This window comes from Pipistrellus kuhlii, unplaced genomic scaffold, assembly GCF_014108245.1.
Source record: "Pipistrellus kuhlii isolate mPipKuh1 unplaced genomic scaffold, mPipKuh1.p scaffold_m20_p_56, whole genome shotgun sequence".
Taxonomy (NCBI): domain Eukaryota; kingdom Metazoa; phylum Chordata; class Mammalia; order Chiroptera; family Vespertilionidae; genus Pipistrellus; species Pipistrellus kuhlii.
The window spans coordinates 390,553-659,339 of NW_023425558.1; the positions used below are offsets into that span (position 1 = coordinate 390,553).

The following is a 268,787-nucleotide window of genomic DNA, read 5'->3' on the forward strand; positions in this document are numbered from 1 at the left end:
GGACATTTCACACAAGCGGAGTCCTACAAGATGTGACCTTTCGCATCTTTTTTTTTTCATTTAGTATGGGCTTTTCCAGATTCATCCACATTGTAGCCGGTTTCAGCAGCCTTTTTATGGCTCAATGGTGTTCCATTGTGCGGATAACCAGTTTATTTATTCATAAGTTGATGGGCGTTGGGATGTTTCTGCTTTTTGGCTTTTATGCATGATGCTCTGTGAGGACTTAGGTTTCCATTCGCCGTGGGTCATATGGAAGCTCTGGTTAACTTGTGAGGAACTGGCAGGCTGTATTACAGAGTGATTGCACCATTTATACGTTCCTACCAGCGTGCATGAGGGTTCTAATGTCTCCACATTTTTGCTAACACTTATTATTTCCCGTTTTAAAAATGAAAGACTCCCTAAAGGTGTGAAGTGATACCATTTCCCCGAAAATAAGAGTGTCATATTAATTTTTGCTCCCAAAGATGCGCTAGGTCTTATTTTCAGGGGATGTCTTGTTTTTCCATGAAGAAGAATACGGTACACATTTATTGTTAAATGAAAATAAAGGAAATTTATTACCTGTATACGGTATGGTGGTAGTACGGTAGTTGTCAACACAAACCAGACAAACTGTGAATCCTACAGTATCAAGAATTCACTCATTTATTCAATGACAATCATGTCATCAACTTCTGGAACATCATCATAACAATCCAATTCCTGAATTTCCTGGTGAATTTCTTGTGACTCCATTTCTTTCAGAATCAGTGGACCAAATCTCTCATGTTTAGCAATAGCATTCTGAGACAGAGCCTAGGGGGGGCCTTATTTTTGGGGGGATGCCTTATATTTCACTCAGAATGAAACCTGTAGGTAGGTCTTATTTTCAGAGGATGTCTTATTTTCGGGGAAACACGGTATCTTCTTGTGTTTGATTTGCTTTTCCTTAAACTAATCATCATCAATGAATGATCAATGAACATCTTTTCACGTGCTTCATGATAAATGTCTATTTGAATCCTTTGCTCATTTTTGTTGTTTTTGTTGTTAATCCTCACCTGAGGATATTTTTTCCCATTGCGGAAGGGAGGGAGGGGGGAGGAGGGGGGGAGAGAGAGAGAGAGAGAGAGAGAGAGAGAGAAACATGGATGTGAGAGAGACACATTGACTGGTTGCCTCTCATGCTCCCCAACCCGAGTTGGGGATGGAGCTTGCAACCCAGGTACATGCCCTTGACTAGAATTGAACCCTTGACCTTTCAATCTTCAGGTGACACTCTATCCACTGAGTCAAACTGGTCAGAGTGCTCTGTCAATTTTTTTTTAAAATATATTTTTTTATTGATTTTGTACAGAGAGGAAGGGAGAGAGGTAGAGAGTTAGAAACATCGATGAGAGAGAGTCATCGACCAGCTGCCTCTTGCACACCCCCTACTGGGGATATGCCCACAACCAAGGTACATGCCCTTGACCGGAATCGAACCCGGGACCCTTCAGTCCCCAAGCCGACGCTCTATCCATTGAGCCAAACCGGTCTCGGCAATTTTTATTTTTAATATATTTTATTGATTTTTTTTTTTTTACAGAGAGGAAGGGAGGGGGATAGTTAGAAATATCAGTGAGAGAGAAACTTGATCACTTGCCTCCTACACACCCCGCCCTGGGGATGTGCCTACAACCCAGGTACATGCCCTTGACCGGAATCGAACCTGGGAAGTTTGAGTCGGCAGGCAGATGCTCTATCCACTGAGCCAAATCGGTTAGGGAGCTTTGCCAATTTTTAATTGGATTGTTTGCTTCTGTTGTTGTTGAATTTTATGAATTTTAAAATATATTCTAGGTTTCAAATCCTTATTAGATATATGAACATTTACTCCTATATTTTCTTCTAATGGTTACATAATTTTATTGAAGCTTAACATACATGAAGTGACTCACCCAACATGTTCAGCTTAATGACTTTTTACATTTACATAAATTTATGTAGCTACCTCCCTGATCAAGACATGACATTCCCAGCAGCTCAGGAGCTCCCTGTGACCCTCCCACACCCATACCCCACCCAGAGGAAACCACTAGTCTGACTGGAGATTAGTTTTGCCCATTTAAATATATATATATTGAGCCAGAAAGGCCAGGTGAATAAATCATTTTAAAACATGATCAGCATGGCTCAGGGCTGAGTGTCACGAGGCACATACCTGGGTTTCAGGCTTGATCCCCAGTCGGGGGACGGGGCATGCAGAAGGCAGTCAACTAGTGTTCCTCTCTCATCATTGATATTTCTCTCCCTCTCCCTTCCTTTCTGGAATCAATTTTTTAAAAAATAGGGCCATCTTTATTTAAAAAACAAACAAACAAACAAAAAAACACACAAAATCATGATTTATATTTTTTGCCGTATATTGTGAAATTTGTTATTTATTCTTCAACTGTAATCCATTTCCCTGCTCCAAGACCCAGAAGCTGAAAAGGGTGAACAGTGATCTTTCCTATCTTTGTGCTCAGAAGGCAGCCTCCTCTACAGCCTTGTTTTGCTCCTCCTTGTTTTGTTTTCTTATACCTGGGAAATCCTTCCTCTGAGTATATATCAATATTCCCCACTCCCCCCCCCCCAAAAAAAAAATTCCTAATTGCTTCACTAAAATATATTTTACATTAAAAAATTCACTTTTTCAATGTGCTGACCACGTGTTTGACTACTGTGTACACCATGTGAGCACAGTCCCAGCAGACACAGAATATTTCCATCCCCAGAAAGTCCTCTCCGGACCCTGCAGACCCGGGAAGGACTGCTCTTCCCTGGGGTGGGGGCGGGGAGCAGGCTTCCTGGCCCAGGAGCATTGAGGTTGGGGAGACATTCCTAGGGTTGGAGTCAGTGGGCACAAAGGCAAACGGTGGTGGAAGGGGAGACTCAGAGTTTCCTCTGGTCCAAGGGCATTTGGTGGGATGGGTGTTGGGACCCTGAGCTGGAAGGAGAGCTGAGTGGGGCTTCGAGTGCCAGGCTGAGGAGCTGGACTTGGGCAGAAGGAAAGGAGCTGGGCTCCATCTCCCCACTGCTTCCCTGGAGTTCCCCCCCCTCACCCGCCACCGCTCCAGCCCAGGGCACTGGGGGGCATCAAAGACTTGGGTCCAGCTGAAACCGGTTTGGCTCAGTGGATAGAGCGTCGGCCTGCGGACTGAAAGGTCCTGGGTCCCATTCTGGACAAGGGCATGTACCTTGGTTGTGGGCACATCCCCGGTGGGGAGTGTGCAAGAGGCAGCTGATTGATGATTTTCTCTCATCAATGTTTCTAACTCTCTATCCCTCTCTCTTCCTCTCTGTAAAAAATCAATAAAATATATTAAAAAAAAAAAAAAAAAAAAAGACTTGGGCCAGCCCTGGCCGTCTCTGATTTGTTACTGGAGCTCAGGTCAGCCTTTCCCCTCTGGGAGCCTCAGTTTCCCCTTCTTGCAGATTAGTGGCTTTCACTGTAGTCCTTCAAACCAGAGGTTTCCATGGGGATCCACCAGGGCAGAGGCAGGTGGGTGGGACCTTGGGCCCCTCATCCCTGTTCCAGCCAGCACAGCTCTCCGAGGCAGGAGGGACCACATGCAGTCTGGAGCTAGAGGGCCTGAGTCCCTGCTCAGCCACTTCCTGGCTGTGTGATCTGGGCCATTCTTCTCTATGCCTCAGTTTCCTCATTTGTTATTTGTTATAAGCTTTTTAACCAATATTTTTATTGATTTCAGAGAGAACGATAGAAACATCAGTGATGAGAGAATAATTGATTGGCTGCCTCCTGCACGCCCCCTACTGGGGACCGAGCCCAAAATACCGGCAGTACCCTTAGACCAGAATCCAACCCCAGACCCTTCAGTCCCAGGCCGGAGGCTCTAGCCACAGTCTCCTCGTTTGTAAACGGACATGGTGGTGTTGTGCCTGCTTTCAGGATTGTTGCGGGAGTAAATGAGATGAGGGGTGGATGGTGCTCTGCCCAGGACTGGTACAGTGGGAAGTTAATAAACGCTAGTGAGAATTTCCTTGTTGCTGTTTTTTGTGTCACGTGGCTATTTCCTCTGAATGGAGGGTATCAAGGGCTCTTTTTTTAAAAAATATATATATATTTGTATTGATTTCAGAGAGTAAGGAGAGACAGAAACATCAATGACGAGAGAAAACCAATTAGTAGCCCGCAACCTGGGATGTGCCCTGACGGGAGTGGAACCAGGACCTTCTGGTTCCTAGATTGACGCTCAGCCTCTGAGCCATGTCAGCTGGGCAAGGCTGTCTGTCTGTGCCCCGATGGCTCTGCCGCTCAGCCTGACCCGAGGTTTCTCGGAGCAGCCCCGTTCCCTGAGGACCTGGGCCAGGGCAGTTGGGGCCTGTCACCCAGCTCTTGGGCTCTCCCTAACCTCCTGGACCTGAGGCTCCTCCACCCTGGGCTCCAGGGTGCCAGCCCCTGCTCTGGGCTGGGAGCGGGATGCAATACTCATCCTGGGATGAAAGGCTGCAGGGCCTGGGCTGGGCTAGTCAGCCGCCCCACCCTCGCTGGGAGGACCCCTGGGCACCCGAATAAACTGAGTCATGGGGGGTGAGGGGGTGACTCATGCAGCCTGTGAGTAGGAGCCAGATGGGACAGAATTTGCCTGCCGGGGGCCCTTGGCCATGTCTCATGGAGCCTCAGCTCCCCTCCAGCAGGCCTCTGCAGGGCCTGACGCTGAACTCGCCGTGAGCATGTGTGCGCCTGGGTGTGCGTGCGGCGTCTGCGGGGAGGGGCAGACCGGAAAGGGAGGCCCTGGGAGGAAGGGATTGGGTTTGGAAAGGAGTCAGAGCCCGAGAGAAGGAATCGTGGTGGGAATACTCCGCTGCCCTCTCCTGGCCTCTGCAGGCTCAGCTGGTCCTGGCTCCCCAGGCCCTCCCGGGAGCCGCTTCCAGGACCCTGGTTTTCTAAGGTCCCAAGGCGTCAGAGCTGCTCAGGGACGGGGACAGCTCCCTCTTGGGAGCTGTGTAGTTGGCTGGAGCACTTCTAGCCTTGACTATGGTCAAGTCACTTAACCTCTTTCTCTGCAGCTTCCTTCGCAGCAATAGCAGGGCCGTGAGGGTCAACATGAGAGCCAACTGCTTAGAGCAGTGCCTGGTGCAGAGGAGGTTTGTGTATGTATTTGCTCCGTTTTCTCATCTGAAAAATGGGTGAGGGCCCTTGTCCAGCCATCACTCTGGTTCCAGTCCCTGGTGTTATCCCGCGGGAAGCTGTCCCTCGGCCCTGCCACCCGTCCCAACTCTGTCCCGCTGTCCAGCCTGAGTGTTCTCACCCAGGGGTGTCATCAAGAAAAGATGGGCTTGCTGGGTCTGGGCCGGGTGCCCTCAGGTTACCCTCAGTGTGTGGGGGATGCATGTCAGAAGTGGGGAGTTTCCCTGCTCGGATGAATCAGCTGTGTGACCCAAGCCTCTGTCCCTGCCCAGGCCCCGCCCCGCAGGCGGAGTGGGGTGCAATCGTCTTGCTGGGAAAATCCCCAGAACCTTGCCAAGGCTCTGGCTGAATGAAGCTTTCTCCTGAGTCCGTGCCCGGTCCCAGCTGGGATGGGGGTCAGACATTCTCCCCATCCCCTGGCCTCCTCTCTGGGGCTCGGGGTTCGCAGGGCCTGTGAGAGAAGGCGGGGTGCCCCTCTCTGGCCTTAGTCCTCCTTCCTGTGGTTTCATAAGGGAGCAGAGCACAGGGGCTCGTCCAAATTCTCCCAGCCTGTCCCACGCTGAAGGGGCGGCCAAACAGGACAGACTGCTGCCAGCCTGAGGGGGTGGGTCGTGGGGCGCCCTTGGCCGGGCAGGGCAGCAATCTCCACAGGAGGCCTGGGGGTCCTTCTTGCCAAGGTCGGCTTAGTCAGAGTATTCTCTGGGCCTGTTTTACCAGTAAAATGGGAATTGGCCCTACCTGGTTTGGCTCAGTGGATAGAGCATCGGCCTGCGGACTGAAGGGTCCTGGGTTTGCTTCTGGTCAAGGGCACAGGCCCAGGTTGTGGGCTTAATCCCCAGGGTGGGGCGTGCAGGATGCAGCTAATCAATGATTCACTCTCATCATTGATGTTTCTCTCTCACCCTCTCCCTTCCTCTTTGACGTATATAATCTTGGTCTTGACCCAGCCTCCCTTTAGGTGCTTCTGAGGACCCAACCTGTGTGCTTTACAAATCAGAGCCCAAGTCTTTGCTGGGCCTTACAGAGCGGGCTCAGCGATGCATCAGGGACTCTGGAGTTGGCAGAGCACCTGATTCATACCGTGGCTCTGCCGCTCACGGCTTTGTAACCTTGAACCAATTATTGGCCGTCTCTAGGCCTCAGTTTTCTCCTCTGCAACAACAGTCAAGTGAGGCTTAGATAATGCATGTAAACACTCAGTATAGTGCCTGGTTCATGTTATGAACAGAATGAGGAAACTGGCCCAGACACAGAAGTAACTTTCAGCTTCCCATGATCCTCTCCTTCCTCTTCACCGTCCTTCCTGCTCTCCGGCGGCCGCAGCCATGAAGGTCGAGCTGTGCAGCTTCAATGGCTACAAGATCTACCCCGGACCCGGGAGGCGCTATGCCAGGACCGACGGGAAGGTTTTCCAGTTTCTTAATGCAAAATGCGAGTCGGCATTCCTTTCCAAGAGGAATCCTCGGCAGATAAACTGGACTGTGCTCTACAGAAGGAAGCACAAAAAGGGGCAGTCGGAAGAAATTCAGAAGAAAGGAACCCGCCCTCTGGGAGGGCCATCACCGGTGCATCTCTTGCTGATATACTGGCCTAGAGGAACCAGAAGCCTGAAGTTAGGAAAGCTCAGAGAGAGCAAGCTATCAGGGCTGCCAAGGAAGCAAAAAAGGCTAAGCAGGCATCTAAAAAGACAGCAATGGCTGCTGCTAAGGCTCCCGCAAAGGCAGCGCCTAAGCAAAAGATTGTGAAGCCGGTGAAGGTTTCTGCTCCCCGTGTAGGTGGAAAACGCTAAGTTGGCAGATGAAATTCTTAATAAAGACCTGACTATAACTAAAAAAAAAAAAAAAAAAAAGTAACTTTCATTTAATCACTCATTTATTCAGTAGTGTTGATTTGGCACTGGTGGGAGGCCACTCTGAGGGGTATGGCTCAGCCACTGTTTTTGAGGGGCCCCCACACACAGAGCCCCAGGTGGGGTTGCTATGGGAGCCTGAAGTGCAGATGAATGGGGAGGAGAAACCTGAGAAAATGAGCTTGTGGCTCTGCGAAGCGCAGTCGGCCAGGAAAGCAGGGAGGTGAGGCACAACGAGCAGAGGTGACAGCCGATAAGCAAAAACACACAAGTGAGGCGAGAACGTGTGCAAGGAAACCAGAGGCAGCTCAGGATTCTGGAACAAGCAGGTGAAGCAGGGATGGAGAGACGGGCAGAGCCACTGGCAGGGGCTGGGTGCGGGCTGCACACTCCTCCATTCAGTTAGCACATGGTTCGCCATAAGCAGCTGTAGATGCAGGCGGTGGACCTTCCCCACGCCACGCATCCATAAAAATTGTTTTCCCTAAGTGGCAGCCCTGACCAACTTTAAAATCATTTCCCATGAGTTTTCAGCTGAAAACAGTCAAGAACACCCGAATTGTAATATATTTATTTTTATAATATTCATTGAAAATTGATTTTTAAAATTAAATTCAAAATATCATGGCGAGCCAAAACTGGTTTGGCTCAGTGGATAGTGTCAGTCTGCGGACTCAAGGGTTCCAGGTTTGATTCCAGTCAAGGGCATGTGCATTGGTGGCGGGCACATCCCTGGTGGGGGGTGTGCAGGAGGCAGCTGGTCGATGTTTCTCTCCCATCGATATTTCTAGCTTTCTATCCCTCTCTCTTCCTCTCTGTTAAAAAAATCAGTAAAATATATTAAAAAATATATATATCTCATGGCCTGTGGGATCGTTTCCATTGGGACACGTGGTAGTTAACCGGTTAATAATGAATGGAAAGGTGGTTGTAGCCAAGCACTGTGCTAGGCGCTGGGGACAGGGCTGAGATTTAGACATTGCGGCCTTCGCTGAGCGCACGGTCTGGCCATGTGGCTTAGGGGTCAGTGGGAGATAGACATCAGGCAAGTGATTACATAAGTAACTCTCCATCCTTGCGGCACGACAGGTGTCCAGGCAGCAGGGACAGCCGGAGGCTCAGGGCTGCTTGCTAGGGGCGGAAGAAGTGCCAGCTGGCTCCATGGGGTGAGCATGGGCAGAGGCCCCTCAGGGAAGGTGGGGGTGGGGGTTAGGTTGTGGCTGCTCAAGCAGAGACTCTGTATTACAGGCTGGGGAGCCACAGAAGGGCTTTGAGTAGGAGAGGGACCAGGGAGCTCTGCAGGAGAGCTGCTGTGGGGGGACAGGGGGAGAGGGGGAGGGGACAGGGCAGGGGAGGCAAGCTGCAATGGTTTGGGAGGAATGGGCTAAAGCAGGCCCACAGGATGGAAAAGAGTGTGTGAAGTCCTTAGTGACAGGAGAACCAGGTGGTGTTGATACTTCTTGTCATCCTTGTGGGACCCCCGAGGGCCTGGCCAGGATTCCCACAAGCCTTGGCCCACCCGGTAGCAAAGCACTGCTGGTCTGAGAGGAGGGCACCAGGCTCCAATGTGTAGACCACCCAGCTCTGGGGACTGACCAGGGGAAGCTGCGAGTGGGGAGGAAGCTGGGGAGGGGGCCAAGGCAGCGTCTCATGACTCATCCACTTCCACCCAGTCAGCCCAGTGGCATCTCCGCTCCTCTGCTCCAAATTCCAATTCGGTGAGGATGCTGGAGGCTGAGTCAGCTCCCGCACGAGAGCTGCGTCCCCAGGGGCTCCTGCCAGACACCCTGGCCTCCACCCAGAGCCCAGGCCACGCCGGGGCTGGGAGGGTGCGGAGCCAGCAGCGGGAGCCTGTGAATGTGCCTGGCGGTTGGGAAGCGCCCCCTGTGGGTGAGGCCAGGACCGCACCAATAGGAAGTGGGGACCGGGTACAAGTCCTGGCTCTGCCTGGCTCACTGCACGGCCTGAGGGCACTCCCCCTCCCGGCTTCCATCGCCTTGACCACAGCTCAGCACCACATTTCCTTCACACGGGCTGTGAGTGAGTAACGTGTACAGAGTGCTCTGCACCAGCCAGTGCCCGTGCCAGCAGGCGGTGAGAGCGGAGGAAATGGGCGGTTTCAGGCGCTCGGGTCCTGCAGGTCGCTCCCTGCACACGGATGTCCAGCCATCCTCCGTTCACCAGACCATGTGATCCGACCCAGAACTGCCAGGACCAAGAGGGTCCTCTCTCTCACAGGCATAGATCCACCACCCGTGGATTTGTGGGAAGTCACTGAGAAACTGATTCTGCTTCTTGGGACGGAGGGAAGCAGGGCTGGCTTGACGGAGTCTCTGAGAGAGGGTCCCGGCCTTCGTGGCAGGACTATCTTATCACAGGGGCAGTTAGGAGGGCCCAGCCAGGGCAGAGGGCCAGCAACCAAAGCAGGTAACCGCTAACAGCATTTTATTTTATTTTCATTTTATTTTTTTCACTAACAGTATTTTAAAAAACACTCACGACACAGACCCAAGCTGGGTTTTATTGAAATGCCAAGAGCAGGCACATGACAAGGTAGTGAAGGAAGGGGGAAGGGGGTGCAGACTGTGAGGCGACAGGGAGGGGGAGACCCCGTGTCCATGGCCCTGGCATCCCCTTTGCCCAGGGCTGAGTGGGTGCGATCACCCTCCCTCCCTCCCTCCCTCCAGAAAGTGGCATGCTCGGGCCTGCAGGGCCTCCGCTCCTGGGAGAGGGACTGGAAGCACTAAGTGTTCTCTCTTGTGAGCGAGAAAGAGAAGAGGGGGGATGCGGGAAGGGGAGGTAAAACCGAGGATGAGGATGGCCAAGGAGGGGCCTCGTCCTGGAGGTCTGGCCCCGGACTGTGGTTCTGGATGGCAGAGGGGCAGCAGCTGAGAGACAGTCTGAGGGTCCGGCCCTCAGGGAACCTGACGGGGCGTCGGCCGGCCCTGCACAGAGGGCAGAAGTTCAAAGGGGTTGAAGATGCAGGCAGTTCCAGCTCGACCTCGTCCTCAGAGCCGGGGCTTGGCCCCGTGGGGCAGGAGGAGGAAGACAGGACGATCCAGCCCCGCGGGGCGCAGAGGGCGGGCTCCGCAGGCGGCCCCTAAGTCAGCTCCACATTGTTGGCGCGGTCCAGCACGCGGGAGCCGCGCGCGCTGCCCCCCAGCTGGAAGCGGCTCTCGTACAGAGTGGGGCAGAGGTGCCAACGGTTGGCCCGGTAGATGCCCAGGTAGGTGTAGACGTCAGGCTTGTAGGTGAGCAGGCACTTAATGCCCGCTGCACGGATAGCGGCGTCCGCCTCCAGCACACCCAGGCGGTCCGTGAAGTCGTCCGTGTAAACGCAGATGACCTGGCGCCCACCCTCCCTGGCCCGCGGGCTCACTTTGGCCACCTGGAGCCGGCCCTCCACCACAGCCCGGGCGATGCCGGCCCAGGCGTGGTCCAGCTTGAAGCCAGGCGTCAGGTGCATCAGCCACTTGCCCGAGAGCACGTGGTGGGTGATGGCCAGCTGGCGAAGGGTGCCGGGGGTGATGGGCCGCCCGCCGGTCTGCAGGGCCTCCCAGGCCGCCTGCAGGCCCTGCACGTCGCCAGAGTTGGGGGTGTAGCCCTGCCCGTACGCTGCAATCCAGCCCACAGGCTCGGAGTTGGGCGAGTTGGGGTCCCCGTAGCGGGTGACTTGGGACGGTGGGTACTTGGCTAACCAGGCATCCAGCTCGGAGGCGGGCGTGGTACGGGCATCGAACACCAACCAGGGGTCCATGTCAGCGGCCATGGCCTCGGCAGCCAGGTGCTCCGCGGTGAAGCCATCCTCACGGCCGCCCGGAGAGTCCTCCTCCTCCAGCTCCTCCCCGGGGTCTCCCCTGGTGTGAGGGAACCGAATTAGGGTTCATAACAGATCTGCAGCTCCACGGGCCCTCGCGGGCGCCAGGCACCGAACTACACTGTGTGGCCTTGGGCAAGGCTTCCGGTCCCTGTGCCTCAGTTGCCTCATCTTTACAATGGATAACAGTGCTTGCTGCTGACAATTAAAACACTGCGGTGGAATAAGCGCCATGTAAGCGTTGTGGCTACTGTTACCACCACTCTCCCGGGCTCAGAGAGAAGAGACTTACCCAAGGTCACACCTGCAGTGCGCGCCTGGGCGGAAATGGGAATGCTGGTGGGGGAGCAACTGGCCCGGCTGCCCCCGGCCCGCCAGGGACGGCAGGCGCCCGGGACGCCGGCAGTGGGTGCGGGCGGCGAAGGAGCCCGCGTTCGCGCAGCCCCGAGCAGGCCCCGCGGGGCCAGGCCTCCGGAGGGCGCTATCCGGTCCCCTTAACAACCAGGACCCTGAGGCCCGGGAGGGCAATGCCGGGTCCGAGGCCGCTGGGGCGATGGCCGGGCTCGAACTCCCGCTTTTCAGAGCCCACGGGAAGGCCAGCCAGCGGCCCGCCGCGCCCCCCGCCCCCCGCATTGGCGTCCACGGCCAGAGGCAGGCCCCGGCCCGGCCCGCGCCCCTCCCGCCGCCCCGCCGTCACCTTCGGCCTTCGTTGCGCTCGGCACCGGCCCAGCTCCGGGCCCGGTTCCGCTCCTGCCCGGGCTCCGCGCCGCCGCCGCCGCCGCCGCCGCCGCCGCGCCCCGCCCCCGCCACGGCCGCCGCCGCCGCCGCCATCTTAGCGCCCCGCCGTCTCAACAACAACTTTATCGACAAGCGCAGCGCGGGGCGGGGCCACCGGGCCGGCGGCGCCGTGGGCGGGGCCTCCTGAGGAGGGGCGGGCCGGTGTGACCTCGGGGCGGGGCCAGGGAAAGGGGCGGGGCGGCCTGCGGGGCGTGGCTAACGTTCGCTCTTCAGGCCGGCGGACGGGCCGGAGCGGCGGCGCTGCGGGCCTGACGCGCACCACCTGGGCGGCTCCGAGGGCGGGCGCTCGGCCCTGGGCGCGGCGTCCCCGCGGGCGGCGCTAGGACCCGGTGGGGAGCGGCGGGGCGGAGCGGGCGGCACCAGGACCCGGGGGAGCCTCGGCGGGCGGGCGGGCGGAGAGCAGGCCCCGGGCCGGGAGGCTGCGGGCGGCGGCGCTGGGCCGGGGCGGCGAAGGCCCGGAGATGCCGAGCAAGAAGAAAAAGTACAACGCGCGGTTCCCGCCGGTGAGCACGTGGCCGCGTTCGGGGAGAGGGCCGGCTCCGGGAGGCGCGGGCCCGAGCCCCGCTGGGGGGCGGGCGTATCGCGGGGTTCTGGGCCCGACGCCCCGCCCCCTTCCGTACCCTCCCCACCGGTGCCCCCCGCCCCTCCCTCCGGGATCCCCGCTCCCCCACGCCGTCTTCTGGGGCGGGAGCCATGGGGTCCGAGCGCCCTGCCTCTTCCCCAGGCGCGGATCAAGAAGATAATGCAGACGGACGAAGAGATCGGGAAGGTGGCGGCGGCGGTGCCTGTCATCATCTGTATCCTGCCGGGCGGCCGGGCGGGGGCGGGGGGCGGGGGCGGCCCGGGGCGGGGGCGGGGGCAGCCGGGGTCGCCGGGGCCGGGGTCGCGGGGGGCGGGGGCGGCCCGGGGCGCCGGGGCCGGTGGGACGGGGGCGGGGTGCGGGGGCCGATGGGGCGGGGACGGGGGACAGGGGGTGGGGGGCGGGGCGGCCCGGGGTGCCCGGACCCGGGGGGCGGGGGGCGGGGGCGGCCCGAGGTGCGGGGGCCGGTGGGGCGGGGGCGGGGGCGGGGGGGCCCGGGGCGCCGGGGCCGGTGGGACGGGGGCGGGGTGCCGGGGCCGATGGGGCGGGGGTGGGGGGCGGGGCGGTCCGGGGTGCCTGGACCCGGGGGCCGGGGCCGGGGGGCGGGGCGGGCCGGGGCGCCGGGCCGGTGGCGCTCCCTCCCGGTTCTCCTTGACGCCCTGAGCCCGGGCCCTGGAGCTGTTCCTGGAGTCGCTGCTGAAGAAGGCCTGCCAGGTGACTCAGTCCCGGAACGCCAAGACCATGACCACGTCCCACCTGTGAGTGCGGGCCCGCGGGTTCTGTCCGGGGCGCACTGAGGCCGGTGTCCGGGGAGGGTTCCGGGGACCAGCGAGGCCTTAGGGGCCGGTGGTTTGAACGTGGGAAAAGTTGGCTGTCACAGCCAAGGGCCAGGAGGGGGTGGAGGTAAGGTGGAGGTTTTCCGGGCTCCTCTCTCCTGACACCCAGAGCTGCTCACCGCCCCGCCCGCCGCCCCCTCCCTCTTCCAGGAAGCAGTGCATTGAGCTGGAGCAGCAGTTTGACTTCTTGAAGGACCTGGTGGCGGCTGTGCCTGACATGCAGGGGGACGGGGAGGACAACCACATGGACGGGGACAAGGGCGCCCGCAGGTGGGGAGCCAGGCCCAGGGTCCGGGTGCTGAAGGCCGAGGCCGCGGGGTGGGGGGCGGCGGGGCCGGTGAAGGACGGGGAGACGGACTGTGCCTCCCGCAGGGGCCGGAAGCCAGGCAGCGGCCGGAAGAACGGCGGGATGGGAAGCAAAGGCAAGGACAAGAAGCTCTCAGGGACAGACTCGGAGCAGGAGGTGGGTGAGCCCTCCGCGCTGGCGGGAGCCTGATCCAGCCTCACCTGGGGCCTCTCTGTAAGCGAGGCCGGCTCCCGCCCCTGCCATGCCCGGGCTCCGGGCTCTCCGTGATGGGCCCGCACCTTTCTCGCTCCCAGGATGAGTCTGAGGACACGGACACGGACGGGGATGAGGAGACACCGCAGGCCCCGCCCCAGGCCAGCCGCCCCCCTGCCCACTTCCAGAGGTAAGCAGCCGTGGCCCGGGAAGGCACCAGCAGCCTGTCCTCAGGACTCTGCCCTCGCTTCTTTCCCGGGTGGCAGACTTGGGGAATGGGAAGGGGGCACTGAGGAGGGCTTAGCGACAGGAGACCGTGTCTCAGAAGCTCCCGTCCCCTGGGAGGGGCGGTGATTGGGGCCTGGATGGGGGCTGAGGGACCTGTTCTGGCTTGGCCCCCTTTGATGCAGAGGGTACGGGATCCATGCTCCCTGTGGGCTCAGAGGGCACCGGAGAGTGACCTGATCTCCTGCTTTCCGCCCCGCAGCCCCCCAACGCCTTTCCTGCCCTTCACCTCGACTCTGCCTCTGCCCCCCGCACCCCCGGGCCCCTCAGGACCTGACGCAGAGGACGAAGAGGACTATGACTCCTAGCACCCTCTGTCCCCGGCCACACCCCCTTTTAGTTGGTTTTAGTTGTTCTGGGCGGAGGAGAGAAGATAGAGCTGTTCTTAAATTTATTAAAAAAATAAATAAACAAAAGGGAACATCAGTGTTGATCCCGGCCTCTGTGCGGGGCTTTGTGGCCAGCGTCCTGTCGTCCACCTGGCTCCCCTCCCTGAGCAGGGCGGGCAGCGCTGAGTGAGGGAGGGGCTGGTGGAAGGATGGGGGGGAGGGTGCATGTCCTGCGAGGGCCAGCCTGTCTTACACTGGAGGACCCGGCAGCTTTCTCCCTTTCTCTGTACGGCCTTTTCTTCCTCTGCGGGAGACCACTGCCCTCTGGGCACCGCACAGGGAGGACGGGATGCCGACTAGGAGCTGGAGAGCTATGCCCGGTGCCAGGAAGAGCGGGAAGGGGCAGTGGGAGCAGAGGGAGGGAGGGAGGTTGTGGAGAGCTTGAAGGCCTGTGGGCAGGACAGTGACGTCGCTCAGTCTCCACTCATTTCTGCACCCGGTGCTGCGGTGTCCATGGGCAGATGTGCTGTGAGGGCCTTGGCTCAGGGAGGCGGGGCGGGAGGCTGGGAGCAGTGGGCAGACTTGACGCCTATGCCAGCAGTGACTCGGGCACAGATGGTCGCGGGACGTGTGCTGAGAGGGAGGGGACCATAAGGACTCCGGTTTCTTTCTGCAGCCACTGGGGCAGGCCTTTTCTAGCTGGGGACACGGGGAGAGCGCCTGGAGGCTGCTGAGCAGGGTGGAGGGGCTGGAGAGTAGGTGACCTCGCTCCATCAGAGGAGACAGGTCCATCGGTAGTGCCCACCCACGGGTCTGGGAGAAGGAAGGCGAGTTGTGGAACGCAGGACACCCGCAGGCTGCAGGTGAGGAGGGAAGGCGGGAGGTGAGAAGCAGGTGGTAGGAAGCAGCTGCTCCGGGTGTGAAGCAGAGATGAGAGCAGCGGCTCAGGGGGAGGAGGAGGGCAGTTTTTGTTTGTGTTTAAGATGGTGGAAACGCAGGCCTGTAGTGAGGGAGGGGCGAAGGGACAGGATGGAGAGTTAATGGAGGGCGGGGGTGTCAGAGGCGACCCGGCTGATGAGGGAGAGTGCGGATTGGGGAGGAGGACGGTGGTATTGTGGTACTGAGTTCTTCCCCCAGATGTCTGACTTCTGTGAAACCAGGCTGCTGGTTGGGTGGATGGGCCCAGCCCCGGAGAATGGGGCGTGAGGCTTCTGTCCGCCTCTCCTCGGCTCCCCGGAGGGCCCCTTTCTTGTGGGAAACCATCTCTCTCTCCAGCCTGCGGTGTGTGTGGCATCTTCATGGGCAAAGGTCCCTAGGAGGCGGGGTGGGGCTGAGATGGCCGGGGCCCGTGGGTTCCGCCTCGGCAGAGTGCTTAGGAGTGCACCTCTAGAACCAGGCCGCAGGTTCAAATCCTGGCCTCTCCGCTTATTAACATCAAGTTCTGTAGCTTCTCCGGGCTCAGTTTCTCCGTCTGTAAAATGGAGCTAGTTGTTACCTTTGTTAGTTACACACACTGTACTGTTTATTCTGGCTGTGCCTGTTAGGGACAAGGGCTGATGTAACAAACTTAAAATGCAGGCTCCAACGCAGTGGGGCTGACTTGGTGTTTGTGTAAGGCTCATGGTGGGATTCAGCTGATCGGTGGGCGGTACTTCTCCAGGACGGACTTGTGGCCTCACCATCCTCCACCCCTGACTCCACGGTCACTGCCAGGAATGCTCAGGCCCATGGCGGTTTTCTAGTCCGGGCCTGGAGGTGGCCGTCATCTCTCACCTCCCACTGGAGCGGTCACAGGTCCTGTCCGGAGAGGCTGGGAAGGGGTCCAGCCTGGGTGACTGGCCCTCGGCTTCCGCTCAGAGCCGCCAGGGAGCGGGAAGGGCGTGGCTCGTCCTCGGCCAAGAGTCAGGAGTGCAGCCTCTGGGGTCAGAGGCCTCTGGCACTGAGGGGCAGCCTGTGACCACCCCCTCTCAGAGCGCCACCTGGGCACCAGAGGAAGTTGTTTATTCTCTGTCATGGAAGAGCCTTGAGCTTCAGGCCCAGTCCTGTGTGAATGCCTCCGCCTGCCTCGGCCGCGCGCTGGAGTGTACGGTCAGTGTGGCTGGTGTGTGAATGGCAGCTTCTGAGGCCGGTGTGGGAGCCAGGGCCTTGACTGTCATGTGAAGGAGATCATCCCTCCTCCTGCCACATGGAGAGGCTCCCTCCGCAGGGTTCCTCCGGCAGACGTCACTGAGGGAGTGAGATGGCCTGACGTCACCCGGCGCCTCCCAAACTCACGCTGTGGGAATGTCAGTGAGTCTTCATACGCCTTCCCTGTCACACAGCAGCCCCCGAGGCGCACCCCAGATGTTCACATCCCCACATGGAAACAAGCCGAACGCCCAGCAAGGCAGGGCTAGGACAGCGGCAGAATGTTACAGAACAGCAATAATGAACGAGCCAGGTCCTAGCCAGTTCGGCTCCGTGTTAAGTGTCAGCCCTAGGACTGAAGGGTCCTGAGTTCGATTCCAGTCAAGGACATGTACCAGGTTTGCAGGCTCAGTCCCCAGCCCTGGTCAGGGTGCCTGTGGGAGGCAACCAGTTGATGTCTCTCTCATCAATGTGTCTGTCTTCCCCTTCCTTCCACTCTTAATAAAAAAGGGGGTGGGGTGGCCCTGGCTGGTTTGGCTCAATGGATAGTGTCGGCCTGTGAACCGGTTCAGTTCCAGTCAAGGGCACAAGTCCCAGTTTTGGGCTCAATCCCCAGTAGTGCAGGAGGCAGCCAATCATTGATTCTCTCTCATCATTGATGTTTCTATCTCTCCTCTCTGAAATCAGTAAAAATATATTTTTAAAAAATCAATGGAAAAATATCCTCGGGTGTGGATTAACAACAACAAAAATGATTGAACCAGCCGAAACCGGTTTGGCTCAGCAATGGAGCGTCGGTCTGCGGACTGAAGGGTCCCAGGTTCAATTCCGGTCAAGGGCATGTACGTTGGTAGGGGGTGTGCAAGAGGCAGCTGGTCGATGTTTCTCTCTCTTTGACGTTTCTAGCTCTCTATCTCTCTCCTTTCCTCTCTGTAAAAAATCAATAAAATATATTTAAAATATGCTTTAAAATAAATAAATAAATAAATAAATATTAAAGAAATGAATGAACCAGTCTTACAACATCCTGAGTGAGTCCTGCAGATGTTACATTGAGCAAAAGAAGCCAAACACGAGTACACACTGTGGAGACCTTGCATGGTCTCTGTTTCCGGGATGCCACCTCCCTGGCTGGCTGGCTGCCCTTGCTCTTACACCTGTCAACAATCCCTTTGCCAAAGTCCTTCCAGAAAAAAAAAAAGTACACACTGTGACATCGTTCAGTTCATTCATATGAAATTCAGGGACAGGTGAAACTAATTTATGGAGATAGAACTCAGTATAATAGTTACTTCAGGCTCTGACATATCAAAGTTTATGTCTTTCCCTTTCCATTGATTTTCTCTAAAAATCAATGGAAAAATATCCTCAGGTGAGGACTAAAATAATACTATCTAATAAAGACTGACTATGCAAATTGGCCATAACTCCATGACAGAAGCTGGCAGCGCCCACAGCCAATAAGGAGGGAATATGCAAATTGACAAGGCGCGAGGCGGAAGGCAGCTGTGGCCAAAGCAAAGGCAGAGAGACTTGGGCCGGAGCAAAGGCGGGGCTGGCAGCCAGGGGAAGGAAAGCCTGTTCTTGCATGAATCTTCGTGCACTGGCCTCTAGTGACAATATTAAACGGTTACTTCGGGACGGGGGCTGAATGGGAGGGGGCACCGGAGCCTTCTGGAAATGTCTTATACCTGGAACTGAGTGGTGGTTTGATAGAAAACTATATTAAGCTGCACACTTTAGTGCATGCATGTTTAGGATACTCCCATAAAAATTTTTCTTTTTTGCCTTTGAAATTGTCTTTATTTCTGATCATTCCTTTACAACCATCCACGCCAGTATTAACTGCCACACCTGCCCCGAGCTCAAACTCCCTGCCCCCTCCACAAGCAACTCAGATCCACGTTTCTGATTCCAGGACCCATGCTGGGTCCCTTCCCCATTCACAGCGACATGAACCTGAAATGCGGGTGTCCCCCGCACAGTGCACCCCTGTCCTATGTTACAGCTTCCAAAGGCCCAGAACAAAGCTTTTGCTGAGTGTTCCCACTGAGCAGGGTCACTGCAGGGCAGGGCTACACATCATGAAAACGCCACGTCAGAAATTACACTGATGTCACGTCGCCTACAGTGCTTGGTGCTGGGCGGTCCTAACTCCCTCAGGACCCCGTCAGCTCAGCCTGGACCAGGGCAAGTCCCCCTTGGTTGACAGCCCCACCTCCCCAAGTTGGCCACAGAGAAGGTGGTGGTGAATTCCCTGAGGTGGTGGCAGCCGCTCAGGACAGGCAGGATGGCCTCGCCTCGGGAGTCCACCAGGCACAATTACCGAGGCCCAGGGCCTGGGGGGTGGGTGCCTCTGCCTCCAGCAGAACGCCGAGGGGCCCAGGTGGGAATCGGTGAGACTGAGGCCAAACAGACGCAGGGACCTCAGCTGCCTGAGGTTCGGGCACTGGCGCAGGTGTCAGGTCTGAAGTGACAGCTGCCGGCAGTGTGTTCTGGAGTGTTTGTCCGGGGTCTGCAGGCACCTGAGCATCTGGTCCCGCTGGCCTCGGAGGAAGCAGGGGGAGCCCATGTCGAGCTCCCTGAGGTGCTGCTGGCTGAGCATCTGAGGGAGGAATTGGGAAAGGGATCGCTGCTCCTCCTGCTGTTCCCTGTCACACTTCTCTTCCTCCTGCTCCTCTTCATCCTGCTTCTCGTCCTCCTCAACACATGTTCCCTGTCACACTCCTCTTCCTCCTCTTCTCCTGCTCCACTTCCTCCTGCTCCTCTTCCTCCTGCTCCTCCTCCTTGCCTTCCTCCTCCTCCTCCTGCTCCTCCTCTTCCTGCTTCTCCTCCTGCTCCTCCTCTTCCTGCTTCTCCTCCTCCTCACTCAACACGTGGATGTGGGAGAGAGAGCCCCAGGTGGGGAGCACATTGCCCAGGTGGGCAGGGCCCAGGTGTGCTTCCCTCCGTCCTCCTGATGCAGCCCAGCTGCTCCGCACCGGGGCCTGCTCCCCCTCCGGAGGGGCCCTCGGTGCCCCTTCCCTCTGCGGGCCCATGGAGGACGGACAGGAAACACTCCCCCCTCCCTTTCTCTGAAGCTGAGGCCTAGGAACACCCCCACGGGAGCTCAGGGTGCTCCATGTCGGGGCTGGGCCTATGACAGCCACGGGTCCTGTCGGTGAGCGCCTCTGGGTGCTGCATCCACACCGTATCCTCCAGGAGTCGGCACCATGTTCCTTAAATCCAGTACCCGCAGCCCCCACCTCTGGGGACAAACCTCCTGGGCAAGCAGATCGTCAAGCCCATCCATCGCGGCTTTCAAGACCTTGACGGAGGCCACTGCTCAGGCCCCCAGAGGGAGGACGGGGAGGGCCAGGCTTGAGCCATCCCTTCAGGGACGCGTAGTGTCTGCGCGGTAGGCCAGGACGAGCGGCAGCCGGACAGCTCGCAGGCAGGCGCTCAGAGCTGGTCCCAGCGACTCTCCCTGCAGCTGCAGGAGGGGGTGGGGTCCGGGTGCCCATCCTCACTGCGCTCAAAGGAGCCTGCTGAGACCGGGCTGGCCCAGGCTCACATCTCAGCTCCCGTAACATTGTCACCGAGACACTGCTAGGCAGCGGGTTCCTGGGTTCATTCTGATGGGAGACACAATGAGGAGGTGGAGTGTGTGGGAGGGGACACGTGTCCTGGGGAAAAAAAAGCATCACACGGGAGGATTGCAGAGTCCTCGACAGGACAAGAGGCCCCAGCCAGTCTATACAGGGTTTCGGGGAGACCGATAAGGTGAGGTTTAAGGAGAAAACCCCATTGAGGGGGGGATGGGAGGGCCAGGAAACTGTGGGAAGAGGGTCCAGGGAGAGGGGTGTTGAGGGCCAAGGCCTGGAGGGTTGGAGTGATGAAACACTCCCCCCCCTTTCCCTGAAGCTGAGGCCTAGGAACCCCCCCCCCCCCCCACGGCAGCTCAGGGTGCTCCCATCCGGTTTCCCTCTGGGTGCCCTGGACTCCCACTTCCACAGGGGCGCCCCCCAGCCCTCTGTGAGGCCCCTGTCCTGTGGCTCTGGCAGCCCCACAGGGCCCCAGAAGCCTGGAGGGGAAGAAGGCAGGAGGGTCAGCAGGAGGAACTCCTCCCCACACCTGCCCCAGGGGCTGGGAGGGGAGGGAGGAGAGTTGAGGGATGGAGTGACCTGGCCGCCACCCTCTGGCCTGGAGGTGTGAGATGGTGTGGCTTCCAGAGTGACAGGTGATGACATGCAGTCGGACACAGAGTGCTCAGCACTGGCCTGCGGACTGAGGGGTCCCGGGTTCGATTCCGGTCAAGGGCATGTACCTTGATTTCGGGCCATCCCCGGTGGGGGGTGTGCAGGAGGCAGCTGATCGGTGTTTCTAGCTCTCTGTAAAAAATCAATAAAATATATTTTTTAAAGAGTTTTTTTGGGGCCCTGGTGATACATGGAGTGCCCTAAGGAGCATGGATTGCTCAGGTCTATGCACCCATGTTTAAAGAGAACACCCCCCCCACCAAAACTTGTCTTCCAGAACCGGTTTATCCTCCTAGGGTGTCCTGTAAGGACAGTAGTAGTGGCCCTGCAACCTGCATAGGGTCATGTGTGTTTCCTCCATTCACTCACTCAGCAGACATTTCCTGAGCACCTGCTCTGTGCCAGGGCGGGGCTGGGCTCGGCGGAGAGCGGGGAGAACTGATCACCTGCCGCACAGGCCTCCGGGCTGGCTGGGCGGGGAACGGCAGACAACAGACACAAGCACGTACACTGACACCAGGGGCTGTGGCGGGAAAGAAAACGGGGTGGGGACAGGGGAAGCAGGCGGGTGCCCGCTGTTCCAGGGGCAGGGAGGCGGCCAGGGTGTGTGTGTGTGTGTGTGTGTGTGTGTGTGTGTGTGTGTGTGGTGCAGGGAGGCGGCCAGGGTGTGTGTGTGTGTGTGTGTGTGTGGTGCAGGGAGGCGGCCAGGGTGTGTGTGTGTGTGTGTGTGTGTGTGTGTGTGGTGCAGGGAGGCGGCCAGGGTGTGTGTGTGTGTGTGTGTGTGTGTGTGTGGTGCAGGGAGGCGGCCAGGGTGTGTGTGTGTGTGTGTGTGTGTGTGTGTGGTGCAGGGAGGCGGCCAGGGTGTGTGTGTGTGTGTGTGTGTGGTGCAGGGAGGCGGCCAGTGTGTGTGTGTGTGTGTGTGTGTGTATGTGTGTGTGTGGTGCAGGGAGGCGGCCAGGGTGTGTGTGTGTGTGTGTGTGTGGTGCAGGGAGGCGGCCAGGGTGTGTGTGTGTGTGTGTGTGTGTGTGTGTGTGGTGCAGGGAGGCGGCCAGGGTGTGTGTGTGTGTGTGTGTGTGTGTGTGTGTGGTGCAGGGAGGCGGCCAGGGTGTGTGTGTGTGTGTGTGTGTGTGTGTGTGTGTGGTGCAGGGAGGCGGCCTCCGGAGCCTCTAGGAAAGGATGCTGTTCTGTCAACACCCGCTCCATCATTTGCTGCCTGAATTATTGCAACAAACTCCTCACTGGCCACCCTGCCTCTGGCCCGCTGCGGGCCAGGTCCATCTTTCTAAGCTGCAAGCTCATCTCCTGACTGCCCTTGTCTCCGGAGTCTGTACCTCCTTCCCCGTGACCTTTCACACTGTGTGCGAACACCGCCACCGTCTTCAAACTCTCCATCACCCCGACTGGACCTCTGCCCCCATTAACACTCACCCAGGCTTCCTTCCCACAGCCCCTGGCAGCCACGGCTCTACTTCCTGTCTCTACGTCTTTTCCAGAGATAATATAATATTTATCTTATGTGTCTGGCTCATTGCACTTCTTCAAGTTTCATCCATGTTGTAGCATGTGTCCTAACTTTCTTTTTCTAAATACGTTTTTATTCATTTCCGAGAGGAGAGAAAGAGAGAGTAACATCAATGATGAGAGAGAATCATTGATTAGATGACTCCTGCATGCCCCACACTGGGGATCAAGCCCGCAACCAGGCATGTGGCTGAATCAAACAGTGACCTCCTGGTTCATAGGTTGACAGCTCAACCACTGAGTCACGCTGGCCGGGCATAATTTTCTTTCTAAGGCTGAGGGATAGTCTATTAATGTATATAACACATTTATATATTTATTTATTTAAATATATTTTATTGATTTTTTACAGAGAGGAAGAGAGAGGGATAGAGAGTTAGAAACATCGATGAGAGAGAAACATTGATCAGCTGCCTCTTGCACACCTCCTACTGGGGATGTGCCTGCAACCAAGGTACATGCCCTTGACCAGAATCGAACCTGGGACCTTTCAGTCCTCAGGCTGACGCTCTATCCACTGAGCCAAACCGGTTTCGGCTGTATAGAACAGATTTTAAAAAAGATTGATTGTTTTAGGGAGAGGGAGAGAGGACCTGTAGGTGCGAGGGACAACGCCTAACCAACCGAGCCAGCCTGGCCGGGCCTGTCCAGCTGTGGGCGCACGCTGTGCCCGCACAGGTGGCATTCTCCCGAAGCTCAGGGGACTCCTCTGCAGCGTCTGAGACTCTCTGTGTGGTCCCTCCGCTTAGTCTGCCCCACCAATTCCAGCTGCCCCTTTCCAGCACGGCCTGCAGCCAGCGTTCCCATCCGACACTGAAGCAGACAGAGAGAAACGGCGATAAAATGAGGAGTGACACACACACACACACACACACACACACACACACACACACAGGCATGCACACGCACACACACGGAGTACCAGACTCAGGACTCTCCAACCAGGCAAAAGTGAGGTCAGCGACATCCAGCGGGGGACGAGGTGAGAAGGGAGGGGGGACAGCAGCCCCCCTTAAGATAGCCATGGGGGTCCGTGAGCCCCACATGGTCCCCACCATGGCGATTCCCACACTGGCCTGGCCTGTGACCTCACAGCCCTCCTGTGGGCTTTGGGATCAGGGAGGGCGCAGGGCTAGGCCCCTGAAGCCCGTTCCATCCGGGAGCGCCGTCCTGCCCCCTCCAGTCACTCCCTGGTCACAACACCCTGAGGGCCAGCTTTCTGCCGCATTCACTGGGAACGCCCTTCTTTGAGGAAGGACATCCCTGACCTTTTTATGATTGAGTAAAGCAAGCCAAGGATTTATTTGATCATTTTTGGCTTAATTTAATACCTTCAATTGCAAACGTAAGAGACCTGACAAGTACAAGGCATTTTCATGTATTTGCTGAATGCGTGGAATTAACTCGTATGCCTGGCTTATGCGCAATGCAGTGAAGACTGTTTCCTATGAAAAGAGGAAGATAAAATAAAAATAGAAATGGAAGCTCAAGAATATGAAGCTATAATTAAAAAAAGAAGAAAGAAAAATTAGGAGCAAGAACATAATATACATATCTGGGGCCCTCAGAAGCCTTTCTGGTGCCCTGTTCATTGAGTGTCAGTTTTGACTCTGAGCTTCCTGGCAGCTTAAGCAAAAAATGGGCAACATAGTAGCTTAGCTTCCCCTTTCCACCTCCAGAAAAAAACAAAGCCGATATGTTCTTTAAGGGAAAGAAAATTTCCCCTAGACTTTAGCTAGTTTTTCTCTAAACTTTCCCTTTTAGCCCCAAAGAGGAAGTGTCTGGTGGGTTCTGGGAGGAGGTGCTTGGCGGAGGCCCAGCCCAGCCATAGCGACACCAGAGTCTGCAAGGAGCCTCCTGGGTTTGATCCTGGGACTCTGAGCCCAGGAACAAGTACGGCTGCCAAATGGGTTGTGAACTGTCGACCTTGCCTTGACCTCTCAGTAGCCCTTACCACAGTTGGTCGCTCCCCTGTCTTCACATGACTGGCTGCCCTCCCTCTCTTGGCTCCCCTCGTCCCTCTGGCCTCTGTCTGTCTCCATGGCTGTGTCTCCCTGACCTCTCCTGACCTCCAAGTGGTGGCAGGCCCAGGCCCAGGCCCAGTCTCCAGACCTCTCCTCTTTTCCCCTCTCTCTTCCTATCCAACAGACTGTTTTTTTTTTGTTTGTTTGTTTGTTTGTTTTTTTAGGTCTAGTAATAATTAATGTCGTTTTCTAATACTTTTTTAAATCGAATTTATTTAAACAATACAACAAAATTTAATCAACAATATAGTTGCCGTTGTTTTCTACTACTTGTGCCCAATGCTCAGGAAGCATTTTAATCCCTCTGTTGTAAAATTCTTGTGATTTTGATGCAAAAAATTCGGTCAATGCATTTTTGAGGCATTCTTCATTATTAAATTTTTTTCCAAGAAAAAAGTTTTGCAAAGAACGAAACAAATGGTAATCGGAAGAGGCAATATCAGGAGAATATGCAGGTTGAGGGAGAACTTCCCATTCCAACTGGCGCAGTTTTTCAGCAGTGATTCTTGCAGTATGCGGTCGTGCGTTATCGTGGTGAAGAATTACGCCCTTCCGATTAATCAGCGCGGGTTCTTTTTCTCTTAAAGCTTGGGCTAACCTTTCTAGTTGGGTACTATACACTGCACTTGTAATGGTTTGGTTAGATGGTAAAAGTTCATAATGAAGAATTCCTTTAAAATTCCACCAAACACACAACATCACTTTTTTCGCATGCAAGTCAGGTTTTGGCGTGGGCTGCGGAGCCTCATTTTTGTCCAACCATTGAGGCCGCCTTTTCAAATTAACATACAGCACCCATTCTTCATCTCCAGTAACAATTTGCTCTAAAAACGGCAAACGGTTTTGACGAGAGAGGAGCAAACTGCAAATTGTGACTCTTTGATTACGGTTGTTGTCGGTCAACTCATGAGGAACCCATTTTCCAAACTTTTGGACTTTGCCAAGTGCACGCAATTGATTGGAAATTGTTTTTTGTGAACAATTTAAAGTTGTCGCAAGCTCTTGTTGGGTAATTTGACGATTTTGCACCAAAAGAGCTTGAAGAGCTTCTTGATCAAAATTGGACACACGGCCTCGACCACTCTTGTCATCTAACGAAAAATTTCCCTCGCGAAATTTCTCAAACCAACGCTGGCATTTTCTGGCGCTAACTGCATCTTGACCAAGAGCAATACAGATGTTTTTTGCAGCCTCACTTGCTTTTCTTCCTAATTGGAACTCGTAAAGCATGCAGTGCCGAATATGCTCTTCATCCGCCATCTTCTTAGCCCTAGTTTTGCAACAAAAACCAAACCAAACACAAACTTTTTCAAGCAAAACTTGTTAATTGCACTTCACACATTCTGTAGATACCACGTGTTTGAAGGTTATGTCAATACAAGTCAACGCCAAGCAAGATTTTAAACGAATGTTTAAAAACGACATTAATTATTACTAGACCCAATATAATATATTTTATTGATATTTTACAGAGAGGAAGGGCGAGAGATAGAGAGCTAGAAACGTCGATGAGAGAGAAACATTGACCAGCTGCCTCTTGCACACCCCCTACTGGGGATGTGCCCGCAACTAACGTACATACCCTTGACCGGAATCGAACCCGGGACCCTTCAGTCCGAAGACAGACGCTCTACCACTGAGCCAAACCGGTTTTGGCCAGGCTGTTTCCTGGACATCAGTCGCTGGTCCTCCAGTTTAATCTCTACACAGCAGCCAGAGGGACCTTTTAAAAACCCAAGGCATGCCCAGCAGGCGTGGCTCAGTGGTTGAGTATTGACCTTTGAACCAGGAAGCCACTGTTTGATTCCCGTTCAGGGCACACATCCAGGTTGAGGGCTCAACAGCTGATCAATGATCCTCTCTCATCATTGATGTTTCTTTCTCTCTCTCTTCCGACCTCTCTGAAATCAATACAGATATTTTTAAAAGGTAGATTGCTGTCCTGGCCGGGTGGCTCAGTGGGTTGGAGCATCAGCCTGTAAACCGAAAGGATTGCAGATTCGATTCCTGCTCAGGGCACGTACCTAGGCTGCGGATTTGACCCTGGCCTGTTGGTATTTCTCTTCTCTCTCTCTCTCATCAATAAATATCTTTGGATGAGGATTTTAAAAAAGTTATGTTGCTTAGAGCCAGCACATGTGCTTATAGGAACTTAGGGTTCAGGAATGCCCAGTGTGCGATGGCTCGTTTACAAGGCCGTCGCTGTGGCCACGCAGGCAGGGGTGAGGCTGGCGGGAGCCATGTGCCTGTTTGACGGCAGGGGGCGGGGTTGGTGCGTGTTGCGGGTCAGGCTGCGACACTCGGCGCCGGAGGCTCTGCCTGTGTGGCATGGAGGGCTGGCAGAACACACTGTGGGGCAGAAGCATGACCTCATTTTTATAGGAAATTAAAACGATGGGATATGTTCCAAGAAATGCTTCATGAGGTGATGTGTGTCACCGTCAGAACATCTGAGGGGCTCGCACAAACGCGGGGGGCCTAGTCGGCTTCACACCTAGGCCACCAGGTAGCGCCTCCTGCTCCGAGGCGGCCAGCCTGTGCGGCAGTTACTGTGCACAACAACCTGCGGTCAGTAACGCTCGGAGATGGTGTGCGGTCAGTAACGCACGGAGATGGTGTGCGGTCAGTAACGCACGGAGATGGTGTGCGGTCAGTAACGCTCGGAGATGGTGTGCGGTCAGTAACGCACGGAGATGGTGTGCGGTCAGTAACGCACGGAGATGGTGTGCGGTCAGTAACTCTCGGAGATGGTGTGCGGTCAGTAACGCACGGAGATGGTGTGCGGTCAGTAACGCACGGAGATGGTGTGCGGTCAGTAACTCGGAGATGGTGTGCGGTCAGTAACTCTCGGAGATGGTGTGCGGTCAGTAACGCACGGAGATGGTGTGCGGTCAGTAACTCTCGGAGATGGTGTGCGGTCAGTAACGCACAGAGATGGTGTGCGGTCAGTAACTCTCGGAGATGGTGTGCGGTCAGTAACTCTCGGAGATGGTGTGCGGTCAGTAACTCTCGGAGATGGTGTGCGGTCAGTAACGCACAGAGATGGTGTGCGGTCAGTAACTCTCGGAGATGGTGTGCGGTCAGTAACGCACAGAGATGGTGTGCGGTCAGTAACCCTCGGAGATGGTGTGCGGTCAGTAACGCACAGAGATAGTGTGAGGTCAGTAACGCACAGAGATGGTGTGCGGTCAGTAACCCTCGGAGATGGTGTGCGGTCAGTAACGCACAGAGATAGTGTGAGGTCAGTAACGCACGGAGATGGTGTGCGGTCAGTAACTCTCGGAGATGGTGTGCGGTCAGTAACTCTCGGAGATGGTGTGCGGTCAGTAACTCTCGGAGATGGTGTGCGGTCAGTAACGCACAGAGATGGTGTGCGGTCAGTAACTCTCGGAGATGGTGTGCGGTCAGTAACGCACAGAGATGGTGTGCGGTCAGTAACCCTCGGAGATGGTGTGCGGTCAGTAACGCACAGAGATAGTGTGAGGTCAGTAACGCACAGAGATGGTGTGCGGTCAGTAACTCGGAGATGGTGTGCGGTCAGTAACGCACAGAGATGGTGTGCGGTCAGTAACTCTCGGAGATGGTGTGCGGTCAGTAACGCACAGAGATGGTGTGCGGTCAGTAACCCTCGGAGATGGTGTGCGGTCAGTAACGCACAGAGATAGTGTGAGGTCAGTAACGCACAGAGATGGTGTGCGGTCAGTAACTCGGAGATGGTGTGCGGTCAGTAACTCGGAGATGGTGTGCGGTCAGTAACTCTCGGAGATGGTGTGCGGTCAGTAACTCTCGGAGATGGTGTGCGGTCAGTAACGCACAGAGATGGTGTGCGGTCAGTAACTCTCGGAGATGGTGTGCGGTCAGTAACGCACAGAGATGGTGTGCGGTCAGTAACCCTCGGAGATGGTGTGCGGTCAGTAACCCTCGGAGATGGTGTGCGGTCAGTAACGCACGGAGATGGTGTGCGGTCGGTAACGCACGGAGATGGTGTGCGGTCAGTAACGCACGGAGATGGTGTGCGGTCAGTAACTCGGAGATGGTGTGCGGTCAGTAACGCACGGAGATGGTGTGCGGCCTCAGAGCTGCTGACCGGCCGCGGGGCCTCCTGTCCCCGTGCTGCTGGCAGCGTCACCGCCAGGTGTCCCGCCGGATGCGCCCGTCAGGCCTGGTGCTGCTCAGAAGCCGCCTGAGACGCTCTCACCCCGCAGAGCTCTCTCCGGCCCTGGGTGCCTGCTTCCTGGCCTTTCCCGCCCTGTCAGGGCCTGGAGGGCAATTGGTTCGGAGGAGAGCCTGTGAGAATTAGTGTGGCTCCCACCAGGCCTCCGCGGGAGCAGCCCCGAGGCGGGCAGAGGCAGAGGCCGCCTCTGGGGTCACCCCGCCGCCTTCACAGCCTGCGAGGGCCCTTCCAGGGGGCGAGCCTGAGGCCCATTTTGCAGGGCGCTGGGGAACGCAGCGAAGCGAGGCCGGGGCTCCCAGCGGGCCACCCAGGAGCCGGAGGCAGAGCCGAGGCAGGCCTGGGCCCTGGGTTTCTGAGCGCCCGGGCTTGGACTCTTCCTCAGCATCCTGCTGAGCTCTCCCTCTGCTAGGGAGCCAGCCTCACACACCTGGCTCAGCTTCCTGGAGCCTGGCTGAGGGCTGGTTGCCATAGAGATGGGGGAGAGGACAGTTCCAAGGCTGGCAGAAGGGGGTGGGGGGCGGGGCAGGACACCAAGATGCTCAACACCCGCCAACAGTTGGTCAGGACCACAGCGGGGAGAGCTGGGCAGGACCCCAGGCTCCAGGCTCCGGGGATGGGCACGGGGCTGCTCAAGCTTCTGTCCGGCATCGACCAGGCTGAGCAGGTGAGGGAGGCCCATGGCGGACTGCCAACTGCCCAGGGCAGCCTGGCTCTCGGGGCCGGGGGAGGCCAGGGCTGAGGGAGGCCCGTGAGAAGCCATGGGACTGAGCTGAGGCCTCGGTGAGAGTCAGGAAGGCTCGAAGGAGGGAGGAGCCAGGGGGAGGCTTAGGAGGATGGGGGTGAAGCAGAGGCAGCTGCCCGTCCGTTTTAGGGGCCAGCCCAGGCCAGCCCAGGCGCAGAGAAGTGGCGGGCCCCCCGATGGAGGTGTGACGGGGTCTTCTCCCCTGTCTTGGCCCAGGGGCGGCCGGGGAGTGGGAATCGTGTCCTTTGGAGTCAGCGGCAGAGATGCCAGAGTGGAGGGGCAAAGAAGGACCGGAGGCCCAGAAGCTGGAACAGTAAAGGGCCCGGCTCTGCTGAGGCTGAGGAGTAAGCCCGGGGGGAGGGAGGGCTGGGAGGGATGCTGGTGTCAGGCCCGATGGAGGTCAGCGCTCTGCCCCTGACCTCCGCCCCCTGCCCTGTCCCTCCCCAGTCTCCTCCTCTCTGCTCCTCGGAAGCCCTCCTTCCCCTTCCAGTGGGCCTGGGAGAGCTACAGCGCCGACGGCCAGGCTCCCCCCCGGCCCGGCTCCCGCTCCGCCCCCGCGGCCCCGCAGCACAAGCTCGGCCGCAGGTGCCCGGACAGCTGCCTGGAGGCCCAGGACTTGTGCTGGCAGCTGACGGTGCGGAGCCCGGAGAGGGTCCGGCAGCTCAAGGCCTGGGACGTCTCCGTCCCTTCGGGCCACGGGGAGGGCCAGGAGCTGGAGCAGCCCCCCTGCAGGAAGCCAGGATCGGAATCGGAGGCCGAGGAGGAGGCCGAGGAGGAGGCGGAGGAGGAGGCCGAGGAGGCAGAGAGGAGCCTGCCCCAGCCTCCCAGGAGCAGGTCCATCTTGGAGGAGGAATGGTCGGAGTCAGAGGAGCCAGAGGAGGCTCCGGAGGCTCCGGAGGCCCAGGGGCACGAGCACAGGGCCCCCGGCCGACGGAGGGCCGGCTCTCGGAGGAAGGCGTGGCACTCCTGCGTGGAGGACTCCGAGGAGGGCGAAAGGAGCAATCCCGGCTCCAATGGCCCCCTCTGGCCGCAGCGGGGGAAGGCCAGGGCCACGGGGCTGGAAGGGATGTGGGACCTCGAGAAGTTGAAGCAGCAGTTGGAGCACAACTTGGAACTAGGTGAGCGTGGGGCTCAGCACCCAGGCTCCTGAGGAGGCGGCCCAGGGGAGAGGACGGGGCTCGGTGGCTGGGCCGGGCCCGGAGCTCAGGCAGGGCTGGCCTGCGCTCCAGGCGCTGGGGGGATGCCCGTTGGGCAGGAGAGGTCACTTCTCCCCCTGGGCCAGGCCTCAAAAAGCATCCCTGGAAGGCGTGGCGGATTGCTGTCCAAACCTGCCACCGCCCTGGGAGGGCCCAGGCCTCGGGGGAAGAGGGGACGCTGCTCGCCAGCTTCCCCACCCGCACCTTCCAGAAACGGCAGGAGGCCAACAGGTGAGGTGGAAGAGATGCTTCACCCTTCATCCTCTCACTCATCCCTCCATTTATCCACCCCCAGTCTTCTGATCATCCAATCATCTATGGATCCATCAATCCACCATCTCTGTCTGCTTGGCCAACTGCCTATTGACACAACCAACTTTTCATTCACTTCCAGTCTTCTATCCATCAATAATCAATCAACTAACTTATTTTTATTTTTAAAATATTTTTACTCTTTAAAAAAAATATATATAATTTTATGGATTTCAGAGAGGAATCGTGCTTCTTGATTGGGGAGAGCTAGAAATGTCAAAGATGAGAGAGAATCACTGATCAGCTGTCTCCTGCATGCCCCACATTGGGGATGGAGCCTGCAAACTAGGCATGTGACCTCCTGGTTCATAGGTCAATGCTCAACCTGGGTGGGCCATCAATAATTTATTAACAAAGTGATTAATGCAACACGTAGTGAGTATATACTCATGTGTCCTGAGGCCAGTGGTCGGCAAACTCATTAGTCCACAGAGCCAAATATCCACAGGCCAACGATTGAAATTTCTTTTGAGAGCCAAATGTTTCAAACTTAAACTTCTTTAACGCCACTTCTTCAAAATAGACTCGCCCAGGCCGTGGTATTTTGTGGAGGAGCCACCCTCAAGGGGCCAAAGAACCGCATGTGGCTCGAGAGCCGCAGTTTGCCGACCACGGCCTTAGGATATAAAGATAAAAACACTTGGTTCAGACCTAAGAAGCTCAAGGTCTGCTGGGAAAGGAGACAAATGGCCAAAGCAACAATAACGGCAGTGGAGTGAGATAACTGCTGTACTTGGGCTTGAACAAGAGATAACGGGGGGAGATGGGGGAGTGTGGGCGGGATGGAGGGCTGTTGGCATTGCCTAGGTGAGGGATGAGAAGGCCTGATCCAGGCGGCCATGGAATGGAGAGAGGAAGTCCACTGGAGGCTGGCTCCATGGGTCTTGGTGACCAGTTAGAAGTGGGAGGTGAGAATCCAGTCAGCATTCTGATAGCACCCTCAGTTCTCACCCCGTCCCCTCCTGCTCCAGATCCTTCCATGCTTCCCTGTGCCCTGGGGACAAAGCCCAGGCTCCTGGTAAGGAGGCTCTGTCGCCCAGGCCAGCCGGTCACAGCGGCTGGAAGGCCCATGCTCTCCCGCCTTCCTCAGCCGCCCAGCTAACTCAGAGGCATCTCTCAACTCCAGGGCCACTCCGGGGAGTTCTGCTCTGTGCTCGCCGCCATCACAGCTTCTGCCACAGCACCTGCCGGGGGCTGCCGGGCTGTCTGTCCCTGTGCCAGGTCTTATTGGTCACGGCCTTTCTGGTTCCCTCGTAGGACCTGAACCTATTGGTGCTCAATGAGTATGCGCTGACGGAGCAACTGCACCGCCCCGCCCCCTTCGTCTATCCGTCCATGACTCCATTATGTGTTGATTCACCAAGATTGAGTTTCTGTCTCTGTTAGGCATCTTCTAGCTGCCAGGGATGACTTGTTGGTGAATGTATCAAAATAGACAGGAAACCGAACCCACGAAGCTTACCTTTTGCTTGGAAAGAAGGATAATTAATAAAGAAATGAACAAGGTGGCCCTGACCAGTGTGGCTTGGTTAGCTGGGCATCGTCCTATGCACTGAAAGGTTGCCTGTCGGAGCACATGCCCAGGTTGCAGGTTCAAATCCTGGTAGGGGGCGTGCAGGGGGCAGTTGATTGATGTTGCTCTCCATTCATGTTACTCTCTAAAAAGCAATTAAAAACATTTACTATATATAAATATAATATTTATATATTATTTTATTATATATATAAATATTTATAAATAATATATATAAATATTTATATTACTTATAAATATTTATATATATTATTGAGGAAAGGAGAGAGATAGTTAGAAACATGGATCAGCTGCCTCCTGCACACCTCTCACTGGGGATGTGCCTGCCACCAAGGTACGTGCCCTTGACCAGAATCGAACCCGGGACCTTTCAGTCCTCAGGCTGATGCTCTATCCACTGAGACAAACTGGTTTCGGCTAAAAAAAAAAAAAAAAAAAAAAAAATCTTAAAAAATAAGAAATAAGACAAACAAGGTGTATAGCTAGAACTGGGAAATACCTGAGCGGTAGACGAGGTGGTCAGAGAGTCTTTTTTACCTGGCATCTGAGCAAAGACCTGATTGATAAGATGGGCTGAGAGCTGGGGGAAGAATGTTCCAGATCGATCTAGGTGCTGTCTATTCCACTATCCACATCACTCATCCATCCTCCATATATCCATTCACCGCATCCCCATTTCCTTTTTTCTATCCATTCACCCACCTGCCTGTCCTTCACATCAAAGTGCATCCCCTTAGCCCTGTGTTCCCCTCCCTGGCCCCGACCCTCTCTGAGCCTCCTGCTCCCGCGGCCTCCTCCCACCCTCTCCTTCCTCCGCCCCCAAGAAGCATGCTGCAGGCCTGGGAGCGGCGGCAGCAGGAGGAGCAGCAGCAGGCTGAGCAGCGGAGGGCCCGGGAGCAGCAGGTACAACATCAGGTGGCCCGCTGCCTGGCAACCTATGCGCCCAGGACTCAAGGGCTGGGGTCCGCCCAACGCAAGCTGGAGGAGCTAAGGTAGGGAGCTGGGCTGGGGGAGCGTGTGGGGACAGGGCAGAGGCAGTGCTGTGTCAGACAGGAGGACCCAGCGGGCCCAGCCTCACTGTCCTCAGAGCTGAGCCTGCGCTGCCATCCTCCAGCCGGCAGGCGGGAGGGCAGGCAGGCGGGCAGGCGGGCAGGCGGGCAGAGGCAGGCAGGCGGGCAGGCGGGCAGGCCGGCCACTTTGTGTAGCCAGTAGACAAAGACCATGAGGCTCCGGAGAAGGGGCTGGGCCAAGCTCACCCAATGAATAACAGTCTCTGAAGCTGTCAGATGCTCAGGTTAAATATCCCACATGCTTCTTCACACTTTCAAACCCTGCTTTTCTGATTTCATAAGCCAGGTGTGCTTCCTCTACCAACTCAGGTCTTACCCAATGGCGGGTGTGGGATGTGAACAGCACTATGCCCCTCCCACCTTCCCGGAGACCGCCATTGCTCAGGGGCCAGTGAGTTTGTTCTCTCCCTATGTTCTGACCATTTAAAAAGCCAATCCACAGCCCGGCTGGCGTGCCCAGTGGTTAAGCACCAACCTGTGAACCTGGAGGTCATGGTTTGATTCCCGGTCGGGGCACATGCCCGGGTTGTGGGCTCGTTCCCCAGTAGGGGGCATGCAGAAGGCAGCCGGTCAATGATTTTCCCTCATCATAGATGTTTCTATCTCTCCCTCTCCCTTCCTCTCGAAATCGATATAAACCTAATAATAAGAAAAACCAACCCACAAATGCACACTTAAAAAGCTCCTTTAGACTCACAGTAGGCCCAGGAGGCAGGGATTGTCACCACTCCTGCGGTTTTACACGCGGAAGCTGAGGCTCAGAGAGCTGCGGTCATCCTCCCAGGTGAGCTGCAGAGCCGGGGCTCCAACCCAGGCAGCCAGCTCGCCACCCAGCTGCCTGCCGGGGAGGGCCTTCCCCCAAAGCCCAACCCCGTGAGACAGGGAACTCTGCTCACAGGCGCCGTCCCACTGAGGGCCTACTGGCTGCAGCTGGCACAGGGCAGCCTTTCCATGCCTCACCTCCTTTCCTCCTGGCAGATGCCTTCTTGCCAGACCTTAAGTTCATTGTTTTGTGTGTTTTTTTACCCAGGCAGGAAGCGTAAGGTTTACACTGCACGGGGCACATGTCAGTGAGAGGATTTCAGACACGCAGCCTTCATTTCAAACTTGGGGGCAGTGTTTCCCACGGGGTCTCTCTGCCTCTGAACGTGGCTCTGAGCTGCCCTGGAGGCTGCCCTGCTCGGGAGGGCGGCACACATGGTCCCCTGCAGTGGGAGGCGATGTGCTTTCCTTGCATCCAGCGAGTGGAGCGGACACAAGTGGGTTTTGCACGTGGATGTGTGCTTCTCCAGTGGAGCCGTGGTGTTTCTGGAATGTGTTTTACTTGCAGCACCGTTGTTAGTCCCTCTGTCCCGTCTCCTAAGCTGGCTGCTTTTAAGAACCACAGCAAATGCCGGCAAGCTGGTGCAGCCGCCGCTGCAGCCGAGAGAAGAGCCCGGAGCCCAGCACAGGGCCTGGCCGCAGCCTCTGCTTCCCCCTCGCGGGGAGAGTGAGAAGCGCGGCGTGGGTGTCGGGAGGGGACAGACACCCAGATGCTCAGAGGCCACCACTGGCCCCTCTCCCCCGGGAGTGACTGGGAGGACGAGCGAGCCCGGGCTGCACAGCCCGGAGACAGTCTCTCACGTCCCCTGGGCCTCAGGGGGTCCTGGGTAAAACGGGGCAAATGCCAATTCCTACCCCCTGACCTCAGGAGGAACCCGGGCCGAGGAGGGGTGAGATGGCTCAGAAAGGGGAGGGATGAGTCCTCAGGGAAGACGGCGGCTCAGAAGTGGAGACGGGCTGTACCCATGGCCAGTGGCCCACACGCCCGTCTCCCGCAGGCGCCAGGAGCGGCAGCGCTTCGCTGAGTACCAGGCCGAGCTGCAGGGCATCCAGCACCGGGTGCAGGCCCGGCCCTTCCTGTTCCAGCAGGCCATGCAGGTGAGGCCTCCCCGGGAGCAAGCCTTTGCCGGCTGGGTGGGGAGGGAGGAGAGGCGGGGGTGGGCCCCTGGGAAGGGACCCCGGGCTGCTGCCCACCTGGAAGCCCTGGGGTCCCCTCAGGAATCAGAGCCCCACTTATTCTCATTCTCGGGCCCTGGTGCACAGCGGGACCCCCCCTCTCTCCCCGCAGACCAATGCCCGGCTCACGGCCGCCCGGCGCTTCTCCCAGGTGCTGTCGGCGCTGGGGCTGGATGAGGAGCAGCTGCTGGCGGAGGCCAGGAAGGGGGATGCCAAGGGCACTTCCCGGAAGCCCAGGTGAGGCCAGCTAGCTGGCCGCGGACCTGGCTCTGCCCGGCTGTGAGGGGTGCATGGCCAGCACTCCGGGCCCTGCAGTGTCTCCTCAGCCCCCTCCATCCTGTGCTGCCAGTCTGGGGAAGGGTGAGGGGACTCTGTGGGCAGCCACATTGATCCGCCCCGAATCTCAGCTTCAGTCCTGCCCCGTCTCCCCTCCCTCTCCTTTCCATGACCTGGAAGACTCTGCCACTCTAGCTGCCAGCAGGCTCCCCAGGCTCTGTCCTCCATGCCCCCAGAGGAAGGTGAGGCCAGGCTGAGGGGCAGGGTTTTTCCCAAGGAGCGAAGAAGCAGAGAGCCAGGCTGGGGACCTGTGCCCGTCTGGAGGCCACGCACCAGCCTCCGTGGTGGGCTGGAGCCGGCCAGCCTCCCACACGTGCTGCCCCTTAGCCGTCAGAGCCTGAGCAGAGCAGGGCTCGGGGCGAGTTCACGAGGAGGGAGCTGAGGCTTGGAGAGTCACTTCCTCAGGGTCACTCAGCACAGGGGCCGGATGTGAACCTGGGTCATCGGCCACAATGGCCCTTCCCGTCCCACAGCCCACGGGGGCCTTGGGTGCAGGGCTGGGGGCTGCAGAGCCCGGGGCCTCTATGTTTGTCTTCGCCTTGAAGGAGCCAACGACCAGCAGGGGAGAGAATGGAGCACTCTTCTCAGAGCACCCCCGAGACGGGAACCGCGGGCCGCCAGTCTGAGAGGCACTGCACCCAAGCCTGGACTGGGGAGCCAGTCCCTTAGACACAAATTAAAGGCTTAATGGAACATACAGTGCGGGACTTCCTTTTGTTGTAAAAAATATGCTTTTATTGATTTTTAGAGAGGAAGGGACAGAAACATTGATGTGAGTGAAACACATGCTTGCCCCCAAACTGGGGACCGTGCCCACAACCCAGGCATGTGCCCTGACCAGGAATCCCAGGAATACAATCAACGACCTCTTGGTACATGGGTTGACCCTCAACCACAGGGCCAGACCGGATGGGCCAGTGTGGGGTTTGAGGTGATGGAGGGAACAGGGTGCTGGTTGGGAGGAGGTGGCAGGTGGACAGGTAGCAGGTTTAGCTTGTCGGCTCACCCACCCCCTGTCCCAGCTTCACAGCCTGCGTGTGCTCCTGAGGAGGGGGCATTTACAGAGCATCGGCTGCGACCCTCACTCCTCTCTCCAGCATGTGTGCTGGTCCTAGAAATTCAGAGTGAATAGGACAGGAGGGCCTCTACCTCTGAGAAATCCCGGTCCCTTTGAAGGGCGCACATGTCACACCACAGCAGATGGAGCACGCAGGGGCCACCAGAGGGAGCACACACACACACACACACACACACACACACACACGCACACACAATGTGCTGAATTTTACACCCAATTCCAGGGGGTCCACAGACACAGCTTCTTAGCAGTTCACAAAACACCCGGCCCAGATGAGAGGGCCTCTCCCCAGAGGGCGGAAAGGCAGCATTTGCTGACAGAACTGTTTGGAGGACTCGGAGGCTGGGCTGTGGAACTCGGGTTCTCGAGGAGAGCATGCTGGTCAAACAGGAATTTTAGGGGTAAAATAAGGCAGGTTTAGGAAATTTTAGAAACTTTGGGAATTAAGGGGACTGTGGAGGAAGCACGAGGCTGCAGAGCCGCAGGTATATTTCCATAGAACAGGAAAGCTGAAAAGCTGCAACCAGTACATTTCCACAGAACGAGGGAGCTGGGAACAACAAAAGGTCTATATTTACCAAATAAAGGAATCCTTCATCCAGAAGAAGAAAGCAGAGGGAACAGGAAATAAAGGGGGGGGGGGTGTGTCTGTGCAGAAAACTTCACTTGTCCCAGGTGAGGTTCGACCTTTGAGCCCAGGAGTTACTATAGTAACCAGTCGAAGGGAATAGTGACCAATCAGAGGGGATATAAGGCACCAGGCTCTGCAGCCTTTATAAGCCAGAGGGAAAAGGAACTCGGTGAGACCCTTTCCCCCTCCTCAGGTGGCAGTCCATTCTGCGGGACTGGCTCTTCCCCCTCTCCACGTAGGAATCTGTACTTGTTCCTCAATAAACCTCCACCTTTGCTATACTACTCTCTGTCCGTGGATTCACTTTTCGACACCGGCGGACAAAGGATCCGGGTTCCAGTCCAAAAATTCCGTTTCACTCGGTCGTCCAGCGCCCGAAGGAGGCACGATCCCAGGGAGTCCATGGGCAGGACGTCTCGCTGGAGCGGCGGGAGCTGTCCGAGGAACGTCTGTGCGGGAGCGCGCGTCCCGGGGCTGGGGGTGCAGGCGGAGCGAGGCCGGGAGACGCCGAGAGCTCTGGGATGCCCTCTGGGTCCCTGCAGTCGGGGGACCTACAACCCCCAAAACCACGTCCGGATCCGCGCACCTGAAGCAGCGCACGCGCAGACGGACCACCCGCTCCCAGCCCTCCACCAGCCCGAGGCCGCCGCGCCTGCGCATTGGGCTCCGACCCCGGCTTTCCCATGAGCCTCTGGGGCACGCTCAGAGCGAACTGCGGAAGCAGCCGCTCTTGGTTTCCGGCAACACGAAGGCGGCCGCGGGCGACCCGGAAGTGTTCCCATTTTGCCTCTTCGGGGTTCGGTGGCGGGCCGGGCTCGGGCCTGACGTGCCGCCATGGGGTCGTCCAAGAAGCACCGCGGGGAGAAGGAGGCGGCCGGGACCACGGCGGCGGCCGGCACCGGGGGCGCCGCCGAGCAGCCGCCGCGCCACCGAGAGCACAAGAAGCACAAGCACCGGAGCGGCGGCAGCGGCGGCGGCAGCGGCGGCGAACGGCGGAAGCGGAGCCGGGAACGGGGGGCCGAGCGCGGGGGCGGGCGGCGCGGGTCCGAGACGGAGGCCCGCAGCGGCGCGCACGGGCGGGAGCGCAGCCAGGCCGAGCCCTCCGAGCGGCGCGTGAAGCGGGAGAAGCGGGACGATGGCTACGAGGCCGGTGAGGGCGGGGCCGGCGCGGGGCGGGGGGCGGGGGCCCGGGGGCCCGGGTTTGAAGGCAGGGCCAGCACTCCAGGCGGAGGCATCCGTGGGCTGTCTTGGTCAGACTTGTTAAAAGGTCTTCTTAAGGGAGTTTGGGGTTAACGGTCGTCTCCCTCTAGTAGACTCTGAGGACAGAAACTTTGTTTGCAATGGCGCATCACAGGCCTTCCGTGAATTGAATGGGTGAATGGATGGATGGATGGATGAATGAATGAACAATGAATGAATGAGGTGGTACCAGCGTGTACAGAGGCAAGAGAAAATCTGGCATTGGGCAGGCGAATCGGGGAGGGCTCGCAGCAGCGAGAGAGGCTGTGATACAGGCGAGGCTCCAAACCGAAGGGCCCCGCAGGTCCTGAGGGTCGTAGAGAGCCATGGTTTGATTTGGGAAGTGAGTTGGTCCTATTCATGCTTTGCGGCGATCACTGCATTGAGAACTCGGTCAGGGTTAGTCAGCCGGGGCCAGGTGTGGCCCACACCGAGGCAGCAGCAGTGGGACGCAGAGGCTTGGACAGATGGACAGGTTGTTTGGAAATGGAATTAACACGCTTCAGTGAGGGTGGGAGGGAAAGAAGGAACTGAGGACGAGTGGAGTTTTGTCTTGGGAAGCTGGGTGGGCGGTGGTGTCATCCACCGCAGTTGAGGAGTTTGGGAGAGAAGCGGACTTTGGGAACAAGATAACGAATTCCGTTTTGGAGAGTGTTGCGTTTGATGCCGATGGGAGAAACCTGTAGAAAAACCCAGGGCTTGGGGTGGGTAGAGCAATTTGGGAGAGAGGAGCGTTTAGGTGGCCAATGAAGTCCTCTGAGGGAGTGGGGCGTGAGAAGCCAGGGTCAGGAGTAGAGCCTGAGAAATGCTAATATTTTAGTAGTCGGTGGAGCCAAACACTACAGAAAAGAGGTAGAATAGCCCAGAAGGAAAATAATAGAACATGGGATCTGTGTGGGAAGCGGATTAGAAGGAAATGATCAGGTGCCACACGTCATAGGAGATCAAGCCAAACCAGGAAAAGGATCCATGGGGTTTCGAAAGAAGGGGCTGGTGGCCGTGAGGAGAGTCGGAGTGGTTGACACCCAGGGTCCAGGTGGGATAAGAAGGCAGGTTGTGGGGTGGGAATGCAGGAAAGCTGAGCGTGTGGAGGCAGCTGGGTGAGGGCGCTCTGTGTGAGGGTGTCTGGCTTCTGTGTGTGGTCGGTGAAGTTGTTTGCTGCTTGTGAGGTGGCTGGGGGAGGTTTGAAATGCATCGTTAGCTCTGTGTTCCCAACATCCCGCGCAGCGCAGGCACCACCAAGTCCGTGTCTTGCTACACGAGTTGCAGAGGACACGGTTGGCACCACCACAGCCCCTGCCCTGTGAGGAGTTTGGGGAGAGCAGTTCATTCAGATCAGAAATTGAACTGGACTTTATGGAGGTGGCATTGTCAGCTAGTGAGGCCACAGCGGGCAAGATGGGCTGGAAACAGCATGCTGGAAACAGCATGCAGAAAAGGGAAGGGGCAGCAAAGAGGACTGCAGAAAGCTGGCCATTTGGGGTCAAGAAGGGCAGGGATGTAGAAGAGGCGGTTCTCAGAGATGGGAACGCGAACAGGAGGAGTTCCTGTAGTTGGAGAATGCGCTGTCCTCGTGTCTCCGCCAGGCTGGTGCTGGGGAGGGCCTGGTCTTTGGCTGCAGCTGGGGCCGAAGACATGGCTCCCTGGCTTTTGTTCAGCTCCTGAGCCCTGCTTCTTGTTGTTCCAGCTGCCAGTTCCAAAACGAGCTCCGGAGATGCCTCGTCCCTCAGCATCGAGGAGACCAAGTAAGTACCGTCTCCTTCGTGCCCACTCTCTGCTTCTGGATCAGGTGGGTCTGGAGCAGCTGCTTTCGGAGGCTTCCATACCCTCATGCGTTCGGGCTGGAATTGGAGGTGCCACCTAAGTCAGTCAGCAGCCACGTGAGCCATAGAGGAGGCACTGAGCCCGAGAGGAAGGGTGGTGCTCCACTGGTTAGGGCAGGCCTGGCCCAGTGCCCCTGCTCCCTGGTTTGGAGGGCAGTGCCCTTCCCAGTGCCCTGGGACTCAGGACATTCAGGCCCATCCTGTTTCACCCCCTCTGCCTAGAAATGCACGTGGTGCCCATTGTTGGACAGCTCCTAATACATTCATCTCGTTCTCAGTAAACTCCGGGCAAAGCTGGGGCTGAAACCCTTGGAAGTCAATGCCGTCAAGAAGGGTGAGTGTGAGGCTGCGGCTGGTGGTGAAGGAGGGCATTGGATGGAGGCACGTGGGGTGGGGCGCAGGTTCAGTACCAGTTAGTGGTCTTGTGGGTGTGTACTTGCTGATAGGCGTGGGACTCAGCTTATCTTTTCCCCCTTCCTTCCTTCCTTCTTTCCTTCCTTCCTTCCTTCCTTCCTTCATTCCTTCCTTCCTTCCTTCATTCCTTCCTTCCTTCCTTCCTTCCTTCTTTCCTTCCATCCTTCCATCTATCCTCCCTTTCTTCCTTAGTTTAAAGTAAAAGAGAGTTTATCAGTGAAACAGTGAGACTGAGAGTGGCTGCTCCACAGACGGGCTCAGCTTGTTTATGTTTGAACAGTTGGCGCTGCCCCTCACTCTGCCGTGAGGCAGCATTTCCGGACTATGCGCTGAGAGATGTGCACAGTTGCTACAAACTGATTGGGGTGTTGGGTCTTTTTAAGCATGACTTGCGGGGCTTCGGAAGGCACGGAGGGTCCGTCATGCTGCGTGGGTGACACGGGAGTGTGGGGCTAAGGGAAGGTCCTTCCCCTCTCCGGGCCCCTTCCTGCGCCTGAGCTGGAAGGGCAGGGTGAGTGGCTCCCTCCTCTCCCACCAGTCATGGGCAGGCATAGCCTCACGTCTGGGCCCCCCTTCCAGAGGCGGGCACCAAGGAGGAGCCCGTGGCAGCCGACATCATCAACCCCATGGCCCTGCGGCAGCGAGAGGAGCTGCGAGAAAAGCTGGCGGCGGCCAAGGAGAAGCGCCTCCTGAACCAGAAGCTGGGGTAAGGGGCCCGGCCAGGGCGGGCACGGCCAGGGCTGAGGAGCTGCCAAGGAGCCCTGCAGAGGTTGGGGGAGCGGGAGCTGGGCTCCCAAAAGGTCCCCTTTTCCTCAGGAAGATAAAGACTCTGGGGGAGGACGACCCCTGGCTGGATGACACCGCCGCCTGGATCGAGAGGAGCCGGCAGCTGCAGAAGGAGAAGGACTTGGCAGAGAAGAGGGTGAGGCCCTGGGCAGCTGGGGGTAGGTGCCCGGTGCCTCTGGTGGCCTGACCAGCTGGTGAGGCAGGAGCTGGCCCTGGGAGGTGAGGCTGGGCTCAGAGAGGTAGCAGGTTTATGGTCCCTGGAGTCTGTTTTGCTTCTCGGTGGCTTGCCTGCCTGTTTGCACTCCACCTGATAAAGCTGTGGGTCTCCTGGTGACTCTGGATGGCTGAGGTCATAGGTGCCCCTACCCTCCCCCCCCCCCCCCCCCCCGTCCTCTAGGCCAAGCTGCTGGAGGAGATGGACCAGGAGTTTGGAGTGAGCACTCTGGTGGAGGAGGAGTTCGGGCAGAGGCGGCAGGTGAGGCTGCTGCGGCACCGCTGTCCTTGGTGCTGGGATCCCCGGTGGGAGGGTCAGGGCTCCTGACTCAGCGGGGCTTCCCCCTCCTTCCAGGCCCTGTACAGCGCCCGGGACCTGCAGGGCCTCACGGTGGAGCACGCCATTGACTCCTTCCAAGAGGGGCAGACCATGATCCTCACCCTGAAGGACAAAGGTGGGTTGGCTGGGTCTCTGGCTGGGGACACAGGCACCGCTGACTGAGGGCACGTGCGAGTGGCCTCTGCCTGTCCGCAGGCGTGCTGCAGGAGGAGGAAGACGTGCTGGTGAACGTGAACCTGGTGGACAAGGAGCGGGCCGAGAAGAACGTGGAGCTGCGGAAGAAGAAGCCCGACTACCTGCCCTACGCAGAGGACGAGAGTGTGGACGACCTGGCGCAGGCAGGCGGGCAGCAGGGGCGGGGGCCTGGCCGGGGGGGTCTGGGAACGGTGGCCCTGTGGCTCTTCAGGAGCCAGCTGGTCCCAGCCCATACCTCCTGCCTTGCAGCAAAAGCCCCGCTCTATCCTGGCCAAGTACGACGAGGAGCTGGAGGGCGAGCGGCCGCACTCCTTCCGCCTGGAGCAGGGCGGCACCGCGGACGGCCTGCGGGAGCGGGAGCTGGAGGAGATCCGCACCCGGCTGCGGCTGCAGGCTCAGTCGCTGAGCATGGTGGGGCCGCGGCTCGCCTCCGAGTACCTCACGCCGGAGGAGATGGTGAGCCCTCCGCTGCTGCCCACGCTTGTCCCCGGGCCACAGTGAGCTACGGAGGGGGTTAGCTTCCAGGGTGCCCGGTCCTTACGGAGGAGCAGTGATTGGCAGCCCAGGGAGGTGCCAGGGAAGTGAGGGGTGAGGCCAGAACGGGGACTGCCTTTATGTCCAGGCTCCGCCCGTGGCCAGCTGGGCCTTGGGGGAGCCATTCAGCTGAGTCTGAGGCAGCTGGTGGGAGGGTAGGAGCCACCCCTAAGGGCTGTAGCAGGGTGAGCGGTAATCTGGCGAGTGGTCCTGTGACAGCTGTGTGTGGAGTTTTACTGTGATGACTGAACACGGAGGTCCTCAGCTGGCTCAGTCATTGCATGGCGGACGGACTGAGAGCAGGACTCAGGGCCACCTCACCAGGACTCACAACCCCAGTCTCCTTAGTCGTTGGGTGACCTTGGGCAAGGTGCTTACCCTGTGCCCGTTCTCATCTCAGTGGTGGGATGACCCACGCACCTCCCGTCTGTGTAAAATGTGTTCATTCTCGTGGGCTGTGGCTGCCCGTTTCCCCCCCTTCCTCCTTCATGTCTCTTCCCCCTCCCCCTCAGGTGACCTTTAAGAAGACCAAGCGGAAGGTGAAGAAGATCCGGAAGAAGGAGAAGGAGACGGTTGTGCGGGCTGACGACTTGCTGCCTCTTGGGGACCAGACTCAGGATGGGGACTTTGGCTCCAGGTGCGCTGGGTGCGGTGGGTACGAGGGCGGGCTGACCTGGGCTGATGCTCACGGAGAGGTCTCTCCCCCAGACTTCGGGGCCGGGGCCGGCGCCGTGTGCCCGAGGGAGAGGAGGCGGCCCCGGAGGAGGAGGAGGAGAAGGAGGCTGTGCCCCAGCCCCCACCATCAGATGACACTCGAGTGGAGAACATGGATATCAGTGATGAGGGTGAGGGGACCCAGCTTGCTGAGGGTGGACGGGCAGGAAAAGGCCGAGGGTCCCAGGGGATGATCCGAACAGGCACCTCCTGTTCTGTCTGCAGAGGAGGGCGGGCCGCCGCCTGGGTCCCCAGAGCTGCTGGAGGAGGACGAGGCGGAGCTGGAGCTGCAGAAGCAGCTGGAGAAGGGCCGCCGGTTGCGGCAGCTGCAGCAGCTGCACCAGCTGCGAGACAGCGGCGAGAAGGTGAGGGGCCCGCCCTCAGGGCCGCATGCGGGTCAGGAGGGTGTGGCCTCCGCAGGACAGAGCAGCCGGTGGCCTGTGACGGCCTGGGCCCTGTGGGCTGCCCCTGAATTCCAGTTTTGTATTGATTTCAGAGAGGGAGGGGAGGAGGGAGGGAGAAAGAGAACACCCATGATGAAAGAGAATCATTGCTCTGTTGCCTGCTGCACACCCCACACTGGGGACTGAGCCTGCAACCCAGGCCTGTGCCCTGACCAGGAATCGAACCGTGATCTCGTGGTTCATAGGTTGATGCTCAATCACTGAGCCATGCAGGCTGGGCCTGAATTCCAATCTTGGTTTACCTTTTTGTTTAATACCATAGTATTTGTAGATTTTTAGATTTCTGCAGTGTTTTCACTGTATGGTGTTTTAGGGTCAGACCCTCCCCTGTCTTCTGTAAATACAGGTTTCATCCTCCTGTGGGTAAGGCTGCCCCCTAGTGGCTGGAGGGCACTGGTGAGCAGGCAGCCCAGGGGCCCTGTGCTCACGATCTGACTTGTCTTAACTGGGAGCTGGGGTTTGAGGATGTTTTCAAGGAGGGGAGACCCATAATCCTGTGCGCTGGTGGCAGTGACACATAGAGAGGACAGTGGGCGCAGCTGGGGGATAACGTCGGGGCAGAGCTTTGAGGGCCTCGGTGCCATGCCAGGCAGGAGGGTGGCCTGAGGCAGGAGCAGGGCGTGGCTCCGGGGGCCACGGAGGCTTTTGGATGTTGATTCAGAGGCAGTAGGGAGCCGGCAATGGTTTTGGGGCAGGTGCAGGCGGAGAGGGCAGGAGTCGGGGAGGACATGGAGACCTCACAGGTGTGCTGCCGGCAGTGGGAATGGCTGTCTTGCTGCCACCAGGAGGGTCGTGGGCTCCTGGTCTCAATGGCACCGCCCCAGAAACTTCCGGGTATGCCCACAGCTGCTCCCTCCTCCAGGTGGTGGAGATTGTGAAGAAGCTGGAGTCCCGCCAGCGGGGCTGGGAGGAGGACGAGGACCCGGAGCGGAAGGGGACCATCGTGTTCAACGCCACGTCGGAGTTCTGCCGCACCCTGGGGGAGATCCCCACCTACGGGCTGGCCGGCAACCGCGGGGAGCAGGAGGAGCTCATGGTGAGCCCTGCGGGCCGCTCCCCTGCGGGCCCAGCCGTCCTCGCCGCGGGCTGTGAGTGGGCAGGCTGCCTGGGCTGACGCCACCTTCTGTCCTCCAGGACTTCGACCGGGACGAGGAGCGCTCGGCCAACGGAGGCTCCGAGTCTGACGGGGAGGAGAACATTGGCTGGAGCACAGTCAACCTGGATGAGGAGAAGCAGCATCAGGATGTGAGTGAGGGAGGACACGCTGGGGGCTGGGAGGATGGAAGGGCAGGGACCGCAGCGCGTGGGGTTGGGGGTGGGCTGGAGGCAGACCCCCTGGGCTCCAGCCCCAGCTCTGAGGCCCAGGGCTGGTCACTCAGGGTCTCCCGGCCTTCGTCTCCTCCCCCATGAGGGGTCCACAGATCTCACGGGTGTGGGGGACTTCGGGTGAGGGGTGAGAAGCTCATGTGGTCACTCACCACCGTGTGCCACCCCAGTTCTCCGCCGCCTCCACCACCATCCTGGACGAGGAGCCCATAGTGAACAGAGGGCTGGCGGCCGCGCTGCTCCTGTGTCAGAACAAAGGTAAGCGCTCGGGCGCCAGTGCCTGCATGGCTCCCTGGCCCCCTGAAGTCTCCTGTCCCAACGCTCTGAGCCACACCCGGACCATGAGCCACTCCTTTGGCACTTGGTTGTGGGACAGTCGTTGGAATGTCTACATCACCCCATTTATTATTATTTTTTGGTTAATCTTCACCTGAGGATATTTTTCCATGGATTTTTAGAGAGAGTGGAAGGGAGGGGGGGAGAGAGAGAGAAACATTGATGTGAGAGAGACACATTGATTGGTTGTCTCCTGCATGCGCCATGACCAGGGCTGGGGATTGAGCCTGCAACCAAGGTGCATGTCCTTGACCAGAATCAAACCTGGACCCTCTATTTTGGGCTGATGCTCTATCCACTGAGCCATACCAGCTAGGGCTACATCACCCCATTTTTTATTTATCTATTTATTTTTTTACATCACCCCATTTTTGATGGCTGAGTGCCCATGTCCCTCTACAAAGCACCACTTATCCCTCAAGACTCAGTGTTTCCTGAGGAAGAAAGGGGACTGGAAGCCCACAGTCTCTGGCACTGGGGTCCCGGCTCTGCCATTTACTCAGTGACCTTGGACAAGGGCCTCTTTCTCTGAGTCTCTCTCCTCTGTCCGACGCCTTTACCCCCACAGCACGGCTGTGGGTCCCACAGCGCCCTGTGCACTGGGGACATCAGCCCGCCCTGGGCTGCGCCTGGAGTCTCACCCCTTCTCCCCAGGACTGCTGGAGACGACGGTGCAGAAGGTGGCCCGGGTCAAGGCGCCCAACAAGTCCCTGCCGTCCGCGGTGTACTGCATTGAGGACAAGATGTGAGCGAGGCAGGGTGGGCAGAGGCCGGGCTGGCCAGGCTCGGGGCTGCAGGAACGGGCAGGGTGGGCGGTGGCTGGCCCTGAGCCCCCGTCTCTGCCAGGGCCATCGAGGACAAGTACAGCCGGCGGGAGGAGTACCGCGGCTTCACCCAGGACTTCAAGGAGAAGGACGGCTACAAGCCTGACGTGAAGATCGAGTATGTGGACGAGACGGGCCGGAAGCTCACGCCCAAGGAGGTGAGGCCTCTGGACCGGTGACACTGGCCGGCCTGGAGACGGTCTGAACCTCTGTGCCTGTCTCTGGTGGGCATCGCAGCCCCCCAGGCCCGGCAGGAGGCGGGACGGGCCTTGGCTCCGTTGCTCACCTGCCCCTCGGAGGCGTGATGTGCCTCAGGCCGCCATCTGGTGGCAGTGTCAGGCCCTGGGCGGCCCTGTGCTCTCCCAGACACCCAGCTTCTCCTGGCAGCCTTGTCCACCCTCACCCAGCATCTGCTTACACTCCATCCTGTGTCCTGGCCCGGCCTCGGCCCAGCAGGTGTCACTGGGGTCCTGAGGCCCCAGCGCAGCACAGCCTTCTGAGCCGTTTCCCCTCCCTCCCCTGCCCACCGCCCTCTTCGCCTCTAACGTGCTTCCTGCCGTGCCCCAGGCCTTCCGCCAGCTGTCCCACCGCTTCCATGGCAAAGGCTCGGGCAAGATGAAGACCGAGCGGAGGATGAAGAAGCTGGACGAGGAGGCGGTAGGTGGCCCCGGGGCGCTTGGGGGCGGCCTTCTGTCTGCGGGTTCCGGGGTGGCCGGTGGGCCGGGCTCCCTCCTGGTGCTGACCGGCCGTGACCCCACAGCTGCTGAAGAAGATGAGCTCCAGCGACACGCCGTTGGGCACGGTGGCCCTGCTCCAGGAGAAGCAGAAGGCCCAGAAGACGCCCTACATCGTGCTCAGTGGCAGCGGCAAGAGCATGAACGCGTGAGTGGCCGGGGCCACGGCTGGGCGGGGGGCGGGGAGGGCCTGGGGCCGAGCTCCAGCCTCACGCCCTCCTTCTCTCTACAGGAACACCATCACCAAGTGAAGCTGACCTCCCCAGCCCCTCTCCCACTTTAATATTAAATAAAACTCCCTCCTTATTTTTTCCTCCCTCGTCATGGTGCAGATTCCAGGTTAGACCTGAGAGGAGAGGCAGGCGGTGCTGGGAGGAGCATTGACACCACCTCAGGCAGGCTCCGTGGTCAGCTCTGTGACCTCAGGCAAGTCACCGAACCTCTCTGAGCCTTAGTTCCGCCATTTGTATCGGATGTCCTGTGAAAATTAAACGAGCTCATTCACTTATTCACCTGGAAATCAGAAATGAGCAAGACCCCTCTGGTTGGCCTCTAGTAAGTGAGACGTGGTCTCAGATGACACGAATAAGGAAACACATAGACAAAACTAACCTGGACCTCCAAGACAGTCCACTCCTGCCCTGGGCCCCAGCCCCTCCCCCCACTGCCCCTGCTGAGGCAGCACAGCTCCTGACCCCATTGTCCGTCAGGCCTACCCTCTGCGAGGCTGGCTTTCCAGTCAGAGATGGAGGATGTTTGAAACTCAGCGTCCAGTGCCACACGAGTCACTGCCCTCCAGGGCCCAGGACTGCCCGCCTGGCAGGGCGGGGACGGCCGTGCGCAGGGTCGAGGGGCCACCCCATGGTCCTTGACCCCCGGGGTCTGTGGAGAAGAGGGTGCTGAGGGCAGCTCCTCAGAGCGCCTCCCAGCCGTGCGGGGACCAGCCGCAGCGGGAAGACGAGCCCTGAGTGACCTCGGAAGGAGGCTGAGCACTCTGCGGACCCCGGAGCCTGGAAGAGGGGAGCGGTCAAGAGGCTCCCACGGGAGCTGGACAGAAACAGCGTCCTGCTTCCACCCGGTGCCCAAATACATTCCAGATGGTTCGTGGTTTTTAAAAAATGGAAAAAATACAGGAGCAAAAGGTGAATTTTTATAAATAATTTGAGTTGAAAAACAAGCAAAGAAAATACAGTTGCCTTAACCAATTGCTTTCGACTGTTTGATGGCACCAGCAGTCACTTCCTCCTGTGCTGAGTCTGGTCTGATGTGATTCTGGCTGCGTCCTCGGGTCCCTCGGGCGGTGTCCATGGGGTGTCTGGACTGGGTGTAGGGTTTGGGGGATCTCAGGCTATTTCTCCCAAAAGCCGGAGGCCCATCTGGTGTTGGCAGGCAGTCCAGTGTCTCTGGCCCTGGCTAAGCTTGCGTCAAACCTCGTGCTTTATCTGCTGCAGGAAGAGGCCTGTCGGAGCCGGAAACGTCGACAACAATGGACTGGGGTAGACTGACCAGGTTTGGCCCAGAATTCCTCTTATTCTGATGCTAGTGACTGGGTAGACAATGAATGGTGAGCCAGGAACTTGGAAGGTCTTTCAGAGGCTGAGGTTTTTATTCCTCCTAATAATAAACTCACTGTTTTAATTTGTACATTACTGTGATGAGGACACAAAACGTTATTCTCGTATTATTTATTAATTGCATTGTTTTCCATACAAACAACTAATGTACCAAGAAGCCTCCATGGCTGGTACCACCTGCCTGCGTCCTTTCTGTCCTGTGGCTGCTGACGCCAGGCCAGGTGCTGGCCCTCCCGAGCCCGGAGGCGGCTGACGCCTGCCTGCCTCAGCCAGTCCGCTCAGCCCCTCGGAGGCAGGACGTCAGGGACCACTGAATCCTTGGAGGTCTGAGCCCCCAGGGAGGGTGCACGCAGCTCTGCTGCTCGGGTGGGGCCCCACCAGCCCCCCTCCCCTAACTCCTGGGAACCCCATGGGGCAGCAATGCCTCCAAGTAGGTTGGTGTGAGGGTCAGCGAACTCAGCTGGGGCCCGGGGCGAACCAGCTGGGTGATTTCCACTTACTCTGTTACCCCGGGCAGTGGAGTCTTGGTGTTATCTGCAAAATGGGGGGGTGTGACCTCAGACTTCTGGGGCTGTTACCTAGCGTAGTTGAGAACATCCTTTCATTACTTCAGTAAACACATACATGTGTGTATTACCATATATACACAAATAGAAGGGTGTCTGGGATCTGGGAGTTACTTTAAGTTACTCTAATGTTAAAAAATATCAAGAAATATGGGGCCTAACCGGTGTGGTTCAGTGGTTAGAGCATCGGCCTGCGGACTGAAGGGTCCCAGGTTCAGTTCTGGTTAAGGGCATGTACCTTGGTTGTGGGCACATCCCCAGTAGGGGGTGTGCAGGAGGCAGCTGGTCAATGTTTCTCATCGATGTTTCTAACTATTCCCCCTCCCTCTCTATAAAAAATCAAATTATAAAAAAAGGAACCTTCATTTAAAAGAAATATGGGGAGAGGGGACTAGCAAGATGTTGATAGTTATTGAAGATGGTAATGGCCACAACGGGTTCATTACCCCATTATGAGAGTTAAAATTTCCATTATAAAACTTTGTTTCAAGAGAGCTAAAACATGTTGGCTTAGCAACAGAAATATGTACATATGTTCAGCCAAAGACACAAACAAGAATGTTCAGAACAGGACTATTTATAACTGTCCAAACTGGCAACCCAAATGTCCATCAACAGTAGAGGAATAAGTGGTGGATATTCAGATGTAGACTTTTTAAGAACCACCCCCAATTAGCATCATCATTCATGAACTTGCTCCTTGTTCCTTCTTGCTCTTCAGATCTCTCCTCGGGGGTCCTTTTCCTTCTTCCTGAAGTTCACCTTCCGTCAAACAGACAAACTCCCACCTGCCACCGGCCTGAGTGTCTTCGCCTTGGCATAGGACGGGGCGGCTGGCCTCGCTCACAGGGCCGTGGTGAGACTCACAGTGGCTCCCCTCGGCCATTTCTCAGGCTCGAACACCCTAGGAAGATGGAGCTGGCCTCACCGAGGGCCTCCGCTCTAGCAGGCTGGGTCCCAGCCAGTCCGGCAACACCCCTTCCCTGACTCTTGAGACACCAGCTCCTGCCATCAGGCGATTCTGGTCCCAAAATCCCTTAGCGTGGCATTCCAGGCCCCGTACCTTCTAGTCTGTTTTTAAAATATATATTTTTATTTTTTTTACAGAGAGGGATAGAGTTAGAAACATCTATCAGCTGCCTCTTGCACACCCCCTACTTGGGATGTGCCCGCAACCGAGGTACATGCCCTTGACTGGAATCGAACCTGGGACCTTTCAGTCCGCAGACTGACACTCTGTCCATTGAGCCAAACCAGTTTTGGCTCTTCTAATCTTAACAAACCACATGACCTTCCCTCCCTCGGACCCCTGGCCTTTGTCCTCTGGGCAGCTGCTCTAGAGGACACCTAGAGAAGCCAGTTTCCCTTGGTACCAATATATGCAGTCTTGGGGAGCAGGAAAGAGACTGGAGGGGTCCCCCAAAAGTGTGTCAGCTGTGGACAGAAAGGGGGACCAAAAAAGGGGAGGACCTCACTACTGAGGCCTCCTCTCACAAAGCTACCATGGTCACAGGTAATACATAGGATTGATAAGACACCCTGATCGCCAAAATGCTAAATTATGGGACCTGCATGAAAGAGGAAGGCACTTAAAAGTTCACAGACGAGCCGAAACCGGTTTGGCTCAGTCTGCAGACTGAAGAGTCCCAGGTTCGATTCTGGTCAAGGGCATGTACATTGGTTGCAGGTACATCCCCGGTGGGGGGTGTGCAAGAGGCGGCTGGTCGATGTTTCTCTCATCGACGTTTCTAACTCCCTCTCCTTCTGTAAAAAATCAATAAGATATATTAAAAAATAAATAAAAGGTACGAGCCATTTAAAAAAAAGAAAAAAAGTTCACAGATGAAACAAAAATAGGCGAGTCCGAAAGCTTCAGCCGTTTCTAGGAGAACTATTGAAATAGAGGGGCGAGGAGGTCCTTGGGGAGAGGACCCCTTCAGTTCAAGTTCAGAGGTCCCTCCGCCCACTGCCAGCACCCCACAGCTTCTGAGCCCCGTGCTGTTCTGGAGCAGGGTCTCTGGTGGTGAGGTCCGACAGTCGTGGACACCTGCTCTGGGGCTTGAAACCGGAAAGCCTGGGGCAGCTCCCACGGATCTCCGAGAGCCCTGAGCACGCTGCCTGTGTGCCTGGGGGAGGACTCAGGCCTTGTACGTGAATCTCCGGTGCGGCTGTGGAACTCGGCTGCCAGCGGTGGCAGCACCATTTGGACCTGGGCCTCGGGTCGGACAGACTGCTGCAGCGCAGGGACCCAGGGACAGCTGCTGAGGTTCAGCCTGAGCGGCTTACTGTGACCCCTGCTGGTAGCTTCTAGAATGCTGACTGATCGTGGAGCAGGAATGACTGCTCCTCCTCGCACCTGCCCAGGTCCTGCAGCGGGACCACTCCAGGAGGAGGAGAGGGAGCTTCCCAAGGATTAGGAGAACGGACCGGCACCACTCCATGCTCACCCTGGATGGCCAGTAACAGGTTTCTGGAACTTGGCGCCTCCCCGGAAACCAGCAGGGTGACAGAGGGTGCGGGTACCTGGCGCCATTGGCGAGCAGCAGTGACTGGAAAAGCCTGCCACCACTGCACTCCAGAGACAGCGCCAGCCTTGCCAATGCTTTGTTCCCGCGTCCCAGGCAGGGCAGGCCATGTGCCTTACAGCTTCCACAGGGACTCGGCGTCTCCTGTAACAACGGGAGCCACTGCTGGTGCCCTGACCTTCCATGACGTTAATGACAATGACTGGTTCCTGCCGAGGAAACCACGGCCAAACTTACAGACAATGCCCAAAATGCCACACAGTGGGCAACAAAGGAAAACTTACATCTCTAAGTATATTTTAAAAAGACTGAAATTAAATCAGCAAAACATACAACTCAGAAACTAAGAGTCAGAAAATAAACCCAAAGAAACAGGAAAAGGCCAATAAAGTAGGCATTTTGCGAAGCTAGTCAAAGAAAAATACACAAAAAAATTACAAGGCAAAGATCCACCCCTAAAATAAGGGTACCAAGTGCAGATGTTTTATAAATAAATTTTATCAAATTGTGAAGAAACAAGTAATTCCTTTTCTATAAATTCAAACCTGAAGAAAAAGATTAAATGTTCCTAAACTAGTTCTACATGATTGCAAGATTGTTATCAAATGGGATAGGGAGCTCAGATCATTACGACAAAGTGAGCCCTGGCTGGTGTGGCTCAGTTGGTTGGGCATCGTCCTGTGCACTGAAGTGTTCCTGGTTCTATTCCAGGTCAGGGCACCTGCCCAGGCTGTGGGCTCAATCCCCAGTAGGGGGCGTGCAGGAGGCAGTGGATCGATGTTCTGCTGTTTCCCTCTCATATCAGTGTTCTCTACCTCTCCCTTCCTCTGTCTCTAAAAATAAAAATTAAAAAAGTGAAATTTGCCTGAAAGGTATAAAAATCCTAACTAAATACTATAAAATCAAGCAGGGTTGTGAGAATGGTTCCATATTAGGAAACCTATTAATGAAAATCAATACAATAAAGCAAAACCTTTTGATTATCTCAGTAGATGTGGAAATTCATCACGATATGTTAAGAAAAACCCCTCAGTAAGCTAGAACAGGAGATCCCTCCAGCCTAATGAAGGTTATCAATGAGGAACCTAAAGCAAGAAAACATGAGAACAACTCCTGCTAAGAGACGAACAAATAAGGGTGCCACTCAACACTATACTGGAGGTCCTGGCCTCTATAACTCAAGAAATGAGCATCAAGGATCAGATAAACTTACCTCCAGTCGATTTTACTCTTTAGTCAGAAAGTGGAGAGAATCAGAATTCATTTAGATCAATGAGGTGAGCCCACAAAGATGGACAGCTTTCCTACGCCAGTGACGGTTACAATGTAATTGTAAAAGACCCATTCATAACAACAAATAACTCTCAGATTCCTGAGACTAAGCTGAACTGGACACATTAGAGACCCACATGAAAATAGCCCTTTACAAAAGGACAAACAACCTCATTTTTGGATAAGAAGATTCAAAAGTCTTAAGATAGTACTTTCCTCCAAATCCAACCATGAGATTTAAATCCATGCCAATGAAAATCTCAACAAGACTTTTAAATGAAAACTGACAATCCATTCTACAGTTCTTATGTCAGAAAAGACATGAAAATGTGAAATGTTCCAGGAACAGTGGGGCAGAGTGAGGGAGCTGTATCAATCATGCTATAAAGTGTGGTAAACAGGACAGATTAGAAATTCAAAGGGATCCACATATATGCAGGAATATAATTTATTTTAAAAGGTATTCTAAAGCAACGAGGGAAGAATGAGCCATTCCATAAATGACACAGGGACAAGTGGCCACATCTTTAGGGAAAAAAGTTAGCTATCTCCCCTAAAAAACAAGCTTCAAACGAATTTGTCTCAACCGCATCTGATGTTTACTTTTTGTTTGTATATATACATTTTCTCATTCTTTTTTTTAAAACTTATTTTTATTCATTTCAGAGAAGGGAGAGGGAGATAGAAACATCAATGATGAGAATCACTGATTGCTGCCCCCTGCATGCCCCACACTGGGCATCGAGCCCACAACTCAGGCCTGTGTCCTTGACTGGAATCTAACCCAGGACCCTTAAGTCCACAGACTGATGCTCTACCCACTGAGTCAAACCAACTAGGGCTCTCTCTATATATATATGTATTTGTGTGTACGTGTGTATATGTTTAAAGCCATACTAAGCAACATAATAGAAAGTGAGAAGAGCAGATACATGTGGAAAGGTTGAAGTCCCATTGGATTCCAATGGGAAGTAAAAAGATAGGAAGATCCATGAAGACATTGCAGGTTTGGTAATGGGGAAGTGTGAATTCTCACCAATGGCCTATTTCTTTTGTGCAGATTGAAAGGACATCAATTAGAATATGTTAATATTACTAACTTACTAGAGGCCAGATGCAGGAAGATTGATACAAAAATGGGCCTTCCTTCCCCTGGCTGCCGGCACCATCTTGGCTCTGGCCAGAGCCACCTTTCCACCTTCCCACGCTGCCCAGAGGCCAGGGGCACCGCGGGCAGTGTGCAACACCTGCGCCCCCGCAGCTCGCACCTGCATATGCAAATTAACCCGTCTTTGTTGGGCTTCGCAAAGGTACAGTCAATTTATATCTTACTCTTTTATTAGTGTAGATTTCTCTGGTGCATCACCCAAGAACCCCTGCTGCCAAGTTACTGCGGGTCAGCAACTCCTGAGTTGAGCATCTGCCCCTGGCTGTCAGTGCATGTCATAGCTATTGGTGAGATGGTCGCTTAGCCTTTTAGTATACGGTTAGATAGATACATATAGTTTTATTGATTTTTAGAAAGAGGGGAGAAGAGAAACATCCATGTGAGAAACATCGATCAGTTGCCTCCCACATACCCTGACTAGGGATCAACCTGCCACCTGAATACATATCCTGATCAAGAATTCAGCCCTAACCAGTTTGGCTCAATGGATAGAGCATCGGCCTGTGGACTGAAAGGACCCAGGTTTGATTCTGGTCAAGGGCATGTACTTTGGTTGCTGGCACATCCCCAGTAGGAGGTGTGCAGGAGACAGCTGCTTGATGTTTCTCTCTCATCTCATTGATGTTTCTAACTCTCTAACCCTCTCCCTTCCTCTCTGCAAAAAAATCAATGGAATGTATTTAAAAAAAAAATTCAACCCGCCACCTTTTGGTGTATGGGTGGGGTGGCGCTCCAACCAGCTGAGCCACCAGTCAGGGTGGCCTACTATTTCCTAGTGAAAACCAAGCTGTGAAGCTAGCAGGGGAAGGGGAAAAAGGTAGACAAGATAAGTTTCAAAACACACCCCAGAGTTGATCTGCTAGGCAGTGCTGAGGGTTCATCTGCGGTTTACAATGATAAACTTAAAGTAAAGCAAGTGAGCCCAGTTGGTGGTTTTCTCAAATAGTTACAGGCACAGAGGTGAGTGACTGGGTTGGCTGGGGTTAGGGTTTAGTAGCTGAATACAGTGGAAGGAAGACAAGAGGTGGAGGGTGTGGGCCATGGAATCCAAGTTGCAGAAGGAGGAAAAGCGAAGGGAGAAATGGTGAGAATGTGGTGGGGCTGGAGGATAAAGAATTTTTGCAGAGGGGGTAGTTGAGCAAGTAAACAAGAAAGCCAGAAGGCGGTGATTATACAGGTATTTGACTTCTAAAGTTGTTACAATTCCTACTGATCAGGGGCACAGGGGGTAGAGATGTAGGCAGCAGGCCAGGAATAGAAGACCCGAATTAGTGATGGGGATTATCAAGGAACTAAAGAGCCACAGTGCTGAACAGGCCCACCATGGGATGTAGAAAATGACTAAGCAAAGCTCTAAGCCAGGAGATTAACTTTCTGGTCTGCAGAGACTACAAGGTCAATGTCAGCAATGAGGAGGAGTAACATATAGCCAGAGGTTAAAAAAAACAGAGAGGTAAGTGGGATATGTTTTACAGGAGGGCTGAGGAGTGATGGTCTAAGTTGCTAGGAGGGTCCAGCAACCAGGGATGCACACAGCAGCGTGGAGGTGGGCACTCCTGCAGTCACAGTGACTAGAACTGCAGGGAAGTCAGCTTACGAGGTACTATGAAATTCATCCTGAGTGTTTCTTAGAGGCAACGGGGACTAGGTCCTATGGCTGTGATCCTGACAGCCTGAATCAGTACTGGTTGAGAGCAGGCAGTAAAGTGGCACTGTTCCCACTTATAAAGTACATGCAAGGAGGAACAGCACAGGGCCTGCTGCTTACTAAGTGCCCAATGAGAGAGTGGGGGAGGAAGGGAGGGGGGAAGAGAAAGAGAGAGAACGAACATGAACCTAGGAAACCTTAGTTTCCTCCTTAATTTCAAATCATTCAAAATGTCCAGCCATTCCCTAGTTCCTGCCCATGAGACCTCTACCAAGGAGCAATTTTTAACTGATTCACAGCTCCCTCTCCCTCCAGAGAGCCACTCGGACACTGGCACAAGTCACCACCCACCAGGGGTTTAATTCTCCTGAGTCAGCAGGTCGGTTCAGAGAGGAGTCCTGCCTTGTCCCCACTGGGGGGAGGATCTGTAGAGCACCCGGAATTGTCCGAGGTCAGAGGAGCCACGGACTTGTCTCTGAGCAAGAGGAGAAGCGGGTCCTGGAGCCTCAGGCTGTCTCCTCCTCCTCACTCTCCTCCTCGCTCTCGTGATACTGTCTGCGATTGGTGTTAACAAAGAGGTCAGAGTCATCTTCCGAGCTGGACTCTTCTCCCGATGACTGGGGCTCCGCTGGGAGTTCTGGCTGAGTTGGTCTTCAGGGGGAAAAGGACAGAGTTAGCCCAATGACTTCTGGGAAAGCAACATCTGCAAACAAGGAGGGCCCTCTGGGCTCAGCGAGTCAGGGAGCAGAGCAAACAGCAGGAAAACTGGGCCAACGAAAGCAGGTTAAAGACAACCCCCCCTCAAACGTTTACTAGAGCCACTGGTTTTAATTGTAATTATTCTCCTTACTAACACGCAATGGACCCACACTGCATACAAAATACTATCCTGAGCAATTTTATAAGCATCAGCTCCTTTAATCCTCCCAAGGCTATTTTATAGGTGAGGAAATTTAGGCTTTAGGGATGACGTAATTGCTTAAAGTCCCCAATTTTTAAGTGGCAAAGCCAGGATGTTAACCCACAGAATTTGACCACATATGTACACCCACGTATTTAGGAGCTCTCACGAGGGAGAAAGACGGGCTCTGTTTCCCCAGGACACTAAAGCTTGAACCCCCTTTTTCCGTCTTCTCAACCCTAAGGCTGGAACCTCACCTGTTCCTACTGCTGTTGTGTTTCTCAGCCACCTCAAAGGCCTCAGGCCTGTATCAGGAGAAAAGCCAGGGTCAGAAGAACAGAGAAATCTCTCACCATAAAAGCTGTCCCTGCCTGGATGCTATGATCTTTCCTCCCCTAACTGCACAGCTAAGGAGTCAATCCCGCCAAGCCCCCCAAATCTTACAGCCATTGGCCAAGGGGACCGCCTACCAGAGCCCATCCTTCTTCAGAGAGCGCACATGGTCTTTGCAGAGCACAAAGGAGATCTCGGCCTTCACCTTTTCCCCCTCTTCAATGGGGTCCACGATGAGAAAGTCCCCTGGAGGCAGAGAGGCACAGTCAGTCCAGCTTGCAGCGGCGGAAGCCAAGGCCACAGGAAATGCTTCTCACTCCCAGAGAGCTGGCCCTCTCACCTCTCTTGATCCAGATGTTCTTGCGGTATTTGGAGGGCATGCTTACCAGGAAGCGCTGCCCCTGGGCGGTCTCCACTTCGTGCAGATTGTTCCCTGGGGTCCTGAGTACCTGGTCCAGGAGACCAAGAACCATCTGGCCTCATCAGCCAGCTCAAAGGCCCACTGAGCTGGCTGTCTTCTCCCCCAGGCCCCCAGGGGCAGAGCAGCTATGCCCAATGCTACTCACCCTCACGATCTGCTGCTGGTCAGAGGGCACCATATGCTCCCCCAGCACCTCCTTCACCACGTGCTTCCTCTTGGTGGCCTGCGACATGCTGGTCCTGTCCCAGGGCGGTGAGGCGCAGAGGCTGTCCACCTCTCCTGAGTCTCCTGGGTGGCGGGATCAGGACCCAGGACTGCTTTGGAGATGGGGAGGGGCCTCCGACTGAGGAGGGACCGTGTACTCGTTAAGAACGCGGGCTCTGAAGTCTAACTGCTTGGATTGGGATCTTACTTCTGACTATTTCCTGTGAACAAACAAAGGGGTTGTATGGACAATGAAGGTGATCTGATAATGAAGTCCTAACTGGGCAAGTCATGGTGGCTAGTCATGCCCCAATAAGTTTTTTACTTATTTATTTATTTTAGAGAGAGTGAAGGAAGAGGGAAATAAATGTAGGTTTGTTGTTCTACTTAGTTGTGTGTTTATCGGTTGCCTCTTGTATGTGCCCTGACCGGAGATCAAACCCACTATCTTGGTGTGTCCAAACGACGCTCTGACCAACTGGACTACCCGGCCAGGGCCCAGGCCTAGAACTTCTTTAACGAAAGGTTTTTAAGTCACGACCCTCAAGAGAGCATATGATCACATTAACTTTCCTGGAACCCAACCCCCACCTAGCTTTCTCCCACCCTTTTGTAATCTCCCTTAGTTCCATCCTTTAGTTCAAATTTATAAATGAAAACTGCAAAACTATTCATCTCCGGAGGGTTTAAGATCTTGCTCCCTGGCACATGTTGTCAGTTTGGCTCAAATAAACTCATAAAAATTCTCCACAGGTTTGGAAGTTTTTAGGTTGACAATCCTTACTATTCAATTCTCTAGGCTTCGGGGGAAAAAATAAAAAAATAATAGCTAACTCAGGGCATTTATTAGGATGAGAAGATGTAAGCAAAGGACTCAGAACAGTGTATGGCACATAAAAACAACTCATGTTATCATAAGTACTGGCATAATCATAAAAGCTAAATAAATCATTCTGGCCATCGCTCGGGAAGAGATAAACGAAACTGTATCTTCCTCAATATGCTGGTCCATCCCAGTGCAGCACAGCCACACACACAGAGGCCCGCTATCTCAACACAATCCAGGCAGAGGCCAGTTAGGAGAGCCCGCCAAGGTCCACGCCAGGAACTGGCTCCATTAACGGGCGAGGTCAGCAGTCTCGGGCCTGGGCATCTGCTCTATTTCTGGCTTGCGTTCGGAGATGACAAGGACTGGCACCACCAGGTTGACAAAGGAAAACTCCCAAGTGCTACTTCTGGCTGTAGTTTTCTGCCTCCCGCCCCTACCCCGGAGGAAAGACTCCGAGAGCGAGCGAGACCCACACCTACCTTCTGGCCCTCTCCTCCCAGGGCGCCGCCGGAGCGATCCCGTCCTCCAGGCTGGACGCTGGGAGCGGCTGGTCCACGACTCACTTCGCAGCCGAGCCAGCGAAAGCACAGAAAATGAACTCGCCGGTGCGCAAGGCGGTGGAGCTTGCTTGGACTCAGGTCTCCAGCGTGTCGGGTTCCTGCCCGGCTCCTAAAAGCCCGACACGGTTCGGCCGGAGTCGGACCCTTTCGAGAGCAGTACTTCCGGCGCTCTGCCGGAAGCCTTCAGCCACCCTCTTTCCTCCCCGTCCGACCCTCTATTTCTTCCGGCCGCCAAGTGGGCCGACGCTAGGTCTTTGAGTTCCGGGTGCCGTGCAGCCGGGAAAAGAAGTTTTCTTCCCCAGACCTCCGCTCCGAGGCCGGAAATGCTGCCTGAGAAGAGAAATCAGACCAGGCAGCCCGGCTTCCCGCGAGCCGGCCGAAAAGGAGCGTCCGCTAAGGTTGCCGTGGAGGTCCAGAGCGCCTCAACTCTATGGCTCTACGCAGCTAGAAGCGCCAAATTTAGTTTTTTTCAGGCGGCTCTTGAGGCGACCCGGAAGCGGAAGTGGGGGAAAGTTCTAGTGGGTTGAGGTATCGGCGGGAGCTGCCGGCGGCGGGAGAAGCCGTTACGGAAGCTGGGACTGCCGGTGAGCGCCCGCCGCGGAGCAGGGCCCGGTCTGGGAGCAGGAGGTGCACGGAGAGGGAGGAGGGAGGACGGGGGCGCCGGCGGCGCGGCCGGCCGGAGCCCGCGCCCTTGGAGAGGCCGGGCGGCGGGAGCGGGCAGCGCGTGGGCGCGGCGGCGCGTGGAGGGGCGGGGCGGCGCGCTGGGGGCGGGGCCGGGCGGCGGAGCCGGCGTGGACCCGGCGGGCGGGAGCCGGGGCGCGCTCCGCCGGCGCCGCTCCGCCCGGGAGCCCCCGGGGCGGCGGAGGGCGGAGGGGCCCTTTGTTTGCTCCTCCCGCCCGGTGGCCGCTCCGGGCAGCAGCGCCCTCCTTTCCCAGCCAAGGTCACAGAGGAGTGACGCCCTCCGCGAGCCCCGCCCCGCGTGCGCCACCTGAGCGGGCGGATCGTCTTTCCTCCGGGCAGTACTCGGCGCCTTCCCCGGGAGTGAAGAGATTTCTCTCTCGAATAGTGGGGGAAACTTTTTGGACCTTTTTTTTTTTTTTAATTTTACTGATTTTTTACAGAAATAGTTAGAAATACCTTTGAGAGAGAAACACCCATCAGCTGCCTCCTGCACACCCCTTACTAGGGATGTGCCCGCAACCAAGGTACAATACATGCCCTTGACCGGGAATCGAACCTGGGACCTTTCAGTCCGCAGGCTGATGCTCTATCCACTGAGTAACACCGGTTTCGGCATGGACCTCAGTTTTCTTCTCCGTGAAATGAGGGGGATCAGTAAGCCACCATGATGGCTGGGTTCACGTTCTCTGAATATGAGACCTGGGCCAATGGGCCTTTGGGACGTTTCCGGGTTTTCGGCCCTAACCTACCTTTTCTTGGGGTTCCCAGATCAACCCTGGTCAAGATGACAACCTCCCAAAAGCACCGAGACTTCGTGGCCGAGCCCATGGGGGAAAAGCCAGTGGGCAGCCTGGCGGGGATCGGTGAAGTCCTGGGCAAGAAGCTGGAGGAGCGGGGCTTTGACAAGGTGTGGGAGGCTGCGAGCAGCTGGGGAGGGTGGGGGAGAGCCGGGCGGCCGGCTGCAGCGCTGCCTGGTGGTTTGGGAGTGAGGGAAGGGGTTTGCCTGTTGGGGTGGGCAGTGGGGTCAGTCTGAGGAGATAGCCAGAACCTGCCCTTCCTCCTGGGCCAGTGGTCGGCAAACTGCGGCTCCCGAGCCACATGCGGCTCTTTGGCCCCTCGGGTGTTTAGCGAAGGTCAGCTTAGGAGTACCCTAATTAAGTTAACAGTGCACCTACGTATATAGTTTTAAGTTTAAAAAATTTGGCTCTCGAAAGAAACTTCATTTGTTGTCCTGTTGATATTTGGCTCTGTTGACTAATGAGTTTGCCGACCGCTGTCCTAGGCTCGTGGGGTTTGAATGCACGGCCGGGGCGCCGCTGTAGTCTCACAGGTCACTGAGCCGCCCGCCCTTTACCGTGCCCTTTGCAGGCCTACGTGGTCCTGGGCCAGTTCCTGGTGCTGAAGAAGGACGAAGACCTGTTCCGGGAGTGGCTGAAGGACACGTGTGGCGCCAACGCCAAGCAGTCCCGGGACTGCTTCGGGTGCCTGCGCGAGTGGTGCGACGCCTTCTTGTGATGCTCTCTGGGGAGCCCCCGACCCCTGACCCCCGCCTCGAGTCTCCAGAGTTTGCAGCTGAGTGGGGGTGCTCCCTTGTCCTCTACCAAGGAAACGATGGCTGTCTGCTCACCACCAATGGCCTCCGGGTCCTCGGGGGAGTTCTCTCCCCTCACCATTTCAACTTTTTTGGAATTCTCACTCTTGCATGCATCTCCCTTCTCTTTCCCGCCAGTTTCAGGTCAACAACCAGCTTTTCTGAGTGGATTTCTGGCCCCTACCCTCACCCCGGGTCTGTTTAATGACGTTTGGCTTCTCTTTTGGCAAAACCGTCACTGTCCGTATAAAGTTTTTTAAATCAATAAAGTCAGTGGCCTTCCAGTACTGGGCTTTGTGGTGTGGAAAGCGCGTGGGCTGGGATCGCCAGCTTCCCAGGGACTGATCAGGCCTGCCGTGCTTATCAGTGCACATCGAAACCGGCCCTTCCTCCTCACTCCCCGGACGGCACCCCAGGCACGCAGGCCTCGGACAGGTGCGCTGAGTGTCTCAATCCCTAGTGACGTGGGAGAGTGTGGGTTGTTCCCTTCCTGGATCCAGATGGGCTGTGTGTTCCAGATGTCAGTTGAGTCAGCAGCTGGGCTGGGCAGCTCCGGGTGGAAAGGGCCGTGGGTGTCAAGTATCAGGAAGAGGGGGAACCGATACGGGCAAAAGTTCGCCTGTGTCCTGGGCTGGGGAGCAGCGGGCAGGGCCCTTACCGGCTGCCCTGCTCTCTGAGGGTGGCAGGAAGACCAGGGGCATCGCAGCTGGGTGGGCGCGAGGGAATTGCTCTGGTACACTTCCATCGTGTTCCTGACCACTGAACCAGGCCCACGGCTAGGGTTTTGGCAACCACTTTTTTCTTCCACTATTTTCTCTCTTACCGATGGGGAACCAGGCTCAGAGAGACTGACATGTTCCTGGACTTACTGGTAGGAAGTACCCAGACTGGCCCTCCAAACAGTTTGGAACCCCATGTACCAGAGCCCTATGCTCCTCGGCCTCTCTGAGCCTCAGTTTCCCCACGTGGAAATGAGATTGTTGTAACGATCAGGTGGAGTGCTAGCTGTGCAGCGCCCAGCCCTGCTTGGCTCGCAGTGAACAGGAGGAACTGCTCGCTCACAGAATTTCCCTCTGGGTTACTGTCAGGTTCTTGAGTCTCAGTGCAGAAGTGAGCACTGCACTCAGTGCGAGGTCAGGCAGACGGAGGTCATTGGGAAGAGAAGCTTGTGCGGAGGAGAGGAGGAGCTCCCAGCGGGCTGCTTGCCGGTGGTTATGTAGGGGCCTTGGCGTGGGTGCAGGCTCGGGAGTGAGGGCGAGGCAGTTGTCCACCATTGTCCTCTGGCAGCGGCGGATTCCAAGGCAGTCACAGGCATTTCCTGTGCGCAGTGGACCGCTCATGGGGCCTATGAAATAATGCTTATGCAGATGTTCTAGTTACCATTTGACAAATATGATGTTAAAAACGGATGTTACAGCACTTGATACTGAGTTATCTGTGGCCTAGCCTTGTTTTGTATCAGAGGCTCGTGGTGTGGTGACAGCTGGTCGAAGTGCAGTATTTAAAAAGCCACGAGCATCTTCAGCGCAGTGTGCAGACATGCTCTGAATTATATCTCAGGGGCACACTGACGGGGAGAAGCCCACTACTTTATCACTGTACAGTCTTTCCTGGAAGGGTGTGGTTAGGTCAGTTTGAATTACAGAATTTTACTGAAAGCAAGGAGTAATGGGCCTCTAAAATGAGTTCTTTTGGTCAAAATGGAGTCCAGATGTTACCCCCTATGCTGTCACAAGGGGACTTACAGTCTGGTCAGGAGAGACTGACATATTAAATAGGGATAATATAAGATTTTCATGATCTCAGGGAAAATTTAAGAAAAAGTTGATCAGTTCAACTCCATTAATAGAAACAGTTCATCTAAAATACTGTGAACAGTGAGGGGAAGACTCACCCGAGTGGAAAGGGTATTTGCAGCACAGAAACCACAAAGGGCTGTATCCGGGGCGCACACAGCTGCAGCGAAGAAACAGCAAATGGCCCAGCCAGCGTGGCTCAGTGGTTAGCACCAACCTGTGAACCAGGTCACAGTTCGATTCCTGGTCCGGGCGCAGGCTTGATCCCCAGTGGGGGGCATGCAGGAGGCAGCCCATTGATGAGTCTCATTGATATTCTATCTCTGCCTCTCCCTCCCTCTCTGGAATCAATAAAAATATATTGAAAGGCAACCCTGAGGGATACCCAGATGATGAATAAGCCTGTGGAAAGGTGTTTACACTTGGGATCAGAAATACGAGTGAGATGCAATGGTGCTAAACTGGATCAGCAAAAATTGTGGTTGGACATTATGGAGTGCTGATGAGAAGGGAACAGCGAACTGATGCCGAGCTGGTGGGGACATGTAGACAGTTGGGGAGAAGACGGGAGTTTTCTAGTAAAACTGGAAACCCACCTAGGGTCCAACATTCCACTCCGGGGCTGACCTGGACTCCCACCTCGTTTTGTGTCTTAACAGCCCCCGACTGGAACGGCTAATGGCGGTCAGTGCCGTGAACGTGAACTTGCTGTGTACGAGGGTAGACATTCCCAAGCAAACAGTGGCCACATCAAGTCATGCGATTCCATTTTTGTAAAGTAAATTCTTGCTTGGGAGTCTGCCTAGGTGGTAAAACTAGAAAAAGCTTATCGCAAAAATCAACAGTAACCACCTCTGGGGGCAGGAGGAGGGCGATGAAAGGCCAGCCTGGGCGGCGGCGGCAGTGTCCATTTCCGACCTCTGTGGTGCGATACGGCACGGACTCCTGTCAGCGTGATCAGATACGCTCTGTGTGCTTTTCTGTATGTAGCCACACCGCAGAGTAGTAGAATAAAGGGAAAAAGTACAGGCCCGGATAGAGCGACACTGGGCGTAGCTGGAGCTGGTGGTCAGTAGGGGTGAGGGTTCGGTGCAGGGCGGGCTCTGGGAAGTGAGTGGCCCCTTGGAAGGTCACCAGGTGGCCAGAGCCGGCCGGCTTCTGTTACAGGCCATCGGGAGGGGGCAGCTGACGCCCGGAAGGGTGATGTGGGCTGTCCCGGCAGTTCCCGGCTGCACTGGGTTTCTGCTGTTTTCCTGGGTGCTTCCGGGACCCAGACCCCCGGGCTGTGAGGCTGCCACACAGACCTGGTGTGCCCCGCAGGGCCTCAGCTCCCCGCCTCTGCCCAGGCTGCCGGAGCGCTGTTGGCACTCAGGTAATGGAGACGGCTCTTCCTTCACCACAGCCTTCCCAGGGTCCTTCCCGCGCTGGTGGCCAGTTTTGCAGCCCGTGGCTCTGGCTGGGGCCTCAGCAGAAATCTGGGGGTGCTGCCTGCTCTGCTGCTTCCTCGTGGGCTTTCCTGCCTGGCCACAGGCTTTGTCTCTGAGGGGCTGGGCCTGCTCTCTGCCTCTCCCTGGGACTCGGGCAGCACCTGTGACAGGCTGGAAAGGCCCACGCTCTTATCTGGTCCCTGCCCACACAGCTTCCCGATCGGTCCTGGAGCGGGAGACAAAGGCCTGGGATGTTCGCTGTGACTGGCCTTTCAGAGGCCCAGCCGGCTCCCAGTGGGAGAGAGGGCACTGGGGAAAACAGGCCAGGGTGGGATGGTAGAAACCAGGTTATCTAAGTGTCAGCCCACGTTGCCCAACAGACCGTGCTTTGTTGGCGAGCTGGGTGGGCCTGGGAGTCGGCAGATCCTGACTCACTGTGTCTGTCCCAGGCAGCTGCACCCAGTGAGCGCCTGGCCCCCTCAGCAGTCCCGTCATGAGCACTCAGGGTGGGCCCAGCGCTGGGGTGGGGTTCTGAGGAGTCCTGCTGGCCCTGGAAGGGAAACGGGGGCCACAGGATGAACCTAAGCTCCAGACACCTGCCCGGTGGCCGCCCAGAGCATGAATGCTCAGTGTGTGTCCTCCGCCACAGCCCCTCCACACTGCCTCCTCCCTGCCGGCACCCAGGGCTCTGTCCGCTGTGGCCTGAGGAGCCAGGCCCGGTGCAGGTCCGCTTCTCCTCTGTCTGCTGTGGGCCGGAAGCAGGCGCCTTGCTGCTCTGAGCCTCAGCCTCCCTCGGCTGCGCAGGGCGGTGAACATTCAGCAGCTGATGAATGTGAAGCCCCTGCCCCCCCCCCCCCCCCCCCCGTCCCCCACAGCGGGGAGTGTCAGCACTGCTGGCTCCCAGCTTCCTGCCCGGGGCTCCTTTCCAGGATGGGGTCCGACAGGGAAGGGGGAGCAGAGCCCTGGGGAGGGGAGAGGAAAGGTAAAGGGTTCGATGAGGGTTTGGGGGCACAGAATGAAGGCCTGATCCCAGGGTGAAGGGAATGGCAAGGGTCCATCCTGGTCAGTGAGACCCATGGTCAAGGGTGAGAGGGGTGCCATGGGCAACCTGGATTGGGATGTCTGGGCCACAGCAAAGCTGGAGGCTGAGCTCTGTGGCCAGTGGGGATGGCCACACCTGGCTCAGCCCCTTCTGGAAGCCAGAGTGGACCAGGCAGGGGGGAGTCCAGGCTAAGGGCTCTTCTCCGAATGAGACCCAGCCCTGGGAAATCCTCTGGGTACTCCACCTCCAGGGGTACTCCACCTCCAGGGGACCCCACCTCCAGGGCCTCTCCCCTGCACAGCAGACCTCATGTTCTGGTGGAGCAGGCCGGGACTCACACACACGGGTGCCACCCCAGTCTCCACCACTGACCCTGACCCCCCATTTGTTCCTTCTAAAAAGAGGAAACAGTCACTGCCCCGCAGACTGTTATGATGAACGAACATGAGTCCCTGGCATGCAGAGGGAACCCAGCAGCTGTTCATTTCTCTCCCCCACCCTTTTCCATCGCTGCCTCTTCCAAGCCCCAGCTATGACCCTTGACCTTGAACACTGACCAGATCTTAGAGTCCTAAGGCAAAAGGTCTGTTCCCAGCAGCATGATCAAGCCGCGTGTAGCTGCGTGACCTTAAACACGTGTCCTGACCTCTGATGAACTGTCTTCATCTGCAAAATGCGGGTGGTGCTCACTGCTTTGCAGCGCGGTGAGGATAGAGCAGCGGGTGAGAGGACTGGCCACTGTTAGGCCGGGGTGCATCAGAGGAGGGAGTGACAGGAGAGGCAGGGGAAACGATCTGGGCCTGGGCCTGGCGAATGCTCCAGGAGCTGCTGGGATAGCGTGGTCATGGCTGAAGCTGTGGAATAGGAGCGAGGCCTGCGAGTGCCTGAGAAGGCTCCTGGCCCCGTGGGCTGCCTCCTCCCTCTCCCTGCGCTGCTGGCCCCGGCCCGTTACTCTCCCCGCTCCTGGCTTCTCTCAGGCCAGGCTCCTGCCTGGCCTTGGCCTCCTCATCAAGCCCACCAGCTTTCCCACAAACTCCGGGCTGTGTCTTTAAGGCGGACACCTGAGCCCACAACAAACTTGAGACAGTTCCTTGGAATCCCAAGATTGTTTTCACACCTGGGCTCTGGGCGGGTAGAGGCTGGACTGGGCGGTGGCCACACTCTGGTCCCGGGAGTGCTGGGTGCTTACTCATTCCTCCCAGTGCACTTGACCCTTGAACACGTTGGGGTTAGGAACAGTGACAACCCCCAGTTAAAAGTCTATCTCTACACAAAGAATACGTGCACCCCTATATTCATAGCAGCGCAATTTACCATAGCTAAGATTCGGAAACTGCCTAAGTGCCCATCAGCAGATGAGTGGATAAAAAATGTGTGGTACTATCTACACAATGGACTATCATGTGGCAATAAAAAAAGGAAAACTCTCACCATTTGCAACAGCATGGATGGATCTGGAGAGTATTATGCTGAGCGAAATAAGCCAGTCAGAGAAAGATAAGTATCGTATGATCTCACTCATGTGGAATCTAATGAAGCAAATAAACTGATGATCAAAAATAGACCAGCCGAAACGGGTTTGGCTCAGTGGATAGAGCATCGGCCTGCGGACTGAAAGGTCCCGGGTTCGATTCCGGACAAGGGCAGGTACCTTGGTTGCGGGCACATCCCCACTGAAGGGTGTGCAAGAGGCAGCTGATTGATGATTCTCTCTCATCGATGTTTCTAACTCTCTATCCCTCTCTCTTCCTCTTTATAAAAAATCAATAAAATATATTTTTTAAAAATAGACCCAGAGACATAGAAACATGAACAGACTGTGGAACCTCAGAGGGAAGGCAGGGGAGGGTGGGTGGGAAGAGATGAACCAAGACCTTGTATGCATGTATGCATAACCCATGGACACACACTATGGGGTGGTGAGGGCCTGGGAGGGGGGCTGGGAGGGGGCTGGAAGAGGTTAATGGGGGGAAAGGAGGACCTATGTAATATTTTCAACAATAAAGATAAAAAAAGAATATGACTTTGACTTTCCCAAATAATAGCTCACTATTGACCAGAAGCCATTAACATAAATAGCCCATTATCACATATTTTGTTTTTTATATATATTATGTGCTATATTCTTACACTAAAATAAGCTTGAGAAAACATGGTAAGAAAATCATAAGAAAATACATTTACTGTATTTATTGAAAAACATCCACTAGTAAGTAGACTCATGCAGATCAAACCTATGTCATTCAAGGGTTAACTCTAATAGTTACCACTTATTAAGCACCAACTGTTTGTCACATACTATCTTCCAAAATCCAATTAAGATCTTTGACCCTAAGCACTGACCAAATCTTAGTGTCCTAAGGGCGAAAGGCCTGCTTCCCCCCCAGCAACGCCCAGCAACTGTACTGATGGCTACAACATGGAGGAAGAATCTCAACAAAACCCAGACTGCTCAACGGTGACTTCCTGTTTTTATGTATTATCAGACGATTCCTCCCAAGAGTTCTATGCCCGGTCTTGCTGGGACCTCCAGCACACGCCCGCTGCCCATGGTGACCCCGTCTCGGGCCTTTATTAACAGAACAGCCTGCGAAGATATTGTCCCTTCGAGGGCACGGGCTCTCAGAGCTCCAGGGACTTGCCAAAGTCACCCAGGTAGTCACTGCAGAGCTGGCATGACCCCCTCCTGGCCAGTTCGCAGCCTTTGGTCTCAGTTGGGTTTAAGAGCAAAGATGGGACAGCCTGCTCGGGTTCACCGTTTACCAGCGGGTCCGGCTAGCTTGCTCAGAGCTGTCTGTGTGCCACACGGGATGGGCCTCCTGCGGGGGGCTGCCCTGCCCTTCCCCTCACAGCGCGGGTGTGCCCTGGGGGGCAGGTGTGCTGGGGCTGAAAGGGGCCTGGCCAGAGTGCCAGCCCCAGGGATCCCCCGTCCCCAGCCCGCGCACCGCGCCGGGGGCGGGGCCAGGGGCGGGGCGGGCCAGGGGCGGGGCGGGCCAGGGGCGGGGCGGGGCCTCGGGGAGCCGGAGCCCATAAAAGCGGCGCGGCCCCCGGGCCGGGCATCGACGGCGATGGCGCGTCCGCAGCTCCCGCCGGCGCTGGGCCTGGCCCTGCTCGCCTTCTGCCTCCTGGCGCTGCCCCGCGACGCCCGGGCCCGGCCCGGCGAGCGCCTGGTGGGCGGACTGACGGACCTGAAGCCCAGCGACCCGCAGGTGCAGAAGGCGGCGCAGGCGGCCGTGGCCAGCTACAACATGGGCAGCAACAGCCTCTACTACTTCCGCGACACGCGCATCCTCCGCGCGCAGAGCCAGGTGCGTGGGCCGGCGGGCGCCAGGTTGAGGAGGAGTCCGAATCGGGATATTTTTTAATATATTTTATTGATTTTTTACAGAGAGGAAGAGAGAGAGATAGTTAGAAACATCGATGAGAGTCATCGACCAGTTGCCTCTTACACACCCCCTACTGGGGATGTGCCCGCAACCAAGGTACATGCCCTTGACCGGAATCGAACCCGGGACCCTTGAGTCCGCAGGCTGACGCTCTATCCACTGAGCCAAACCGGTTTCGGCTCAACAATATATTTTTTAAAATCGAATTAACGCCCCAACATTTCACAAGGAACAAAATATCTGAATTTCAAATAGACTCTAACCCTGACCTTACACAGCTGCCTCACTGGCTTCACCCCAGTCCCTCTCCTGGCAGCCCATCGGGAAGGGCGGTGGGGAGACGAGGCGGGGGGAAATGAGGATGGTGCGTGCGCTTGGGCAGCCTCCTGCCTGGCCGGGGCCTCAGTCTCTCCCCGGGGACCCCCACCCGGAGGCTCCTGCCCCAGGTCCGAACCCCCAGGCCAGGGTGCGGGCGCCCAGAGGGAGGGAATGGGAGATGGGGGTGGCGGCGAGGGGCGAGGGGTAGTGTCCGGGCACTGCTTACCTGGCCCTGCCTCTGTCCAGTTGGTGGCCGGCATCAAGTACTACCTGACGGTGGAGATGGGGAGCACAGCCTGCCGCAAGAGTGCGGTGACCGGAGACCGCATGGACCTCACCACCTGCCCGCTGTCCGCAGGGGCACAGGAGGAAGTAAGAGCCTGCCCCCCGCCCTGCCCCCAGCCCCGGCCTCAGGCTGTCCAGCTTGAACTGGTCTGGCTGGCCAGACTGAGGTCGGGCTGAACCCATCCCTGCCTTCTGGGTGACTCAGCGCCAGGTCAGGGTGGGGTGCAGAGGAGAAGGGGGTTCCCCCTGGAGTGAGAGTTGGCTAGAAAGATCTGGGGTGTAGTTTTGTTGACTCCTGGGCCAGGGACTGCCCCTCGTGGTGGGCCAGCACTGACTGAGGGGAGGCGGCAGGCCTGGGCCAGGCTCACACCCCCCCCCCCCTCCATCTGCAGAAGCTGCGCTGCGACTTTGAGATCCTGGTGGTGCCCTGGGAGAACTCCTCCAGCCTCCTCAAGCACCACTGCGTGCCGGCGTAGGCGCGGCCACGGAGGGGCCGCTGGTGGAGGGCGCTTCGGGCCACAATAAACTGCTCACTGCTTCTCCGTCCGTCTCTTCCGAGTGCTTCCCGCCCCCTCCAGCCTTCCGCTCCCGCTCCGGGCAGCCCCCCTCCCCGCTGAGCTGCTGTCCCGGCCCACACAGAGCCCAGGGGTACGGGGTTAGCGCCCAATCTGGAGTCCTCCACACACCCAGCATCGCAGACACAGAGGAACAGACACAGATTCTCGAAGCCACAGGAGGGGGTGGGGGGGGGAGCTCTCCTCGCTCTCAGCCCCCTGGGTGGCATGGGGGGGCGGGGAAGCCAGCCGGCCCAGGCTGCCGCTGGGGCCCGGGAGGCGGGCAGTGACGCCCAAGCACACATGGTGCGGGGCCCCGAGCAGGGTCCGGGAAGGGGCTGGCCCAGGACCTCCGGGGGGCTGAGGGGAAGTCTGCCTCCAGGAGGGATGAGGGGCGGATCGGTGTAAAGAGACAGAGTTGCAATATTTCATGCACACCTGAATTTGCAGCTGCAATGCATGCTTCACACACACACACACACACACACACCAGACAGGGAAACCCAAACAGCCCTCGGTGTTCTGGACACACACACAGATCCAGAATACCACACACCACCTGGCAGCCGGAGTGAACACGGACCCGCGCACAGCCTGAGACCCGTGTGTTCAGAGCTGTCCACACCCACGCCGGGGACAGGACCGGCCCTGGCTGAGCCTTGGGCGCACCGGCTGTGGGCACCAGCGGCCCAGGCAGCCAGGGCAGTGGCTGGGAGCCCCCAGGCCAGGCTCTCCCTGCTGGGCCTGCCTGGCCCTCCTGGGTGCTGGGACCAGTGAGGAGCTGTCCCCGCTCCCGGCCCTGCCTCTCCCCGGCTCAGAGGCGGGGCGAGGAGGGGTAGGCAGGTGTGCCCTCCACAGGGAGGCTGAGGGCCGGGGGCTGGGTCTGACGGGTTAGGGTGCTGCTTCTGCTCCAGCGGCGGCTCAGACCGCCCGGGGCGGGGGCGGGCCGCTGCTGGGACGGCTCCCAGTGCCGCCGAGCAGGAGCTTCCAGCGGGGCTGGCGCAGGGCCCGCGGCCGGAAATGCTTGTTGAATGAATGTGTGAGGTGGTGGAGTGAGACGAGGCCAGGAGGTATCTGCCAGGTGGCCTGTCCGTCCTGGAATCTGTGCGCAAACCCCAGACGGCACCTCCTCTGCCCAGCCCCGTCCTGGCCCCGAGCCAGCCGGCGCCCTGGGCCAGGCCCGGAGGGGGGGCCTGGAGGCTTCAGGCTGGGAGGCACAGGTTTGGTGCAGAGCTGTCACCCTCCGTCTGACCCCCCCAGCTGTCCGCGTGGTGGTGCCACTGGACCAGAGGAGGTGCTGTGGGTGTGGAGGAGCCCTCCTCTGGCTCTTCAGGGCCAGGGTGCGGCTCGCACTGCCCTCAGTGTAGGTCTCCCGCACCTGCACCCGTACCTGCACCCGCACCGCACCCGGCAGGGCCAGCACTGGGACCTCTGGGCTCATGATGGCCCCCCGGTGGACGCTCGGGGCGCTGGAGGCCTGAATGCCTGGGCTCTGAGCCTCTGGGCCCCCCATCCTGACACAGGGGCTCCTCCAGCTCCTGTCTCCTGCCTCCGGGGCCAGGAAGGCCTTCCGCCCGGCGCAGAGGCCCCGCTCTGCCTCGGCACTGAGCCCGGCCGCCCTCCGGCCACCCCCTGGCTGCCGCCGACCCCCAGGCCCCCCACGAGCAGCACCTTTCACATGTAACTCGCGCACACTCGCATGTGCACGCTCACGTGCGCACACAGCTCTCCGGCCTCGTGCCGATGAGGACACGGAGCCTGCTGGGGCTTAAAACTCTGTTGGGGTCCAGCTCTGCAGGCCTGACAATCATTCCCGCAGGCCTGGGCCTGTCCCGTCCCCCAGGGGGCAGCCTGCGGAGGCTGAGGTCTGTCCGCCGTCCCTGTCCCGGGTCATTTCCTGAAGTCCTCCTCGCCAGCCTGGGGGGGATGGGGGGGGTCTGAGCTGCCAGCCTCTGCCTTTTCCAACGCCCTTGGGACTGCTATTAGGGCTACTTCTAGGCACAGTGCCCCCTCCCGCCCCCCGCCTTCCAGCATCACCTCACCCCTGGCCCCTCCTCCCCGGTCCTGCCAGTTCACCTCAAACGCAGTGTCCACGATCTCGTCGATGACGGACGCCTGGGAGCGGAACTTCTGCTGGTAGTGCTCCACGCCCGCGGCCAGCTGCAGGAAGTGGAACAGGAGCTCCTGTTGCCTGGTGGGGGTGGGGGGGGGCGGGGGGCGGAGGTGAGTCCTGGCCAACCCGCCTGGCTGGACCTTCTGGCCCCCTGAGCCCCCAGACAGCTCTTCCTGTCCATTGTATACCTTTTACTGATCTCAGAGAGAAGGGAGAGGGAGAGAGAGAGAGGATATCAGTGATGAGAGAGGGTCATTGATTGGCTGCCTCCTGCACACCCCCTCCTGGAGATAGAGACGGAGTCAGCAGCCTGAGCGTGTGCCCTGGCTGGGAGAAGTCGTGACCTCCCGGTTTATAGGTCAATGCTCAACCACGGAGCCACACTAGCGAGGCCAGATGGCTCTTCTTTTTTTTTTTTTTTTTTTTTTAAATATATTTTATTGATTTTGTACAGAGAGGAAGGGAGAGAGATAGAGAGTCAGAAACATCGACGAGAGAGAGTCATCGATCAGCTGCCTCTTGCACACTCTCTACTGGGGATATGCCCGCAACCAAGGCACATGCCCTTGACCGGAATCGAACCCGGGACCCTTCAGTCCCCAAGCCGATGCTCTATCCATTGAGTCAAACCGGTCTCGACCAGATGGCTCCTCCCTCCGTCCCCCCCTCACAGCACTCCAAACCCCATGTCCCACCCCCCAGCCTGCCTGTGCCACAGAGGTGTTAACTGTGTGCCCTTCCGACCCTCCACCCTCCTCCCATCACCTAGCATCCCCTCGCCATCGATCACCCCCACTCACTCACTGACCTCCCCCTCCATCCACCCGCTCTGCCCTGAACCCCCCTTCGCCACGCTGTGCCGTCCATCAGCCACCTAAACCCCCACCCGGGCACCCAGCCTGCTGCCCACGCATAACGCCCCACGCCCGCCTGGTCACACAGCCGCGCCAGATAACCAGTTACCCTGCACGGCGCTCGCTCCGAGCACACAGACCCAACAAGACAGCCCTGCCTCCGGGAGGCCAGTCCGCGGGAGCCAGGAGGCAGACTGGTGAGTGTGTGCGGACAGAGGCGGGGGGTGGGGGGTGGGAGGAAAGGGGGGTGAGGAAGGGCTCACAGAGGGGTGCCCTGAGCTGAGTCTGAAAGAGGGGATGGTCTGCCAGGCTCAGCCAGAGGAGCAGGGCGCAGGCTGGGGCGGGCAGGCCGCGGGGCAGGCGGCTCCGGGAACGGAGGGGCCGGAGGTGGGGACAGCCCCGCAAGGTCCAAGCCAGGTGCCGGGCCTTGTCCTCAGGGAGGCAGGAGCCCTCGTAGGGTTTCAGCACCAGAGGAAGAAGGAAAAGCCGGCACGGCTCTAATAAAAGAGGGGACGTGATCTGATGACGCTGGCGGCGGGCTGTGGGGAGGAATGTGGGGCCACGAGTTCCCGGGGGGCACGGCGGAGGCACCCGGGGCCCAGGCTGGGCTCGGGGCCGAGGAGCCGGGCGCGGAGGGAGCGGAGGGCCAGGGTGAAGGGCGCAGGACTGGCACTCCGCTCCCCCAACTCTGGGCACCTGAGCCTGGCCTGGCAGCCGGAGAGCATTCCAGGAGAGAGAACAGTGTGGGCAAAGGCCCAGAGGTGCAGACGTGGTGCTCAGCTCGGGAGACTGTGGGTGAAGCGAGGGTGTGAGGGGGTGGCCGGGCGGCGATGACTCTGCGAGCGGGGCCGGCCGAGGCTCGGGCCCGGAGGCTTTGGTACGTGGGCTCTGTGGTGGCTGAGGAGGCCGGAGGGGGCGGGGGCAGGCACCTGCCCGCTGCTTCGGAGCCGGGCTGGGGGAGGTGGGGGAGGCCCAGTCTCAGAGAGAAGGCTCTCCGGAGCCAGGCCTGAGAGCCGGGCGGCGGGAGTCTGTGCCACTGTCTCCAGCCCCGGGCACAGCCCGGCCCCGCCGTCCTTCCCGCTCAGCACGCCAGTCGGCAGGAAGGAGTAGTGCCAGCAGCCTGCTCCCTGGCCCCCACCCCCACCCCCCACTTAGCTGAAGGCCCCCTCCCTCCACGGCCCGCCGGCTCTGAAGGCAGGGCCCCCGGGCACAGGTGTCCTGTTCGTGTCCCGTCCGTGTCCTCAGAGGGGCCACCACGCTCCCTGCCGTCAGCCCAGGCCTCCCTCCCCGGGCCCTTACTGTGGGGTCATGGTCCCAAACTTCTTCTCGATGAGGAGCCTCTGGGTGGTGTGGTCGCTCACCGCCTCTCGGGGCTCTGGCGCAGGGAGAGAGGGGGTCAGGGGCGGAGGGGCCCGGGGGTCACGGAGCTTTTCCAACGGGGCTGACGAGGAGGCCCTCAGGGAAACCACTTCCCCAGGCGGGAGAGGGCGGCCATGTTGTTTGTTAGGACTCAGGCCTGACCGCTCCGAACAGCCTGTCCTGGCCACAGGGATGGCTCAGGAAGAGGCCGGCGGGCGGCCACTGGAGCTCCCGGAGGAGAGGGCTCTGCGGGAAGGGAAGCTGGAGGTGCCGAGCCGAGGGTGTGAGAGGGAGTTGTGCGTGGCCACTTTCCCACCACGAAGCGGGAGCCGCTCTGAGCAGCCGAGGAGCAGAGCGACGGGCGGAGACCAGGTCCTGACCGCCGAGCGAGGCCTGGGTCCAGCCGCTCCTGGGAGCCCCTGCGCTCTCCGTTTGCTAAGTGATTTCTCTTTTTGCTTCGTCTCTTTCCCGGAGTGTCTGCCCCTGATGGAGCAGGCAGGTGGCCCCTCAGGACCCTCGGTCCCCTGGCGGTGATGCCCTAAAGAGCGGGGTTCTGGAGCTCAGATTCCAGACAAAATTGCCGCACCCAGAGCCTCTGGACAAGCGTGTGTCCGACCCTGACAAAACCCTCCGGCCGCTGAGGCCACCGCCACGGCCACAGACTTGCAAGAATTGGCTCTCAGTTTAACTGGCTTCGGAGGCTGGTCTAAGCTTTGCACGTTTCCCTGGCGCCTGGCATCTGGTCTGACCGGGAGGGGAGGGCCGTACCTTCCTCGCTGAGCATCATCAGAGACTCCGCCAGCAGCTTCTCCTGGAACTGGGCGGCCCTCTGGGAAGAAGAGGGGGTGCTGTGGGCGCCACGCCTGCGCCCTCCGCCCTCCGCCCTCCTCCTCATGTTTCTCCGACGCCCCCCCCCCCACTCCCCAGGGCCTCCCCTCCGCACCTCCTGCTTCACTTTCTCCAGGCCCCGGAGCAGCGCCATCTGGAAGTTGTCCACCAGGACGGCAATCACCAGGCTGGAGGGGGACAGAGGAGGAGGCTGGAGGGGAGGCAGCGCCTTCTCGCCTTCTCCGGGTGAGAGGGCTGGGCAGGGGTCCCCCCGGGTTAGGCGGGGGAGGGGTAAAGCCGGGGAGCGGAGCGGGCAGCGCCCTCACTTGAGGAAGATGAAGTACTGGATGACGATGTAAACCATGAGGATGGGGATGATGGACCAGGCGCCTGGGAGGGGGGGTTGGAGCTGTGACTTCCTTGCCGTCAGCAAGCATCCGGCGCCCCCCTTCAGAGATGGGGTCACCAGCCCTCGGGGTCTGCCCACCCAGCCGGCCTCCGCCAGCGCCCAGCCTGGGGCCCGCCCACCGTTGGCCCGGCTGTCCAGGTAGATCAGGGACCAGTCGTCCAGCGTCAGCAAGGTGAAGAGGGTGAAGAGGGTGGTGAAGATGTTCTGGAAGCGATTGGGGTCAGACTGGCTGAACAGTCCCCGGAGCACCACCGAGAAGAGGACTGGAGGTTCAGGGCCAAACCGGGCTCAGGGGGCCTCCGCCCTGGTTCCTCCCCCGGTTCCTGCCCCCGGTTCTGCCCCCACCCTCCCCCACAGCACCGCGGGTGCCCACCCAGCCCACAGCACAGGATACAGAGGCAGGTGAACATGAGGACCAGGATGGCGGTGATGGACGGCATGGACCGCACCAGGGTCCCGGTCACTTCCTGGAGGCTGACCAGGATGCTGGGCAGAGGGAGAAAGGGAGGCTGAGGCAGGGGCGGTGGATCTGTGCCAGGAGCCCCTGGCTGGCCGGACTCGGCAGAGCCCAGCCCCTCTCTGGGGAAGGAAGAGATTGAACCCGCGGGAGGCTTCCGGGAAGCTGGCTGGAGCCTGCAGCCCCGCCCCATCCCTGCAGCAGGTCACCGCCCGGGAGCCCAGGCCCGTCCCGTCCTCCGGAGGGCGCTGTGGCCCGCTGACCTGAGCCGCCGCAGGACGCGGATGGCCCGCAGGGCCCGCAGGCTCTTGAAGACCTTGAAGATGCGGAAGAAGTTGGGGTTGTAGACGGTGCGCTTCAGCGAGCGGGAGTTGAACTGCACGAGTGTGAACTCCAGCACGGCCATGATCATGATGAAGAAGTCTGAGGACACAGGCCCCTGAGCGTGCCGGCTCCTGCCCGGTCCGGCCCAGGCCCACAGCCGCCCCGCCGACACCCCGCCCGGCCCTCCCGCCCGCAGCTCCCCAGGGCAGCTCAGTGGCCCCCTCACACACACACCCCCCGTCTCTACACACCCAGATTGTTCCAGGCGTCATAAAAGTAGTCGAAGCCCATGCTGATGATCTTGAGCAGAGCTTCCACCACGTAGATGGAGAGGAAGATGCAGTCGAAGACCATGAAGTACCACTCTGCGGGGGCCGCGGGGCTTGCTCAGGGCCGTCGCCGGCAGCCCCGGCCCCTCTCCCCCTCCTCCCCACGGGAACCTTACCCACAGCCATTGAGGGAGAGCTGTGTGTGCTGACTGCTGTGTGCCTCAGTTTTCCTGTCTGTGAAATGGGGATAATGACAGCCTGCCGATACTTTTCATGAGCACGGAAGGCATTGAACACGGTCGAATGCTTAAAACGGAGCCCAAACCGGTGACCGTGCAAGAACCATCAGCCGTTCTACTTCTCTCTTTAGCTCGTGCCCTTTCCTTCACCCTGCTCCCCAGGGTTTTAAGGGCTGCCTTCTCAGGTTTCCCCTCTCACCCCTGCAGGGAAACCCTTCTAGCCCACGGGGTTCCCACCACGCGTCCCAGCAAAGCACAGTTAGAGCAAATGCGCCCTCTGGTGGCCGTGGCCACAAACAGCAGTCCTCTGGTTTCGCTGGCCTTTCTGTCCCTGGCTGCCTAGCCGACCTCAGCTCTCTCTCTCTCTGAGCCTCTTGACTGATACTGGGCAAAGTCGTCTGCTTCCCAGGGGTGAGGACCAAGCCAGGTGATTTAAATATATTTCATTGCTTTTTTACAGAGAGGAAGGGAGAGGGATAGAGAGCTAGAAACATCGATGAGAGAGAAACATCGATCAGCTGCCTCCTGCACCGCCCCCCTCCCCCCCCACTGGGGATGTGCCTACAACCAAGGTACACGCCTTTGACCGGAATTGAACCCGGGACCTTTCAGTCCGCAGACTGATGCTCTATCCACTGAGCCAAACAGGTTTTGGCAAGCCAGCTGATTCAGATGAAGCCAGCGGGCCCGGGGCCAGGCCGACAGGAGGTCTGAAACACCGTCCACAGCCCTCTCCACCTGAGCAGGGCTCCCGGCTCTTACCGCCCCGGACCTCGACGATCGCGAAGGTCTGGGCCACCAGCATGACGATGTTGAGGCAGACGACGATGAAGATGAAGGCGTCGAAGAACAGGGACTCGGTCAGGACCCTGAGCATCCTCCGGAGCCCGTGAAAGAGGGAGCAGCAGTTTTCGCACAGCTTACTGCACACGGTCCCGCTGCGCGCCTTCTTGTGGAGCCGCGAGGTCTTGTTGGCTGCAAGGGAGCCTGAAAGGCAGGTCTGTGAGGAGGGGCTTTGGGGTCCCAGGCCGCCTGTCAGCTGGGTTGGGGTTCATCTTCATGCCTGTCCGCTTGCCTGCCACCCGCTCACGAAGGGGCCTCTGTGTGTGGATCCCGGCTCTTTCCACAGCCGAGGCCAGCCTGCGTGGGGTTTGGGGTCTGCTTGAGCACGCTTTGAGGGCTCCTGTTCCCACCATCTGCCTTTCTTTACGCACATGGCAACTGCCGTGTGGAAAACCCACTCCTCCGTGCCGCCCCAGCCTCCTCTCCCTTTGAGATTCTGCTGAAGCGCCTCCTCTGGCTGCTTCCCCCAGCCCCTCCGTGAGACATCCAACCCCCTCTGCTTGCTTGCGAGGCTGTTGCCATGTTTACTGAGCTACTAGGGGCCAAGTTTGGGGGGGTCGCGCATGAACAGCCAGGCCCTGCCCTCGAATGGCTCTCACTCAGGCACTGCTCCCGGAAGCTCCTGGCTTAGTGTGGGAAATAGGGACAGGTGAGTCCACTGATGTTCTGACAGGAAGGGTAGGGCTCCGTCACTGGGCGATCTGGGTGGGCGGGTTGGTTGGTTGGTTGGTTGGTTCTGACCACCCCCAGCCTGGGAGCCCCTTGAGGGCTGGTCTTCCCTGTGCTGTCAGGGCCCAGCTGGTGCAGGGACCCATGGAGATAAGAGGAAATGTTGGACCAGTGAACGGCAAATGCACAAAGCAGTGACTGAGTGGACACACCACTGACACCCCAGAGAGGCGCCTGGTTCTACCAGGAAAAGGTTGGGTAAGTGAACAGCCAAAGGGAAGCACCTGCAGGTGAGAGTCACGCCTCATGATCGGTGCAGGACTGGTGCAGGGCCTGCGTCAGACCCGCCGCCCAGCCCAGGAGTTGGAACGGGGGCGGTGGGGGTGGGCAAAGACTCACTGCTTGGCTGATCTTGCTCTTCTTCAGGCGAGCTATCCGAGGTCTTAGAGAAGAATTCCAGAGGATGCACTTTGCTGGCAGATGATTGGACTGTAGTGCGGGAACGCATCAAGCTAACGGGCACGCTCGGCCTGCGTGCCACGCTGGGTTGGAAGACTAAGCTGGCTCTGGCCATGCTGCCGGCTGTGTCTCTGGAGCTGACGCGAGGGTACTCCCCGTAGTGGTGCTCCCGGCGGCGGTGCTTGCCGTGGTGGCGATGGTGGCCGTGCTGGTGCTCCCCCTGCTGGCTGTGGCGGAGCTCACTGGGGGAGTGAGACAGGCCGCGGTGGGAAGAGCTTTCCCCGGGGCGAGGAGGCCGTCTGCGGTGGTGGGTTGGATGACGGTGGTGCTTGCTGTGGCCGTCAGCATCGGGGCGCCCGGGCCCTCCTGGCTCAGTACTCCCTGACTCACTGTCTTGGAAGTACTCTGCAGAGAGGAAAGGCTCGCCGCGGAGGCGGGGCCACCTTTGGCGGGGCCTGCCGCGATGCCTCCTGCCGCCGTGGCCGTGCTCCTCGAGAATGGGTATCTTCTCATAGGTGAGGTGGGAGGGGACGGTGCTAGGAGTTACAATCCCGGACAGGTCAAAGGATGTGGAGGGCTGGGGGGAGAGGCGGGAGAGGGCATAGTCAGGGGAGTCTTGCGACTCGCCACGGGGGTGAGATTCACCGTGGTGGTGGGCTCTTCTATGACCTGGTGTGAGGTGTGGGGCTGGTGGGCTGCGGGGAGAGAGCGTATTCAAATTACTGGCGTCTGTCTCGTTTGGAGCCTCTCCCGCCATCGAAGGTTGATCAGTGACTCTGAAGAGCTGGGAACCCTTGAACACGAAGAGCTCAAGACACAGCCCAGCAGGATCCTGCCTGGACTGTCCCGCGCACCTCGCTGTGGCCACGGGGTTGCCGGGAGAGCCGGACTCTTCCCCAGAACTCTCCCCTCTGTGACGTCGCCAGCAGGGCCCCTCCCCGGCCCCATTCTCCGATGCCTCCCACCGGGCTCTATGGTCGTTCAGAGCCAAAGATCATTGTGTCTAAACCCTTCGTTGCAAAATTAGGAAACCAGGGCCGAGAAAAGGGAGGGGAATGGTCCAACGTGAGCCATCGGGGCAATGGCAAAGCTGGACCCAGAGCAAAGACACCTCCGCTCACAGACGGACATCCTGTGGGTTTGCCCGTCCGGATGGCATCTATAGGACCGGCCATTTTATCTCGTGAGGGCTCCCCCACCGAGCGCTTCCCGATGGGCATTTCCACGGGGCACAGCTATCTCCCCGGCTGTGAGCATGTTCGGAAGCCACAGCCCTCTCTCCTGGACTCTCACGCCCTCAGGCTCCCCGCTGTGCTCTTCCTAAGCCTCCGCAGACGGCCAGCCCTTTAGATGCTGTCCGCACCACAGGCCTCCTCTCCTCCGCATCACGGGGGCCGCGCCTGTCCTGCCTGTCGTCCTGCCCACCGGGGAGATTTTTCTTTCCTTCCCCGCCATCCTCCGGGAATCCCTCCAAATAGGCTGTCCACAGAAGCTGTCCACTCTGGCTGGCACTGGCTTCCTGTGCACAGCCTTCCACACATCAGACCTGTCCTTCCTCTTCCCCTTGAAGCTACGGAGCTTAAACTAAGGGGGAGGAAGGGAAGCCATAGAGGAAATGCCATGGGCCTCCCGGCACCTGCCTGGCCGCTCATTGTGCCTCTGGATGTGCTCGGGCCCGGCATGGCACACGCCCTTCCAGTTTGCAGTGTGACGCAGCTGTGCAAACCCAAGTTCAGGACCCGGTGGCTCGGAGAACACTCAGCTCATGAAGGACATCTGGGCCCGATAATCCCTGGGTGTCCGTAAAGCTGGCATTCGGTCTTTATCAAGCCTCCGAACCAGCCAGCAGCTGCTTTCCGGAGTGCGGAGGAGCGTTGGCAGCGGCCAGCGCAGCCACAGCTGCGAGGGGCACGGCTCTGATGCTCCTCTCGGGACGTGCCAGAGGCACCACGTGGCATCTCTGCTGACACCTGAGTCAGGCACGCGGACCTGCCAGGCGTCACGGCCAAGTGCAGGGCAGCTTGCTCACGGCTGGGCTTGGGAAGAGCCGTGTTTCAGACCCAGAGCTAACACTGTCGGATTTATAGGTGACCCGGTGAGTGAGTCAAAGCACCTTGTCTAAGGGTGACGTATGTTGGCTTCCAAGCCCAGAAGACATACCACACGTGGCTCCTATTTATGGTGGATGGCACAGGGGACAGCGTCTCGTGTCTCTCACATCGGAAGGTATCAGACAGCCCGCTGGCATGGCTCAGGGGTTGATCATCGACCCCATGAACCAGGAGGTCACAGTTCAATTCCCAGGAGGTCACAGTTCAATTCCGGGTTGCGGGTTTGATCCCCAGTGTAGGTGTGCAAGAGGCACCTGATCGATGATCCTCTCTCATCATTGATGTTTCTATATCTCTATTTCCCTCTCTCGTCCTCTCTGAAATCAATAAAAATTAAAAAAAAAAAAAAGAAGATATCTGACATTCCCAATGATCTGGTCCCCTAGACTTTCCTGATACGGCAGATCCTTTAACTTCCACAGGGCTCATCGCTGACGTTGGCACAATCTGTCTAAGGCACCTAAGATGCTGCTGTTTTCTGTTCACAGAGCTCAGTTAGCATAATGGCATCAATCCAATGCACCAGCATCGTGTTCTCTGTGTTATTAAGACTATCAGGACTCTGGCCGAAACCGGTTTGGCTCAGTGGATAGAGCGTCGGCCTGCAGACTGAAAGGTCCTGGGTTCGATTCCAGTCAAGGGCATGTGCCTTGGTTGCGGGCACATCCCCAGGAGGGGGTGTGCAGGAGGCAGATGTTTCTCTCTGATCAATGTTTCTAGCTTTCTATCCCTCTCCCTTCCTCTCTGTGAAAAATCAATAGAATATATTTAAAAAGAAAAAAAAAGAAAGTAAAAGAAAAAAGACTATCATGACTCTGAACCTTGCGGTTTGCAGAATGGCAAAACCCGGGGCAGGACAGTGAAGGCCCGCTGTTTTCCCTCTATGTAAATGCAAACAGCAATTTCCCACACTCATGGGAATGTAAGGGAAAACACGAGTTCAATAGCCACAGGCCAGTTGCTGGGGTTCAGACTGATTTTCTCCGGTGAAGATGTCAAACCTAGAATTGCAGTTGTGGCTGGCATCCCTGCATCATTGAGGTTCCTTTTTCGCCTGCAGGAAGGGGCGTTATAGTTTCTGCAGGTCGTGGCATGGCTTTTGGTGTGTAACTTGGCAGGAGAGGGAGGACAGTGCCAGGGTCTCCATTGGGGAAGGTTCTGCCGGCTGCTGAGTACAATAAATTCACAATAAATCCTGGGATGGGGGAAAAACCACGGCACAGACCCGAGGGCCTCAGGAATGTGGGCTTTAATCCCTGAACGTCTCTGATGCTCATTGGTGTCCTCGGCCATAATATTCAAGTTGAATATTATGGAAGCTGCAGGGGGTTTGCACGGTGTCATTTTAGCTAAACGGAAACTATGTTTCCCAGAATTCTCTTCCCGGCAGTACTGACTTAGCCAGGCCCCCGGTGACATCTTGTGCAAGCCTTGCCGAGTAGTAGGGAAGCAGGAGTGAAGCGGAGTTGTGTCCTTTTCCGCCAGGAAGGTTGGTGCGGGGCCCCCAGAAGCCGTGGCAGCTTGCTCATGGGGACCCTAACTTTTGAGCTCACCCCGATGGCGTGGGGCAGCAGCTGGGCCCCCGCTCCCCCAGCTTCCACCAGTCCCCCCAGTTCCTGTCACCCCTGTTCCAGTGTCTGTTCCACTCCCTCCCAGCTCCTCCTAGGTTAGGGGTGTCGAACTCAATCAGAGAAGGGGCCAAAATCTAAAATCCAGCCTAAATCGCGGGCCGAATGGTTTACTGAACAGTCATAAACTGTCATTGTGATGGAAACGCAGCGGAGTGCAGTGATGACAGCGCGGTGCGGGCCACATTGCAAGGCCTGGCGGGACGGATTTGGCCCGCGGGCCTTGTGTTTGACACGTGTCCTAGGTCATCAAAGTTGGAGGCTCGGATATAGCACGAGATGGATGTAGCTTCTGGTCCCTCCTGTGGGTGCAAGCTGCTCCTCGCAGGTGCCAGTGTGTTCCTGCTTCCCTCACCCCTCCTTCATCCCAACTGTCTGCCTGCTGCTTCCGGCTCCAGCACCAACCAAAAAGACAACAGTCTCATATGGTCAGCTCTCGTAATTATGTTGGGTCTTACCCCTATGATACATGTTTACCATATACAACAACTCCAGGTAACTTTGTTTCTCTGATCAACTCCTGGCCAAAACAGTAACTTTCTTTAAAAAAATTTTTTTTTTAAATTGATTTCAGAGAGGAAGGGAGAGGGAGAGCTAGAAACATCAGTGATGACTGGCTGCCTCCTGCACACCGCACAATGGTGCCCTGACCAGGAATCAAACCTTGACCTCCTGGTTCATAGGTAGATGTTCAACCCCTGAGCCACGCCAGCCAGACTGACACAATAACTTTAAATTATTTGACATAAAAATTGCCCTAATCGGTGGCTCAGTGGATAGAGCGTCAGTCAAGGGCATGTACCTTGACAGCTGATCGATGTTTCTAACTCTCTATCCCTCTCCCTTCTTCTCTGATTTTTTTTACAGAGAGGAAGGGAGAGGGATAGAGAGTTAGGAACATCCACTCTCTGCCGGAAGGTGTCGGGCCCAGCACCTCAGGCAGTGATATGTGGGGAAGTGGTTAGCACCCACTTCTCCATGCGTAATTCTGATTAGTGCGTGTTGGCTGATATTTTTGTTTTTGTTAATGAGGAACAACCTTTTCTCCTGAGGGGCCAAAGAGTAAATAGTTTAGGCTTTTGTAGTACAAAATACCTCAGGACAATAAGTAAATAAGTGAGTGTGGCTGTGTTCCAATAAATCTTTATTGAAAACAGGTGGTGGGCCGAAGCCGGTTTGGCTCAGTGGATAGAGCATCGGCCCATGGACTGGAAGGTCCTGGGTTCGATTCCGGTCAAGGGCATGTACCTTGGTTGCAGGCACATCCCCATTAGGGGGTGTGCAGGAGGCAGCTGATCGATGTTTCTAACTACCCTGTTTCCGCGAAAATAAGACAGTGTCTTATATTAATTTTTGCTCCCAAAGATGCGCTAGGTCTTATTTTCAGGGGATGTCTTATCCTTCTATGCGCTAGGTCTTATTTTTGGAGGATGTCTTATTTTCGGGGAAACACGGTATCCCTCTCTTTTCCTCTCTGTAAAAAATCAATAAAATATATTTAAAACAACAACAACAAACAAACAGGTGGTGGGTCTGGTTTGGCTTATAGTTGGTGTTGTGGGGTTGAACCCTGGAGTCACAAATAAGACCACTGGAGGCTACTAACTGATTTAAAAAAAGCAGGCAAGGCTTTACTGAGCTGGCCAGGACGGCCGCGAGAGCACCACATGCAGGTGGAGTGCACACTCACGACCGCGCCAGGTGTAGGCAGTCCTGTTAAAGGTCTCAACCACAGAAATTTTCCTTTGTTCTAAATTCTAAATTCTAAAGGCTGGGAACACACATGGGAACAGCCCACAGGGTTGTTCCCAGCCACATCCTGCTGGACGCTGGAATGTGGCCCTATCTTGTGAAAGCAATTTTTACAGGAGCAGCATCAAGCAGAGTCAGTAATCTCTAAAGGTTATCTGAGTCTGTGGGAATCCATCTCCTGTGGTTCCGGTCCACAGGCTCAGGAGAATTGCCTCAGCCTCCAGGTCTCCACCTGGAAGCCAAGGCAGCTACCCTATTGTTTAAGCAAGTCAGCGAGTGCAGCAGCCAGAATAGCGGGGTTGAAATTCAAACTGCAGTTTTCACCTAAGTGTGCTTGCTACCATACTTCAGTTGGTTGATCCCTGGTGAACAACAAAACAGTAAGTCAACCTCTGACCTGCAGGGTTTGGTGATGTCATATAACCACTCCCATCATGGCTGAGCGCATGTTACCAGTGAAAGGTCACTGGACACTGTTGGCGTGAGATGTGTGTAAGTAGCGCACTGTTCCATAAGATCTCCACCAGACACAATAGAGATAGCCGGGACCGGTTTGGCTCAGTGGATAGAGAGTTGGTCTGCGGACTGAAAGGTCCCGGGTTTGATTCCGGACAAGGGCATGTACCTTGATTGCCGGCACATCCCCAATAGCGGGTGTGCAAGAGGCAGCTGATCGATGATTCTCTCTCATCAATGTTTCTAACTCTCTATTTCTCTCTTCCTCTCTGTGAAAAGTCAATAAAATATATTTAAAAAAAATAAAAAATAGAAATATAAATAATAGTAAAACCTACTAAGTTAATTAGAAAATAATGAATTATGAGCGTTTATTACCTTTGTTGTTGATATAATTGGTTTAATGGTCAGTTTATATACTTTATATAACCTTTCATTTAATTTTTTATGAGATTTCATTGTGTCCAACCACTGGCTGATGAAATTCAGCTTTCCAGAGAATGGTGGGCACCCCGGTATGGCTGGGGGACAATGGAGGTGTAGCTGAAAGGTTATTTTTTTTTGGGGGGGGGTCAGGCTAGGATGGGCCTGGTGAGCTGGTGAAGGAGGGCGGTGTTTCAACAAGGGAGAGATGGGATCAGTGGTTTTGAGCACACTCACTCTGCGCTCGGAGAGGATGGGCTTGAATGGGGGTGCCAGTACCGAACTGAGAGCGGGGACACAGGTGGGAAAGAGGACCTGGGACCTTGCCTCTCTGGCTCCAGTTTATGGGTGTGTCCTCACTCCTGGCTCTGGCCTGGCTCCAGGCCGCCCCTGGAAGCCACAGCCCCTCTCTGCCCTCAGTCCCCCATTTGTAATGACTCCAGTGCCGGCCGGCGTTGTGAAAATCCCGTGAAACTGGGGTGGGGGTGGAGGAGGCTGTTCCTGGCCTGGCCTTTGCCCACTGGAATGTGCCGGGAACCCTTGGCAAGGAGACGGCAGGCTGGGGGTCCCCGGTCTCCTGTGATCCTCTGGTCCTCAGGAGCCAATCTCAGGCCTGTGACTGAGAGGGGGGCTGCACGTCACCTCCCCCATCGCATGCTTTCCCCTCCGTACCCTCCGGGTGGCCAGTCCCCGGTCCTCCGTTCTCTTGCTCTCCAGGCCCCTTGCCACTCCACTAGCACCTCCCGGGAAGCTGCCCAACTGTGTTGGCAGATTGCCACCTTCCTCTCTCTGTGCCCGGCCTTCCTCCCTCCCACTCAGGCCCAGGGGGCTTATCCAGAAGGCTCGTTAACAACGAGCCCGCAGGGACTGCTGGGTGTGCATGAGCGGGTGAGACAATGGACTCCACAGGGAGCACTTGCGAGCCTGGCACCCTGCCTCTGTGCCAGCTCAGCTTCTCCCATTGGGTGAGCCTGGGCACGGCACCTTTTCTGTACCCCAGTTTCCCCTTTGTGAAAGAGGTACAAGAATAACACTTATCTCACCAGTGGTAAGAGTCGAGTAAATTAAAACACGTGAAGCACATAGCAAAGCACCTTGCACAGAGCAGTGCTCAGCACACATCAGCTAGTGCCACCGCTCTTGTTGCCATGGCTTCTCCCGGCAGCATCAGCGCTGGATGAAAGGCCTTTCTCGCCCTGGCCGGTTTGGCTCAGTGGATAGAGCGTTGGCCTGCAGACTGGAGGGTCCCAGGTTCGATTCTGGCCGGGGGTACATGCCTGGGTTGCAGACTCGATCCCCAGTGGAGGGGGCGTGCAGGAGGCAGCTGATCAGTGATTCTCTCTCATCATTGATGTTTCTGTCTCTCCCTCTCCCTTCCTCTCTGAAATCAATAAAAATAATTTTTTTTTAAAAAAGGCCTTTCTCCCGCCAACTCGGGGACTTCCCATCATTTCCAACACAGGTCCGTCCCTCGGGGGTGCTGGGTCCGGGATGGGCTACATGGGCTGCTGGTGACCCCTCTGCCCCGGGGACAGCAGGCTCTCCCTGCTGGTCATCTCTGGCCATTCCCTTTTCTCCGCGTCCCAGGCCCAACCACCTGAACTTCTAAGCATGACCTCCTAGGCCGGTCACAACCTGATGTCAGTGCTTCTGCCTGGTGTACCCTCCCCTCCCTGTCCTCAGCTGGGACAGCCTTCCTCCGGGAGCCTCTTCAGACGCCCCCACCCTCCTCTCTGCTCCCCCCTCACCCTGCACATCCTTCCATAACCACCACCACCCAGACTGCTGCTGGCCGTACCATGCCTTTGGGCAAAGTAAGAAAAGGCTCCCTTACTTCAGAATGCTCTCTGCCGCCTGCTGGGAGGCCTTCAGAATGGACTGCCAGCCAGTAGCGTCTGCCGTGAAGGGTGTCGTCCTGGAGGAGCCCGGGCAGCACCAGAGCTGTGGGAACATTTCCCTGTGCCAGGCGCTGAGCTGGGTGCCGCGCTGGGCGCCTCGTGTCAAGTGCCGTTCACCCCCACCAGGAAACGGTTCGTCTCAAAGGCGAGCAAAGCGAGGCTCCGGGACTACAACCGGAGTCATGTGACCTGTAAGTGGCAGAGCCAGAGTTTGAACTCCCAAGCACCCAGGGAGGTAATGGCCTCCACCAAGCCCTCACCCCGGCTGCCACGCACACATCTGCCTGGGGTGCTGGTGTGAGCTCCTCCAGGCGGGGACCGCGTCTCAGCTGCTGCCAAAGCCCCGGAGACCTGCCGGGCGGCAGAGTGGGCAGCGTCACGTGCGCTGTCGGAAGGAGCCTGTTTGCAGAGCACGGGGGTCCCAGGGGCTACTGCCTGTCCCCCCAGGATGTGGCTGAAGCTGGAGACGTTTGGACCAAGGTGTCCCAGAGGCCCCTTGCTCAGCCCCTGAGGCTAACATCCAACTCGGTGCTGACGTAGGGTCTGCCCTCGCTCCTACGTCAAAAGAGAGCCGAAACCGGTGTGGCTCAGTGGATAGAGCGTCGGTCTGCGGACTGAAGGGTCTCAGGATCGATTCTGGTCAGGGGCATGTACCTGGGTTGCGGGCACATCCCCAGTAGGGGGTGTGCAGGAGGCAGTTGGTCAATGTTTCTCTCTCATCAACATTTCTAGCTCTCTATCCCTCTTCCTTTCTCTTGTGGAAAATCAATAAAATATATATTATTAAAAAAAAAGAGAGAGAGAGAGAGAGAAACCGCCTCCCAGGCCTGATGTTTCCCGTCAGTGCCGGATCCAGATTTCTCTGAGCCCAGCGTCAGGCTCTGCTCAACGGGCAGGTTTATAAAGGAGCCCCCGGGCCTGAGGGCCAGGGAAGCAGGAGAGGCCTGTGAAGGCAGATCTGAAAGGCACCCAGAGCAAGAGAGGATGTTCCTGGCAAACCTGCGGCCAGAGGCCGGAGACACCCTGTTGGCCTGGGGACCAGACCGTGCCTGTCTTGCTGAGTCTAGTACAATTCTCGACTGTGTTTAATGCCGGAAGTCTAATTATGCATCTGCATGTCTATAAGGGTTGCCTTTCCAGAACTCCACTGCTAAAAAGCAGGGTGCTATCAAAACAGCCCCCTTTCAAGTCTACTGCGTGTCATACAACCTGACAGGCAACCCTTGCAGTCTCCGTGACCCAAACAGGCTGCCGATGGTCTTCTTCTTTTTAAAAAAATATATTTAATTGTTTTTTTACAGAGAGGAAGGGAAAGAGATAAAAAGTTAGGGACATCGATGAGAGAGTCATCAATCAGCTGCCTCCTGCACCTCCCCTACTGGGGATGTGCCCGCAACCAAGGTACATGCCCTTGACCGGAATCGAACCTGGGACCCTTCAGTCCGCAAGCCGACGCTCTATCCACTGAGCCATACCGGTTTCAGTGCTGATGGTCTTCTTGAAGAATAAAGAGAAGCTGCTAGCAATGTCTTGCTTTCTTTTTTTCTTTTTCTTTTTTTGCTTTCTTTACTTGACATTCTTTGTGGGGAAGGCCCTGGGTGTCAGCCTGGCATGGGGCACCTGAACTTCTTTATTTGAATGGCCCTGTGATAGCACTTAGGACACTTATTCTTTCTTCTTCTTTTTAAATCCTCACTGGAGGATATTTTTACATTGATGTTTAGAGAGAGAGGGAGAGACAGAGAAATAGTGATGTGAGAGAAGCACATCGATTGGCTGCCTCCTGCAGGAGCCCTGACCAGGGCCCGGCTGGGGAGGAGCCTGAAACTGAGGTCCGTGCCTTGACCGGAATCAAACCCGGGACCCTTCGCTCCACAGGCTGACACTCTATCCCTGAGTGTGACCCTGAGTGTCACATAACCGTTCCAAGTCTCAGTTCCCTCACCCATGACAGGGTACCTATCTCATGTATAAATCTCCCGAACAGTGGCTGGCACCCAGCACACCACGTGAGCCATGCTCACTTGCCGATACGTCAATGTCGCTGTACCCTGTAAAGTATTGGATAGAAAAGAAAGTCACAGAAAGAGTCCTGACTCTGCTAGTTTTAAGCGAGGCTTCATTTGAAGGCGCTGAGCGCCGGGCTGCACGAAAGGATGCTCGGGGCCGGGAATGGTCCTCGTTCACCTCAGGACCGTCTTCTCCTTGCGGGAAGGCAGGCCAGTGGGAAAGCCAGTGACTCAAGAGGAGGTGAAGTCCTGAGGTCGGCACCTCCCTGCCTGGACTGATCCTCCCTCTGGCCTCCCTCTGCTGGAGGAGCGGTTTGGTTCTAACCCCGAGTCCTTCCTCTTCCTCAGCTGTCTGCTCCCGTTTCTTTTTTCTTTTCATTTATTATTATTATTTTATTTTATTATTAAATTATTATCTGTGTACATATTTTACCATTGCCCCTTCTCCCTTGTCTGCTCCCGTTCCAACGTCCGCCCCTGAGCTCCACAGAGGAGACAGGCTCTGGCTGCCTCACCTGCGCCCGTCAGAGACGTCATGTCCCTGTCAGAGATGACGCTATAACTGCTGCTGAATTGAATGAAAGTGATTTACATTTTCCCAAAGGAAATGAGCGGGGCTGAGGTGGCCGCGCCCATCAGGGGGCGGACTGAGGCTGGCACAGCTATTCCTGGGCACCTGCCTCACCCGACGCGGGAAAGCTGGCTTTCGGTGACTGCCACTAACCTGCGCATTTGAGAGATATTTTTTATTAAAAAAAAGAAACAAAACAAAAAGCCCAACCCAAGAACTCTTGGTTCTGGGAGACTGGGAGCAGCTTAGGTGAGCGTGGAACCTGGGAGACAGATGGCGGGGGGCCTCTGACCCCTGAGAGGAAAGGCGAGGGCTCCGGGGCCGGCAGCGGGCGGAGCTGCTCTGCAGCCGGGCCCACGGGCTCTGGAAACGGGTGGAGGGCGGCTCAGCCCCAGAAAGGATCGGGCAGTACTGGGCAGCCCCAGACTTCGAGCTGGGAAGGAGGAGGGTACGCCCCGGGCTCTCGGCTCCTCCTGGATAGGGTGAGGCACCCCTTCTCCCCCTTTCCCCTTACAACGTGGGGCTTAGGCCCCTCGGAAGTGGGTCCTGATGGGCAGGGCCTGGAGGCAGCCCCCAGCCTGGCTCCCGGAGCTCAGGGGCCTTGCGGGCCGCGGGGCAGCGCCCGGATGGGCCGCGGCGGCGGCGGCGGCGGCGGGTTGTCCAGGACGGGCTGGGGCCGGGGCCGCGCCGCCAGCCGGCGCTTCTGCTTGCGCAGCAGGTAGCTGGAGTACTGCACCTCGGGCATGGCCAGCTTGAGGCAGGCCTCGCTGGCCGGGCTGGCGCCGCTGCCGCCGGGCAGGTCGTAGCCCATGATGTCCACGTTGCGGCTGGGCTGCCAGGGCTGCAGCTGCTTGGTGCGGATCTGCGCGGCCGGCCGCAGCGCGGGCTCGTCGCCGAAGCAGCGGCGCAGCAGGCGCTCGCGGGCCGCGCGCAGCTCGCGCGCCTCGCGCTCCACGCACGCGCGGCCGGCGCGCGCCACGCGGCGCCAGAAGGACGCGTTGAAGTGCGCGTACAGCGCGGCGTCCAGCGCGTTCCAGGCGCGCGCCGCCCGCGCCAGCGCCTCGGGCACGGCGGCCAGGCGCGAGCCCGCGGCGCGCGCGTTGAGCTTGGCGTAGAGCACGTCGTCCAGGTCCCAGGCCAGCAGGCGCCGCAGCAGCACGAGCGACTCGTCGAAGTACTCGGCGATCATGACGAGCGAGAAGACCTCCTCCACGCGGCGGATGAGGCCCGCCAGGTAGGCGGGGTCGGCGCGCGGGCTGCGCTCGGGGTCGCCGCCCAGGTCGTAGGCCAGCGTGTTGTGCGCGAACATGGCGAAGTGCTCGCCCGCGCGGTAGTAGGCCTCGGGCGCGCGCAGGAAGGCCTCGAGCGACGCGTTGGGCACGCGCCGGAAGGCCGGGCAGTACTGGTTGTAGTAGGTGAAGAGGGACTCGAACATGGCGGCGGGCTCGCGCAGGATGGTGACGTACACGGTGCCCGGCGGCATGAGGCCCTCGAGCTCGGCGCGGTCGAAGCGCAGGTGGCTGGCCAGCACGTGCGGCGGCCGCGTGGCCGGGTGCACGAAGCGCGCCGAGAAGTTGCGCGGGTAGCAGAACTGGTGCTCGCAGCGCGGGTGCGGCAGCGCCACCGTCAGGTTGTGGCGCTCGGCGAAGCGGAACAGGATGTTCTGCACCGTCGTGCCCGCCGTCTTGTGCGTCTTCAGGAAGGCCACCGTCAGGTGCTTGGGGCGCGGCGGCGAGTCCTGCAGGGGCGGGCAGCTCAGGGGGAACAGCCTGGGGTACCTGCGGGGAGGAGGGTTGAGAGGGTGTGAGCCCCGCCCCTGCCCGGGGGTTGGGGGGCGGGCTACGGAGCAGCCCGTGCTGGGCTTTGCCCACAGAGCAGTGGAGGGGTATGGCAGGCAGCCTCTGAGATGACCCACGTGATCCCTGCTGGCCTCCTGGTATTCGTGCTGTTGTCTATTTCCTTCCCCTTGAGTATGGGCGGGGCTCATTGATGTCTCTAAGGACTAGAATAGGGCAGAGATGATGGGTGCCACTCGTGAGATTGCGCTATAAAGAGACTATGGCTTCTATCTCCGTGTCTTATCTAGGACAACTCAGGTAGCGTGGTGAGCAAGCTGCCATCCTGTGAGCCATCCTATGGGGAGCCATCCCGTGGCAACAGTCACCAAGGAGCTGGGCCTTCAGTCCATCACCCTGCTTGAGGAACGGAAGTCTGCCAACGACCACAACGAGCGAGCTTGGAAGGGGAGCCCGTCCAATCAGACCTTCAGATGAGACCGCAGCCCCTTGAGAGGCCTTGAGCAGAGGCACCCAGCTAAGCCCCACCTGGGTCCCTGACCCACACAAGTGAGATAATAAATGTTCGATGTGCTCAGCTGCTAAGTTTTGAGGTACTTCGGTTACACAGAAATAGATAACTAAATACAGGGAGAAAGGCCTTGGGAGATCCTTGAGAGAGATCTTTTAGAGAGATTCCACTCTAAAAAGGAAGAAACAGGCTCAGAAGAAAAGAGTCATTTACGTAAGTCTGGCAACCCAGATGAGGTCACCAAGTCCTTTTGCTTTCTCTTGTTTTTCACTTTTACTTTTTTTTTTTTTTTTAATATATTTTATTGATTTTTTACAGAGAGGAAGGGACAGAGACACAGAGCCAGAAACGTCAATGAGAGAGAAACATTGACCAGCCGCCTCCTGCACATCCCCTACTGGGGATGTGCCCGCAGCCAATGTACATGCCCTTGACCGGAATCGAACCCGGGACCTTTCAGTCCGCAGACCAACGCTCTACCGCTGAGCCAAACCGGTTTCGGCCACTTTTACTTTTTCACTGGCTCCTCGCCTTGTGGACGAGTGGCAAGGGCTTGGAGGCAACTCATTTGTCATCCGATTCTGTTCAGACCTCTGGAGCTTTATTCATTCATTCAGCCAATATATATATATTTTTAATCATCTCCTATGTGCCAGCCACTGTTCTAGGCTCAAGAAATATGATAGTATAGAAAACAGCTAACAATCCTAGCCTTCATGAAGCTTTCATTTCTTTCCTCAATCCTGAAAGGATGTTTGGGATTACAGGTAAACCTGTAAGATCTATTCAGACTTTGAGTCCCTCTCCTGTTCCTTTTCTACCACCCTGGTCATAATGAGGAAACGCTAAGCAGCTTTGAGAACACCACGGAGATTTCCCATCTGTGGCTGATTTGGGTTCAGGATAATGGCCACACAGACGCCCTTTTAAAGACCAGCAAATTAGTGGGGATCGGGCCCACTCACATCATTCTCCTGGGAAAGTAGAGGCTCTGAGGGGTGCAGGCATTCACACGTTGGGCTCACACGTGAGCCAGGAGTAGGGTCTGCTCCTATTAGTCACATGGTATCCGGTGTCAGGGGGACTAGCGAGGTCACACATACCATCATTTCTATTTTACAGATGAGGACACGGGCTCAGAGAGGGAGAGGACTTGCCCAGCACAACAGGAGTAGTGAGGAGTTGTTTGCAGTCCTTGGGGGAGGCACTGGGTTTGGGCTGGATTCAAGTCCCCGTTTAGTCACAGACTCACTCTATGACTTCGAGCACGTCACTCTCATTTTAATAAGATCAATCCATGCCTTGGGGGGTTGTGTGGATCTAAAGAGATGCGTGGTGCCTGCCCAGCGTGGCTCACTGAGCCACCGATGAACCAGGACAGGAGGTTATGGTTTGATTCCCGATCAGGGCACATGCCCAGGAGTGGCCTTGATCCCCAGTGTGTGGCATGTGGGAGGCAGCCAATCAATGATTCTCTCCCATCATTGATGTTTCTGTCTCTCTCTGAAATCAATATCAATCTATTTTTAAAAATAGTAAAAAATAAAGAGATGTGTGGAAAGCACTTCAGGAGAGAGCGAAGGAACGAAGCCCAGCAGAAGGCCGACTCTGCTGGCCGGTGCAAGGAATGGAAGCAGGGCTCTCAGTCGTGGCGTTAACCAGGCAGCTGGCCCTCCCGGATACCACAACGGCCCTGGGCCCCGCCCCTCACCCGGGCCCCTGCTCCTTACCAGCTGAGTTGTGCACCCTGGTGGATGAGGAGGCTCACGGTGCTGCACCCCAGCACCAGCAGCAGGATTTTCCTGCGGCTCATCATCTTGGTGGCCTGCTGCAGGCGCGGGAGGATGGGCATGACAGCGTGCCCGCCCTGGACCAGCCAGGTCTCGCTATCCAGGACACCCACTGCCGGCCCTCATGGGGGCTCCTGAGGCTCCGGTAGCAGGGCCAGTGTTCCGGAGAGGCCTGGCAGGGGAAGGAGGCAAACAGGTTTGTATGGGCAGAGGAGATGGGCTCTCGCCCCGGCACACTGCTGCAAAGGAGAGCTCCCAAGAGTGGGGTGAGCAGAGAGGCCAGGGAAGATCAGATTCCGGCCTCCCGTCACCAAGACCCTATCTCCACTCCGCTCCAGATAGCTGGGTCTTGGGTGGAATTACAGGCTCTGGGGTGTGGCCAGCCTTCAGGCTATAGCCACTCCCTTAAGCCCTGTCTCTGCTTCTCTCTGTGCCCCCGATTCCTCTTTGTCTCGTGGCCATTCGTAGCTGTCTCCCCAGTAGACTTGGCTCCGATCACAGGAGTCTCAGCTCCAGGTTTCCCCTCCTTACCTGATGGCTCCGGTGAAGGGCTGGTCCTGACCCCCCAGAAACTGAGCTCCTCAGAAACACTGGCCAAGCCTTCACCTTCTCAAGTCTCTGATGCAGGGACTCACTATTTGTACTATGCTACTGCATACTTTATCTCGTTTAATCACCTCAACCCTAACAGATATTATTACCTCTTTACAGACAAGGAAACTGAGGCTCTAAAAATGAAGCCCCTTGTCTGGGTCACAGAGCTGGAATTAGCAGAATCCGGGATCAGACCTGCTCTTTCTGGCTCCAGAGTCCATCCCCTTAGACAGGTGTGCTGCTTCCACAAAGAGCTGGTTTCCCCAGCCTTCCCTGAACTCTGGCGCCTCTGCCCGCTTCTGAGCCCTGAGCCCTCCTACCTGGGCTCCCGCTCTGAGGGTTCAAGACCAATAAATCCATGAGGGAGAGAAAGGAAGGACTTGAAATCCTGGAACCCTATCTGGATTCCATCCCCAAACACCTGAACCCTGGCCATGCCGTCTGCTTACTCTGCAGTGAGGCAGTGGATGGCAGCTTGGGCGCGGGGCAGGGTGTGGGGTGCGAAGGGGCTCCTGCTGAGGAACTCCTGGACAAGGCGAGTGACAGGTGAGAGGCAGAAGAGCCTGGGTTCTGGCCAGCCCCTTGTCCCCACACCGGATGCTTTGGCTCAAGGGCAGCACAGCCCTCGGCAGCTCTAGTGGACAGTCGGCTTTGGCAGCAGTGCCTGTCCGCTGGGGCGAGTTTCTGCCCCAGCGGCCTCAGACTCCCAGCTTCTGGTTCAGCTTCAGCCTCATGTACCCCCTCTCCGAAAGGGAGGGGGAGCCGGGACCTCACGGGCATGTGCATGTGGAACTAGGACACCCGAGTCCCAGGAGGGGTGAGGCAATGTGAAAACTCCTCTGACCATCACCTTTCCTGGGCCCCGGGCTTGGCTTCCACTCCCCCCGCCCCCAGTTAATCCTGGATCACCCTGCAGCCTGATGGGGTGGGAAGATGCCTGGTTATCCCTTTCCCTCCTTCCAGGCCCCAGCACCGTGTTCCCTCCATCAGCCTGCAGACAGACTTAATCCACCTGGAACCAAGGGCGGGGAAGGGTCCAGCCACCGAGGACAACCAAGGAGAAGGTTCACACCACCCCCATCCCCACTCTGTCTGGCTGGGCAGCCTTCAGGAGGAAGTCAGAGCCGGTGGCCCTCTCAGGATGGAGGCCCCTTCCCTTTCGCCATTTTTCCTGCCTACAAGACTTAGTGGCCAGACAGGAGTTCCCCGAAGGGGCAACGTGAGGGCCCAGCCTAGTCCCATCTTTGCTAAACTCCCTGAAACCACCCTGTTTTTCAGAGGATTCTGGGTTAGCCAACGATGTCGAGCCTGCAGGGGGCTCTAGTGGGATTTTCTCTGGGAGATGCTTCAGCCAGGTCGCACAGAGAAGGGCGATGGGCTGGGTGTGGCCCCTCCATGCCACTCCCCTCAGCCCTGAGGAGCCAGCCAGCCGGACCCGGGGTGAGGCCCACAAGAACTCCCTGGGCACCGGTTTCTGCGTCGTCACCATCCGTGACAGTGCTCATCCCCTCAGATACGCCTGGCCCAGGTCCGAGCAGCACTGGCCATTCCGGTTCTTTCTGGGATGGCTAGGCTCCTCGGCCAGGCCCCTTCCACCTTCCGCTCTGCATGTGGCTGCTGCCCTCCTCACCACACGGACCGTTTTCTCCATGACGGACCTTCAGGTGTTTGGAATCAGCACCCCGTCTCCTTTGGGTGGGCACCCAGCCAGCATCCACATTCCAGGACCGAGTGCTGCCGGGCCACTGGAGGCAGCCCCCTCTGCGGCAGGCTCAGACCTCGGTGCCTCTCCTGGGGATGGAGCGGGGTCCTGACACGGGGGCTGTCTGCTCGTGGTCTCCAGCTGGCGTGGGTAGGTCTGCCGGGGCCAGGGCCGTCAGGCTTCAAACACTGCCTGGCTCCCCCTGTGTCTTCTTCACGGAGTGTCCCTCAGCCACCCAGCCAGGCCAGTGTGCCCAGCCTCACCGGAGTATCAGCGCTAATTTTAGTCAGGACAACCTCCCTCAGGCTGTGCCCGCTTTTGCAAATTGCCTTCCCTTCTCCAGGGAACCAAGGGAGAAATGGAACAGCCAGCCAGAGCTCGGCAAACTGGCCTGGGTGCCCACCCGCTCCGGAGTGAGCCCTCTCTCCCCTCCAAGCGGAAGGGCTGACGGGTGCCTCAGAGTAGGAGGGCGGCTGGCTGGCCTGGACCACCCGACCTGACAGCCTGACAGCCTGACAGCCTGACCTCCGGCTCACCTGGAGGCTCCATCCTCAGAGAGGATGGCACAGCCAGTGAACATTTCTCCCTCCGGATGGAAGGGTCAAAGGCTAAGGAGGCGCCAATGAGTGTCCCAGGAGATCAAATATCCTCCCGCCTCCCTCCTTTCCTCCCTTTCTCCTCCGCCTGCACCGGGTCCCTCCAACCCCCTTCCCCGTCCCCAACGTCATCCCTGTATCCGAATTCCTCTCCCCTGCTCTCTCCATCACTCTCTGCCTCCCCCTGCCTCCATTCCTTCAGTTCCATCAGGGATCTGTCAGGGATCTGCTCGCCTTGGGGGACAGGCCAGAGTGGCCCCCTCACCCAGTCCTCCCGCCCCCCAGACCCTGCGCCCCCCCCGCACGCTCTCCGGCCTCTGCGCCCCCAGGACACGCTCCCGCCCATCCCTCGCCCCGGTCCCGGCTGGTCCACCCTCCTCCAGCCCGGCTGGCTACCGCAGTACTCACGCGCGGGCTCTGCCTCCGTCCCGGTGGCGGGGGTCGCCGCTCCCTCCAGCCCCTTTCCTGGATCCGCTGCGGTCCGCGCCGGGCCCTGCGCACCGAGCGCCGCTCGCCTCCCGCGCCGGGATGGGATCAGGTGGCGGCGTCCGCCGAGCGGCTCAGCTCAGGCTCTGCCCGCCGCCCGCCCCCCATCGCACCCTGGAGGCGGGGCGGGGGCGGGGGCCGCGGCGGAGGGAGGAGGAGGGGAAGGGGAGTCAGGGGAGGAGGGGGCAGCCCTGGCTCGGAGGCTGCCTAACCAGGAGCATTTTCCGGGTGGCATCTTCTGATGCGGGCATCTTTCCCCGGCAACCTTGCTGAGTCCGGACACCAGTGTGGCAGCTCCTTGCCTCCCTCCTCAGAAGGGGGCGTTTAGGTCCGGAGAGTATTGGGGTGCTGTGGCATTGCTGGACACCCCTGGGTCCCACTGGTCAGCCTTGGGCTGGTGCGTCCTGCGAGGGCGGGGGGTGGGGGTGGGGGGCTGGAGCACAGGTACAGTACATCACAGCGCCCACACGCTCCCTCCCTCCTCTCCTCCTCTTTCCACCTCCAGACAGGAAGCATCATTGTAGCCCTGAGTCTGGCCCCCTCTGCCCTCATCTCTGGGGGAACCCTCCCCTGCAGCCCCTGGGGCAGCCCCTGCTGCTGACCCACTCGCACCCTCCACCAGGACCCCAGACCCCCTCCCTCCTGACCAGAGCCTTAGCGGAGGGGAGGTGTTCTGAACCGCAGAGACGATACACGTGAAGATGATACTTTTGAGCTGGGGGGGGGGGGGGGCAGATCATCTTGAATCGCCGGTTCCAGGAGCGAGGCAGGAGCGCCTCCCGGACACACAGTTCTCTGGCTCTCAGAGTCCCGGAGCCCTGCCACCCTCTTGGCCTGGCATGGCAAGGGTCCCAGGGCCAAGGCAGCCACCCAAAGCTGGCACTGGAAGGCACTAGACTCCATTCCACACCCACACCGGTAGGTGCTGTGTGAGGGTCCTTACTGAGGAGGAGAAGGAATGGGGACACTCAGGGGCAGGAGAACTGCTTGTCCCGGACTGGCTCCTCAGTCTTCCCCTCTGAACAATGGGGGACTCCCCTGCCTGGGTCCCAGGGATGTTGGGATAAAATGGGGTCCCACTAGGGTGGTTGCTTTCTGGCTAAGCCACACCACCTCCTTGCCCATCAGCCCCTGGTTTATCCTGCCTGAGACCTCCAGCCTCTCCCCCAGCACATGCACACGCTTTGGGGCCTGCAGCCTCAGGTGACCTGCCGTTGGCTCTCCAGTTACAGGAGCAGAACGACACTTCCTTTGTGTCAGGAATGGTTCTGCTTGAGAGGGCTGACACGCTGCAGGGGAGGGCAGAACTGTTCTTTCTTCTGTCCTTTCTGGGTTTGGCTTCTCCTCTGGGAGGCAGGAGACTGGGTGGTGGTGGCGATAGAAGTGGGAAGGGTCAGGGTTTGGACAGGAGCAAAGAGAATTTCCTGGCTAGCCGCTTTTCCTGGTCCAGGCCTCTTCTTTGTCTGTTACAGACCTCACACCTCCCCTGGACCTGACACCTTATTTTTTTCACTGCTCCCAGCTATTTATTTCTTTGTTGGAGGCAGCCAGTGAATTGGAGCATATTAGAGATATGAAGGGTGTGGGGGAAATTAGACTATTTCACTTGAGTTTCCTGGCTCTACACACACACACACACACACACACACACACACACACACACACTCACACTCACACGCTCCCTCACACGGGTGCAATGAGCCTGTCCGTGCAGAGCTAGAATGGCAGAGGGACCTCAGTTAGCGGGAGAGGTGGGGAGAGGTGGCAGCTGGACAGGTAAGGGGCACCTGCCCATTTCTCCCTCAGGTGCACAGGCCAGCAGTGGGGGTTGTGTGTGTGTGTGGGGGAGTCAGGGCAGGGTCCGTCCTCCAGGAGGCTGGTGGGGATGAGGGAAGAAAAGATCCTGAGTTTATTTTGGAGACTAAAGAAGACGAAAATAATGTCCCCGGAAAGACTGTTCCACTTGCCCTCCCCCTCCCCAGTTATCATTGACCGAACGCCAGGTCCCTGCTCACGATCTCGGGGATGGAGGTGGGTAGAAGGGGCAAGAAAGACTTCAAAACCAACGGCGGGAGGTTTGTATGTATTATGAGAGCTCCAAGGAAGCAAAGGAAAACGGGAGCGGGCTTAGCGGAGGCGACCTTGGAGCCGGCCTGGGAGATGGAGAAAGGGGCTTGACGTGTGGCCCTTCCCCCGGGCCCGCAGCTGGAGCTCAGCCCGGGCGGGCCGCTCCTCTGCCGGCTCCGATCCGATCCCCTTTCAGCGCATTCACCCACACCTGGGCCGGGGCGGGCGGGCAGACAACCAGACGCGGTTTTATCACAGGCATCGGCTGCAACCTTCTGCTCTTGGCGCCCGCCACGCGCGGCGGCTGGGGAATCAGTCTCGGAGCTCCCAGGGAACGTGAGGGCCTCTCCCACTAGGTCAGGGAGTCGGAAGGCTAGTGGTCTGCGCTCAGGCCAGCCAGGCGCTGACAGCCAGCCCCCCGGGAGCGACCCGCTCTGCCCGCAGCCCCGCCCCGCGCCAGCCCCCAGTGCTCCCGGGGCAGTGGCCGGGAACCGAACTACAACTCCCAGAAAGCTTTGCGACCATGGGAGTCCGACAGGGGGCGGGCCTCTGTCCGAGCAGCCTTCCAATCCGGGAGGGACGTGGCGTTCCGCGCTGCCGGAAGTTCCGGGAAGTGGGCCCCGAAGCTGGCGTGAGCTTCCGTATGGGTCGCGCGCCTGGCTGCTGCTAAGATGGCGGCCGAGCATCCCGAGCCTCCCAAAGGAGAGTTGCAGCTGCCGCCGCCGCCACCTCCTGGCCACTATGGCGCCTGGGCTGTCCAGGAGCTTCAGGCCAAACTGGCAGAGATCGGAGCTCCGATCCAAGGTAAGGAGAACTGGAGATCAAGAGCCAGCCGCGTAGGCCTGCGGGGCAGCGGAGCCTGGTTACCCCGGAGATGGGGGGCGGAGGCGGGCTGCTGGGGCCTGACTTGGGCGGCGGGCCTGGCTCCGGCTCGGCTTGACTTACCGAATGGCTCTCTGCTTTGCACAGCAGGGAGTCGGGAGGAGCTAGTGGAGCGGCTGCAGAGCTACACGCGTCAGGTAAGTGTTGGCGGCGGGATGTCGGGATAGCCAGCTCCTGGAGGAGGCCTAGCAGGACCTCTCCACTCAGTCTTCGTTCTTTGTGTTCCTCCGCACAGCTTGCGGGGCTTCCCCCCCTTTTTGCCTGTTGTTTTTACCTGCCTCGTGTAACCGTTTCTGTACACCTACAGGTCTTCCCCAGTGCCCAGCCCGCGCTCCCGCAGACAGGCACTGGGTAAATTCTGTTGCATGGATGGGAGTGAGCATCCTTAGTAGAATAACTGCTCTTGGACTGACCTAGAGTTTCTCTTTTGCAGACTGGTATTGTACTGAATCGGCCGGTTCTAAGAGGTGACGATGGGGACAAAGCAGCTCCCCCTCCCATGTCAGCGCAGGTACGATGGTGGCTCACTCTATAAGGTCCCTTTTGCTTACATAGGTCCTTCTCACAGGTGGTGTATTGGGGACGCAACTAGGAGATTGGGCAGGGAGGTGCTGCAATGACAGAATTAGAAGCTCTTCAATTCGTCGTTGGTCCTGATCCTTGCATCCTCCCCAGTGTCTGGTCCTCCAAATTCTACTTATCATTTAAGATTTAGCTCAAATATTTGGAAGCCTGACGTGATTTATCTTCACCCCCCTAACCCAGTTGGAAGTAATCGCTGTCTTCTTTGCCCTCCTGGGGCACAGTTCCTGTATTCATTGAGACATTGGGGGTCACTCCTTGATTTGATTTCATACCCTCTATGTTAACTGAGCCATTGGGTGACATGGCTCCCATTTATTTAAGTCCTCTCGGCTTCCATGTTCTTTCTGGTCCAGGGTTTTACTCTTTATTTACAGCAGTGGCTCTGACCTGGGATCCATTGATTTCTGTGTGTGTGGGGTCAGGAGTTCTTAGATGGACTTTAGAGGTGTCCCTGAATCTCCTGAAATTGCATGCAAAATCTGTGTTCCTGCCAAGCTAGGGTGGCTCAATGGTTGAGGGTCAACCTATGAACCAGGAGGTCAGGACTCATTTCCAGGTCAGGGCACACCAATTGCTGCTTGAGCCCTAGTAGGGATAGTGCAGGAGGCAGTCAGTCAATGATTTTCATCAGTGATGTTTCTATCTCTTTCCCTCTCCCTTCCTTTCTGAGACCAATAAAAATCTATTTTTTAAAATCTGTGTTCACCCAAAAGATAGATATAGAGACAGTAAAGTAACAAGCAGACTGTCAAATTATAGTGGGGAGGGGAGGGAGATCTGGGGGAGATAAGAGATCAATCGAAGGACATATAAGTACAACCAATGGACACAAAACTCTGGGGAGGGTGGGTATGTATGGGGGGGGCAATGGTAAAATATGTACACAGATAATTTAATAAAAAAAATAAAATAAAATCTGTGTTCATCATCATGCTGAGTGAAATATGCCAGTCAATGAAAGAGAAACACCACATGACCTCACTCATTTATGGTTAATAAAGAACATTATAAACTGGTGAACCAAAAGATAGATATAGAGACAGTAAAGCAACAAGCAGACTGTCAAATTACAGAGATCTGGGGAAGATAAGAGATCAACCAAAGGACTTGTATACATGCATATAAGTACAACCAATGGACACAAAACTCTGGGGAGGGAGGGGATGTATGGGGGGGTAATGGTATATGTACACAGATAATAATTTAATAAAAAATAAATAAATAAATCTGTGTTCATGATATTTTTCTGAGGAGAAATTCAATAGGTTTCATTGGTTGGTGCCCCAAAGTTAACATCTTTTCTTAGTATTGCTATAGAGCATTGCCTTGAATATTAGAACTGTATGTCATTTGACTTAGAGTCCCAGCACTTGCCAGGCAGTAGATAAATGCTTCCTAGATTGTGACCGTGTATTTTCCCCACAGCTCACTGGGATCCCGATGGCACCGCCACCCATGGGCCTCCCCCCTCTGCAGCCTCCTCCACCGCCTCCGCCGCCTCCACCAGGCCTTGGCCTTGGCTTTCCTATGGCAGTTGGACCCCGCCCACCAAACCTGGGGCCCCCACCGCCCCTCCGCGTGGGCGAGCCTGTGGCGCTGTCGGAGGAGGAGCGGCTGAAGCTGGCGCAGCAGCAGGCGGCGCTGTTGATGCAGCAGGAGGAGCGCGCCAAGCAGGTAGGGAGGGCGGCAGGCCGTCGGCCCGGGTCATGAGGGAGAGCGGATCCGCAGAGAGAGAGGGATTCTGGGGCCAGGCCTCCTGGGAAGGTCTGGACCAAAGACTGGCACGTAGGCCTTAGGCAGGAAGAGGAGCCCAGGCAGCGGAGTTGAGGCAGGCGTTACGTGCTCTTTCTTCAGCAGGGAGATCATTCACTGAAGGGACAACAGAAGCGGGTGATACCCCTCATTTTGGCCTCTGACCCCATGTTCCAATGCTTTGGCTTTCACTTCTAGTGCTTAGTGTCCAAGGTGCACCAAGTGAACATCGCCTTATCCTCAACCAAATTTCAGTATCTCCCAAGTAATTTCATCTTTCTTATACTGAGGGCTTGCTAACTGTGGCCTGCAACCTGTTTTTTGTATGGCCTGCAAGCTAAGAATTGTTTTTATATTTTTAGAGGATTGTTAAAAAGTAAAAAAGGAAAACCCAATAGTATATAAAGGAGTCCGTACACTGGCCCAGTATTTACTCTCTGGCCCATTGCAGAAAACATTGGCTGATCCCTTCCAGTCCTTTTAGGCCCCAGGGAGGGGACTCAGACTGAGTGCGGGGGACGGAGGTTAGGGAACGGCACATGAGGCGTTTGGCCCCACAGATGCATGGTGTCAGTTAGCTAATGGCTTACTCGGAGTATTAGAAAATGGGCATTACCTGCACCAGACATGGGAGTGTGTATGAAGTGCTCTCTGCCCAGACTGTGCTAGATCTTGAGGGTTAGATATAAGAAAAGAATCCACTGTTTCTTAGAGATAACTAATCTTTCGGGAAGAAAGCTTTTGTTAAAAATAGAAGTCAGTGTCTAAGCTAAATAGTAAATTCTCTGCTAGGAATTTGGGCTTTTCCTCAGCATTGTTGCCCGTTTGGTTTGTGGGGGGAGGGCTCCTCTGTATGGATCAGTATCCAGGAAGTCGGGGGGCGGATGTGGGGTTTCAGGACTCCAGTGGTACGTGTTTGTTCTTGGTCCTGTTACCTGGTGAGAGAATGCATTTGCCAGGAGCTGCCTGCGCAGTGGGTTTTCAGGCTGTGCCTCCACTTCCTTCTCACAGGCAGCTGTGCTCCTGGAGCAAGAGCGGCAGCAGGAGATTGCCAAGATGGGCAGCCCAGTGCCCCGACCCCCACAGGACATGGGCCAAATGGGCGTCCGCACGCCTCTGGGCCCCCGAGGTAAGACCTCAGAAATGGAAGGAAAGGGCAAGGAAGGTGATGGAAATTTTATTTACTTAAGTATATGTCACATTTAAAACTGTATGTGTCAAAGGTGAATTTTCATAAACTGAATACACCCGTTCATCCAGCACGTGGGCCAAGAACCAAAACATTGCCAGCACCCCAAAAAGCTCTCTGGCTCTCTTCCAGCTACCCTCTCCCCTAAGTGTAACCATCCCTCTTTTAAAAAAATATATATCTTACTGATTTTTTACAGAGAGGAAGAGAGAGGGGTAGAGAGTTAGAAACATCGATGAGAGAGAATCATCTATCAGCTGCCTCTTGCACACACTGCCCCCCCCCCCCCCCCTGGGGATGTGCCTACAACCAGGGTACATGCCCACAACCAAGGTACATGCCCTTGACCTTTTAGTCCACAGGCCAACGCTCTATCCACTGAGCCAAACCGGTTTCAGCGTAACCATCGCTTTTTTTTTCTTCCTTTCGATATATATATTTTTTATTAAATTATTATCTGTGTACATATTTTACCATTGCCCCCCCCTCCCATACATACCCACCCTCTCCAGAGTTTTGTGTCCATTGGATCACTCTTAACTTTTAGCATGCAAAGAAGGTAGTTTTTAAAATCAGTGTTTCTCTCTTTGTGTTGTTGTTATCTCTTCTCACACTGGGCTTGGATTTCTCTCTCAGTTGCTGCTCCAGTGGGCCCCGCTCCTGTCTTGCCCATGGGGGCCCCGGTTCCCCGGCCTCGTGGTCCGCCGCCGCCCCCGGGCGATGAGAACAGAGAGGTGAGATGGTGACTTCCTGGAGAGGGGAGTGTGGCTCAGAAGGGGACTGCTTCTGGGTTTTTAGAAAAGGATTCTGAGGAGATGGGAGGACTTCTGGGGGTGGGCGTGAGGGTGAGGGGCATAGGTAATTCAGACATTTAGGCAGGGCAGGAAGACAGTTCTGGGGCAGGGTTCTGTGCTTCGCGCTGCGGGGTGCTGACGGGTGGTTGAGGCCAGCTGGTGGTGTCCGCTCCCTGTGTTTATGCCACGTGGCCAGTAGCTTTCCTAGTAGGAGAGGTGGAAATGGCTGGGAAAGGGGCACTGAGATGACCTCCCTCTGCCTGGGGTGCCTCTGACAGATGGATGACCCCTCGGTGGGCCCCAAGATCCCCCAGGCTTTGGAGAAGATCCTGCAGCTGAAAGAGAGCCGCCAGGAAGAGCTGAACTCTCAACAGGGTGAGCGCACGGTGGCCTGCAGGGGCGGGTGCCGCGGAGGGCGGTAAAGAGGGAGGGGTTACAGTGAGCAACAGCAGGGCGGCGGCCCTGAGAGACACCGATGGCCTCTTCCTCCCTTACAGAGGATGAGGAAATGGAGACAGACACACGCTCATCCCTGGGCCAGTCGGCGTCAGAGACCGAGGAGGACTCAGTGTCCATGTCCAAGAAGGAGGTATGGGACGGAGCTGGGTGGAGGGAATGGCGGGAGATGGGATTTGGGCACTAACAGCTCCCGTTCCAAGTGTTCAGGAAGCAGTGGCTGCTGGTACCGTTTCTGTCCCCAGCATCATGTGGACAGTTTTGTTTGATTGCCGGGAGTCCTTTGAGTTCTGAGGACAATGCATGCCTTCATTTTAAAGATAAACCGAGTTTCTGAGAAGTAGAGCAGTTCACCCAGAAGTGCACAGCTGCAGAGAAACGGGGTTTTGGGGTCTGACCTCAGGGCCTTTGTTCTCAGCCTCTTGGGGAAACGGGGGATCAGAGGTGGGGACAGGCCTGGTGTTGCGTTCCCTGGCCCATTGGTTTTACTTGTTGTGGCAGAAAAACCGGAAGCGTCGGAACCGGAAGAAGAAGAAGCCCCAGCGGGTACGAGGGGCGTCATCTGAGAGTTCTGGGGACCGAGAGAAAGAGTCAACCCGGTCCCGCGGCTCTGAGTCCTCGGCGGCTGATGTGGAAATTGAATATGTGACCGAAGAGCCTGAAATTTATGAGCCCAACTTCATCTTCTTCAAGAGGATTTTTGAGGCTTTCAAGGTACAGGAGCAGCCCTCTGAGGGGCAGAGGAAGGAAGGGGCACGGAGGGGGAAGGGGGATAAGGAGGACATCTTCAGAAACAGGGAGGCCCAGGGCTGGGTTCCTACATTGTCTGCCTCCTCAGCTCACCGATGATGTGAAGAAGGAGAAAGAGAAGGAGCCAGAGAAACTCGACAAACTGGAGAACTCCACAGCCCCCAAGAAGAAGGGCTTCGAGGAGGAGCACAAGGACAGCGATGATGACAGCAGCGACGACGAGCTGGTGAGGCCCACGCCCTCCTGTCAGACAAGGACTCCAGAGAGGGGCCTGGTGAACCCTGGCAGAGGGGAATCCCTTTGGTGGCTGAAGGTTTGGGGTGAGCTGGGCGGTCTGATTGACATTGATGAGTCCTGCTCAGAGAGAATTGGTCTGTTGTAGGAAAAGAAGCCAGAAGCCCCGAAGCTGTCCAAGAAGAAGTTGCGCCGAATGAATCGCTTCACTGTGGCTGAACTTAAGCAGGTGAGACCGAGCTGAGCCAGCGGGCGCTGGAGCTCAGAGACCCCATAGGGAGTTTTGCTTGGGGGAGGAGAGATTGAGGAGGCCTGGATGACTTCGGTATGGGGCTTTTGAGAAAGAGAAATAAAAAGCTGAGACCGAAAAGGTTGGGACTGTCTTTTTTTTTTTTTTTTTTTAATATTTTTATTGATTTTTTTACAGAGAGGAAGGGAGCGGGATAGAGAGCTAGAAACATCGATGAGAGCGAATCATCGACCAGCTGCCTCCTGCACCCCCCCCACTGGGGATGTGCCCGCAACCAGTGTACATGCCCTTGACCGGAATCGAACCCAGGACCCTCCAGTCCGCAGGCCGATGCTCTATCCACTGAGCCACACCGGTTTCGGCAGGTTGGGACTATCTTGAGGGGTGTTGTGTTTTCCAGCTCGTGGCGCGGCCCGATGTCGTGGAGATGCATGATGTGACAGCCCAGGACCCCAAGCTCTTGGTCCACCTCAAGGCCACTCGGAATTCTGTGCCCGTGCCGCGGCACTGGTGTTTTAAGCGCAAGTACCTGCAGGGCAAACGAGGCATTGAGAAGCCGCCCTTTGAGCTGCCCGACTTCATCAAACGCACAGGCATCCAGGAGATGCGGGAGGCCCTGCAGGAGAAGGTGAGGGTCTGGTTGGGGCTCAGACCTGACCTCGGGGAGCCACGTCCTAACAGCAGCCTGCTTCACACCTGGGGTCTTGTTTCCAAAACTCACCTTCTTGTTCATTGTCTAATTATCCGTTCTCGACTTCCAGAACTCAGCCCCGTTTGTGACACAGAGCAAGAAGGGCAGTCCCCACCTCTGTGCTCGGAACTAGCTCTCCTGCTCCACCCAGAGCCTCTGGTTCTGAGCGGCTCCATTGTCTTCCTGTCTCCTGTCCCCTCTGCCTGCACCTGCCCAGCTGTCTGTGGTCTGCACATGGTGCCTCCTTTCTCCGCGGGTTGCTCCTGACTTTAGTTCTCTGCCTCCAGTGTGAGCCTGATACCTTCTGAGGCTAAATTCATGGCAGTTGTGTGACTCCTTAAATTTGAAATTTGGAATTCTTTGAGTAGGCAGTAGTGGCCTGTCCTACAAATATTCAGGAGGTGAAGAAGTACCAGGTGAAAACCCTGCCTTCCAGCTAGACTGTTGTCTGCCAGTTTTCTCCAGAGGCAACTCATGAGATCAGTCTCTGGATGAAATGGTTTTGAAAAATAATCTATTGACATGAGCATAACTTCATATGATAAGTATGTTTTGTTCAACGTGAATCTTATAATTTTAAGGGTTTGAGCAGGAAGGGTTTTGGTGACTTTTTGAATGAGATAGATGAGGTTTCACTTTAGCTCTTTTGGGAGTGGGGGCCAGATCTATAAGAGTTGGACTTGCTAAATCCCTCTTAAGGTATGTCTTGCCTTTCTCCACAGGAAGAACAGAAGACTATGAAGTCAAAAATGCGCGAGAAGGTTCGGCCTAAGATGGGGAAGATCGACATTGACTACCAGAAGCTGCATGATGCCTTCTTCAAGTGGCAGACCAAGCCAAAGCTGACCATCCACGGGGACCTGTACTATGAGGTTTGGGAGGATTGGGAGTGGGGACCAGGGAGGCAAGGCTGGGCCTTAGGTCACAGCTCTGTAACTCTTGGTTGGAAGGGCTTTTTATTTATTTAATTTTTTAAAAATAAATTTTTATTGATTTTTTTACATAGAGGAAGGGAGAGAAATAGAGAGTTAGAAACACTGATGATGACCTGAATCAAACCTGGGACGTTTCAGTCTGCAGGCCGACACTCTGTCCACTGACCAAACTGGTTTCGGCTGGAAGGGCTTTTTAAAAAATCTCTCTCCTCTCTTTCTCTTTCTCTCTCCCTCTCTCTCTCTCTCTCTCTCTCTCTCTCTCTCTCTCTCTCTCTCTCTCCTGGAAGGGCTTTTTAAAAAACCTCTTTCCTCTCTCTCTCTCTCTCTCTCTCGGCTGGAAGGGCTTTTTAAAAAATCTCTCTCCTCTTTTTTTTTTTTACTGATTTTAGAGAGAGAGAGAGTGAAAGTTAGAAATATCGCTGAGAGAAACATTAACATTGATTGTCTTCCTCCTGCATGCCCCCTGCTGGGGGTCAATTCTGAAACCCAGGCATTGGGAATCAAACCAGTGACCTCTTGGTGTTTTGGTCTATGCTCAACCACTGAGCCACATTGGCTAGGCTGGAAGGACTTTTGAAGTCGGAACACTGGCCTCTCCCCTCAGCCTCAGATTGTCCATTAACTCTCCATGAATGGGATGGAATTTGAAATCTTCAAATGAGGCATTTTTTTGGAGAGAAGCAAACATTGTCTTTGAAATGATACTTACATTGGGTGGTTTAGGGACAGGGGCAGATGCTTATAGGAGACATTTAATACTGGGGTCGGAGAAAACTTTTTGTTTCTGATTCTTAAAATATTAATGACTATGGTTCCCTGGAGTTTTTGAGGTGGATGGATCTTGGCAATCACCCGGTCAAATGCCTCATTTTATAGACGAGAAGGCAGGTCCGGAATTTGCCCATGTTTTCCTAGTGGGTTAATAATAGGACTGGCGTCTTGCTTCTCCTCCTCCTTCCTGGCCTTATTCCTGAGCCTCCTCTAGCTGTGAAGGAAGCAGTGAGAATAGAGTGGGAATGAGGCAGCCTCAGTGGGTTGTGTATCTGCTGTGAATCGAGACTTCTCATCTTTGTTCTCATGTCCTCTTGCTATTGAGGTCCCCAGAGTGTCTGGTGTTCACAATATAGCCTGCTCTGCTTTCTCCTCAGGGGAAGGAGTTTGAGACGCGCCTGAAGGAGAAGAAGCCAGGAGATCTGTCCGATGAGCTGAGGATTTCCTTGGGGATGCCAGTAGGACCAGTGAGTGACGGGCAGCGGAGAAGAGGGTGGCAACTGGAGCGGAAGGCAGATTAGGGGATAGGGCTGAGTAGATGGTATTTTGTTCTCTCTTTCCTGCAGAATGCTCACAAAGTTCCTCCGCCGTGGCTGATTGCCATGCAGCGATACGGACCGCCCCCGTCGTACCCAAACCTGAAAATCCCTGGGCTGAACTCACCCATCCCTGAGGTGAACGCTGTCCTGTCTTTCATTCTTCGCTGGCTCTGCTGTTAGAGGGTGTATTTTTTTTTCATTCCACCATTTGTATTTTTTGTTTAAAGAAAAAAATGTTTAAAGAAAAAAGTAATGGGGTTTGTTTTTAAAAAATATTTTTTATTGATTTTGTACAGAGAGGAAGGGAGAGAGATACAGAGTCAGAAACATCAATGAGAGAGAGTCATCGATCAGCTGCCTCTTGCACACCCCTACTGAGGATATGCCCGCAACCAAGGTACATGCCCTTGACCGGAATCGAACCCGGGACGCTTCAGTCCCCAAGCCAACGCTCTATCCATTGAGCCAAACCGGTTTTGGCAAATTCATTCTTATTTTTAATTAAAAAGCATTAAATTAAAAAATTAACAGACAACAAAGTAAATGGAGTGAAAAAGAAGTAATTGTTAAGCTTCAGGAAATTTTAAGAGAAATATATTCTAAAAGCTTTCCAAAAGTGAGGAAAGAAATTAACTGAGAAGTGGGAGTCATGTGTTTTAAAGAACATGTTTCAGTTTCAGACACTGGATTCTACCACAAATGCTGAAGTCACTCACATATTTTCTGACTCGCAGCTCCCCATTCTATTGCTTCCAGATTTTTGTTGCTTAATACTTTTGCTCTATAATGCTTTGATGACAGTAATCCTTCTCTGAAATTATAATTTCCAGAGTTCCCAAAGTGCAGACTTTTTCCTAGGGCATCGGTGTTTCTGTAGGAGCTGGCAGGAGAATGACTTGCGTTTACTGTCTTGCAGAGCTGTTCCTTTGGGTACCATGCTGGTGGCTGGGGCAAACCCCCTGTAGATGAAACCGGGAAACCACTCTATGGGGACGTATTTGGAACCAATGCCGCTGAGTTTCAGGTATGGGCCATGGCTGGCACGAAGTTTAGAGATAGTTTGTAGTTTCATTCATTATCATTGAGCTGAGTGTTGTGAATTTTCAAAATCTGAAGAAGGGCATGCATTTTTCTGAGTTGTGGTGCAAATCAAACCCCCCACTAGAACATGAGCTCTCTGGGCAGAGCATATTCTTCTGTCAGGATTAGTTTCCTTTTACAGCAGCTTGATACCTAATAGGTAGTAAACATCTGTTGAATGATTAGCGATCTCTTTCAGACCAAGACTGAAGAAGAAGAGATTGATCGGACTCCTTGGGGGGAGCTGGAGCCATCTGATGAAGAGTCTTCAGAAGAAGAGGAAGAGGAGGAAAGTGATGAAGACAAGCCAGATGAAACAGGCTTTATTACCCCTGCAGACAGGTGGGGATGCAGAGTCTGCCTCTCTGAACTAGTCTGTCTGTCTTTGGGGACTTTCTCTTTACTCCAAGCCTTGTTCCTCTCTTTACAGTGGCCTCATTACTCCTGGAGGATTCTCATCAGTACCAGCTGGAATGGAGACTCCAGAACTCATTGAGCTGAGGAAGAAGAAGATTGAGGAAGCGATGGATGGGTGAGAGAATCAGGCAGGACCGAGGAGGGAGGACTTCCTCTTTCCTTCAGTTTCTAGGCTGACTTGTTGACATTTGCTAAACCCCCCTCCACACACACACACACACACACACACACTCACACACTCACATACAAAATTATTGAATACCAACTCTGTGCCAGGCACTGCTCTAGATGTGGAGACTGAGCAGTGGAAAAGACAGGCAAGATAGACTCACCAGAGAACAGGATAATTTCCGATGTGGAGAGGACAGTAAGGAGAGGAAACTGGGTAATGGGATGTAGAAGGATTGGATGGTGGGAGGTATTTAAAAAAATATATATATATATTTTATTGATTTTCTACAGACAGGAAGGGAGAGGGTTAGAGAGCTAGAAACGTTGATGAGAGAAACATCAACCAGCTGCCTCATGCACACCCCCTACTGGGGATGTGCCCACAACCAATGTACGTGCCCTTGACCGGAATCGAACCTGGGACCTTTCAGTCCGCAGGCCGACGCTCTACCACTGAGCCAAACCGGTTTTGGCTGGTGGGAGGTATTTGAGCTGAGAGCTGGATTTTCGGAAAGTGCCAGTCACAGGATGATGGGGGCAGAAGGAACTGTAAATACAAACTGAAAGCCCTAAGTCAGGCACAGGTTTTGATGGTCATGCATTTTGAAGCCCTGTTATTAGGTATATAAATGTGTGGGAGTAAGTCTTCTAGATGAATCGACCCCTTTTTTCATGAAATGATTTCTTTCTTGGTTCTGTTTTTTTCCCTTTTCCCCATTATCCTACTTTTTGGATTAATTGCACATTTTTTTATGGTTCCATTTTATTTCCTTTTTTGACTTAGCAACTGTGTTTTATTATTTTAGTGGTTGCTTTAGGGTTTGGAATGTCTCTTTATCATAATTTGTCTTCAAGTGATATACCACTTCAATTAATATTAAGAACCTTACAAAAGTGTACTTGCATTTTCCTCTCCCAACTTTTGCAGTATTGTCATTCTTTTTACTTTTACATGTTATAAATCCTACACTACATGATTATTAGTTAATTTTACTTTAATGGTTAATTATCTTGTAGAGAGATTTAAATAATAAGAATCATATATCACTAACCTACATAATTACCATTTCCAGTGCTCGTTCTTTTCTTTGTATATATCTAGGTTGATGTATCATTTTCCCTCTGCTTGAAAGTCTTCCTTCAGCATTTCTTGTTGTGAGTCTGCTGGTCATGAATTCTTTTTGCTCTCGCGGTCTAAAAATGTCTTCATTTGCCCTTTTTGAAAGATTTTTGTCAGGTATAGGATTCTAGATTGATTTTTTTTCTTTCAAGTACTTTCAAGATGTTGCTCTAGTGTCTCATTGTTTCTGATGTGAAATCTGTCTTCATCCTTTTCTTCCTCTGTGCATGTTAATTTCCTCTGGCTGCTTTTAATATTTTCTTGCTGTTTTGAACAATTCAATTATGCTATGCAGTGAGTGTAGGATGGAATATTGTGTGGTTTTTATGTTGGTTTTTTTTGGAATTTTGTTAAGTATCTTGAATCTGGATTTATAGTTTTTATTAACTTTGGAAAAATTGTGGCCATTATTTCTCCAAATATTTTTTCTCCCTCTCCTTTGGAAGTATCTTAAATCTGGATTTATAGTTTTTATTAATTTTGAAAAATTCTGGCCATTATTTCTCCAAATATTTTTTTCTTTTCTCTCCTTTGGGAACTCCCATTGTACATTTCTTTTAGATCTCTTCAAGTTGTCCCACTGCTTACTGATATTTTAAAAAATATCTCTTTTCTCTTTGTATTTCCTTTTAGAAAACTTCTGTTCATATGTTAATATTTTTTCTGCAGTTTCTAATCTGACTTGAATTACATCCAATGTAGTCTTTATCTCTAGCCTTAGGATTTGGGTCTTTTTATATCTTCTGTATTTCTTATTTAACATTTGAACATATGGAATGCAGTAATAATAACACTTTATTGTACTTACCTGTGAATGCCAACTGTGCCTGCTGTGCCAGTTCTGGGTTGATGTAAATTGATTATTTTTCTCCTTAAGGATTGTATTTTTCTGTTTCTTTGCATGCCTGTTAGGTTTTGATTGGATGCTAGGATTTGTGAAATGTCCCTTATTAGGTACAGGATATTTTTGTATTCCTGTAAATCTTTAGCTTTGTTCAGGGATATAGTTCAAGTGCTGAAAACAGTTTGGTTCTTTCAGGTCTTGCTTGTCAGATTAGGCTAGACCGAAGCATGTTCAGTCCTCTGCATTACTGAGGCACAGACACTCCGCATACTTAGCTCAGTGCCCTGTCTACCAGGAGTTCACTCTGCCCAGTGGGCGAGGCACTCTTCCCCGAGGACGAGGCAGGTATTGTTACCAATGATCCTTGCAGGTGGCTCTCTCCCCGGCCTGTGCAGTTACTCACCTGGGTACTTGGGGGACCCTCTGTAGGTCTCTTAAGTTCTCCAGTCTTGGTCTCCCTGCACTTCCAGCTTCATTCCTTCAATCATGGAGACCTCTGGTTTCTACATGGGTTACTCCTTTCCGTATAGTAGGCTGGGCAATTGAAGGGTTCATCTCATTTCTTCACCTGTCTCTCAGGAATCACTGTCCCTCCTTGTCCATGTCCACTATTGTACCGCTTCCAGATAGAATTAAAAAGCTTACATCTATTTTCCCCATTTTGGGGGCTTGTTTCAGGGAGAGTGGGTACATCTAGTCCCTCTTGCTCCTTGTCAGAAAGCAGAAGTCTCAAGTTTTGCATATTTAAGAAAGCGAAAGAAAGAAGGGTACTGTGGTTGAGTATAGTGAGCAGGAATTAGGTAAGGGGCTGGATTATGAACTCTTCAGACCATGGTAGAGTTCGGACTTTATTCAAATTACAATAAAAAACTTCATGTGTTTGAGCAAAGGAAGGACAGCGTCTGAGTGCCATTTTAAGGCGATAGCCCTGGCTGCTGTTGAGAATAGATTGTCACCTCTTCTGGGGGAGAAGTAGGGATGAAGCCGTGTCTGGGTTGATATATGTGGATTTGCTCTTGTGTTTCAAATGTGGTGAGACTGGCTATAGGTGGTGTTTGCACCCATGGAGGGGCTGGGAGTTTGAGTTCTGTGTGTTAAAGCTCCAGGCACAACGTTGGGCAGGAACTGCTGTAACCTCTTCTCTCCTGCCAGCTTCCCGAAACCAGCCATCTTTTTGAAAGTTTCAGCCGCTGACTCTTAGCCCTTCGCATGTGGGAGTCTTGGTCTCTGATACCCTAAACTTGGGGATCCCTTAACTCAGTCTCTGTACTTCTTCCGGGCTGTATTTCCCAGAATTGGCACCAACCCAGTTCTACCCTCTCACGGCAGCTTGTGCATCATTTTCTCCCCTGGGTGTCTCGGAACATCTCCAGGGCACGGGGTGAAGGTGCTGTCCGTGTTCCTTCTGCTTCTGCTTCAGGAGGCCCTTTCATCCCTTCCATTTTGGGTTTGACCCCTTTGTATTTTGCAGAAGCGAGACACCTCAGCTGTTCACTGTGCTACCAGAGAAGAGAACGGCCACCGTTGGGGGAGCCATCATGGGATCGACCCACATCTATGACATGACCACGGTGAGTGCTCGGAGGACGCTGCTTTTGGGGAGTGTTGGGGGCAGAAGGTAGGGCTTCTGCACCTCTCTTTGGAGATGACAGAGCTCTGATCCCTTTTTCTTTTCTGGTCACTTTTCTAGGTTATGAGCCGGAAGGGCCCGGCCCCTGAGCTGCAGGGTGTGGAAGTGGCTCTGGCGCCTGAAGAGTTAGAGCTGGACCCCATGGCCATGACCCAGAAGTATGAGGAGCATGTCCGGGAGCAGCAGGCACAAGTGGAGAAGGAAGACTTCAGTGACATGGTGGCCGAGCATGCTGCCAAACAGAAGGTAGGAGCTCCCCCCAGAAGCCTGGGCTAGGGCCTGGGCCTCCTTTTTCAGCGGAGTGGGGTCCCCTAGTGGTGAGTGTGTGGGAGGACCCTGCCTGCTGTCCTGAGCTTCCTTGGTACTGAAAGCTTTTTAGAAATGCTCGGAAGGGGGGGGGGGGGGCTGTCCTCCTGAGGGATGATGAAATAGGCACAGGGAGGTGAAGGAACTTACACACGTCTGAGAATCCAGTTTCAGCACTTTTTCCACAGATATATGTGGCTGTGTCAGGCTGTCCACCCTTGTTTTGGGGATCAGTGGGTGGTTGAACCTGTTCTAACCTGTTTCTCTTTCTCTCTAGCAAAAGAAACGGAAAGCTCAGCCTCAGGACAGCCGCGGGGGCAGCAAGAAATACAAGGAGTTCAAATTTTAGGTCCCCCTCACACCTCCAGCCCGCCTGCAGGCCCGCTGTGTGGTTGCCTGGGCTTCGCACTTGGGTCCCCACGAGCCAGCTCTCCCACATTCCCCAGGGCTTGTCACTCACGTTCTTATTTTAGACCTGTTTTGTAAATAAAGCTGTTTCCCAAGGAAAGAGACGAATATGTAACACTCCTGATCTTCCTTCATCATTTAGTCCCCTCCTGCAAATGGATTAAAACAGCCCTTTCCACACCTTCAGGGCGGCCCCAGGGCACACACCTGGGTCCTGTGTCGCAGCTGAGACTGTGATAAGGCCAGAGTGTGCAGAAATGCTTTTACCACTGCCTGCCTTTTAGGAAGGTCCGGTGTGACCTTACTCCTTTGTCCTTGGGGGCTAAAATAGCCAGCTTAGCACCCGGCCGGGCGGAGGAGGTTCAGTGGGCTTGGGAAGTAGGCCAGGTCTGGCCTTCCTAACAGACCTGTGATCAGAAGAGCCCAAGTCCTTAGCCGACAGACAGCACAGATGGTCCTTGAGTCTGTATGATCCCGTGGGTGGTGTCCGCCTCCAGGCTTTGGTGTGTATGTGGGGGGGGCGGAGTTGGGGGCTAGCTTTCTCTGGTTCCCATCCCCAGAGTAGACTACACAGGGTTGCCAGTTGGGTTAAAGGCCTTTGCCAGCGGGCGAAGTCTGCTGCTGAGCCGCTTACATCGGTGTAAGAGCGCCCACAGAATGAGGGGGTGCGGGAGGCTTCAGGATGGGTGCTGGAGCAGAAGTGGGAGACCCCACGGGGGACGTGCTCGTTGAGCCAGGCTTTGGGCGGAATAGGATTTTAGATATTTCCTAAGTGAAGTGGAAAGAGCATTCCAAGAGGAGGAAATGGGGGGCAGGGCGGGTCTTGGCCTGTGACGGCTCTGGGAGGGGCTGCAGGGACTAGGAAGGCCGGCTCCCAGGGCCGGAGCTTTAGGGTCCTCGGGGCCGCGGGCCTTTGGGGCTCAGGTCCCCCGGCTCCCACCCTGGAGGGAGGCGGGCGCGGCGGCCAGGCCCGCGGCGGGAAGGCGGCTGGGAGGGGCTGCCATTCCTCCCGGCCCCGCAGCCGGAGGCCGAGGCCGCTCCCGCCAGCCCTCCGCCGGGCCGCGCCCCGGAAAAGCGGGGTTTCCGCCGCCGGGCCGCTGCGCCGGAGGGCGGGGAGCGGGGAGGCCGCGGCCGTGACACCGGAGCGGACGGGAGGCCCCTGCGCGGCCGCCGACCCCTCTCCGCCGGGGAGCGGGCGCGGGAGCGGAGCGAGGGGCCGCCCGCCGCTGGGTGGGGCCGCGCGGCCGGACACGCCCACTCGGTGCCGGCGGGGCCGCAACAGGCGGCGCGAGGGCTGCGCCGGGGCCGCGCCTGCGTGCAGCCTCCGCGCGCTCGGCGGGCGCTGAGGAGCCGGGTGAGGAGGCTGAGGAGCCCGGTGAGGAGGCCGGTGAGGAGGCTGAGGAGCCCGGTGAGGAGGCCGGTGAGGAGCCCGGTGAGCCCGCCGCCGGGAGCAGCCGGCCGTCCTCGGCGCCGCTTCGGTCCCCGTGACCCCGCGCCTCACGCCCCTCACGCCGGCCATGGCGGAGCGCGGAGGGGCGGGCGGTGGTCCCGGCGGGGCGGGCGGCGGCGGCCAGCGCGGCTCCGGGGTCGCCCAGTCCCCGCAGCAGCAGCAGCCGACGCCGCAGCCGCCGCCGCAGCCGACGCCCCCCAAGCCGGCCCAGGCCGCCTCGTCGTCCACGTCCACCTCGGCGGTGGCCGCCTCCTCCTCGTCCTCGTCCACCTCCACCTCCATGGCCGTGGCCGTGGCCTCGGGCTCCGCGCCCCCCGGCGGCCCGGGGCCCGGCCGGCCGCCCGCGCCGGTGCAGATGAACCTGTACGCCACCTGGGAGGTGGACCGGAGCTCCGCCAGCTGCGTGCCCAGGTGAGCGGGGCGGGCCGGGCGCCGCCTCCCCGGCATCCCCTCCCGACATCCCCTCCCCCTCACCCGCCGCCCCACCGGCCCGGCCTCCGGCGGCTTCCTGCCCGGCCCGCCCTCCTGGCGGCCCCACCTTCCGTCCCGGACCCCCTCCTCCCTCGCGGCCTGTGCTTCCCGCCGGCCTTCCTCCCGCCGGCCCGGCCTCCCGGGAGGCGGACTCTGCCTCGCGGTGCCGTGGGCTGTGCATGCATCACACACACGGTATAGACACCTCACACACATGGTATAGACACCTCTCTCACACACACACACACACACACACACACACACACACACACACGGTATAGATACCTCACACACATGGTATAGACACCTCACACACACACACACACACACGGTATAGACACCTCACACACACACACACACACACACGGTATAGACACCTCACACACACACACACACACACACACGGTATAGACACCTCACACACGGTATAGAACACGGTATAGACACATCACACACACGGTGTAGATACATCACACACACGGTATAGATCTCCTCTGATAATCCCAACGTCTCCGCACCTGCCAGACGCTGTCACTGCCGGTGAAGCCATCTCCCAGCCCCGGGGCCCTGTTCGCCCGCAGCTCACAGTCCGCCCTGCCCGTGGTCTGCAGAAGTCCTGTCTGTGGACTGTGCTGGAAGCGTGTTCCTCCTCCCTCCTCCCTCCTCCCCCTGTGGTCACCGCCACAGACCCCAGCCCTGCGGGGCCGCATGAAGGCGCTGCCTTGTTACTAATGCGATCCATTCCTATCTGCCGGACCATCTGGGGCCTTTCCTCCCCGCGGTAAAACTTGCCCGCCTTTGGGATATTTTATTTCTGTGTCACAAGGCCATCTCTCTCCAGCTCTTTGGGGACAGTGTGCATGTCTCCGAGTGTGCCCCCTGAGTAGTCAGACAGCGGGGCTGGTTTTGCTCAGGAAGCCCGGACCAGTGCCTGGAGGCGTCTGTTCGTCACCGCTGAGTGATTCTGTGCCTTGGAGCCCTGGGTTCACTTTTTACTCTGTTGGCCCATTCCCCCCCTCTTTGTTTTGAGTTATTTCATACATACACAGTTACACACACACACACACACACCCTAGATAGACTGGGTGTTAAAAAATGATGAGGAGCCCAGCCCGTGGCTCAGTGGTTGAGCGTCGACCTATGAACCAGGAGGTCATGATTGGATTCCTGGTTGGTCAGGGCATATGCCTGGGTTTTGGGCTCAATCCCCAGTGTGGGGCGTGCAGGGGGCAGCTGATAATGATTCTCTCTCATCAGTGGTGTTTCTATTTCTCTCCCTCTCCCTCCCTCTCTGAAATCAATAAAAATGTATTTTAAAAACGATGAGGAGTTCATCGCCAGAGTTGACTGAGATAAACAAATAGAGCATTGCACTCAGGTTGCCCCTTCCTTACCACATCTCCTTCTTCCCCCGAATGGTAAACATTATTCTGAATTGTGTGTTTATCATTTCCCTTGTCTCTGAAAACTGTTTTATTATATGTATGCACTTCTAAATAATGTTTTCAGATTTGGAATGTTTTTGAAGTTTATGTAAATGCTATCATACCATATGTTCTGCGACCTATTTTAGTGAGGGTTTGTTTTTTTTTTTTTTTAACTTAACATTACATTTATGAGAATGACTTTTAAGGTAGCTGTAGTTTAAATATTTTCACTAATGGATAGAATTTCATTATATGAATATGTCATAACTCTCCGTTTGATGAACATTTGGGTTGTTTCCTGTTTGTTTACATAAATAGCCATACTTAAATGTTTTTGTCCGGGACTCCTGGGGCTCCTTGCAGAAGTTTCTTTCAGTTGTCCTTCCATGCAGGGATGGAAAGTCTTTGCAGGGCACGTACATCTGGAACTTTTAATGATTATGCTTCTCTGTTTTACATTTGCCCCACTCTACTCTTCAGGGCCTTTGTGTTTAAATTTACTGATTCACTTTACTGACTTTCACCTTCTTCTCTGTAGGTGAAATCAGTTTAGTTTGCTTTGGCCAGCACCCTAGAACACCATCAAACTCAGGTGTTCGTCTCTTGTCCTAAGCAGGCCTCTCTCTCTCTTTTTTTTTTATAGGCCTGTCTCTAGCTGAAGTATTCTAAGCTGTGTCTTTCAAACACAAAAGCCTTCCCACATGGAACCAGTGTGTTAGCACATGCTTGCCCATGCTCCCTTCACATCTACCCCTATGCGCGGTGATATTCGGAAGCTGCCTTCTCTAGCTGTTAGATGGAAAGGAATAAGCCGATTGGAAAGAAGTTGCTGTGCAGCCGGGGTGGGAGGTGAGAGTGAGGGGGATGGGGGATATAAATAAAACCACTAATTGCTTTTGATTTTTGCTCCATCTAGTCACTGAAAAGTTGATGTTTTAAGAAGTTATTAGCCCAAGAAACAGCCAGACATCCTGATCACATCAGTAGTGGTTACGCTGCCTCGGTGTGAGAGGCTTGGGCTGCCTTGCTTTCACCTGCAGGGGTTTGCCGAATGTCATGTCCGCTGGCCAATCCTTGCGGCTGTCAGCTGTCCTGTCTGACTTTGTTCTTCAGCTGACATCCGTGTGCTCCCAGCTCCTTGTGGAACACTTGTGCTTTCTGGACACGCTGTTTTATCTGCAGGCTGGAAAATAACACCCGTGGGGAGAAAATAGCCCTTCCAGTTATTAGAGTCATCTGGTTAGTTTGAAGTCTCCTCGGTATGCTTCATGTTGTTTAGCATATACTGGCAGTGTGCATTCTGTATATATTCTAGAATTACATTCTTGTCTCGTGTAACTCACTGAGACGCAGGCATGAGGTATCTGCACTTAGGACATGTAAACATGATTGTGGATCTAAGGTTAACTACATATAAGAATTTTGTGGGATTCAGTCTTGTGAAATGTGATTCTTAGTGCAGAGAAGAGTTGGAAAGTTGAGTGTTAGGGTGGTCACGTTCCTTTTCTTGATTCCTATAGAAATATAACTTGCTTTTGAAAAAAAAAGTCCCTTTTCCTTTACCAGAGATTTAAATCAAAATGAGCAATGTAGTTGTTTCTCAGTTACATACTATGCCTTTATTTAACATGTACTAAATTCCCTCAGATCCTATAGTCAATTTTTAAATCATAAAAGCCAATTGTATTTCCCAGTGATGACCTCTGGAGAGTGAGATCAGAGATAAGCTTAGAGCTTTTTATGAGCAGGTAGGTCTGTTATAGTTCTTTTGTGAAGTTGGCATTGTTTTCCCTCCATAGTAAGTAGTACTTCTCTACCTATGGTCTATGGTATGTATAGTAAGTAGTGTGACATCATGTGACATGTTTCTTGATGTTAAAGAAAGGATTTTAGTGTCATAGTTATCCCTTCTCTTTAATCTTTGTGTGAAGTCTTCCTGATGTTTTCTGTTTTTGGATTGCTTAAGTAAAAGAGGCGGAAAAATTATTAAATTTCACAAGTATACAACATTTTCTCAGTGGTGTAAACTATTAGGAGTCAAAAGGTGCTCTGCTGCATCACTTATAGACTGTATCACATTTGTCCTTTAGCAAAGATCATTTGCATATCCTTATTTGTACCTGTACTTAGGGAAAGAGTTCAGTAGTTATTAGTCACATTTCTCCTTAGACTTTTTTTTAAGTGGGTTCTGAAGTTAAACCTTATTGTACAGAAGTGTGAGAGCCGAAGGAGGTGGCCATGACTAAGGTGGCATGACTGGTCTGCAGTGGAAGTGTTTCATGAGGGCACTTGGGGGCAGTTGCCCCTCTAACCACAAAACCAGGAGGCAAGTCAGCATATGTTACTCTGTATCCTTGTTGTATACCAGGGCAAATTCTTTCATACTTTAGATTTTTCATCCATTGATTAGGAATACTTCTATTTACCATCTATTCTAAGATGTGGGGGAAATAAATATAAAATAGGACCTATAGATCCACAGGAGAAAGTACTTAAATGATAGTTACAAAGTAAATATAATTGACCAAATAAAGGAGACCTGGTGAAATTTCTATTATTTCCCTAGCATTAAAAGTCTTCAAAGCATATTTGTACCTTAGAAGATTTGAATTTCACATTTTGAGTGTTGTAATAGGATATCCCTCATCCCTTTGGAAGCTCAGATTCCTTAAGGCAGAAAGAGAATGACTTTCACAGTCCGTTTTACATGGATTGATTTACAGATCTTTTGGACACATTAGTGGTTTTGTGATTTCTTTTTAAACCGGTTTTTCATATTCTTAGCTGAGCCAGTAAGCCACCTTTTATTATTAGTACTTGCCTGGGTGTGCATGAGGGAGGTGCAAGTCAGAAAATGTGTGGGCTTTTCACTCCTCACCCCAGGAAGCCTCATCCTACTTTGGCCTGGACTCGAAGGCTCAGTGGGTCCTCTGAAATTTGCAGTTAGCTTGGCTCGCATCTGCCATGTCACGTTCTGGGGTGATGTGGGAATGATTGCAAGAGCTGGTTTCCTCCCAGACTGCTTTTGGAATGGGATCGAGGGCTCTTGAGAAAAGACAGAGGTTGAAGTTATATCATCCTTCCGAGGCCCTTTGATCTGGAATTGAGCAGGGTTGTTGGGTTCTGGATTGACAAGAATGACAGAATCATCCCTTCTCTAGGCCTAGATAGAAGAATAACCAGCAAAGCTTCTGAAGGTTTTAGAAAAACCAAGATGTGTCTGGGTACCAACTCTAGAGTGTTTTCCTCTTACTGCTATTCACAGACCAGTTGAAAGCCTGCTGGACTTACATTCCAATCTTTTATCTTTTAAAAAAATATATTTATTTTATTTTATTTAAAAAATATTTTTATTGATTTTTTTAGACAGGAAGGGAGAGGAGTAGAGAATTAGAAACATCAATGAGAGAGAAACATCTATCAGCTGCCTCCTGCACACCCTCCACTGGGGATGTGCCCACAATCAAGGTACATGCCTTTGACTAGAATCAAACCTGGGACCGTTCAGTCCACAGGCTGACACTCCATCCACTGAGCCAATCCGGTTAGGGCCAAGTATTTTTAAAAATATATATATATATTTTATTGATTTTAGAGAAGAAAGAAGAGGGAGAAAGAGATAGAAACATCAATGATGAGAGAAAATCATTGATTGGCTGCCTCCTGCGTGCCCTCTACTGGGGACCGAACCCACAAACCAGGTATGTGCTCTTGGCTGGAATCAAACCTGGAACCCTTCAGTCCGCAGGCTGACGCTCTATTCATTGAGCCAAACCAGCTAGTTCAGGGCCCAATCTTATTTATTTATTTTAATATATTTTATTGATTCTTTACAGAGAGGAAGGAGAGGAACAGAGAGTTAGAAACATTGATGAGAGAGACATCGATCAGCTGCCTTCTGCACACCCCCTACTGGGGATGTGCCCGAAACCAATGTACATGTTCTTGATCAGAATTGAACCTGGGACCTTTCAGTCCGCAGACCGAAGCTCTATCCACTGAGCCAAACTGGTTTCGGCTCCAATCTTTTATCTCATTACAAACCAAAGAATAGCTGGAGTCACAGTTCACCAATACCTGGCCTGTAACTTGGGTAGCACAAGTAGAGAAGGCCAGTTAATGACGACACATAGTTAATTAGCTTATATATTTTACATATATATCTTCTAGAAACACTTCCTTAAAACATTCCATTTGACATTCAGTTATGTCTTACTAGTCATAAGCTGTTTTATCTTTAAAGCTGCCCTAATACATTAGCCACTAGTTGCATGTGGCTATTAAAATTCAAATGAATGAAAATTTAAAAATTTAAAAATTCTCTTATTTGCATTAGCCATATGTTATGTTACACTATTCGCACTAGTATCTTCCATATTGGACAGGGCAGATCTAGGACATTTCCAGAAAGTTCTATTAGTTTTAGGGAGAAAATTGTCTAAGTATGGCATTTCTAATATTAATATTGCTTCTCCTTATTCATTTAATTAAACTGAATACTTTTGTCCTTTTCCAGATTATTTAAAAATGCCTCTCCACTATTTCAAGGACTCATTAGTTTTCTTTTGTAAGTTTTTGCCCTCTAAACCTTGTTACTTTCTAGTCTGCTCACTTCTTCCTGGAAGGAATTTGCTTCCTGGTGTCTCCCTGCCATTTGTTCCCCACAATTTTGGTCTTAATCAATATCTTTGAGAAAATTATCTGGAAGCATTAATTCCAAAATGGTGTTTAGATGGTAGGAGTATGTGTGATACTAATTTTTGTCCTTTTATATTTTTTGGTGATTTCTAAGCTTTCTGTAAAACTTTCCCAAATGACAGCCTGTGTTTCAAAACTTTATTGTGAAGAAGCTTTCCCCCAGGTGAAAATATATATATATAATGAAAATCGACCTGACAACGGAACGACCGGTTGCTATGATGTGCACTGACACCAGGGGGCAGATGCTCAATGCAGGAGCTGCCCCCAGACTGCAGGCCCCAATTGCCTGATCAGGGCCTGCTAGCCAATCTCTCAGTCTGTGCCCCCGGGCAGCAGGCTCTGATCGCCCAATGGGGAACAGGAAACTGGGGGTGGGTGGCAGTGGATGAGGATGTGCCAGGCCAAGGCAGGTACAAGTGTGTGGGCCACAATCGCCCTGCTGGTCGCCCCACACCACAGAGGGGTGGGAGATTGACCCTGATCGCAGGTCAGGCCTAGGGACCTGCCCGTGCGTGAATTTTGTCCGCGGACCTCTGGTTTTGGATATAATTGTCCCTGAGGAAATGTAGAGTGGTGGTTGTGTTTAGATATAGGCAGGTGTTTTTTTTTCCCAAAGCATTTTGTGTGTTGTCTGTCTTTGAGTTCCTTGGGTTCTTTCCATAGGTGAGATATTCTTTGTAGCAGGCGTTTTGTTTTGTTTAATAGTTTAGAAAACACAAAAGGCTTAGGAGTCACTTATCTTTTATTCGATCCCTCCTTACTTACCTTTTCTTGTCTCTTTAAAAACACCAAATGGCATCAAGATTTAGAGAGTAGCTTTTTCCTTTTGTTTCCTCAAACATATTGTGCTGTACTGTTTGTAATTCTATCCATCCTCTGCCACTCCAGCCTCCTCCCAGAAGGTGACCCTGGCAGCAGTTCAGAGTGATAGTTAAAAATGAAGATCAGATCATGTCACTCTCCTCTTCATTATCTTCCCATTTCACTCATTTAGCAAATGCTTACAGACCAACTGGTGTGTGTCACAAACCAAATCCTTGATTTCATCAAGTCTACATTCTTGTTGGTGAAGGCAAGAGAGCTATAACTTTTCATCATACTTTGAATAAAACTCCTTCTGATGGCTTAGGAGATACTTTCTGATGTGGCCCTTCTTCCTGACCTCATCTTTTACCACTCTCTCCCGTGCTCTGCTGGCTCCAGGCAAGCTGGGCGTAGGCACTGTTCTCTCCACCTGGATGCTCTGTCCCCAGACCATTATATGGCTGGCTCCCTGGTATCATTAAGGTCATCACTCAGTTGACCTGCCACCTTGAAAGCTGCCCTCATCTGCCCAGTCTGTTCTGGGGATTTATAAATCTTCACAACTAGTTATCACTGTTTGAAATAATCCTGTTCATTTATATAGTTGTTTTGTAGGTGCTTAATAAATATATTTGTTGGATGAACAGTGCCTATTTTTTATAATGTTGAGTGAAATTCCATTATACACAATTCATTCATTTAACACATATTTATTGAGTGTCTCTATGTGCCAAACACTGCTCTAGGTGTTGGGGAAATGGCAGCAAACAGCTGACAAGTTCATTCTCTTCTAGTGTACATGTTAGTGAAGGGAGACAGATAATAAACAAATAACTGGATCTTTAACAGATAGGTAGTGAGTAGTGCCATGAAGAAAAATAAGGCAGAGTGGGGCATTGAGAGTGTTGGAGGAAAGGCTGTTTTATTTTATCTTTTATTTATTTTTTAAATATATATTTGTATTGGTTTCAGAGAGGAAGAGAGAAGGAGATAGAAACATCGGTGAAAGAGACTGGGGATGGAGCCTGAAACTTAGGCATGTGCTCTAATGGGGAATCGAACCCGGAACATCTTGGTCTATGGGTCTGCTAAGCTACACCAGACTGATGGAAGGTTGTTTTAGATAGGGCGGTCAGAGAAGCCCTCTGGTGAGGCAGCATCTGGGCTGATGTCTGAATGCCGTGAACCTGACTAATCCACACTTAGCAGGTACCTTCAGAGGCAGATGCTGAGGTCCCTTTTCTAGAAGGGAGCCCGAGGTCCAGTGAGGTGAGGCTGCTTCTGCAAGGTTACAGAGTCAGAGGGAGATGGAACAGGGATGTGTCTCCATGACTCATGATTGTCTGACACCAGAGCTATTTCTCCTTTTAAATTTGGTGTTCCCCAAGCCCTGTCTGGTTCTCATAGTTGACCTATAATATCTATTGCTTTATATGTTATCATGTTGGATTTGCAGAATGCTGCTCTATTACCAGATTTTAGACAATGAAATGATTCATAGCATAGTGACTATGGGTAGCAGTTCTGGAGCCAGTAGCCAGGATTTTAATCCTGACTGTTGTTTACCATTTAAGTGACTTGGGAAAATTATTTAATCTCTCTAATGCTTCTATTTTCTGATCTGTAAAATAGGCATAATAATCATTCTTACCCCTCACTTATTATAAGAGTTAAATGAAATTAGTAAAGTTCAGTGCTTGTGGTGGGATATAGAAAGTAGTTAAAAATATTAGCTATTGCTATCTTACCTCCAGTTCAGCTTCTCTATCTCCTCCACACCCTCCAAAAACTGCTTTCTTTCTAGAATTAGGGCAGTCCTGTTGCTATTCTGATTACAAGGTCTTAAGTTCACTTTAGACACAGATACTGCCAAACCCTAAGCTTAATAGACTAGAAAGTCAAAGCAGAACATTTTGGTTCTCTGACGCAGTGGTGAGTTGGGATCCTGTTTCTACGTCCTGCCAGCTTATGTGAACGGAAGAGATGGCGTAGGCCCCGCCTGCAAACCACAGCTTTGTTTTGAGCTGACTTGACCTGACAGCTTCCCTATTCTACCTGCTGACTTCTTAAGCTCTATTTGGCAGCCAGAGAGCAACTAAACCGGTTTACAGCTAGCCGTTTATCACTAATGAAAGCTGAGCGACTCTCAGGGAAATTGAGGGTTTAAACAGAGTTGATACTTTTCTCTTGTCTCTTTAAGCTTTCCTTTTTATGTCTCAGACTACAGAGAAACTGTACTCTCCTTTCTCAGGAGAAACCTGTTAATACATCTCTAAAGGCATATAGTGAAACATTTGGATCCTTATATATATATATGTTAGTTTTCTCCATTAATAAGACCCAAGACTATTTTCCCATTTTGGTTGGAAATCTACAAATATATGTTTCTAGTTCTTCCTTAAGAATATATTAAACAGATTAACCTCGAGTGTGGATCATTATGGTGAATGGGATTCTCATGATGAACATCAGGGCTTAAAATGAAGAGTACAGACCAGTACCTGGTGCGTAGCTATTTTTAAACTTGTTTACTGTTTTAGGTTTTTAAATATATATTATTGATTTCAGAGAGAGGAAGGAGAGGTAGAAACATCAATGATGAGAGAGAATCATTGATTGGTTGCCTCCTATACAGCCCACAGGAGAGCTTGAGGCCGAAACCCAAGCACAGGGAATTGAACTGTGACCTCCTGCTTCACAGGTCGGCACTCAACCACTGAGTCACAAGGGTTTTAGTTGTTTTTGTCTTTATTTCCATGGCTATCTGTGCCTCTTTCTGCTTTGTTGCTTCTAATATACCATGAGCTAAAGAACAGGATAATAAAAAATGTTAAGAGTGAATGGGCTCGCCCTAGCTTGTTTGGCTCAGTGGATAGAGTGTCAGCCTGCACAGTAAAGGGTCCCGGGTTTGATTCCTGTCAAGGGTGCATGTCCAGGTTGCAAGTTCAATCCCCAGGGGGGGATGTGCAGGAGGCAGCCGATCAGTGATTCTCTCTCATCATTGATGTTTCTATCTCCCTCTCCCTCTCTGAAAATCAATAAAAAAAAATATTTTTAAAAAAAGAAATGAATGGGCTCTGAATCAAGAGGCAGTAAAATACAGCGTAAAGAATATGGTCAATGATATTGTAGTAACTATGCGTGGTGCCAGATGGGTACTTGAAATATTGGGGGATCACTTTGTAAACTATATATTGTCTAACCACTGAGCAAGAATGAATGGGCTCTGACTATAAGGCTAAGAGTCACGGGCAGTGTAATCTGAGAACACGAGAGTAACAGCTGGGTGTTTTATGGGTGAAGAAGAAATGTTTTTGCTCACTTGGCTTAGGTGTGCTCCAGAGAGGGAGGACTGCTGGTGAGTTTAGGGTTGGGGTTTAATCTTCTAAAGTCTCAGGGGGTCAGAAGCCCTGTTGAAGATGCAGAGATACAAGTAAAAGTTTACGTTTGGATTGGAGTGTTATGTATGAGTAAATAAAGCATCGTAGCCCTATAGCTAATTTTTATTGATTACCTCTGTGCAAGTCACTTTTCTTCCTGATTTTTAAAAGCAAGGATACTGGTTTTATTGTTGTTGTTGTTTGCTTTGTTGATTTGCTCTGAAGAGAAATAAAAGGTTCTTAAGATATTTGGGCATCTATATTCATAGACATTATTACCTTAACATCTTTGGGTAATGTCAGTGAAGCTATGAAAATATGATAGTACATTTGTAGACCTGTGGTAGACCTGATTCACATTAGTCATCATTTATATTGTCTTCACAGTAGGTTTTTGTTTGGCATTTTTAGCTCATATCCAGTGGAATGTGGCAGTGTTATCTACTTTAAGTCTTTTGTTTAATAAAATTGTCTCATCAAAATTAAAAGATGTGGAAAGTAGTCTGCAGCATCTGTCATTTCTGCCATGCACCATGTTTCCTGTTGATGAAAATGAATAAGCAACTCTAGAAACCAAGGTCCTCTGGGAACATAAAAACTCTTGTGGCTATTAATGGATTTAATTGTATTTCCTCTCTGCCACCAAAGTGTGCAATAAACTGTTTATGCCCTTGCCTTTAATGGGGAGGATTATTCATTAACTGTATGTAATATCATTTGTTTTTATTATAGATAACTTTATCTTTCCTTAAGAAACACAATACACACACACACAAACAACACACTTATAAATAGAAATAACTATTTTATTTTTAATTTTTAAAAAAATCCTCATTTGAACCCTAACTAGTTTGGCTCAGTGGATAGAGCGTCAGCCTGCGGACTGAAGGGTCCCAGGTTCAATTCTGGTCAAGGGCATGTATCTTGGTTGTGGGCACATCCCTAGTAGGGGATGTGCAGGAGGCAGCTGATCGAAGTTTCTTTCTCATCAATGTTTCTAACTCTCTATCCCTGTCTCTTCCTCTCTGTAAAAAATGAATAAAATATATTTTTAAAAAATCCTCATTTGAGGACATGCACTGAGGGTTGGGAGGGGGGGAGAGAAAAAGAAAAAAACCCCACATTGATGAGAGAGAAACATTGATTAGTTGCCTTCTGTATCCACCCCAACCAGAAATCAAACCCGCAACCCAGGTATGTGCCCTGACCAGGAATCGAACTAGTAACCTTTTGGTGCACAGGATGATGTTCAGCCAATTGAGCCAATCCAGCCAGGCAGGAATAGCTGTAATATTATTAAACATTGCCCATTAATATTTTTATTTTGAGAGTACATTTATTAAAGCTGGGAGAGTGAAACAAGAAAGAGCTCAGGATGGAAGAAGCAATGGACAGGCAAAGGTGGAGAGACTTTGACTCACTGAGAAGTCGGAGAAAAGGGAGCCTTGGAGACAGGTTCAGAGGGTTGGTCTGGGAAGAGCAGCTGTTTCCCATTGCCCCTGAGAGTTTAGGAAATGCACGCCTGTGGGGGAGGAGAAGGGGGAAGGGAAAAGCACGAGTGCTCTCGCTCTCAGGAGAGAGCACTCTGCCCATTAATCTTTTTGGTTGACTTTTCTCTCCATGGAGCAAAAGGAATCGCATTGGATAAATAAAAACTTGGGCTGGAATGGGAAATGCTCTTTTAAGCTAAGATTTGGCGTCAGATTGGTTTGGTATGCTTTGGGCTTAGACCAAGCGATATGTTTACTTAGTTCTCAGGCAGCATCCCTGATGAACGAGTGCCATGTCTCAGTGTGGTGATGTAGCATCTTCTTTGAGTTCGTTGAAGAGATGATTTTATAGGAAAACGACTAGAATGATGCTCTTTTGTGTTGTTTGATGCGGATACAAGAATTTCTCCCTATTCTTATATATGGAGGGAAAAATATCAGCAAGTTGCTATAATCTCTTTAAAATTATGAGTCCAAAATGCTTTGGCTTTAGAATTTGGGCTCTTATTTGACTTTACCTCACCATGTGGGTTTGGATAAGTCTCTGTAACACTTCCTCTATCTAATAGTAACTTCATTTAGTCAGCAGGTATGCTGAGCATCGTATACCAGTGACCAAGGAGAGACCAGTCAATAAAACAGACAAAAATCAAAGGCTTGGGAGGAGTGGGGGGCGGGGTGGAGAGGGTCGATGGGGGAAAACAACAAAGAGGACATCTGTAATACTTTCAACAATAAAGATAAATTTAAAAAATAAAAACAAACAACTTGCACCTAGAAAAAAGCAAAACCCCAGCTCTCCTGAGAGTTACCTTGCAGGGATAGGGTGGGCAGCAGCTGAGTGAGCCAGTGACAGGGTATGTAAGATGGGGAAAATTAAACTGAGGAAGTGGGATTAGCGGGGCAGGGAGTTTTAGGGTTTTGAATAAGTTCATCTAGAAGACTTCAGGTGGTGAGCAGTTCTTGTGGAGCATACTTTTAAGCAAGTGCTGGTAGATGCAGGGACATCCAGGAAGTCAGTAGACTGGAGCCAAGTGAGCAAGGCAGAGAGAGTGGAAGAGGACATCAGGTAAATGGGACCAAAGCTTGTAGGCCAGTGGTCGGCAAACTCTGGCTCTCTAGTCACATGCGGCTCAATGGACCCTTGAGTGTGGCCCTTCCCCAAAATACCATGTTCGGGTGCACATGTACAATGCAATTGAAACTTCGTGGCCCATGCGCAGAAGTCGTTTTTTGGCTCTCAAAAGAAATTTCAATCGTCGTCTTGTTGATGTTTGGCTCTGTTGACTAATGAGTTTGCCGACCACTGTTGTAGGCCATTAGAGGACTCTGGCTTTGACCTTGAGTGAGATGGGAAACTATAGGGAGTTTCAGCCAGAGAAGAGGCATGGTAATGACTTCTATTTTATTTATTTACTTCTTTTTAAAAATATGTTTTTAAGTAACTTTCAAAAATAATTTTATTGAATTAAGAGAGGGAGGGAGAGAGAGAGAGAGAGATAGAAACATCAATGCTGAGAGAGAATCATTAATCAGCTGCCTCCTGCATGCCCCACACTGGGGATTGAGCCCGCAACTCAGGCCTATGCCCTGACTGGGAATCTAACTGTGACCTCCTGGTTCTTAGGTCATTGCTCACCCACTGAGCCCTGGTGTCTGAACATGACTTCTGTTTAAAAATGTCCGCTGGCTGCTTGTGCAGAACAGCCTGTAAAGAAGGGCAGGAGTGGGCGCAGGGAATCCAGTTAGGGGTGTTAAGGGAATCCAGTGGGAGCTGATGTTGGCATGGCCCAGGATAGCAGAGGTGGAGACATGAGAAGTCTTCAGATTCTGGGTGTATTTTCAAGATTAAAGAATTTGCTTATGGATTGCATTTGAGGTATGATAGAAGAAAATGATTCAAGGGTGACTTCCAAGTTCCACTTGTCAGTTTTCTGCCTTTTTTTTAAAAAAATTATTCTCATCTTTTTAAGTGACATTATTTGAGAAAGAGATCTGTATTCTAGAACTCTTCAAAGTTGTTGAGAATGTTTGTTTCTACTTTTGCTGCTGGGAATTCCCTTGGGAATTTACTGGATGATCTAATCCATAGCTTGGCAACTGATGACGTTAAATATCTAGATGAATTCCTTTTAGTTGTTGTTTGCTAATCCTCACATGAAGATATTTTTCCCATTGCTTTTCAGAGGGAGTGGAAGAGGAGGAGGGAAGGGAGAGAGAAACATCAATTAAGAGTCACATCAATTGGTTGCTTCCTCCATGAGCCCTGACTGGGGGCGGGGAGCGAACCCTCAGCTCAGGGAGTTAGCACCCTGGACCAGAATTGAACCCCAGACCCTTTGGTGTGAAGGCCGGTGCTCTAATCATTGGGTACACCGGCCAAGGCCAGAGGAAATTTTTTTATGCTGTGGGCCGTGTTGAAGCTATTGGAGCAGCTGAGTCTTAACATCCCTCATTATTCTGCTTTCATAATAGTTGTTTTTTGTTTTTCGTGGTTTTTTGTTGTTGTTTTTTGTTTCTTTTAATGAAAAACAGTAGACAGCCTGTCTGCTTCCTAAGGAGGAATCTTGCTGCAGAATGATCTAATTTGTGTAATCTTGAAGGTGGAGCTATTTTTGAAAGGGAACAAAAAAATAATGGAGCCCTTTGCTTGTGAATGCCAAATTGGGTCTAACTGCAAAAGGCCTCAGTTAGATCTCATAGTTTGAATTCTTGTTTTCCCCTTGTTTTGCTTACCACGTCTAGTTTACGATAGATATATTTAGGTAATTGCTCTTGAAAATGGCGGCTGGGTTTTTCTGTTCTTTTTTTAAATTTTATTACATTTTAAATAAGTTTATTTCATTTGGCTAACACATAAGTAGCATAAAAGAACAGCTACTGAGTTTAGGAATTCTCTTGCAGTTCTTTTGATAGGCTGATGGTTTGTAATTGGTTCTCAACATTCCCAGACTTTATAGCCCATTTTCCATCCAGAAATAAAATTCCCAGACAATGAAATTTACCAACATGTCTACAACATCTTAATCCTATATAATAAAAGCATAGGTAGTGTCACGCGACATCATCACAAGATGGCTGCCACAAATTGGTCACCACAAGATGGCTGGCAAGGGAGGACAGTTGTGGGTGATCAGGCCAGCAGGGGAAGGCAGTTGGGGGGCACCAGGCTGGCGGAGGAGGGCAGTTGGGGGTGAGATCAATTCTGCAGAGGAGGGCAGTTGGGGGTGACCAGGCCAGCAGGGGAGGGCAGTTGGGGGGCACCAGGCTGGCAGAGGAAGGCAGTTGGGGTGAGATCAGTTCTGCAGAGGAGGGCAGTTGAGGGTGACTAGGCCAGCAGGGGAGGGCAGTTGGGGGTGACCAGGCCTTCAGGGCAAGGCAGTTGGGGGAGATCAGGTCAGCAGGGAAGTGCAGTTGGGGGCGATTAGGTCAAGAGGGGAGGGAAATTGGGTGCAATCAGACTGGCAGGGGAGAGAAGTTGGCGGCTATCAGGCTGGTAGACCAAAGCAATTAGGGGCAATCAGGCAGGCAGGCAGGTGAGCGGTTAGGAGCCAGCAGTCCTGGATTGTGAGAGGGATGACCAGCAGTCAGACATCCCCCAAGGGGTCCCAAATTGGAAAGGGTGCGCCAGGCTGAGGGACAGGCTCCCCTTCTCAGTGCATGATTTTCATGCACCGGCCCTCTAGTTGTAATATAAAGGAGAAATGAAAGGAGGACTACTATGTATTTCCAAATGTAAATTCCCAGGAAAATTTGTAAATGCTCAAAGCACATTAGAAACTGTAGCCAAAACCTGCCAAGACCGGTTTGGCTCAATGGATAGAGCGTTGGCTTGGGGACTGAAAGGTCCCGGGTTCGATTCCGGTCAAGGGCATGTACCTTGGTTGCAGGCATATCCCCAGTAGGGGGTGTGCAAGAGGCAGCTGATCGATGTCTATCATCAATGTTTCTAACTCTCTATCTCTCTTCCTTCCTCTCTGTACAAAATCAATAAAATATATTTAAGAAAAAGAAAAGAAACTGTAGCCGTCAGGTGCTTTTAGGTACACATAGCTTATCTCTGAACATGACCCATAGATAGAGATTGATACAGGTGTATTGCGTGGGTGACTCAGATGATATGTGGCAATGCCATCCATGTATGATTTTCTAGAATGGTGAATAAATCTTTTAGTTCTACACAAAACTAAAAGTCTTTCCTCTATTTACACAGTAGTTGCACTCGGAAAATTCAGTCTATGTTATGGTGGAGAATTTAGTATAAAAATCTATTTAGTTCTAGGCTTAGGTAGCTATAAATTGCTTTTTATTTACATATATACTAGTATGTGTTCAGAATCAAAGGCAGATTTATTATGAAGTGTAAGCTTTAAGGCCCTTCATGTACACATGTACTCGGGCTACTTTATTTTTTAAAAATATTTTTTATTAATTTCTTATAGAGAGGAAGGGAGAGAGATAGAGAGCCAGAAACATCGATGAGAGAGAAACATCGATCAGCTGCTTCCTGCACACCCTGTACTGGGGATGTGCCCGCAACCAAGGTACATGCCCATGACCAGAATCAAACCCGGGACCCTTCAGTCCACAGGCCGACGCTCTATCCACTGAGCCAACCGGTCTCGGCTACGCAGGCTACTTTAATGGCCCCACCCCATTTTTTAATTTTTTTTTATATATTATTGATTTTTAGAGAGAGTGAGGGAGAGAGATAGAAACATCAGTGTGAGAGTAAAACATTGATCAGCTGCTTTCTGCATGCCCTCTACCAGGATCAAACCCACAACATGGCTATGACCTGGAATTAAACCAGAAACAATTTGGTGCACAGATGATACCCAGCCAACCGAGCCACATTGACTAGGGCCCTTTACCTCATTTTTATAAAAAAAAATACGCTTTTATTGATTTCAGAGAGGAAGGGAGAGGGAGAGATAGAAACATCAATGATGAGAGACGGATCGGCTGCCTCCTGCATGCCCCACACTGGGCATTCAGCCCACAACCTGGACATGTGCCCTGATCTGTAATTGAACCATGATCTCCTGGTTTATAGGTTGATGCTCAACCACTGAGCTATGCCGGTGGGGCCTATACCTAATTTTTAAAGAAAACTTTTTTATTGAAATGTAATACATACTTAGAAAAGTACACAGAGAATTATGTACAGTTGGTGAATTTTTACAAACTGAATTACCCATATCAGGAAACAGAACATTACCAATACCCCAAAACATTGCCTTGCCCCCCTAATCACTGCCCCTCCCCTCCACCAAAGATGACTAGTGGCCTAACTTCTGATAGTGTAACTGAGTTTTGCCTGCTTTTGTACTTCATACAATGTACACTATTGTATCTAGCTTTATTTTTTTAAATTTTAATTGGTTTTTAGAGAGAGAGAGAGGAGGGGGGGAGGGAGGAAAGGAAGGAAGAAAGAAACATTGACTTATTGTCCCACCTATTTATGCATTTATTGCATATTTTATGTCTAATTACTAGGGAATTTACATACATACTAATATATGCATAGCTCCTGTATGGACACAGGCAATAGTTTGACCAAATCCTGGGGGAGTGGGTGTAGGGTGGAGAAGGTCAATTGGAAAAAAAAACACAAAAACAAAGGGATAGCTATAAATCTTTAAACAATAAAAATACATTAAAGAAATCATAGTCTATTTTAAGATCATGAAGATGTCCTCTTATATTTCCTAAAAGCTGTATGGTTTTACTTTTCACATTTAGATCTACACACAGTCTGTCTGTAATTGATGTTTGTATATACTGTGAGGGATTAAGATAGATTTCCCCCATGTGGATATTCAATTAATCCTGCACCATTTACGTAAAAGATCTTTTTTTTTTTTTTTTCTTGTTCTGCATGTCACCTTGGTCATAAATCATGTGACAGTTTACCTTTTAGACTATCTGTTCTGAATCATTGGTCAGTTTGTCAGCATTTGTACTCATGTCCCCGTCTCTATTATCATATCTGTCTGTAACAGGCCTGCTCACTGGGGTCTGAGACTTCAACTTTGTGCTTCTTCATGATTGCCTTGGCCAGCTTTTCCACTTTGCATTTTAAAAAGAATTTTAGAATCAACTTTTCAACTTTCAAATTTTTTTTGGAGAATTTTATTAAGGTTCACTGACTCTGTGGATTAATTTAAAGAGAATGAACATTTTAAAAATAGTGAGTTTTTCATTTCATGGATGCAATGTGTCCCTTCACTTATTTAGATCTTCTTTAAATGGTTTTGCACTTTTTGGCAAAGAACTATTGTACATCTTTCTTTAGATATATTCCTAAATATTTAATATTTTAAAATCCTAGACCTAATTTTGAAATTGTATGCGTTTTCATAGAGGACCATCCAGCTTATATAAGCTTTAGGCTCTACAAAACCTGGTTCTGTCCTGGGTGGAATGTTTTCACTGACAAGAATGTTGGAAATTGTGAAGGAGGCGAGTCATTTCTTAATTGTGCAGGACTTAAAGGAATTGTATGTTGTACAATAGAATGCCTGGCATCTTTGTTTTCACCACTGAATGTCAGTGAAGTCTGGATCATTGTGACAATCCAGAAAGCACGCTAGAAGCATTCCCACCACCATTACTCTGCGGAGACTCACTGTTAAGACACTTGGCCTTTATTATAGTTATTACGCACAAATGTAAAACTGCTCGAATGTTCTCAAGTGTGTCTGACTTTTTGTTTTAGGAAGAGACCTAAAGTAAGCCGATAGTTTTACATGTTGCCATTCTACTGGTATAATCTAGACTTTAAAAATTAGCAAATGATTAATCTTCACAGCTGGAGGGTCCTCTGTATGAAAAAGCATACAAAACGTTTGCTTCTTCAACAAACATATATTAAAAACCTACTGTATGCCAGGAATGTTTGGACACCAAGAGTACAGTAATGAATAAGAAAGTATAGTTCCTCTTCTATAAAATTAGGGTTTTTTAGAGGGGAAGGGGACAGACAAAAATAAACAAGAAAATTTTAGGTAAAATATGTAACAGAAAAAAAATTAAGAAAATAACTAACGACACATGTGTGAGTCAGATGTGGCTCAGGGAAGGCCTATCTGAACTAAGATCTGAATGATACAGAGAACAGTCAAGTAACTATCTGAGATCAAAGCACTGCAGGCAGGGAACTGCAAGTGCAAAAGTCCCTAAAGAGAAAAGAAACTATTCATGGAGTAGAAAAAGGCCAGTGTGATAGAAAAGTAGTGAGCGAGGGGGAAGGGAGATCAGAGATGAGGCTGGAGAGGCAGGTAGAAATCAAGCCCAACAGAACCTTGTAGGCCACAGTAAGTTTGGGGTTTAGCTCTTCTTTGGGGAGCGGAGTGAGGAGGCGCTAAGCTGGAAAGACTTTGAAGAGATCATAGAACCGTATCATCTCCGATTCCCGTCAGGGGCATGTGCCTGGGTTGCGGGCCCATCCCCAGTGGGGGGTGTGCAAGAGGCAGCTGATCGATGATTCTCTCATCGATGTTTCTAACTATCTCTCTCCCTTCCTCTCTGTACAATATCAATAAAATATATTTAATAAATTCACACATAATGAGTAAAATGCTGAATGTGAAACTTTTTTCAAGATTAAACATAGAATTTCAAAGAAATTTTGTGCTTTTAGAAGGCAGTCTTTGGGTTATACAAGATCCCCAATGAGACATTAGGTATACAAACCACATCTCAATGAAACTTTTTTTACATTGTATTTCTATTTGAAGTGACAGTTTCTCCATTTCTGAAGTTACCATGAGTCAATTGCAGTAATAATGAGAAAAGGAGCAAAAAGGAGAAAATCACATTTATATACTTTTTTGTATAATAGCCTTTGCAATAGACCTATTTATAAAACAAGGCAAGTGTAATTCTATCATTAAAAAAGAGAGTCATCTACTGAAGACATTAACTTTACTAATTAGAACTGATAGTTATCAGAGTATTAAAAAATATTCCATGTTAAGATGGAAAAGAAAAATGAACAAGAAAATAAAAAGAAACACTTTAAAGTCAGGGCTACAGTGAAGAGGGCCAAGAAAGTTTCACAACAGCTGATACCTAATAAATGTTCCATAAATGTTCGATGGAAAAACAGGAAAATGGATGGATGACTGAATAAGCAAATGTGTAATAGAAAGAAAAAAAGGAACGCTAATAGGGGAAATAGCATTTAAAAGCCTCTACTACATAATTATGAAAGCTATTGAAACTGAGTTCAACTTACCTATCAGCAGATCACCTGTCTGAGGAAGTTTACAACCAAAGTCAAGAAACAGGACAAACAGGCTTGAGAATAGAATCAAAAGAACATGGTTGGTAGGATTGGTCAGGAAAACATTGAAATTTGGACTAAAGAGAAGAGGCATCAGACCCTGAGTATTTTGTGGAATGTGCTGTGTAGTAAACACATGCCATTAAAATCTGAAGGCATTTGGTAAGCGTTTTGGTAGTTGATCAAAGGATTGTGAAGCAATAAGGCCTGTGATAAGTGCTCTGATTATTTCAAGACCGTGAGTCATCAACAAGACTAAGGCAGGAAAAGACTACTCCCGCTATCTCCATACTGTTAGAGAAATCGGTTATATTCCCAAAAATATGTCTCGGCACAGGGAGGAAAACCAGCTCAGTTTAGAGTGTGTGGCAACCAAGACAAACTTAATTTAATGTGATATATATTCCTCTGAGAAGGAAAAGGAAATGTTGGCTTACTGTGTAAAGAAGTCTCTGGAGCCGTGCCATAACTTACTAAATTATTTGCGCCATTTATATGGTAAGAACTTCACAAAATAAAACACCAGTAATTGCAATTTCATAAGCAGAGTATTAATACTAGCTGACAACATCCTTTATCATTTATTAATGACAAAACATTAGGCTCTGAGAGGAAGTTTTTACTTAACACCAGGAATTGCCTTTAGAGAAAGCTAGGTTCAACTCAAGAAAAAGAGATTATACACACACACACACACACACACACACACACACACACACAATAACTTGCATTGGGTATGAAGAGAAAAGTGATTGGCTGTTAAAAGAACACAGAAAAAAAAACCCAACAAAACACAGTAAAATGTGACATAAAGAGCAAGAGGTCCGTATGACTAGAATGGGGTGACCTTACAAGGAAGTACCGTGTTTCCCTGAAAATAAGACATCCTCCAAAAATAAGACCTAGCGCATGGAAAGATAAGACATCCCCTGAAAATAAGACCTAGCGCAACTTTGGGAGAAAAAATTAATATAAGACACTGTTTTATTTTCAGGGAAACAGGGTAGTAGGTGGTCAGATTAGTAAGCGGGGACAGGGAGTCATATCACGTAGACTCTGTGACTCCTGGAAGGAGTTTGAGTTTCATTTTAAATTAAATGAGAGAAGGTACTTCATCATCTTCCCATTTGCTGCACCTGGGAGATAATACGCCCTTAAAGAGGAAGCTTCTGAAACTGTGGAATCTTTCTGTATTTTGTTTTGTGCTGTCCCGACAAGATCCTCAGATGAAGCCTAGAGGCAATGGTTGGAAATCCAACTATGTGTAAATTAGAAATGTAGTTTGGTAGAATAGACACAAGTCTATTTAGATCAAAGGGCTGCAAACTCACCACATCCTTGGGAGATGAGAAAACAACAGTTTTGTACATGGAGAAACAGAGGTACAAAGAATACACTTATCCATGTTTTTAAAGACAGCCTGAAAGTGAGATGGGAAGAAAACCAAATGACTACTCCAAATGACCTGGGTCCAGGAGAAAATGTTGCCTTTCTATGATCCCCTGGAAAAAGGTAGCCAGAACATGTACCTCCAAATAAGAAGGGAAGAACATGGTTTGGGAAAACACAAATATAAGATGTTCTCACCTAAACCACTCCTTTCAACCAAGCCTGTTCATGCTCCACTTCCAATAAAAGGGCTTTTGTCTAAATGAAAACTTATAAATCCAAATCAGGCTCTAGCTATGAATCTTGTAGGCATACTTGCTGCTAGAAGGCATACTGTAGCAGCTTATCATAGGTAGTATAGTGTAAGCATAACTTTTATATGCACTGGAAAACCAAAACAGCCCTGTGACTGGCTTTATTGCTGTATTCACGTTACTGTGGTGGTCTGGAACTAAAGCCACTGTATCCCCGAAGTATGCCTCCAGTATTAAAAAAATTTTGGAGAGAAAAAACACCCAAAAAATCCACTGTCTTAAAACAATGACTTCATTTTTGCATTATCTTCTAGTCTTTGTCCATATTCATATAGATTTTAGAGAGGCAGTTTGCATAAGATTTTGACCTATCATAAACATGTTCCCATATTTTTACGGTCTTCATAATTACTAGTTTGTGTTGTTGTTGTTTTTTTGTTTGTTTACTCATCATAACTAGTAGTTTTAATTGCTGCTTAAAACTCCATTGAAAAAACAAATTTTTAAACTTCATTGGGGGGAAATAGCATCACTGCCACCTATCTTGTCTCTCCTACCCCCAAGAAGCTCCATGTCTAATGCAGAAGAGAAAAAGACTAATACATACACTCATTCAACAATTATTTATTGAATGCCTACTAAGTGTCTGGCACTGATCTAGGCAGTAAGGATAGAGCAGTGAACAACAGACACAAAAATCCCTGACCTTACCTTGAGACGAGAAAGACAGTAATCAAAATAATAGCCAAATAGCAATCTAATAGAGAAATTCTTAGAGAAACTTACTTTTTTTTTTTCTTTAAAGGGCCAGATAGTAAATATTTGGAACTTTGCAGGCCATAGGGTCTTCGTGGCAAGTATTATATTTAACTCTGCCACTGTAGGGTGAAAGCAGCCTTGGACAATGTGTGAATCCGTGGCTGTGTCCCAATAAAGCTTTATTTACAAACTAGAGGCCAGTGCAAGAAATTCGTGCACTGGGAGGGTCCATAGCGGCTGTCGGCCCTGGGCCTCCTTCCCTTTCCCCGGCTGGCCCACCCCCTGGTCAAACTCCCGGAAGAACTCCGGTCAGTTGAGGGGACAATTTGATAAGGATAAGATGGGATGGGATGGGATGGGATGGAATAGGATAGGATAGGGTAGGATGCTGATTGAGAGTAGGACTTGGTTTGCTGACCCTGTTCTATACAGCTCAAAACGACCAAACACTGTTAACCGGAAATGCAGACATGAATGAGAGACATGCTATCCTCAAGTGGAAAATCCTGTTGAGTTTTCCTCCCCAGTGACTCATACTTGCCATTTCCTTTCCACTTCCACTGCCACAGCCCTGAATCAGATGTTTATTAACCTTTCACTTTTGCACATTTCTCTGCTTTGCACATGTTGTTCCTCAACCTGAATCCCCTTCCTCTCATTCACTGTCTATTGAAATCTTCTCTGCGAAGTTCAACTCAACTGACTGTAAATTAGAAATTAAGCATGTACTATTATTTTAGGAGGGATAATGGTATTGTCATGTTTGTTTGTTTTTGTCACGTATTTTTTAAAGTATCCCTATCTCTTAGATAAACATATTGAATTGCCTTAGAAGAAATGCTATGATGCTGAGTTTTGCATTGAAATAATCTGGACGTGAAAGTGGGAAGAGGGAGTGGGAAACAGATGACATAACCTTGAGCTAATAATGAAGCTGGTTGATAAGTTCATAGGGATTCATTTTACCCATTTCCCCTACTTTTTGGTATATTTAAAAAAACTTTCCACAACAAAAAAAATTGAAGACAAAAATTCCAGTTCCAATGCCAGATTCTACAGAGAAATTAACGTCCTTTTCTCTTGTACTACACCTCAGCACATACCTCTATTTCTTACTGATTTTAATAAACTTTTACATCAAGACAGTGAGTTCTTCAAGGACAGGCTTGTCCTATATCCATCTCTGTAGCTTTCCCAGCATTCTTCACATATAACTGACGTGATATTCTCTGTTGAAGAAGTTTGTTGTGCTCATTGCTATAGGATGTCAGCCCTTCCAGGTGCTCTCAGCAGGCTGAGCCAGGAAAGGTAAGTATGTGTATGTAGCACATACATACACACTTTCATCTTTTTCGGTATCTATTTCTGCCATTAATAGACTTTAGTATCTATCAAGCAACTTTTCATCTTTCCCCCCCTTTATAGAATTATCTAATTCTTCCTTCCTTTAAGACTTTTAAATTCATAAGCAGTATATTAATACGATCTTATAAAACATTTAAGCCATTTATAGTGTATGATATGAATATGTCTCAAAGCTCCTTCTCTTCTCTCTCCCTCTTAGACTAAATCACTATTAGGAATTTGGCATATATTCTTCTAGATCTTGTCCTAAGTGTTTAAAAGCAATATGTGTACAGATTCAAAGAAATATTTTGCATAAGCAGGATCACTAAGAGTTCAGCTTGCTCATTTCCCATCGCAAACAAATGGAGATTTTTCCATTTGAGTACTTAGAGGACTCTCCCATTCTTTTTAACGACTGTATAGTATTCCATAGAATAGAGAAAACACACTTTATTTAACTAACCCCATTAAATGAATATTAGTTTACTTCTAATTTTCACTGACAGTCAGAAAGTGAATTTAGAGTAATGTAAACAATTTGTGAAGTTTTTAATTTCTTTTTTATTCATTTATATTGATATAATTAATACTGCATTTTAAAAAAAGCTTAAAAGGAAGAAGTACCTCTCTGATATTGTAATGTTGAAATAACACTTTGTTAAACTTTGCAAGAGAAAGTTGAATATAAGTTCTCTCTGATTGTGGCCTTTATTTATCCTAGTCTCTTCAGAGCTTTCTCTTAGGTGTGATTACAAAGCTAGAAAATTATATTAGTTTTTACCTGATTAGTTCAAAAGCATACATCTCTAAAGATTAGAATAGAACCATATAAGAATCCAGCAGCTGGTTATAATGTTTGCTCTAGGTTAATATTTTCCCATCGAGCTGAAGTCAAACATATGTAAAAATGTTTTCTCTCCCCACTTATTTCTCACTTTGAAATCTGATTATTATGCATCATTGCTGTGGAACTTTCTGTCATCCTCTATTGATGACCAGCTATTGCTGGTTTATTAGCACTCAAAATATTAACAAATACATAAAAAACCTGTTTCTTCACATTTTCTTGTCCTGTGTATAAGAAGATCCACAAATAAGGAAAATTCTGATGTTTAAGCAGAATTAGAAAGTTACATTTTAAGCAGAGGGTTTGAGTATCTCAGAATCTCTCGTGGTACAAGCGCGTTTCCTCAGCTCTGCATTTTGGCAACTAATGGGGCGGAGAGCGGGCTGACATTGGTTTTCGCCACCAGAAGGGGACAGACCGCCTTCCCGTTGGGTTTTGACTGCTTGCTTAGCTATGAAACAGTCTGAGGACACTGTTTTCTTTCACAGTAAGTGACCTCATCATTAACCTCATCCCCCCCCCCCTTTCTTTTTTTGGTTTCTGATTTGCCTTTCTAATTTATCACACACTATAGAGTGGTGTTACAGAGTTGGTAGAAATGATTATATTTCTCTAGTGGTTTGAGTTATCTTGACTTAAACTTCCTTCCTTTGGGGACTATATGAGACATTCTTTTATATCTAAGGGTTTAAATTCTTTTTTTTTTTCTTTTTTTTAAAATATATTTTATTGATTTTGTACAGAGAGGAAGGGAGAGAGATAGAGAGCTAGAAACATCGATGAGAGAGAGTCATCGATCAGCTGCCTCTTGCACACCCCCTACTGGGGATATGCCCGCAACCAAGGTACATGCCCTTGACCGGAATCGAACCCGGGACCCTTCAGTCCCCAAGCCGACGCTCTATCCATTGAGCCAAACCGGTCCCGGCTAAATTCTTTTCTTAAAAAATATATTTTATTGATTTCAGAGAGGAAGGGAGAGGGAGAGAGAGAAACATCAATGATGAGAGAGAATAACTGATTGGCTGCCTCCTGCACACCCCGCACTGGGGAATAGGCCCGCAACCCTGGCATATGCCCTTGACTGGGATAGAACCCAGAACCCTCAGTCGAAGGCTGATGCTCTATCCACTGAGCCAAACCAGCTAGAGCTTTAATTTCTTATTAACCTTTTAATTTATTGTGATTGAGATGAGTTTTAAAAGAAAATAATTTCCTCTATTCAAGAATTGCCTTGGCAAGAAGTTGGAAATTCTAGAAACTTATTGCAAAAAAGTGTGTAGCTATTTGCAGTGAATGAGTATGCTCAGATCCTGAAAGCATCTCTTACTGTTAGTGTGAAACTAGAGATCTTCAGTGGGAAAGAGACTGTACTTTAAGGAAATGCAACAAGAGCTTCAGGGGGCAAAGGGTGAAGTGAAGGGACAGAGTTAATAAGCCGGAGACCTGGCTCATGGATTTTGTTCATGGACTAACCTTAAGGCATTTGCCTTCTCCACCTCATTGTTTCTTTGTCCTCAGTCATTAGATAACTAAGTTTATTGTGGACGAATGAGATTATGTTTAAAAGGATTCCAGTGTCTACCAAGAAGTTGTTTGTATACATGAAGTTTTGTATATTGTCTTTCTTAAGGATGACGGGGCCAGCTGCCTTTGATTCATCTTAGAGCACATGTGTCAAACACAAGGCCCGAGGGCCAAATCCGTCCCGCCAGGCCTTGCAATGTGGCCCGCACCGCGCTGTCATCACTGCACTCCGCTGAGTTTCCATCACAATGACAGTTTATGACTGTTCAGTAAACCATTCGGCCCGCGATTTAGGCTGGATTTTAGATTTTGGCCCCTTCTCTGATTGAGTTCGACACCCCTATCTTAGAGGATAGTCTGTAGGACATAGGAAGTTTATTTAATAACTCAACAAACATTTATTAAGCATCTATTATATCCAAGCATTTTGTAGGTTTTGGGAATAGAGTGGTGAACTAAAGTTTCCTACCCTCATGAAAATTAGGTTTCTGTTGGGGAGACATCTAAAAGAGAGAACACAGGTAAAATACCATATAGTATATTAGATAGTAGCAAATGCTAAACAGAAAAAATAAAGCAGGGGAAGAAGACAGAAGTGAGAGGGGAGGTAATATGGCTTAGTTATTATAATAATGGGCCTATTTATTTATTTGCCACAGGCCAGGTCCTGCCCCTCACACTGCCTGCTGCCACAGGGGTGCCCGCCACCTGCATGTCACGCAGTGCCACGGTGCCCCCACGGGTTTCCTTTTTAAAACTCATAATAGTTTAAAATAATTCAAAAACATTGTTCTGGGGAAAGGTCCACTGCTTCCCCAGACTGCCAGAGAGCCAGGACGTGGGAAAGTTTAAGAGCTTGCAGTAGAGGGTCCATCCAAGTGTGAGGGGTTGAAATGTGCTTATTTCTCTTTTGTGCTTAAAGTAATGGTAAGGTAGACTTCTCCATGCTGATTTTCATATTATATATGATAATTGTGGCTTTTCAGGTTCTCTTTAAACAATTTGAGGCCATCATTCATTTTTGAGCGTAGTGTAGGACGGTAGTTTTTCCATTTGTGTTCTACAAATTTGTGTTCAGAGAACCCCAAGGAACTCTGAAGCTTTTCCGGAAACCCAATGGTCGTTTTATTTTATTTTCATTTTTATTTTAAAATATATTTTATTGGCTTTTCACAGAGAGGAAGAGAGAGGGATAGGCGGTTAGAAACATTGATGAGAGAGAAGCATCGATCAGCTGCCTCCCCCTCCACACACACACACACACACACACACACACACACACACACACGGGATGTGCCCGCAACCAAAGTACATGCCCGGAATAGAACCCGGGACCCTTCAGTCTGCAGGCTGACGCTCTATCTACTGAGCCAAACCAGTTTCAGCCCAATGGCCATTTAAAATTAATACCTAAATCTTTCTTTTCCAGATGAGTCCGATGCCTGGCCTTGAGGTGGGCAATAGTAAAGAGAATAGGTTGAAGGGTTGGTGCATATTATGGGACATAAACAGCATAGATTGTTGACAGATGGCAGAAGCGGGTGAGCCACTGATTAACTCCTTAGGTGTATGCCACCGAATCACTGTCAAGCCCTTGTTCTGATATCTGTTGTCTGTATAAAGGTAAGCTTTTCTGAGATTATTCCTCTTATTTTCCTTCTCCCTCTTTCCAACTTTTGTTTTGTCTTCTTGAGCACCGTGTCAGCTAGGAATATAGACTAAAAATAAACAAACATTCTTCCTCTTGATTTGAGGAGATAAAGACAATTGAATAATCAACAGAAATATTATGGTAAATGATAGGGTAGAGATAGGCCCAAGTTTGAGTGAGAACACCAAAGTGGGACACCTTCCCCAAGCAGGAGTGGGGGGATGGTCCAAGAAGGTCTCCAGAATCAATGGCACCAGAACTGAGTCCAGAAAAAGGCCATGGCCTTGCTTTTCTGTTCTCTGCTGTTCCTTTGATCTCTTCTGACTGACAGTACTTTTTGGTTCAATGCAGGGTTAGCAGATGCTCTCTGGCCTACAACCTGCTTTTCTGTAGTCTTCAGCTGTACCTTTTTAGTAGTTGAAAAAAACCCCAACATTTTGTGACTTGTGAAAATTCAAGTTTCTATGTCCATAAATTAAACTTTATTGGGATCCAGCCATATCATTCATGTATTGTCTATAGTTGCTTTTATTTTTTTCTCCCTAAAATGGTACAGTTGAGTATTTGCAACAGAGAGCATAGGGCTTACACAGCCTAAGATATTTAGACCCTTCATAGAACAAGTTTGCCGACTCCTGCTTTAACGTTTTTTAAGCCCTAGTGAAATACAAGATGCTGAAAAAATGCTGGTAGTCCAAAGCAGTGAATGCATGAACTCCTGTTATCTTCTGTTGGCTGGCTGCAAGTTGTGCACAGGAAATGCTTGAGACTTCTCTTTTCCTATCTCCCACTAAAACGTAACGTGCGTACACCTCAGTGCACAGCGACAGGCATTTATATCATTCTTGCTTGTCTATTTTGAATTTAGTTCTGGGGATTTTTTTTTTTAATGCTCACCCAAGAATATACTTTTTCACTGATTTTTTTTAAAGAGAGAGAGAAATATAGATTGGTTGTCCCCTGCACACCTCTTGACCAGGGAAATGAACCTAGGCAGGTATGTGCCCTGACTGGGAATCGAATCCACAACCTTTTGGTGTATGAGACTATGCTCCAACCAGCTAAGCCACCCAGTCAGGATTGGGATATTTTTAAATGTCAAAAAGACAGTTATGGGGAGGTTTTAATATTTCTCAAAAATAGAGTATCTGCTATGAGTCAAAATGGTTACCGACTCTGCTTGCCTTAGGCTAGGAAATATGGGGTTCACTCCTAGCTGTGCTGTAAACTAGCCAACGGACATCAGGAAAGTTCTTTATCTCCCTGCAGCTCTCTCTAAGTTGATAGGGATGATGGGTGAGTAAAGTAGACGATCTCTCGGTGCCTTCTGCTCAGTACAGACATCGCTCTAGGGCGGAGGGAGTACACACTTGGCATCGGACAGACTGTGTGTGTGTGTGTGTGTGTGAATCCTGGCTCCTCCTTCCCGTGACCTTGAGCAACTTTATCTAAACTCTGCCTTAGCTCATCTGAAAGTGTGGCTATGAGAAGGACCTTAAAAGAACAAAATGAGATCCTGACATTATAGAGGGGATAAATGGTGAAGCAAAGGAGACTTAACTCAGGGTGATGAACACACATACAATCTATAGATGATGTGTTATAGGATTGTATACCTGAAATTATATAATTTTATTAACCAGTGTTACCCCAGTAAATTCAGTAAAAAAGTGAAAAACACACACCCTGGTACTAATATTTAATCTAGTGTAACTATGATAATTATTATCAGTATTTAATCTAGTGTAACTATGATAATTATTATCAGTCTGTGAACTCTTGCTGTATATTTTGAGACATTTTCGGAAGCAAAGAAGATCTCCCTGTAGTTTGTGTTAATGATTTATTAGTAACCCACTAGCTGGGACTTAGTACATTTGTGTTTTTGCTGATAACTGGCTTCCTAAAACACTGAGTTCTTTGAACTAAAACTTTCTCTAACTGGTAAATTTTCTAGCTCATGTTTTAATTTGACACATAGTGTATGTCTAGCCTTGTAACACATTCAATCATATTATCCTTTTACCATGTGTAAAGTAAATGATATCATCTTTCCTCTGAATTAACTACTTTCTTTCCTTTTCACCCATTTTTAATAATTAAGTTGTTTAAGGAAACATTTTACTTCTCCCTAGAAGGTTAGTTTTGATGAGAAGACTTAAATGAATGAGTTTTGTTTGTTTAGCATAATTTTGATGGCTTAGAGATAACATAGTTTTAGTATATTCAAAACTAATTTTATACTTTATTTCAAGCAAACTCAGTGTATAAAATATTTGTGTTTATAATTTGCTTAATGAAGACGTTATGGGCTTCCTTTAAATAGCCAGTTTTCCCAGTAGAATCAAGATAATTACTGTTTGAATTACATACAACTATATACGATTATACCAATGCACAGTAAGCTAGACAAGTATTAGACTGTGGTTAGGAGCACAGGCTTTGGAATCAGATAATGTACCTGCGGTTCAAAGCCTGGCTTTGACATGTTCTTACTGGTACTGGCTGTGTGTGATCTTACTTCTTCATGGGAATAATAATACTCAGGATAGCTGAAACTGGTTTGGCTCAGTGGATAGAGCGTCGGTCTGCGGACTGAAAGGTCCGGTTCAATTCCGGTCAAGGGCATGTATATTGGTTGCAGGCACATCCCCAGTGGGATGTGCAACTAATTCTTGTCTAGATGTTTCTCTCTCATCAACGTTTCTAGTTCTCTATCCCTCTTTCTTCATCTCTGTGGAAAATCAATAAAAATATATTTAAAAAAGAAAAAAAAAGAAAACAGTATGGAGTTTCCTCAAAAAATTAAAAATGGAACTCCCATTTAAAAAAAAAAAATAATACTCAGGATAGTTGTGAAGATGAAATGGAATTATACAGGTGAAGTGGGTAGCCTGCTGTCTGATGTACAGGAAGTGCTTTCATCTTATCCATTGTTAGTAGGTTACTAGAGGCCTGATGCATGAAATTCACGCAAGGGACTCGGCCCTCAAAGCCCCGCTTCGTCCAGGTCATTCTCCTGTACAGTCTAATTCGTATATTAGGCTTTTATTATTATAGATTATTATAGACTAGAGGCCCGGTGCTCACAAAATCTTGTGTGAGTAGCTTCTGTTTGCCTCAGCTGGCCACCCCACCTATGGCCTCTAGTAGCTTCCGCCCCGCCCACTGCCTGAGGGCTGCTGCTGGTTTGGTTATAAAGGCTAGTCGGCCTCGGGCCTTTTATATAAGAGATTTTAGAGGTATGGACAACATACCCCTGTCTTTGAATGTGAACTGAATCTTACTGTTTTTCATGTTTCGTTTTTTTGCTTCCTAATATCAAACTCCAGCCTTAGTGTTTATTTATTGAATTGCTAACTGTGTGGATCCACTGGCTGCATTTCTTGTAACCTATCCTTTACCTGTCCTAAAGCCTTTCCCGTGTTTTAATAACAAGAACAGGATATTTTATTTTGTTTATTTGTTTAAATTATAGAGCTCCAACTCTGCCTTTGCATAAATCTCATGATATGCCAAACTTTTAGGTCAGTTAGAATGTTTCCACCTTTAAGAATCAGGAAAGCCAACTCAATGACTTAAACACACACACAGTATTTCCAATAACAAGAAGTCTGGGGATAGAGTGATTCCAGTGCTGGTTAACTCCAGCCCTTCCGTTCTAAGTGCATTAGCTTGTCTCCATGGCCTCACATAGTTGGTTTAATTTCAGACATCACCGCGAGACACCAGAACACCCAACTGCAGGAGAGGGGCTGTTTTCCTCCTGCCTCTCCATCATGGGCATGTGAGCTGGAGGGAAGGAAATCAAAACCTAGGTCGATTGATTTGCCAACTTCCCACAGCCGGTTCGAGGCAGGGGCAGTGGCTGCTGGGGGGAAAGTGGCTTGTTTGGGACTTTGCTTCCCCCTGCCTCCTGGATCGGGCGTTTCCTTGTTCGGAAACAACATTTGTTAGTCATGGCGGGGCTTCCAGCAGAGTGCTGACTGGAACCAGATTCACAACTGTCGGACCAGGTAATCCCCGAGCAAGTAAATCCCAGTGGAACCAAAAGCTGGCTCTTCCTTTCCTTAGTTGGAGCCTGACTTAGAATCAGATATTGAACTGAAAATATAGTATTAGCCATTAGGAAAAGAATTTAAATTACTGTCTGTCCATATTTAAAATTTCTTGCAATCATTTCCACTGTATGTAATACTGAAATCCTTTGTGGTTGTCTGCTGCAAAAATGAATCTTTGACCTGGCAGCTTTAAATGCTTTTGACACCATTGGGAATTTTAAGAATTCTTAATTTAATCTGTGCTTGTCCAGGGCTGGGGGCAGGGATGAGGGTGAGTTCTCTCCTTTTGTATTGAAAACTGTGCTGTTTGTAAGAATAGCCTGTGCTTCTGGAACTTACGTTAGTAATCACAGGTAGTGATTATTGGCATAGTAAGTGTCATGTCTAACTTTTATTTCTGGAGGCAGTGAAGAACCAGCCAAGCACGGAGATGAGTGGGAGGTGCGGGCAGTGGAGGCCTGTAGCTATCAGAGCAGCGCTGCGCGCAGGGGGCAGAGGGTTTTAGCAAAGTGGGAAGAAGGAGGCCCAGCGTTCTGCTATGGACTCTAACTTCCTCTGCCTAGTCAGTGATAACAGCCTCTCCTGGGCTTCCTCCTGAGCTCAGAACCAAACTGCTTCTCCCCTTCCCCATCCCACACTCCCTGGCTTCTGTCTTTCATGGAACTGAGTCTGATTTTCCTTGGTGATAACTTAGCTCTTGTCAGGCAGGGACTTGACCTGCCAAAGGGAGCAGGAAGGTCACTTTGCCAGGCCTCTGTCTAGGCAGTGCCACTGCCCTTTCTCCCAGTCTCAGACTGCTCACTCACAGGCCTCCCTGTGAGTCACTGTTAGAACCACACAAATAGAACCACACTAACTCAGCAGGTTTTTCTGAACGACCACTGAGTCACTGTTCATATTTCTTCTGTGTTCCTCCTCTTTCTGGTCGGTAAGCTGAGGATATGCTGACTCTGGAGGAGGGCTGTGAAGAACTGGTGAAAGAGGCTGGACTGCACAGGCGAGAGGGGGACCTTCTCAGCAAAGGCAGGCAGGGCCCTCCTCACTCCCGGAGCTGGCGTGCAGAGTCTGTGGTGGGAACTGAGTGGAGGTGTGAAACTGCCTTTCTCCTCTCATGAGCTAAAAATAGACTTCAGATATGACAGCCCCAAAAGATGAGGACTGCAGTGTACGTTCAGTGTCTAACTTAAAGTAAGATATGCAGGTGTGATGGATAGAACCATCTAAGTATTTCAGATAGTCACTCAAGAAGTACTATTATTTTATTTTATTTTTTGGTAGGGATACCATAGTCTAGACCACATGTGTCAAACACAAGGCCCGCGGGCCAAATCCGTCCCGCCAGGCCTTGCAATGTGGCCCGCACCGCGCTGTCATCACTGCACTCCGCTGTGTTTCCATCACAATGACAGTTTATGACTGTTCAGTAAACCATTCGGCCCGCGATTTAGGCTGGATTTTAGATTTTGGCCCCTTCTCTGATTGAGTTCGACACCCCTAGCTCAGTCTGATAAATAGGGATCAATGTCCTATACTTTTACTCGTTTCTAGGTTAAATGAGTCTGGTACACTCTAATAAATATTCTTCTTGAAGAAAAGACTGTATATTTTAAAATGTGAGACAAAGAGAGGATCTATGACACTATATATATATATATATATATATATATACACACACACACACACACACACACCGGTGTATGTATATGTGTGTGTATATATATATAATCTCCTAATAGATATGCACAATACCACCTGCAACATATCCATAAAATATACTTATTCCTGAAGTGTATATAAATTGCCCAGGTCTGAAATCCTTACTTAATTCCCCCTTAATTCCCCTACACTTGTGGTTGTCAAACTGCGGCTCGTGAGCCACACACGGCTCTTTGGCTCCTTGAGTGTGGCTCTTTCACAAAACACCACGGCCTGGGCGAGTCTGTTTTGAAGAAATGGTGTTAGAAGAAGTTTAAGTTTAAAAAATGTGGCTCTCAAAAGAAATTCCATTCGTTGTGCTGTTGATATTTGGCTCTGTGGACTGATGCCTTTGCTGACCCCTGCCCTACACCACAGCCTGGGCTGAGCCCTCCGCACTCCCGGAGCCAACCATGCTGACTCTGCTGGGTTAGAGCAGCGAGGACTCCATGAAGGAGTGCTTCAGCTTTCTCTGGCTGCCTGCCTTCTGGGTACCAGATGACACCCTCATTGGATAAGCAAATAGAGATAGATGGCAGATAACTGGTTTTCTTTCTTTGTTTTTAATGCTCTTTCCCCCCATTAACATGGCTGAGAAAGCCTTTCTAATTGTTTAAAGTTAGGTGTAATGTTCCAACTTGGGAACAGCCTATAAGTAGGGCAGTCCAATTAGTTACTTCTCCCTATACCCTGGCAACAGCCACGCAGTCTGACTCATGGTGCCCCCTGATGGCCTGTATGGAAACTCATTCTCATGTCAGCCCGCGGACCCAGCCCTTCTGTGGAGGGTGGGGTAGAGTGGGCTGGCGTGGCAGCAGCCAGGTCAGGGCTTGGCTAAAGGCTCCTTGGGGGAGGCTCAGGTAGTGACCGCCCTTCCCCCTGCACAGGTGGGCACATACAGTAATGGTGGAATTGGTGACATGAGGCAGTGGCTGGTGGGGCAGTGGTCTGGAGGTCAGGATTCTGGCAAGAAGATTGTATGAGGCCTTTTTGCTTCGTGGAGTGGGTGGTCCAGAAGGAGACATACCTGGGGTCAGTGGGTCCCCCCCCAGACCTCTGGCGGGCTGGGCATCCTGCTCCGGTTGGAAACCCTGAGCACTGAGTGGGAGGGCAATGGAGGAGCCGGAGGAAGGGGGCCCAGAGGGCTGGGAGGCCTGAGAAGCACGGAGGAGCCCTTTCACAGGCGAAGGCAGAGCCCAGCTCCATGCTTGGGATCTAGTGCCAGTGTCTCCACCCGGTCACTCAGGTGCAATGGGAGTGGGCTGGGTGACAGCCCTGAGGACACTCCCGGTGGGCCTCGCTCTGTGAAGCCCCTCCCCAGTGCCTGGTGTGCAGTTTATGTGTAAATAAATGACATTGGCCAGAGGAGATCCCCGCAAAGCCAGCCTAACCCCGTCTGTCTTCAGACACAGGGCATGTGGGGGAAGGTGTGTGGGAATCTATTTCAGGTCTCCAGAGCATCCCTCCTCCAGGGCGCCCAGCCCCTCTCTCTTCTTTAGGGGGTTTCTGGGAGCCTGTTTCTCCCAGGGAAGGAGGCGGTCCCTGGAGCCTGACGGGAAGGATGTTCCTGCCCCCCCCCTCCCCCCGTAGCACTGCCCTGGGGTCTGCCCAGCAGCACGGTGGGAAGAGACCGGACAGTCTGATTGTCTCCTTCTAGGGGCTCTGGAGCCATTCTTCCCCAGAGGGCTGTCCCCTCGCGGCAGGAGGCTCGTTGGCCACGAGAAAGGCTCTTCCAGGGCGTCTCCGCGGGGATTCCTCTGGGACGGCAGGGCGTTTTCATTCCTGGTGGTGTGAGAGCCTGTCATTCATTACTTTATTTCATGCTCTTAGCTTTTCCAGAGCTGATGCACTTTTTAGGATAGAATTGCATAATTTTAGAGTTTGACAGAACCTCACTGATTATGTAGCTTCTTTCCCAGCTAATGTGATCCTCTTTTCCCAAAACTTCTTTAGAAGTTGGCTGATTAGCCTTGGCCTGAATCCATTTATGGACTCCTAATTCTTAGGAAGTCCTTCTGTACGTTCAATTGACATTTAACTCATGGGAGTTTCCACCATCAATCCTGATTCAACCATTTATAGCAACAAATGGCTCAGTTCTTTTCACTCCAACACAAGAATGCCCGTCAGCTTGGCAGCTCTTGGCCTCCTTAGTCTCTCCAGGCAAGCTTTCCCTTAGCTTGATGGCCTATTTTTTCTTAATAATTTTGGGGAGTTTTGTATAATAAAGAAAATAGCCCTATGTCTTTTATATAAATTGTGAAATTTCCCTCGCTTTTGTCATTTGTCTTCAGGCTTTGTGTACAGTGGTGTTTTACCATGCAGATTTTTTTTCTTAATGTAATGTGAAATATATCAGTTTTTAAAAATAGCCTCTGAATTTTATATTCTTAGATATTTTTAAAAATTAGGATTTTTGTATCCTTAGGAAGGCTTTACCTGCTTTGAGGTTATTTTAAAAAATATTTTCTTCATATTTACTTCAGTACTTTAATGGATTTATTTTTGTTTAAAATTTTTATCCTTCTGGAATTTATTTTGGCATAAGATGTGAGGTAAGAGTTCAGATTTATTTTCTTTCCAGCTAGCATCCAGTTACTCCAACATCATTTATTTATTTATTTATTTATTTAAATATATTTTATTGATTTTGTACAGAGAGGAAGGGAGAGAGAGAGAGAGAGCTAGAAACATCGATGAGAGATAGACATCGATCAGCTGCCTCTTGCACACTCCCTACTGGGGATATGCCCGCAACCAAGGTACATGCCCTTGACCGGAATCGAACCCGGGACCTTTCAGTCCCCAAGCCAATGCTCTATCCATTGAGCCAAACCGGTTTCGGCGTCCAACACCATTTATTAAATTATTCATTTTTCCCATTGATTTGAAATGCCATTATATTAAGTTCATGACATAGTTTTGGATATATTCCCAGGATTTTTCATATTTTTTTATGCCAAGCAAACCCTCACTTATCTTATACCTCTTTTATTGAAATTTTTAGCCTAAATATAACACTGTTCATATGCTTATAGTTAAATGTTCAGCCTGTGAAAACAGTTTGACTGTTACTTCTTGCATTAGCCTTCTCTTGCTGTGTGCCACCTGCAGGTTAGTAAGCATCTCTTTTATGTCACTATCAAGGCCCCTGATTAAAAGTGACAGAAATGTTGGCCAGTGCCCTACCTGGTTTGGCTCAGTGGATAGAGTGTCGGCTTGTGGACTGAAGGGTCCCGGGTTCGATTCCAGTCAGGGGCATGTACCTTGGGTTACGGACACATCTCCAGTGGGGGTGTGCGGAGGCACTGATCGATGTTTCTCTCTCATCGATGTTTCTGACTCTCTGTCCCTCTCTCTTCCTTTGTGTAAAAAAATCAATAAAAGATATATATATATATTTAAAAATCCTTACCCAAGGACATGCTTATTGATTTGAGAGCGAGAGAAACATTGATGTGAGAAAGAAGCATCAAACAGTTGCTTTCCCATACGCTCCTAATCATTTGGAGAAGTTCTTCATGAAACTTACTTTTAGTAAACTATTATAGGAAAGAAGCTTGTTCCCAGTGTCTTGCTATTCCAGACAATGCTGCAAAGAATAAATTGATCATACCCTGTTTCCCCGAAAATAAGACGGTGTCTTATATTAATTTTTTCTCCCAAAGTTGCGCTAGGTCTTATTTTCAGGGGATGTCTTATTTTCGGAGGATGTCTTATTTTCGGGGAAACACGGTATTCATGTATTTTATGTATAATATACATCTTATTATCTGTTATACAGCAGTATGATTCCATTTTATAGACTTAAAATTTATTTATCTTAAACTTTTAATATATCTAATGCACTGTTATTATTTTTATTTATTTATTTATTTTTAAAATATATTTTATTGATTTTTTTACAGAGGAAGGGAAAGAGAGTTGGAAACATCGATGAGAGAGAAACATCGATCAGCTGCCTCCTGCACACCCCCTACTGGGGATGTGCCCACAACCAAGTATATGCCCTTGACTGGAATTGAACCTGGGACCTTTCAGTCCGCAGGCTGACGCTCTATCCACTGAGCCACACCGGTTAGGGCCGATGGTATTATTTTTATATCTTTAGGTTCTTAGTGGATTTGGAAAGTGTTTCTCATTGAAGGGAATAATTTCTGTCAGATATAAACCTGATCTTTCTATAATTCAGAGCTGTTAGTTTAAACCAAATCAAATGGGACTCCTGAGCCCAATTGGCATGGCTCAGTGGTTGAGCGTTGACCTATGAACCAGGAGGTCATGGTTTGAAGCCTAGTCAGGGCCCAGGCCCAGGTGGTGGACTCGATCCCTAGTGTGGGGTGTGTAGGAGGCAGCCAATCAATGATTCTCATTGATGTCTCTATCTCTTTCCCTCTCCCTTCCTACCTGAAATCAATAAAAATGTGTTTTTTAAAGACGGAACTCCTGAAAAAAAGAGGGAGAAGGTTCAAGCAGACTGCCATCTAACACTGCTTACCCTGAGATGTGTGCTGATGTCACTGGGGTCTGGGGTTTTCACATTCTGTCCCCTTACAGGTGAGCCACCTTCACTGGAAAATCCCAAAGCCATGAGCGGTGTTTGTATCTGACATGCCATCACTGAGAAAACAAAATGAATCACAAACTGAAGTTTAGTCTACATTAACCCTGGCTGTGTGGCTTGGCTAGAAATTCTATCATTTACAGGTAGATCAGGTCCATCTGCCTAGTAAAGAGGCTATTTTTTCTGATGCAGCTTTTTACACTGCATTCAGGTAGTTCTGTTAATGAAAATGTCAAACAAAAAGTGATTTCCCTCCCAAGCAGTATTAGATTGTGGTGTTGTCAACAGTCTTGCAATTGAATTACCTTCCTGTAATCAATCCTTCCTTATCAGTTAACACTACTTGTAATGGACTGCTGGCTTCCAGAGGCTTCGTGCGGATTATTTAAAACGCCTGCTGTCTGGAAGAGACATTGTCTGTGGCAGGCCCACCTTCCCCAGGTGGCACGTTCCTTAGTGGAACCCTCTGAGGCTGGCTGTGCAGGAGGAGCGTCCTGGAGCAGCTGCGGGGCACAAAGGCCGGGCCCCATAAGGGGTCGTCTTACAGCTGGCCCTGTACTGTGTGCACCCAGCTAGACGGGACTGGTGGCCTCAGAGTCCTTGCTAGTGCAGTTTTGCTCTTCTCCTTCATGTATGCCTATCAGGGGGTACTGCCAACCCAAGGGAAGAAATGAGAAAAAAATTAATTTGCCATGAGGTTTGCCCTGATTTCATGTGTAATACTCAGCTTGGGAAGCCATTTGCTGTTGATGACTTTTGTAGGGTGAAAAATATGTTAAGAAGGTTGAGAAGCTGTGTGCAATTTATTTAGAAGAAGTTGTATAAGAGAAATGCTTTGTCACAAACTTACAGTATCAAATTCGTTCTCATGCTTGCTGCGGGGGTCAGAGGTCAGAGCGAGCATCTCCTGGGCCACAGGAGGAAGATGGAGGTGGAATCACGTGTCACCCAGGAGGAAATTAGGAAGGAATGGTGAAGCCAATCCACTGGGAGATGTACCTGCTGCTGCTGTGTCTTCACCCACAATGGGGCCACCACTACATGGAACTGCCATCCAGCGAGCCGCAGATCTACCTGGACGGATGCACCCTTGAAAGAACTGATTAGTTCAGGAAAAGAAGTCTACGGAGAAGCTGGAAAGAAGAACACACTTCAATTTGGCAATTGTCTTACAGATATTAAAGACCTGGCTGTTGAGAAAAGGAGATTGGCAGCACCCTGCCCTGAGAAAGGAGACAGACTAACCATGATCCCATGACTCTGCCATCACAGAAGTCTCAGTTCGGAGATAACAGGATAGAGCCAGATCACCCCTCTGAATCGGGCAACACCTTCTTCCAGGAGCACGAGGCCACATTAAACTTTATTGACTAGTTTTTGAGTTTATTTTTCATTCAATTATGTAAGACAAATTTACTCTTTTCCTCCCGTTATTGCCATTAAAACTTTAAACAAATGATAATGCATTTATTTAGGTGGTAGGTTTAGATGTGCTATAGTATGAATATTATACTATTCTGTAAAATATAGTGCTCTTAGCATTCTATGTAAAACTATTGTTAAATATACATGTGCAATAAAAGTAAACTTACAGAGTCAACATAGCAGCAATATTCAAAAATGCTTTTAATTTTGGGAGGTTTATAATCATAGAACTAGGAGTCAGAAATTCTTGAACTTTGATTTCTGTTTGCCTCTTACTGATAACTGACTATACTTAGATTGTTCCTGAGTTGAGTTCTTATCAAGGAATGGGAAGGCTAACAATATAATACCAGTTTGCTGAATGACCAGAGCAGCCATGTGATATTCTGTAGTTTTAATACAGCAGTAGCCATTTCTAATACAAGAGAAACTGTAACGTGTGAGGAAGAGAACAGATATGTTAGAGCAAAGGAAATAATTCTTGTGTTTGATTTTGTGCAGATAAATATAGAAATCAGGTAACCAGCTTTCAGTGGCTTATGGTTGACTTCAGATACGAACCAATGGAGAGAACTCATGACTTATAGGAAAGGAAAACAAAAATAGCCAAGCAGCTTGCTTTCCTAAATGAATCATGGTGAGACCTGCTCCTGATACCTAGATAAGACTTGAAAGAACTGTCACTTGGTCTACTTTTAGGCCAGATAGAGTTCTGTAAAACCATCTTTTAGCAAGTTATGTTTTGCTTTCTCAAGGCCTAGAAGTATGTGGTGTAATAGTGTAGGAAGACAACTGGATATGAGGAATGGCCGTTTTTCTTTCTGATCTCACAGGACTTATAATGTGTTTTATGTCATGTGACTGAGTGGCACACTTGAAGAAGAAAGATTTAAAAGTAGCTGAGGACAGAGGTAGGATTTTGGTGGATGGAGCTGGACAGAGCTGTCAAAAACAATTTCAGCCCTCTGGGTACAGAACAAATGAAACAACAAATCAAGAAGCATTTATCCATAAAAAATTGCTGAACTTAAGGGAAGAACAGTGGGAATTTTTTATGTTCTGGCCTGGGATTACTCATCACCTTTCTCCCCCATCCCCCCAGCCCCTTCCACAGCCCCATTAGTGCAGCAGTTCTCTCAGGGTGGGGCAGATTATGAAAATTAGCAACGTGGCTCCTAGAGGAAGCCTGCTGGGGTTGGAGCAGGTGAAAAGCCCGTGCCCATTGGCCTTGTCAGAAAAGTAATGATCTCAGTGGCAGCTGAACAAGGCCGTTCTGGTAGCCTAAATAGCTGTCCCCGTTAGGTTAAGCAACAGACTGGTGGATGAGCTAAAACTTAACAGATCCTGGAAATGGCACAGACATAGAAAGGCTTGAAAAGCTCTCTACACATTCCTGACCGACAAGAAGCCTCTGCAGGGAAGACTGGAGAGGTCCCAAGTCCCCATAAAGCCCTAGTTGGCTGGGGATTGAATAAATGTGCAGAGATGCAGGAGGGTCCGGCAGAAAGTAAGCGCTGGGTCAGACCTGAACTTCGTATTCCATAACCCCTGCACAGCTCCATGGGCCGCGGTTGGAAGTCTAGCTGCCTTATGATGTGTGAGTTGAATCTTTAACCAGTTATTGGCTGGTCACTAAACTATGTAGATGCAGGGGCAGCCCTTCTAAGTCAGTTTTAAAAATAAAAACAAGCCGAAACCGGTTTGACTCAGCGGTAGAGTGTTGGTCTGCGGACTGAAGGGTCCCAGGTTCGATTCTGGTCGGGCATGTACGTTGGTTGCTGGCATGTGCAAGAGGCAGCTGGTCGGTGTTTCTCTCTCTCTCTCCCTTCCTCTCTGTAAAAAATCAATAAAATATATTTTTTAAAAGCAAAAACAAGAATTAAAAAAATAAAAGGCAACTGAGACATCATGGCTGCATACCATGGGGGAGACAGTTCTTCAGATTTAGTCCAGGAACATTACTAACATGGAAAGACGTCCACTTAGTCAATGTAAATTGTAAATATCCATTTGGTTAAAAAGAAAGAAGCACATAAATATATGCTCAAAGGTTGGTGGACCCACGTGAACACATTTCCAACTCAGACTTTTTTAGCAATAATTCTCTCCAGAGGTTTACTAGTATAGAGATGTTTCTTTCACTTTATATTTTCAAAATAAATTAGATATCTTTTTCTACACTGTAGCAGTAATACTTTGTAAACACACACACACATACAGATACTTTTTAAAAAGTTACTCATAGCGCATTCCATAGGAGCCCTGACTGGATAGCTCAGTTGTAGCATTGTCCCATACACCAGAAGGTTGGGGGTTCAATCCCTGGTCAGGGAGAGTACAGGAGGCAACCAATCGATTGTTCCTCTCTCACATCGATGTTTCTCTTAACATCAATAAAAAACACACTTATCCTCAGGTGAGGATTTTAAAAAAGTTACTCATAGCATAACACTAACTGTGATTTGGAATTGTGAAGTTTACTAAATCAGATCCTCAGTCTATATTCCACCTTCTGTGTTCCTCTCCTATTGTTTTGTTGTTGTTTTATAATGTTTATTTAGTACCTTATAAAAACACTAGAGGCCTGGTGCACAAAATTTGTGCACAGGTGCGGTCCCTAGGCCTGGTGGGTGACCAAAGCGTGAGCATCAAGCAAGGAAGGGCAGGTCCCAGCTGACCTCTGGACCCCCAGGGCTCCATGTGACCCCTCAGCCTGAGTCATCGGGCCCTCACCTGGCTCCCTCAGTGCCTAGGAGCCAGGTGACTGACCTGCCCCCCCACCACCGTCGCTGGTCGCCATCTGCAGGGCAGTCATACCCCGCTTACATCCACTTTGGCCTGGTGCCGCCCACTCACCGGCTCCATCATCCCGCTGTGGTCCCACTCTCTTCAGGGCCCATCCACTGCCAGCACCACGTCGCCAAAACCTACCAATTGAGGGGACAATTTGCATGTTAGGCTTTTATTATATAGGATTTGGGGGCAAAACTTATTCATTTTTATTCAATTCTCCCCATCCTATTTCTCTGTTCCTATTATGCATTGCACATTTGTAAATATTTATGCTTTATTAGAGTCATATAAATAGTAATTACTTGCCAAAACCGGTTTGGCTCAGTGGATAGAGAATCGGCCTGTGGACTGAAAGGTCTCAGGTTTGATTTCCGGTCAAGGGCGTGTACCTTGGTTGTGGGCACATCCCCAGGAGGAGGTGTGCAGGAGGCGGCTGATCGATGTTTCTCTCTCATCGATGTTTCTAACTCTCTATCCCTCTCTCTTCCTCTCTGTAAAAAAATCAATAAAATATGTATTTTTTTAAAAGTACATTTAATTGTAAATTATTCTCAATTGAATTAGAGGAAGTTTCCAGTAAAAAAGGTAGATTGAAGTTGGTTGCTCAAATCCTTCCATAGATAAAAATGAGAAAATCTAAAAATATATATATGGAAAAATAAACTACTAAAAGCATTAAAAAATGGATAGATGCTAGAGGAGAGTTGACTCCTAAAAAATTGTGATTGGAAGGAGGAAACTTGAAAGATTATGGCTTTTTTTGTCAGAGTTTCCTCCAGACTCTATGGTGGCTTTAGTGGAATGAAATGACAATGGAAACCTGAAGCCTTATGGGTAAGAGGTGACAAAGAACAGAGGTCAAGGATAGAAGAACAGATGGAAATTTAAGATGGAAGCAAGAAAATACTGCAGAAATGATGAGGCCAGCATCTGAGCAAAAACTGCCCAAGTCCAGCTGGTGTGGCTCAGTGGGTGAGCATCGACCTGTGAACCAGGAGGTCAGGGTTCAATTCCTGGTCAGGGCACATGCTCAGGTTGCAGGCTCGATCCTCAGTGCGGGGTGTGCAGGTGGCAGCCAATCAGTGATTCTCTCTCATCATTGATGTTTCTATCCCTCTCTTCCTCTCCCTTCCAAAAGGTGGCAGGTTTTAAACTCAAGTAGAAATAGGAATGGTACAGTGTGGGTAATAGTAATAAAATGACCCTTTAATTCCATTGGACAATGAATGAGTTCCCACTTGAAATCTCAGCCAGATGAGAAAAAAGAGATCCAGTTGGCTTTGTTTTCTTCCCACAGGTCCCAGGTTCGATTCCAGTCAAGGCCATGCACATTGGTTGCGGGCACATCCCTGGTAGGGGGTGTGCAAGAGGCAGCTGGTCGATGTTTCTCTCTCATCGGCGTTTCTAGCTCTCTATCTCTCCCTTCCTCTCTGTTAAAAAAAAAAAAAATCAATAAAATACATTAAAAAAGAAAGAAAGCAGGTCTAATTAAACCAGTTTATTTTATATATATATATATATATATATATATATATATATAACTGGCTTAATACACACACACACACACACACACACATACACGAAGCTTGTGCATGCACAGTATAAATAAAGCTGTCACTGGCGCCAGTCACGTGTGTGTTTAAAATATATATATATATATTACATATATATATATATATATTACATATATTACAAAATGCTCACCTGCATTTTCTTCTAGTTCTTTAGTTGCATTTTATGTGTAAACTTTTTTTTTTATTAAATATATTTTTATTGATTTTGTACAGAGAGGAAGGGAGAGAGATAGAGAGCTAGAAACATTGATGAGAGAAAGTCATCAATCAGCTGCCTCTTGCACACCCCCTACCGGGGATATGCCGGCAGCCAAGGTACATGCCCTTGACCGGAATCGAACCCGGGACCTCTCAGTCCCCAAGCCGACGCTCTATCCATTGAGCCAAACCGGTTTCGGCACGTGTGTGTTTTGATCTGTCATTGTCGATCATGAATTTGGTTGATGCTTCTAATATAGGGAAAGGGCAAATAGCGATATTAAAATATTTCTTCTAATTAATTTCCTTTCGATGTGCACAATCAGTGCAAGAGCCACTAGTTTTAATATAATTGAATTTATCAGTGTTTTCAGTGCCTTATTTAAGAAATCCACTCATACCTCAGAGTCAGAAAGATATTTCCCATATTTCTCCTAAAATCTTGCCTTTTATAATTAAGTATTTAATATTCACCTAGAGATTACTTTTTATATTTAGTGTAAGATAGGGTCCAAATTTTCTTATTTCAGAGTTTATTCTTTTCCCAGTTATTTTTATTACTGCCCTTTTTTATATCAAGTTTCTGTATAATTGTGGGATTGTTTCTGGGTGTTCTGGTCTATTCCATTGAGCTTGCTTTCTGTTCTTTTAGTACCATACATGTTGGTTTGGGCTTGATGTGAATGGGTACCCGGAGGTTAATGGGATAATGTGCCTGTTTGACATTCTCCCGTACAACAGTTAAATTAAAGGGGTAGCTGCTCATTTACTAACGGACGACACAGTGTGGACTGAGAACGGCATTCTGACATTTTTACTTCAGATAAAGCAGTGTTTCTCCAGCAGAATGTCAGTGACTTTTCTCAGGAGTTCCTTACGTCTGACTGGATCTTCTCTCTCAATTTGTCTAGGCTGTTCAGCTTGACCCTGAAGAAGCTGGTCATGCTGAAAGAAATGGACAAAGATCTGAACTCAGTGGTCATCGCCGTGAAGCTACAGGTGAGTTGACAGGATTGTTTGTTCAGGGTTCAAAGAAGCTGATAACCTTTGCCCACTATTAGGGCTTCATAAGTGCTGATGGGGACCACCTCTCCCTTCACTCAGAACAGGAAGTGCAGCGCTGGAAAGACGATGGAGCTCGTGAGACCCCCCGATCCCAGTGCTGACTCTCAGTCAAAGCACTGAAGTTTCCTCAGCCTTAGTTTCTCCATGGAGAGAACAAAATGGCTCCTCTGCCTGCCTGTGACAGCCTGTGTGAAGGCCCAGTGACGCAGGTGCCAAGGCCGTGCTTGGTAAACCGTGCCTAGTCTGCTAGGGGGCTTATATCCCTTCAGCCTTTATCCAGGATTCATAGGCCACGCAGATACAGGGGTTGGGGTCTTCTTTGGGGGTTTTCTATAAGATAGAAGAAATTTATGGATTATTAATTCAGAATTAGAGATTAAAATTTTACTGGGATATTTTATATTCTAAGCAATTCCCACATTTAACTCCCTATTCTTGACTCAGTATCTTCGAGGGACCCAAAGTATTTCGCATACTTTTAAATATATATATATTTTATTGATATTTTATAGAGAAGGAAGGGAGAGGGGTAGAGTATTAGAAACATAGATCAGCTGCCTCCTGCCCATTCCCCACTGGATATGTGCCCGCAACCATGCTCTTGACCGGAATCAAACCTGGGATCCTTGAGTCCGTAGGCCGAAGCACTATCCACTGAGCCAAACCAGCTAGGGCTCACATATTTTCATATTCTAAGCATTCCTGAATTTCTAGGAAGAAGGGGAAAAGTGAATTAGAAAAGAGTTAAGGAATGTATTTGTTGCCAGCTCATTACTGAATGGCAGAGTGGGACTAGCAATTGAGGAGCTGGTAATTTATGTGGTCACTAAACACCATTACCAGACCTTCTTAACTGATAGTCTTCTCTGATGACGGCTCCCTAGAGTACACTGAGATTCTCAAATGCCTCTGGAATCATTAAATCGTTCTTGAATTCTTCCGCTTAAGCGTGGCATATATATTTAATTCTTAGTCATTAAAAAATAGCGAACTCTGTGGTAACTCTCTACTACCTGGATATTTTATGAGCCAGACCAACTGTCATGCAGCAGTTTTTTACTGCCATTGGTTTCATTAACATCCACATCTACAGCGCTCACAGTGTGCGACCCATACACTGAGATCCTTTGTTTCTGAGATAACATTTTCTTAAATTAGATCTCAAAACTTAAAACGTTTAAATTACTTGTTATGAATTCCTTTGTGTCCCACCTTTTCCTCTTACTCCCTGTTCATTTTGGGGCATGATTCTTCCAGTTCTGTGACACATACGCAGACACAAGGGGCCGGAAGAGAAAGTGTGGGCAAGCACGTGCAAGTGGGAGCTCTCAGCCTCTCCCCTCCCTTCCTGGCCCTGCACCCGTGTCTAGTCACAGGCATGTCCCACTGTGGGGCGTGGGCTTGTTTCCTTTGCGAAAAGCTGGTGCTTTCTAGTGCAGACACTGTTGTACGGTTTCGAAAGCTCCCTGCTGCTCTTACCACCCTGCCTTTGCCAGAAGAAATAATTTATTTCCTGGATAAATATTTAACATTCTATAAAATTTTAAATTATACCAAAAACTGCAAATATTCTGAATTTTATTGCTTTATTTCTAAGCAGTTGAAAGTAATTACAGATGTTATCACATTCATTTATCCAGCTATTCATTTAATACATATTTATTAAGCATCTATTATATGCTTAGCATTGTTCGAGGCACAGAGGCCTGATACAGCAGTGAACAAAACAGACCAAAATCCCTGCCTGAAGCACCTTTGCATTCTGGGAGAGGAGCAGTTCTCAGAATGAAGTCTGCAGACTCTGGGCTCCCTCACCCCCTTTCAGGAGAGACACTGGCTGAAGTGATCTTCATGATAACATGTGGCATTATCTGTCCTTTCCGCTTCTGGCGACATTGCATTGAAGTGGGCAGGGGTGGGTAAAGCAGCAGGTTCTCGGTGCACAGCAAGGCAGTTCCCCAGGTTGTACCAGTAGTTATTGCATTGTTTACCATCAGACCCAAAGGAAGCGAAAAAGGGCCAGTTTTGCTTACGAATGTCCTTGAAGAAATAGTAAAAATGGCTAATTTACTGTATCTTAACCCTGCACTCCCTGCCTTTCTAACATTCCGTGTGATGAAACGGGTAACATGCATGAAGCACTTCTGCTTCGTGGTGAAGAAGGCTGTGACCTCGGGGACAAGTGCTTGTGCAGCGAGTCAAAGTCCCTGCTTTTTCATGGAACCATTTTTACTGAGAGAAGGGCTTTCAGACAAACTGGTTACTCAGACTTGGGTATTCAGAAGTTATTTTCTTGAACTGTCACTTCAAAGGAAAGAACTGAGAATATTTTTGATAATGATAAATAAAATTTGAACTTTCACGTGAAAACCAGAATTTTTAAAAACCTGTCTCTGGCTCTGACCGGTTTGGCTCAGTGGATAGAGCGTCGGTCTGCGGAATCAAGGGTCCCAGGTTCGATTCCAGTCAAGGGTATGTACCTTGGTTGTGGGCACATACCCAGTGGGGAGTGTGCAGGAGGCAGCTGATCAATGATTCTCTCTCATCGATGTCTTTTTTTTTTTTTTTTAATATTTTTTAAATATATTTTATTGATTTTGTACAGAGAGGAAGGGAGAGAGATACAGAGTTAGAAACATCGATGAGAGAGAGAGTCATCGGATCAGCTGCCTCCTGCACACCCCCCACTGGGGATGTGTCCGCAACCAAGGTACATGCCCTTGACTGGAATCGAACCCGGGACCCTTCAGTCCCCAAGCCAACGCTCTATCCATTGAGCCAAACCAGTTTCGGCTCATCGATGTCTTTAACTCTCTATCCCTCTCCCTTCCTCTCTGAAAAGAAAATTAATAAAATATATTTAAAAAACAAAAACAGAAAACCTGTCTCTGTCACTGTAGTCTTAACAGCTTCCCAATTCTTATAGACTTTTCTGAAAATATCAGTGATGATTTTTTAAAATATTGTATAATGAAATATGTAACTTTTGAAAAATTTACATAATTCAGCAAACCATTATTTTCCAAATGACGATTGCATGAGGCCACAGAGTTATGTTGGGTAAAAGATTCATTCAAAGACCAAAATAGACCAATGGATTGGATTTTATTTTTAACTTTTTATCTGGAATAATTTTAAATTTACAGAAGAGATGCCGGAAAAGGACAATAGAGATCCTGTACACCCCTCAAGCCGCTTCTCCCAATGTTAGCATCTTCTTTAACCATAGTGCATTTATCAAAACTAAGAAATTATCACCTGTATGCCCTAGATGGTTTGGCTCAGTGGATAGAGTGTCGGCCTGTTGACTGAAGGGTCCTGGGTTCGATTCCGGTCAAGGGCACATAGGAAGGGAGAGGGAAAGAGAGAAAGAAACATCAATGATGAGAGAGAATTATTGATTGGCTGCCTCCCACACGCCCCCTACTGGGGATCGAACACAAAACCCAGGCATGTGCCCTTGGCTGGACTCAAACCTGGGACCCTTCAGTCCGCAGGCCGGCACTCTATCCATTGACCCAAACCAGCTAGGGCATCAATAATTTTTAAGAGTTTAAAAAGATATTGTGACTAAAGAGTTCAAAATTATTGTATTAGAAGGAAAGAGACAATAAATATAATAAATAAATAAACTTATATCCAGGCTTCCTTGAAATTTAGTCTATTCTTAAAAAAACATTTTGGATGGTAGAAGTCTGTCTTCCATTATTTAAATGGGAAAAATAGCAATGCATTTTCAGACATCTTAAACCTCAGCCTGTTTCCTGAAATATCACTATCTTTGACGATCCACAGAGCGTACCTTTATTTACAAAAGAAGAATTTAAAACACCAGTGACACCCTGGCCAGCTAACTCAGTTGGTTAGAGTGTCATCCCCTTATGCTGAGATTGTGGGTTCAGTCCCTAGTCAGAGCTCATACAAGAATCAACCAATGAATCATAAATAATGGAACAACAAATTAATGTTTGTCTCAAAAATCAATAAAATTTAAAAAATTAAAAATAAAACACCAGTGACTTAATTTTTAATATACAATATTAATATTCATTGATAGGTATCTTTTTGTGCTATAAGTAATGATTCTATAGTATCAGATTTAAATTGTTTTGCTTCTATACTGCAAATGAAGGTATACTATTATATAGATTTTAAATGATACATAAAGATACTAAAGATAATTTTTAAATTGGACTTAAGTTGGTATCCTAGGCACCTGGAAGAAGCAAATATTGGGACCATGAAGGTCTTAGTCCTTGGAGAAAGGGGGAAAGATGAAGCAGAAATGCATCATGCTTTTAAAGTGCCAGAGCTGTGACTGCACTGTACTCTATGTCCTGCTACCTGCCTATGCAGTTCCCTTTAACAGGTTTGCAATCCAGATAATGCATTTGGGATAGAAATGTTTACAGGTATTTATAGCACATATTTGGATAGTGAAAGTTCAGATAATGAGGACTGCTGCTGTTGGAAGGTGATGTGTCCTGTGGGGAAATAAGTAAATAATATAAGAGAAAGGGGATGGAGCAAGCGGGGTGAGGGCTGGGGTTACAAATTATAGTTTAGCCGGGACTGGTTTGGCTCAATGGATAGAGCGTCGGCCTGTGGACTGAAAGGTCCCGGGTTCGATTCCTGTCAAGGGCATATACCTTGGTTGCGGGCACATCCCCGGTAGGGGGTGTGCAAGAGGCAGCTGATCGATGATTCTCTCTCATCGATGTTTCTAACTCTCTTCCCTCTCTCTTCTTCTCTGTGAAAAATCAATAAAATATATTTAAACAACAACAACAAAAACAAATTATAGTTTATACGTGTTGGTCAAGGTAGGCCTCCCTGAGAAGACTTTGAAGGAAGTGGGGGAGGGAGCCATGCAGAAATCTGGAGGAGGAAGAGCATTCCAAGCAGAGGGAAACGCCAAGACAGGACCCAGAGGCAGGAGTGTGTCTGGATGCGTGTGGTTGGCATGTCTGGCAGAATCCAGCAGGAGGGGGCGGCCAGTGAGGCTGGAGAGGAGTGAGAGCTGGAGGAGGTGAGGTTGAACAGGGATGGGAAGAGGATGTGTGCAGATTATTGCAAGGTCTCTGGCTTTCGTTCTGTGGGAATTGGAGGGTTTCGCTCGAACAGAAAGTGATGGGACCGCTCTGGCTGCTGTGTGGAGAGAGACTGAAAGAGGAGCCAGGAGAACCAGCTGATAGGCTACAACAGTGAGGAGAGATGGTGGCAGGGTTTTTGATTAAGCAACTGGTGGGGTGAAAATGCCTCTAGGCGAGATGGGGAAGACTGGGTGAAACCGGTTTGGAGGGAAAGTCCAGATTTCAGGTTATCATATTATGTTTGAGATGACTATTAAACATCCAAGAGGAGATATCAAAAAGAGAGCTGAATATATGAGTTTAGAGTTCCAGGGAGAGGTGTGAGGGAGAGAAATCATTTGGAGAGTCATCGACACATTTGAGACCTTAAGTTAGATGAGATCATCGGGAGTGGAGTGCATATAAAGAAGAGGACAGGTCTAAGGATTGAGGCTCCAGGCACCCCACTATTAAAAAGTCATGGAGAAGAAGGACCTGAAATCAAGAAAGAGCAGCAGGAGGGAAAGAGGAAATCCAGGCGAGTGGTTTTCTGGAAGCCCAATGGAGGAAGTGTTGCTGACAGAGAGGGTGATGGCTCTGTCGGAGCTGCAGACAGGTTCTGGAAGGCGAGAACAGGTCGTCAGTTCCTCGGAGTGGAAGATAGCTGAGCCCTTGTCCGTAGCAGTTTTGGTGGAATGGTGGTATAGGAAGGCTGACTGGGATACATCTAAGAGAAATGGGAGAAGACTTCAAGAGAGCGAAAAGAGACAACTCTTGAGTTTGCTATAAAAGGAAGGTGAGGTAGGGGTGGTAGTCAACAGGGCATGTGGGGACAAGACCTTAAAAAAAATAATGGCATGTTTTTGTTAAGGGAAATGATTCAGAATAGAGAAGAAAGGTGATTATGTAGGCGAGGGAGAATGGCTAGAACAGTCTGAGTAAGTGAGAAGGGATGAGATCGCAAGGAGGGCGATTGACAGGACAGGAGCACGGGTTCATGTGTGTCCCAGGAGGGAGGAGGGTGTGAGTACAAAGGTGGTCAGGAAGTGGTGGGTGTGGCGGGAGCTGTGGGAGCTCTTTTCCTACTTTTCACTTTTCTCAGCAAAGTAGGAATCAAGATTATCGGCTTAAGATGGAAGGACTTGGAGAATGCAGAGATTGCTGGCAGCATGAAGATTTGGGGTCATACATTTAAAGTCAGAACTGTTAGCCTGATTATAGGATTCTCTCAGGCATGTTCAGCTGGTGCAGTTGGATTTAAACAGGTTGTAATTTACCAAACGAGTACTCAGAACAATAGCAGGCAAAGGAGTTAAGGGCATGTGCAAGGACATCCTTATAAAGATTGATGGTGGCACTTAAGCTGGGCAAGGAGGAAAGCAAGAACAGCAGGGACATGAGGGAGAGTGAAAGGGTGGGAGGATCAATGGGTTGTAGGTTTGGTGAGTTTGAAGGATTATCATTGTTGACAAACTAGAGAGAATGAGCTGAAAAGATAGGAAGTGCCAATAGAGAGTGAGTGGGATGCATAAAACTGAGATTTCTGGTAAGTATTGCTTGTATGATCATGTGAGTGGCTAGGACAAGTGTGAGGACAAGATCACTGGAAGAGAACTAGGGATTCAGAGTCGGGGGGTTGGGAAGACCATATGTATCATATCTGACAATGTCATGTGTAAGTTTAAAAGCTTACAACTTAATAAGATAAGCAACCTGGGTAAAGACATTTGATGAAATACGTATTCATAAATGGAAATTTACAAATGACCAAAAAACTAATGAAAACTTTGTCAAACTCATCAGGGAAATGCAAATTCCAACCACAATGATATTGCACTGAGCGCATCCATTAGAATCCACCAATCAGCTTTCCCGAGTGTTCATGAAGCTGTGGGGCTGCTGGTTTCTCTTAAAGTTAAAAACATGCATCTCCCTAAGACCCAGCACTTCCTCTCTTAGGCATTTGCCCAAGAAAAAGGAAAACACACGTCCCCACAGCCTTAACTTCAGCCATAATTACTGGAAACAACCCAAACTAGAAACAACCGATTGTGAATGTTCGGCAGCAGGAGCGTGCATAAACGAAGTGTGGTACACGTGTGCCCAGCACAGAACTCTGCTTCGCAATAAAAAGGAATGAATGGTCGGTGCAACAGCCTGTGTTGACCTCAAATGCAGTTTGTGGGCAGAAGAAGCCCTAGCAGAATAGTGCATACTGATGGTTCCGTCTCTGTGAAACTTTAGAACAGACCAAGCTAATCTATTGTGAAGGAAGTCAGAGCAGTACCTGCCTCTGGGAGGGGTGCAAGATTGGGAAGGTTCAGAGGGATTTTTCCAGAGTAAGTGTTCTCCATGTGGATACAGATGTGGGGTACTCAGTGTGTGCATCTATCCACTCATCAGTCTGCACTGGAGACCTGGCCACTTCACTGTGTTTAGGTCAAACCTCAACTTAAAAAAATCGTTTATAGACATTTACTTGCATTCCTCAGATCTTCCTGCGTAACTCTTGATAGTTTAGGATAGTTGGCTTCACTTTATTTTTTTAGAGCTAAAAGCACTGCGGTGTCTAATACAGTGGAAGTTGGGCGCAGGGGTGCTAAAAGGAAAGTTTCCTGGAAAAAGGTTGTAGTTGGGCTGAGACCTGAAAGACAAGTTGATTTGCCTGAAAGAGCATCTGAGAAGAGAAAAAACCACACCGACAGGACAGTGCTGCTGAGTGTCAGAGAGGAAGAGCCAGGCTGAGGGGAGCGTGGGGAGGTCACGCCACACCCTGGGGGATGGCACTTGCTCGCCTCTTCCTCGGAGTACTGGGAAAACTCGGACGCAGTTACAGACCATTCTAATGTGAGGACGCTTTGTAAACACACAGGACAGTAACAGCATACAGTGTACCTGTGGTGTGCCTTTATTCTAATACAACAAAGACTGGTAACAGCGTAGAGTTTTTCAAAGTTGTTTGCCAACATAGTATTCCTTTCAGTCCGGTTTTTGGAGACACGGCTTTGACATAGTTTTTTCTTGGTTTCAGGGTTCAAAAAGGATTCTTCGTTCCAATGAGATCATCCTTCCAGCCAGTGGACTGGTGGAAACAGAGCTCCAACTAACCTTCTCCCTTCAGGTAAGAATCTGCCCACAATATGCCATGTCCAGTCACGTCCCTCTGATCTGGAAACCGTTTGATCCAAGAGCAGACGTAGCCCCATAGATGAAAGTCACCCAGTGAATTAGCCAGAGCAGGAATGGATTAAAGTCACCTAGAGCTCACACGATTAGCCTGGAGGGCCAGAGTAGTCACTTAGCCAGCCATGATAAAGATGCCAAGACCTGAATGGGCTGCTGAAAAATATACCGTGTCTCATTCTTCTCTTTCCTTTCCTTAGATAAGGCTGTTAGCTCACCTATCCTACCACGCTCTGCCCCATCACCTCTTAGTGAGTCACAGCGCACAACCATTTTGCCCTCATCTTATAATCTCCTTTTTATGTCTGTCTTTCATCACAATCCCACTCGGCCAAATTGAATGCATAGAGAAAACACCTGAGCACATGGCCAGGAAAGAGGCAGTTTTCTGAAATGTGCTCTGTGCCAGGCACTGCTGTAGACAGTGGAGACTCAGTGGTGAAAAAGACAGGCAATATAAAGTCATCAGAGAACAAGATAATTTCTGATGTGAAGAGGACAGTGAAGGAGAGGAAACTGGGTAATCCTATCTAATAAAAGAGTAATACGCAAATTGACTATCACTCCAACACACAACATGGCTGCCCCCATGTGGTCAAAGATGGCCAGCAGGGAGGGCAGTTGGGAGGGACCAGGCCTGCAAGGGAGGGCAGTTGGGGGCAATCAAGCCTGCAGGGGAGGGCAGTTAGGGGTGACCAGGCCGGCAGAGGAGGGAAGTTAGGGGATACTGGGCTTGCAGGGAAGGCAGTTTGGGGGGGACCCAGGCCTGTAGAGGAGAGTAGTTGGGGGGACCAAGCCTGCAGGAGAGGGCAGTTAGGGGTATTCAGGCTGGCAGGGGAACAGTTGGGAGCCAACAGTCCTGGATTGTGAAAGGGATGTCCAACTGCCTGTTTAGGTCCAATCCCAGAAGGGTTGGGTCTAAATGGGCAGTTGGACATCCCTCGAGGGGTCCCAGATTGGAGAGGGTGCAGGCTGGGCTGAGGGGCACACACACAAGGCATCACTGAGGAGGAAAAGGAAGTATTTGAGCTGAGAGCTGGATTTTAGGAAAGAGCCAGTCACAAGATGATGGGGGCAAAAGGAAATGTAAGTTCAAACTGTGACGGCCCTAAGCCAGGCACAGGTTTTGATGGTCATGCATTTTGAAGCCCTCTTATTAGGTTTATAAACATGTGGGAGTAAGTCTTCTTGATGAATTGACCCCTTTTTTTCATCAAGTGATCTTCTCTTTGTTCTGTTCTTTGTTCTTTTGGACTGCAGAGTGGAAGCCAGGTACCAAGCAGAAGCAGACCCCCAGCAGCAATTCAATGACACTTCCTTTACCCTCTTACCCCTCCCTACCCATAAACAGACAGGAGATGGGGAAGCCCAAAAAGATCGTGTGCCCTCTAGCAGAACAATCCCACCAAGGCCCCAGTTGCTCATTAACCATGCTTGACTCTGTTTTGCACTTGGCAGTACCCTCACTTCCTGAAGCGAGATGCCAATAAACTGCAGATCATGCTGCAAAGGAGAAAGCGTTACAAGAACCGGACTATCTTGGGCTATAAGACCCTGGCCGTGGGACTCATCAACATGGCAGAGGTGAGAGGAACACAGTCTCCAGATGGTTGGCCTTTAAATTATTTTCTGAGAGACACACCAGGCCCAGCCATGACAGCCTAGCAAATGATTTTCTCAGCCTGCTGGTGGGGTGTTTCATTTGATAAGTTAATTCTTATATTGGAAATGCAGGATATACCTCTTTTTTCAAGTACTTTCTCCTACGCATCAAGTTTTTTTTTTCTTTAATTTAAAAAAAAAAAAATCACACCCTGACCTGTTTGGCTCAGTGGATAGAGCGTTGACCTGCAGACTCAAGGGTTCCAGGTTCGATTCCGGTCAAGGGTATGTATCTTGGTTGCAGCCACATCCCCAGTAGGGGGTGTGCAGGAGGCAGCTGATCGATGTTTCTAACTTTCTATCCCTCTCCCTTCCTCTATGTAAAAAATCAATAAAATATTTTTTTTAATTCAAACTTATAGAAAGGTTGTAAGAATATATAAGGAATTCTCATATACCCTTTACCCAGATTATCCAGTGTTAACATATTACCACATTTGCCTTATTTTTCTCTATGTATATATTTGTGCATTTTCTTTTCTGAACCATTGAGAGTAAGTTGCAGACATGATGCCCCATTGCACATTAATATTGCTCTACGTTAATTTCTTAAGTTATGTGAAACCATGCCTTCATGAAGATCAGGACAGTGTCACTGATACAAGGTTATCATCTAATTCAGAGTCCCCATTCCAATGATTGTGCCATGCTTCAATAATATCCTTCTAGGTCAATGGTTGGCAAACTCATTAGTCAGCAGAGCCAAATATCAACAGGACAACAATTTAAATTTCTTTTGAGAGCCAAAAACTGACTTCTGCGCATGGCTCACAAAGTTTCAATCGCACTGTATGTGCGCGCTCGCATGTGATACTTTGTGGGAGGGCCACACTCAAAGGGCTAAAGAGCTGCATGTGGCTCGAGAGCTGCAGTTTGCCGACCACTGTTCTAGACCCAGGATTTAACCTAGGATTGTGTGTTGTCATGTCTCCTTAGTCTCCTTCAACCTACAACAGGCCTTGTCTTTCATGCCCTTACCATTTTTTAAGAATACAGGCTGGTGACTTTATGGAATGTTCCTTATTTGGATTTGTCTGGTGTTTTCTGAAGATTAGGTTCAGAATATATATTTTTGGCAGAATTACCATAGAATTAATTATGTGTTTTTCTAGTGATTTGTCCCATTACTGGTGATGTTAACTTTTATTGCTTGATTAAAATGGTGTCTGCCACAATTTCCAATATAAAGCTAGTAAATATTTTGTATTTACCAATTTAAAAATATTTTATATTTTGAGACTATGGAACAGTCTTTTTCACCAACTAGTTTGAGCATCTGTGATTTTTGCCTGAATCAGTTACTGCTTTGATAGTTGCAGAGAGTGAATTTCTAACCCCACCATTCCTTCTATATATTATTAGTTGGCTTTATGTTATAGACGGAACTTTTCTTCCCCGTTTATTGATTGATTCATTTATTTGAATCAGTAATGGACTTATGGATTCCTGCTTTATGGTGAAGTCTGATCTGCTACTATCATTATTTACTTCGATGCTCAAATTATTTCCAATTTGGCCAGTAGGAGCCCCTCTGGCTAGCTCTTATATCCCTTTTTAAAAATATATATATTTGTATTAATTTCAAAGAGGAAGGGAGAGGATGAGAGAGAGAGAAACATCAGTGATGAGAGAGAATAATCGATCAGCTGTCCCCTGCACACCCCACACTGGGGATCGAGCCGGCAGCCTGGTCATGTGCCCCGACTGGAATCGAACTGTGACCTCCTGGTTCATAGGTCGATGCTCACCCACTGAGCCACACTGGCCAGGCCATCCTTTTTACTCTTCACACACTTGTTTACTTTCTGATGTAAAGCGTTAGACTCATCTTGTACTTTTTCTTACCCAGCCTTGGAATGAACTGGTCCTCTGAGGAGCCCTGGTTCCGTTAGTGGAATATGGCATTTAGAAACCAAGATCTGGGAACTAGGAGTGCTCATTTTCCCAGCTGGGGTATCACTGCTTCTAAACAGAGCCAGGGAATATATGTACATATATGTGTATGCACATATGTACCCATCCACATCATGTCTATTTCCCCATCTATATCTACCTAACTGATCATAAGCCCACATGCCAATCAATTCCAATCCGACACCACAGAGCTTATTCTAGCCTCTCCATATTTCTGATCACCTCTCCAGCCGTGAGAAACAGGCTCCTGTGGTCCTCGGGTGCTTGCAGTTCCCCTCCATGCCAGGCAGAGCCTCTCAGCTCTGGCACAGGGGAGGCAGAGGGGGGCCACAAATCCGTTCTCAAACTTATTTCTGTACGTTAGTGCGTTAAATAGGGGGAAATGTGGCCGTAATAAGTGGAACATGTGGGATAGTCCCACCATCTTTCTGTCCTCTTCAGGTTTGGTATCAGTACGAGGGCCTGGGGGCAGTGCGGGGATCTGCATGCCAGGTTTCCTTTCGCTCTCTCCTGTGCTGTGAGGGGAGCCCCCCAGCCTGGAGAACTAGCTTCTCTGTGAAGGACCTACGCCAGAATGTCATCCTAGACTTTGGCAGCCATTTTCGATCTCAGGCCTTGATTTTTATCTTTAAGCACGTGGTCTGACTGGTGGTTGGCACTTCCAGAGACAGTTTAAAAATAAGCCTTTGACCGGCATAGGAGAGTAGCCATACATTGGCAGATAGTGAGAAAGGAAAGGATTAGCAGAATGCCATGCCCGTTGGCTTGCACGTCCACTTGGGTCTGTGGAAACGGACACCTCTGCGGACCGCTCCGCAGTAAGGCGTTTCCGTTGCCCTGTGACCTAGGTGATGCAGCACCCTAACGAGGGCGCCCTGGTGCTGGGCCTGCACAGCAACGTGAAGGACGTCTCTGTGCCTGTGGCAGAAATAAAGATCTACTCCCTGTCCAGCCAGCCCATTGACCACGAAGGAATCAAATCCAAGCTGTCTGGTAAGATGCCTGCCGTGTCCGGAGGCCCCGTGGATCCGGAGGAGCCCTCACTGATCTCCGGGTGGGGAAGGGGGATGAGTTAGTGCCTAAAATGTCCTTAGGAAGGAGTTAGAGGTCCTGAAAACACAACGTGGCCTGCCATGGCCGCGGCCTTCCTCCGCCCGCCACATTCCCGCCCGCAGAGCCAGGATTGCGCCAGCCTCGGGCCAGGCCTCCACGGCGAGGTTTCCTTACTGAGGTGTCTGTTTCCAGATCGTTCTCCTGATATTGACAATTACTCTGAGGAAGAGGAGGAGAGTTTCTCTTCAGAGCAGGAAGGCAGTGATGACCCCCTGCACGGACAGGTAACTCCATAGGCGGGGCCTGAGAGCAGTGCCAGGCCTGGGGCTTCCCAGCCTCACTCTGTCCCCTCCCGCCCAGGACCTGTTCTATGAAGATGAGGACCTGCGGAAAGTGAAGAAGACCCGGAGGAAACTCACCTCCACCTCCGCCATCACCAGGGTGAGCCTCCGAGTGTGGGGAATGTGTGAGCCGAGATTTTCAGTTGATGGCGGGGGCATGGGAAGGTCTACTCAAGGTTTTAAAGCCTCACATGACCGCCCCCTCAAGGTTCTGATATCCCCCTGCGCACTGCCTCCTCCACCACCTAATTAAGAATCACGGATGTAACGGTTGTCTTAGGATAGAAAAAAGGTTGAGAATGGTTGTTTGAAACTTTGGAACAGGTAATGCTTCCTCCGGGAGCAGAACACCACAGACACCCACCTTCCCTCCCAGGAAATGATGGTGCATGTTCCGTCCTGCCCCCTGCATGGAGGAAGCCAGTCCTCTAGGAGGATCGCTGTTTTAGTCACGTATTGGATTTACCCAGAAATAATTGGCTAGTGCTTAGAACTGTGGACTTGATATGGTTTAATTACATTAGATACAGTTCCTCCCTTAATGGGTCCATAACCTTAGAGACAAGTGCCGTTGGATTATCTCCTGCATAAGATTTCCTCAGGAGTCACTGTTTTTGGTGAAATTAAGAGTCCTGAAACACTAAATATCTGAATTTCTAAATTAACTTTGATGATGGAGTTTCTGTGTGAAAATGTGGGAGAGGAGTTTTTAGGAGAGAATTTCACCGTTTCATTTCCCCCAGAGGCTTCCTGATTCTCCCTAGTGCAGTCTGGTAGTCTAGGGATCCCAAGAGCAGATTCCCATCACCTTCGGAGTGACCTGAATGTGGGCCAGATCTCCCAGATGGTTATTGTATCTGAGCTGGTGTCCCACCGTGGAGCCAGACTGTCATGGCCAGTCCTCCCGAGGTGCCACTGCCAGGGGAGTCCTCCAGACCGGGCCTTGGTTCCCTGCGGACTCATGACTAGAGAGAGTGAAACTGTGTCCTAGTCCTTGATTGGCTCTCTGTGGTCGCCATAGCTTCCTGCTACACGGCCAGAGTTCAGTGCTCCTCCTAACACTCCCCACTCCCCCGCAGGCTTTTGTTATTAGCTGCAGGCACTTTTCAGTCTCCTTTCCAGAGGCGAGGTGATCGTGCTGTAGTTTCTGTCTCCTTTTGTGCACATGCTTTATTCTCTCCCTGCCAAGAACATTTTGTTCTAGACGTGAATCGAGGTGCTGCTCTTACACGTCTGTCACTGTGATCCCAAGTTTTTCCTCTGCTGGGAATGACCTTTCCTCCTTTGGAAGCCCTCCCTTTCTTGAAGGCGTAGTGCCATCTTACTTGTAAGTTGGTCTTTTCCATCCCCAAACAGTGAGACTGTCATTCAGGCAGGAAGTACTTATGGCCACAAGGTAGGCATTGTGCCCAGAGTTGAAGACAGAGAGATAAGGAGGGCCATCAAGGAGCTCACAGTATCTAGTGACACAAGCACATCTAAACAGCTCAGTGGGACGGGTGCCAGCGGGGAGAGCTTTGTGTAAGGGGTAGAGGTGGCCAAAGGCAAACGTGACCACTGAGCAGGAGTGCCAAGAGGGCTTCAGGGAGATGCTGAGATGTGGGTTTCTCAGGATAAATAGAACTTTGCCAAGTGGGTCTGGGGGCAAGATTTAGTCAAGGCAGAGGATACCAGTAGAGAGCCCAGCTCTTCACAGAACTGTAAGCAGTTAGTTTCCACTTGAACGTGGGGTGGAGGGGTTGAAGGGTGACATGAGGCTAGAGACAGAACTAGCCCTCCGGGCAGACATTGGTTTGGCTCTTAATCTCTGTCACCCAGGCAGTGCGGCCCACTGAGACCTCAGGTCAGAGAGGAGCATGATTAGATCTGCATTTGGAATGGTCACTGGGTTTAGAGGGACAGACTGGAGAGTGGCTGGACATGGGCCGGTGCCTGCTGAGGCTGATGCAGTGATCCCAGGGAGGCGAGGAGAGAGCCCGGAGGGAAGCAGCAGTGTTGCAGTGGAGAGAGGTAGCAGTTACGGAACACGGGGCAGGAAGGAGAGGGAGAGACTCCATGTTCAGAGTCGGGCATTTGGGTGCATGGTGACATTAGTAACCAGGGGAGGGAGTATAAGGAGAAGACAGTGAGTTCCTGTTTTTGGAAACACAGAGTCTGAGATGCCTGTGTACGTGCAGGTGATCAGCACCATGGGTCTGAAGGACAAGAGAAAGTAATGAGTGCAGGTGCGCATGTGATGTTACCAGCGTGAGCGTGGTGCAGGGCCCTGGGCACCCTGAGACCTCCTCCTCGCTCCTGCGCCCAGGGCACCAGGACCCGTGCTGTGCCCTGGAATTAGTCATAGATTTGAAGTGCCGAAGGGCAGAAGCTGTCTCTTCCCACCTTTGTGTCCTCCCAGTTTCTCACAAAATATGCTCTCAACCCCTCTGTTGACTTGATTGCAAATGGGTGTTAAGAACTGTTGTGCCATTTGTCCCTACAGCAACCGAACATCAAACAGAAGTTCGTGGCCCTCTTGAAGCGGTTTAAAGTTTCAGATGAGGTACGACCCCTTACTCTCAAGGTGGATGGTGAGTAAATCTCCCTGAGTTGCACCCTTGTTCCTGGGGTGCACTCTTCATGCCACTGGGAGTCAAGATTCCGGGACCCCCTGGCGAGAAGGTAGCTAACGAAGGGCTTTAAGCTACTTGAAAAGAGAAAGACTTCACACGTAGCACCCAGGCTTCTCGGCATTTGGAGTTGGGCAGCAGGGGTACACCCCACCGTTGCTTGACACCAGCCTCCGGTACAGGGTCAGCAGGAAATCCAGCTATTGTAGGTCCCCTTCCCGCCCATTCCAAGGGGGACATTGTGAGCAATAGCTGTGTGAGGCCGGAGTGTCTTCAGTGCTCCAACCTTGAGTAACCAAGAGTTGGCCCTTGATAGAGCAGCAGTCTCTCCCTGGGCTCTAGCCGGCCTGGGGCCGGTTGTCACTGGGTCATGGCTCCCGGGCTTTCTTGTGCCTGCTCCTTGGGAGAGGGATGCTGGCACTGCCACTTTTCCTGACACCAGGCTCACAGAGAGTGCCCCGAGGAGGGTGAAACTATGGCCTGTCCCTTATAGGGACTATCCAGGGGGCCAGTGTACCTGTCCAGGAGGAAGGAGTTGCAGGTCCACAGTAATTGTAAATCGGGATTACCCTAAACTGAAGACCTTTGTCCCTGCAGGTGGGCTTTGGGCTGGAGCACGTATCCCGGGAGCAGATTCGCGAGGTGGAGGAGGACTTGGATGAACTGTATGATAGTCTGGAGATGTACAACCCCAGCGACAGCGGCCCTGAAATGGAGGAGACAGAGAGCATCCTTAGCACTCCGAAGCCCAAGCTTAAGTGAGACCCCAGCTCCTCTAGCAAACCTCTGCTTCCCAGCCCTCCTCATGTCCCCCCAGCGCCAGGGAATCCCCAGGCTTCGTTCTTGTGGAGCCTCCATCTGTCTGGACAAAGTCCATGTGTTTGCTTCTAACTGACAAAGGCCTTCAGGCCATGTCCCTACCTGTCCCGCTCTGCCGTGTCCCCTCACCAGGTGTCCTTGAGGCCAGATCACTGATCGTTCTGGAACACCAGCTCCCCCAGCTCCCAGGAGCGCTGTGCTGGCCCTGGCGGCTGCTGACTGGCTGTGCTTCCTCACCGCAGGCCCTTCTTCGAGGGGATGTCGCAGTCCAGCTCACAGACGGAGATCGGCAGCCTCAACAGCAAGGGCAGCCTCGGCAAAGACACCACCAGCCCTGTGAGCAAGCCCAGTGGCTGTGGGGGGGGACCTGTGTTGGGGCTGAGCACTCTGCGCCTTCTGCTCGGGGCTCATTTTGGGACCTCGGAAGAGCACCTCCTCTCGTTTCAACCTTGGTTGTCATCTCGGTCCTCGCTGCGAGCTTAGCTGTCTGAAGGCATTGCTGTAGCCGGTTGGGTGTTCTTTTTGGTCTGACCCCACCTCAGTTGGAGCCTTCCCTCTCAGAAGGGAGTGTGGCATCCACCAATGGTAATCGATGAGGCATTCCAGGCTGGAGAAGGAACAGGTGCAAAGTGGGCTGGAAGCCCATAGGTCTGTTCAGAAGACATGGAACTTAGGTAGATTTATTTATAAAGGGACGGTGCTCTCAGATAACTTAAAACTTAGTGGGCAGGTTCCTGTTTGGCCTGGTGACGAGGAGAAAGGTGCTGACTGCTGTAGCCTGGGAGCCCAGCATCACCCGGGCCGTGCTCAGTTCCCGGTCGGGAAGGCTCTCCCTCAGAGGGTCAGAGGCAGGGACCCAGGCGATGCTCCATCTGTCTCAGCCCTGGGAAGCTGTCCTTCCCCTTGTTTACAACTAAAGGCAAGAAGACGATGTGTATGATTTTAGAAAGCCCAATGTCTTATGTCAAAGAAATTGAATCTTTTTAGTCTTCCTATTCTTGCCGCTTTAAGAAAAGGAATACAAAATTCACCCTGCAAATAGGTATTAATTGTGGGGAAATAATATGAAGCATGTGAGGTGCTTTTCCCCTGAAAAGCACTGTCGGTGGTGTGCACCTGTCCCAAGTGTGCAGCTAGTGAGGGGTCAGCTGGTGGGCTGCCTTACTGCCTGCTGCCTCCAGGTGGGGCTGTCTTCCACCCAATCTCTCTTCCTGGTGAAGGCACAGCAGGCAGTCCATCCTAGAATGGTGACACCAGATGGCGTTAGTGAGGAAAGGAAGGATGGAAAGCAGCCTGCACCAGGAATCACTGAGAATACCGCCACAGGGAGACTTGGGGCCTGCACTTGCAGACCCCGTGCTCTCAGCAACTTTCCAGCCCAGGCTCCTGTGACCTGGAGCTGAGGCAGTCTCACTTTACTGTTTGTGTTTGTCGAGGCGGCTGGATGGCCCTGCTGAATCACCACTGTCCACGTGGACAGATCTTAGGCCACTAGAGCCAGATTCCGTCTTAAAAATAAACATAGGGCCAAGACCGGTTTGGCTCAATGGATAGAGTGTCGGCTTGGGGACTGAGAGGTCCCAGGTTCGATTCCGGTCAAGGGCATGTGCCTTGGTTTTGGGCACATCCCCAGTAGGGGTGTGCAAGAGGCAGCTGATCGATGACTCTCTCTCATCGATGTTTCTAACTCTCTATCTCTCTCCCTCCCTCTCTGTACAAAATCAATAAAATATATTTTAAAAAATAAAAAATAAACATAGGGATGGCTCTTCTAGAGAGAAGCCTGGGGCCTGCGGAGGAAAGACCTGTCAGTGTCGTAGGAATGCAGAACGGGACTCTGCTGTAACAAACGCAGTTCAGTGATTAATGAGGCACAGCACCCAGCAGGTGACCGCTCAGCAAATGCTAAGGACCGTTGGTATTAAGAAAACTCTTTTCTCCTAATGATGGTGTCTCTGGGTTGTTGGGGTGTGTGTAGGCTTCGCTTTACTCTTGTTACATGGCTTACAACATTTAGGAAAATCTCCTTAGTGCTTTGAGCTGCAGGTGCCTTGTTCATAAGGAGAAGGTGCTGGCATGGGAGCCTAGGTGGCTGTAAAGGCAAGGGGTAGCAGTCTTTACAATATAATGGGCTAAGGGTCTCTGTTTAGGCAGAACGTTTATTTGGGGCCGTGTAGGGGTGGGTTGCAAGCATGTGCTCTGGAGTCAGACTGAGTTTGAATCTTGACTTCACCAGTTCATCCACTGACTGTACTGGGGCAGTTGCCACACCTTCGTTCCTCATTGGTGTAGCTCTGCAAAGCGCATGCCTTACAAGGCAGTGAAGATACAGTGAGAGGGTGCAGGTAACACGTCTAGCATGGCGTCTGGTTGATGGACGGACTGATATACTGTGGTTAATGGAAGCTAGATGTCTTTTTAGTGAGTCCTTCAGATTCTGCTTTTCTTGGCTAGATTTCAAGTTCGCTTTGCTGATTCTCTGTGATAATTCTATTCTGAAGAGCCCCATATGTTTTGATGTGGGTGTGGAACTTTGGAATTCTTTTGTCTGAGAGGCACTTTGGGAAGGAAGGACAGATAGAAGCTGTGCTCTTACGAGGAGAGCTTGTAAATGTATTAGGAAAAGATTCTGAGCTTGTGCTCCATGGGCAGGCCTGTGCATGCTGCCCCTTTTGTCCTTGCTCCCTGATACCCTGTCTTTGCTGTTTATTTATTTTTCTTAATCTTTCTTTTTGTTCCCCAAATTTTAGAGGATTTTGTTTATCACTAGAAGCAGAAGGAATTTCTGCTAATACAAATTATTACAGTTCTTGAGTGTTCCCAAGACCTGTGCACACAACAGCGACCTTATTTGCTGTGTAAGCTGGTAACAATAAGTCCTGCCAGTGCTGCTGCTGGGGCAGTCAGGAGAGGCGGCCCTCCAGTCAGGACTGGCTGCTGCTGAAGACTGCTGCTTCCATGCACTGAACATAGTGGTGGCAGAGACTAGTACTTCATCACAGTGATAGCCGAAAACATCCCCACACCCCGGAGCCTGGCACCCTCCGCAGCAGCCAGCATCGCCCCGCGGCACAGTGCTTCCGAGTGCTACCTCTGCCTCCAGTGCCACGCACGCAGACAGATACGGCTACTGCACTGCCAGTCCCGGCGCCTGCAGAGAGAGAAGCCCTTAGTGTCCACAGGAGCAGGAATGGAAACTCAGAGTTGAGTTTGCTCCTAGTGGGTTGCCAGGGACATCCAAGAGAGTCATTAAATAGCTGACAGGTGCCCTCCAACCCCAAACCAAGTTAAAGATGTTGTCGAGTGTGCCAGCTTTTCTGTGGAAACATGCTGTGGCTGCAGGGCATGCTACTTTAAAACCTTCCAGCGGCCCTAGCTGGTTTGGCTCAGTGGATAGAGCGTCAGCCTGTGGACTGAAGGGTCCTGGGTTTGATTCCGGTCAAGGGCACATGCTTGGGTTGTGTGCTCTACCTCTGGTAGGGACGTGCAGGAGGCAGCTGACCAATGATTCTCTCTCATCATTGATGTTTCTATCTCTCCCTCTCCCTTCCTCTCTGAAATAAATTTTTAAAAAATATATTAAACACACACACACAAAAAAAAAACCCTTCCAGCAAAATGGTGTTATCGCCCATCATTTGTCACACTGAGACCCAAAATTGAGTGAAATCCTCTTCAGTCTTAAGTCTGACCAGGACTTTGCCATGATTCTGTTATGTTAACATTGGTTATTACATAGTGTATATGAGGTAGCTATGCAATCTGGAGACAGCTGATTGTGTATGGCTCTGAACCAAACCATCTCAAAATCTGAGGTCACAGGGTCTGTTTAAAGTATGTTGGGTTAGTCTTGGAGCTGGCTTAGAGCAGTGGTTCTCCACTAGGGATGACTAGTTGTCTCCCAGGGGACGTTTGCAATGACAGCAGCCATTTTTAGTTGTCACAACAGGAGGCAGGTGGGGACAGAGGCCTCTGCTGGGATCTAGTGGGCAGAGGCCAAGGGTGCTGCCAAACAGCCTGCAGCACACAGGGCAGCCCAGCCTCGAGAGATGTGCCCCGGCTGTCAGCAGTGCCAGTTGGAGAAACCTGGTTCAGAGTATGACTCCGGCGCCTTCTTCTTCTTTTTTAATTCTCACCTGAGGATGTTTTTATTGATTTTTTTTTTAAGATAGGAAGGGTAAGAGAGAGACATTGATGTGAGAGAGAGACATCAATACGTTTCCTCCCATACCCACCCCAACTGGGGATCAAACCCACAACATAGGTATTCACTCTGACTAAGAGTCGAACCCACAGCCTTTTGGTGTACAGGACGATGCTCCAACCAGCTGAGCCTTCTAGCCAGGGCACAGGGGCCTGCTTTTGTGATCCTTGTTCATTAGTTTGCCAAGTGACCCCTTGAGCCTCTTAATCTGATATTTATCAATACTCTAACTTACTCAGAGGAAGGACTTGAAGTGATTAGAAAGAAGTAGGATATCCTGGATCTTTTCTGACTTCCTGGTTCCCCACAAGAACCAGAGATTCACTGAGGCCAATGCCTTTTTTCTGGGGCATTTGAGATCTTGCTCCCAGCACTGTCGTCAGTTTGCCTCAAATAATTCTTGTAACGGTTTTTTGTTTTGTTTTGTTTTTTAATACCTTTTCTGTGTCTAAGTCCCATAACTCTTAACTGGTCATGACATTGACATTGATACATGCACAACCAGAAGCAATATTTGCAAATATTAAAATCCTGGCTGTTTATCTATATTAGGAGTGTCGAACTCAATCAGAGAAGGGGCCAAAATCTAAAATCCAGCCTAAATCGCGGGCCGAATGGTTTACTGAAGAGTCATAAACTGTCATTGTGATGGAAACGCAGCGGAGTGCAGTGATGACAGCGCGGTGCGGGCCACATTGCAAGGCCTGGCGGGACGGATTTGGCCCGCGGGCCTTGTGTTTGACACATGTGATCTATATTGGCAAAATAAGTTTTTAATATTTATGAGAAATGCTAAGAGTTGAGAACAATGGGATAATCAGTTCACACCTAAAAGGCTTACCATTGGTTGTCTTTGTTTGGTATATTCTGTTTGAGGGTTTTCTATAATAGATGTTAACACCGAGCAAAAAGCATTTGGCTATTAGGGATGTCTTCAGTCTCAAAATCAAGGACCTGCACTATAAGATCCTCCTTTCTTCTCAGCAGTTTCTGACAAGCAGAAGGGGTCCCATAGTTCCTCCTGGGTGAGGGGCTTTCCCGGGTCCAGGGCCAGCCTTTGTGGACCCCGTAGAAAAGCCCTCTAAGCTTTGAGCTGCTCTTCCCTAACGACATTTGTCAGAGTCAGAAACTGTGGCTCCATGGCTCACTGTGGTGTTGATTTAGTGACTATAAACATGACTGACCTCTGGCTTAGTTTTCACCAAAATAACCTCTTTATAAGATGGTTATAAGATGAAAATCCCAAAGGTTGCATTAGATCATGAAATTTTTAAGTTTCTAAGGTAACTAGAAAACAAGTTGGTGGTGATCATTTTGATCGGTGATGACTAACTATTATAATTTTTACAGATGGAATTGGCTGCTCTAGAAAAAGTCAAATCTGCTTGGATTAAAAATCAAGATGACAGCTTGACTGAAACAGACACCCTGGTATGTATAGCTCAGCCACCCGTTTCAGCTGTTTTGAAATGGTTTTTGTATCTTTAGAAACAGGCAAAAAGACCCTCAGGAACACCACGGGAATTTTACCTACATCCGTGGCCTTTGAATATCCTGTGTTCTCTTCCTCCTGAAATCCTTCGCATGGAGTATAACCAGGAGACCAGGTTACTTCACCAATTACAGCTGAGCAAATGCTGATTTAGATAATTCCTCACTATCTGTCACCCTCATTGATTTCCGAGAGATGATGACCAGTATCTTCCCCTAAAAAAAAAAAAAAAATCTCTTCCTCCCATGTTGCTCTTACTATGTATGGCCAGGCAGCCACAGTATTAAATCTCCAAGGAATTCTGGTCAGCTCCTTGCTCTGAGAGATGCTAGCCTGCACAGGAGAGCAGACCAAGCCCTAATGAAATGGAATGAACTGGCTGGGGTACACGATTTATTTAAACAGTGAATTCCACACACATATACTGGGCATCTGTGCTCAGCACTGAAGATGCAAATATGAGAACACGCCTCTGCCTTCAAGATGCAGCCCTGCGGAGGAAAGCCAGCCCATGCCCACCCCATGCGGAGGCTGCAGGGCAGAGTGACTCCGCGGGGGGAGGACATCTGAGCTGGGCCTTGAGGGAGCTGGAGGCCGGACCTGGTGGGAGGGAGCAGAGAGCTGTACCGGATCCCACCTGCATCAGCCTCCCAGTGAGACCTGGGAGCTTAGTGGAGGCCAGGAAAGAATTGTTGTAGGCTCTGCTTCCTTTTGTATAATAAATAGAACTGCATTCCAGACCTGGTGTGTGAAACATTAGGCTTGACCAAGACTAATTTAAACTTACTCTACAACACGCGCTTTGTACTCACCAGTGATCTGAATAACCCCTTTCACTCTTGTCCACGTTGGCCCTTGCAGCACAGTGGTCTTTTAAAGTGAAATGTAATAAAGTTACTTCCTGATTAAAACTCTCTCCTTCCCGCCGAGAGAGGCTAGAACCTCAGTTCAGGTTTGTGTGTTGACAAATAGTCCGTCACGATAGGGGACAGACTGAATAGCACAGCCCTGCAGCCAGTGTTCTCCCCGGTGAGGGGGGCTTCGGAAAAGAGGGAGTGACGGGCTCTCCTCATGGTGGGGACGGGCCCTGGCAGGACCCCCAGAGGCTCCTAGTGAGCCGTAGCCTCGCTGCTTCCTTCCCTCCATGGCAGGAGATCACTGACCAGGACATGTTCGGAGACGGGAGTACAAGTCTGATTGTGCCAGAAAAAGTCAAAACTCCCATGAAGTCCAGCAAAACAGATCTCCAAGGCTCCGCCTCGCCCAGGTACTCAGGATGGGAAGAAACACTGACAGCGGGGGCTGGGGGGGGGGCAGTATAAAGGAGGCCAAACAGATGGCATGAGGCTGCGGCCCAGGGAAGAGGGGCTGGCAATGGCGTGGGGCCAGCGGGGCTGTCTCACCTCCTTGTCACGTGTCTGGCAGCAAAGCGGAAGGCGGGCACACGCCCCGGCAGAAGAGGAGCACGCCCCTGAGGGAGCGGCAGCTCTCCAAGCCCCTGAGCGAGAGGACCAACAGCTCCGACAGCGAGCGCTCCCCCGACCTGGGCCACAGCACGCAGGTACCGGCCCGGGTCCCGGCAGTTAGCTGGGAGGAAAGGAGGACTCCTTTGAAATGTTCTAAATAAAAGTCTTGAAAACAGGCCTAAATAGACACGTCTAGCACACGTGTTGTTACTACTCGTGTGGAATTGGCCTCCAGGCTGTTTGCAGGGAGCAGGGGATGGGGCAGGAGATGCCAGCGTTGACCCAGCTGCCTTCAGCCCCAGGTGGCATCCCACCCCTCCTGGTTGGCTTGGCCTCCTCTGCCTCCGACGGACGTTAGTTTGTGCGGTGCCTCAGGTTCTAGAAGGTGGCGGTCATCAGAATCTCACTGGACATCACCAGCCTGAACTCGAGCCTGCTTACTTACCTGATAAATATTAAAGTCATGTCAGTGAGGCTTCCTGCATGGACGTTTTGCCTCGCTGGCAGCGAACCAGAGACTAGACTAGCCCCGCGCCTGGGGCCCCGTGTTGTCGTCTGGTCAATCACTGGTCCTGAGACGCCTCGCCCCTGTGGCAGCAGGCTCCCCGCGCAGCACTCTGCCACTCATTAATTCTCTCCCCGGGGCCTCGTTCCGCTCCCTCCTCTCCGGTCCTTCTGCTGCCTGCCTGCTCTGCCTGCCCCCTCCCGTTATGCGAGGCCTGCTGCGCCTTCCGCCCTCCCGGCCAGGAGGCCGCTGTGGCCTGTGCCTGTGAATGAGTGTTCTCTGAGGACTCTGCTTGTTCTGTCCTCCTTTCCATTTTGGTCTGGCCAGTGTGACGCTGTGTCCCCTCCATAAAGTCCTGGTGTCTCCAAATACCCCTGCTTCACGCACTCTCACAGCCCACCCAGCGCCGCTCTCAGGCTCCCTGGTTCTGCCTCACAGACACTTTGTCCCTGCAGATTCCAAGAAAGGTGGTGTATGACCAGCTGAACCAGATCCTGGTGTCAGACGCAGCCCTCCCAGAAAACGTCATCCTTGTGAACACCACTGATTGGCAGGGCCAGGTACAGCACTGCAGACCACAGGCCTGGGAGGGAAGGTTCTGGAGAGCAAGAGGCACCCAGGGGTGTATTTGAGAGGCAGGGCTTGGAAGAACAGAAAAATAACCCCCATACCTCATGTCCCTCCTACCCCGAACCAAGCCCAGGCTCTGGGTTCCAATCCCATTTCTGTCCTTTTCCAGCCTACGGGACCTTAACTACTAACTTTCGGTACCTCAGCTTCCTCATCTATAAAAAGGCAACAATATCACTGTCCTATTCTTCCAGGGGGGCTGTGTGTGTCGGAGCATCGCGAAGGAAGGTGCCTTGAGTGCCACGTGTTGTAAAATCCATGGTCAGCCTTAGTCCGTGAATGTGGTTCAGAAGGAACTAAGCGACACCCCCAGCCCTGCCTGCTCCCACTCACCACTGCCCACCCAGTTAGACCCCAATGCCCACTCCCGATTCCTCGGTGGTCTGAAGGACAGAGGACAGGAGCTGGCGCCTGTGGGGAAGCCGAGTCTCTGCCTGTGGCCTCACCAGTGTCTCCGCCCTTTCCTCCCCCAGTATGTGGCGGAGCTGCTCCAGGACCAGCGGAAGCCGGTTGTGTGCACCTGCTCCACCGTGGAGGTCCAGGCCGTGCTGTCGGCCCTGCTCACCCGCATCCAGCGCTAGTAAGGGCGTGGCTCCTCCCCTGCCTTGTGGGGTTCCTCTGACATCCTCCCACCCCGACTCCCACGTGGTGAGGGCACCTCCTGGCCTGATCAGACCGACACACAGGTTGAGAACCGCTGCTGTAGAGCCTAAAACCATCGGAAAACACAGATATTTACATTATGATTCATAACAGTAGCAAAGTTACAGTTATGAAGTAGCAACGAAAATAATTTTGTGGTTGGGGGTCACCACAACATGAGGAGCTGTGTTAAAGGTCACGGCCTTAGGAAGGTTGAGAACCACTGTTCCAGACAGTGGCCCGTCCTCTCTGATCCTGGATAGCTCCCTAATTTCAAAAGCGCTCGTTTATTGCCTCTCTCTGTATTATTTTGTTAGTTGGTTGGTTTCTCCCCTGTGGGTTGTTGAGATCAGACAGGTCTGGGCTCAGAGCCTCCCTCTGAGTAGGCTGCTGTGAACCTCCAGAAAGTGGTGGTGACTGTCCCCTGCTCCCCAGCTGCAACTGCAACTCCTCCATGCCGCGGCCGGTGAAGGTGGCCGCACTGGGCAGCCAGACCTACCTGAGCTCCATCCTCCGCTTCTTCGTCAAGTCACTGGCCAGCAAGACCTCCGACTGGCTTGGCTACATGCGCTTTCTCATCATCCCCCTCGGTAAAGAGGCCAGATCCCACTCATGAAGCGGGCGGTGGGTTGGGTCGAGGGAGGAGCAATCAGGAGGGACCAAGGCCATGCCAACATCCTGTCCCCTAACCAGCTCACCTTCTCTCCACCTACCAGGTTCTCACCCTGTGGCCAAGTACTTGGGCTCAGTGGACAGTAGATATAGCAGCACCTTCCTTGATTCTGGCTGGAGAGACCTGTTCAGTCGCTCGGAGCCCCCGGTGTCAGGTCAGGACCCCCTGTAAGGCATGCGGTGGAATGCCGCCTGGCTCAGAGAGGGCTGGAGAGCAGGGCTCTAACTCTCCCACCCGCTTCCGGTTTGTCTTTTCCGCTATAGTAAGAGGAGGCCTGTTAAGTGCAGCCCTTCCACCCTGGGTGATTTTAGTCTCTGCATTTGTTCTGCTCCTGTGCATCTAAAAATAAGGAGGGCCATGGGGGGGCGGGGGCGGGGGGAGCATGCTAGTTGTACAGATGAGATATAAGCAGAAAATAGCTCCTGAGCTGTCTGTTGGTACATGAATAGCACCAGACATGTCATCCTGAAACAGAGTGAGGTGGCCGGGATTGGGGCGAGCTGGAGCTCGGGGATGCTGAGGGGGCAAATGCTTCCTCAGACCTTGAAGGAAGTGATGGGCACAGATTAGTAGGAAAGAGGGGATCCTTTGGGTTATGAGGTTGGTATGAGCAAAGACAGAGGCGGGAGCATGGGTAGCCTGGGAAAGAGCAAGAGACGGGTTGGGAGAGAGAGCAGTGCTTGGTCTATTGTGCATTAGAGTCAAAACCATTAGGCCTGGCCAGTTCGGCTCAGCAGGTAGAGTATCAGCCTGTGGACTGAAGCGGCCCAGGTTTGATTCTGGCCAAGGGCACATGCCTGGGCTGCAGGCTCAGTCCCCAGGAGGGAGCATGCAGAAGGCAGCCAATCAATGATTCTCTCATCATTGATGTTTCTACCTCTCTCTCCCTCTCTGAAATCAATCTACACTAATAAGAGAAAGATGCAAATTAACTGTACCTTCGTGAGGACCACCAGTTAATTGGGAGTGAGTATGCAAATTAACCCCACAAAGGTAGCTGGTTAATTTGCATATGCACACAGGTGCAGCCAGCAAACAAGGAAAGGAAGGTCCATTCTTGCACGAATCTTCTAGTTAAAATTTATGTAACAGGTAGAGTCCCTAGGCCTGGCCAGCAATCAGAGCTGACCGGGGCCTTCATTCTGGTGGTCAGCATATGTCATAGTGAGCAATTGAACTCATCATCTTCCGGCCAAACTCGCAAGGGGACACTGTATATTGGCCTTTTATATTTATAAATAATAATAATTTTTTAAAAACCACCAGGTCTTTGGAACTCTTTTTCTACCTCTACTCCCAGGTCTTCCCATGGGTGTCAGAAAGGGGGCTCTCTAAGCGGGGTGTCGGGTCTGCCTGCTAAAGTCTGTCCGGTATCTCCTGGCTTTTCTGCAGAGCAACTGGACGTAGTGGGGCGGGTGATGCAGTACATCAACGGCGCGGGAGTGACTCACCAGCTCCCCGTGGCTGAAGCCATGCTGACCTGCAGGCATAAGTTGTAAGTTTCCCTTGGGGGCATTTCTTAGGTGGGTGGTTAGGTCAATCTTGAATCTTCCTTGCTTTTTCACATTTTTCTTCCTACCATTTCCTGGTGTAGAAGCCCAAGAAAATGTGAGATGGAGAGAGGCGGTGTTTTTGCTGTCACCCATTCAGGCCGTCCTCCCTTGCCCTGGCCTCCGCACCATCTCAGGGACTGACGCTCGGAAGTGGGAGCAGGGGGTCTGGTGTGCAGACTCGGGCCTTTTGCCTCCATTTTGTGGCTGCTCGTGCCATCTGGACCTGATGGGAAGATGTCATGTAGTAGTGTCTGGATGCCTGAGAGCTGCCGGAAAACAGGAAAAGCTCTCCACCGGCCTCACCCACTGACTGTGGGCTCTCTTGTCTCTCCCAACAGCCCTGATGAAGACTCGTATCAGAAGTTTATCCCCTTCATTGGCGTGAGTACTGACTGTCTCTCCTCTCTGCCCCACCCATTCCCCCGCCTGCCCGTCCTCCCCACACACATGCACGCACACACACGCGCAGAAGACTCATCCAGACAGCGGTTCTCCCCAGACAGCTGGCAATGCCTGAGACATTTTGGGTCCTCAGAGCTGGCGTTTAGTGGGTAGAGACCAGGATGCTGCTGACACCCACAGTGCACAGGACAGCCCCACCGCAAGCAATGAGAGAGGATATTCTGAAGAGCAGTCTGAGAAATAGGTTGTTTCCATCTTCCGGGTCAGTAGGCCTCTGAGAACAAGGGTCTCTTCTGTACCCCCCGTGTAAAGGGACAATCTCTACACCAGTGGGTTTTGAAAACACTCGGAACACCTCGTGGACTTCTTTGGTGTCAGTCGTTCTGATCTTTGGTTCATTTGGTGTGGCTGGGCCACAAGGCAGAGACTTACCAAGAGAGGGATTCCTGAGGGGACAGCTGACCTGCGGGGCCAGGCCCCACCACAGAAGCGTGGCTGAGACTCAGGTTTCCATGTACAGGATGTTCACATTTCCCTTCCGGTCAGCTTGGATCTTTCTGCATAGTCTCCTGAGGACTCTCCTAGCTTCTGGGCGAAGGAGCAGGTGAGGGCAGCTCCCACTGTCCCTCTTCTCTGCTCGGCCCACATTCTTGATGCCTTGAGCGGTCTTGGGAGATGCCTGAGCCTGGGCATATTCACTGGCCCTTCCTCATACCTTACACAGCCTCCGCCTGGCTCCTCCAGTCCGTCCCCATTTGCCACTGGAGCTGCTCCAATGGTCGTGTTGGAGGCCCCAGGCCGTGGCCTGTAGTCTGGGTGGCAGTCTGACTCACATCATCATGGAGCTGTGGGTCGCTGCCCACTCTGACCTCACAGCCAAGAGAGAGAGAAAAAAAAAATCTAAAATTCAAACACAGGAGGTGACAGCATCTTTCAATGCCAGGGAAGCCAAAGGAATCATATCCAGGAAGCTCTGAGTATCGATGTGTTACTTGCTGGTGTCTAAATGCATAGAAAATTCTAAGAATAGCAGCCATTGTGTTCTAAGCAGCCAGCCTCAAGGGAACCATCTGGGCATGATCTCCACTTCACGCCAGCCCTCAGGGTCCAACTTCTGTGGCCTCCCAGCTCTGCGGGTGTTAGGCCCCCTACCTGCCAGGACTCAGGACTTGTGTCCCTTGGTATCACAGTTGTGACAAATGGTCTGTCTCTAGCTGTGCCCTTTTCTGGCCACTGGAGGGCGCCCTCTAACCTTCCCAGAATTCACTATGCACCATCTAAAATTATTTGGGAAGCTCGAGTGGACCCTACTGCCTCCAGGGGGTTGAAGCTGGGACCCTTCCTCACTATTGTTCCTCCAGATTCCAGGAAGTCTGGAAAGGAGGGAGCAGGTGTCAGCCTGGCTGTGTCTTCCCTTGGCTTGCTGCAACAGGCAGGCGCAGAGAGCTCCTCCCTGCCACACTCCCCCGCTTTCTCAGGTGGCTCTTCAGTTTTCTCTCTGATGAGAAGATGGCCTCCTACTCCTGATCTTTCTTAGGCGAAAGGAGATCAGGACATGGACATGGTTCCTGCGGCCCTTGTCCCTAGTGAAGAGCCGTGAGGACTCCTGGGGCCCCAGTTCGTTTTTTGGAACTGGTATTTTCACGTCTCTTAAATCTTCATTTGCAAAGATTCTAAAAGCCCACATCAAACAATGTATAGTGATGGCTGTTGTTCTCAACCACCTGCTTCCAGTGGGTGCAGCTTTGGTGTCTCCTTTTCTCCCAGGTGGTGAAGGTGGGGCTAGTGGAAGACTCTCCTGCCACAGGTGAGCTGGGACCCTTTGCTTCCATGGAGTGAGGCCAGCAGGCCAGAGGGGAAGACTTTGCGTGGTGCCCGCACTCCCCAGGGAAGCGGTGGCAGGGGGTGGAGGGCAGGAACTTAAGGCCCAAAGGAGAGCAGGCTGCCACTGAGACGGAGGGCTTCCTCTGGCCAACTGTGTGTGTCTCCGACAGGCGATGGCGACGACACACCCGCGGTCAGCCTCACGGTGCCCTCCACGTCCCCGCCCTCCAGCTCAGGCCTGAGCCGAGACGCCACGGCCACTCCTCCGTCCTCCCCGTCCATGAGCAGCGCCCTCGCCGTTGTGGGGTAAGGCTCTCCCCGGGACCTGTCTTTCCTGCTGTGTCCCTCCCTCCGGTCCACGGCTTCCCTACTCCCGCGGCATCATGGCCCAGTGGCAGCACACTGAGGGCAGAGGGTAGTATGGTGGTGAGAACACTGTCATTAGAATTCAGAGACTTAGGTCACTGGCTGGGCAACTCGTCACACAGCTGTCTGTCTGTCTCGCAGTTGCAGGGCTGACTGAGGGGCCCTTTGTATCTGTAAAGCACTGCGCGCAGGTCTTGTCTTGATTCTACCCAGCGTGGCAGGAAGGCTGAGCATGAAGGTCGGACCTCCTGGGCTTGAGCTGCAGTTCTGTGTTATAGTCAGAGACACTGACAGCGCAGTAGGGAGACTTTATTCAAAGTGGGACTGTCTTGATAGGTAAAGGAGTCACTGTGACGGGGAGAGAGATGGGGCTCATCTCAATACAGCATACACAAGTGAGGATCGTAGCCAAGGAGAGTGTGGGGTCTGTGGGTGGAAAATTACTGAAAGGAAGCATGGGCTGGGAGATTCTGGCCTCATAGGACTCTTGATAAAGACAGGTCAAGGCATCTGACATCTCCTGGGGCGGCGGGGGAGGAGGAGGAGCTTGGGGGCGGGTGCAGACCCTAATCAGATATGGATGGTGGAGGACTTAGCAAGGTTTTTGCTAAAACTGGATTTTATAAGGACGTGCACAGGTGGTTCTAGAGAAGATTTGGGAGCCTGGCTGAAGTTGGGTGAAGCAAAGAATCTTGTGCCTTGGACAAATTGCGAAGCTTCATTTCCGACTTGTGAGAGGAGTGAGGTGGTCAGGTCACAGTGTGTGAGCGTGTGTGCCGGGCACAGGGCAGGTGCTGCTTCCTTCCATGTTTACAGTCTGTCCCTCAGCGCGATGGAGCTGTCGCCATGGCCATGACTGAGACAGGAGGTCCCTGTCCTGGAGCTCAGGCTCCTGGGCCCCTGCAAGGTCAAAGCAGCACGGAAATTCCAACTGCATGTGTTGCAGGGGGTGCTGTGGGAAGTGTGTTGGGGGCGGAGGAGGGGGGCTAGGAAGGAGAAGGAATTTCTTGAGGATCCAAACGTTAGAGCCGTGGTCAGGGAGCCTCTGTGGGCAGCCGTCCCGCTGAGCCTTAGGGGGAGCCAGGGGACAGGTGGGAGAGGAGCTGGCCTGGGTCAGGAGCAGAAAGGTGCTCCTGCTGCTCCTCCCTCCGTTTCCCTTCCTTCAGCCGCTGCCTCTTTCTCTTCCCTCTGTCGATGGTCCTTGTAGCAACAGGAAGGGTAGGCCTGGCCAGTGGCTTTTCCAGAACCGCCAGTGACTGACTCCTGGGAGTCTGAATGGCTCTTAGATGGCGAGAAAGCTGCCTGACGCTGTTCTCCCACCCTCTCCCCCTTTTCATGGCCCTTCGTTAAGGGCAGAGCACGAAAAGGAGGAAATCCCACATGTGGTTCCAGGGGCCCGGGTTCCAGGCTTCCTGGGGGGCCTGGGATCGGTCCCCCCTCCCCCGACCTCCTTTCCCTGCCAGCTTAAGCTTATACTTGCGAGCACTGCTGAAAGCAGGGGAAAGAGAAATGTCAGATGACTTGTAGCCTATGTTCCTATTGTGTCTGACGCCTCCTTTCAAGAAAACATCAGCTCTTTTTCTCCTTGGAGCTAAAATTATCCTGTGCTAGAGTGCCAGGAGCAAGAGGCTGCAGGTAGCCTCCATCCGCTTCCCAGGCTGCAACCGCCATGCTGCCCCTCTGCCCCACCGAACCTCCCACCTCTGGCCGGTTTTGCTTGGTGTGTGTGCATGTGCAGGTGTGTGGGTGCCTGTGCACACGTGTGTATGCACACACCTTTTTCCTTCATAGAGCATCTTCTGTTTCCCTCATCCCTCATTGCTTCCCTCCCAGTGTTCCCAGTCTTCGCCCTCTCCTGGCCTTTTCACTCCCTCATGAGCCACTTCTGTGAGACTAGAGAGACCCTGGAGCCCCACAGCCTGGCAGTCCTCACTCAGCCCCCTGTCCCCACCCTCCACCCTCCACCCCCATCCCTTGGCCATGTAGCTGGGAATTGAGGGCAGAAGCTACTCTCCATTCCTGTTCCCTTCTTCAGGAGCCCCAGCAGTCCGTATGGGGACGTGATTGGCCTCCAGGTGGACTACTGGCTCGGCCACCCTGGGGAGCGGAGGAGGGAAGGTGACAAGAGAGATGCCAGCTCCAAGAACACCCTCAAGAGTGTCTTCCGCTCAGTGCAGGTTTCCCGCCTGCCCCATGGCGGGGAGGCCCAGCTCTCCGGCACCATGGCCATGACCGTGGTCACCAAAGAGAAGAACAAGAAAGGCAAGTGACGTCTGAGGCCAGGGATGGTGAGGGTCCGGGCCAGAATCTGATTCGGAGAGACCTTGGATGAAGGAGAAGCAGTGCAAGTATCACGTGGTCCCCAGGTCCTGCCTCACCTTGGAGACAAGCCCATTCCTCTCCACAAAGGAATGGTCCCCAGTGCGTCATTGGTCCCTGTCCGCTGAGCTCCACAGCCCCAGGGCCAAGGCAGCTGGGCCTGCTCATACCTCATCCACAGAGATCCCTGAGGGGTGGTGGGGGCTGTGCCAACCTGCATCTGTACCCCCAAGACTGGCCTTGGGGGGGCGCTGTCAGCCCAGCAGTGCCCTCCGGTTCTTGCCTCTCCCCACGCAGGAGTGGAACCAGGCCTGTGCGCTCCCCCAGGCCGCCTGAGATGTGGAGCTGGAAGGGACTTCAGAGGCATCTGGCCCAGTTCCTCATTCCACAGGACGTGCTAAGGCCTGGGTGTGGGGAGGCCGTGCTGGATAGGGCAGGAGCTCCGAGATCCCAGGAGCCTGGGGCAGGATTGGCTTTCTGCACGCCACTTCCCCTTGCGCCAGGAAGGAGGGGAAGTAGGGGGCGAGGAGAGGATTTGCTGCTTTACCAGGGCTGTGACAGTTGGGTTCCTGCTTGCTTTCCAGTTCCCACCATCTTCCTGAGCAAGAAGCCTCGAGAAAAGGAGGTAGACTCTAAGAGCCAGGTCATCGAAGGCATCAGCCGCCTCATTTGCTCTGCCAAGCAGCAGCAGACCATGCTGCGAGGTGGGTGCTGCCAGGACGGGACAGGGCACTGCGGGGCAGGGAGGTGCCCCTCCAGGGGCCCTTAGCGGTCCTGGTCACACACACCCTCCTCTGTCCCCCCCAGTGTCCATTGACGGAGTCGAGTGGAGCGACATCAAGTTCTTCCAGCTGGCGGCGCAGTGGCCCACTCATGTCAAGCACTTTCCAGTGGGACTGTTCAGTGGCAGCAAGACCACCTGAGGGCACTGTGTCCTGGCCACTCCCTCCTGGCACTGCCACCGCCTCCCTGCCTGCGGGCAGGGGGCCAGCAGGCCCGGGTCCAGCACCCCCTCCTGGCCCGGAGGCCTGCATCTCCCTGGCCGAGTCCTGAAGGACACTACCACCGGGATGCTGCCCCCTCCCCCTGCTCAGGCTCCTCCTGGGCAGGCCCGCCCTCCTCTCTCCATCCCGCCCTCCCGCTGGTCCGAGGCATGTTGATTTTGCTTTCTGGTGCCAGTCCCTGGAATTGAGTCCTGCCTTCGCCTCTTTTCCCCAGTGGCACTGGTCCCCTTCCTGGAAATAGGCTCCTGGAATCCTGAGCAGGGAGTCCAGCCCTGCTGTGTTCTACAGCCCAGCTGTCACTGCTGCTCAGCCTGAGCCGCCGGGATCCCTCCCCTCCCGTCACGGGCAGCTCCCACGGCTCCCTCACCCCCAGGACAGCATTTCTGTGGCGATGCTGTGTATTTCCACCGCGGAGAGGCCTTCCTGGTCTCCCCACACGCATTGCCTCACCCCCCGAGTCCCCTGCAGATGTGCCTGCGTCCTGAGCATTTCTTTGTTCTCTGCACGGCCAGTCTCGGGGGTGCCTGTGATGCACTTGGCACTGGCCCCCACTCCGTGGCTCCCTTGTTGTTGACTCTCCCTCTGCCTCCCACCCCTTCACCCAGCACAGCTCTGCCTCTTTCTGAAACGCCGAACTCTGCAGAGCTGGGAGACAGACCCCCCAATGTACTGTCTGTGGCCCCCCGCCCCTTCACCCCCTGTTCCCACCAGTTCCATTTGTCTCCCTTTCCCTGGCCTGTACTTCCCTGCCTCACTCCTGTGTCCCTGGTTTGGGCTGAGACCCCAGCCTCCCAGCCCGGGGTCCCTTCATCAGGCTCCATTCCTTCCCTCACCAGGGACTCAGGGACTGAGCCCCTCAGCCTTGACCATCAGCCCTCTCCAGCGAGGCCAAGGCACACTGAGTCCCTCTGCCCCCACCAGCACCTCCAGAACTTCACTGTTGTCCTCACCCCTTCCAGAAGTTTGCACATAACTTCATTTTGAAACCTGTCTTTCTCATTCTCCGTTCCCACAGACTCCTCCAGCCCTCACCCACGGCTCAGCCCCGCCACTCAGCATCTCCTGGGCTGGGCCGCTGTCCTGCCCTTAGCGGAGTAGCGGGAGGGGCTGAGTGGATGCTGGCTTTTTCATTCAATAAATTGATTTCTTACCAACTAGCAAGTCTCGGGCTTCTTCGCCTCTCGCTGTGACATAGAGTCTGTCCAACCCCCACCCCTCTGCACAGTGCAGCCAACTTTGCTCAAAATCCACCAGAAATGACTTGGGAAAGAAGCAAATCCCACGTTCTTCATTGTAAGACCGGCAGGAAGGTGTCTTGCCAGTAGGGGGGAGCAGAGGTCAGAAACAGCGCCATTCCCACTGAAGTCCCCCTTTCCCTGCGATTCAGCACCCCCAAACCCACCTCCCAAGACAGGGACATGTTGCGGGTTCTCTTCTGATTGAAGATTAGAACTTGGCTTCTTCCCCTACTAGGTTAACTCCTGTTTCTGGAAGCTGGTGAAGTCTGAGGTCAAAGGGCTCTGCCTCTGCAGGAGGAGGGGAGGGGCATCACTGAGGCCCCTCTGCCGCCCTTAACCTTGGCCATGGCACAGCCCAGCCCTGCTCCCAAGCCTCCTCTGTGAACAAGTGTGCACATGGGGGCCTGGCATCCACCTGCAGGACAACCACAGGGGTGGACGGCCAGGGGGCAGCTGTCACTGGCTCCCCAAGCTCCGGTGGCCGATGACCTAATGGGTTTGGCCCTGTGCACACTCAGCCTAGAAAATGCAACTAGTCCTGCCTCCCCAGGGGCACAATCAAGTGAGATCTTCGAAAATGTCCCAGAATGCAACCTGCACATTATTGCCAAACAAGGTGTACACCCGTCGGTGACAGGAACGCCTCAGATGTGTCTGAGGTGACGAGAGGACATGGGTGTTCCTCGGGCAGCGTGAACGGGCCCACCGAGGCCGTCCTGGGAGCGGGCAGCGGAGGGCACGGGCAGGACATAGGCGGTGGGGACCTGGGAGGCCCAAGCCAGAGGGGTGTGGGACAGGCCCTGAGGTCCCAGCTCCTCACCCTCTCAGGTTCCAGTGCAGAACTGAGAAGAGGGAGAGAAAGGAGGAGGCATGAACTGCAACCTGCCTGCACCTACTCCAGGGCCTCCGCCTCCGCCTGCTCCATCCACGGCCTCTCCCTCCTCCAGGCTTCACTCCGTGCACCAGCCCTTCCCAGTCTCTGTGGCTCTTTCACGAACACGTGATTTTTTCTTATTTTTTTCCTATAAAAACAAGTATTTATTTCTCACAGTTCTGAAGGCTGGAAGTGTGAGATCAGGATGCCAGCAGGCTGGGCTCCGGTGACAGCTCTTTCCAGTCACAGACGTCTGTTCTGTATCCTTACACGGCAGCAACCACTTCCCTGATTCTTCTTTTTTAGTCTTTACCTGAGGATATGTTTTTATTGATTTTATTTTATTTATTGATTCTAGGAAACAGCCTGGAGAGAAACATGGGTTTGTTGTTCCACTTCTTTATGCATCCATTAGGTTGCTTCTTGTATGTGCCTGATGAAACCCAAACCCTTGGCATATTGGGATGTTCTAACCAACTGAGCTACCTGGCTAGGGCTTGTTTTCATTGACTTTAGAGAGAGGGGAAGGGAGAGGAAGAGAGAGAAACATTGATCGGTTGCCTTCAGTATGCACCCTGACTGGGATTGAACCCACAATCTGGGTATGTACCCTGACCGGAAACTAAACTCAAAACCTTCTTGGTGTATGCTCCAACTGAGCCACACTAGCCAGGGCTATGCTCCCTGTAGGAAGCGGTTATAAGGTTAAGCCTCAGACTGACCTGCTGGCAAAGTCGCACACAAGTCCCAGCTTGGAGGGCACAGTCCTCCAAGCATAATTAAGCTTGATCTTGTCACTGCTCCCTAGATCCTTCCTGGGTAGCTAGTGGCCTGTGGGAGGGGCAGCAAGTGCTGCCAAAACAAATGAAACTTAGAAGAACATTGTAAATACCTTGTTTGTCCCGGTTTGGCTCAGTGGTAGAGCGTCTGCCTGTGGACTGAAAGGTTCCAGGTTCCATTCCGGCCAAGGGCATGTACCTTAGTTGCGGGCAAATCCCCAGTGGGGGGTGTGCAGGAGGCAGCTGGTCGATGTTTCTCTCTCATCGATGTTTCTAGCTCTCTATCCCTCTCCCTTCCTCTCTGAAAAAATCAATAAAATATATTTAAAAAATAATAAACTGTCAGCTTGCAGTCTGGATCTGTTCTGTGGCCTCAGCCAGGCACAGAAGATCCACCTAGACCCAGCTCTTTCTCTTTGTCTATCATTTCTCCATCCTTTGTCGCCCCCGCTCAGGCTCACCGAACCCTTGGCTGTGCTGGTGCGGCACAATCCCTGATTCTTGACACCTTTCAGCTTGTCACACCATGTCTGCTCCCCTTAGAGCTTGTTCGCTCTCCCTTTCTCCACACTCCCTCCTTCGCACCCCCCCCCATACGCTCCCTCAGGCTGTTTTCTAAAAGTCCTCTCACCAAGGTCACAGATGGCCTGGGCTGCCAAATCCAAGGGTCTGTTTCTCGTGTGGCCCCTCAGTGGCATTCCAGGGGCACACTCCCTGCCAGCATCGCTTTCTCCTGGGCCTGTGCCAGCACTGCTCCTCCCACCGGACCAGCTGCTCTCTCTCGGCCTCCCTCAGCAGGGTGCTCTGTCCAGTGGCCTCAAAACACTGGACAACTCGGGGCTCCCGCCTCTGGCGGCTCCCAGCCCCGCGGTGTGAAATGCTCCCTGTGTGCAGACTTCTCCCTCCATTGCCGAAGCCAGAAACTTTGAAATCACCCTTGACTCCTCTTCTTCTCATACCCAGCATCCAGCGCACAAGCAAATCCTATAGGCTTTCCCTTCAAGGCAGATCCAGAATCCAGCAGGTCCTCACTGCTTTCACTGCGGCTATCTCCTCTTGTCCGGCTTCTAGCTGCTCTTCCAGTAGTCTGTTCTACACACAAGAGCCTTTTGAAATGTGAATCAGCCCTGGCTGGTATGGCTCAGTGGTGTGGCTCAGTGGCAGAGTGCCAGCAATGCACAGAGGTTCAGTTCCTGGCACATCCTTCAGCCAATGCTGACATTTCCGTAATCAGATCCCTCTCCCCTGCACAGGGGCCTTTACATGCTCTCACTGCCCCACACCCCCTTTGCCTACTCATCACCTCCTCAGAAAGGCTTTCCTGACCACCCAGCCCAATGCTGCCACCTGCCATAATGTCTTTGTAGCACCTTAGAATGAGGGTTCAGCGGGGAGGGACGGGGCGCCCCTCACTCTGGACCTGGCAAACACTCAGCTGGCTAAAGGAGTGAGTCGGGGTTCGGTCCCTTGTCCTAGGCACACAGACTGATGGAGAGTTTCTAACCCAGCTCATCAGATCCCAGACCTCCTCTTGAGACTCAGACTTCCCACCCATCCCTGTGTCCTGTGTGTATGAAGTCCTACTGTGCGATGGTACCAGATACACACAGGGTTGGGTCCTCATCTCTTTGAGAGCTCTGAGCCTAGCAGGGGAGACAGACAAATAGACAACTGCCACACAGCACAGCAGGTTGCACGGCAGCCTACGGGCTGGGGAGAGCGGGGGACACACACATCTAATGCAGCCTGGGGACGGGTATCCGAGAAGATGTCTCAAGGGAACTGACACCTGAGCAAAAGATGCCCAACACGATGGATGTTCCCGGAACAAAAATAGCAACAACCCGATAGAAGAGAGTCTGGCCCATCCTGAGACCTACAGTGGTGAGTGGGGCTGAAAAGCGATGGGGAGAGGGAGAGGGCAGAGGGCCAGGAAGCAGCGGGGCACCGAGGAGCCTGCGGCTGTGATCATCACTACTCTGTGCACGGCATAGACTGCGCTTTATCCTGCGACCAGCGTGGGGCCAAGAAAGGGCTTTAGGCAGAAAGGTAAGGCGGTGGACTTCAGAAAGATCACCTGCTACTACAGTGGAAGGAAACGAGACTGGAGACCAGAAGAGTTAGAAGGGAATTACAGCAACTCAGAAAAGATGTGGCAAGACATAGGCTAAGGCAGGGTAGACGAGGTGGGAAAATGGAGACTTGAGCCTTATGTAAGAGGTAGAATCAGCAGGCTGGTTAAGAAGTGGGGTCAAAGGAGAAGGAGTCGAGGATGAGGACTGACCATCTGCCATGGGCAAATGGGCAGACGGTGGGACGTCCTGGGAGGTGAGAGGTGTCGGTGAGGGGATGGGCATCCAACAGGAGTTGAACATATGGGTCTGGATGGAGCTCAGGGAGTATCTGGGCAGGATGGAGAGCAGGGATTCCTTGGCATGTGGGAGAGCTGGCCTTGGGCAGAGGTGCGATCGCCCCCCGCCAGGCTGAGCTTCCCTCCATCCTGACCATGCAGGGCACCTACACCCAGCACCACGCTCTTAGTACCTGTCATACCCAGACGTCCTTCCTCTTTGCAGGCTGTGTTGCTCGCTTTCATTCGGGTGTGTTTTCTCTCCCACACCACCATACGCAGCACTGCCTTCCGTGTCATATTTTTTCTCCACTTCATATTCTGTCCATTCACTAGCACCGGGTCTGTTCAGTAGTGAGCTTGAACAGATGGTGGTAATAAATAACTACTAGGAATAGTGTCTGTTAGGTACAAAGCATAATATTAACATCTGAACCCTGCTACTTATCCCATTCTTTTTTAAATTTTATTTTTTTAAACATATTTCTATTGACTTCAGAGAGGAAGGGAGAGGGAGAGAGGATCATCCATCAGCTGCCTCCTGCACGCCCCACACTGGGAACTGAATCTGCAACATGGGCATGTGCCCCAAATGGGAACTGAACTATGACTTCCTGGTCCACAGGTTGATGCTCAACCCCTGAGCCACTGTACTCTTGAGGACCCAACAAGGTAGATAGGGATTAGGAACCACATTCTAAGAGGAGGAAACAGATAAGGTAATAATATGAGTAAACCTGCACAGCTGGCAAGTGGAGAAACGTGGCTTTGAACTCAGCTCATCCGACCCCACTGAGCAGGCCAGGCCCTTTGCCATGTGGCTGCCGGGACAGGAGCCAGGAGCCTCTCGGGGGAGCTCCGAGCAGACCCGATTCTTGGCTCAAAGCAGGAAAAAGGCGGACAACCAGAGCTGTTCACAATGGCACAGGCCCCTCCGGAAGCAGGGAGATGTGGGACGCATGACCGTTAAGGAGACTCCGATCTTGAGCATTGATGAGTGACCTCCCGGATGTCAGGGTGGGGATGCTATGCTTGATAGAAGTGCCCCCCAGCCACTTCAAAAACAGGAGTGGCCGAAACCGGTGTGGCTCAGTGGATAGAGCGTCGGTCTGCGGACTGAAGGGTCCCAGGTTCGATTCCGGTCAAGGGCATGTACATTGGTTGAGGGCACATCCCCAGTAGGGGGTGTGCAGGAGGCAGCTGGTTGATGTTTCTCTCTCATCAATGTTTCTAGCTCTCCATCCCTCTCTCTCCCTCTCTGTAAAAAAATGATAAGAAAAAAGAAAAAAAAAAAAAGGAGTGGCCTGGCCAGTTTGGCTCAGCAGTTAGAGCTCGTGGACTGAAGGGTCTAGGGTTTGATTCTCATCAAGGGGACATACCTCAGTTGTAGGTTCCTACTAGCTCCTGTCTGGGCATGTGCTGGAGGCAACCAATTGCTGTTATCTCTCTCACATCAATGTTTCTCTCGCCTCCTCCCCCTCCTCTCTCTAAAAAATCCATAGGGAAAAAATATCCTCGGGTGAGGATTAAAGAAAAAAGGCATGAAGCTAGCCAAGGGGGAAAGAATCACTTGAGAAAGCAGACTTCAGTGAAGTGCTTCTGAGAATCTAAGGCTTCCGCTTGGGAAGCAGAGGGAGGGGGTTCCTGGGAGGAAACAATATTAAAAGCAGCAAGAACCACTTCCCCGGGCTGGGACCAGCGGGTAAGCCGATGAGCTCTGAGGAAAATGGCACAAGGAGCAGAATCACCACTGCGTATAGGCTCCTTCCTTTCCTCTCCCTATCGGCGCACCCATCAGCAGCCTGGCACGGACCAGCCTCTGGGGGCGGGGGGAGGCAGGAAGGGGTGTGCAGAACAGAGCGGATGAAGTAACAGTCCCTTCCGGTGGGAGATTCACAGTACATCCTCAGAGACAAGATAAAAGGCCGAGCGTTGAAAAGGTTTGGACGCCGCAAGGTCAAGCACAGAAACCAGATAAGAACCGCGCGGCTGACCCAGCCCTCCCTCCACCCGGCAGGCAGGGAGGAGCAGGGCCGGTGCCCAAAGAGGAGCTGAGAAACCACAACGCCTGCCGGGAACTAGCGGGAGGACCAGAACTAGAACCCAGCAATAGGCAATCCCAGCCCTAGCTGGTTTGCTCAGTGGATAGAGTGTTGGCCTGCAGACTGGAGGGTCCCGGGTTCCAATCAATGATTCTCTCATCATTGATTTTCTTTTCTTTTCTTTTTTTATATATTTTATTTTATTTATGTTTTTACAGAGAGAAAGGAAGAGGGATAGAAAGTTAGAAATGTCAATGAGAGAGAATCATTGACCAGCTGTCTCCTGCACATCCCCCACTCGGGATGTGCCCGCAACCAATGTACATGCCCTTGACCGGAATCGAACCTGGGACCCCTCAGTCCGCAGACCAGCGCTCTATCACTGAGCCAAACCGGTTTCGGCTCATCATTGATTTTCTCTCTCTCTGTCCCTCTCCCTTCCTCATATATACATATATATATATATATATATATATATATATATATATATATATATATAAAATAAAAGGAGGGGACCATTCCTCTGTGATCTGTGCAGTTCACTCCCTGCCCGATCCCTGGGCCCTGGACTGAGCGCCATGCTGTAAGCAGTATCCGGACAGAAATGCTAAACTACACTCAGAAAAGAGAATTCAGAGTGAGAAGGGCAGGAATGGGTGAAGCGACAGGGGCTGTCAGCAAACATCTTCCCTGGCCAAAGAGCAGACCGTCTCCAGAAGAGAGCCCGGTGTGGCATGGGAGCGGCAGGAGGGCTGCGACGGCTGTCAGGGAAGGCTAACCTTTAGTCTCACCGCACAGGTATGCGCTCCGGCCACAGGACGAGCCGTACTCTCGCCAGGGCACCGGGCCAGGTCTGTCAGAGAGGACGCCAGGCTCTGGAGCTGGTGCAATCGAGTCTGGGCCCACCCTGACCTGAGGAACACCCAGCCCCTGGTACTAACATCCGGCCTTGCTCTGCGGGTTTTGTCCGGGTGGTTATGCTGCGTCACCCCTAATGCCATGGGCCGAGGGCAGTGCTGGGTGGCCACCGATCCAGGGCCGCAGAGCACCAGACCAAAGCCTGGGCCTGCCAGGGGCCTGCCAAGGCCAACAGGCGCACCCTCTGCCCTTTTTTAAAACCAGCACTTAGTGCTGCTGTGCGCCGGCCAGGGGCTGCTCTGGGGTGGAGGACAGGGAGCCGACAAGACACATGCTGGAGGCATAAACGCTACAGAGAGAATTAAAGGGGTGCCGGGCTGGGCCGGAGGGCTGCTCTGCAGGAGGGGGGGAGCGGGGGGAAATCACGGATGGGCTCGCTGAACAGGTGAGCTTTCATCTGAGCCGGATGATATCATGGCCTTGTCTTGTCCATCGGTCAGCAGCATCTGTTGTGGGTACACACACAGGCCATGAGTCCGGCTTGGCAGAGGCTCCCTCCCTTCCAGCCAGAGCCTCCGCCTCCCCCACGCCCCCAAGTTGTGGGGAGCCTGCAGGGGACGGAGCCGCTCCGAAGGGGTTGGGGGGGGGGGCGTAGCAGAGGAGCCGGAGGGGTCCGATCTGGGAGATGCGGTGACAGCAGCACCCCGTCATCGGGTCTTCGCGGGCATCCAGGGAGTGAACCCGCTTCAGGCACACCGCGTCTGGCACAGCGATCAGAAAGCGGCCACTCCCCGCTGGGGCTCCGGGCCTCCCCGGGCCTCAGTTTCCCTCGCCGTCCTCTCCGCCGCGGGATCGGGTGGTTGCGGCGCACAGGCTCCCGAGGCTCCCGCTCCAGCGGCTCCGAGAGAGGAAGCCGAGGCCGCGGCGCGTGGAGGCGGCTCCGGGACCCGCGCCCGGCCGGCCCCGCCCCGCCCGGTGGCCCCGCCCCGCCCGGTGGCCCCGCCCCGCCCGGAGCAGGCCCGGCTCGCGCTCCTTTAAGGCGGCCGCGGGCGCAGAGCGTGTTTCGCCCCCTCCGACGCCTGAGGTAGCGGCTGCACCTTTAAGGCGGCGCGGAGGCTGCCGGGAAGGGCGGCGGGATGGAGGCGGTGGGACCCGCTCGCGGCGGCCGGTCCGAGTGAAGCGGGGCGGGAGCCGGAGCCGGAGCGGCAGCGCCGAGCGCGAGGCGCAGGTCCGCGGGGTGGGAGGCCGGGCTCCGGGCGCCGGGCAGGGGCGCCGCGGGCCACCCTCGCGGAGGGGGCGCGGCCTGGGCCGGGGGCGGGCGCCGGGCCTTCTCGGGAGGGGCGGCCGCCGCGCGCCGGCCTATGGGAGGGTGGTCGTGGGCGGGGCCTGGGGTGACGGAGCCGGGGTCTCGGCTCCTCCGGGGAGGGGTCTCCCAGGGACGGAGGAGGGGCTCTGGCCGGCCTGCCCGGCGGGGATGGGGCTGCCCGGGGGCTGGGGCTGGCACTGCCCGAGGGCCCGGGGTCTCCCGCTTGGGAGTGGGACCCCACGGTCCCCGTAGGACCCTCCTCCGACGCGCGCTCCCTGGCTGAGCGACTCCCCGGAGGAAGCCCCGAGCCTGGCCGCCTGCGCCGGCCTGAGCCGGGGGTCCGGGCCGAATCTGGGTCCAGCCTCGCTGGTCTCGCCGCATTGCGTCTCCCGGGCCCAGGCGAGCCGAGCGCGCCCCCTGGAGGCCCAGCGCGGGCGCGGCGGGGCTGCCGGCCAGGGCGGCGGGCGCCCCGGGGACCCAGCGCCCGGGGACGGAGGTGTTTACCTAACCCGGGGCTTCGGGCGCTGCGGCCGGCTCCCGCCTGCCCGCCCCCTCGCCTCCGCAGGCGGCAAGGCCATGGCCACGATGGTGCTTCCGCGAGAGGAGAAGCTGAGCCAGGATGAGATCGTGCTGGGCACCAAGGCCGTCATCCAGGGGCTGGAGACCCTGCGCGGGGAGCATCGCGCCCTGCTCGCCCCCCTGGTCGCTCCTGAAGCCGGCGAGGCTGAGCCCGGCTCCCAGGAACGCTGTGTCCTCCTGCGCCGCTCCCTGGAAGCCATCGAGCTGGGACTGGGGGAGGCCCAGGTAGGCCTGTCTGGAGTGCTGAGGGGGGAGGTGGCGGAGGGCGGGTTGGAGGTTCCGGAGGGTTCTGGCTGCGTAGGAACAGAATCAGAGCAGGACACCATCTGTCCCCTGGAGCTCCATGCAAGGACCCCAGTAAATACCCGCTGAGTAAATGAATGGGCTTTGGAGACTCCCGCGGGGTCTTCCCCAGGAGAAGCCTGACAGCCATCCATCAGCCCCCACGGAGAACCCTGATCCTAGTTTCTCTGCTACCCGTGTTTCCCCGAAAATAAGACATCCTCCGAAAATAAGACCCAGCGCATGGAAAGATAAGACATCCCCTGAAAATAAGACCTAGCACAACTTTGGGAGAAAAAAATAATATAAGACACTCTTATTTTCAGGGAAACAGGGTAGGTAGCAAAGACTGAATGACATAGGAAAACAAAAAGGAAATCCTTACTCACCCACCCATTCATTCTCTTATTCACTCGTTAACAGGTAAGTTTTCAAATACCTACTGTGTGCAAGGCAATATGTTAGGTGCCAGGGATACAGACTAGATTCCTGGAAGATAAGAACATACATTTGTTACAAATCCTCCAAAGGAAAGAACAAAATCTTGTAATAGCTTTAAATGGGAAGTCTTATCTATTAGTCAGTTAAGACTTCTGAGGAATGACATTTAAACCAAGACCTGGACCAGTCTCCAGAAAAGGGAGGAGGGGGAGTGCATGTGCAAAGGTCCTGAGGCAGGAAAAACCTTGCAATGGGAGACTTGGGAAAAGACCTGTGTGACGGAGCTTCCTGGGGAAGGAGAGAGGGACAGACCAGGCCTGTGGGGACGGCAGGGCCAGGGCAGGCTGTGCCTCGATCCTTTGGGTTTCAGTCTCCGGAAATTGGGAAGCCTTTGGAGGGCTTTAAGCAGTCAAGGGGCCCAGCATGGCTTAGGTGTTAAAGTCTTTCGGGAAAAGGTATGGAGAGTGAACTATAGCAGGTCAAGGATGGAGGAGGCAGGTAGGAAACCACTGCTGGGATTCAAATGAGAAACGGTGGCTTGGACCAAAGGGGTGGCTGTGAGGGTGGAGACAAGGGGCCAGTTGTAGATGCTCGGGAGGCCGGTCCAGGAGGACTGGGGAACGGTGTGAGGGAGGGAGAGGGGAACGGAACTCCCTGGTTCCTGGTGGAGCGAGTGAAGGGATGAGAGCCGCACGATTATAGTTGTGTTTGGCCCTCTTGACTTGGGCCACCGGACAGCGTGCAGCTGGAGGAGGAGGTGGGCTCTGGGGAAAGTCTCGGCCCCTCGAGTCTTGGCGGAGGCACTGCTGGCTCTGTGACTCCTGAGCAGGTGGTGCCCTCGGTTTCCTTGTCTTTAAAATAGGGATCATGCCATCTGCTACATACACCCCAGGCTGTCTAGGGGAGTTTTTAAAAAGCTAGCGGTTGTGAAAGCAGTTGTCATTTAGGCATTTGCTAATCAAGTAGAAAGGGCAGAGTCTGAGACTGCGTGGCCCTCTGGAAGGGCAATAGTTGGCTGCCAGGCACAGAGATGAACACATAGGGTCGTCGTCGTGTCTCCCCCTACAAGCCCCCCAGTGTGTGCCAGCACTGGCACAGATGGGCATCAGGATGCTGGGGCGTGGGGTGGGGGGCTGCTTTCCTGGGCCTGGGGGCAGAAGAGAGGTTTCACTGCAGAAAGGCCTCTGAAAGTGAATGATGGGAAAGAGGGTGGAGCGAATGCAAGGCCCCAAGGCGGGAGGAGCCTGCAGCTCAGGAAAGCAATCATGGAGGTTGGGCGAGGGGTAGGGCTAAGAGTAGGCTTCTGGGTCTCCTCACCGGCCCTGTGGTTCCCAGACCATCGGCTGGAATATGTGCCCCATCCCCCCTGGTCTTCCAGTCTATCAAGGTTCTTTGGGAAAGTGTTCCAGCCGTCTGTCCAGGTTCCTGGGCAGGAGGCAGTGGTTTAGTGGCTGTGGCTGCAGCGGGTTGAGTACAACCCCCAAGAGAGACAAAGGGAGAAAATGGCTAGCTCGGGGAAAGCACAGCACCCCTACTCGCCCTGTTCCATCAGCCAGTGAGCGGGAGCTGGCCATCATGCAGAGGACTAGCTGGAGGCCCAGGAAAAGGGATAGGATTTCTTAGAGTCCAGCAAAGATAGTCTAGGGGCCAGGACTTCTGATCCTAGAGGGAAGGAGGTGGGGATCCCCAAGACTCCTGGGTCAGTCTTGGACTCGGTCTTTTTGGGGCCTTGGGAGAAAACGCCCTTGATGAGAGGAGAACTTCAGGTGGCTCAGCCCAGCAGCTCAGCCCTTCCCTGGCCCCGGAGGCCCGGGCGCGGGTGCTCAGGCTCTGACGGCATCCCGCCGGCCGCCACAGGTGATCCTGGCGCTGTCCAGCCACCTGGGGGCCGTGGAGTCGGAGAAGCAGAAGCTGCGGGCCCAGGTGCGGCGCCTGGTGCAGGAGAACCAGTGGCTGCGAGAGGAGCTGGCGGGGACGCAGCAGAAGCTGCAGCGCAGCGAGCAGGCGGTGGCCCAGCTCGAGGAGGAGAAGCAGCACTTGCTGTTCATGAGCCAGATCCGGAAGCTGGATGAGGACAACTCCCCCAGCGTGAGTGCTGCTGCAGCCACTGCCGGGCCAGGGCAGAGGGCCTGGGGGCGGGAGGGCAGCACCGAGCACTCAGCTCCCCCAGCCGCTGACCTCTGGGCTGCCTCGCCCTTCCCTGATCTCACCCTGTCTTCCTGCCCAGGAGGAGAAGGGGGAGGTCCCCAAAGACTCTCTGGACGACCTGTTCCCCAACGAGGAGGAGCAGAGCTCAGGTGCGGAGGGCAGCTGGTTCTGGGGTGGAGGGGTAGAGAGCGATGAACAGATTCTTGGTCCTTGGGCCTCAGAGATCACCAGAAACAGGAACCAACTGGTTGGCATGTTCCTTCCTGGCATTCATTCCTGATCACACATCCCAGCATGTGAGAGCTTAACTGACAGGGGTCCCACGTTTCCCTACCACCTCCCCCACCCCCAGCTCCAGCGGAGCTGGCACCACAGTCCAGCCTGGCTCACTGTGCCACTTGCTGCTCTGTGACCGCCCGCAGAGCTGTTTCCTCTCAGCGCCCTCTGAGGGCTGAGGGAGGGTCAGAGCAGTGGGAGCCCTGGGCCAGTGCACCTTGCTTGGTGCCCTGTGCAGTCAGACCTCCCTCAGCAGCTGAGGAGCTGAGGCTCCAGGGCAGGTAGTTCGTGAGGACATTACCCCCCCTTTCTGGGGTGGTTCTTCGATGAAGAAGTTGAGACCAAACAGTAACTTGCCTAGGGCCGCGTGTCAGGTGCGTTAGAGGCGTGCTTGGCATGCACCAGTCCAGCCGAGGGGCAGTTAGGTTCATCTGAGTTTCTCCCCTTGGCCTTGCAGCCCCCAGCCCCGGAGGAGGGGACGCGGCTGCCCAGCACGGGGGCTACGAGATCCCGGCCCGGCTCCGCACCCTGCACAACCTGGTGATCCAGTACGCCTCCCAGGGCCGCTATGAGGTGGCCGTGCCGCTGTGCAAGCAGGCGCTCGAAGACCTGGAGAAGACGTCCGGCCATGACCACCCTGATGTGGCCACCATGCTCAACATCCTGGCGCTGGTCTACCGGTGAGGCCCCCCGCACAGGCACAGCGCCTGTGCCTTCCCTGAAGGCTCCCTCCCTGGGCCAAACCTCAGCGCCTGCCCTGGGCCAGGACCAGCCTGGGTTTCTCCAGGCGCTTGGGCAGCAGAGAGAGGAGCTTGTGCCAAAGGGGCTGAGCCCACAGGGTGCCTGGGCCTGCACGGCCTGGGCTGTAGGCCTGTAGGTGTGCATAAGCCTCGGGCTAGTGGGGGAGAAAGGTTTGGAAATAGCCAGGGAGGGAGCTGGCACAGCTTCTCTAGGCACTGTGGCTAGAGTAGGTCTTTGGTAGAAAGTGAATCTTCCCAGAACACGAGAGGATTGAAAAGGTTCCCAGCAGGAAGAGCAGAATGAGCGAGGGCACTGGAGGATATAGAACGGTGTGCGTTGGGCATGAGGCAGGGGCGGGTCTGGGTGAGCCTGCTTCCTGCCCAGCACTGCATGCCCTGGTGAGTGAGTGCATTCCCGGAGCCCCTTTGCCCCTGGAGGCCGGCTGACCAGTTCCCGTGCTCCGGTCATAACCGTGCCCGCTCAGAAAAGGCAGGCGTGAACAAGGGACCGGACCACTGCGGGCAGGGCCAGGCTGGAGGAGGATCTCACCGTCCTTCCGCCCACCCCAGGGACCAGAACAAGTACAAAGAGGCTGCTCACCTGCTCAATGACGCCCTGGCCATTCGCGAGAAGACACTGGGCAAGGACCACCCAGCTGTGAGTGAGGGGGTGGGGGTGGGGCTCTGCTGCTCTCTGCGGCTCCCAGGTCTCAGAAGGGCCCTGGGTCACCGAGCCTCCATTTATTCTCCACCTCCTCCCTCTTCCCCTCCCCTCCCCTCCTCCTCCCTCTCCCCCTCCCCTCCCTCCTCCTCCCTCTCTCCCTCCCTCTCCCCTCCCCCTCCCCCTCTCCCTCTTCCTCCCCTAGGTGGCTGCAACATTAAACAACCTGGCGGTTCTGTACGGCAAGCGGGGCAAGTACAAGGAGGCCGAGCCTCTGTGCAAGCGGGCCCTGGAGATCCGGGAGAAGGTGGGCGCAGGCAGGGTGGGGCAGGCCAGGCAGGGGGCCTAGGCCAGCACTGAGCCTAGCCACTGGCTTCTGCTCCCATCCCAGGTCCTGGGCAAATTTCATCCCGATGTGGCCAAGCAGCTGAGCAACCTGGCACTGCTCTGCCAGAACCAGGGCAAAGCCGAGGAGGTGGAATACTACTACCGGCGGGCACTGGAAATCTACGCCACACGGCTCGGGCCTGATGACCCCAACGTGGCCAAGACCAAGAGCAACCTGGTACCCTGGGCCAGGAGGAGCTACCCGGGGGGGGGGGGGGAGAGGGCTGAGGGAGGAAGGGGAGGAAAAGGCTCAGGTCCCTGCGTCTGCTTTTCCTCCGGCCCCTGCCTCTGCAGGCCTCCTGCTACCTGAAGCAGGGCAAGTACCAGGATGCGGAGACCCTGTACAAGGAGATCCTCACCCGAGCTCACGAGAAGGAGTTTGGCTCTGTCAATGGTGAGTTCGTGGCTGCCATGTGCCCCCAGCTCACAGAGCACAGGCTCAGCAGCCAGGCAGGCAGGCCCTCAGGCCTGGGTGTCCTGTGCACATGTGAGCAGGCACACACACCTCCTGGCCCTGTCTGTGCCATGACACTTTGTATACCCCACGCCCTAGACCCAGAGTCTTTCCCCTTTCTCTCCTGGGCAACTTTGGCTCCCCATGAAGGCCCAGCCCAAAAGTCTCCCTCTCTGGGAAGCTGCCGTCTGGCCCCTGATGGCCCATTTCCTGCTCTGAGTCCTTCAGCCTGGCCCGCCTCTCAGGCTCAGGTGGGGCCCACGGTGTTTGAGGGTCTGCTCCCCCAAGCCCCTCAAGCACAAGCTTAGGCCACAGTCATCTGTTTCAGGGGAGGGTCACTAACGTTTTAGGTCTGATTCTTGTTCACTCATTCAGCAAGCCCAACCTTGATTCTTCCTGGCTCCTCCTGATCCCCTCCCCAGACCCCAGTTCTATATCCAGCCCAACCAGCAGAGGCCTGTATTGGAGGCTGGTGACAGCCCCCTTTTTCTCCGCAGGGGACAACAAGCCCATCTGGATGCACGCAGAGGAGCGGGAGGAGACCAAGGTAGCAGTACTGGACCGGCTGGATGGGTGTCCGGGGGAGGAGGGGGAGAGGGGGGTGTGTGGAGGGGAGGGTCTTCTCTCCCCCCACCCTGACCGTTCTTTCCCCAGAACAAGCGCCCGGACAGCACTGCCTATGGGGAATACGGCAGCTGGTACAAGGCCTGCAGAGTGGACAGGTGAGGACGGCAGGGCAGGGCTGGCGGCAGAGCAGGTAGCAGGGTGAGATTCTGGTTGGCCGGCTGGTTCCTCAGAGCCCAGTATGGCTGGATGCCAGGATAGGCCCTGGTTCCTGGGGAAAAGAATGTGAGACTGTCCCGCTGTCCTGTCCACAGCCCCACAGTCAACACCACCCTGCGCAGCTTGGGGGCCCTGTACCGGCGCCAGGGCAAGCTGGAAGCTGCGCACACACTGGAGGACTGTGCCAGCCGCAGCCGCAAGCAGGTGGGCGACAGGCCTGAGGACTGGGCAGGGTCCTTCTCGGCCCTGTTTTCCACCTAATGTGCCCTCCACTTCCTTAGGGCCTGGACCCTGCGAGCCAGACCAAGGTGGTGGAACTGCTGAAGGATGGCAGCGGTGGGCGGGGGGACCGCCGTGGCAGCCGGGACGTGGCCGGGCGCGCTGGGGCTCAGGCTGAGTCTGACATGGAGGAGGCAGGGCCCGCAGCCGAGTGGAGCGGGGTGAGTCGAGGGGTTGCGGTGGGCAGGAGGCTGTGTGGCCAGCACGACAGAGACCAGCATGTCCCCCCCACAGGATGGCAGCGGCTCCTTGCGGCGCAGCGGCTCCTTGGGGAAGCTCCGAGACGCTCTGAGGCGCAGTAGTGAGATGCTGGTGAAGAAGCTGCAGGGTGGGGGCCCCCAGGAGCCCCCAAACCCCAGGTCAGCCTCTGCCCTGATCGGTTTACCACGCAGGGTGAGCCTTAAGAACCACCCAACACCCCAAATGAGCTCCACTACCCACCACATCTGTGCCTCCCTCAGCTCCCCCCACCCCCACCCCTTTCCCACCTTCCGGTCCCACCAGGGCACATCCTGGCCTTCCTTCCCCTCAGGATGAAGCGGGCCAGTTCTCTCAACTTCCTCAACAAGAGTGTGGAAGAGCCAGCCCAGGTATGGCGGGAGGCCCAGGCCCGGGCGGGAGGCCCAGGCCCGGGCGGGAGGCCCAGGCCAGGGTGGGAGGCCCAGGCCTGGACAGGAGGCCTGCATCCCTGTGTGCCTAACGGGCTCCTCCAGCATGGCTCCCCGGCAGCATTTCCTGGCTCTGGCTCTGGCTCTGGGCTGGACACTGGGGGGACAAATTAGGGAAACCCAGCCCCTGCTTGGGTGGACATGCAGGTGGCCAGTACCAACACTGTCCCTGTGGAGGCGGGCAGGGGTGTCAGGACCAGGACGGGGCATGGGTGGGGCTCAGGGATTCTGGCCAGGGAAGCACAGACTGGCAGCAGCACAAGGCTGAGCCACATGCCCCTCTGCCCACAGCCTGGAGGCACAGGCCTCTCTGACAGCCGCGCCCTCAGCTCCAGCTCCATGGACCTCTCCCGACGAAGCTCCCTGGTGGGCTAACCCTGAAGGGCAGCCAGTGCCACAGCCTGCACCGGCTCTGCCCTCCCCAGCCCTGCGCATGGGCCTGCTGCTTGTCTTGCCTGACTCTCCCCAGGACCCGTCTTTTCTGTTCAATCTCAGGGTAACCTCCTCCGTCATCTCAGCCTGGGCCCTGGAGGCTGGGCCTGCCCGGCCCCAGCTCCACCCCTTATTTACTCCTCCCAGCAGGGCCCTGTCCCTAGGTTCAGAGCCAGTGGAAGCTGGCTAGGGTCTTCCAGGTAGAGGCTCAGTGGCCTGCCATCCCCTGACGCCGGAGTCAAGAACACTAAGTAACTGCCCTCCAGTCAGCACCCTGCCCTGCCTCCCCCCCTCCCCTCCTCCCCCCCTCCCCCTGCCTCCCGCCCCTCCTTGGCCGTTGCTTCTGTATATAGAGAAATAAGTTATTGGCCGCGCCCCTCTCCTCAGTCTACCGTACTGCCTGGGCTTCCCCTCACCCCGCCCTACTCTAGTGGTACCGCCCAGGCCTTAATCACCCCCATTCCACGCGGTGGTATCTCCCAGGCTCCACAACACATCTGGGGATCTCCCCAAAAGGTTCCCTGGGCCTTGTCGCGCTCCTCCTGGACTCTGAGGGGTGTGGACTCTGAGGGATGCGTCCTGCCCCACCGTCACTCTGTGCCCCGGATGGAGAATCCTCCCCTTATCAGCCCCTCAACGCCGGGCCCTGCCCTGCATCCCGGCCTTATGCACTGTCCCTCCCGCCCGACCCCACCAGGCACTGCCTGTCGAGCCATCCAACCACGCCTTCTCCCACGCCTGCAGCTTCTCTCGAGGGACAGTGATGTCCCTGCTATGGCAGGAGGGGCTGCTCCAGTTGTGGGGTGAGGTGGTCGTTCTCTATTTTCAAATGTTGCTGTAGAAATAAAGATGGTTTGAATCTGAGCCGGGCTTGTTTTGGGGCTGAAGTCCAGGGCTCCCAGGGTCTAGGCTGGGGTTGGGGTTGGGGGTCGGGAAAGGCTGCGAATGAAGGGTGTGTGTGTGTGTGTGTGTGTGTGTATCCCTCATGTCCCATTCCTCCAACTGGAGCCCAGATATTCTTTCCCATAATTGGGGGTCCCAAGGGTCAAGATCTAACAGTTCTCATCTTTGAGGTTCTAGAAAATTGCGGGCTTTGACTGAGCTCTGCCCCTTAGTAAGCTGTTGGACCTTGAGCGAGTTACTGATACTCGATTTTTCCATCTATGAAATGTGGACGAGGTCACCTTCCCCCGGGCCTGTGGCTGTGAGTTAGGAACGCCAGTACACGAAGGACCCTGGAGAAATGAACTTTTTCAAATACTCCGGGAGGCGGGAGGATAGGGATCAATGCCTGTCAGACAGATGTGTCAACCCGGCCTTAAACAGAGCTTCCAACTCCAGGAAGGTCTCCCAAGCGCTGTCCAAAAGCCCAGGTATGTCTAGAGAGGGAACTACAAGCCCCAGAAGGCAATGCGCAGTGATGAGCTAGAAGGCTGGGCTCCCCGGTTTGCGCCTGCGCTGCCGAGTACGTTGGACAACGTGAGGAGACTACAAGTCCCAAGAAGCAACACGCAGCGAGGTCCCAGGCTGGAATGTTTGCGGCTGCGCGTCGCGGGCGGGGCCTCTGGGGCGGAGCGGCCACCATCTTGGAACAGGAGGCGGAGCAGAGCCGACTGGGAGCGACCGAGCGGGCCGCCGCTGCCGCCATGAACCCCGAATAGTGAGTGAGCCCCGCCTGCGCCGTCCGGCGTAGCCTCGATCCCGAGTACGGGGCTGTGCGCTTACCGGGTTGTCCGGCCCGGGTCAGGACTGTGCGGCCCCCACATCCGGGTCCCTCTTCCGCTGACCCCCCCCCCACACACACACACACATCCGGGTCCTGCCCCTCCCCCGGGGCCCCCAGGACCCCGGCTCCACACCCCTAGTTCTTGCACCCGGGGCCCAGACACTGCGACCCCGAGGGACACTACCTGGAGCCTGAGGGGCTGACCCTGACTGGCCTTACAGGTCAGGTGACCCCGCAGCCCTGGCCTCCCCAGGCCTCAGTTTCCCCATCTGGTGAAGAGTGGCGATCTGAGCGCTGACAATGGCCTCAGCGATAAGGTCTCTCACCAGAGGGTTCCCGGTCTCGGTCCAGACTCCTGCCCTTTAGGTCGGGCCGTAAATCGTCTGCTCTCGCCCTTCTCGCGGAATCCGGTTCCCGGGCCGGCCGGGAGGTCCCGGGGCGCCGCTGGCGTCGCCCTCCCCGGGTCCTCCCGCCGCGGGGCCGGCTCCCGCCGCTCCGGCCCGCCCGCCCTCTCCTCTCCCGGGCAGCCCGGCCGCCGTCACACCCCTTCCCCTGCTGTCACACTGCTGCTTAGCCGAACGTGGCAGTTGCCGCTCCCCTCCCGTGAGGTTCTCTTCCTCAGACTCTCCTGGTCACTCCCCCTAGGGGTAGGTGGCCCGCATCTGTCCCAGGCCGCTCAGGACAGTTTTCCTGAGTGTCAGTTCTCTCCCCGCTGCCACTTCCTCCTCCAGAGCCAGGCCTGGAGAGGCTTCCTGGGAGAAGGGAGCTGACAGCTCTCACAGACCTCGGGGTCTGAACCCGGGTTCCAGTCCTCAGGTTACCAGCTGTGTGACTCAGGGCAAGCCACTTCCCTTCGCTGCCTCTGGTTTCCTCATTTATTGGGAATAACAACCACCCTCTTCCCTGGACTGTCGCGGGGCTTACACGCAAGGGTGCGTTTGGAATTCTTAGCCCTGGGTCAGGCACACAGGAACCCGATACGGCCTGACTGCTCACTGTTGTTATTGCCACCTCTTCTGGAGGCGTCATGGGAGCTCTGCACAGTAATTCACTCAGCAAGCTCTAGGCCAGGCCCTGGCTTCCATTTCTGGGGCCTCCCCTGCCAAGACAGGTCCCCTAGATAGTCCCTACTGGACTCCAGACCATGGGTCTGTCAGGAATCAGGGTAGGTACCCAGCCCTGTCCCCTCAGCAAGTCATGTCCCTCTCTGTGCCTCAGTTTCCTTCTCTGTAAAGTGGGAATTCTGTGTTACGGGGGGTGGCCAGCTCTCCCCTCCTGAGACTTGTGGGAGGATCTTGTGAACACCTGAGTGCTCTAAGCTGAGGCCTGCCTCGGGGCGGAGAATGCTATGACGGCTCCCGGATGATGGCTCCCTACCTGCCTCACACCTTCCCATCCTTCCTCTCCAGTGACTACCTGTTTAAGCTGCTTTTGATTGGTGACTCGGGCGTGGGCAAGTCCTGCCTGCTCCTTCGGTTCGCTGTGAGTAGGAAGTCTCCCCTACCATCCTCTGGGTGTCTGGCTGGTGGCTGGAGGGAGAATGGGCAGCCCAGAGCACAGTAGTTGCAAGACGTGGGGATGAAGGACGAAGTTGCAGGAGCTGCCAGCAACATGGCTACTGAACAAGGACATGTGGCTGGCCAGTCGGGTGCAGTTAGGAGCTTTGCGGGGACAGGACACTGGAGGGGGGTTTTCTAGTTAGGCCTCAGGACGTGTCCCTGGCCCTGATCTTCCAGGATGACACGTACACGGAGAGCTACATCAGCACCATCGGGGTGGACTTCAAGATCCGAACCATCGAGCTGGATGGCAAAACCATCAAACTTCAGATCGTGAGTGTCGCTCGTCCCCGGGCCTGGGGCCGAGCCCCGCCATGGAGGACGGACGGGGCGCTGGGCGGGGAGCAGGCTGACCCTCTCCTCTGTCTGGCAGTGGGACACGGCGGGACAGGAGCGGTTCCGGACCATCACGTCCAGCTACTACCGGGGCGCTCACGGCATCATCGTGGTGTATGACGTCACCGACCAGGTACTCTCAGCTCACCTCCCCCTGCTTTGCTTCCTCTGCCTCAGCTCTTTGGCTCTGGCTTCTTTTTACTCTTCCCGTCCTCTTCCTGAGATGGCCTGGAGAGGAACAGAGCAGAAACAGGTCCTCAGAGGCCCTGCTGCAGGGGCCTCACAGAGCCAGGCCTCGCCCCTCCCCTTATTTTGGACCATCTGGGCACCTTCGTTTTGAAGGAGTCGAGTCGGTTGGTTGGTTGCTGGGCTGGGCCCATGGCCTCCTTGTAAAGACCGAGAGAAGCCGATGGAGAGCTTTGGACAAGGAGGCGAGGGAGCCTGCACATGGGCACGGTGTGGGCAGAGGCCCGGGAGCCCTGTGCCTGTGGTGGCCGCATTAGGCCTGTGTCTCTGGCAGCAGCGCCGTGTTCACTGGGAACGGTCACACGTGCCTCGTAGTTGACAGAGCGCGTCAGTCTTCGGTGTTCACAGCACCCAGAGGTCGGCTCTGTGTTCCCGCTTCACAGGGGAGGTGTCAGCGGAGAGGAGGCTTGCTCAGGGTCCTCAGCTGCTCGTTGGCAGACACAGAAAGCCTAGGCTACTGGTTCTATACTGTTCTTTCTCCAAACCTCGCTGCTTAGTGGGGACCCGGCTCTGGGGACGTGGAGATGCTCCCATCGGCTCCGGCCAGAGGAGTCGCTGCGCTTGGGGCAGCGGGGCTGGGCTCCCGGTGCACAGGGCCCGTGGCGGTGCCTCCTGGACAGGCTGCGGTGAGCTGTGCCCCACTCACACACAGGTCACCACGGCCCTGACCGCCAAACCCCGTGACCGCGCTTCGGTTCTCACCGATGGCCCTCTCGTGGCTTTTCACTCCGTCCTCCTCACTCCAGCTGTCCAGCTCCTCTGCTAGGTCTTCCGGTGGCTTGTCACTGCGTCACCTGTGCTGCCCTCCCTGGCTCCCTGCGTGGTCTGGGCCACTCAGTGGTTTGGCTTCCGTCTTACGTTCTGGGATTCCTGTCTCAGTAGCCCTCGCTGTAGATCTTCTTGTTGACATTCCGCTAGTACTGTGTCTGTATTCTGATCTTCCCAGTGTTACCCAGTGACCAAGTAGTGGGTCCCCGTGTCCTGGTGAGGAGACACGCTGGAGAGCTGTTGCCCGCAGCCCGAAAGGCAAAGCCAGAGTTTGAACCCAGGGCTCTTTGCTTCTGAGCGCACCCTTTCCTGCTCCCGGACAGCCTCCCTGAGCACATCTGCTGGACACTGGCCTCGCCATCTCCTGAACCAGCTCTGTATCCCTCTTAGCCTGGCCAGCAAACTGCCCTCCCCCAGCCAGCCCCTCTGAGGCCCTCTCTGTCCTCCCCCTCCTCTCAGATCTGGCTCCTCGTAATAACAGCTTCTAATTAAGCACTTGTGAGGAGAAGGCCTGCATTCACTGTCCCGTGCTCACAGCCCCACTGGGAGGAACTGGTTTTCAGAGGGGAGGAAACAGGCTCAGGCCAGCTGACACATCTGGGGTCACACAGTCAGTGGCAAAGCCAGGGCCTCACCAAGGATCGTCTGCCTGGGCCCTGCGCTCCTGCCCGCCTCACTCCCTGGCCAGGGCGCAGCTGCTCTTCCTGTTGGTCTCCATCTTCTTCCGCTCTGGTCTGGCCTCTGCTCTCCTGCCAGGACGGTCTTCACAGAACAGGGGTGATCCTGCCGCTCCCTCCCTAAGAACCCACTGGCTCCGGCTGGCTGAGGTGCAGCCAGGCCAAGCTCCTCCAGGCCTAGCCTGCTCCTCACCTCTCAGGCCTGTGTCCCAGCATCATTCCTTTCTCCCCGCTCCGAAGGCACCGTGCCCCTGGCACCTGTGACCCACCGCCTGCCGCCTGCTCCCTGCACCGCTCCCACCCCTCCTGCTTTCTCGCAGGCCGGCTCGTCCCTTCAGGAGCGGCCAGCAGAGCCTCCAGGCGGTGGTGCTGAGCTCCTGCAGCCCCGGCACCCTGTCCGCCGCCCTGTGTCCTGGCCTGGCCCTTCCTTTCCCCGGTGCTTCACTCCTTTACCCCGTGCCCAGCACAGGGCCCCCTGGGCCGCGCGGGGGGCGAGTTTGAACCCGGTGATCTGTCATCTCTGCTCCTCAGAAAGGAAGTGGCTCTGGCTCCGCACCACCTACAAGTTCCGTCTTTCCCGCAGGCCGGCTGGGGCGGGGAGTGGCGAACCCCCGAGAGCCAGAGGAGGGTGAATGTTAGACTCTGTTCCCAGAACTGTCTCCCTCCGAGGCCAGGGGCTCCCCGCAGGACCCTTCCCCTGCCGTGGGCTCCACGACGTCACCCTTAGAGGGCCTCTGAGGCGCTGCAGGAACTGGGGTCCGTGCTGACCTGTTACTCTCGATTACGGTCTCTACCTGATGCCATTTGCTCCCCAACCTTTCTGGGGTACAGGGAGAGAGGAGCAGCTGGGGCCTCTGTGTGGGGGTGGGGGCTGTTGGCAGACAGTGGGTGGAGCTGGGCTGGCTTTGGGGTCTCAGACAGAGGAGGGCAGGGAGGGGAGTCCAGGCTCCGGCTCTCAGGGTCCAGGGCAGCCCCTCCCCGGAGCCCCGTGCTGCCCGGGGAGTGGGGGGCACAGTAACCTGGCCTCGCTCCCCAGGAATCCTACGCCAACGTGAAGCAGTGGCTGCAGGAGATAGACCGCTATGCCAGCGAGAACGTCAACAAGCTGCTGGTGGGCAACAAGAGTGACCTCACCACCAAGAAGGTGGTGGACAGCACCACGGCCAAGGTGAGTGCCGGGCCGGGCCTCCGGGGGGGGGCGACTGCCTCTCACGCCCCTTCTCTCCTCTCCTCTCCTCTCCTCTCCTCTCCCCTCGGCAGGAGTTTGCCGACTCCCTGGGCATCCCCTTCCTGGAGACCAGTGCCAAGAATGCCACCAACGTGGAGCAGGCGTTCATGACCATGGCGGCCGAGATAAAGAAGCGGATGGGGCCCGGGGCCGCCACGGGGGGCGAGCGGCCCAACCTCAAGATCGACAGCACCCCTGTGAAGCCGGCGGGCGGCGGCTGCTGCTAGAGGGGTGGGGGGGCAGAGGGCGCCTTCTCCAGATGATGCTCCTGGAGGGGCGGAGGGGCCTCCCTCTCCTGGGGCGTTTGAGTCTGTGGCTTTGGGGTGTCCTTGGCTCCTCATCTCCCTCTGGCCCATCTGCCTGCCACCCTGAGCCTCGGTTCTACCAGGGCCCCAAGGAGGACACCAGGCCCGGGGCTGGGCAGGGGCGGGCCTTGCTCTGCTGCCGCCTCTAGAAAACGTTAAAAGACACCCCATGTTCACTCTTTGGGATGAGGGCCCCTGTCTGTCTCCCTCCCTGGCCCCCATGTATGCTGCAGTGGGTTTCTCTTTATCTTTTCTCCCCTGCCCAGCCCTTCCCCACAAACCGAGGGCCGCCCAGGCCTCTGCTGCCCAGGCTGTCAGTGCCCAGGTCAGAAATGGGACCGGGGGACCAGGGCCTGGGATCCAGGGTCCTAGGTCAGACCTCAGGATGGGCATGGGGGTCCCAGGGGTCCCACAGCTCCCCCTTTCGCCGCCTTCCTACTGCTCCTCCCACCCCTCCCACACTCACAGCTCCAGCCGTCCAGCTGCAGTGAGGTCTGAGCCCATCGAGTGCAGGTGGGCGGGCAGCTAGCTGGGCCTGTGTCTTGTGCCCTGCCGGAGCCAGGCCCATGTGCCGCCTGCCCACCGCGCCCCTTTGTGCTCAGGCAGGCGGAGGTGGAAGGCGCACAGTGCCAGAGCTGGGCACAGCCTTAACCCTCACTCTGCCGCACCTCCCTTCCCCGGGCAGCACAGTGGCTTCCTCCCCTCGGAGCCTGCGAGGGCACATCCTCATCCTCTGTTGCTACTTCTCTGGGGAATGTGGGTGCCACCCAGGGTTGGGGGCCTCTCTCCTCACCCCCTCCCACCCAGGATCCTAGCCCTGCCTCTGGCACAGCTTCTCCCTGCAAAAACCTTCGGTCTCCACCTGACAAGCCATGTCCCTGTGCCCCGTGCCCTGCCTGTCCCACCTGTGCCCTGCCTCCCAGCTTGTATTTAAGTCCCCGGGCTGCCCCTTAGGGCGCCCCCCCCCCCCAGGTTCCCCTCCGGTGTCATGTCAGGCATTTTGCAAGGAAAAGCCACTCGGGGAAGACAGAAAGGACAAAAAAATAAATTTCCAGTGGCCCTCGGGCGAGCTGAGGGTTTTTGCAAGGAAGTTGTGGCTGCGTGTGGTCTGTGGGGGGCCCCACGGGGGCTGGGCTTGGGCTGCCTCCTGGGTTGCTGTCCAGAGTCCTTGACCCACTTCCTGAAGCCGGAGAGCGGCTTGTGCTTGTGGGTGTCCCCTGGGCCCAGCATGGCTCCATCAGGGAGGGACAGGCCGGCCGCACCCGGTGAAGCCAGCGCCCGCGGGCACAGCAGGCTGTGCGGCTGGGAATGGCCGGGACCCAGGCCTCCGGTTCAGCCCCGCTCTGGCTTCGCTGGCCTCCGGCCGGAGTCTCCCCTGGACGGTGACCGCTCCCCCCTGAGACCTCATGCAGCCTCCGGCCAGGGGAGCGGGTGGGTGCTGGTCCCGGGACCGAGGCTGACGGTGGATGAGGGTCCGACCCCATTGGGGTCGGGTGTGGGCGGTGGGCGGTCTGACCCCATCGGGGCGGGTGGGGGCGGTGGGCGGTCTGACCCCATCGGGGCGGGTGGGGCGGGCGGTCTGACCCCATCGGGGCGGGTGGGGGCGGTGGGCGGTCTGACCCCATCGGGGCGGGTGGGGCGGGCGGTCTGACCCCATGGGGGGGGGGGGCGGGCGGTCTGACCCCATCGGGGGCGGGGGGGGCGGTGCCGGGTGGGCGGCCCTCCTCGGTGTCACGGGGGCGGGGGCGGGGGCGGGGGCTCGGGCCGGGTCCTGGCGGCTGGGCTCCGGGGACCCGCCCCGCCCGAGGCCCCGGCAGCGGCCCCGCCCCCGGCTCCGCCCCCCGGTTCGGGGCTGGAGAGGGAGCCGCGGGCGAGGCTTCGCAGGATGAGCGATCGGGGCCCGGGCAGCCGGCAGCGGACGCGCCGCCCGAGCCCCCCGGCCCGCGGCCCCGGCCCCGGCCCCGCCGCCAGCGTCCGCCTCCCCCGGGCCATGCCCGGCCGGCCCTGAGCGCGGGCCGGGGGGCGTCCCTTCCCGGGCCCCGCGCTGGCGCCCCCCGGGCCGCCGGGCGCGGGGGCCATGGCGTTCACCTTCGCCGCGTTCTGCTACATGCTCACCCTGGTGCTGTGCGCCTCCCTCATCTTCTTTGTCATCTGGCACGTAAGCCGGGGCCGGGGCGGGGGCGGGGGGCGCGGGCGGGAGCGGGAGCGGCCGGAGGGGATGGTCTGGGGCCCAGGGAGACGGGGTTCCTCTCCGCCCCCCCAGCCGGCCCGCGAACGCCCCTGTGCGCGGCTTCCCTTCCCGGGCGGCCCCTGCCCCGCCGCCCCCGCTCTGTGGCTCTGCCCTCGGCCCCTGACTCCCTTCCCTGCCCCGAGCAGCCTGGAGGGTGGGGTGGGATTCTGGGGTTCTGGCTTCTTCCTGCCCCCACTGCCTGATGCCCCCCTCCAGCTGCCCCCGTTTCCGTCGGTCTGCTTGCTCCCCCCACCCCCCTTGTGGGTTTTTCCAGCCCGAGTGATGGAGCCGGTTGCTATGGCAACTGCATCTGTTTACAGGACCCACAGATCGCGGAGCCCATTAACCCTTTTCCTTCCCATCCCCCTCCTGACCCAGCAGCCATTGCCTCTAAGCAGCCCAGAGACCTGCCCCACCCCCAGCTCACCTGGGTTTCCCTACCCCTCCGTGTCCCCACCAGGTCTCCTCCCCACTTTCCAGCTTCCCTCCGCGTCCTGCCCCCGCGTTCCCCTTTGTCTGCTGTTCCCTGGTTTGTCTCTCACTGGCCCGCCTCACACCTGGCCCTGGAGAAGCTCCATTTCTTATCTTCATCCTGACCGCCTTGCCTCAGGGTCCCCTCTCCCCGTCTCTCTCCGCCCTCCGGGTGGGGCCCCTGCCTGGCTCCCTGCCTCACACGGAGCCACCGGCCTGCCTTTCAGCTCACTGTCTGGGGCCTTTAGCCCCCACCCCCCGCCCTCCCTCCTCCTCTGGCTCCTCAGCCCCATCACCCCCCCAGCCCATCTCACCCTGGCCCTTCCACTCAACCTGCCAGCACCGGCACACCCCTCCCCGATTTTTCCCTCTGCGGGGTTACCCTTTCCCCCCTCAAGTCCTTCCCTGTCCCCCTCCTTCCTCTCACTGCTTCCGTATTGTCTCACTGCCTCTCTCCTTGTCTCCCCACTCCCTCTCTCCTTCCTTTTCCTGGGGTTTGCTGCCTGCCGGCTCCGTGGTCCTCCCAGCTCTGACCAGTCTCCCTTCACCACCCCCTGCCGCCCATCTCTTTTCTGTCAGACTCCATGGACTCAGACCTCTCTCCTGAGGAAGGAGTGAGCTCCCTTAGGCACCTTCTCTCTCACACACATTCTCTCTCACATACACACTCACACACACACACCATCTCCAGGCCTCTCTCTCTCTCCCTGGCTTTGTCTTTCTCTCTGGGCCTCTCAGTTGCTTTTTCCTTTCCCTCCCCCTTCCTCTGTTCTCTTCCCCTCGCTCCATCCCCGCCGGGGTCCATGTTGATCTCTCTGAGTTCCCCATTTCATCTGGGCCTTAGGAGCAGGAGGGCTGGGGTCCTGAGGGCGGGAGGAATTGAGACTGGGAACTCAGAGCTAACCAGTTCCCGGGAGAAAGGCTCCCAAAATTCAGGAAGCCCCTTTCTGGGCCCCTCCCTACCCAGAGGCCTCCCTCAGTCCCTGGGGGTCCCTGTCCTTAGGGGTCCTCAGAGAAGTCATCCATCCAACCGACGCGTCCCTGCTTCCTGAGAACCCACTCTGGTGGCTCTGGGAAAGGCAGGGTGAATAAGACTCCGGCTTTGCCCTGTGGGGTCCCCAGGCTGGGAGAAAGGCCCAGCTGTCTCGGCAGACATTTATTGAGCACCTACTGCGTGCCCGGCTCTGTGCTGGCTCAGTATCCTGCTGGGTGACCTTAGTAACGACCCCTCATTCTGAGTTTGTTTCCTCGTCAGTAGATGGGCTTGTGGTGTGTACCGTACAGGGCCCAGGGCAGGGCCTGCTCAGGGGCGGGTGGGGACAGGAGGTGTGGTCCTAGATCCAAACCCTCTCAGGGCAGGACCCAGATCCCACCCCACAGCCTGAGCCCAAGCCCACTGGTCGCTAGGCAACCCTGATGGTGAGTGACGCGTGTCAGCTGTCGCCGTGGGGGTTGTTTGTTCCAGGGGCTGAGTCAGCGCCAGGCAGCCTGGGGGGTAGGAGGCGAGACACCCGCCTCCTGCTGGTGGTGCCCGCTCTGGGGCGGGCAGGCAGGCGGCACCCTGCTCCCTGCCGGACCCGCTGCGGGGCCTGGCAGGCAGGCGGCTGCCCAGAGTCAGTAGGGAGTCGGGGTGCTGCTCCAGATGGAGAACAGGAAGCCCGTGTTCTCTCCCTCCCAGCCGTCTGGGGTCTGGGCTGCTGGGGCGCGGTGGGCCTGCTGTCTCCTCTTAGGGCTGCTGCTGCGGGGAGAAGCCCCAGAAGGCTCCTCTCAAACCTCCTCCCATGCCAGTCCTCCCGAGGTCTGTCCCATCATCCCCTCACACACCTGCTCCCCCAAGCTCCCCTCCCAGTGAGGACACTGCCCCCCCAGGTGCCCTCACACAGGCCCCTTGGGCTCTCTGCCTCTGCTCGATGCTCCTCAAGCTCTGAGTCTGGTTCCTAAACAGCTCTGGAGCCCACCCACCTCCAATCCCACCACTCCCTCCCCCAGATCCCCATCAGCACCAAACACTCTCGCAAGCCCCTCGCTGATCTGTCCTGACTGATGAGGTGGTTACGGAGTTTAGGGTCTGAGTTCGAATCCTGGCTTGCCACTAACTAACTGTGTGGCCTTGGACTAGTCACGTCCCTGTCTGTTTCCTCATTTGCAAAATGGAAACAATACCTACATCATCAGGTTGCTGCCAGCGTTCAGTGAGTTCACGAACATAAAGTCTGCTGCACAGAGGAAGCCTCATGTGCCTCTTGGCTGAAACGGTTAGCCAGTTTGCTCCCCCACACTGCCGCCTTGTACCCCTCCAATGGCTCCCCATTACTGGTTTGTTCAAGTCCAGACATCTGGTCCAGCCTCACCGAGCACCCCTGGCTGACTGACTGCTGACCTCTCCAGCCCATCTTTCACCATTTTCTTCTCTTTCCACTCACTTCACACCTTCATTCTAGCCCCATAGAATCTGCACCTTCCAGAATATTCTTTCACCCCTTTGCCTTTGAACGTGCTGTTCCTGCTGCTCAGACTGCCCCCACCCCATTTGTTCACCAGCGGGACCCTGCACCCCCTCGCCCTGGGTCAGCACCCGCTTCCGGTCCTCCCCGCCCTGCAGCCCTGATCGCCCTGGAAGGCAGCCCCACTTCTCCCAGACCTGGTTCCACCAGGGCGGGAGCCGCGTCCCAGGCCTCGGGGGCCCCGGTGCTTGGCACAGGGCTCGGCAGGGAAGACACCCCTCGGTGTCTCGGGTGAACCATCGCGGACACGGCCTGCGCTGGGCATCACTAGGGCTCCATTCCAGGCCTGTTGGACTTCGGGCCCGACCCTGTCCTTCCCTGAGCCCGTTTTCCGCCTCCGCGGCCAGCTCCCTCTGGCCTGGCCCCGTTGTGAATGACTGCCCCCATTGGACGGGTGGGGGCAGACGCGGCTGCGCCAGCCTGACAGGCACCCCCTCCCCAGATCATTGCCTTTGATGAGCTCCGGACCGACTTTAAGAACCCCATCGACCAGGGGAACCCAGCGCGGGCAGTAAGTGATACATGTGCTGTGCCGAGGTGTGTCCGTCCGTCTGTCCTTCCATCTGTTTGGGCTGCGGGGGGGGGGGGGGCGGGAAGACGGGGTGTGTGTGCGGAGGGGGAGGACCGGCGGCTTGGCCCCTTCCGTCCGTCCCCGCCCCGGGTGGACGCACCTGGCGCGGGCTCCGGCGCGGGCTCCTGGCGGGGCGGCCGTTGCCAAGCTCTGCGCCGTTGCCGTGGTGATGCGGGTGAAAGTCCCTCCATGGTGACGGTTGCCATGGGGATGGTGTGGCTGCTCTCCTGCCGAGGCTGCTCTGGTGCCCCCCGGCGGCCACACGGGGCGGCGCGGGAGCCCGGAGGGCGGCGGTTCCTCCGGTACCTGCTCCTCCCGCTCCGCTGACCCATCGCGGCTTCTCCTCCCCCACAGCGCGAGCGTTTGAAAAACATCGAGCGCATCTGCTGCCTCCTGAGGAAGGTCAGTGTCCGGGTCCCAGGCAGGCGGCTCTGAGCCCGGCTCAGCCCCTTTCTGTGACCCTCCTCCCTGGAGCCCGTTTGGTCTCTGCCACCGGGGAGGGGAGGGGAGGCGAGGGGCCCTTTCAGCGCCCAGAGGTCACGCTGGGTGGGCAGTTTCCAAATCCCAGCTCTCTCCGTGCCCTGGAAGCTTGGGTTTATCCTGGCCGAGGGCCCCTGACCTCTCACCTTCACCCCCCAGCTGACCTCTCACCTTCACCCCCCAGCTGGTGGTCCCTGAGTACTCCATCCACGGCCTCTTCTGTCTGATGTTTCTGTGCGCAGCCGAGTGGGTGACCCTGGGCCTCAACATCCCGCTCCTCTTCTACCACCTCTGGAGGTGAGGGGGCGGGGGCGGGAGCGGGGGCGGGAGCGGGGGCGGGGGCGGGGGCGGGATGGGGCCGGAGCCCGGGGGGCGGGCGCTCAGGCCCCCCCCTCGCCCCAGGTACTTCCATCGCCCTGCGGATGGCTCTGAGGTCATGTATGATGCGGTCTCCATCATGAATGCCGACATCCTCAACTACTGCCAGAAGGAGTCCTGGTGCAAACTCGCCTTCTACCTGCTCTCCTTCTTCTACTATCTGTACAGGTGAGGCCGCAGCCGGCTCAGGGCGGCGTGCTCCGGGCACCGGGCCTCAGACCCAGGAGTGGCTGGGCTCCTGGTTCCTGCCCTTTGCCTTGGGGCCTGAGAGCAGCGGGGTGTGGCGGGCGGGCGGGCAGTGGCGGGGCCTCGCTCACTGCCTGTCTCCCCGCAGTATGGTTTATACGCTGGTGAGTTTCTAAGGGGGAAGCCGGCCAGGGAGCGAGCCCAGAACGGACCGGACGCCTGTGCACCCCCAGCCCTGCTCCTCGGCCGCAGTGGCCTCAGCCCCGAGGAGGGAAGGGGCACTGGTGCCCCCAGTCTCCTCTCCACCCCCCAAACTGCTGCTGCGGGGACCTCCCGCCTCCAGAGCCCGCGCCCTTGGCCTGGGGCTGGCAGAGCCCTAAGCAGGGCGGGAGCTCCTCTGCCAGCCTGCGGGCATGGCGGCCAGTGCTGGACGGTGCGGGGCCTCCGGCCTCGTCCAAGTTTGGGAAGGACTTAGGCCCTGCCAAGGGGCAGGGCTTGACCCTGGAAGTTTTGGGCCACCCCCCTCAACCCCACCCTGAGGCTCCCCCTGCAGGTGGGGGGGTACCCACACCCAGAATGAGCAGGCTCAGCAGGGGGGCAGTCCCACTCCTAGTCTGCCCTCTCCCCTTCCCCAGGCTCTTCAAGCTCCTTCCTGTCCCATTCGCCCCGCCCAGCATACCTGTCTCTTGGACCCATTTTCTATGTCGCCTGGAGGAGTCCGGCACCCCCTCCCCGGCCATTTGTGACAAAATATGAATAAACTCCTGCAAACACCTGGGCCAGGTCTGCTCCGAAAGGCTCGAGGAGATGGGCCGAGGGCCCACAGAAGGGCATCTGTGAGCTGCACCTCAGCACAGCGAGGCCTGCGCACCAGCCCAGGCCCCTCGGGTCCCCCTGCAGCTGTCCCCTCCATCACCCCGTTCCCGACACAAACAGCTGTTCCGAAGGAATCCTTCCCCTTGCCTTACAAGGAAGGGTCAAGGTCACTAGCCCAGGAAGCCCCCCAGGGGTCCCCCTCCTTCTAGACTAGGGGTGTAGAACTCAATCAGAGAAGGGGCCAAAATCTAAAATCCAGCCTAAATCGCGGGCCGAATGGTTTACTGAACAGTCATAAACTGTCATTGTGATGGAAACGCAGCGGAGTGCAGTGATGACAGCGCGGTGCGGGCCACATTGCAAGGCCTGGCGGGACGGATTTGGCCCGCGGGCCTTGTGTTTGACACATGTGTTCTAGACGGTCCCACACCTGTTCCCCTGGACGCTGCGGAGGTGCCAGAAACGAGGGTTAGACAAAACCAAGGAAATCAAATCTTTAATGAATGGAAAAATCAAAGCCAGCGGGCCAGGGGTCACCGGACCAGGTGGAAGGTCAGCCAGTAGATGATGAGGGGCTGGAAGGCCGCAGCCCCCAGAGTCAGGTAGAGCTGGAGCCGCTGCCGGGGGGCCGGGGCCCCCATGCTGTCGGGGCCCAGGGCTGCTGTTCGCAGAGAGCGCGCCTGGAGGAAAGGGCTGCAGCTGAGCTGGGCGGGGAGGGCGCACCCCAGCTCCAGCTGGGGAAGACGGGTGGGGGCACCCCAGCTCCAGCCTTGGAAGATGGGTGGGGGCACCCCAGCTCCAGCCTTGGAAGATGGGTGGGGGCACCCCAGCTCCAGCCTGGGGAAGGGGCAGGGCAGCCAGACTCACGATGAAGTACATGAGAGCAGACGAGGTCCAGGCCAGTGCCACGTAGTAGCCATCGCTGCCGAAGAGCAGCCCTGTGAGCACACTGAGGATCATCCTGCAAGGCCGGGGGGAGGAGGCGGCTGGAGACGCCCACCAGGGTCCAGGCCTGAGACTGGCCCCACCAGCCAGGGCCCAGGGCCCAGCACAGACCCCACCACCACCCGGGACTTTTAGCCCCCAGCCTGTCCCCACAGGGACCTAGACTCAGAGTGAACCTGGAAGGCCCAGGGACTCGGCCCAGGACCGGGATCTGAGACCTGCTTCACTCCCCAGCGCCAGGCCCTGTCCCCTGTGCTCCATGGAGACGGACCGTACATTCCCCGCCTGGCTCCCAGGCGCTCACCCGACGTATTTGTAGCCGCTGTAGGCCAGCAGGTGGAAGGTGCTCAGGTCGCTGCGCACGGTGGCCAGGTAGACGCCCAGGAGCAGGGCCAGCACCTCCAGCACCACCCACACCAGCGCCGTGCTGGCGCACAGGCCCAGCACCTCCGGGGAGAACCTGTGGCGGGAGGGGCGGGCACTGGAGACCAGCCATCCCGCGGCAGGTGTGGGACTGGGACCAGCACAGGGCCCCGAGGCTGCCGTGAAGAGCAGGGATGGGAGGGGGTCGGCACTGACCTTTTCTGAATGCCCAGTGCCATCCCAGCCAGCAATACATAGGTGATGAAGGCCATTGCTGCCAAGAGCCAGAGAGAGGCCATCAGCCTGGTTTCCTCAACCAGAGCCCTCCCACCTGGGCACTGAGGCCACGGATACCCCTATCTTTCCTCCCCGCATGTCCCAACCTGACCTTCACCCTCAGCCCCCCGGCACCCCGCCCCTGTACCCCGCCTGGGACGCCTTTCCCAGCTCGGACCAGAGCCCCGTGTAAATGCCACCTGGTCCTCTTCTCAGGACCAAGGCCCCTGCCTCCTGCCAGTGCTAGGAAACTCACCAAAAGTTTCCACCAAAAGAAACATCACTGGTCAAGGCTATTGCTCCTCCTAGACCCACAGGCAGGGGCCAGACTATCCCAGGAAAAACTTGGGACCAAAGTGCAGGTTGGAGGGACGACCCAGGCTGTCCCTAGGTCCAGGCCAGGGGTGGCCTCCCTGCAGCCAGCTCTAAGTCTGGACATGGGTGCCAGCTACAGCTCTGGCCTCCCTGCCACTCAGGGCCCCGTGTAACTCCTTCCACCAAAGCTCGGCCTCTGGGAGCTGGGCTCTCACAGCTTTTCCTAGTAACCCATCAGTCCTGCCCTCGGCCAGCTGAAGCACCAGCTCTGATGTGTCCACCAGAGGGCAGTGTTGGGGTCAGGAAACCAGTTCTACCACCTGCAAGATACTCCAGTCTGGGAGCTTGGTTTCTCCCTGTAATAGGGGAGCGGAGTTTCCACCTCACTCGGCGGCCCGGAGAGGGAAATGGAAGGAAGGACGGAGAGGAACCCGTCCCTCCTCGGGCCCTGGGCTGGCTGGCTGCCCTCGGCAGCTGCTGTGCGGGCCGGCCGGGCACTCTCCAGAGCAGTTAGATGTGGAGTCTGCAGGCCCGGCGAAGTGTGGACAGGAAGTCTGGGAGCTCAGAGGGAGGGGCTCTGAGCAGGCCGGGGGCCGTTAGTACGCCTCCTGCGGGCCAGGGCTGTGCTGAGCGCACCTCCTCGCTAAGGCGCCACACCCCCTTTCAGAAGGAACTGCTGTCATTTTCCTTTCAAAGCGAAAGGAGCCAGGTGAGGTCCAAGTCCAAGGCTCCAGGCTGGGGAGGGAGGCAGGGAGGGGTGAAAGGGTGTGCCCCGGGGTCGCTGAGGGCGCACCCCGCAGCTCCTGCCTGGTCAGCCCGCTGTCTGCCCGGTATTGGGTGAACGCCTCGCACAGAAGCACCAGGAGCAGGTGCTGTTCACACCCGGCCCTCTCCTCGTCGGTGCCCCCGCACACCCAGGCCCGGCCAGACTCACTGGGAATATAGAGGTCGGGGGCGTTGAGGTCTTGTCTCGGGGGCAGAGGGACATCACGACTGTACTGCACCTCCCAGTTCTGGCCGTGGCGCGGCAGCCGAGGGAACAGACAGGGGAGGAGAGAAGGGTGAGGTGGGGGCCAGGGTCCGGAGCAGGATGAGGAGGCGGGGCTGCCGGCTCACCTGGTGCGTGTAGGGGAAGACCAGCAGCCCTAGCTTCTTGGCCACATAGGCTGTGTCCACAGCGAAAAAATACTTGAGTTTGTTGACAGACACAAAGCGGTGCAGCTGGGAGGGAAGAGAGAGGAGGCCGTGGGCACAGGGCCCCGGCCCTCAGGGCGCTCTCCGCGGGCTCCAGCCCCAGGGATGCGGGGGGAGCGGGTGGGGTTCCGTGAGGCCCCGCCTGGGCCAGGAATCCTGCCACCCTCGCCCTGGGGGGCACCACACCTCCTTGTGCACAATGTCCTTCCCGTGGGAGGCGATGGAGCTGCCGTAGGCCATGGCCACGTTGGCCACTGGGTCCCCGAGCAAGTGGTTGACATTGAAGGCCACGTCGGCTCCCGGGGCTGGGTATCCTCCCGGCTGGAGGGGGTAGCCGCCGCTTGTGTCATCGAAGAGGGGAGGGGGGTCCGGAGCTGCCCGGGTCCTGTGCTTGGAGCCTGCGGGTTTGCAGGTGGCGGAGTAGGAGTAGGTGACGGGAATACTAAGCATGAGCCCAAACCATCACCCCCTTTCCCCAGGGCTGGTTCTCAGAGGAGCCAAATGGAGGGAAGAGAGCTGAGGCCGGGCCGGGGGTGGCCGCCGGCCTCGGGGCTCCCGGGGCCTCTCCGGCCTGGGAGAGTGAGGGGTTTGCTAGGCGGAGAAGGCCACTGCGAGGGCATCTCCAAGTGAGCAAAGGTGGGAAGGGCGGGGCTGGGTGCCCGAAGGCCCGGGCAATGCTCGGGGACCCAGCGGGGTCCTGACAGGGAATGGAGGCGGCCCTGGTGGTGCCGGGCCCGGAATGGGGATCCAGCTGTGCTGTCACTGCCCCATCTCCAGATCGGCCGAGAGGGCGAAGTCCAGGACCCGTGGTCGAGTGGAGCCCTAATGACACCCGCCGCCCTGGGCAGCGGGCGGGCCGCCCCTTCCCCTCGGGGTGAGGGCCGCGCCGCCGACCCTCCGGAGGCGGTCGGGCCGCCCCGCCCGCCCCACGCACCGTGAGCTCCGTAGCCGGAGTGATAAGCCATGGCCGCGACGCTCGCGCTCCGGAGGGCCCGCCGCGCTGCCCGTGGGCACGGACACTAATGAGGCGGCTGCTCCGCTCCCCGAGCACCGGCCGGAGTCACTGAGCAGCCCGACACGTCCCCGGCCTGGGAGACCGCGGCCGCCATGTCGGCAGCGTCATCGTGAGCCACCGCCTATTGGTCCTCCGGCGGCGGCGGCCCGTCCCTCCCCCTCTCCCAATTGGCTGCTGCCAGCCCGTCGCCGCAGCGGATTCGGCAGCGGCCAACTTCCGGGAGGGGCGGGAAGCGGAGCAATTCGAGGTGCTCTCCGATTGGATAGTGGATTCGCTGGTTCGGCGGAGCAGCCAATAGGCAAGTTACTGTAGAAGGGTGTTGAGAGTTACTTCCGCGCTTGCGCAGTGCGCACTTGATGCCAGTCTTGCCACGACTACACCCAGCGGCCGCCCGGCGTGGACCGGCTGCGGCTGGGATCCGGAAACGGAGTTTCACTCGGCGCACCTGCTCCAGGAGGGAAGGGGGTAGGGTTCTGGCCGAGCCCCGCCCCTATGCTCTTTTGCCCCCCCTCCCTGCCCGCTCTCAATAGCCGCTTCCCTCCCGTCCCCCGCACCCCGAGTCCTGGCACGGGGCCCGGGCTGCCTGGAGGTGTTGGCAGGAGGCCGGACCGGGCAGGGACGGCACAGCCCAGCGAGCCGGGGACGCTGACTCCTCCCGCCTCCCACCGTTTTCCTGCGCGGGTGCTGTCCGTCGTCGGGTGCTGAAACGATCTCCTGCCACTGACGCCATCCTGCAGACCCCGCCGGGGGCCTGCTGCTGAAGGTCCTGGGCGCCCGATCCACACCAGCACCACTGCACACACACATTGAAAAACCGAGCTCCCGAGATTGGGTGGTATAGCTGGGACCGGATCCTGACCAGGCCTGCTTTCTGGCACAGGCGGTGGAGATGTGCTGCACTGGAACACCCGAGTCACTGCTGGCCCTGCGGTCATCCCGGTCATCTCGAAGGGAGACTCCCACCCCAAGCCTCACTCGTGATCCCTGGGCCTCCCTTCTCTCCACCCAGCTTCTGACCACTCAACCTCCCCGGAGCCAGTCCTCGGGGACCAGTCTTCTCACCGGCCGCAGACACCGCTTTCTAGAGAGCGAGATCAGGGCGTCTGACTTCCCTCTAGTCAGCTGCCCAGTGTCCAGTTACCCCAGGTGACGTCCTGGCCCACGTGGTCCAGTCTCAGTGCCTTTGCCCAAAGTCCCCTCCAGCAGGGATGGCCTTCCTCCTCACACCCAGTGTCCAAGGTCTAGCTGTCCTTCAGTCAGTCCGCCTGTGCCTCTCTGGGAGGCGAAGAGGAGACAGGCCTAACCTGGCTTGGGGTGGAGGCTGGAGGTCAAGTTCTAGGTTCCCTTTGGCTGCAGGTTTGCCCTGCATGTGACGCCCACGAGGACAGGGCTGGGTCATTCTCCTCCTGCCCTTGTCTTCTCAGTGCCAGGCACATACCTGCATACGGAAGACACCCCATAAACATCGGTGCCGATCAACACGAACGAATGGATAAACCCGGGGTCAGGCCTTCCTTCTCTCCACCTTTTCAGTTACCTCAACTGTAGTGGGCAGGCGTGTTGAACCGAATTGCCTTTGAATTGCCCTTTGCGGGGGAGGGGCAAGGGAATCACAAAACAAAACCTGCCTGCATTGCAGCTCCCCACGTCCCACCCACCGATGGTCTAGCTCGGGGGCCAGGCCCAGAGGCAGGCACAGGTGTGCAGGTCTGAGGCCTGAGGGCCAGGGAGCAGCACTGGAGCCACAGGTCCCGGGGAGGAGGCCTCCCCCCCAGGACAGCCCCCTCCCCCCAACCGTGTGAGGGGTGTTTGTGCTTTGATTGAATCTGGCGCCTTTCCATCTGCGCTCCTCAGGGTGGGAAGTGAGGCTGCGGGTGGAGAGTGCCCCCCAAGGTCACACCTAGGGTCCTGGGCCCGTCAGCTGCGCTCAGTGGAAAACGAGCCGCTGTCCAGCTAGTGGGGCTCTACCTCTGTCTGGGCTGCACCTGCCCCCTCCCCTAAAGCCAGGCTTCCGGGCTGGGGGCTGGGTGGCCAGGCTGGGCCTGCTCCTCAGCAGTAGACACCTCCTTGGAAATCTTCCTTCTCATGGCACGGCGGGGCAGGGGAGCGGGAGGAGCTCGGCCCGGATCTCAGGCGCAAGCGCGGCGGGAGGGAACCAGGCGCCGGTGCTCCCAGCCCGGGCTCCGGGGGCCGGGGCAGCGCCCAGCCCGGGCTCCGGGGGCCGGGGCAGCGCCCAGCCCGGGCTCCGGGGGCCGGGGCAGCGCCCAGTCCGGGCTCCGGGGGTTGGGGCAGCGCCCGCGGTGCCAGGCTCTGCTGGCGGCGCCGCCGGTGCCGCGGGGGCGGGGTCAGCGGAGGGCGGGGCGCCGGGCACCGAGGCCGCCAACGCCGCCGCCGCCGCTGCCGCCGCGCTCGGGCGAGCTCGGTGCACTCCCTCCGCGGCCGCCGAGCCGAGCGGACGCCCTCCGGGCCAGCGGCAACCTCTGCGCTCCCCTATCATGCCCGGGGCCCGGGCCCTGGGCGCCCAAGCAGCCAGAACACCATGCCCGAGGGCGGCGGCGGCGGCGAGGGCGCGGAGGTGCCTGCCCTCCCGGACGGCGAGCCGCTGCGAGAGGAGGTACGGGCTCCGAGTGGCGGAGCCGGGCCGGTCGGAGCGGGCCAGGGAGGAAGGAGGGCCAGGGAAGGAGCGAATCCCGGACAGGGGCTGGGTGGGAAGTCAATGACGTCATCGGGGTAGCCTGCGCCCTGCGAGGGGTCGGGGCCTAGGGACCCGCGTGGGTGCAGGGGTGGGGCATCTGGGAAGGGATGGGGGGGGCGATTCCCGCCCCCGCGTCCCCTGCTCCAGCTCCCCCTCCGTGACGTCAGCGCCTGGCATCCGCAGCGCTGCCCTCGCCCCCAGGGCCCAGGGGTCAGGCCCCCAGCCTGTCCTGGCTGCTCCCGAGGCGCCAGGCAGAGCCTGCAATGCAGCAGCGGGAGCAGGCACTGGGGGGCGGAGGTAGAGATGGTGGGGGGAGGAAGGGAAGGAGGAGGGAGGAGGCCTCTGGTACCCCTGCTTCCTCACCCAGCAGGGAGGGCCTGGACCGATGCTGCTGGCTGGGACCCCCCCTCCATGGCTCCTCCTCAGCCCTGGCTGAGGGTGTGGGGTGTGGGGTGATAGGGGTGAGTGGGTCTGTGTGTTTGGGTGAGTGCTGTGTGCCTGTCGGTGTGTGAATGCCCGTCCGCACTCCCCACACCTTGGGTGGGACACGTGGGCCCTCAGGTCAGGGGCCGCCTGGCTGGGTGAAGCGGTCATGTGTGCGTGCATGTGAGTGTGTTTCTGTAGGAGCCCCTCCTCAGAGCCAGCCTGTGGGGGTGGGATGTACACTGCGGCCACGTGAGGGCCTGGTGTGCTCCGGACGTCAGTGAATGTGTGACATGTACGTGCATGCATGTGTCCTGTGGTGAGCGTGTGCGTGTGTGCCTGCACAGTGTCGCGGTGCAGGGATGGGGTTGTGCCAGGCACAGGTGTGATGTGGTGTGTCCTGGCTGAGCAGCAGCACGCACATCTGGAGCTGAGTGTGATGAGTGTGGGTGGGAGGTGTGCACGGGTGGGTGCGTGCATCGCGGGCTGCGGGGCGGGGCGGGTGCAGGGGGAGGGCAGGCCTGGGGCCGGGCTGGGCGTGGCTCCTCCCCTCCTGGGTCTCTCCAGGCCTGTGGGCTGGAGTGGGAGAGGCGGCCCACTAAGCCACCTGTGCTGTTTCCACCAGACCCTCTCCCCCTCCCTCCCTCCTCTCCCGCCGGCCTCCCTCTCTCCACAGGCACCTTGGGGGTGGGGCGGGTGACAGGCTGGCAGTGCTGCCAGGAAGGGTGGGTGAACCCTCTGGGCGGGGAGCGGCCCTGCCGCCCAGCAGCTGTGCCCACCCCCTCCCGCAGCACAGATGGGAGCGGAGGCCGGCACTCCGCCTGCTCCCCAGACTCACACCTCCCCCGTGCCCGGCTCTCCCTCCTTCTCGTCTCCGTAAGAGCCGCTCCGGTCTCCGCTGTCCCTGGTGGACCCAGAGGGCGGAGGGAGCCTCAGGGGGACAGCAATGACCTTTATTCCCGCGGCCAGACCCCGGGCCGAGCTCTTCACACACATGATCTCACCGAGTCCTCTCAGCAAGCCCAGTGCCCAGAGGAGGAAACTGAGGTCCAGAGAGCGTGAGGGGCCCGCCCCAGTCACACAGTGAGTGGAGGAGCCGGCACGGGGGCCCTGCCGCCTGGCCTCCCACACCGGCGGGTCTGGCATGGAGGCCCAGAGGGGGCAGGGGTGTGACCAGGACCACAACACCGAGAGTTTGGGGCAGAGCGGGGACCAGAGCTCAGTTTTCTCAACGGCCAGGGAGAGGGTTCTTCCTTCTTGGCAGAGATGGGTCCGTTTTGACCTCGATGCCCTTGGCTGAGAAAGGACCCCGCCCAGGCAGGCGGGGGCCGCCGGGCCTGGGTTTGAGTCCTGCCGCTCTCCTGTGAGTTAGCTAGGAGGGTGAGGCCTGGAGCCGGTTCTGCAGTCTCTCGGAGCCTCAGTTTCCTCATCGGTGGCACGGGAGCCCAGTGCCAGCCGCCCTGACGCCCTCCCTCTCTGCCCGCCCGCAGCAGCGGCCCCTGAAGCAGTCGCTGGGGAGCTCCCTGTGCCGCGAGTCCCACTGGAAGTGCCTGCTCCTCACGCTGCTCATCCACGCGTGCGGCGGCGTGGTGGCCTGGTGCCGCCTGGCCACGGTGCCGCGGCTGGTCCCGGGGCCCGAGGCGGCCCTGGCGCGCGGGCCCGGCGCGCCGCCGCCCACCTACGCCGCCAGCCCCTGCTCGGACGGCTACCTGTACATCCCGCTGGCCTTCGTGTCGCTGCTCTACCTCCTCTACCTGGCCGAGTGCTGGCACTGCCACGCGCGCTCCCGCCGGGCGCCGCGCACGGACGCGCGCACGGTGCTGGCGCTGGTGGGCCGGCTGCGGCGCGCGCCGCCCTGCGTGTGGTGGAAGGCCACCAGCTACCACTACGTGCGGCGCACGCGCCAGGTCACGCGCTACCGCAACGGCGACGCCTACACCACCACGCAGGTCTACCACGAGCGCGCCGACAGCCGCACGGCGCGCGCCGAGTTCGACTACTCGGCGCTCGGCGTGCGCGACGTGTCCAAGGAGCTGGTGGGCCTGGGCGCGCACGCCGCCACGCGCCTGCGCTTCTCCAAGCGCTTCAGCTTCGGCAGCGCCGAGGCCGAGGCGGCCTACCTGGCGCAGCGCGCGCGCTTCTTCGGCGCCCACGAGGGCCTGGACGACTACCTGGAGGCGCGCGAGGGCATGCACCTCAAGGACGTGGACTTCCGCGACTGCCTGCTGGTCTTCGCCGACCCGCGCCGGCCGCCCTGGTTCGCGCGCGCCTGGGTCTTCTGGGTCGTGTCGGCCGCCACGCTGTCCTGGCCGCTGCGCGTGGCGGCGGCGTGCGGCACGGCGCACGTGCACTACCAGGTGGAGAAGCTGTTCGGCGCCGGCGAGCCCGGCCGGCCCAGCGCGCCGCCGCCGCTGTCGCGCGTGGCCACCGTGGACTTCACGGAGCTCGAGTGGCACATCTGCTCCAACCGGCAGCTGGTGCCCAGCTACTCGGAGGCCGTGGGCATGGGCGCGGGCGCGGGCGCCTTCCTGCGCGGCTGCCAGCGCTGCCGCCGCTCCGTCAGCAGCAGCTCGCTGCCCCCCGCGCGGCCCGCCGGGCCCCGCCTGCCCTTCAGCCGCAGCCGCCTGTCGCTGGGGGCGGGCGGCCGCGCGGCGCCCGGCGTCTTCCGCAGCCTGAGCGGGGGCCCGCCCGGGCGCCGCGGGGAGGACACGGAGCCGCTGGAGAGCCCGCCGAGCTACGAGGACGCCCTGTACTTCCCGGTGCTCATCGTCCACGGGGACGGCGGCTGCCCGGGGGACGGGCCGGGCGCGTTCTGAGGCCCCGCGGCCCCAAAGCGGCCCCGCCCCGCCCGCCGAGGCCCGCGGGCCCAGGGGCCGTCCCAAACGGACCGAATGCGGGGCCCCCTGGAGCTGAGGCTGTGAACTGTCCCAGCACGGCTCCTGCCTGCCGCCCTGTCCCGCCCCTGCGATGGCACAGGATCCGCCTCGGGAGTCTGTCTGTCCGTGCAGGGGAGAAAGTTTCCAGAAAGCTGACATGGAGGCGTCCTGGGGCAGCTGTTGCCTCCTGAGGGTCCTCCCTGCGCGGCTGAGGCCACCCTGGGAGCCCCGGAGCAGCCCAGAGCACAAACTGGTGGTTTGGGGCCAGGCCCGGCTGGGCTGACGTCCGTGAAGCTCAAGAGCTGATTACGGTAGCACCAGGGCCTTGGCCCTACCACCCACCCAAGGTCCCCATCCTCCCTCCCTGCCAGCCGCCCCCCTGCCCTCCGGCCTCAGGCCAGCCCCTGACCAGCCCCTGCAGCTCGGCCCCTGTCCTGGGAGCCTGGTTCTTACAGCACAGCCCTGCCCGCCCCCCCCCCAGCCCCCTGGTGGACTCACCCCCCATCCAGCAGCCCTGTAACCCAAGCTCCTTCTCCGGCCTCGAACCACATTCCCTGGTCCCTGGTCCCCTCCCCCCAAGTCCAGGTCTGCCTCCATCAGCCACGCACACACCCTCCGGGCTTCGCTGCTCTTCCTGTTCCTGGTGACCACAGGGCCACAGGGCATCCGAGGGGCCCCCGCCTGACCAGCCTCCTGGACGATGCCCTCGCTCTGCCATGGAGGCCTCTGCGTCCCTCATCAGTGGGGCCTGGCCCAGGGCACACCGTCCCTCTCCCGGGAGGAAAGAGTAGTCCCTTCCCTTCCAACTGGGGCTTCCACCCCCTCTCAGGGGCGGCGGGGGAGGGAGGAGACAGTGGAGACGCAGATAAAATAAAAGGTGTAACGTGGACGGTCTCCTCTGTGCATTCCTGAGCAGTGGGCCATGGGCCGGCCTGGGTTGTGGGAGGGCACAGGGTGTCGCGCTCCGGTGACCCCGGGGGCGGGGGAGGCTGAGAGGGCCCCTCCCTGCCCAGCCCGGGCCTGAGGCTCAGGTTGAGTGGCTGAGCCGCTGACTCAGTCGGCTGGTATCTGGGTCAGTGCTAAGGCGCGGCCCACGGGGTCCCTCTCGCAGCCCATGGGGCTTCCGTTCTGCTGCTGGGCGAGGACCGGGAGCGGTGCTGGCCCCGGGGCGGGGAGGGAGAGCTGTGGCCCCTGGCGCTCCGTTCCCCGGGGGCACGGGCGCGAGCGGCTGGAGAACACGGAGCGGAAATAGCCAGCCCCCTCCGGACGGGCACGAGGACAGCGCGGGGCCACGCAGAGCCTCGTCCTGGCGGAGCTGGCGTGGGCCTGCACGTGGCCTCCTCCCAGGAGCAGCTGGGCCAGGGGGTTAGGAGCCAGGGCTGAGGGGCACGTGTGGGTGGAATCCAGCCCGGCCCGCTCCTCCAGCCCTGGCCTGGCACTGCACCCACCGGATAAGGGACCTTGTCTCTAACTCGGGAGAAGCTCTGTAAGGGTGAGGGGTGGCCCTGGAAGGGGGCCGGGAGGGGGCGGGGTTCTCCGGGGCACAGACAGGGCAGAGGGTGTGCTGGGCGCTGGGACACGCCTGCATGAGGCCTGGGTGCAGGCGAGGTGAGGACGCAGAAGCAAAGAGCGGTGGAAGGGTTGGCTGAGGCCTCCGACACCAAACCCCCAAATGTGTGCTTAACCGGGGACACGCCGGAGCCACGAAGGTGGCTGAGCAGGGAAGTGACAAGGTCAGGCTGCGTGTTAGGGTTTTAGGCAAAAGCCTGGCTGCCCACTGGCCACGGGGGGAGGGGTTGGAGACCAGGGCTCCCCCTGGCATTGGCTCGCTGCCTCTCTTCTTCGGGAGGAAGTCAACTGTGTAAAGAAGCGACGTCGGCCGAAACCGGTGTGGCTCAGTGGATAGAGCGCTGGCTTGGGGACTGAAAGGTCCCGGGTTCGATTCCGGTCAAGGGCGTGTACCTTGGTTGCGGGCACATCCCCGGTAGGGGGTGTGCAAGAGGCAGCTGATCGATGATGACTCTCTCTCATCGATGTTTCTAACTCTCTGTCTCTCTCCCTTCCTCTCTGTACAAAATCAATAAAATATATTTAAAAAAAAAAAAAAAAAAAAAAAGAAGAAGTGACGTTGATGGGACACTATGGCGCCCAAGCATCCACGGAGCTGAGTGGGCGGGGGTCGATGTACTGGCTCCAGCTCCTCTGCAGGGGGAAGATTCCCCTCTTCCTTGGCCTCCGCTCCTCCCCCCCAACAGAGCCCCTAGCCACTCTCCATTCGCCTCTCCTCAAAAACAACCCGCTTCCCCCAGAGGCGGCAGGCCCGGGGGGAAAGGCGGGCCCTGGCACCCGCACCGCAGCCCGGGTGTCTGGCGGCATGTCTGGCCTTCCTCGCCCGTGTAGCGCGGCTTCGTTTTGGCACATGAACTACAGACAGAATGTGTTGCAAGGGCTTTCTAAGGATTCCGCCTTCCGTGTGGAATGCGGATGTGAGAGTTGGAACTCCTGCAGCTTTCCTGGGTCAGGGATGACCTTGAGGATTCCGGCCAAGTGCTGAGGCTAGCAGAGCTTAACAACTCTCCCCCAAACGGGGCGGCTTAGAAAAATGAACAGTCATTATTGTCTCTCCTGGTTCCTGGGGGCCAAGGATTCAGGAAAAGCAAACAGGGCGGCTTCTCTCTGCGCCTGGAGCCTCTGCTGGAAGACGGACAGCGAGGGGCGGGTCAGCGTGAGGCTCCTTCACCCCCGGAGCTGGCGGTTGGTGCTGGCGGAGGGCGGAGGGCCGAGGGCCGAGGGCCGAGGGCCTCACTAGGGCTGAGGCCTGGCACTCACAGAGGGCCTCTCCTCGCGGCTTGAGCTTCCTCAGAACGCGGTGGCTATGTTCCCAGGACAAGGCACCAGTGGGGTGGGGGCTCTGCCCGTTTCTACAGGTCAAGGTGATTATGAAGGTCCCAGGAGTTTCAGGAAAGGGGACATGAGACCCCACCTCTTACCATGCCAGCATCACGTGGTAAGGTCAGCATGTGGGACAGGGCACGTGCTAGCGGCCTTCCTCAACAATGCAGCCGCTCACCGGCCAAACGCCTCTCCTGTCTGACCATCTCTGCAGGGTGGTCTGCAAAAATGAATGCCAACCTTAATATATTGTATTGATTTTTTTACAGAGAGAGAGTTAGAAACATCGAGGAGAGAGAAACATCCACCAGCTGCCTCTTGCACACCTCCAACTGGGGATGTGCCCGCAACCAAGGTACATGCCCTTGACCAGAATCGAACCTGGGACCCCCTCAGTCTGCAGGCTGATGCTCTATCCACTGAGCCATACTGGTTAGAGTGAAAGCCAACCTTTTATGTTGCTGTTCTGAGGGAGAACAGTGGTGGCGTGTCAGAGGTGGGCCTGCTGAGGACAGAGTGACCTGCTCTGGTCATTCTGTGTGTGTGTGTGTGAGGGGGGCCATCTGTGGTAGATTAAATGGGGCCAGAAATTCTTTTTATTTGTAACTAGTAGCCCTGCACACAAATCCGGCGCCAGTACCCCACCCTCCTATAGTTACCTCTCCCACGCCCCCCTCATAGCTTGCTGCCCTGCCCCCTCCTGTAGCTCTCCACCCCACCCTCCTGCTGATCTGTGACCCGGATGTTAGTTGGTCGTTGTGCTTCATGGCGTAAAGACCATTTGCACATTACATCTTTATTGTATAGGATTGATAACGGAGAGAGAGGAGAGAGAGATGGAAACATCAGCGATCAGAGTCATTGATTGGCTGCCTTTGGCACACCCTCCACTGGGGATGGAGCCTGCACCCCGACATGTGCCCTCACCGGGAATCAAATCCGCGACCTCCTGGTTCACAGGTCACCGTTCAACCACTGAGCCACACCAGCCGGGCAGGGCCACAGATTCTTTGCTCCTCCTTCCCTCCAGCAGGGGAATCCATTTCCTGGACCCCATTCGGGCCGGCTGGGCGCGCTTTGATCCACAGAACGCGGCGGGAGGCAGGCCGTGCAGCTGCGGGCCGGGCTGCGGGGCCAGGAGTGTCCACCTGTGCTCCGCGGACTGAGGCCAGCTGGGAGGACGTCCTGCCTGACAGACCACACACAGGAGGACGGAGGTCCGGCCCCGAGCCAGCACGGCTTCCAGATGTGAGAGTGAGGCCAGGGGACTCGCCCCAGATGTCCGGAGGCCCCAAGCCCAGAGGCCCGGAGCAGACAACCACGTTGATTCTACACAAACTGCTGCTGTTCAGAAGGGCGGGAAATAGAAGTCCCGTTTCTCACTGTTCGGGGTGACTTGTTGGGCGTATCACGCACCCCGGAGCCACGGCCACCGCCCTGGGAGGGTCCCTGGCCCGAGGCGGACTCCGTCTGCCCGAGGAGCTCGTCTCTGATGGCGGCGCCGAGCGGGCTAGCCTTCAGAAGCCCAAGGTCACACTCAGAGGTCGGGCGCGTTTTTCTTCTCTGACCGCCGTTTTAAAACCCGATAAAATGGAGCTGGCCAGAATAAAAATACTGACTTCCTTTCAGTAGAGGAGCTTCGCTTTGAGAGCTATAAAAGCACAACATGTTCTAAAGGCAAGACCCGTGTGTTATAAAAGACTGCGACGGTATAAAGGCTAAGACTTCAGTAAAGAACGAGCCCAAAGCTCGAAAAACCTTCTAAACCTAATACCTATCATGCCAACATTCACGAGATAGGACATGTGTGAAGGGAGGAGCCCGTGTCCCTCCTGCTTCTCGAAAGCAAGGGCAGGGGGTGCTGGGTCTCCCGGGGGAGTAACTTCCGAGCCCCCAGCCGTGGGCACAGCGGGAGCCCCGTCTTCAGCCTGGACCTCTGCTTTGAGCTCTGGGTTCGAGCACCCACTTGCCTTCTCAAACAGTCCCTTTGAGTGACCTCTGAACCCTACAAACTCCCGGCCCAAAACAGCCCAGTCCCTCTCTCCCAGTGGCTTCTCGCCTGTCCCCGCCCCTTGAACAGCACCACCTGGGAGGCACACCTGGCCGTCCTTCCTCTCCCCACACCCGGCCTGTCCCGGGTCCTGTAAGTCCACTCTCCTCCACCTCTCACCGCCTCCCCCACCTCTGCCTCCGCCTGGCTCCAGGTCACCGCCGAGCGGTCGCACCTCCCGTGTCCCCGCAGCTCTCTCATCTGGCTGCTCGGTGCCCTCGACCCCCGGGGGAGCTGCTGGCCCTCAGAGTGTCTGATAACTCTGGATCAGCGAGTGAAGGGAGGGTTACTTCCGTGCGGGGCTCCCGCCGCCTCCGCCTGACGCTGTGCCCGCAGGAGCCCCGTCCTCACGGCCGTGGGCGCCGTGTGTGTCAGTGTCCGCAGGGCGCAGCCGGAGCGGGCAGGCAGCCTGCGGGTTCCGCAGGGAGCACCTGCGAGGGCAGAGAACAAAACCTACTTTTCATTATTTGCTCGTTAGCGAGAGAAGCTGCCGCTTCACAGCTGCCTGCCTCCCTGCGGGAGGGGCTCGGCGGGTGGAACACTGTCCTGCGCACTGAGAGGTTGCGGGTTCGGTTCCTGGTCAGGGCACACACCTAGCTTTTGGGCTCGACTCCCCCCCGCCCCCCCCCCCCCCCCCCCCGTCAGGGCTTGTAGGGAGGGCAGCCGATGTTCTCATCGACGTTTCTCCTCCCTCCGCACCCTGCACCCTCTCAGTGTGTCCTCGGAGGGTGTGAGACGGAAGCTGCCTGCCGCTTTAAGCCGGCCGGTGGGTCTGTGGCTGGGAGCCTTCCCCGCCCCCGCAAGAGACAAATCTGCGGGCATGCGGCCCAGGGACAGCCAGATGGGTGCTCCTGCCTTGGGATGTACATTTTAGGCAAAGTCTCCGAGAGCCTGGGAATGGCTGGGGCACGCATCTGGCAGGGCCTGGTCACCCGCCCGGGGACCCTGCTCCCGCGTCCCAAGCTGCCCCGTTCCCACCTGTTTCCAGGCCTGACTTTCAGCCCACATTCACCCACAGCCCCAACCTCCGCCAAAGCTTCCCTTTGCGTTTGCTCAGCATCAAAGGACCCTGACCGGCTGGGCTCATGGTGGCCCTGGGAGAAGAGCCTCAGACTCCTCTCCTTTCAGGCTTTAAGGGATGAAATAGCCCTGGGACTGCAGATGGAGATCCGACAGCAGCCAAGCACCTCAGAGGCGCCTAGGAGAGCAGGGCCGGGGTGGGACGGGGATGGCTAGATGCACATTAGCACGAGGGTCTCGGTTCCAGGATGAAGGCCAAAGCTGGAAATGCCTCATGACTCAGACCCTCGCCCAGGCCTGGCGGCTGGGAGAGGCAGCAGCAAGGGCAGCTCTCCTGGCTGCTTGGACTCAGGCACAAAGCAGCCAGAACTCTCAAATGGCAGCTTCTCTCCCTCATAAACAAGCCGACAATAAAAAGTAGATTTTATCTCCTGTCCTACTGGGCTCTCCAGCGGGGCCTGCTGCCTGTGGCTAGCAGGACTGCACCCCGACCTGCCACCGCTCTCCTGGTCCCTGAGTGTTGGCGGAGGAATAATGACCCCAAATGTGTCCGCATCGTGATCCCCAGAACCTGTGAATGTGTTACCTTACAGGGAAAAGGGGACCTTGCAGATGTGATTAAGGTTAAGGGCCTTGAAGTGGCATATGCCCTTGACCAGAATCGAACCCGGGATCCTTCTGTCTGCAGACTGACGCTCTATCCACTGAGCCACACCGAGGAGGCTCATTTTGATTTCAGATTCCATCCTGTCATCAGCCTCCATGAGACAAACCTGGCAATGAAGTAGGAGAGGCGGGAGGGGAGGGCTAGGGGCGTCCCCAATCCCGTATCTTCGTCGCAGTCCTCCTAGTGTCCTCTGTCAGGACCCTGGTGTCTAACGAGATCTTTGATGTCAGGCCCCAGGCCCTGTGGCAAGCTCACAGGGACGCTGTGGAATAGTGGAAAGCTTGGAGAGAAACAGGATACAGAACATCTGTCAGACAACTGGCAAAGTCCCGTTTGAGGCACTTCACAATTTGTTCTTCTTTTTTTAAAATATGTTTTTATTTACTTCAGAGAGGAGAAAGGGAGAAGGAGAATCACTGACCAGCTGCCTTCTGCACATCCCCTACTGGGGATCGAGCCCGAAGCCAGGCATGTGCCCTGACCCGGAATCGAACCGTGACCTGGTTCGACACTCAACCACTGAGCCACACCGGCCAGGCTTCACTTCACAGTCTCAGCTTTGGACAGCACTATCTTTCTTCAGATGATAATGTCTTTGTGAAACTGGGGTTTGGGCAGCGGCCATGATAAAAAGTAAGCACCATAAGGAAAGTCGACATGGGACGGGAACGACAGGGGTGATGCCCAATTCCATTCCAAGTTTTGAGAAGCTATACGATGCCCATCACATGCCCCATTAGCTGGTGACTGTGGTTATTTGGGAATAAAATAAAATATTTTTGCATCTTCCTATGTGTATAATTTTTTTTTCAAATATCTACTGAGTACTTACTATGCTGTTTGGACCTAACTGTTTATTAAATGGACCTGAGGGACCACAGGGCCATGAACAAAGGCACTTAGGAGGCGGGGTGTTTGGGAGCCTCTGCCCTGGGGACGTGGTGGGTTTGGGCATCAGTTCCCTCTGGTTACGCTTTCCCATGATCCATTTCCGGAGTCTGTCTTCAGGGCGCCCCAATGCCAGCGACAGCGGAGGCCACTTCCTGCAGCAGCTCACGCCGCCACCTGAAGGTCCTCCTTGGCTTCCCGAGGGAACCCTGACTTCCTTCAGACAGCCCTTCCTTTTTTCAACAGCTTATTGTGGCTAGAATGCGTTCATAGTACACACACTCTTTAATTTCTTATTTTTTCTTATTTTTAAAAATATATTTTTTACTGATTTTTTATAGAGAGGAAGGAAGAGGGATAGAGAGTCAGAAACATTGATGAGAGAGAAACATTGATCAGCTGCCTCCTGCACACCCACCCCTGGGGATGTGCCCACAACCAAGGTACATGCCCTTGACCGGAATCGAACCTGGGACCTTCCAGGCCTCAGGCCGAGGCTCTATCCACTGAGCCAAACCAATTAGGGCTTCTTTTCTTTTTTTATAAATATATATTTTTTATTTATTTCAGAGACGAAGGGAGAGGGAGAGAGATAGAAGCATCAATGATGAGAGAGAACCACTGATTGACTGTCCCTTCAAACCCCTACTGGGGACCGAGGCCATGTCCTCGGAATCGAACCTGGGACCATTCTCAGGCCAACGCTCTATCCACTGAGCCAAACCAGCCAAGGCGGTACACACACTTTTCAAATGAGGAGGCAGACAGAGTGTGATTAGGGAGCCTGCCTAAGGACCCCCAGCCCTCAAGCTCAGAATCAGAGCAAAGCTGTCTACTCTTTTTTTAAAAAAATATATTTTATTGATTTTGTACAGAGAGGAAGGGAGAGAGATAGAGAGCTAGAAACACTGATGAGAGAGAGTCATCGATCCGCTGCCTCTTGCACACCCCCTACTGGGGATGTGCCCGCAACCAAGATACATGCCCTTGACCGGAATCGAACCCGGGTCCCTTAAGTCCCCAAGCCGACGCTCTTAATGACACTTCATCGGCCTCCTGGTGAGAAAACCCTGGACGGACGGGAATCACAGGAGAGCATGACCACTGCCATGTTCTAACGCTGCTCCGAGGCTGGAGCCCTCGTCTGCCTCCCACAGGTCACAGGCAGTGAATGCCTCGCCAGCATCGTCCACCAAAACCGCACGACTCTCCGCGATGGGGGGGCTTCACACGCCGCAGTCACCGTGCGACCAGCCCGGAGGTCCTCGCCCTGTGACTCATCCCTAAAGGTGAGGTCCCCGGGAGGTGGCGACAAGAGAAAAGCTAGGAGATGTCCTAAATCCAATTGCAGCCGCCGGAGAAGAGGGGCTGGGGGAGGGCGAGAAAGGAGGTTAATCGTTCACAGAGCCACTGGCCACAACATTCCCGAATGGACGCGGAAACTGACTCAGGTGGCTCTAAGAGTGCTCATCGGGAGAGGATAGGCCCCCTCACACCACTGCACCCGCCTTTGCACCAACTTCCCAGACTCTGCCCACAGCCAGGCCAGAAGCACGAAACAGCTCTTTCTTACCTCAGAACTGTCCCAGCACCTCTCGGCCCTTATCTACAGCTAAGGCAAGTCCTTTCAAAACGGCCGAGCCCTTCTCCTCCAGACTCACGTGTGAAAGGTCTCTGTCCACCCAGGACTGCGGACACGTTGTCTGCCCACCCAGCCCTGCCGCTGGCGGCTCAGACCCGCGGGCCAGGGCCTCGCCATTGCTGTGGCTGCTCGCGTCTCAGTGAGGGCTTCTTCCAGAATAGCTTTGGGCTGTGAGGGATTTGGTGTTTTTGGTTCTTTTGTTTGTTTTGTTTTGTTAATAGTGGGCATTTTATTTTTTTTATTTATTTACTTACTTATTTTTATTTTTTTATTTTTTTAAGAAATGTATTTTATTGCCGAAACTGGTTTGGCTCAGTGGTAGAGCATCGGTCTGCGGACTGAAAGGTCCCAGGTTCGATTCTGGTCAAGGGTGTGTACATTGGTTGTGGGCATATCCCCGGCAGGGGGTGTGCAAGAGGCAGCTGGTCGATGTTTCTCTCTCATCGACATTTCTGGCTCTCTATCTCTCTCCCTTCCTCTCTGTAAAATATCAATAAAATATATTTAAAAAATATATATATTTTATTGATTTTTAAAAATAAAATATATTAAATATATATTTTATTGATTTTTTCAATAACATATTTAAATATATATATATATATATATATATATATATATATATATTTTATTGATTTTTTACAGAGAGGAAGAGAGAGAGATAGAGAGCCAGAAACATCGATGAGAGAGAAACATCGACCAGCTGGCTCTTGCACACCCCCTGCCGGGGATGTGCCCACAACCAATGTATACGCCCTTGACCGGAATCGAACCTGGGACCTTTCAGTCCGCAGACCGACGTTCTACCACTGAGCCAAATCGGTTTCGGCTACTTACTTATTTTTAATAGTGGGCATTTCCTGATCAGAGACATGGCTATCATTATGGACCGGCCCTGCTCGAGGGGTGAAGATCACGGAATCTACCTGAGTTCAAACCTCCACTTACTAACTCGACCAAATAGGGCAAGTGGCCTAAGGCAAGGCACTCAGGCGAGTGTCTTCATCTTTCCCGCCTGTGAGTTGTGATAAGAAGGGCACTTACTTTGTGGGTGTTGTTATGGATCTTAAGTGGGTTGAGGCAATGGTCGGCAGACTGCGGCTCGAGAGCCACATGCGACTCGCGAGCCTGGGTTTGCCCCTCTGTTGACTGATGAGTTTGCCGACCACTGGGATAGGGGCTTAATCACAAGGAACAACAGCCTGTAATTATTGGAATCAAGAGTATAGGTCAGTGGTCGGCAAACTCAGTCAATAGAGCGGCAAACCATGGCTTGAGAGCCGCAGTTTGCTGACCACGGGTTTAAGGCAAGCAAAGCCCTTAGATCAGGACTAGGCATATATAATAATAAGCAGCCAGTATTTTCATTAACACTTGGCACTAAACCCTTCTCCCATTCATAGTAGCCAGGGCATCAGGGATGCTCCCAGGCCTGAGTTTGTCAGGAGGTAGCGCCAGCCTAGGCTCAGTGCAGAGAGTGCAGGTACCCCATGGGTGCTAGCACCTCACTGAGCTCAGGTGTGTTAGTTCTGGCCCCCCCCCCACACACACACCTTAGCTACCACCACCTGTCCCAGCAATGTTTGAAAAGCATTTTATTGATTGAGCTCCGAGAGCTGATCTCAACTGCCTTGGCCTCCTGGAGCCCCAATTTTGTGTGGGAGTCAGCAGGTGAATGCTTTCAAATGTAGTGATGAGTGCTGATATAGAGATCAGCTGTGAAATCCCGCTCCCAAAAGTGTGAATCTCAGCTCCCACGTGAGAGCCTCTGAGCCCAAACTCACTCCATCCCTCCACCCCCCTCACCCAAGGTGTCCACACTTTGAATGAAGTTGGGTTAGGGGAGGACCCAGCCCTACCAATTCTGCTCCCCCCCCCCCCCCCGAGATTGTGCTTGTGCCCCTGGGCAACAGGATTCGTGGGGAAGGGACCACAGGAGTCCCACCAGCTTCTGTAAAGACTGGCGGGCAGGGGCCATCTCAGCTCACAGAACGGCTTGAGGGCCGGCGCAAGGCCCCTTGAGGTCTTTCAAATACAATGGAGGGCGCCTGCCACAGATCTGCTGATTGAGGGGGTGGAGGAAGGAGCTGGCAGATATCTGAGTAACAAAAACATGAATGAGGCAACTGTTTATTGAGCACCGGTGCGCTCTGGGAGAGGGGCCGGACCGAGGCCTCCCGCTGGCTGCAAGCTGCGGTGCGGAAGGCAGGTGGCACCAAAGGCCCATTCATCCACGCCGTGCGCTGGGCTCTACCCCGGGTCAGAGCTTCCTCCGGAGAATCCGCAATCTAGACGCACGGAAGCCACGGATGGGGGTGGAGGGAGGGCGCCTGGCAGGGTTCAGGGGTAACTTGGTCCAGGACGAGGGGTTCTGACCCACAAGGTGGTGAGAGACTTCAAAGGTCCTAAGCCAACAGGGGCGGGGCTAGAGCCTGAGGGGGCGGGGCTATAGGTGGGCGGGGCTTTCGCGGGAGGAGGGGCTGCAGGTGGGCGGGGCTTGCGCCGGCAGGAGGAGGACCTGGGAGAAGGGGTTGGGCACGCTCTCCACGTGGGCGGTGCTGTGGGCGGGAGGGGCTTGCGGGCCGCCGCGGTTCGGTTCGCGGGCATTTTTACTGGGCGGCCCGGGGTGGGCCATTACCTCAGTGTGAGGGGAGAGAGCCTGCGTGGGCGGAGTGCTTTCCCCGGTGAGGCGGGGCCGGGGCTCCGCCCCTACGGCTGGTATCCCTTGGCGAGGGGGCGGGGCTCGCGGTTGGGGGCGGAGTTTGCAGAGGCGGTTGAGGGTTTGAGGGGACCACATACATTCCCAGAGGGCAGAGTTAGCATCTCTGCGACAGCACTGTCTGTGGAGATCCCTGCGCTGTGGGCCGAGCCCCCGGCTCCGGGAGGGGCAGAGTTTTAGTTGTTATTCGGGGCTGAGTGAGGAGAAAGGATAACCTCTGGTCGGACCCCGTGCGTGCCTCCTGGAAACAGGAACTAATAACTCCCCTAGACTCCGCACACCGCTCTGAGGAGGCGGGGCTTACGGCCGGATGGGCGGGGCATTGGTACGGCCCCGTTCTGGGCGGGGCTAACAAAGGGGCGGGGCACTGGTTCTGAGACTCTGAGCTGGCAGGGGCGTGGCTTGTAGCGCTGATGGGCGGGGCCTCGGGGAGCTCCCGAGGGCACTGGGCGGCAGTCAGTGGGCGTGGCTCTGGGACCCGCTGGTAGGCGGAGGTCTGGGGGAGGCGGGGCCTGAGAGCCGGTGGGCGGAGCCTGGAGGCGCGGCTCGGGGCCGGGGAAGAGCCTGGGCCGGGCGCGGGCGGGGCGCGGCCCTGGGAGGCCGTCTGCTCGGCCCGCACGCAGCTCCCATCTGGTGCTCATTACGGTATGACAAAGAGCCGGCTCTGGGCCCCCTTCGCCACTCCCGTCTCCTCCCTCCGAGGCCGTGCATTTAACTCCTTCCTGCCTCGTGGAGACGCTCTGGATCCCCAGCCCGGGGTCACCGGAGGGAGCTCCGGCCGTTCTCCCCTGGCAGGCTTCGTCACCCCCAGGGCGGCGCACGCACCTCCTTCCCAGACTCCGGCGTGTGGGCCACCCCGCCACCCCCACGCCCATGCAGCAAACTTCTCCGGCGGCGTCTCTGAGGTTAAAAACTTGGGCAGGATCTGCTGGGGCGTCTGGTTCCAGTTAGGGAAACGTGAGAGGGGGCGGGGGCTGGGTGTAGGTTCCCTCCGCCTCACTCCGCACCCCCTCTGCCCTCAGGTTGGTCCCCAGCTCCAGCCTCTAGTCTCTTAGTCCCCCTTAGTCCCTGGGGCCCAGTTTAGCCTTCCAGCCCAGGCCAGGCCCCGGGGCCAGGCGGTGGCATAGGGTACCTGGTAGGGAAGGGGCCTGTGGGCCACCCCGCCTCGCCTGCGCGGGTGGTCGTGGTGGTTCTGCTCCGTCCTAATTAGAGGCTCCTTAGAGGCCGCAGCTGAAAAATTACAGAGGCGGCGGTGACGGGCACCTCCCGGCCAGGCTCCTCCGCTCCCTGTGCCCAAGGCAGTGAGCCCAGGATGCTGGCCGTTGCACGGTTTTCCCAGGCTGTGATGTCGACCATCCCCTCCTCCGGGTTATGGGAATTTCGCCTGGAGCAGCCTGAACATTCGCTCAAGCAGCAGTCCCTGTTCTTTCTGGCCCACACCATGGTGAAATGTGGCCCAGGACGCCTCGGAGGGCCTTGGGGGGCTGGATTGGACCAGCTCTCCTGGGCTAGGTAGTGCTCTCCCAGCCTCGCCTGCTAGACTCCGACTCCCACCTCCTCCCGGCAGCAGGAGGAGTGCCCGGAGTCCTCCAGAGGAGGGGTGGCACCCTGAGTGACCCGAGCCCAGCCACCAGCTGCAGGGCAGCCTGCAGGGCCGGGGAGGGAATTACCAGAGGAGAGCTAGGAGCGGCTCACCCATGAGACCCTCCACCCCAGCATCACCGGGCCCAAGGCTTACCTTTAACCTGGACACCCCAGTTTGGCTCCAGCTCAGCAGAAGCTTTCCTTTCAGAGCCCTCTCCCAGGCTCAGCCCTGCCTTCTTGGGGTTTTGGTAGAAAGCACAAATATGGAATTCTCCACCCAAGCCTCCGGTTTCCTGGATTTCTGGGTCACCGTGGGCAAGGCTCTGCCCTCTGCGCTCCCACGCCCTGCGCATCTCTGAAGCATACCTTCCCTTCCAGGGTCTTCCCTCGTTTCCTGGGGGCCCAGCCAAGCCGAAGGCAGTTCCCCTGCTTTTTTCCTGCATCCTCCCAGACCCTTCCCTCAGGGTTAGGAGCCTGGGGGCGGCTGGCACCCGGTTTATTGGAGAACACCCAGCACCCACCCTGAGTCCTGGGGCCTCGGCTGCCCCTCTGTCGTAGGTGCCAGACCACGGAGCAGAGTTCCCATGAGTCAGGTCTAGTGGTTGACCGAGAGGAGCCGGGCGGTGCCCGGGAGCGGGAAGCCCTCTGTCCATCTGGGCGACCCCCATGGTCACTGGTGTCATCTGGGCCACGTGTCCAATGAGCGCCCCTTCCCCTCCCCGCACGGAGTGGGGCGCGGGGCCCGTCACACGCTGGTTCTGCAGGTCTGCACGCCCGTGAGGCTGCCCCGGTGGGGCGTGGGCTCTGGGGGGCCCTTGCTCCCCGAGTGGGTGACCCAGCGGTAGCAGTCCGTGATGCGCTTGTTGGGCGCATGGGGGCCGCAGCGGGTGCAGTACACGATGCCCAGGGCGAGCAGGACCACCAGGAAGACGCACGTGGGCACCAGGAGTGCCACCAGCAGCCACCGGTCATCCCTCCGGCTCCGGCCTGCAGGACTGGCCTCCCCCAGGGCCGTGGGGGCCGCTGCGGGGGTTGCTGAGGGCATTGGGGTCAGCGTGGGAGGGGAGGCGCCCGCTCTGGGGACCTGCGGGGTTTTGGAGGAAGCGTGTGCGGGGCTGGACGGGGCACTCTGGTTCCTGGGGCTCCGAGGGGGCAGGGGGGCGGGGAGGCCTGGGGGCTGGGCGGCAGCAGGCACAGGGACTCGATGGGCAGGGGCCGCGGGGGAGCTGGAGGTAGTGCTCAGGGAAGGCTGGGGAGCGGAGGTTCTGGGAAGGTGGGTGGCCCGGGCTCCGAGAGCCGGGACATCTGCGGTCACAGGGGACTGGTGAGCACTGGGGGCGGTGGCCACAGGGGTGTGGCCAGCTGGGATTCCAGGCCAATGGGTGGTGGCCTGGGAGCCAACCACCTGGGCGTCTGGGAACATGGGGAACTGGGGGGAAGTGGGCAGTTCAGGGTGTTTGGCTGAGATGGCTGGGGGCTGAGGGGCAGAGGGCCGGGCTGGGCTAGGGGCAGGGGTAACGGGAGGTTGGTGGACAGAGGGCAGATCTGGGTAGTTGACGGAGATCTTGGGGAACCGCTGATCAGGGTGCAAAGCTGGGTGCATGGCCGGGACCCTAGGGTGCTGAGGGGCAGGGGTAACGGGAGGTTGGCGGACAGAGGGCAGATCTGGGTAGTTGACGGAGATCACGGGGAACGAGTGGTCAGGGCGCAGAGCTGGGTGCATGGCCGGGACCTTAGGGTGCCCCGGAGCCGGGGCCAAGGGTGGGCGTGTGGCAGAGATGATAAGAGGTTGGTGGGCAGAGGGCAGTGTCGGGCGTGTGGCCGAGACCACCAGGGGCCGGGTGACGGAGAGCACTGAGGAGTGATGGGGGGCCCTGGGGGCACCGAGCGGGGGCGGCCAGGTGGGGTCCAGGTGTAGCATCTGTGGCTCCCGGTCCTCCGGGAAGCCAGGCCCGTAGGCCAGGCCGAAGTCGGGGGGCCGTGTGGCCCCCATCCACGGCAGCCCGGGCATGTCTGTCCAGCCGTCATCGAAGTCCTCCCAGGCCTCCCCTCCGTCATCTTCGTCATCTTCGTCCTCTCCGTCCTCCAGCAGCTGCTCCCCGAGGCCCGGGGAGGCCCGGGCCCCCGCGTCCCCGTCCCCGGCGGGGCTGCAGCTGATGCCGTCCGCCTCCAGCTCGTGGCCCTCGCTGCAGTAGCACTCGAAGCCGCCGACGTAGTTGACGCACATCTGCTGGCACACGCCCGCGATCTGGCACTCGTCGGTGTCCAGGCAGCGGTGCGGCTCGTCCTCCGCCGGCCGGAAGCCCAGGCGGCAGTGGCAGCTGTAGCCCAGCGGCCCGGCCGGCTCACACTGCTGCTCGCAGGGCGCCTGGGCACAGGGGTCCTCGCAGCCGCGCCCGTCCGCCGCCAGCCGGAAGCCCTCGGAGCAGCGGCAGGACACCAGGCCGTCCGCCTCCTCCACGCACTCCTGCTCGCAGCCCCCGTTGTCCGGGCTGCAGCCGCCGGCGCCTGGGCACAGCGGCCCGGCCCGCGACCAGCTCACCCCGCCCCCGGGCTGCCGCACGCACAGCACCGAGGCCTCCCTGCCCGTCCGGCAGGGCACGGCGGCCACCGAGCCGAAGGGCAGCCACTCGAGCTCGGTGGAGACCAGCTGGAAGGGCGTGGTGTAGACGGCGGGGCCGGCCTGGCCGGCCTCCTCCGGCAGCGCCGGGCAGGAGCCCTCAAAGCCGAACTGGCACAGGTAGCCGTCCACGGCCAGCGTGCAGGAGCCCTCCAGCCAGCGGTGCTCGCGGGCGGCCTCCAGGGCGGCGCAGCGCTGGGCCCGGCAGGGCGCGCCGGAGGCGGAGGCGGGCTGGGCCCAGTTGGTGAAGGCCGTGTCCTGGTCGCCCGTGGTCCACGTGAAGCCGCGCAGCGGGCGCTGCGGCTGGCATTGCCGGGCCTGCCGCTGCAGGCCGATCCACAGCAGCCCGCTGGCCGGGCCGGCGCCCACCAGGCTGCCCAGGCGCTGGGCCTCCTCGGGGGTGCGCGGCGTGGCCAGGTCGCCCCCCAGCTCGCGGCAGGCCCGCCAGGCCTCCAGGAAGGTGCCGCGCCGCGGGAACAGGGCGTAGCAGCCGCCGGGGCTGCAGGCGGCGCGGGGCTCCGGGGCCCAGGGCGCCTGGCCCAGCCCGGGCGCCGCGGCGGCCCAGGCCAGCAGCAGGCGCAGCAGCATCGCGACGCCCCCCGACTGGCCCGGGCCCGGGCCGCGGCCGCTCTTGACAGGGGGCGGGCCTGGGCCCGGGGGCGGGCCGGGGCGGGCCGCGGACCCAAGCCTTGTAAGGAGCGGGCTGGGGCGGCCGCCAGCTCCCGCTGCGCTCCCGGGGGGGCGGCCCGAGCAGGAAGCGGGCGGGCGGGGCAGGGGCAGGGGGCGCTGGGGCGGGGGGCGGGGCGGAGAGCGGGAGCACTCGCAGGCGGGAGTCACCAGCTGCCTGGAGAGGCTGGACGACCCTCGGAAAACCCAGCGCAGCCCCGGGCTCTTGGGTGGGGTGAGGTCACTTCCCAGAGACCGGCCGTGACCCAAATCTGGACACACCAATCTCATCACACCCCTGAGCAGCTCCCAGGCCAACAGCTTGCCATGCATGTGGAAACATGCTCTGACTCATGCCCTTCACATTACACATGTGTGCATGCTCCTCTCCCCACCCGAGAGCTCTCTCCGTGGACCAGGTTTGCACATAGTCTGACATGTAAGCCCTTCCCCTCACTACAGACCCACGCAGGCCTGCAGCCCCTTCCCACACATTCACGTGCTCTCACATGCTACCCCAGGTGCACACACATTCTACATGCCTCAGCACATGGCAGCGAGTCCCTTGATCACAGCATGCACAGACTTCTTAAAAAAAAATTTTTATGTGTTGATTTGAGAGAGAGAGAGAGAGAGAGAGAGAGAGAGAGGAAGGGAGGAAGGGAGTCGGGGGAGAGAAAACATCAATGTGTTGCTCCGCTGGCTTATGCCTTAATTGGTTGATTCTGTAGGTGTCTGTGGGGACATGCAGCCTCAGCTTCGGTCAGGATGACACTCCAACTAGCCAAGCTACCGGCCAGGGCCAGGCCCAGACGCCTCCAGTCCCTCGTTTATAACCTTAGCTCCTGCGTCAACCTCCCCCTCACCCCTGCTTCCTGCTCCAGCGGGCCTGGGGGGTGTGGGGAAGGAGGAGGGACAGCGGCCGCTCTCCCGAAACCTCTGCTCAGCCTGGGGGCCTGGGAACCTGGGCTTGGAGGGAAAGCAGGCCGCCCCCAAACAGGAAATGCTTCTCAGGAGGGCAGGCTGCGGGGGTGAGCAGGGCTTGCCCCCAGGGAACTGGTGAGAGACCATGTATGGGCATGGGGCACACAGCGACACACACGTGTGTATGACACAGGCATCGCATGTGTGGAGCCCTCCCTGTCCTCGGGGCCTGGCCAGGGTCCTCCCCCTGCCCCTCGCGGAGGCCTCTGGAGGCCCTGGTCCAGGATGGTCCCCGGGGAGCTGGCTGTCAGATTAACCCGTGCACGCCCACTGCTCTTGGCAGCAGCTGGACCTGGGAGTGGGGACCTGAGGGAGAGCTTCTGCTCCTCCACGTTTTTCACTGCCACTGGGGGGCTGTGTGCCTGCAGGGGAGTCGCTAGCCCTCTCTGGGTCTCCATTTTTATCTGAAAAACGGGGGTAATGAGTCAGGGCCTTGCTGCTCAAGGGGCTATTGTATCACAGCCCTCAGTGTTTGCAAATGTGCTTTGTCAGCTGCAAAGCATGAGGCAAGTGTTCCTTAGTCTTCGGAGCGAATCTGGGCGGGGGTGGGCCCAGGGCGGCCCTGCCACCCGCCTTCCAGGGCCAGGGCGGCCCCGGAGGACCAGGGCTTTGGAGGTGCTTGCTCTGTGCCCAGAGGTGGTGCTGTCGAGGTTTACCTCTGGGCACATGTGAAGCATGGACAAGGCCTACCGGCTTCTGTGAGGAACCACAACATGGACAGCTAGCCTCCCCTGGCTCCGGCCCAGAGCCTTGAGCTCATCCTGACTCTTTTTCTCCCACACCCGAGTCCCGTCTCTCAGCATGTCCTTGGGCTTCCCTTCAAAACAGACCAGACTCTGATTCTCACCACCTTCTCTGACCTCCTCCTCTGGCCCCTACTGCCGTCTGTCATCTAGGTTCTCACCACAGCCTCTCCCCAGCCCCTCTGCCTGCTCCCCGTTCAGTCAGGTCCTGCTCAGAAACTTCGAGGCCCCCATCTCACTCAGAGGAAAGGCCCAGTTCTCCACCACAGCCGCCGGCCCCACGCGACCTACCCCCCACCTGCCCCTCTCCAGCCGCTCCGGAGCTCCGGCTGTTCCTGAAACTCACAGGATCATTTCTCCTCAGTACCTCTGCCCTGCTCTGCCCCACCCGGAGCACGCTGCCTGCAGTTATTTGGGGTTTGTTGTTGTTGTTCATGTATTTTTATTGATTTCAGAGAGGAAAATAATGGGTCTGCAACTGGGGCATATGCCCTTGGCTGGAATCGAACCTGGGACCCTTCAGTCTGCAGACAAAGCTCTATCCACTGAGCCACACCGGTTAGGGCTTCCTGCAGTTATTTGGATGCTCTGCCTCCTCACTCCCTTCGGGTCTCAGTCCCAGTGGCAGTCCCTGACCCCCTCCCCTCCCCCACCCTCGGGCTCCCTGGCCCCAGCCTAGTTCCATGATTCTCCTTTGCCCTTATCACTGTCTAAAGTGGCATGTACTTCCTTGTGGGCCTGAACCCCTCAATGTCAGGGATTTCCCTCCTTGGCTGTCTTCCTGCGCAGGTTGGGCAATTATTCCTTCGAATGTGCTTTCTGGGACGTTAGCATCATCCCTCGCCTCTACCCAGTGGCCAGTAGGATGTCTCCAGTGAGACAACCAAAAAGGTCCAGACATCGTCCACTGGCATTCCTCCTGCGGGCAACATGCCCTCAGGGAGAACGCCTGCCCCAGGAGACTGTGGGCTCCGGGAGGGCAGGGCCGCTGTCTGAGCCCGGACAGCTGGCCATAGATGTGCTGAATGAACAAATGAATGAATGAGGCTTGGTGAAGTAAGGAGCCTGGCTCACAGGGATTCGCCTGAGCCACAGCTCACTTGTTTCCTCCACTTCCCCAGCCTTCCCCAGGAGCAGACCATCCTAGGACTGGGAGGTCCCGGAAAATCAGCAGGCAGGCCTTCTGCAGACAGGGAGAATGAGGCCAGGGAGCCGCAGATGTCCTTATCTGAGGATATTTTTCCATTGATTTTTAGAGAGGGTGGAAGGGAGGGAGGGAGGAGGGAGCGAGAGCAGCATTGATGTGAGAAAAATGCATTGATTGGTTGCTTCCTGCACACACCCCAGCGAGGTGTATCGAACTTGCAACCCAGGCATGGGCCCTTCCTTGACTGGGAATCGAACCCACAGCCCTTTGGTGCGCAGGCTGATGCTCTAACCATTGAGCGCTCCGCCAGGGCGGTTTGCCGGCTCTTCTTCTACCTCTCTTGCTGCCGCGCCCCGAAGAGTCATTTGAACGCAGCCTGAGAGTCAGGCATGACATCGAGGGATGAGGGTGGGAGGAAGGCATGCCGGGAAGAAGCACAGCCTAGTCAGGGCTCGAGGAGGAGGAGCCCAAGATGTGCGGAGAGTACAGAGGACGCCCCGGGCTGGGTGCGGACGGTGGGGGACGGTGAGGATGGAGAGGCTGGCTGGAAGGCTGGCCCCTATTGTGGGGCCGAGGGGAAGGAGCAGGACAGCGCCCTGCGGCTGGTGTGCGATGGGTGGAGAGGGGACTGGAGGCCAGGGACAGCTATTGTTGCAATCGTCCGGGACGAGGGAGGGAGCTGGCTGGAGAGCTGGGCAGCAGGGCGGGCCAGGCTGGGGGAGGCAGCCTCTGGAGGCTCCTGAGGGCGGCCCGAGCCCGGTCCAAGGGTGTGGCAGGCCCAGTCATGATCGGGGCAGTGGCCAGAGCTGGGGCGTCTGAGGGGAGGCTGCAGGCGTCTGGCTAGTGGGCGTGGCGGACCAGAGGTCAGGACTGCAGCCCTGTTGGGGTGAGGGGTTGGGGGCAGGCAGGGGAAGCAGGAGGAGGAGGGTCACAGGCCAATTTCCAGATGGCCCCGCTGAGCCTACTTCAAATGGAGGGAAGCTTGAGTCAAGAAATGGGAACCATGGTGAGGAGCAGTGGGGAGCACCTCCCCCCAACAAAACCAAGGGTTTGGTAGATAGAAAGTGAGGCTGGAGGCAGAGCTGGGTGCCCAGCTCGGGTGGGTGCCCGGCGCTCACCTGCCCCGGGCAGGTTGGGAGCGGTGAGGGTGAGGCAGTCTAAGAACTTCCTGTCCTCGCCAGGATGGCGGAGGCAGGGGCACAGCACCAGGGGTCTGGGGTGAGAGGGGCTGGTGGTCTTACTCTTCCTGTTGGTCCTGCTCAGCCCGACTCATCTCAGTTCCCCCACTGCACAGAGAAAATGCTAACTGAGGCAGCAATGCCTGGAGGCTGGGGAGGTGGAGGTATGGATGGATGACCGGAGGGTGGAAGCAGGAGACTGGGTGGACTGATGGATGGGTGGACGGATGGATGGGTGGGTGGACAGATGGATGGGTGGAAGGGTGGTTAAATAAAAGCATCAGTAACGGATGGATGGGTGGATGGACAGATGGATGGGTGGACGGATGGATGGGTGGACAGACGGATGGGTGGAAGGGTGGTTAGATAAAAGCATCAGTAACGGATGGATGGGTGGATGGATGGGTGGGTGGACGGATGGGTGGAAGGGTGGTTAGATAAAAGCATCAGTACGGATGGATGGGTGGTAGAGAGATGGACAGGTGGATGGAGGAGTGAGTGGATGGATAGATGGCTATGGGGATGGCTGTGTGGATGAGATGTTGGATTCAGGGGAAGTGCTAGTTCACAGTCAGCCGCTGCCATGGTGAACGGCAATCTCAGAGTGCGGCTCCGTGGGCCTGCAGGAGTGCAGTCAGGTGGACGGGCCACTCGGCCGCCTCTGGCTGGCTCCTGCGCGATGCCCACCACAGCCTGCCCTCAGCTGGGCCCGAGGCCAGTGCCTCCCTGCCGGGTGGAGACTGCTCGGATGTCAGGCTCAGCTCACACAGGGGGTCAAGAATCTGGGGTTCCCCGTTCTGATCATGGCCCTGATGGGGTGAGCTCCCCTCAAGAGACGCATGAGCCCTGTCTGCTCGGCTCAGAGGATAGAGCGTCGGCCTGCGGACTGAAGGGTCCCAGGTTTGATTCTAGTCAAGGGCACAGGCCCAGGTTGCAGGCTGATCCCTAGTGTTGGGTGTGCAGGAGGCAGCCGGTCAATGACTCTCTTACCATTGATGTTTCTATCTCCCTCTCCCTCTCCCTTCCTCTCGGAAATCGATAAAAATACATTTTAAAAAGAGACACAGAGAGAGAAACAAGAGGCGCCTGAAAACAGAAGCCCACTCTCCCTGGAGGAGCCTTGTCTCCCAGCTACCGGGACGAGCCAGATGGCGGTTTTGGATGCTGTGTGTGCGCCGTGGGGTGGGGTGCCGGCAGCCTGCAGAGGGGCGGCCTGCAGAGGGCCCAGTGGAACAACCAGGATGGGGGGGTCGAGTGTGATTAGGGGCGCCCCCTGGGCAGGCATCCGAGAGAGCCTTGGCAGTCCGGCTGCTGAGCCGGCACATTGCTCTGTGTACAGATCACCTCCTTCCTCCGCCCTTGGCCCCATCCCCCTCCTCCTTCCACATTCTTCCCGGACCACCTCGCCACCGGGTGGGCGGGAGCGCCCGCTGGGTGGGAGCCGCAGGAGAGGAGGTGGGAGAGTCCCAGGCAGAAGGGGGGAGGGATGAGAGTCGGGGAGAGCCGGGCCGCACCCCGTGAGCTTCTGATGGGAGAGCCCCGTGGGAAGGGGGTGGTGCATGGACTGGACAGGGTGGGAGAGGCAGGTCTGGGGAGGTGGGCTCGGGAAGAAGGGGTGTTATCCAAGCTGGGCCCCCGGGGAAGAGGCTCCTGACAGCTGGAGGGGGCTGTGGGTGCTGGCGGGTGTGCCCGGTGTCTGTGCCTGACCCTGTGTGTGCTTGCACAGCCGGCCTCGCTGTGTGTGCACAGCTGGGTGATGGGTGTGAGTCCCCGGGGCCCACACCTGTGCCCACAGCTGTGAGCGGAGAAGCAGGGCTGCTCCCAGGTTGCCCAGCCTGGGCCCAGCTGGGGCCCCGTCCCTCCACTGGCAGATGCCTGGCCTGCACATCTGGCCCCATCTGCCCGCACGAAAGGGAGTCCTGGAGCCGACGTGCACACGGTCCCGAGAGGGACAAGGCAGGCCCAGGCCACCTGGCAGCTGGAGGCGGAGCAGGACCATCCGAGATGGAGAGCCTAAACCGGGACAGGGGCTCCCGGTCCTCACCGTGCCCCCTCCCTCTGTCCATCGCCGCTGGAGCTGCGTGGAGGGCCCTCGAGGCCGGCCCAGCCCTGGAAGCCCAGCTCGCCCTCCTTGCCACGCCGCCTCGCCTGTGGAGGGCACCTCTGGGGTGGACTCCGGCCCCATCAGAGGCCGGTCACTGGGTGACCAGCTCCTCTCAGTCTGCTGAGGGCTCCCCTGTCCTGGCTGCCCCTCAGGGACGTTTTTTCCCACCAGGTCTGCCCGCTGCTGCCCCGTCTCAGCCCCTGGCCCTGGAACTGCCCCTTCTCTTCCTGCCCAGCGCCCTCTCCCTCCCTCACTCGCCTGGGCCCGTCCTCCCTCTCCCCTCCCTCCCCTCTCTGGGTCAGCGGCCCCAGCTCTCCTGCCCGCCTCGGCCTCTCCCTGCCCTGTCCCCGGACTGTCACCTGGTGGATTTCTGGCCCCTGTCTCCCCTCTCCATCTGGTGTCCTGCCCACTCTGCTCCCCGATCCTAACCAGGGTCCCTGGCTCACCACCTTCCCTGGGTGGTCCCGGCTCCCTCCCCGGCCCTGGCACACACCCCCGGAGGGAGCTGGCCGGCGGGGCGGGAGCCAGGGCTGGGGGCTGTGACCGGCAGGGAAGGGGAACGCAAGCAGACATGATATTTATGTTAGGACTTCAAAGCGGAGCGGAGCCTGAGGCAGGGATGGGGGGGCCGCGGGTGGGAGGCGGGGGAGGTGGCGGCGAAAGCCAGACTCGGGTCAGTCCGGCCCCTCCCCGGGGAAGGTCTCCTTGGAGACACCAACCTCCCGCGGTGACACTGAGACCCGGAGAGGGGACAGGCGGCTATTTTGGTGCAGAGTTCCAAGAAAGGCACTTCCTGCGCCCCGCTCTGCCCAGCCCCGTGCTCTCTTCCTGTCACCCGCACAGCGCACAGCGGCTCGGTCCTCAGCATCAGGGGCCTGGCAGGAAAACATCCTCTGGGCTCTGGCAGAGGCTGCTCGGGCAGGCAGCGGGGTCTCTAACCCAGGGCCTGGCAGGGCCACGCGGGCCCAGCCCCTCAGGGCCTTGGGGGCCACTCGGGCTGAGAGCCCACGGGGCCAAAATGGTCATGGAGGTCACCCCACCCCTGCCCCCGCCCTTGGCCTCACCCCTGAAGACACCCAGCTGCTGGGCTGGGAGGCGGGGGTCAGGGGCCGGGCGGGCGGGCGGGGCCCATTGTCTCATCCTGGCTCTTCTCTGGTCCCCAGCCCTCCCCGAGCCAGGCCTTCAGGCGGGGCCGCCCTCGGAAGCCCCTCTCCCGGACAGAGGCTTGCTCTGGACCAGGACCCTGTGGTCTGAAGGACCTAGGCCCCCGAAGTCCCAGGACCTAGGCCCCCGAAGTCCCAGTCCCTGAGCCTGCCCCCCCATCCTCCGTCCTCCCCAGGCCCTTCCGGTGAATCACCCCGGCTGGAATCTGATGAGCTCAGGCTCCCCACCCAGCGGCCGCTCCTGCTCCGCCTGGCCAGGGGGCTCGCCGCCCCCCACACAGGGGTCTTCCCAGCAGCTCCAGCCCCCACCATGGGGCAGGGTGGCTGAGTGGTGGCTGGCATAGGCTCGGGCTGGGAGTGAGGTTAGTCCGAAGGGCTTGGCTCTCTTCTGTGCGATCAGAAGCATAAGGAGTGCGCGTGTGTCTCTGAGTCTGTGCCTGTGAGGGCCTCGGTGTCCGTGCCTGTGTGCCGTGCCTGAGCAGGGACCGGTGCGCCAGGCAGTCCTGCACCGCTAGGTGTGTTGTGAGGTTTCTGTGTAGCAGGTCACCACATGTGTGTCAGCCTGTCCGTGTGTGTGTGTGTGTGTGTGTGTGTGTGTGAGGGAGTCACAGTCTGAGCCCCAGGGGAAGTAGCTGAATTTGAAGGTCCAGGATGTTTGTGGGCCGGAGGGGGGGGCCGGTGTGTGCCCGTGTCCGTCCGGCAGGGCACAGTGACCCTGTCAGGGTGCCCCCAGCACTCTGGCCCGGGTTTCCTCACAGGAGTGGCAGGCAGGCGTCACCCACAGCGAGTGTGAGTCAGGGTGCTTCTGGGTGTGGGCCTGGGCCTGGAAGCCAGGCAGGGTGCTGAGCGCTCGGTGCTGAAGGTGGGTCAGGGTGGGGTCGTGGACTGCCTTCCTGCCCACCCCCCCCCAGTGGGCCCTCGGGCCAGCCCACACGCCCTGACTCCCGGGCCCGCCTGGCCCATTAAGCCCTGGCAGTGGGCAGCCCCTCCCTCAGCACGTTCCGACCTCTGGCCTCGGGATCCCCGTTTGCAGGACGGTCCCTGGCTTGGCCCCGGCCCCGCTGCAGGGCTGCCCCTTCCCCGCATCAGGCGGGGCTGGTCCTCTGGGCACCCTGCCCCCGGGCGGCCCCAGGTGAGCGGGGGCCGGGCTGGAGGCCCGGAGCGGCGCGCGCTCGCCGCCTGGCGGTGGCGGAGGAGAATGCACTGCCCGCGCCCGGAGCTGCGAGGACCGTCCAGGCAGAGTCTTCCCGGGGCCTTACTCGGCTCCAAGTGCCAGCTTCCGGCCGACATTGTTCAGGCCCCAGGCTTACGGGAACCAGGCCGACCTGGCCGCGGCCTTCCGGCGGGGCAGACAGACAATGGACAAGCCCTCAGGGACCTGCGGCGGCTGCCGGGGAGGGAGGGAGTGGGAGCTCCTGCGAGGTCCAGGCGCCCTGGACCCCGGCAGGCGTGGCCCTCGCAGAGCCCGCCTCCTCCGCCAGGCGCAGACTCTGATTCCTCCCCAGACCTCATCAGTCTCTGAGGATGGTGGCAGCCACCCTTGGGTAAACATTGCTGTTTAATATTCTAACCTTGCTGCTTTGGGTTCTGTCCTCATTTAAAAGTTATTTTGATTTTCGGAGCCCAGGTATGCCATCCCATACTCCGTGGTGATGGTTTGCATGTCCCATGGATTGTGACCTCACTGGTCATCGGGACATTCCTCCGGGCGCTCAGTTACCTGCCTACATCCTCACAGCAGCTACAGATAACTGAGTTCCGGTCGACTCCGTGGTCCCCGACTCAGATCATCCTAAAAGGCTTCAGATGGCGTGTTCCTGCTGACTCAGGGATCCCAGAATCTGGATCGTTTACGCTCAGTTGTCCAGGTGGCCCAGATAATGGTGATGCGTTTCCGGTGATTCAGTGATTCCGAGATAGCTAAGCCTCTCAGATTCTGCTTCTGTGAAAACGCTTTTTCTCTGGAAACAGGTTCCTCATTCCAGACCCAAAGATGTCATCGATACCCTTGTGATTTTCTGCCAACATGAGCCAGGCGTGGTGAGCTGCCCGGCTGCGAGGTCCGGAGTGCTTTCGCTCCCTCCTCTGCCGCTGGCTTTTAGTAAATGACTCCGTAATTCGACTTTTTTTGAGGCGTCCTCTGTGAGATGGGGGTTACATCACATTTCCCTCTGGCCGGGGTGCTTGGTCCAGACAGACACCCCATAGATGATTGCCGAGGGGATGAGTAAAGAGTCCTTCTGTGGACCCACAGACCCTGGGGTTCGAGCCCTGTAACAAGCCCCTTTCCCTGAGCAAGCCTCAGTTTGCTCACCTGTAAAATGGGGATAACGAGATCAGTCTTAGGCCAGCCTATCGGTGCCTTCCCTGCCCAGAGTCCCAACACCTGCATGGTGACCCTTGTTTATGCTGATTTACCTGCCCGACCTGAGCCAGAATCTCTTAAGAAGACAAACACCCAGGAGGAGGCAGGGCCTGGCAGTGCTCTGCTGAGCCTGAGCCACTGCGGGGCGGTGGTGGTGGTGTGTGTGTGTATGGTGTGTGTGTGTGTGTATGTGTATATATATATATGTGTGTGTGTATGTATGTGTGTGTGGGTGTGTATATGTGTGTGGTATGTATGTGGTGTGTGTGTATGTGTGTGTGGTGTGTGTATGTGAGTGTGTGTATGTGTGTGTGTGTGTGGTGGTGTGTGTGTGTGTGGTGGTGTGTGTGTATGTATGTGATGCGTGTGTATGTATGTGTGTGGTGTGTGTATGTGTGGTGTGTGTGTGTGTGTGTGGTATGGTGTGTGTATGTGGTGGTGTGTGTGTATGTGGTGGTGTATGTATGTGTGTGTGTGGTGTGTGTGTATGTATGGTGTGTGTGTATGTATGTGTGTGGTGTGGGGTGTGTGTGTGTATGTGTGTGAGTGTGTGTGTATGTGTGTGGTGTGTGTGTATATGTGTATGTGGTGGTGTGTGTATGTATGTGTGTGTATGTGGTGGTGTGTGTGTATGTATGTGTGTGGTGTGGGGTGTGTGTGTGTATGTATGTGTGTGAGTGTGTGTGTATGTGTGTGGTGTGTGTGTGTTGGTGTGTGTGTGAGTGTGTGTGTGGTGTGCGCGCCCGCGGTGCTGAACTCCCAGAGCCAGGAACCAGGACTCCGCGGGGGAAGGGGCGAGAGCGGCGTGCAGAGGCCCCGAGACAGCCCAGAAGCCTCCGCCAGGCCCAGGGTCTGCTCCCCATCCGGCCCGGGCTCTCCGAGTGCCTGCCGCCCCCAGGCCCTCCTCCCCCTCTGAACTTGCAGCACCCTGGTTGGTTCCCAGCCCCAGCCCTCCCTTGACCTCCCAGCTCCCCACCCATCGCCCTTCGGTGTCACCAAACTCCGGTCAGAGGACAGTGTTTATTGAGCCTGAGGAGTGTCCAGCACTGAGCGAGGCTGGGGGTGGGGGTGGGGGTGGGAGTGGGGCGGGGGAGAGGCACACAAAAGCCCCAAGCGGAGAGTCCCTGAGCGGGGAGAAGCTGGGGGAGAGGGTGGAAGTGGGAATTTGGGAGCCCCGCCCCCGGGCTGCATCTGGCTGGTCTGTCTGCCCCATGTCCAGGCCTCCCACCCCCAGCCGTCCCCTCCGAGGAGCGGGCCATGTCCCTTGGTGTGCAGCGGGCTGGGTCCTCCTCCAGCCACGGACAGTTCCTTCCCAGGTGGTGGTCCCGGCGAGGCTGGCTGGGTCCGGCCGCTGACCCCGAGGCAGCTGAGGGCCCCCGCCTCAGCCCTGCTGCCCCCAGTGCCCCGTGGCTGGCTGCCCGCGCAAAGCCTGGGAGCCACCCTCCCCTCGGCACCCACTCAGCGGCTTCCTGGGCCACTCTCGCCCCCTGGCGGCTGCCGCCGGCACTTTCTTTGCTCAGATTTGCTGCCTGCTCTGTGGGGCCGTGAGGTTAACTTCCTGGTGGCTCAGCAGGGCTCGGAGTAGCGGGAACCTGATGCCCGGCTGGGGTGGGGCCCCTAATGGCCTCGGTGTGGCACTCAGGAGGCACTCTCCCGGACTCAGTGGGTAAGAGCACTAACTCCCTAACGCTCCTGAGAGGTCCGAGGAGTGAAGGGCAGAGAAATGGTTTCCTGGCCCTCCCCGGACCATCTGAAAGCCGCCTTCCTGCCCACGTCCCCGCCCCCCCTCCCCCCGGAGGCCCCCCGCGAGGCCCCGAGGCCCGGGAGGAGGGTCCATCCTGGGAAAGATGGAACTGGGTGCTGCTCCCTCCAGCGGGACCTGCCCTCGGGGTCTCCACTGGGGGATCAGCCTCAGCAAGGGCAGCGAACGACCCTTGACCCTTGGAGGGGGCGAGGCGGACACCCCACCTCCCTCCCTCCCTCTCCCCTGGCCTAGTTCCGCTCTGGGAGCAGACAGGCTGGCACTGCGCCCCCACTTTGCATGTGAGGGCGCTGGGGTTTGGAGGTCCAGCCCCCCAGGGGCCTGGAGCAGGGCTGGCCCCAGCCCCTGCTGCCTCCTGAGTCCTCACACCCGGGGCAGGCGGAGTCCTCCACGGCCTTAAAGCCCAGCGTGGAGGGCCGCCGGCCGGCCAGGCAGAGCGGCAGAGGCAGAGGGCCCTGGGCCTTGGTCTGGGGCCCCCAGGCCCCTCTTCACTCCGAGGCCGCAGGTGCGGCTGTCCAGGCGCTTCCCCCGCAGGCGGGCAGAGATGAGTGTCAGAGGCATGGCAGCTCAGAGTGAGGGGGGCTGGGGCCTCGGAAGGCCTTCTCAGCAGGCTCCTTTTCTGCCCCCAGTGCCCCCGGCCATCCCAGCTACTCCTCTGCTGCCCGGCCTCCCTCAGCCTCCGGCGCGCCTGGCTGAGCAGGGCCTCCCCCCGCCTGGCTCTCCTCCTGCCCAGCAGCTGTCACAGGGGCTGGCTTTGGCCTCGATGTCCCCGTCTCCCTGCCCGCCCCCTCCTCCCCGCCTCCCGCCTCTGGCTCCCCGCTGCCCGCCTCCGCTGCTGCCCCCAGGGAGGCGGCCAGGGGCTCCGGCCGCTCCGCCCGGCGGCGGTAGACGAGGTAGCCAGCCGTGGGCAGCCGGTGGGCCGGGGCTGCGGGGGGCAGGCGGTGGTAGTCCTGCTCCTTGTACAGGAAGAGGCCGAAGGCGTCCGGCTGGGCCACCCGGAACTTGGCGGCACAGAGCTGGTTCAGGGTGGCAATCGAGGCCCCGGGGGGCACGGCCAGGGTCTTGGAGGTGCAGCCGCTGCCGGGGTCCTGGTAGGCCACCCGGAGGAGGCGCTGTGCAGGGAAACAGAAACTCAGCCTCGCCTGGAGCGTATGTGGTTGCAGAGCTCGAGGCCCGGGTTTCGGCTCTGCAGAACCAACTGGAAACAGCCTTTGAACAAGGTGAGCCCTAGGGGGCCCCGAGGAGGGGAGGGATGTGCTGAGGCTGCTGGGTCACACGCAGGCAGCCTGGCCCGCACACTCAGATGGAGCTAACTGTGTCCTGAGCATGCACCCTGGTTTTAGCTCATTTAATCCTATCAGTCCCAGGAGGTAGGTCCTACTGTCCCATTTTATGGATGAGAAAATTGAGGCTCAAATTAGTTACCGAACTTGCTCAAGCTCCCACAACCCCAAAGGAGCAGAGCCCGGATCTGGGCCCAGGACCTGGCTACAGTGTGGCCTCTTCACCCAGTCTGAGGAGGGCGGCGGGGACGTGGAGGTCAGGGATGGTGTCTGGTGAGGGAGCGGAGGGGCCCCGCTGGGGCTGGAAGCCAGGATTTGAGGCTTCAGCCTTCCCCGTGTCCAATCCCTTTCCAGGCCACGCCTCCGTTTCCTCCTCTGTGAAATGGGGCAGCGATGGCCTATCTCTGAGGATTCGGGCTGAGCGCCTAGAGCCCTGGGCAGCGCCGGCACCTGGGACGCACTCTCTCCCGATGCTCTGCGTGGGGCGCTGCTTCTGTGCAGGGGGCGCAGGACCCGCCTGTCCGCCGGGCCTGTCCGGGGGGTGGCAGGGCCCGTTACCTGGAGGCTGCGGGTGGCGGGCGGGCGGCGCTGCTCCCACAGGCTGAGGGCGCGCTGCAGCTCCTGCGAGGGGCTCAGGGGCAGCGCGGGGGCCCGGCCCAGGCCGCTCAGCAGGGCCAGGCTGGCCGAGAGGCTGGTCAGGTAGTAGCCGCCTGGGACACGGGGAGGGGAGGGTGAGGAGGGGGCTGGGTGACACGCTGCCCCCTGTCCTGCTCCCCCCGCCCGGCGGGAGGCGGGCCCTCCCCCTCCCCGGTGAGCAGGGCGGGGGGCGGGCCCTCCCCCTCCCCGGTGAGCAGGGCGGGAGGCGGGGGGGGGGGGGGGCCCTCACCCTCCCCGGGGGGCAGGGCGGGAGGCGGGGCCTCACCCTCCCCGGTGAGCAGGGCGGGCGGGGCCTCCCCCTCCCCGGTGAGCAGGGCGGGAGGCGGCGGGGCCCTCACCCTCCCCGGTGAGCAGGGCGGGGGCGGGGCCTCACCCTCCCCGGTGAGCAGGGCGGGAGGCGGGGCCTCACCCTCCCCGGTGAGC

The 268,787-nt window shown here is 54.9% G+C and overlaps 18 protein-coding genes, 2 long non-coding RNA genes, 1 other non-coding gene and 2 pseudogenes across 33 annotated transcripts in view; 13 read left to right on the forward strand and 10 right to left on the reverse strand.

The window, feature by feature from the left end:
* The first annotated feature begins 6,425 nt into the window (after nucleotides 1-6,425).
* Nucleotides 6,426-7,007, forward strand: LOC118706910 (annotated as a pseudogene).
* Nucleotides 7,008-9,513: 2,506 nt separating this feature from the next.
* On the reverse strand, nucleotides 9,514-11,696 carry CUNH11orf68 (chromosome unknown C11orf68 homolog). Of its 2 annotated transcripts, XM_045573765.1 has the most exons (3): nucleotides 11,525-11,688; nucleotides 11,120-11,131; nucleotides 9,514-10,867 (listed from the first exon to the last, which is right to left on the reverse strand). In XM_045573765.1, exons 1-3 carry the CDS (start codon nucleotides 11,656-11,658, stop codon nucleotides 10,111-10,113), a joined length of 903 nt encoding a protein of 300 aa, XP_045429721.1. In that variant the 5' UTR covers nucleotides 11,659-11,688; the 3' UTR covers nucleotides 9,514-10,110. The 2 variants fall into 2 exon arrangements, with proteins under 2 accessions (XP_045429721.1, XP_036272465.1); XM_036416572.2 differs by lacking the exon at nucleotides 11,120-11,131 and having other exon boundaries at nucleotides 11,525-11,696.
* A 155-nt stretch (nucleotides 11,697-11,851) lies between these two features.
* DRAP1 (DR1 associated protein 1) lies at nucleotides 11,852-14,256 on the forward strand. 2 transcript variants are annotated; one of them, XM_036416590.2, is made up of 7 exons: nucleotides 11,944-12,128; nucleotides 12,350-12,422; nucleotides 12,870-12,963; nucleotides 13,192-13,311; nucleotides 13,414-13,504; nucleotides 13,642-13,730; nucleotides 14,028-14,256. In XM_036416590.2, exons 1-7 carry the CDS (start codon nucleotides 12,087-12,089, stop codon nucleotides 14,131-14,133), a joined length of 615 nt encoding a protein of 204 aa, XP_036272483.1. In that variant the 5' UTR covers nucleotides 11,944-12,086; the 3' UTR covers nucleotides 14,134-14,256. The 2 variants fall into 2 exon arrangements, with proteins under 2 accessions (XP_036272484.1, XP_036272483.1); XM_036416591.2 differs by lacking the exon at nucleotides 13,192-13,311 and having other exon boundaries at nucleotides 11,852-12,128.
* A 4,107-nt stretch (nucleotides 14,257-18,363) lies between these two features.
* On the reverse strand, nucleotides 18,364-19,573 carry LOC118706921 (annotated as a pseudogene).
* A 9,111-nt stretch (nucleotides 19,574-28,684) lies between these two features.
* Nucleotides 28,685-36,096, forward strand: LOC118706922 (testis specific 10 interacting protein). Its single transcript, XM_045573758.1, has 8 exons — nucleotides 28,685-28,902; nucleotides 29,197-29,324; nucleotides 29,428-30,098; nucleotides 30,263-30,407; nucleotides 32,847-33,014; nucleotides 34,913-35,012; nucleotides 35,203-35,327; nucleotides 35,972-36,096. Exons 1-8 carry the CDS (start codon nucleotides 28,774-28,776, stop codon nucleotides 36,093-36,095), a joined length of 1,590 nt encoding a protein of 529 aa, XP_045429714.1. The 5' UTR covers nucleotides 28,685-28,773; the 3' UTR covers nucleotide 36,096.
* A 1,792-nt stretch (nucleotides 36,097-37,888) lies between these two features.
* On the forward strand, nucleotides 37,889-59,336 carry SART1 (spliceosome associated factor 1, recruiter of U4/U6.U5 tri-snRNP). Of its 2 annotated transcripts, XM_036416535.2 has the most exons (20): nucleotides 37,895-38,285; nucleotides 40,062-40,119; nucleotides 40,476-40,531; nucleotides 41,191-41,317; nucleotides 41,428-41,533; nucleotides 41,795-41,872; nucleotides 41,966-42,065; nucleotides 42,146-42,288; nucleotides 42,395-42,601; nucleotides 43,192-43,316; nucleotides 43,388-43,524; nucleotides 43,619-43,758; nucleotides 44,720-44,893; nucleotides 44,992-45,102; nucleotides 45,354-45,441; nucleotides 46,174-46,264; nucleotides 46,366-46,501; nucleotides 46,911-47,000; nucleotides 47,104-47,225; nucleotides 47,310-47,390. In XM_036416535.2, the coding sequence occupies exons 1-20, from the start codon at nucleotides 37,970-37,972 to the stop codon at nucleotides 47,326-47,328; spliced, it is 2,424 nt and encodes an 807-aa protein (XP_036272428.1). In that variant the 5' UTR covers nucleotides 37,895-37,969; the 3' UTR covers nucleotides 47,329-47,390. The 2 variants fall into 2 exon arrangements, with proteins under 2 accessions (XP_036272429.1, XP_036272428.1); XM_036416536.2 differs by lacking the exons at nucleotides 45,354-45,441; nucleotides 46,174-46,264; nucleotides 46,366-46,501; ... (1 more) ...; nucleotides 47,104-47,225; nucleotides 47,310-47,390 and adding an exon at nucleotides 58,935-59,336 and having other exon boundaries at nucleotides 37,889-38,285.
* Nucleotides 44,652-48,059, reverse strand: LOC118706919. Its single transcript, XR_004984151.1, has 3 exons — nucleotides 47,841-48,059; nucleotides 46,630-46,635; nucleotides 44,652-44,662 (listed from the first exon to the last, which is right to left on the reverse strand). It is a non-coding gene; the product is annotated as an uncharacterized LOC118706919 (long non-coding RNA).
* Nucleotides 49,814-59,123, reverse strand: EIF1AD (eukaryotic translation initiation factor 1A domain containing). 2 transcript variants are annotated; one of them, XM_045573770.1, is made up of 6 exons: nucleotides 58,998-59,123; nucleotides 57,631-57,910; nucleotides 57,405-57,513; nucleotides 57,202-57,310; nucleotides 56,989-57,036; nucleotides 49,814-49,940 (listed from the first exon to the last, which is right to left on the reverse strand). In XM_045573770.1, exons 2-6 carry the CDS (start codon nucleotides 57,715-57,717, stop codon nucleotides 49,829-49,831), a joined length of 465 nt encoding a protein of 154 aa, XP_045429726.1. In that variant the 5' UTR covers nucleotides 57,718-57,910; nucleotides 58,998-59,123; the 3' UTR covers nucleotides 49,814-49,828. The 2 variants fall into 2 exon arrangements, with proteins under 2 accessions (XP_045429726.1, XP_036272491.1); XM_036416598.2 differs by lacking the exons at nucleotides 49,814-49,940; nucleotides 58,998-59,123 and adding an exon at nucleotides 55,065-56,481 and having other exon boundaries at nucleotides 57,631-57,867.
* Nucleotides 59,337-59,528: 192 nt separating the features above from the next.
* On the forward strand, nucleotides 59,529-61,634 carry BANF1 (BAF nuclear assembly factor 1). Of its 3 annotated transcripts, none has more exons than XM_036416601.2 (3): nucleotides 59,529-59,662; nucleotides 60,528-60,666; nucleotides 61,128-61,634. In XM_036416601.2, exons 2-3 carry the CDS (start codon nucleotides 60,544-60,546, stop codon nucleotides 61,272-61,274), a joined length of 270 nt encoding a protein of 89 aa, XP_036272494.1. In that variant the 5' UTR covers nucleotides 59,529-59,662; nucleotides 60,528-60,543; the 3' UTR covers nucleotides 61,275-61,634. The 3 variants fall into 3 exon arrangements, with proteins under 3 accessions (XP_036272494.1, XP_036272495.1, XP_045429727.1); XM_036416602.2 differs by having other exon boundaries at nucleotides 59,595-59,705; XM_045573771.1 differs by lacking the exon at nucleotides 59,529-59,662 and adding an exon at nucleotides 60,262-60,283.
* A 1,130-nt stretch (nucleotides 61,635-62,764) lies between these two features.
* LOC118706995 lies at nucleotides 62,765-62,920 on the forward strand. Its single transcript, XR_004984171.1, has one exon. It is a non-coding gene; the product is annotated as a small Cajal body-specific RNA 1 (non-coding RNA).
* Nucleotides 62,921-68,646: 5,726 nt separating this feature from the next.
* Nucleotides 68,647-70,142, forward strand: CST6 (cystatin E/M). The gene is made up of 3 exons (XM_036416600.2): nucleotides 68,647-68,923; nucleotides 69,566-69,691; nucleotides 69,997-70,142. The coding sequence occupies exons 1-3, from the start codon at nucleotides 68,684-68,686 to the stop codon at nucleotides 70,078-70,080; spliced, it is 450 nt and encodes a 149-aa protein (XP_036272493.1). The 5' UTR covers nucleotides 68,647-68,683; the 3' UTR covers nucleotides 70,081-70,142.
* A 1,906-nt stretch (nucleotides 70,143-72,048) lies between these two features.
* On the reverse strand, nucleotides 72,049-79,738 carry CATSPER1 (cation channel sperm associated 1). The gene is made up of 12 exons (XM_036416606.1): nucleotides 78,922-79,738; nucleotides 77,773-77,985; nucleotides 76,754-76,867; nucleotides 76,442-76,601; nucleotides 76,116-76,207; nucleotides 75,841-75,984; nucleotides 75,639-75,702; nucleotides 75,428-75,500; nucleotides 75,253-75,313; nucleotides 74,425-74,500; nucleotides 72,235-72,349; nucleotides 72,049-72,075 (listed from the first exon to the last, which is right to left on the reverse strand). The coding sequence occupies exons 1-12, from the start codon at nucleotides 79,736-79,738 to the stop codon at nucleotides 72,049-72,051; spliced, it is 1,956 nt and encodes a 651-aa protein (XP_036272499.1).
* Nucleotides 79,739-90,303: 10,565 nt separating this feature from the next.
* GAL3ST3 (galactose-3-O-sulfotransferase 3) lies at nucleotides 90,304-97,433 on the reverse strand. Its single transcript, XM_036416565.2, has 3 exons — nucleotides 97,227-97,433; nucleotides 93,867-94,098; nucleotides 90,304-91,607 (listed from the first exon to the last, which is right to left on the reverse strand). The coding sequence occupies exons 2-3, from the start codon at nucleotides 93,986-93,988 to the stop codon at nucleotides 90,422-90,424; spliced, it is 1,308 nt and encodes a 435-aa protein (XP_036272458.1). The 5' UTR covers nucleotides 93,989-94,098; nucleotides 97,227-97,433; the 3' UTR covers nucleotides 90,304-90,421.
* Nucleotides 97,434-99,297: 1,864 nt separating this feature from the next.
* Nucleotides 99,298-100,677, reverse strand: LOC123651451. The gene is made up of 2 exons (XR_006740186.1): nucleotides 100,317-100,677; nucleotides 99,298-100,213 (listed from the first exon to the last, which is right to left on the reverse strand). It is a non-coding gene; the product is annotated as an uncharacterized LOC123651451 (long non-coding RNA).
* Nucleotides 100,003-115,279, forward strand: SF3B2 (splicing factor 3b subunit 2). Of its 4 annotated transcripts, none has more exons than XR_006740178.1 (22): nucleotides 100,003-100,175; nucleotides 100,341-100,390; nucleotides 100,687-100,764; nucleotides 102,264-102,512; nucleotides 102,693-102,728; nucleotides 103,602-103,719; nucleotides 104,416-104,513; nucleotides 104,852-104,948; nucleotides 105,071-105,162; nucleotides 105,531-105,743; nucleotides 105,868-106,005; nucleotides 106,162-106,242; nucleotides 106,664-106,891; nucleotides 107,677-107,826; nucleotides 109,038-109,127; nucleotides 109,227-109,334; nucleotides 110,116-110,223; nucleotides 110,479-110,621; nucleotides 110,710-110,811; nucleotides 111,970-112,022; nucleotides 114,303-114,402; nucleotides 114,522-114,648. XR_006740178.1 is itself a non-coding variant. In XM_036416526.2 (22 exons), exons 1-22 carry the CDS (start codon nucleotides 100,043-100,045, stop codon nucleotides 115,114-115,116), a joined length of 2,670 nt encoding a protein of 889 aa, XP_036272419.1. In that variant the 5' UTR covers nucleotides 100,005-100,042; the 3' UTR covers nucleotides 115,117-115,279. The 4 variants fall into 4 exon arrangements, 3 of the variants coding, with proteins under 3 accessions (XP_036272419.1, XP_036272420.1, XP_036272421.1); XM_036416526.2 differs by lacking the exon at nucleotides 111,970-112,022 and adding an exon at nucleotides 115,045-115,279 and having other exon boundaries at nucleotides 100,005-100,175; nucleotides 114,522-114,707; XM_036416527.2 differs by lacking the exon at nucleotides 111,970-112,022 and adding an exon at nucleotides 115,045-115,279 and having other exon boundaries at nucleotides 100,005-100,175; nucleotides 102,696-102,728; nucleotides 114,522-114,707.
* Nucleotides 115,280-116,296: 1,017 nt separating this feature from the next.
* On the forward strand, nucleotides 116,297-197,227 carry PACS1 (phosphofurin acidic cluster sorting protein 1). Of its 3 annotated transcripts, none has more exons than XM_036416522.2 (24): nucleotides 116,297-117,036; nucleotides 162,184-162,271; nucleotides 170,441-170,530; nucleotides 172,051-172,176; nucleotides 175,017-175,161; nucleotides 175,414-175,505; nucleotides 175,582-175,662; nucleotides 178,045-178,104; nucleotides 178,769-178,929; nucleotides 179,233-179,326; nucleotides 184,545-184,625; nucleotides 185,838-185,953; nucleotides 186,112-186,247; nucleotides 187,113-187,217; nucleotides 187,761-187,867; nucleotides 188,365-188,519; nucleotides 188,646-188,756; nucleotides 189,995-190,097; nucleotides 190,494-190,536; nucleotides 192,325-192,364; nucleotides 192,549-192,687; nucleotides 194,783-195,009; nucleotides 195,651-195,770; nucleotides 195,874-197,227. In XM_036416522.2, the coding sequence occupies exons 1-24, from the start codon at nucleotides 116,693-116,695 to the stop codon at nucleotides 195,987-195,989; spliced, it is 2,880 nt and encodes a 959-aa protein (XP_036272415.1). In that variant the 5' UTR covers nucleotides 116,297-116,692; the 3' UTR covers nucleotides 195,990-197,227. The 3 variants fall into 3 exon arrangements, with proteins under 3 accessions (XP_036272415.1, XP_036272416.1, XP_036272417.1); XM_036416523.2 differs by having other exon boundaries at nucleotides 116,299-117,036; nucleotides 192,552-192,687; XM_036416524.1 differs by lacking the exon at nucleotides 116,297-117,036 and adding an exon at nucleotides 155,783-155,790 and having other exon boundaries at nucleotides 162,177-162,271.
* Nucleotides 197,228-205,158: 7,931 nt separating this feature from the next.
* Nucleotides 205,159-214,511, forward strand: KLC2 (kinesin light chain 2). 2 transcript variants are annotated; one of them, XM_045573753.1, is made up of 16 exons: nucleotides 205,159-205,295; nucleotides 206,083-206,321; nucleotides 208,677-208,907; nucleotides 209,047-209,116; nucleotides 209,701-209,923; nucleotides 210,554-210,641; nucleotides 210,850-210,951; nucleotides 211,036-211,209; nucleotides 211,326-211,425; nucleotides 211,983-212,032; nucleotides 212,140-212,207; nucleotides 212,364-212,472; nucleotides 212,550-212,708; nucleotides 212,782-212,906; nucleotides 213,080-213,137; nucleotides 213,507-214,511. In XM_045573753.1, the coding sequence occupies exons 2-16, from the start codon at nucleotides 206,094-206,096 to the stop codon at nucleotides 213,588-213,590; spliced, it is 1,869 nt and encodes a 622-aa protein (XP_045429709.1). In that variant the 5' UTR covers nucleotides 205,159-205,295; nucleotides 206,083-206,093; the 3' UTR covers nucleotides 213,591-214,511. The 2 variants fall into 2 exon arrangements, with proteins under 2 accessions (XP_045429709.1, XP_036272434.1); XM_036416541.2 differs by lacking the exon at nucleotides 205,159-205,295 and adding an exon at nucleotides 205,302-205,439.
* Nucleotides 214,512-215,158: 647 nt separating this feature from the next.
* On the forward strand, nucleotides 215,159-221,582 carry RAB1B (RAB1B, member RAS oncogene family). The gene is made up of 6 exons (XM_036416589.2): nucleotides 215,159-215,307; nucleotides 216,783-216,855; nucleotides 217,110-217,205; nucleotides 217,306-217,401; nucleotides 219,996-220,127; nucleotides 220,220-221,582. Exons 1-6 carry the CDS (start codon nucleotides 215,180-215,182, stop codon nucleotides 220,412-220,414), a joined length of 720 nt encoding a protein of 239 aa, XP_036272482.1. The 5' UTR covers nucleotides 215,159-215,179; the 3' UTR covers nucleotides 220,415-221,582.
* A 747-nt stretch (nucleotides 221,583-222,329) lies between these two features.
* On the forward strand, nucleotides 222,330-228,090 carry CNIH2 (cornichon family AMPA receptor auxiliary protein 2). The gene is made up of 6 exons (XM_036416599.1): nucleotides 222,330-222,650; nucleotides 226,140-226,208; nucleotides 226,623-226,670; nucleotides 226,933-227,045; nucleotides 227,151-227,294; nucleotides 227,461-228,090. Exons 1-6 carry the CDS (start codon nucleotides 222,570-222,572, stop codon nucleotides 227,486-227,488), a joined length of 483 nt encoding a protein of 160 aa, XP_036272492.1. The 5' UTR covers nucleotides 222,330-222,569; the 3' UTR covers nucleotides 227,489-228,090.
* A 518-nt stretch (nucleotides 228,091-228,608) lies between these two features.
* Nucleotides 228,609-232,356, reverse strand: YIF1A (Yip1 interacting factor homolog A, membrane trafficking protein). The gene is made up of 8 exons (XM_036416576.2): nucleotides 232,156-232,356; nucleotides 231,408-231,619; nucleotides 231,144-231,248; nucleotides 230,962-231,040; nucleotides 229,653-229,710; nucleotides 229,378-229,533; nucleotides 228,996-229,089; nucleotides 228,609-228,808 (listed from the first exon to the last, which is right to left on the reverse strand). Exons 1-8 carry the CDS (start codon nucleotides 232,184-232,186, stop codon nucleotides 228,662-228,664), a joined length of 882 nt encoding a protein of 293 aa, XP_036272469.1. The 5' UTR covers nucleotides 232,187-232,356; the 3' UTR covers nucleotides 228,609-228,661.
* A 2,288-nt stretch (nucleotides 232,357-234,644) lies between these two features.
* On the forward strand, nucleotides 234,645-239,113 carry TMEM151A (transmembrane protein 151A). Its single transcript, XM_036416553.2, has 2 exons — nucleotides 234,645-234,850; nucleotides 236,845-239,113. The coding sequence occupies exons 1-2, from the start codon at nucleotides 234,776-234,778 to the stop codon at nucleotides 238,168-238,170; spliced, it is 1,401 nt and encodes a 466-aa protein (XP_036272446.1). The 5' UTR covers nucleotides 234,645-234,775; the 3' UTR covers nucleotides 238,171-239,113.
* Nucleotides 239,114-252,174: 13,061 nt separating this feature from the next.
* Nucleotides 252,175-254,947, reverse strand: CD248 (CD248 molecule). The gene has a single exon (XM_036416534.2). It carries the CDS (start codon nucleotides 254,898-254,900, stop codon nucleotides 252,438-252,440), a length of 2,463 nt encoding a protein of 820 aa, XP_036272427.1. The 5' UTR covers nucleotides 254,901-254,947; the 3' UTR covers nucleotides 252,175-252,437.
* Nucleotides 254,948-266,468: 11,521 nt separating this feature from the next.
* Nucleotides 266,469-268,787, reverse strand: part of RIN1 (Ras and Rab interactor 1) — a 7,610-nt gene continuing 5,291 nt past the window's right edge. Inside the window, 4 exon segments of the mRNA XM_036416539.2 lie at nucleotides 266,469-267,159; nucleotides 267,161-267,212; nucleotides 267,215-267,536; nucleotides 268,266-268,417. Coding sequence (XP_036272432.1) covers nucleotides 267,072-267,159; nucleotides 267,161-267,212; nucleotides 267,215-267,536; nucleotides 268,266-268,417 — 614 coding nt within the window. The 3' untranslated portion in view covers nucleotides 266,469-267,071.

Bases quoted from the DNA above. Each gene is read 5' to 3' on its own strand.
- CUNH11orf68 (XM_045573765.1), bottom strand. From the start codon at position 11,658: ATGGCGGCGGCGGCGGCGGCCGTGGCGGGGGCGGGGCGCGGCGGCGGC.
- DRAP1 (XM_036416590.2), top strand. From the start codon at position 12,087: ATGCCGAGCAAGAAGAAAAAGTACAACGCGCGGTTCCCGCCG. The intron at 12,129-12,349 runs GTGAGCACGTGG...CCTCTTCCCCAG, and splicing joins ACAACGCGCGGTTCCCGCCG to GCGCGGATCAAGAAGATAAT. The intron at 13,731-14,027 runs GTAAGCAGCCGT...TCCGCCCCGCAG, and splicing joins CCCCCTGCCCACTTCCAGAG to CCCCCCAACGCCTTTCCTGC.
- LOC118706922 (XM_045573758.1), top strand. From the start codon at position 28,774: ATGCTCAACACCCGCCAACAGTTGGTCAGGACCACAGCGGGGAGAGCT. The intron at 35,013-35,202 runs GTGAGGCCTCCC...CTCTCCCCGCAG, and splicing joins TGTTCCAGCAGGCCATGCAG to ACCAATGCCCGGCTCACGGC. The intron at 35,328-35,971 runs GTGAGGCCAGCT...TTCGCCTTGAAG, and splicing joins GGCACTTCCCGGAAGCCCAG to GAGCCAACGACCAGCAGGGG.
- SART1 (XM_036416535.2), top strand. From the start codon at position 37,970: ATGGGGTCGTCCAAGAAGCACCGCGGGGAGAAGGAGGCGGCCGGGACC. The intron at 45,103-45,353 runs GTGAGTGAGGGA...GTGCCACCCCAG, and splicing joins AGGAGAAGCAGCATCAGGAT to TTCTCCGCCGCCTCCACCAC. The intron at 46,265-46,365 runs GTGAGCGAGGCA...CGTCTCTGCCAG, and splicing joins TACTGCATTGAGGACAAGAT to GGCCATCGAGGACAAGTACA.
- EIF1AD (XM_036416598.2), bottom strand. From the start codon at position 57,717: ATGTCGCAGGCCACCAAGAGGAAGCACGTGGTGAAGGAGGTGCTGGGG. The intron at 57,037-57,201 runs GTAGGCGGTCCC...CTCCTGATACAG, and splicing joins CTGAAGAAGGATGGGCTCTG to GCCTGAGGCCTTTGAGGTGG. The intron at 56,482-56,988 runs GTGAGGTTCCAG...TTCCCCCTGAAG, and splicing joins CACAACAGCAGTAGGAACAG to ACCAACTCAGCCAGAACTCC.
- BANF1 (XM_045573771.1), top strand. The intron at 60,667-61,127 runs GTGTGGGAGGCT...TGCCCTTTGCAG, and splicing joins AGGAGCGGGGCTTTGACAAG to GCCTACGTGGTCCTGGGCCA.
- CST6 (XM_036416600.2), top strand. From the start codon at position 68,684: ATGGCGCGTCCGCAGCTCCCGCCGGCGCTGGGCCTGGCCCTGCTCGCC. The intron at 68,924-69,565 runs GTGCGTGGGCCG...GCCTCTGTCCAG, and splicing joins TCCTCCGCGCGCAGAGCCAG to TTGGTGGCCGGCATCAAGTA. The intron at 69,692-69,996 runs GTAAGAGCCTGC...CTCCATCTGCAG, and splicing joins CCGCAGGGGCACAGGAGGAA to AAGCTGCGCTGCGACTTTGA.
- CATSPER1 (XM_036416606.1), bottom strand. From the start codon at position 79,738: ATGGCGGGAGAGGCTCCAAACGAGACAGACGCCAGTAATTTGAATACG. The intron at 75,314-75,427 runs GTGCGGAGGGGA...TCTTCTTCCCAG, and splicing joins TGGAGAAAGTGAAGCAGGAG to AGGGCCGCCCAGTTCCAGGA. The intron at 72,350-74,424 runs GTAAGGGCCCGG...CACCCCCACCAG, and splicing joins TTTGGGACCATGACCCCACA to GCAACAGGAGCTCCTGTTCC.
- GAL3ST3 (XM_036416565.2), bottom strand. From the start codon at position 93,988: ATGCCCATCCTCCCGCGCCTGCAGCAGGCCACCAAGATGATGAGCCGC. The intron at 91,608-93,866 runs GTAAGGAGCAGG...TCCTCCCCGCAG, and splicing joins CAGGGTGCACAACTCAGCTG to GTACCCCAGGCTGTTCCCCC.
- SF3B2 (XM_036416526.2), top strand. From the start codon at position 100,043: ATGGCGGCCGAGCATCCCGAGCCTCCCAAAGGAGAGTTGCAGCTGCCG. The intron at 102,729-103,601 runs GTGATACCCCTC...TCCTTCTCACAG, and splicing joins TGAAGGGACAACAGAAGCGG to GCAGCTGTGCTCCTGGAGCA. The intron at 105,744-105,867 runs GTACAGGAGCAG...CTGCCTCCTCAG, and splicing joins GGATTTTTGAGGCTTTCAAG to CTCACCGATGATGTGAAGAA.
- PACS1 (XM_036416522.2), top strand. From the start codon at position 116,693: ATGGCGGAGCGCGGAGGGGCGGGCGGTGGTCCCGGCGGGGCGGGCGGC. The intron at 170,531-172,050 runs GTAAGAATCTGC...TGCACTTGGCAG, and splicing joins AACTAACCTTCTCCCTTCAG to TACCCTCACTTCCTGAAGCG. The intron at 187,218-187,760 runs GTACAGCACTGC...TTCCTCCCCCAG, and splicing joins CCACTGATTGGCAGGGCCAG to TATGTGGCGGAGCTGCTCCA.
- KLC2 (XM_045573753.1), top strand. From the start codon at position 206,094: ATGGCCACGATGGTGCTTCCGCGAGAGGAGAAGCTGAGCCAGGATGAG. The intron at 206,322-208,676 runs GTAGGCCTGTCT...CGGCCGCCACAG, and splicing joins TGGGACTGGGGGAGGCCCAG to GTGATCCTGGCGCTGTCCAG. The intron at 211,426-211,982 runs GTGAGTTCGTGG...TTTTCTCCGCAG, and splicing joins GGAGTTTGGCTCTGTCAATG to GGGACAACAAGCCCATCTGG.
- RAB1B (XM_036416589.2), top strand. From the start codon at position 215,180: ATGTTTGCGGCTGCGCGTCGCGGGCGGGGCCTCTGGGGCGGAGCGGCC. The intron at 216,856-217,109 runs GTGAGTAGGAAG...CTGATCTTCCAG, and splicing joins GCCTGCTCCTTCGGTTCGCT to GATGACACGTACACGGAGAG. The intron at 217,402-219,995 runs GTACTCTCAGCT...CTCGCTCCCCAG, and splicing joins TGTATGACGTCACCGACCAG to GAATCCTACGCCAACGTGAA.
- CNIH2 (XM_036416599.1), top strand. From the start codon at position 222,570: ATGGCGTTCACCTTCGCCGCGTTCTGCTACATGCTCACCCTGGTGCTG. The intron at 222,651-226,139 runs GTAAGCCGGGGC...CCCCCTCCCCAG, and splicing joins TCTTCTTTGTCATCTGGCAC to ATCATTGCCTTTGATGAGCT. The intron at 226,209-226,622 runs GTAAGTGATACA...CCTCCCCCACAG, and splicing joins AGGGGAACCCAGCGCGGGCA to CGCGAGCGTTTGAAAAACAT.
- YIF1A (XM_036416576.2), bottom strand. From the start codon at position 232,186: ATGGCTTATCACTCCGGCTACGGAGCTCACG. The intron at 231,620-232,155 runs GTGCGTGGGGCG...GCAAACCCGCAG, and splicing joins CTCCGGCTACGGAGCTCACG to GCTCCAAGCACAGGACCCGG. The intron at 228,809-228,995 runs GTGAGTCTGGCT...CCTTTCCTCCAG, and splicing joins CTGCTCTCATGTACTTCATC to GCGCGCTCTCTGCGAACAGC.
- TMEM151A (XM_036416553.2), top strand. From the start codon at position 234,776: ATGCCCGAGGGCGGCGGCGGCGGCGAGGGCGCGGAGGTGCCTGCCCTC. The intron at 234,851-236,844 runs GTACGGGCTCCG...GCCCGCCCGCAG, and splicing joins GCGAGCCGCTGCGAGAGGAG to CAGCGGCCCCTGAAGCAGTC.
- CD248 (XM_036416534.2), bottom strand. From the start codon at position 254,900: ATGCTGCTGCGCCTGCTGCTGGCCTGGGCCGCCGCGGCGCCCGGGCTG.